This window comes from Fulvia fulva, chromosome 4, assembly GCF_020509005.1.
Source record: "Fulvia fulva chromosome 4, complete sequence".
NCBI lineage: Eukaryota > Fungi > Ascomycota > Dothideomycetes > Mycosphaerellales > Mycosphaerellaceae > Fulvia > Fulvia fulva.
The window spans coordinates 2156714-2428776 of NC_063015.1; the positions used below are offsets into that span (position 1 = coordinate 2156714).

At 51.7% G+C, this 272063-nt stretch overlaps 87 protein-coding genes across 87 annotated transcripts; 46 read left to right on the top strand and 41 right to left on the bottom strand.

The window, feature by feature from the left end:
* Positions 1-16781: 16781 nt before the first annotated feature.
* On the bottom strand, positions 16782-17592 carry CLAFUR5_04425 (uncharacterized protein; the record flags this gene model as incomplete). Its single annotated transcript, XM_047903573.1, has 3 exons — positions 16782-16825; positions 16878-17227; positions 17282-17592. The coding sequence occupies 3 exons, from the start codon at positions 17590-17592 to the stop codon at positions 16782-16784; spliced, it is 705 nt and encodes a 234-aa protein (XP_047760231.1).
* A 250-nt stretch (positions 17593-17842) lies between these two features.
* Positions 17843-18104, bottom strand: CLAFUR5_04426 (uncharacterized protein; the record flags this gene model as incomplete). The annotated part of the gene is made up of 2 exons (XM_047903574.1): positions 17843-17933; positions 17983-18104. The coding sequence occupies 2 exons, from the start codon at positions 18102-18104 to the stop codon at positions 17843-17845; spliced, it is 213 nt and encodes a 70-aa protein (XP_047760233.1).
* A 686-nt stretch (positions 18105-18790) lies between these two features.
* Positions 18791-19773, bottom strand: CLAFUR5_04427 (uncharacterized protein; the record flags this gene model as incomplete). Its single annotated transcript, XM_047903575.1, has 2 exons — positions 18791-19407; positions 19464-19773. The coding sequence occupies 2 exons, from the start codon at positions 19771-19773 to the stop codon at positions 18791-18793; spliced, it is 927 nt and encodes a 308-aa protein (XP_047760234.1).
* Positions 19774-20780: 1007 nt separating this feature from the next.
* CLAFUR5_04428 (Oxalate--CoA ligase) lies at positions 20781-26044 on the bottom strand (the record flags this gene model as incomplete). The annotated part of the gene is made up of 2 exons (XM_047903576.1): positions 20781-21955; positions 22021-26044. 2 exons carry the CDS (start codon positions 26042-26044, stop codon positions 20781-20783), a joined length of 5199 nt encoding a protein of 1732 aa, XP_047760819.1.
* A 2335-nt stretch (positions 26045-28379) lies between these two features.
* Positions 28380-29610, bottom strand: CLAFUR5_04429 (uncharacterized protein; the record flags this gene model as incomplete). The annotated part of the gene is made up of 2 exons (XM_047903577.1): positions 28380-29510; positions 29563-29610. 2 exons carry the CDS (start codon positions 29608-29610, stop codon positions 28380-28382), a joined length of 1179 nt encoding a protein of 392 aa, XP_047760134.1.
* A 186-nt stretch (positions 29611-29796) lies between these two features.
* On the bottom strand, positions 29797-30105 carry CLAFUR5_20036 (uncharacterized protein; the record flags this gene model as incomplete). Its single annotated transcript, XM_059462890.1, has 1 exon — positions 29797-30105. The coding sequence occupies one exon, from the start codon at positions 30103-30105 to the stop codon at positions 29797-29799; it is 309 nt and encodes a 102-aa protein (XP_059318966.1).
* Positions 30106-30485: 380 nt separating this feature from the next.
* Positions 30486-31379, top strand: CLAFUR5_04430 (Hydrolase; the record flags this gene model as incomplete). Its single annotated transcript, XM_047903578.1, has 1 exon — positions 30486-31379. One exon carries the CDS (start codon positions 30486-30488, stop codon positions 31377-31379), a length of 894 nt encoding a protein of 297 aa, XP_047761467.1.
* A 382-nt stretch (positions 31380-31761) lies between these two features.
* CLAFUR5_04431 (uncharacterized protein) lies at positions 31762-34135 on the top strand (the record flags this gene model as incomplete). Its single annotated transcript, XM_047903579.1, is given in 3 exon segments — positions 31762-33713; positions 33733-33839; positions 33873-34135. The coding sequence occupies 3 exon segments, from the start codon at positions 31762-31764 to the stop codon at positions 34133-34135; spliced, it is 2322 nt and encodes a 773-aa protein (XP_047761526.1).
* Positions 34136-34165: 30 nt separating this feature from the next.
* CLAFUR5_04432 (uncharacterized protein) lies at positions 34166-35621 on the top strand (the record flags this gene model as incomplete). Its single annotated transcript, XM_047903580.1, has 2 exons — positions 34166-34732; positions 34785-35621. 2 exons carry the CDS (start codon positions 34166-34168, stop codon positions 35619-35621), a joined length of 1404 nt encoding a protein of 467 aa, XP_047761466.1.
* A 501-nt stretch (positions 35622-36122) lies between these two features.
* Positions 36123-37049, top strand: CLAFUR5_04433 (Epoxide hydrolase 3; the record flags this gene model as incomplete). Its single annotated transcript, XM_047903581.1, has 1 exon — positions 36123-37049. One exon carries the CDS (start codon positions 36123-36125, stop codon positions 37047-37049), a length of 927 nt encoding a protein of 308 aa, XP_047761465.1.
* A 398-nt stretch (positions 37050-37447) lies between these two features.
* On the bottom strand, positions 37448-37686 carry CLAFUR5_04434 (uncharacterized protein; the record flags this gene model as incomplete). The annotated part of the gene is given in 2 exon segments (XM_047903582.1): positions 37448-37629; positions 37641-37686. The coding sequence occupies 2 exon segments, from the start codon at positions 37684-37686 to the stop codon at positions 37448-37450; spliced, it is 228 nt and encodes a 75-aa protein (XP_047761464.1).
* A 1-nt stretch (position 37687) lies between these two features.
* CLAFUR5_04435 (NmrA-like family domain-containing oxidoreductase himF) lies at positions 37688-38627 on the bottom strand (the record flags this gene model as incomplete). Its single annotated transcript, XM_047903583.1, has 3 exons — positions 37688-37953; positions 38025-38513; positions 38570-38627. The coding sequence occupies 3 exons, from the start codon at positions 38625-38627 to the stop codon at positions 37688-37690; spliced, it is 813 nt and encodes a 270-aa protein (XP_047761525.1).
* Positions 38628-39562: 935 nt separating this feature from the next.
* CLAFUR5_04436 (uncharacterized protein) lies at positions 39563-40109 on the bottom strand (the record flags this gene model as incomplete). The annotated part of the gene is made up of 3 exons (XM_047903584.1): positions 39563-39589; positions 39639-39769; positions 39818-40109. The coding sequence occupies 3 exons, from the start codon at positions 40107-40109 to the stop codon at positions 39563-39565; spliced, it is 450 nt and encodes a 149-aa protein (XP_047761524.1).
* A 921-nt stretch (positions 40110-41030) lies between these two features.
* Positions 41031-41573, bottom strand: CLAFUR5_04437 (uncharacterized protein; the record flags this gene model as incomplete). Its single annotated transcript, XM_047903585.1, has 1 exon — positions 41031-41573. One exon carries the CDS (start codon positions 41571-41573, stop codon positions 41031-41033), a length of 543 nt encoding a protein of 180 aa, XP_047761523.1.
* Positions 41574-44242: 2669 nt separating this feature from the next.
* On the top strand, positions 44243-44962 carry CLAFUR5_04438 (uncharacterized protein; the record flags this gene model as incomplete). The annotated part of the gene is made up of 1 exon (XM_047903586.1): positions 44243-44962. The coding sequence occupies one exon, from the start codon at positions 44243-44245 to the stop codon at positions 44960-44962; it is 720 nt and encodes a 239-aa protein (XP_047761522.1).
* Positions 44963-45127: 165 nt separating this feature from the next.
* CLAFUR5_04439 (putative histone deacetylase HOS2) lies at positions 45128-46756 on the bottom strand (the record flags this gene model as incomplete). Its single annotated transcript, XM_047903587.1, has 1 exon — positions 45128-46756. One exon carries the CDS (start codon positions 46754-46756, stop codon positions 45128-45130), a length of 1629 nt encoding a protein of 542 aa, XP_047761521.1.
* A 495-nt stretch (positions 46757-47251) lies between these two features.
* CLAFUR5_04440 (Chromatin modification-related protein) lies at positions 47252-48546 on the top strand (the record flags this gene model as incomplete). The annotated part of the gene is made up of 2 exons (XM_047903588.1): positions 47252-47807; positions 47876-48546. The coding sequence occupies 2 exons, from the start codon at positions 47252-47254 to the stop codon at positions 48544-48546; spliced, it is 1227 nt and encodes a 408-aa protein (XP_047760649.1).
* A 203-nt stretch (positions 48547-48749) lies between these two features.
* CLAFUR5_04441 (Sterol carrier protein 2) lies at positions 48750-50129 on the bottom strand (the record flags this gene model as incomplete). Its single annotated transcript, XM_047903589.1, has 1 exon — positions 48750-50129. The coding sequence occupies one exon, from the start codon at positions 50127-50129 to the stop codon at positions 48750-48752; it is 1380 nt and encodes a 459-aa protein (XP_047760265.1).
* A 2372-nt stretch (positions 50130-52501) lies between these two features.
* On the top strand, positions 52502-53054 carry CLAFUR5_04442 (Non-classical export protein; the record flags this gene model as incomplete). Its single annotated transcript, XM_047903590.1, has 2 exons — positions 52502-52798; positions 52851-53054. The coding sequence occupies 2 exons, from the start codon at positions 52502-52504 to the stop codon at positions 53052-53054; spliced, it is 501 nt and encodes a 166-aa protein (XP_047760260.1).
* A 757-nt stretch (positions 53055-53811) lies between these two features.
* CLAFUR5_04443 (Sterol 3-beta-glucosyltransferase UGT80B1) lies at positions 53812-57492 on the top strand (the record flags this gene model as incomplete). The annotated part of the gene is made up of 1 exon (XM_047903591.1): positions 53812-57492. The coding sequence occupies one exon, from the start codon at positions 53812-53814 to the stop codon at positions 57490-57492; it is 3681 nt and encodes a 1226-aa protein (XP_047760263.1).
* Positions 57493-58072: 580 nt separating this feature from the next.
* Positions 58073-58417, top strand: CLAFUR5_04444 (uncharacterized protein; the record flags this gene model as incomplete). The annotated part of the gene is made up of 1 exon (XM_047903592.1): positions 58073-58417. The coding sequence occupies one exon, from the start codon at positions 58073-58075 to the stop codon at positions 58415-58417; it is 345 nt and encodes a 114-aa protein (XP_047760648.1).
* Positions 58418-60304: 1887 nt separating this feature from the next.
* CLAFUR5_04445 (uncharacterized protein) lies at positions 60305-64790 on the top strand (the record flags this gene model as incomplete). The annotated part of the gene is made up of 3 exons (XM_047903593.1): positions 60305-60560; positions 60611-62565; positions 62724-64790. 3 exons carry the CDS (start codon positions 60305-60307, stop codon positions 64788-64790), a joined length of 4278 nt encoding a protein of 1425 aa, XP_047760250.1.
* Positions 64791-64964: 174 nt separating this feature from the next.
* CLAFUR5_04446 (uncharacterized protein) lies at positions 64965-65467 on the top strand (the record flags this gene model as incomplete). Its single annotated transcript, XM_047903594.1, has 2 exons — positions 64965-65188; positions 65242-65467. The coding sequence occupies 2 exons, from the start codon at positions 64965-64967 to the stop codon at positions 65465-65467; spliced, it is 450 nt and encodes a 149-aa protein (XP_047760646.1).
* Positions 65468-66242: 775 nt separating this feature from the next.
* Positions 66243-66943, top strand: CLAFUR5_04447 (uncharacterized protein; the record flags this gene model as incomplete). The annotated part of the gene is made up of 2 exons (XM_047903595.1): positions 66243-66400; positions 66457-66943. The coding sequence occupies 2 exons, from the start codon at positions 66243-66245 to the stop codon at positions 66941-66943; spliced, it is 645 nt and encodes a 214-aa protein (XP_047760647.1).
* Positions 66944-67958: 1015 nt separating this feature from the next.
* Positions 67959-68429, top strand: CLAFUR5_04448 (uncharacterized protein; the record flags this gene model as incomplete). Its single annotated transcript, XM_047903596.1, has 1 exon — positions 67959-68429. The coding sequence occupies one exon, from the start codon at positions 67959-67961 to the stop codon at positions 68427-68429; it is 471 nt and encodes a 156-aa protein (XP_047760627.1).
* Positions 68430-68660: 231 nt separating this feature from the next.
* CLAFUR5_04449 (uncharacterized protein) lies at positions 68661-69302 on the bottom strand (the record flags this gene model as incomplete). Its single annotated transcript, XM_047903597.1, has 2 exons — positions 68661-68834; positions 68895-69302. 2 exons carry the CDS (start codon positions 69300-69302, stop codon positions 68661-68663), a joined length of 582 nt encoding a protein of 193 aa, XP_047760645.1.
* An 865-nt stretch (positions 69303-70167) lies between these two features.
* Positions 70168-71871, top strand: CLAFUR5_04450 (Beta-glucuronidase; the record flags this gene model as incomplete). Its single annotated transcript, XM_047903598.1, has 2 exons — positions 70168-70309; positions 70463-71871. The coding sequence occupies 2 exons, from the start codon at positions 70168-70170 to the stop codon at positions 71869-71871; spliced, it is 1551 nt and encodes a 516-aa protein (XP_047761037.1).
* An 810-nt stretch (positions 71872-72681) lies between these two features.
* CLAFUR5_04451 (uncharacterized protein) lies at positions 72682-73787 on the top strand (the record flags this gene model as incomplete). The annotated part of the gene is made up of 2 exons (XM_047903599.1): positions 72682-73200; positions 73254-73787. 2 exons carry the CDS (start codon positions 72682-72684, stop codon positions 73785-73787), a joined length of 1053 nt encoding a protein of 350 aa, XP_047760491.1.
* Positions 73788-76725: 2938 nt separating this feature from the next.
* Positions 76726-77970, bottom strand: CLAFUR5_04452 (RNA-binding protein rnp24; the record flags this gene model as incomplete). Its single annotated transcript, XM_047903600.1, has 1 exon — positions 76726-77970. One exon carries the CDS (start codon positions 77968-77970, stop codon positions 76726-76728), a length of 1245 nt encoding a protein of 414 aa, XP_047761039.1.
* A 329-nt stretch (positions 77971-78299) lies between these two features.
* Positions 78300-79516, top strand: CLAFUR5_04453 (uncharacterized protein; the record flags this gene model as incomplete). Its single annotated transcript, XM_047903601.1, has 2 exons — positions 78300-78538; positions 78601-79516. The coding sequence occupies 2 exons, from the start codon at positions 78300-78302 to the stop codon at positions 79514-79516; spliced, it is 1155 nt and encodes a 384-aa protein (XP_047761038.1).
* Positions 79517-79702: 186 nt separating this feature from the next.
* Positions 79703-80173, top strand: CLAFUR5_04454 (uncharacterized protein; the record flags this gene model as incomplete). The annotated part of the gene is made up of 1 exon (XM_047903602.1): positions 79703-80173. The coding sequence occupies one exon, from the start codon at positions 79703-79705 to the stop codon at positions 80171-80173; it is 471 nt and encodes a 156-aa protein (XP_047761025.1).
* A 1885-nt stretch (positions 80174-82058) lies between these two features.
* Positions 82059-84270, top strand: CLAFUR5_04455 (GMC oxidoreductase family protein Mala s; the record flags this gene model as incomplete). The annotated part of the gene is made up of 7 exons (XM_047903603.1): positions 82059-82216; positions 82271-82407; positions 82457-82534; positions 82587-82726; positions 82779-83771; positions 83825-84069; positions 84129-84270. The coding sequence occupies 7 exons, from the start codon at positions 82059-82061 to the stop codon at positions 84268-84270; spliced, it is 1893 nt and encodes a 630-aa protein (XP_047761024.1).
* Positions 84271-85868: 1598 nt separating this feature from the next.
* CLAFUR5_04456 (uncharacterized protein) lies at positions 85869-86255 on the bottom strand (the record flags this gene model as incomplete). Its single annotated transcript, XM_047903604.1, has 1 exon — positions 85869-86255. One exon carries the CDS (start codon positions 86253-86255, stop codon positions 85869-85871), a length of 387 nt encoding a protein of 128 aa, XP_047761160.1.
* A 278-nt stretch (positions 86256-86533) lies between these two features.
* Positions 86534-86944, bottom strand: CLAFUR5_04457 (uncharacterized protein; the record flags this gene model as incomplete). The annotated part of the gene is made up of 1 exon (XM_047903605.1): positions 86534-86944. The coding sequence occupies one exon, from the start codon at positions 86942-86944 to the stop codon at positions 86534-86536; it is 411 nt and encodes a 136-aa protein (XP_047761026.1).
* Positions 86945-87455: 511 nt separating this feature from the next.
* Positions 87456-89169, top strand: CLAFUR5_04458 (Acyl-CoA dehydrogenase apdG; the record flags this gene model as incomplete). Its single annotated transcript, XM_047903606.1, has 4 exons — positions 87456-87491; positions 87546-88334; positions 88391-88704; positions 88776-89169. The coding sequence occupies 4 exons, from the start codon at positions 87456-87458 to the stop codon at positions 89167-89169; spliced, it is 1533 nt and encodes a 510-aa protein (XP_047761317.1).
* A 425-nt stretch (positions 89170-89594) lies between these two features.
* CLAFUR5_20180 (uncharacterized protein) lies at positions 89595-90107 on the top strand (the record flags this gene model as incomplete). The annotated part of the gene is made up of 2 exons (XM_059463017.1): positions 89595-89717; positions 89817-90107. 2 exons carry the CDS (start codon positions 89595-89597, stop codon positions 90105-90107), a joined length of 414 nt encoding a protein of 137 aa, XP_059318967.1.
* A 1478-nt stretch (positions 90108-91585) lies between these two features.
* On the top strand, positions 91586-92095 carry CLAFUR5_04459 (uncharacterized protein; the record flags this gene model as incomplete). The annotated part of the gene is made up of 1 exon (XM_047903607.1): positions 91586-92095. The coding sequence occupies one exon, from the start codon at positions 91586-91588 to the stop codon at positions 92093-92095; it is 510 nt and encodes a 169-aa protein (XP_047761316.1).
* Positions 92096-92206: 111 nt separating this feature from the next.
* CLAFUR5_20181 (Cytochrome P450) lies at positions 92207-93514 on the top strand (the record flags this gene model as incomplete). The annotated part of the gene is made up of 2 exons (XM_059463018.1): positions 92207-92575; positions 92630-93514. The coding sequence occupies 2 exons, from the start codon at positions 92207-92209 to the stop codon at positions 93512-93514; spliced, it is 1254 nt and encodes a 417-aa protein (XP_059318968.1).
* A 1001-nt stretch (positions 93515-94515) lies between these two features.
* CLAFUR5_04460 (uncharacterized protein) lies at positions 94516-95826 on the top strand (the record flags this gene model as incomplete). The annotated part of the gene is made up of 1 exon (XM_047903608.1): positions 94516-95826. One exon carries the CDS (start codon positions 94516-94518, stop codon positions 95824-95826), a length of 1311 nt encoding a protein of 436 aa, XP_047760695.1.
* A 558-nt stretch (positions 95827-96384) lies between these two features.
* Positions 96385-99882, top strand: CLAFUR5_04461 (Isoleucine--tRNA ligase, cytoplasmic; the record flags this gene model as incomplete). Its single annotated transcript, XM_047903609.1, has 1 exon — positions 96385-99882. One exon carries the CDS (start codon positions 96385-96387, stop codon positions 99880-99882), a length of 3498 nt encoding a protein of 1165 aa, XP_047760696.1.
* Positions 99883-100415: 533 nt separating this feature from the next.
* On the top strand, positions 100416-101273 carry CLAFUR5_04462 (uncharacterized protein; the record flags this gene model as incomplete). The annotated part of the gene is made up of 1 exon (XM_047903610.1): positions 100416-101273. One exon carries the CDS (start codon positions 100416-100418, stop codon positions 101271-101273), a length of 858 nt encoding a protein of 285 aa, XP_047760697.1.
* An 851-nt stretch (positions 101274-102124) lies between these two features.
* CLAFUR5_04463 (uncharacterized protein) lies at positions 102125-102786 on the bottom strand (the record flags this gene model as incomplete). The annotated part of the gene is made up of 2 exons (XM_047903611.1): positions 102125-102517; positions 102568-102786. 2 exons carry the CDS (start codon positions 102784-102786, stop codon positions 102125-102127), a joined length of 612 nt encoding a protein of 203 aa, XP_047760698.1.
* A 515-nt stretch (positions 102787-103301) lies between these two features.
* Positions 103302-104019, bottom strand: CLAFUR5_04464 (uncharacterized protein; the record flags this gene model as incomplete). Its single annotated transcript, XM_047903612.1, has 2 exons — positions 103302-103676; positions 103729-104019. 2 exons carry the CDS (start codon positions 104017-104019, stop codon positions 103302-103304), a joined length of 666 nt encoding a protein of 221 aa, XP_047760691.1.
* A 932-nt stretch (positions 104020-104951) lies between these two features.
* On the bottom strand, positions 104952-105151 carry CLAFUR5_04465 (uncharacterized protein; the record flags this gene model as incomplete). The annotated part of the gene is made up of 2 exons (XM_047903613.1): positions 104952-105100; positions 105121-105151. The coding sequence occupies 2 exons, from the start codon at positions 105149-105151 to the stop codon at positions 104952-104954; spliced, it is 180 nt and encodes a 59-aa protein (XP_047760692.1).
* A 295-nt stretch (positions 105152-105446) lies between these two features.
* Positions 105447-106026, bottom strand: CLAFUR5_04466 (Ribosomal protein arginine N-methyltransferase rmt3; the record flags this gene model as incomplete). The annotated part of the gene is made up of 2 exons (XM_047903614.1): positions 105447-105664; positions 105732-106026. 2 exons carry the CDS (start codon positions 106024-106026, stop codon positions 105447-105449), a joined length of 513 nt encoding a protein of 170 aa, XP_047760693.1.
* Positions 106027-106281: 255 nt separating this feature from the next.
* On the top strand, positions 106282-108633 carry CLAFUR5_04467 (Putative oligopeptide transporter; the record flags this gene model as incomplete). Its single annotated transcript, XM_047903615.1, has 1 exon — positions 106282-108633. The coding sequence occupies one exon, from the start codon at positions 106282-106284 to the stop codon at positions 108631-108633; it is 2352 nt and encodes a 783-aa protein (XP_047760694.1).
* Positions 108634-108743: 110 nt separating this feature from the next.
* On the bottom strand, positions 108744-110044 carry CLAFUR5_04468 (Putative epoxide hydrolase; the record flags this gene model as incomplete). Its single annotated transcript, XM_047903616.1, has 3 exons — positions 108744-109177; positions 109240-109777; positions 109835-110044. The coding sequence occupies 3 exons, from the start codon at positions 110042-110044 to the stop codon at positions 108744-108746; spliced, it is 1182 nt and encodes a 393-aa protein (XP_047760699.1).
* A 612-nt stretch (positions 110045-110656) lies between these two features.
* Positions 110657-112299, bottom strand: CLAFUR5_04469 (uncharacterized protein; the record flags this gene model as incomplete). Its single annotated transcript, XM_047903617.1, has 2 exons — positions 110657-112074; positions 112137-112299. 2 exons carry the CDS (start codon positions 112297-112299, stop codon positions 110657-110659), a joined length of 1581 nt encoding a protein of 526 aa, XP_047760700.1.
* A 1000-nt stretch (positions 112300-113299) lies between these two features.
* CLAFUR5_04470 (26S proteasome non-ATPase regulatory subunit 9) lies at positions 113300-114101 on the bottom strand (the record flags this gene model as incomplete). The annotated part of the gene is made up of 3 exons (XM_047903618.1): positions 113300-113425; positions 113475-113888; positions 113937-114101. 3 exons carry the CDS (start codon positions 114099-114101, stop codon positions 113300-113302), a joined length of 705 nt encoding a protein of 234 aa, XP_047760821.1.
* An 888-nt stretch (positions 114102-114989) lies between these two features.
* Positions 114990-117540, top strand: CLAFUR5_04471 (Catalase-1; the record flags this gene model as incomplete). The annotated part of the gene is made up of 4 exons (XM_047903619.1): positions 114990-115281; positions 115339-115443; positions 115501-115753; positions 115830-117540. The coding sequence occupies 4 exons, from the start codon at positions 114990-114992 to the stop codon at positions 117538-117540; spliced, it is 2361 nt and encodes a 786-aa protein (XP_047761393.1).
* Positions 117541-117701: 161 nt separating this feature from the next.
* On the bottom strand, positions 117702-118078 carry CLAFUR5_04472 (uncharacterized protein; the record flags this gene model as incomplete). Its single annotated transcript, XM_047903620.1, has 2 exons — positions 117702-117795; positions 117858-118078. 2 exons carry the CDS (start codon positions 118076-118078, stop codon positions 117702-117704), a joined length of 315 nt encoding a protein of 104 aa, XP_047761392.1.
* A 5700-nt stretch (positions 118079-123778) lies between these two features.
* Positions 123779-124948, top strand: CLAFUR5_04473 (Mitochondrial distribution and morphology protein 12; the record flags this gene model as incomplete). Its single annotated transcript, XM_047903621.1, has 1 exon — positions 123779-124948. The coding sequence occupies one exon, from the start codon at positions 123779-123781 to the stop codon at positions 124946-124948; it is 1170 nt and encodes a 389-aa protein (XP_047761391.1).
* A 2519-nt stretch (positions 124949-127467) lies between these two features.
* Positions 127468-131338, bottom strand: CLAFUR5_04474 (uncharacterized protein; the record flags this gene model as incomplete). The annotated part of the gene is made up of 5 exons (XM_047903622.1): positions 127468-129346; positions 129411-129609; positions 129664-129832; positions 129910-130322; positions 130375-131338. 5 exons carry the CDS (start codon positions 131336-131338, stop codon positions 127468-127470), a joined length of 3624 nt encoding a protein of 1207 aa, XP_047761397.1.
* A 1378-nt stretch (positions 131339-132716) lies between these two features.
* Positions 132717-133678, bottom strand: CLAFUR5_04475 (Vacuolar iron transporter 1; the record flags this gene model as incomplete). Its single annotated transcript, XM_047903623.1, has 3 exons — positions 132717-132955; positions 133008-133098; positions 133148-133678. 3 exons carry the CDS (start codon positions 133676-133678, stop codon positions 132717-132719), a joined length of 861 nt encoding a protein of 286 aa, XP_047761396.1.
* Positions 133679-134600: 922 nt separating this feature from the next.
* Positions 134601-135331, top strand: CLAFUR5_04476 (uncharacterized protein; the record flags this gene model as incomplete). Its single annotated transcript, XM_047903624.1, has 2 exons — positions 134601-135007; positions 135058-135331. The coding sequence occupies 2 exons, from the start codon at positions 134601-134603 to the stop codon at positions 135329-135331; spliced, it is 681 nt and encodes a 226-aa protein (XP_047761395.1).
* A 190-nt stretch (positions 135332-135521) lies between these two features.
* Positions 135522-137432, bottom strand: CLAFUR5_04477 (FAD-binding monooxygenase moxY; the record flags this gene model as incomplete). Its single annotated transcript, XM_047903625.1, has 3 exons — positions 135522-136147; positions 136203-137112; positions 137166-137432. The coding sequence occupies 3 exons, from the start codon at positions 137430-137432 to the stop codon at positions 135522-135524; spliced, it is 1803 nt and encodes a 600-aa protein (XP_047761394.1).
* An 879-nt stretch (positions 137433-138311) lies between these two features.
* On the top strand, positions 138312-139297 carry CLAFUR5_04478 (uncharacterized protein; the record flags this gene model as incomplete). The annotated part of the gene is made up of 3 exons (XM_047903626.1): positions 138312-138386; positions 138439-139157; positions 139225-139297. The coding sequence occupies 3 exons, from the start codon at positions 138312-138314 to the stop codon at positions 139295-139297; spliced, it is 867 nt and encodes a 288-aa protein (XP_047761390.1).
* Positions 139298-140571: 1274 nt separating this feature from the next.
* Positions 140572-141463, bottom strand: CLAFUR5_04479 (GTP-binding protein rhoA; the record flags this gene model as incomplete). Its single annotated transcript, XM_047903627.1, has 2 exons — positions 140572-141136; positions 141183-141463. 2 exons carry the CDS (start codon positions 141461-141463, stop codon positions 140572-140574), a joined length of 846 nt encoding a protein of 281 aa, XP_047761389.1.
* A 544-nt stretch (positions 141464-142007) lies between these two features.
* CLAFUR5_04480 (Ribose-phosphate pyrophosphokinase 5) lies at positions 142008-143500 on the top strand (the record flags this gene model as incomplete). Its single annotated transcript, XM_047903628.1, has 3 exons — positions 142008-142979; positions 143030-143266; positions 143321-143500. The coding sequence occupies 3 exons, from the start codon at positions 142008-142010 to the stop codon at positions 143498-143500; spliced, it is 1389 nt and encodes a 462-aa protein (XP_047761081.1).
* A 526-nt stretch (positions 143501-144026) lies between these two features.
* CLAFUR5_04481 (uncharacterized protein) lies at positions 144027-144542 on the bottom strand (the record flags this gene model as incomplete). Its single annotated transcript, XM_047903629.1, has 1 exon — positions 144027-144542. The coding sequence occupies one exon, from the start codon at positions 144540-144542 to the stop codon at positions 144027-144029; it is 516 nt and encodes a 171-aa protein (XP_047760942.1).
* A 712-nt stretch (positions 144543-145254) lies between these two features.
* On the top strand, positions 145255-146190 carry CLAFUR5_04482 (uncharacterized protein; the record flags this gene model as incomplete). Its single annotated transcript, XM_047903630.1, has 1 exon — positions 145255-146190. The coding sequence occupies one exon, from the start codon at positions 145255-145257 to the stop codon at positions 146188-146190; it is 936 nt and encodes a 311-aa protein (XP_047761080.1).
* Positions 146191-147167: 977 nt separating this feature from the next.
* Positions 147168-149204, top strand: CLAFUR5_04483 (uncharacterized protein; the record flags this gene model as incomplete). Its single annotated transcript, XM_047903631.1, has 1 exon — positions 147168-149204. The coding sequence occupies one exon, from the start codon at positions 147168-147170 to the stop codon at positions 149202-149204; it is 2037 nt and encodes a 678-aa protein (XP_047760941.1).
* A 134-nt stretch (positions 149205-149338) lies between these two features.
* On the bottom strand, positions 149339-150644 carry CLAFUR5_04484 (Aminotransferase-like protein FGM3; the record flags this gene model as incomplete). Its single annotated transcript, XM_047903632.1, has 3 exons — positions 149339-149394; positions 149450-150480; positions 150532-150644. 3 exons carry the CDS (start codon positions 150642-150644, stop codon positions 149339-149341), a joined length of 1200 nt encoding a protein of 399 aa, XP_047761084.1.
* A 364-nt stretch (positions 150645-151008) lies between these two features.
* CLAFUR5_04485 (Methyltransferase gedG) lies at positions 151009-151971 on the top strand (the record flags this gene model as incomplete). The annotated part of the gene is made up of 1 exon (XM_047903633.1): positions 151009-151971. The coding sequence occupies one exon, from the start codon at positions 151009-151011 to the stop codon at positions 151969-151971; it is 963 nt and encodes a 320-aa protein (XP_047761085.1).
* A 42-nt stretch (positions 151972-152013) lies between these two features.
* On the bottom strand, positions 152014-152964 carry CLAFUR5_04486 (Nuclease S1; the record flags this gene model as incomplete). Its single annotated transcript, XM_047903634.1, has 1 exon — positions 152014-152964. One exon carries the CDS (start codon positions 152962-152964, stop codon positions 152014-152016), a length of 951 nt encoding a protein of 316 aa, XP_047761082.1.
* Positions 152965-153940: 976 nt separating this feature from the next.
* Positions 153941-158381, bottom strand: CLAFUR5_04487 (Carboxypeptidase S1 B; the record flags this gene model as incomplete). Its single annotated transcript, XM_047903635.1, has 5 exons — positions 153941-154356; positions 154510-155160; positions 155622-155878; positions 156496-158195; positions 158247-158381. 5 exons carry the CDS (start codon positions 158379-158381, stop codon positions 153941-153943), a joined length of 3159 nt encoding a protein of 1052 aa, XP_047761083.1.
* Positions 158382-159185: 804 nt separating this feature from the next.
* Positions 159186-161075, top strand: CLAFUR5_04488 (SWI/SNF and RSC complexes subunit ssr3; the record flags this gene model as incomplete). Its single annotated transcript, XM_047903636.1, has 3 exons — positions 159186-159252; positions 159458-160281; positions 160461-161075. 3 exons carry the CDS (start codon positions 159186-159188, stop codon positions 161073-161075), a joined length of 1506 nt encoding a protein of 501 aa, XP_047760939.1.
* A 417-nt stretch (positions 161076-161492) lies between these two features.
* Positions 161493-163409, bottom strand: CLAFUR5_04489 (uncharacterized protein; the record flags this gene model as incomplete). The annotated part of the gene is made up of 2 exons (XM_047903637.1): positions 161493-163298; positions 163365-163409. 2 exons carry the CDS (start codon positions 163407-163409, stop codon positions 161493-161495), a joined length of 1851 nt encoding a protein of 616 aa, XP_047760940.1.
* A 757-nt stretch (positions 163410-164166) lies between these two features.
* On the top strand, positions 164167-166080 carry CLAFUR5_04490 (Acetyl-coenzyme A transferase nodX; the record flags this gene model as incomplete). Its single annotated transcript, XM_047903638.1, has 2 exons — positions 164167-165596; positions 165645-166080. The coding sequence occupies 2 exons, from the start codon at positions 164167-164169 to the stop codon at positions 166078-166080; spliced, it is 1866 nt and encodes a 621-aa protein (XP_047760163.1).
* A 244-nt stretch (positions 166081-166324) lies between these two features.
* CLAFUR5_04491 (uncharacterized protein) lies at positions 166325-167100 on the top strand (the record flags this gene model as incomplete). The annotated part of the gene is made up of 3 exons (XM_047903639.1): positions 166325-166572; positions 166666-166908; positions 166959-167100. 3 exons carry the CDS (start codon positions 166325-166327, stop codon positions 167098-167100), a joined length of 633 nt encoding a protein of 210 aa, XP_047760162.1.
* A 19-nt stretch (positions 167101-167119) lies between these two features.
* Positions 167120-169161, bottom strand: CLAFUR5_04492 (Translation factor GUF1, mitochondrial; the record flags this gene model as incomplete). Its single annotated transcript, XM_047903640.1, has 2 exons — positions 167120-167338; positions 167395-169161. 2 exons carry the CDS (start codon positions 169159-169161, stop codon positions 167120-167122), a joined length of 1986 nt encoding a protein of 661 aa, XP_047760164.1.
* A 178-nt stretch (positions 169162-169339) lies between these two features.
* Positions 169340-170120, top strand: CLAFUR5_04493 (Mitotic spindle checkpoint component mad2; the record flags this gene model as incomplete). The annotated part of the gene is made up of 2 exons (XM_047903641.1): positions 169340-170055; positions 170108-170120. 2 exons carry the CDS (start codon positions 169340-169342, stop codon positions 170118-170120), a joined length of 729 nt encoding a protein of 242 aa, XP_047760911.1.
* Positions 170121-171851: 1731 nt separating this feature from the next.
* Positions 171852-174570, top strand: CLAFUR5_04494 (uncharacterized protein; the record flags this gene model as incomplete). The annotated part of the gene is made up of 2 exons (XM_047903642.1): positions 171852-172247; positions 172300-174570. 2 exons carry the CDS (start codon positions 171852-171854, stop codon positions 174568-174570), a joined length of 2667 nt encoding a protein of 888 aa, XP_047760166.1.
* Positions 174571-175603: 1033 nt separating this feature from the next.
* Positions 175604-176497, top strand: CLAFUR5_04495 (OTU domain-containing protein 2; the record flags this gene model as incomplete). The annotated part of the gene is made up of 1 exon (XM_047903643.1): positions 175604-176497. The coding sequence occupies one exon, from the start codon at positions 175604-175606 to the stop codon at positions 176495-176497; it is 894 nt and encodes a 297-aa protein (XP_047760165.1).
* Positions 176498-178215: 1718 nt separating this feature from the next.
* On the bottom strand, positions 178216-183246 carry CLAFUR5_04496 (uncharacterized protein; the record flags this gene model as incomplete). Its single annotated transcript, XM_047903644.1, has 3 exons — positions 178216-182513; positions 182857-183090; positions 183159-183246. The coding sequence occupies 3 exons, from the start codon at positions 183244-183246 to the stop codon at positions 178216-178218; spliced, it is 4620 nt and encodes a 1539-aa protein (XP_047760168.1).
* A 360-nt stretch (positions 183247-183606) lies between these two features.
* Positions 183607-185861, top strand: CLAFUR5_04497 (putative phosphoglycerate mutase; the record flags this gene model as incomplete). Its single annotated transcript, XM_047903645.1, has 4 exons — positions 183607-184075; positions 184136-184403; positions 184837-185014; positions 185070-185861. 4 exons carry the CDS (start codon positions 183607-183609, stop codon positions 185859-185861), a joined length of 1707 nt encoding a protein of 568 aa, XP_047760167.1.
* A 242-nt stretch (positions 185862-186103) lies between these two features.
* CLAFUR5_04498 (uncharacterized protein) lies at positions 186104-186676 on the bottom strand (the record flags this gene model as incomplete). The annotated part of the gene is made up of 1 exon (XM_047903646.1): positions 186104-186676. The coding sequence occupies one exon, from the start codon at positions 186674-186676 to the stop codon at positions 186104-186106; it is 573 nt and encodes a 190-aa protein (XP_047760161.1).
* Positions 186677-187032: 356 nt separating this feature from the next.
* On the bottom strand, positions 187033-187984 carry CLAFUR5_04499 (uncharacterized protein; the record flags this gene model as incomplete). Its single annotated transcript, XM_047903647.1, has 2 exons — positions 187033-187677; positions 187727-187984. 2 exons carry the CDS (start codon positions 187982-187984, stop codon positions 187033-187035), a joined length of 903 nt encoding a protein of 300 aa, XP_047760160.1.
* A 74-nt stretch (positions 187985-188058) lies between these two features.
* On the top strand, positions 188059-189489 carry CLAFUR5_04500 (Cytosine deaminase; the record flags this gene model as incomplete). The annotated part of the gene is made up of 1 exon (XM_047903648.1): positions 188059-189489. One exon carries the CDS (start codon positions 188059-188061, stop codon positions 189487-189489), a length of 1431 nt encoding a protein of 476 aa, XP_047760381.1.
* Positions 189490-189681: 192 nt separating this feature from the next.
* CLAFUR5_04501 (uncharacterized protein) lies at positions 189682-192301 on the top strand (the record flags this gene model as incomplete). The annotated part of the gene is made up of 3 exons (XM_047903649.1): positions 189682-189707; positions 189774-190012; positions 190137-192301. The coding sequence occupies 3 exons, from the start codon at positions 189682-189684 to the stop codon at positions 192299-192301; spliced, it is 2430 nt and encodes an 809-aa protein (XP_047760380.1).
* A 318-nt stretch (positions 192302-192619) lies between these two features.
* CLAFUR5_04502 (85/ calcium-independent phospholipase A2) lies at positions 192620-197488 on the bottom strand (the record flags this gene model as incomplete). Its single annotated transcript, XM_047903650.1, has 3 exons — positions 192620-192728; positions 192794-192912; positions 193004-197488. 3 exons carry the CDS (start codon positions 197486-197488, stop codon positions 192620-192622), a joined length of 4713 nt encoding a protein of 1570 aa, XP_047760379.1.
* Positions 197489-198390: 902 nt separating this feature from the next.
* CLAFUR5_04503 (uncharacterized protein) lies at positions 198391-198870 on the bottom strand (the record flags this gene model as incomplete). Its single annotated transcript, XM_047903651.1, has 1 exon — positions 198391-198870. The coding sequence occupies one exon, from the start codon at positions 198868-198870 to the stop codon at positions 198391-198393; it is 480 nt and encodes a 159-aa protein (XP_047760378.1).
* A 962-nt stretch (positions 198871-199832) lies between these two features.
* Positions 199833-201651, top strand: CLAFUR5_04504 (Phosphatidate cytidylyltransferase, mitochondrial; the record flags this gene model as incomplete). The annotated part of the gene is made up of 2 exons (XM_047903652.1): positions 199833-199856; positions 199912-201651. The coding sequence occupies 2 exons, from the start codon at positions 199833-199835 to the stop codon at positions 201649-201651; spliced, it is 1764 nt and encodes a 587-aa protein (XP_047760385.1).
* A 756-nt stretch (positions 201652-202407) lies between these two features.
* CLAFUR5_04505 (uncharacterized protein) lies at positions 202408-203527 on the bottom strand (the record flags this gene model as incomplete). The annotated part of the gene is made up of 2 exons (XM_047903653.1): positions 202408-203435; positions 203488-203527. 2 exons carry the CDS (start codon positions 203525-203527, stop codon positions 202408-202410), a joined length of 1068 nt encoding a protein of 355 aa, XP_047760384.1.
* A 735-nt stretch (positions 203528-204262) lies between these two features.
* Positions 204263-208708, top strand: CLAFUR5_04506 (uncharacterized protein; the record flags this gene model as incomplete). The annotated part of the gene is made up of 3 exons (XM_047903654.1): positions 204263-204686; positions 204938-205089; positions 205274-208708. The coding sequence occupies 3 exons, from the start codon at positions 204263-204265 to the stop codon at positions 208706-208708; spliced, it is 4011 nt and encodes a 1336-aa protein (XP_047760383.1).
* Positions 208709-210784: 2076 nt separating this feature from the next.
* CLAFUR5_04507 (uncharacterized protein) lies at positions 210785-215344 on the top strand (the record flags this gene model as incomplete). Its single annotated transcript, XM_047903655.1, has 2 exons — positions 210785-213751; positions 213806-215344. 2 exons carry the CDS (start codon positions 210785-210787, stop codon positions 215342-215344), a joined length of 4506 nt encoding a protein of 1501 aa, XP_047760382.1.
* A 4724-nt stretch (positions 215345-220068) lies between these two features.
* Positions 220069-221187, bottom strand: CLAFUR5_04508 (uncharacterized protein; the record flags this gene model as incomplete). Its single annotated transcript, XM_047903656.1, has 1 exon — positions 220069-221187. One exon carries the CDS (start codon positions 221185-221187, stop codon positions 220069-220071), a length of 1119 nt encoding a protein of 372 aa, XP_047760377.1.
* Positions 221188-272063: the final 50876 nt, after the last annotated feature.

Consider the following 272063-nt stretch of genomic DNA (forward strand, 5'->3'; position numbering starts at 1 on the left):
GACACCGCCTACGCTCTTATCAACCGTACCGTCTCCTCTTTCCGCGAGACCGCCTAGTAGGTCGAGCAAGCAAACAACTAAGTAACATACCTTCAAGGTATTATAAACACCTTCTAGAACCTCGCCCCGCACGCCGACGACAACCGCCGCCAGCACTTCTCTAAGAAGGTCAACGACCTAGACGAGTTCGACGGTAATAAGAGCAAGTTTGAGGCATTTAAGACATAGCTTACTATTAAGCTGTTAGCTAATGCCGACCACTTTCCGTAAGAGAAGGACAAAGTCACGTACGTCTTCTCCCTCCTTCGGGGAGACGCCGCGGCTTAGGTATAACACTACATCGACAACGCCACGTAGACTATCGGCTACCCGGACGTCCTTACCTTGATATAGGACCTCCGTACTGCCTTTAGTAATCTAGACCGTAGAGCTACCGCCTAGAACGCTATCCATAACCTCCTCTAGAAGAACAAGAGCTTCGCCGAGTACCTCGCGGCCTTCAACCGCGACATCGGGTTCACCGGCTATAACGAAGAGACCAAGAAGAGCACTCTCCGCCGTGGTTTGTCAGCAGAGCTTCTTCGAGCCCTCGAGGACAAGGACGTCGGTGCTATAAGCTTCCGTGAGCTCGTCGAGACCTACTAGCGCCTCGACTCTAATATGAAACACACCGCCTCTCTCCTCGCTTCCCGTTCTTAAGGTCGTTAGCCTCGTAGTCCCGGAAGCCACTTCGCTACTCTACTAGGCGCCGCCGCTCCTACGGCTCTCCCTCCCGTCTCTATAGGTAACGCTATAGATCTTAGCGCTAGTGCCGCCGTCCCTCGAGTCTAGGGCCTCGTTAACGGTAAGCTTACTCCCGAAGAGAAGCTTCGCCGTCGCTAGGCCGGACTCTATACCTACTACGGCGGTCCAGGCCACATCGTAGCTAACTGTCCGTAGCTCGCTGCCCGTAACGCCCGCAACCCGGTTCGCGGCGCTGTCGGCGCTATCGAGCCTACTCCTACTACTCCCGCTAAGCAGGAAAAAGCCTAGGTCTTCCTTATCGACGCGATGAAGACTAAGAACAACGTTTACCGAAAGTAAAGAGAGGAAAGAAGTTGAGGATCAATATAGCACAGCTAGACCTGTACGACGAGACGGGCAAGGACTACGCTTACAAACCGTTCGTCACGAATGTAAATATCGGCTCAAAGAAACTCTCTTCTTCCAATCTCACTCTCATAGACACTGGCGCACTAGGCGAGTCTTTTATAGACTATAAACTCGCGACCTCTCTCAACCTCGAACCCTAGGAACTGAAGTACCCTCGCACCCTTGAACTCTTTAACGGCACGGAGACTACTACTAGTAAGATTACTTATGTTGTATACACGTTAATCACCCTCGGAGGCAAGCGTATGTCGATCACTAGCTTCCTTACGTCCCTACCGCATCAGAAGTTTATCCTCGGCCTCCCCTAGTTCAGACGACACCGACCTATTATCGACTAGACTTCCCTTACTATCAGCTTCCCTCTAGAAGTTCCTCCGGCACCTCCGCCTTCTCCGCCGCCTTAGCGCGGTCCTGAGTATACTAAGATCTTCTAGGTGAACGCCGCTGCCTTTACTACTACTACTAAGCAGCCTAAAGCTCAAGTCTTCGCCGCCTCTCTCCGCGATATCGACATCGCCCTCGAGAAGCTCGACAAGAAGCGTATACCTACCGACCCTACTACGAAGGTCCCTCCTTAGGCACACTACATCCTCTACGTATTCGATGCTAAAGCCGCAGACGAGCTACCTCCTCATCGCCCTCACGACCACAAGATTGAGCTAGAAGAAGGTACAGAGACACCGTTCGGACCGTTATATTCTATGTCCCGAGAAGAGCTTATCGTCCTTAAGAGATACCTCGAAGAGAACCTAAAGAAGGGGTTTATTCGAGCGAGCCGTTCTAGCGCTAGTAGTCCCGTCATGTTCGTTAAGAAGCCCGGCGGTGGTCTACGCTTCTACGTAGACTACCGAGGCTTAAACGCTATTATAAAGAAGAACCGCTACCTAATACCGTTGATTTAGGAGACGCTCGAGCGCCTCTCTAAGGCCAAGTACTTCACTAAGCTCGATGTCATCGCTACGTTCAATAAGTTACGAATGGCAGAAGGACACGAGTATCTCATAGCCTTCCGTACTCGCTACGGGCTGTTCGAGTCGCTCGTTATGCCCTTCGGCGTTTGTAACGGGCCTAGTACCTTCTAGAACTTCATTAACGACATCCTTTAGGAGTTCCTCGATCAGTTCTGCACTACCTACATCGACGACATCCTAGTCTATAGCGAGACCAAGGAGGAGCACCGCGAGCACGTCTATAAGGTCCTTCAGAAGCTCGTAGACGCCGGCTTGTAGCTCGACATCGACAAGTGCGAGTTTAAGAAGACCGAAGTCAAGTTCCTTAGTTTGATCATTACCGTAGACGGCATCAAGATAGACTAAGAGAAGATCGACGCTATCGTCGAATAGGATGCTCCTACGAACGTTAAAGAGGTCTAGGGTTTCCTAGGCTTTACTAACTTCTACCGCCGCTTTATCTACGCATTTTCGGGCGTAGTACGCCCTTTAACGAAGCTCACGCGTAAGGGTGAGAAGTTCGCCTAGACCGACGAATGCTAGGAGGCTTTTGACTTGCTCAACGCGAAGTTTGTTAAGAACCCGCTTCTACGGCACTTCGATTTCGAACTAGAGACCCGTGTAGAGACCGACGCATCCGACGGCGTAGTAGGCGGTGTCCTACTACAACGCCGCTCGCCTGAATCCCCCTGGTTACCTGTCGCCTTCCTCTCTAAGAAGATGACCGCTACGGAGTATAACTACGAGATCTACGACAAGGAGCTTCTCGCCATCGTCAAAGCTTTCGAAGAGTGGCGCCCCGAGCTCGAAGGCTCTGCTATGCCCGTCTAAGTAAGCTCCGACCATAAGAACCTCGTCTACTTTATGAAGAGCAAGCTGCTTAATCGTCGCTAGGCCCGCTAGAGCGAGTTCCTCTCCCGGTTCAACTTCGTGATCTCGTATACGCCCGGCAAGGCCAACTCGATGGCCGACGCCCTTACCCGCCGCCCTAGTGACTCTCTAGTTGATCGAAGAGGGGGCCGGCAAATCGCAGGGCAACAAGTCATTAAAGAGCACAACCTCTCTTCCGAGCTTCGAGAGTACCTATCGAACGGCTAGCCTACGCTCGCCGCTTCCTTTGCTACTCTCGTGCTCGCTCCTGCCTACCTTGACGAGAGTGACGATGAATCCGAGCCTGAAGAATACGCCTCGGACGCTGAGGACTTGAACGACGATAAAGAGGGCTTAGTAACGACCGACGGCTCATCCGAATCAGACTTTGAGGGGTTTGATAATAAGGAGCAGCCCGAAGGCATTATGGCACGAGTACGAACAGCGTACGATGCCGACATAGACGCCTAAGAGTTAGTTCAGGCCCTTGAATCTAGCGCGAGGACATTCCCGGGCTTCTCGCTGTCCGAGTGCGAGCTCTAGGGAGGTGTCGTCTACTTCCGTAAGAAGCTTTACGTACCGCAGCCCGAAGGCTCTAATATCCGAGCTGAGATTCTTCAAATTATCCACGACTCCGCCTCTAGGGGTCACCTAGGCGTAGCTAAGACCCACAAGCTCCTCGCTAGGTATTACTAGTAGCCGCATTCCTAGAAGGACGTCCGCCGCTACGTACTAAACTGCGCTACTTACCGAAGAGCCAAAGCTAACCGCCACCGTCCCTACGGTCTCTTACACCCTCTCCCGGCTCCTAATCGTCCGTGGAAGTACATCACTATAGACTTTATCACCGATCTTCCTTACGGCAAGACCTTTAGCGGCGTGAAAGTAAAGGCCCTTCTAGTGATCGTGGACCGTCACTCTAAGGACCGGTACATGATCCCGTGCTAGAGTATGACCGTAAAGGAGACTGCTCGCTTGTTCTACGAATTCGTCTAGCGCTTTCAAGGCCTCCCGGATAGCATCACCTCTAATAGAGGCACCTAGTTCATCTCGCACTTCTAGAAGCGTCTGTGTGCTATCCTAGGCATCAAGCATAACCTCTCGACCAGTTTTTAGCTACAGACCGACGGCCAGACCGAAATTACGAACGCTATCCTCGAGCAGGTCCTTCGTTACTTCGTCGACTACCACCAGAAGGATTGGCCTTAGCATATCCCTACGGTAGAGTTCGCTACTCGTAACTAGGACTCGGAGACTACTAGCTACTCTCCCTTCTATACTACGAGAGGTTACTACCCTCGTATAGGTATAGAACTAGAAGAACCTCTCCCGCCTACCGAAGACGTAAACGAGTAAGTAGCAGACGAGTTCGCTACTATACTCTTACAGATCTATGAAGAAGTTCACGACGAGATAGTGTACGCATAAGCAATCTACGAGGATCAAGCCAATCGTCGTCGCTAGCTAGCTCCCGACTACTAAGTAGGCGATATAGTCTACCTTAACTCTAAGAACATCAAGACAGACCGCCCCTCCAAGAAGCTGAACTAGAAGAACCTAGGTCCTTTTAAGATCACCGAGCGTATTAGTTCACACGCCTACCGTCTAGCTCTTCCTACGAACATAAAGATCCACGACGTCTTCCATCCCGTACGCCTTCGGCCGTCGGCTAAGGACCTATTCCCGAACCAAAACCAAGACATGCTAGGTCCTTCCGATGAAGTAGAAGTCGACGAGCCTATTAACCTACCTTCTAACGACTATGCCGTCCGTAAGATCCGGGGAATCCGCGTAGAGCCTAACGACGTTGAAGGACTACCGCCGATCAAGTATAAAGTCGAATGGCAAGGTTGCCCTAAGTAGGATACCTTATAGGAACCTATCTAACATATTATCTTCAATCGTTAAGCAATCGAAGAATACCACGCCCGCGTAGACGGCCTAGAAGTCAACATCGGCAGGCTCTTCGAATCTGAGCTCTTCGACGGGGCTTACTAATAGTGTATCGACTATGACATCAGGCCTAGGCCTAGTACTAAAGCTGAACATCCTCGATATATAGAACTACTACGGCTTCGTAGGAACTTAGCTTTGTTCGGGGGGGGCTACTGTTATGGTCTCCCTATAGAGAGTACAGAAGGTAGGGACAGAAGAGCCTTAGAGTGCTCAGAAGTCGTCAAGAAGTAACAGTCCAGCTTGGTGTAAGAGCGCTAAGAATCATATACCCCGCAATATTCACTACGGGACCTAGCCCTCCAAATTCACCCCTCTACCAAACCTTAACAGATTCACTTCGGCTCGTGACTATGTGACTCACGGCACTCCCGCGAGCACCCGCGACTGCGCTGGACCCTAGAAGAAGCACGTGGAAGACTCGGAACGTAGGGCAGGTTGGAATAAGGTTTTGAGCAAAGCTGCTGAGCGCGGCTTCGCACGGGTTAGCCCTGTTGATGCGGGGACACGCACTCGCGAGGGTCGCGTATAAATATCTGGCCTTCCCTAGGCCTCTCTTGCTTCCTTCGTCTTTTGTTTTGTGTAGCAATCATACTATACCCTTTTGCATCTACACTTCGCACCTACATTCTCGCTTTCACCCTTACATCTCATAGGCCAGGCTCTCGCCCTAACACTTAGTACAAGGTAAAATGGCTTAGATATCAGAATAAGGAGGATAGTAAGACCTAGTAACCGGCTAAGAATATGTTTAAACACGCGGCCGCCGCTATTATAGACTTTTACTATAGCCGGTCGGAGTTGTCTACGCCTATAGGCTTCGTAGCTCTATCTAATTAGGTCCCCCTAAGCATTTCTTAAAGGGAGCCGGTCGCGGATAGGCTAGTTATAGATAGACTAGATATAGATGTATTACTAGACGATAATAAGACATTAGAGGATAATTAGACTTTCGTACGGTTATAGAGTAGTACGGGCAAGTCGCCGTATAAGATAGATAACGCTTAGAGGACTAAGACGCGTTTTAAGAGGGGGGGTACTATTACGGGCAGCCCGCGACCCCTTACTATAGCTACGTTAGCCTAGGTGAACCGCGGACCTTCCGTATCGGGTTAGCGCGGCTTAGCTTTACTTTATAACTTCGCCGCGCCTCGCGCTCCTCTTTCGTAGCTTTGTAGAATAATAACTCTCTTATTCGGACCCTACGGTACGCGCGCCCTTATAGCTATATCTCTATACGATTCGTACTGTCTTATCGTAGATAGTTTGCTATACTAGGTACTCTATCGTCTTCGCCGTATATTAGATCCTTATCCCTTAGATATAGATAGATAGATTTGTTATTCCCCTATTCTAGGACCCTACTCGGCCTATATAGGTATATATCTATTATTATATATAAAGGGAAACCCGAATAGGTAAAAACCCTTCCCGCCCCCGACTTCTCCTTATCTAGATTAGCTTTCCCTCTAAACGTACGTAGTCTATATTACTACCCCGTTAGCCCCCGCTCCTAGCCGGTCTCGTCGCGCTACGCCGTGTCCTCTCTTCCTATACTACTCCTACTAGGCGGTACTGTTCTAGCTAGCCCTTCTCTAGTATCTAGTTCGTAATACGCCGTAGGTCCTTAAAGTTATTAAGAAGTGCCCTAATCGTCCGGTTCCTCGCCTTTACTATCTACTCCCCCCTTCCTAGCGACTACCTCGGGTAGACGAGGAGTACGTACCGTATATTCTAGGAGTAATAGCCGTAGGGGCAGCTAGTATTCGTGTATTCTAGAACCTTCCTCTATAATAGGTACCCCTAGAGGCTGATATGTTCGCTTCGTAGTTAGGTTACTATACTACTCTATACCCTCGTAAGGCGGTAGTAGATAAGCTTCGGGGGGTACTTGACCGCGGATTTCGTAGCTAACTATTCCTTAGGTTGTCCTGCTAGCTAAGGGATCCCTTAGATATAGTAACGGATAGGTAGTGTCCCGGTCTCTATCTCGGCTACTCTCGTCGGTATAGTCTTATACGCTCCGAGAATTCTCCTTAAGTTACCTACTTAGGTTCGATTAAGAGGCTATTCGATCCGTCGCCGTACTAGCTTATCGACTCCCCCCGTACCCTAGATTTATACCCCGTAAAGTATCGCTAGTCGAACGATTACTTTATATATTATTCTTGCTTTGTCGAAGGTCGCCCCCTACGTTAACTTAGTAAGACGTGTTATTAATGCCTCGTTTACTTGTGCCCTATTCTAGGCCTTCTTAATCTATAGGTTCTAGCTTAGCTTTAGGTCTAGCTAGATTCCTAGTACTCGGAGTTTAGGGGAGGGCTTCGTCTTATATCCTAGATTATTATAGTTACCTATATATTGTATTAGGTCCTCGCTTTACTAAAGTGGATTAGCTAGTATTTCTCTAGGGTAAAACGGACGTCGTAGCGTCTAGCCTAGTCCTCTTTTACTCTATATCTCTCCGTAAGTAGTCTATAGTCTTCCTCCGTTATCGCGGACTAGGCTAGGATATTTATGTCGTCTACGAAGCCTAACGCCGAAGTCTAAGGGGACGTAAGTAAGGGGATGAGGTCGGCTATAAAGATTAGGAATAGGATCGGGGATAGCGTAGATCCTTAGGGGATTCCGGTCTCTACGTATACCCTATTAGATTTATACCTCCCGAGGATTATTCTTGTAGTCCTCTCTTTAAGGAAGGAGTATATAAATTTCGTGGCCTATACGGGGACTCCCTTCTATCGGAGTATATAGAGTAGTCTTTCGTAGGAGACGTTATCGAATACTCCGGAGATGTCTAGGGAGAGTAGCGATACTATTCTATTCCGTCTATAGTACTAGAGGGTTTAGGTCTGTTCGGTTATTAGTTCTATTACCGTAAGGGTTAAGCGGTTACTTCTCCCTCCTATCTATATCTCCGGGAGGATGTTGTTCTCCTCGACTAGTTTTATAAGTCTCTAGGCTATTACCTTCTCTAGGATCTTCCCTACTATATTTAGGAGCGTAATCGGTCTATATAACTTGAGCCTATTATAGTCTTCCTTCTATAGCTTCCGGATGACTACTATTAGGGAGTCTCTATACGGCTTCGGATAGTAGCCTTTCCGTAGATAAGTAGTAAAGAGCTTAGCTAGGCTCGGGGCGATTTCCTCTTTATATTCCTTTAGTAGGAGGTTTAGGATTTTGTCGGGCCCTAGGGCCTTTCTTCCCTTAAGCTATCCTATTACGGCCTTAACCTTGCCTAGCTAGACTATCTAGTATATATCTAGTAGTTCTAGGTACGACGTACCTACTATGTCCGTTAGGTCCGCGTTGACTTATATTAAGAAGAAGTAGTCCGTAAACGCCTTCGCTTTTACCTCCGGCGTTAACCTTAGCGTCCCCGTTATATTAACTATAGGCGGGAAGTGAGGCGTCTTCTCTGTCCCTCTAGCTCTCGCCTACCTCGCTAGTCGCTATATCTAGTTAGGATTCTCTATTACGAGCCCGACCGTCGTTCTCTAGTCTAGCTATTTATCCCGACGTATCTAGGCTTTCTTAGCTTAGCTAGCCCTTTAGTATACGTCCTATATTGCTTATATATACTCCTTCGTCTACTCTCGTCTAGCCCTCCTCGCCTCATTTACCTTTTCCGCGTACGCCGGGGTCTAGAATAGCTTCTGTCTTTAAGAAGGTCGAATATAGGGTATATACTAACGAGCTACCTCCTATACGACTATCGTTATCCGTTCGGCTTCTTTATCGAGCTCGGCTTCTTATTCTACTTCTGTTCCTACTTCTAGTCCCGTATTTACTCTATTATCGTATAGTCGTACCGCTAGTTTATCTCGGATTTCTTCCTACGGGGCCTTCTTCTAATTTAGGCGTAGCTCCGCTATAGGTTTCTCCTCGACTCCTACCTCGATTATTGTCTAGATCGGGATATAGTCTAATCTTACTTCGAGTAAGAGGTTCGGGCGGTACTTGTCTAGTCTCGTTACTAGCTCTCTTGAGAGGAGGTATAGGTCAATCGTACTTACGCTTAATCTCGCCTTCTACGTCTCTATACCCTTTAGGGTCGCTAGTTCTATATCGCGGCTCGCGGTAATTTCTAGTAACTTGCCTCCTAGGTATACGTATAGGGGGGTGAAGTCTAGACCCTATTACGGGTAGTAAAGGTTAAAGTCGCCTACTAGGACTTAGTATATATCCCCTTGTTCGAGTATCCGGTCTAGCGTAGCTAGGGTTCCTAGGTCTCTACTCGTTCGTCCTTATAGGGGACGGTTATAGACGTTATAGATTCGGACGGTTCCTAAGCCTATTACTATTTCGATTGTCGTTATGTCCCCCTAGTAGCCCTCCGGCTATAGTACGACCTTCTATACTTCTATACTAATAGCCTTACTTACGTAGGTATATATTCTTAGGGTGTGTCCTATACCCCTACCGATTACCGTATAGTATCGTTAGTCGTTATAGGTTACCGGTTTGCTTATATATAGGTTAGTCTAAGGTTCCTATAGCGCTACGACGTAGTGCTTTTAGTAGTCGAGTTCTTATAGGAAGTAGAGTTAGACCTTATCTTTACTTTTATTGACGTTATACTATATAATAGTAAGGTTGTCCTATACTACTATTACGGGCTAGCTAGGATAATGTCTATAGGGGTGCTCTAGGCTTAGGTAGTGCCTACGGTTATCGTATCTTCCTCTTAGGTTAGTAGGCCTTCGGCCGGTAGGGGTGTTCTAAAAATCCGTATCTGTTCTATCTCGTTCACTACCCTATTTAGCCCCCTTAGCCGTCCTAGCGGCGGGTACGTACTCGGTAGGGTGCCCCTTATTACCTCCTCCGTTCTCTTTCTTTTTACCGCCTTAAAGCCTTTATATTAAGCGCTACCTTACTACGGAGTAGGGTACCTCGCTAGGGTCGTTATTCGTACTTAGTTAGCCTTCCCTTTTACGGCGATCCGGGTTAGGCATTAGCTCGAGTACGCCGGGTATTTCCGGCTATAGTATACGCACCTTACTTCTTCTCGTAGGCATTACTTTCCCTAGTATAGGCCTACGTAGTATAGGCACTTCGGGGTCTTCTCCGTATATTTCGGGGCGATATATCCGTACTGTTAGTAGTTAAAGCATTAGAGTACTCTATAGCTACTCTAGTAGATTTCCGTATTAAGACGTTCGTAGTTCTAGTATAGTCCTTTATCTAGGACAAGGTTTGCTTATTCCGCATTTGCTATCTAGACGATTACTAAGGAGTATGTCTTTATTAGTTCGACGCTTCTATATAGCTAGACGGCCTTAGAGAAGCGTACTCCTAGGGATGTGCTCTAGTTCTATATTTATAGCTAGAGGAGGTCATTTTCGACCTTAAAGGTTCTAGGGACCCCGTAGGCTATTACTATAAATTGTTAGTAGGAGACCTTCGCTGACTTTACTACTTTAGTTATCTATTCCTTATACGTCTCGAGTCTTTATCGGTCTGTCTCCTAATAGTAAAAAGCCTTACTTACCCCCTTAGCTCTACCTTCGCTCCTACGATCTCCTTCCGGCCGATTCTATCTACGAGCTCCTTACTTATAAGGCCCTCGAGTTCCCTTTTCTCCTCCGGGTCGGTAACGTAGACTCGGATCGCGTTATTAGTCCTCTAGGGCTAGGCCGGGTAGTGTCCCGCGGCGATTATAGCCTACGTAGGGTTCTTCTATTATATTACGTACTATATAGTCTAGTAGATCCTTCTTAGGGTCTAGTGTTCGAGTGCCTTAAGTATACTAAGGAGCTACGCGATTGTATTTTTATATACTCGGGCTAGGTATTCGTCTTTATCTAGTATTACCTAGGCTTCTTTATATAATTCTGTCTATATAGAGGGGCCGGGGGCGGCTAGGGTTCGTTATGCCTTTCCTAGGCCCTTAGCTTATTGTCGTTAGCCGTTGTCTTACTATTAATAGGTTAGTTATTAGCTTAGCTATTAAAGGTTTAGTTACTACTAGCTAGGTTCCTATATCGCATCCCCGTTTATCGAGATTTAGGTGTCCCTCCCGAGCTACTTAATGCTCGCGAGTTAGGCTTAGGATCTAGTCTCTATATCGCTACACTTTAGCTACGGCTAAGGTTAGAAGTTGCCTAAATAGGTAATTCACCTCCGCGGCTCCGTAATTTTAGGGTCCTATTAGATAGGAGGTAGATTCCTATTTTCTAGTTGCTTTCCGTAGCAATTGCGTAGCCGCTAGTATAGGCGCGCTACTCTTGTTCTCGTTAGGTAATAGCCTTAATAGGCGCTTTCGAATAGTACGTCGTACGTATCTCCGATCGATATAAGGAAGGAATCGTCCTAAAGGATATATAAGTATTCCTTAGGTTCGGAAACCTCTACGACTATATAGTAGCTAGTTACTTAGGAGACGAGAAGACGTATAAATTAGTAGCTCGTAACTATATCTAGCTAGGCATTACACGATTTATTAAGAGCTATATACGTACCTACCGCGCTTACCGTACGAATAAGAATACTAATATCTAGTACCTAGGGCTACTAAGACCGCTACTAGTACTATTTAGCGCTTAGGAGGATATCTCTATTAACTTTGTAGTTAAACTACCGAAGGGAATAAGCGTAGTCGACGGGCAAACGTACGGGAACATTATAACCGTTATATACCGCCTAACTAAGGAGCGATATATAATTCCTATTACCTAGATAATAGTAGAGTATTACGTACTAGTATTCCTTAAGTACGTATTTAGTAGACATAGGCTCCCGAAGTCTATTGTCTCGGATCGTAGTACGTAATAGGCTTCCGTATTCTAGCGTAGGATATACGCGCTACTTAGTAATAATCAAAAGCTATCTTCGTCGTTCTACCTAGAAATAGATAGATAGTCGGAGAATACGAACAAAGTAATAGAGCAATACCTACGTATCTTTATTAACTATATATAGGACGACTAGCTAGATTAGACTCTATTAGCTAAGTTTATAGCAAACAATATAGTGTCCGTAATAATAGGCGTCTCGCCGTTCTATACTAATACTAGGCGTAATCTAAGGTTCTCTAAGTTCGACTTAGACTTACCTATACTACTAATACTATATAAATAGCGACTAGACGCCGAGTCCGCGGACAAGTTTATAGCTAAGATATAAGAGATATACTAATACTTACGATAGTAGATAGCCTTAGTATAAGTAGTCTAAGCTAAGTACGTAAACTAGACTCGTATACCTATACTACGGTACGCCGAAGGCGACGAAGTATAGGTAAGTACTAAGAACTAGACGATAGAGAGACCTTCTCGTAAGATAGACGTAAAGTAGTCTAGACCGTACGTAATTACGGAGGTACTACCGGGTAATACTTATAAAGTAGAGCTCCTACCTACTTTAAATATCGATAATCGCTTCTACTTATACCTTCTTATACTAGTTCATCCGCCGGTTATAGAATAGATATATTACGTTAGAAGTATAGGAAGTTATTATACGGGCTTATATAGGGTGTTTCAAAAGTAGGTTATATATTATATATATCTATCTAGAATAGATAAGTATTGCTCTTAAAGAGGCTATAGGTAACTAATCAGTTACCTAATTCTTAGCGTACGTAGCCTTAAGTTTTAATAATAGGATGTTACCTATATATACGCTCGGATCGCGATAAGATATAACCCGTACTACTACTAATCCGAATTGTCGACGACGAATAATATAAAGCCGATCCCGCCGAACCCGATTAATAGGAAGTTAAGCAAATTCTAGACTATAAGAAGAGATAGCCGTAAGGACGAATACCGGTAGGAGGTAAGTAGCTATATTAGGAATACTTAGTGAAATATATTAGATATAATAAGCTATCCTATAAAGCTACGGACTAGGTTATCGAGACTACCGCCGCCTCCGTAGCCGACTTTTACTATAACTACCCGAGAGCGACTAAGCTACCTAGTTTTTAACTACCTATAGACTAGATACTAAATAAGAATACTATAGGCATACGTATAGCGCGCTAACTAGTAAAAGTAGCGATGACTCTAACGCCGGTAGAACGAGGCCTCCGGGCTTATAAGAAAGAGAGCGATACGTATAGTCTAATAGATAATAAGGTGTTCGCGAAGGTAATAAAAGATATAAGAGGAGAGGAGAGTACTCCGGAGCGTACTCTAAGAGGGGGGGGTAGTAACACCGTACCGGCGTATATTTACTTAAACCCGTAGGTACGTACCTAGACCCCGCGCCCGCTAACTAATCCGACTAGCGGCTTAGCGCCCGTATATAACTCTCGCGCCCGCCGCGCCTCTCTTAGATAGAATATCTATTCGACTTATACCTTACCCGACTACGTACTTATACCTACTTATAATAAGGGGGCGGGTTATTTAAGATACTACCTCTCTCTCTCTTAGATTCTTGGTTTTTAGCGTACGTACGGCGGGCCTACCCGGCGCGGCGTAGCGAAGAAACACGGGCGTAATTTACCGTCTATCCTAGGCGATAAGACCGCGACAAATTTTACTACCGGGACGTAGCGTACTACCGTAGTAATATTCGTCGACCTTTATTACGAATACCGAGCGCGAGCTTACGATCTTTCGAAGAGTTTTACGTCCGGGTACGCGGGGCTTTTCTCTTTAAATTTTGAACTCGGTCGTAGATACGACCCGTATTATATAGTCTAGGACTTAAATAGTACGGTAATAGAATAATTAATTAATTAATTAGAGATATAGAAGGTCTAGTATCGATTAGACGGGCCCGTATAATCGGACGAAGACTAGATAGGACAAAGTACGCGGTATAGAGGTATAAAATAGTATAACTATAATAAGAAGAACAACTGTCGGACCTAGGAGAAAGCGGAATAAGATAGATATTCGATTTAGCCGTATTTATATTTCTTTTTATATTACCTAAATACCTCGTTTCCCTATTATACGTCTAATTAAAGGGATAAATATAGTTAAAAGATATAGTTAACCTTACGGTATATATATACCGAAATAGCCCCAGAAAAGTACAATCTGATACACTTTACGCGCCGGCCACGGTTCCACAACATGCAAGCTTCTATCCAGATACAGGGGCACACGACTAACCCGGCAAATCAGCTCAGGATCCTCGCGATTCTGCCCCAGAGCGAGAGCGATCTACACACCCGGCGACAGAGATCGCAGTCCAATCATACAGCGGTTCTTTTACGTTTCGCTTCTCTGGCCACACATTTGCGGTGGTCACGCATGTGACGTTGTAAAGCCGCGGCATCGCTACACTGGATGCCGCATTCTACCTTCGAGCACGAGAAGTCTGTATAGAAACAAAGCTTTCCGTGGGCCTTCAGCCGACAGGCATATTTGAAGGTCCTGTGACAAGCGCGGCAGGCGTAAGGCATCTGCAGTCAGTGGTCAACCTGGATGTGGCGGGCAAGAGTTTCTGGCGAAGCACATCGCCTGGTACAAGAACCAACGCCGCATGTAGAGGCCTGCTGACGCTCGTGAGCTTTTACATGGACGCCTAGAGCAGCGGAGTCGCGAAAGGCACGATCACACAGGTTTGAACCATTGGTCCAAGTGCAGCAGAATGGCCCTCTAATGTAAGACCGAGTCTTAGGTTCGAGGACTTCCAGCTGCAATTGAGCGTCTTTGGAGGGCGTACGATTCCCGGGCGTTGTTGTGTCATGCGGCATGGCTAAGTCCATATACCACGGCGAAGCATGCTGCACAGTATCGAGAGCTGAATCAACTGGTACCCACGAAGAATTTTCGCCGTACTTAGCATTCCCTGTTGATTCATGCAGCTCTGGTTGTAGGCATTCTGCATGCTGGTGCGTGTTCATGATGTTGCTTAGGCTGTCCGCCGGTGGCCCGCTGACGAGATGTAGAGGAGTCGAATCATTGATATCTGCAGCGAGTAGCATTGGATCAATTGCTAGAACATCGACCTCAGAAGTGCCGGGTCGCATGGAATTGTTCTTTCCTGCACTGGCCGTGGTCCTGTAGTCACATTGGGCGGGTCCACTCCAGATGCAACTTTGAGGAGGCAGGGTCGGGAAAGCAGACAACAAGCCGTCGGGCTCCAAAGAGAGACGGCCTTGATCATCTACGGTGCGATGATGGGACCGAGTGTGCCGCCCGTAGGCTTTGCGATCCTCTACAGTAATACCGCACTCCTCCAGTGCGCCATCCGCGGCTACTACCATTCGCCTACATCGTACGCGTTCCACTTCGTGAGTGTCTCGTAAGTGTTTCATCATCGCTTGGCGTCCGTTGACTGTCTGTTGACAGCCTCGTGGGCAGAACAGCGACTCGTGCACTCGCATGTGGGCCTTTCTCCTACTCTTAGCTGTGAACGTGCTCGAACAGCCGGGGAACTGGCAAGGAATGGTACGGTGGACTTTGCGGCCGCGTGCAATCTGCTCACTGGCAGCAGGGAGCGTCGGTTCAAGTCGCTCGGCTTTGCCGTGATTTGCTTCTTTGTCCCTTGAAGGGCTCACAGCACCGACATCGTCATCGCCAGGCGCGGCGGGTGCGCCGCCAGGTTTCTCAGTCGTTGGCATGTGTGTATTCGAGGACTCGACGTTCGACTGCCTTGAATCGAGTTCTTTCGTCCATACAGCGAGCTTATTACTCTTTGTAGGAAATCTTATACCATGCGAATGGTTGACGAGGAGCCAAAATGCAGCATTGGGTTCGATGTCGGTGGAGCACAGTGGATGTGGGCACCGTAATGGCCATCGTACTTTGTGGAGGTGTTCCAATAAATAGTACTGCAAGTTTTGAAGACAGCTGAAAGGGCGATAAGCCAGATGAGGCGAGTCCGGCGCGCGTTCCAGGCAGAAGATGCAATAGGGCGCCAATATTGTAACGCTACGCTTGCTCAAGATCCCAGCAAACGACTGCAGGTTCTCCAAGTGCCAGGTGCAGTGCTTGCTCCACGTAGCATCGGTCGAAAAGTACTCTCGACATTCGTGGCAGAACATCGGAGTGCGGGGAAGAGTATTGCTAGTGTAGACGTCGTGCGTGTGTTGCAGATGTGCCTCCAGGTCCTCGAGCCCGTCTACTTAGGCATCGCAACTCTACCACCGACAGACACGCACTTCATGGGCCCGTAGGTGGGATTGGACATGTGCAGCAATCTCTGGAGCTAACCGATCTTTGAAAGACAGGCCGCACTGCTTCCAAAGGCACCACGTCATGCGAGAGATCATTGCGCCCCAAGTCACCGCTGCGTCTCTATTACGTGCCTTCTTGAAGCAGTTCAGCAAATGCTTGTTGAAGTCGGACCTTCTTTCGGGCCTAGATAATCAGCAAACCCGTACCAAACATGCATCAGGTCTACTTACTAATAGTGCTTGCCACACTCTCCACATCCTCCTGCAGCACCCAAAGTCACCCCGGGATACATGAAGTAACGATTGTCCCCACGTGCAACTGCGCTTAGTGGCTTGAGTGCTTCCACTAGTGATGCACTTGCCGTACGATGGTCGTAAAAGCAGGACACGACAGCAGCACGGGCCTGATCGTACTGTAATAGCGCGGACAGCGCGCGCGAAGGCTGAGGCCGAATCACTTCCGCGTCAACAGACACAGCGAGCTCTGATCCGTCGAATATGTCGTTTTCGTTCGAGTGCATCTGTTTGCGGTGTCGAAACAATGAGTGTTCTTCGGCGCTCGTACGCACCTCGAGCGACCCATCTTGCATTGCAAGCTGCGGTACGTCTGTCAAGCGAAATCCCGGTGGTTTTGGCGCGGCAAGGTCCAAGTTGCGGCCTATCGACCTCAGAAATTCCAATAGCATGGTCTCCGGTGCATCGCCGTGCAGGGGAGCCTAGGTGTCTACATCTGAATACGCAGAAATGTATGAGAGGAAAGAGTCTTCGCTCTAATGGCCAAAGTTCTTACGTCGCCGAGCGCTCGTAACGTTGCCTAGGTTTCGTTAGCGACCACTGTCGACGTTTCCCCTCGGTGGCGAGCTTACTGTCGAGCATATTTCCATGCATTCGGCGGAAGTTGTACGCCACCATAGGGTCGTTGTACTGCGCTCTCTGGCCAAGTGTCGTAAGCTGTGTGCGCAACGAGTCGGTTGAGAGTATGTTCGTTTTGGAAATTGTCCTATCACGATCCATAGCTCGCAAAAGCGGGACCTGCTCGTAAGTAGCTCGGATATGAAGTCGTCTGACAGCCTGTCCATCTCGATAGCGGACCCGCTCAAGGTCGTCGGGACACTCAACCTGTTCGATAGCATGATCTGCCATCGCAAGTGCTAGGATCTGTGTGACAGGACACAGCTCGCGGCGGTCTACACCCTCGACCAGGGGTAGGTATACGCTAGTCGGCACGTGTCAAAATCCGCGTGTAAACAACTTCCGATTGCTAACTTACTTGTTGTACTGCTTGAGGCGGTTGTTCTTGCGGTTTCGTAGTCGAACGAGCACTGCAAAGCGAGCAGTACTGCGCTTGTCCGAGGCGGTGGGATCCGGTACCACGAAGATCGAGAGGTCGCCATATAGCACGCCCCCATTGCCCCCGCGAGAAGCACTAGACTCTAAAAACTCCCCCGGTCTGACGCCGAGATACGTTAAGAGTAGCACAGCGAGGGACAGCCGGAGACGATGCCGGGGGTGTGGAAATTCGTGTTCATCGCATTGCCACAAGAAACGAAGAACGTCGATCACTACAGGTCGACTAGCCATCGCCTTTTCTCTCGAGGTCGTCGACACATTGCCGAGACTTACGAGTGTGTGAGTAATCTACTGCGAGAGCGTGTCAGTATTCGGCGAAGCGGTCTATAGGGTCTCTTACATCCTAAACGTCCTTCAGCTGCCTCTCTTTATAGTAATGCCCTAAGTCTTCCTAGATCATTCGCTTCAAAAGAACCTAGTCCCGCTTAAGTGTTCGTTCGTGCACTATAGCCGACAGCCGACCCCGGCATGTCTTAGCTCTCTAGGCGAAGAAGCCCTTGAGCTGTGCAGTCCCGACGAGATGGGGAAAGAGATCCTCTTCGTCGTAGTGTACGCCATTCTCTAGTAGATACCTGGACGGGGTCAACGCCAACTTTGTGCTACAGGGCCGCCGGCACTTACTGCGCCCAGGACCGCCGCACACGAGTTCGTTGTTGCTCGACATGCTTCCTGACTTGAGATTCCTCCGCTGTAGCCCTGTCGCCGCTAGTGTGCGCAAGTGCGTATATGTCGATGTCTGCCATACTGTCGCAATTGGGCGAAAGGGTAGCAGCAGAGCGACAGCATGGCGCGAGGCCGATATAAGGAGCTTCTGCCAAAAGCCGCAGGACGAATCGCGCCGCACGTATGCGGTGCGCAGCCTCGCTCTACAGTTAGCGCCATGTTGTGCGTTGGTTGGCAATAGCGGCGTGGGACGGCGCACACCTGCAGTTGGAGCTGGCCGAGGATGAAGTTTAATGCCAGTATGACATATACGCGTATCGGATCCCGGATCCCAGTTCTTGATCACGTGCCCGAGAATCGCGTTCCTGGAACACGTCCAACGTGGGCAACCACCATCAAGCATCACAGAGCAGGCGGGAGTTCATAGGCCATCCCGTTCGCTCTGGCGTACTCAAGCATTGGACCGCAAAACTAGTACTACGGTGGATGACCACGTGGGAATCCCTTGTGTTGTATGTTTTTGCAGTTCCGATCTGTGCTGTTTTGCAGATTGTTGCTAGCGTGGAGCCCGTGCTCGTACAGAGTGAGCTTCGGCCCGGCGGTTCTTCGGCCCGAGCGCTGCGCTTGCACAGTAATTGGCGCTAGTCGAGGTATGTTTTTGCGGTTCACTGCTTTCCACGCGCGTGCTTCCTTGATCTAAATTCACAACCAAACGCCTGCACCAACACCAAATCTTCGTGCTCATCTCATCCGGTGGTGTATCTGGCTAAGCCGCAAAGATGACATTTGGATCACTCCGCTCTCGCTCCTGCACCTCCGCAGCCACAGCTTTCAAGCAGGCATCCTTCTGGTACACCTCGAGATCTGGCCAGCCGTAGCGTCGATATACTTCCTGGACACTCTTCAGGTTTTCACCCCATGCGTCACCGGACTGTGCTGGCTCTCCAAACAATTCCTCGACTTTACGGTCAGATACAGGAAGATAATGAAGCTGCTGAAAGTGGTATTTTAGCATGGCGAAGAACTCTCCAATCGCCCACGCAGCACCAGCGCTCCGCCACTCATATTCCTCCTCGGGCGCATAGTCAATAGGGTCATCGCGAACGGCTTGGTACGGCGCATCAGGTCGTGCTGCGCCGACTCTCGGCCCAGGAGGAAAATCACCTCCTATGAAGGAAATGATTCCTAACTTGGTGTCGAGGAACATCTTGTAGTGTCTGGATTTGACAAACCCGACGACATGAGGAGGAATGCTATCCCACACTCCCTGCGTTTGAACCAACCAATGGTCTGGCTGTGTGCCATTGTCCCAGGTGCCTTCAGGTGATCCATGAACGCGCTTCGCGATAGAGGACCAACCTACGAATTCGCAGTGACCAGCAGCTGCCCACATATGTTAGTCGGCAGCTCGAACCCCCGAGTCTTCTGAGCAAGCGTACCATGCACCTCTCTCCCAGTATCATTGACCACGTCAGGCAGGTGCCGAAGAAGATCGACGACTTCGTCTGTCTTGTGGAACCCCTGCATGCTCGCGGTTGTAATTTCTGGCCAGCCGTCATCGGGAGGGTAGACCACGTGTTCCGGGTCCAGGTACATTTGCGTCAAGAATTGGAAGTATTCCTTGAAAGCCGTAACCGTGGCATCACGAGAGTACGAGATGTTGCACAGGTCCTCGGTCTCTGATATGGCAAGTAGTCCAGTATCGGAGTCACACTCGTCTTCCTGACCAACTGGGTCCACGAGTGACATTCTCGACTGTGGTAATAGTAGCTCTACTGCTCACTCCGTCGTCCTGCGAGCAGTGCGAAGGGATGCACATAATCAATTGTTCGAGAAGTGGAAGGATTGTCTGGCAGCTTGGTGTAATTCCTCTAATTGCTTCGGCGCCAATTAAGCCACAACGGCGTCTGCTGTCCCGGCGCCAAGTGAGAAGGAATAAATTTACATCTCATCGAACTCTACACACTGCGCACCTCTCTGAGCACATTCGGTGACATCGTCCCACGGACTGGCTGGGCGTCTCCACTTCGACGAGCTTGACATTCGCGGCCTCGACCTGGACTGATTCTGCGTCCTCACTCTATGCTGCGCGTGTCGCGGTTGGTGGCCGTTGACATGGTGCTCGACTCGTCCCGTGCTTTCCGCATCATCCCTAGATTGACATGTGCGTTGCCTTCTCCGATTTGATAGCCAGGTTGGTGGTGTGATCTCACCGTGATGGGGCTTTCTCTTCGGAGATCTGTGGATGTCCTAGGCTAGATACCATCACTTCTGAATCAGAGGAGTGACTGTTCAGCGGGAGATCTCCAATTCTGGGCGGGACTGTGCTTAAAGCACTTCATAATTCGCATCACGTTGACCGTGAAACTACAATAAATGCTCCCTTCATCCTTTCTTTTGGAGAGGATTGCGCTGACTTCCTTGATAAATACATGCTCCTTGCGCCAGGATGTTGATCTAAAAGCATCTATCAATCGAAACACTGCTCTCAGGCAATTGCGACTCCTGTCGACATTCGATTGCACCGTACGAGCCGAGTAATAAGCTATCTGTGATTTTATGCTATAGATGAGGCCACATTATTCGCCAGCATACCATGTAAAGCGAGCGTCGCTGGTCGTTTGATTCTGGGTATCATATCATGCGCCGCATCTTAACCGTCGATCCGTATCCAGTCCTTGACCGTAAGAAGGAGTGCTGCCCTTCCAGTGAACGCCAAATGTACCATATTATTCGAGCCACCTCTTGCCGCCAGTCTAAACAGACTTGACGCCCCAATACCTCCTCGCCTCCATTGTTGGCATCCGTGAGCCAGTGAATTCCTTTGCTGGCCATCCTTGATTGGTCGTGCCAGCATCGACGACATCTCCAGCCATGACAAGAGTATGCTCAAGCAGGCATGAGTCGTCCTCCATGTTGGCTCCTGATAACAGACGCGATCCGCTGCGGAGGACGGACCTCGAGCCAATGCTCAGCGGGTTGAGGTCGAACTTGCCCCTTGTATTGATGTGTCCTACAACACTCGCGTCATCGACAGCGACACGATCGCCCAGGGTTATGAGGTCCGGCTCTGTGAACATCAAGCTCGGCAGACCCGAGCTGAAAAGCGAGCAATCTTTGCCAATGTTCGCACCTAGAGCTCGGAAGTACAGCACAAGCCAGTGCGTACCGGTGAGAAGTCCAAGAATTCCATGGCCTCCATAGCAATGCCTTCGGAATGTCTCTAGCTTCATGAACAGCTGCCACCTTTGACAATATGATGACTTGTCCCAGTCGTAGTTCCCTGGCATGCGTCGGCCCATGAGGACCCACTTGGCGCAAATGATGAAGATCAGCACAGCAATCGCCTGGAGTGTCGCAATGCCGATAATTAGAGCTAAGACGAAGACGTACAAAGACATAGGCCTGAACCACCTCTGATCGAGGAAGAAGTATGCGATGACGTTGTTATCGTGATGTCGGTAGAACCAGGAGACAACCTGAACAGCCGAGACGGATCCAATGTTCCAGAAGACACCGTTGACCACTATGATGATTGTGCTATGGAAGAAGATCGTGAACGGTCCCCAGACCCGGTAAGAGGCTTTACCTTCGTAGAATGCTCTGCTAAAAGGCGACGAGGATTCGGCAGGTGTGCGTTGCTCAGACTCAGACAAATCCGTGTTCGAGCGGGAGTTTGGCAGAGGGCGAACAGAAGTGTTGATTTCCTTGGACTTTTCAATGTCGACGAGTGGGACTGAGGTACCTGGACGGGATTGGAAGTCGATCATGCTGGACGTCTCTGAGTTAGGAGCCGTTTCGCCAAACGCGAGCGTAGTGCTAGTCGAGTTGAATCCAGAGATATCGGCGCCTGTCTGCTTGAGAGAGGCTCGCTTGTAGTTGAGAGAGAGCTTGCCTGGTCCTTCAATGGGCGAAGAGTCGGTGGAGTTGACTACAGTGGCAGTGGCCATGGTTTGCACGTCAGTCGTGAGGCAAACGGCATCCCCACCTTGCTACCTACCCAGGTCGTCTCTGGTGGGTAGTATTTGTTGCGTCTCGTCATGGCACCACTGCCCATTACAGCTTTGTCTCCAATTTCGACGCCTGGGAGAAGAACGACTCGATCGGCAATCATGGCACCTGAGCGGACCTTGATGTATTCACTGCTGGTGCCGTCGGAGGTGACCATGTGTGAGCGAGAGCCGAACACAACGTCATTCCCAATGTCAAGCAAATCCCAGTCTTGTACCGAAGGTCCTGTACCTGGCCAGTAGACATGACTGCCGACCTTCGCGCCAAGAGCGCGTGCAAATACCGAAGTCGCCTCGTAGTGTGTACCAAATAGCTCAGTAAGCTTGTGGAATCGCAGTGCAGGCATGACGGTGCGAAGCCATTGCATCCTGAATTGGGTCCAAGCTGAGCGGTTGTCAACATGACTTGGCTGGATCTTGCCTCCGGAGCACAAGTCGATAAAATGCTTGACGATCAGAACCACGAAGAAAAAGAAAAAGGGTCCGAATGCGAGGTTAGCTGCCAGAGCTAGGTAATGGAAGCCAACACGGTTTGGAGAAGCGAACCACATGATGACCCCCTTAAGCTGGTCTTTAGCTTCTTCTGGCTCGTGAATGACCAAAGCAACGAGAGAACCAAGCCATGGTATCGCTCCACAGAATCTGACCAAGAGTTCGAGAGGTTTGCCGACGATCCACTCGAGTGTCCAGTGCGCGTCTGGGATCTTGGATGAGCACAAGTCGCGGTTGGCTTCGTCTGCGCCCTCCTTTACCTCCCAGCTGGAAGAGTTGGGGCCAATGCAAGCATTGTCAGGCACAGTCGTACCAGCTGCCACAAAAGATGAAACTCCTATCGACGCGTTGGCACCGATATGGATGCGTCCCAGGTACATGGAAGTGTTGCGCTCAGCAGCAAAAGGTCGAACCTTGCTCCGCTCAAGCACAGCATTGTCTCCAATTGTGATCAAGTCGTACTCTCCAAATTGAATACCCTTCTGGACAGCGACATTCCTGCCGATCTTGACACCCATGAGTCGAAGGTAAAGGATCCTAGTCCAGTTGAACAAGCTGAAGACACCGAGACCACAGCATTGCACGACCTTTTGTGTCATCCACCAGCGATTGTGATATGACCCCCACATTGGGTAGAGACCTTCCTGGTATTTGCCAATCATGAACCACTTGAAGAGGATCGCCACAATCGGAGATATGATCCTGGTCACTGCACCGCCGACACTGATGGCGATGACTAGATCGAGAAGACGACCGGGAATGCTCCTGTTGGTGACCCAGAGTTGTGTTTCCGTGAGTATGTACAGGAAGACAGTCCATGTCATCGCACGACGGGCTGGAATGAAAAGGACCAGAGGGAGAAGTTGCATGGCCATGAGAAGTGGGTTGGTCGAGCTGCAAGTTTGCTCACAGCCTGGCAGGAACTCGGGCTCGCAGACAATGGTCTGCTCTTGAGGCTTCCCATGATCTTTCGGTAGCTTGTATTGAATGACCTGTGCCAGCTGATGCACTTTCGGGTTCGTGAAGAGTATGTTAATTGGTAGTCGTAGCGGGTACTCCTTTCGAAGAGCGTTCAGCAGACGACCCGCGCCCATGCTGTCGCCTCCGAGCTCGAAGAAATCCGAATCGCCATCGAGATCGCTCGCTGGGAGTGCCAATACGTCAGCGAAGACGCGACAGACCGTGGCCTCAAATGGAGACAGGTCGCCGCTTGGTCCTGATGACTGATTACGTGAGTTGAGCTTTTTGTCCAAAGCCACTTCGTCTACGTCGCCGAACACGCCTCGTGGCAGTGGCTCATCTAGCTCAGAGACCTTCGATGGCACGCTGTAGCCATTCAACTGAGATGGCAGCATTCTCAGTAGGTGTTGGGATAGACCTTCAGTTGGTGTGTCTGTGCTGTTCCGGCGCCCCAGAATGAGCTCAGGGTAGAAGTCATTATCTTTGATGTGGTATTCGAGACAATCGGGTGTCAGTTCTGCGCATGCATCATGAAGATCTTGATGTGAAACTTTGAGTGGCTGAGATTGTATCTTCTGTGATAGCGGCGTGTTCGGAGGCGGACAATCGGCTTCGAAGTATCGTCCTGCCGGAGGTGTACTATCGGAGATCGTGGGCAAGCCCAGTCTGTCCGCCAACTTTATTCGCAGCACTTTGTTGTTGTTCGTGGGTACGCCGCCTTCCATGTACACCACCAGTACTGGCACCTTGACTTGACTGAGCACACCCTTGACTGAGTCCTGAATGCTTCGCAGACATGGTCTCTTAGCACCGGTCGGGACCGCGATAGCGATACCAACGACTTCTTGCAGAACATCATGGGTGACCGACAGCGCGAGAGCTTTGCTGATCTTGCCGTAAGTTGGAGACTCTGAATCTGAAGATGCCGCCACAATCGCTTCTTCGACCTCGAACGGGGAAATGAGCTCACCACCACGGTTGATGACTTCCTTACTTCGGCCAGTGATGTACAGGAAACCAGCATCATCCAGGTAGCCCATGTCTCCAGTGTCAAACCAGCCATCGGGCGTGAAGCAAGACTTGTCGATGATGTCGTTGTCTTTGAGATAGCCGCCAAAGACAGGAGCACCTCGAACAGCAATGCGACCAACTTCGCCGACCGAACTCTGAATGCGATCCCGACCGTCGAGGATCCCAATCTCTGGTCCAACACTGACACCAGAAGTTCCGGTCTTCTCCAGTCGGTAGTCGAGTGGTGGTGTGGAGATCGGCATGCATTCGGTCATACCGTAGCTTGGCAGGACAATGCAGTCGATGGTTCGGGTAGAGAATGTCTCGCGGAGCTGGATGGCTAGACTTGGTACAAGGCCGCCGGCAGCGTTGCAAATCAACCTGACCTGACTCTTTGCTATGCTCTCCGGTCGAGCTGCGCCGGCCTCCAGGATCACTTGATGCATACTCGGGGATGCATAGTACCAAGTCGGCGCGTAGTCTTCTACACAATCCCAGAATAGATTTGCATCGAATGCACTGCAGCAGATGACGGAGCCGCCAGTGAAAACGGGTGCGAAAAGGTTGCGGATAAGACCTCCGACATGGTTGAGGGGCATCTGGTTCAGACATCGCATGGACTCTGATAGACCCCAAGACTCTGCAACCATTGCTACTCCACAGACCATGGAGTGTATACTGAGGGGTACTAGCTTCTTGGTGCCGCTTGTGCCGCTTGTGAAGAGCATGATACCGGTATCATCGGCGGTATTTGGGACTGGCTGAGCTATAGTATTGGGCTTGACCTCGCGTCCTTCCAGATTATGTAAGATGAGGGTGAAGTCGTCAGCCAGGTCGACTAGTAGCACCGGGATGTTCGCTGCCTTCAGCCATGCGTCGCGAAGGCCGAGACGCTCAACGTCTGTTATGCAAGCGAGGACCAGGTTCGATTTGCTCTGAAGTACATCAGCCTTGAACTGTTCTTTGCCGACTCCACTTCCGTGGGCGACAGGGGCAGCGGTGTAGTATGCAGCAGTGGCCAGCACTGTCATAGCAAGTAGCGGTCCATTAGGTAGTGATATGGCGACGACCGGTTTCCGTTGACCAGGAACCGAATGCAGAGGCAGTCGGAAGTTGGCGATCGAGGTTGCAAGCTTGTTGTGGTATGCTGAACGTCCAGTCTCCGGATCCACGATTGCAATATTAGATGACTCCGGGTGGTAAAGGTCAAGTAAAGACGCATATGATGTCTTGCACTGTTGCAGGCTGTGATCTATGAGTCGGTGTGCTGTCGTAGTGGCACGGCCAGCCTTTGCCTCTTCTGGTAAAAGTCTCCATAATGCTGTATGTGTTCTTTGGAGCTCGAGTACAGGCCACGGTCCTGGGATAGCCTCAAGCAGTGTTGAAAGGGTCGCCAGTGGGCCGAAAGATGAAGCTGCTCTGGGAATGTGCTGTAGGATGTGTTCATGGTTGATAGGCCGCCGTTGTGTCGACTGGTCTATGTACTGGCGGCAGTAGTTGGCCTCTTGCGTCTCAACAAGGCAGTGATCAAGCAAGAAGGACGCCATGATCGTATCGGCACCTGGAACACTGTAGACAAGACGAGAGGTTAGGAGCTCCAGGTGAAGTGTCGCCAACAGGCGTTTGTTAAATGATAGAGGATAACAGCAACAGACGCTCTAGCGGTTCAGGGAACGACTCGAGACACTTAGCCATGGGCCAACGTGCTCGCAATATGGAGCAGGGACGGTCTCAGCCCTCACAAGAACGACTTGTGCGTACGAGGAAGAAGATCGGACAAACAGAAAGTCAAACGACCGAAATGGTCGTGCAGGGGCAATGGTGTTGAGCTGTGGAACATCAGGGGTGTTATAGCGACCCTCAGGCCGCGATCTCTGATAGCCTACCATGAGGCATTGTTGGCCTCTGTACGAAGATCCAATAACTGTGACATCGTCCAGAGCGGTGCCGAGTCCGGCGGGTGTCACAGATATCGCCTGGCTTGCGCAGACCTGCATCCGTGGACAGCGAAACAGGTTCAGCTTGTCGGCACAGCATCGCCTGCCAGATCAGAGGGATTTGGGCCGTGTATCTGACGAGCAGCGCGACAGCGAACGCTACGCAGAGATAGTGGTGAACAAGGCTGAGGTCCAGGTGTGGGTCAAGTGGCTGTAGCTTGTACATTAGCTCGGGCTGGTAGTAGTGTCTAAGCGCCACCCGACGGCCTCTGGGCGGATCCGCACTGCTGTGCCGGGAGTGCATCATTCCAGAAGAGTGCCGATCGTCAGGTACAGGGCCTAACGGTATATGCTCGGTCTGTGCATCGTGTCGAAGGGCTGCAGACAAGCCACCGTTAAGCACGAAAAATGTCCGGTCCCCTATATGGCATCTGGCAGTCTTTGGCAATATTCAGTTGCCCGCTGTAGTAATTCCAGCCAAAGAGTGCCAAAATTGCATGGTTTAGGATCTCCGCAGCAAGTGTAAGATTTCGCCACAGCCCTCGTTGGCGAGGTGCTCGCTGGACATGCCTCAACGCGAACCTGCCATAGCATCGGAAACACAAAGAGCCTCACTCTTAGACAGTATTGCAGATACCCGTTGTCGAACAATGAACCTTCGTCATGAGGCGTCCAATATAAATGAAGTCCAAACTTGCCCGGTTTCCTATGCATTGGTCTGGATTTTTGCTCAGTGCGGGCGTGCCAGACTCCACGGAGTATTGTTACCCAGCGTAGAATCTCCTGGCTGTGTAAGATGAGTTCAAGCATGGCTGCGATAAATGCAGCCGCTTGTCGAGACGAGCGTCCTTGGCAGACATGGAACACAAGCGTCGCTTTGCGTTGGTCAAGCCTGGTGCCAGACCACCCCGCCATCTATGGCAAACGCGCAAGCACCAAGGGAGTGTGCGGAATTGCGCTTTGATGAGCTTGGCCGCATCTTGTCAGTGGCAAGCCAAGCGATAGAGCGGTGGGGGAATGATATTCTGCAGCAGAATGCGATGCAGAGCAGTTCTGCTTCGGTAGCAGGCACGAAGCATCGAGCCAGCCCAGGAGTGCACGCGTACTGTGTGTGGAGAATGAGACTTGAGGAAGGTGACCACCCAAGTGTGCGGGTGCGGGTGCGGGTGCGGGTGCGGGTGCGGGTGCGGGTGCTGGCAGCAGGTGGGAGCTGCTCGGGTCGTGGTCGATATTGCAATTGTGCCTGTTTCGGGGCGACACCTCCATGTCTCGGGCAGAAATGTGGTGCTTCTTTCTTCTGATCTGATGCAGTGGCTGTCGTGCGCGCTGCCACCGAGGTGACTCCAACACACATCGAACGAGGGCGCGCTGCCGGAGCGCCTGCCGGTAGTTCTAAGGGCGCCATCATGTTTTGTCGTGATGGCGCCCGGATGAAGTCGCGAAGAGTACGAGTTTCCACAATCAGATCATACTCGCATGCCGATGTTTCCACGACGCTGATTATGCGGGTGCAGGTGACACATACATGATACATGTACCTCCTAGTGTGGGCGTTAGCAGACGAGAGTGTGATGACGACGTGAACGACGGGTCCTGGACGGGAGAACACGAGGGACAGAGGTGCGCTGCTGCTTCGGCGCGACTTCCCTGACCAATCTCAGCCACACAGTGCCACATGGTCAGCCTCATACGGCCAGAGCAATGCGAACATCAGACCGGTCGGTACATGTATGATGTAGTCCAGTAGACTTGTCTCAGTCCAAGGCCGGCTAAACATGATCTCCGCTATCCATTCTACGACACACGCAAGGATTGGAGATTGGCGACCCTTGCGATACAGCGCGCATATGGCATCGCCCCACTGCTAACACTCTTGGCATCACATAGACGGCACGTTGTTGCAGGCTGGCCCTGACCACCAATGGTGTGCTCTCATCCAGCCCCTTCACCCATGAGGCGTCAACGTTCCTCTCCAAGGCCTCTGTAACTGTGAAGCTGCATCACCGTTGAACTTCCAGACGCCGCAAGTGCTCTCTACTTCTAGACCTTGTCCGATCTGGCCCAGTAGCTTTTCCGCGACGCGTTCCGTCGTTTCCCTCTTGAAGAATAGAGGCTTCCACGATTCTTCACTCGTCTCGGACCTCTTGCGTAATTCGCGCTGCGCATTTTCTAGCTTGCTCTTGTTGTCTGCTACACCCTGCATGTTGCCCGACGTGATCGAGCTGATAACGCCATTCCAGGCTTTTCGAGACTCGAAAGCATCCTGCTTTTCTAGCGGCGGAACCCGGAACTCACTCGAATGCGCGGCGGCAACATCATACGATTCAATCACTTGGCCAGACTCGTCTTTGATCTCGAAACCTTCCGACCAACTGCCTTCGGCTGTGAAAACCGGCTTCTTATGTTTTTGATCTTCTGCACTGTATACGACAGCATGCAGCTGATTCTTCTTGCCTTTGAGGCCAAGCAGAGTCTTGCCACTGAAGTCCACCTCTGCAACCCAGCGCGTGGAAGAAATGATCGAGTGGGAGCCAGTCAGTTCCGGATAGGGCGAGCCAGAGATAATGCCCTGGACTTTGACGTTCGGCAGGGGTACGATATAATCCTCGTTGAACTCATCCAGGTGCAAGACTGCATGGCCTATCTGCTGAATGTTGACCGAACCCGAAAACGTGATCTCCTGGCGAGTATAGCCTTCGGCGCGCACACCGTGCTTGTCGTTCCATAGATAACATGCAGTCACGGGAGGGTGGTGGCTAACCTGCTCACTGATCAACTTTGTTGGATCGTCCTCGGGACCACATTCACCGGTGAAGACTTCGCCCAGGAACGCGTTCAGTGGCTTCTTCACACCTTCGCTGGGATCTCGTCCAGCATACTGTTGCCCCTTGAGGCTGGCCAGGAACCATTTCAAGACGGCAAGTGTTCTGCGTGCTGGATCTCGCTCAAGCGCAGGGGCACAAAATAGTTCAGGCTGCTCAATCCAGTACCTCGGAAACTCTGTCGTAGACTTGTCTGCGAGCACAAATGGCGGCGCTGTGATATTGCTCAGGTCTCCCTTGATGGTCGCTATCGACTAATACTCCATGTTAGGGCGGCTTTCCCTTCGGTGTACCGAGTAGACTTACGGCAAGGAACTCTTTCAAGCTCGATCGTTGTGCGCCGGTTTCTGCCATTGTTTCTGTGTGATATCACTGTGCTCAATACTCGTGACACAAACCCTTCGAGATTCCCAATCTGATACTTCAAAAGACTGTGCCAACGCCGCCAAGGCCGCCCCTCTGGACGATGCTTGTGGACGAGAGTGCGAACTGGTCGGACGTGACGTCGAAATGTGGCGAAGCGAGCAGCGCGTCATCGAATCACCACTGCTTTGGCGAGATCGATCTGCTGGCACTTCGATGTGAGTTTTGGCATCGTGAGATTAGCTGCGAATACAGCCAAGCACACGTCCAGTCGCCGGAGCTCATGGGTCTGAGGTGTTCACTGCGCCAGCAGTGTTTGCGTCTCAAGCGTAGCATCAACAAGATCCTCTGCGCGAGGTTGTGGTCGTGGTCGGGAGCGCGCAGCTTTGGTGCCAGCAGACTGACCTTGTTGCACCCTGCCAATAGCATGACCGTGCCCGTGAAGAGCAGCCGCAGTGAAAACTGTCTGTCATGGTGGATTGCCATGCTGAAACATGTGGTGTTGGCGAGCAAGATCGCGTGGTTTGGCCGTCAGATGTATTCAGCATTTCTGATGGCTCATCCGCGACGCAAGAGTAGTGCTAGACCTAGATGCAGATCAGACAGGCCGTCATCAGATGCTATGTAATGCGCTTAGTGACGGATCAGGGCAGTAATGATCGATTGATCATGGTGGTTGCACTTCGCGAATTGCTGTCATCCCAGACAACCCAGACCCCTGCCTTGCACCTTGTCTCCTCTCCGCAGGCCGCTGCGCTTGGCGTGTTCACGAGAGTCACGGCCCACGAACATCAACCTCATTCACCCGTTCACGTGCGCAATACTGCATCGTGATCGCCTCATTCGACACGTGTGAATCGCACGGCATGGCCAAGCTCCTGAAGAAGCCCCTGAAGCTCGCCCTCGTTCAGCTGGCCACGGGGAAGGACAAGGCCGCCAACCTTGCCCGCGCTCGATCCAAGGTGCTCGAAGCCACGTCCAAGGGCGCCAACATTGTCGTGCTGCCAGAGTGCTTCAACAGCCCCTACGGCACCAACTACTTTGCGCAATATGCCGAGACGCTCTTGCCTTCCCCGCCAACCAAAGAGCAGTCGCCCTCCTTCCACGCACTTTCCGAGCTAGCAAAAGAGGCCAAGGCCTATCTGGTGGGGGGTAGCATACCCGAGTACTGGGAGGAGTCCAAGAAACATTACAACACATCATTGGTCTTCGACCCGAGCGGCAAGCTGCTGGATAGTCACCGGAAGGTGCATCTGTTCGACATCGACATCCCGGGCAAGATCTCCTTCCACGAGAGTGAGGTGCTGTCTCCCGGCAACAAGGTCACCATCATTGACCTGCCTGAGTACGGCAAGATCGCGGTGGCTATCTGCTATGACATTCGCTTCCCGGAGCTTGCCATGATTGCTGCGAGGAAGGACGCATTTCTGCTGCTTTACCCAGGCGCATTCAACCTGACCACGGGTGCAATGCATTGGGAGCTGCAAGCACGCGCCCGCGCCATGGACAACGAGGTGTATGTTGGACTGTGCAGCCCAGCACGAGACATGGACGCCGACTACAACGCGTGGGGTCATTCCATGCTTGTCAATCCCAATGCTTCCATTCAGTCTGAACTTGACGAGCACGAAGGCATCGCATATGCCGATCTTGATGGAGACACACTTGCTGAGACACGCAAGAACATTCCAATCTATGGTCAGCGCAGATTCGACGTGTATCCAGATGTCAGTGCTGGAAAGGTCAAGTACGAGGAGTAATGCGTACTGCAACTGCCATGCGGCTGCCAACATCACAAATTGCCGGCAGGAGCATTACTCACGTCGTGGAGGGAGTAGGTACGATTGAATCGAGGTCGTAAGCCATGACTTCCACTTGTTGTCCTGCAATATTCTCCGCCCTCCAAGACCTCATCACCCTCAGCGATTCACGATTCATCCTCATCACACTCTATCACCTTCGATGCCCTGATCTACACTTACCTGAGCAGAGTGAGCGTCGGGGCGCCGGTTGTCCGACTCACTCACCTGCTACATTCATCATCGTCAGAGCAGACACTAAGCATCCGAAATCACTTCACGATCCTGATCCAACCACTACTCACAGAACGACGCTTGAGCATTGTTTTTCAGCTTCCCAGCAATGGGAGTATCGTCGCCTACGATGAGTCGCTCCGCTCGCGACGTCACCCCGGGTTCCCTAAGGAGGAATACAAGCAGCCGTGCGGCGTCACCGACAGAGAGTCTCAGCGAGGAGATGAGCGGAAACGAGGCCGGAAACCTTCAGCGAGTGGCTACAGACAATGCAGGGCAAGCCGCTATCATCATGCGCAAGAAGCTGCCATGGCTGGACACTGCAACCACGAGACCTGGCGTTACAGCCACCAAAGCTCAACCAATCGCCAACCCCCCAAAGAACACTCCTAAAATCCTTCCAACCTCAACAGACAGACAAAGACCTGCCTACCACAACGTCTCGAACAGCCAGCAGCAGATCCGGCCAAAACAGATTGAATCTTCGTATGTCTCGTCGGATTACAGTGCTGGTACCTTGAGCGACGCCGATACCCTGCCCACCAATCTGCCGAGAAAGGATCCCGCCTCTTACGAGAAGCTCGTAGATACAGTATTTGAGCCTGGGGGAAGAACGCCAGTACTTCACCCAGGCGCAAGACGAGCGGCCAAGACTGAGCTGAATACTTCGAGAAAAGTCAGTACACGTGCCGAAACAGTCAGCGACGATATGGGAGATGGAACAAAGACGCTAAAGCCGAATCCGAGTCCCTACCGCAACATGCCCAAGCCACAGGTCGACGAAACTCGACCGCGCCGCTGCAAATCCTGCGAGACTGAAGCACCATCAGATGACGGATCGAGTCCCCGTGCACTTCGCCATACGAATCAGGACATCGCGGCAGTCGAACGCAGGTTCTCGCCACGGAGCCATGCAGATCGGACCAAGCCAGCCTCGCGGCCCGTCCTGCTACCTGCCACCTCGAGCTCTTCTTCTCACGTCGACGCTGATTCGGGTGTTCAACGCAAGCAGAGTCAGACAGAGGCGGTGGACGTAAGTAGGTCATCTGGGTCTCTGAACCGCGCCGTAACAGGGTTGGAGAATCTGATGGAAGAAGCGCTAAATGTTGCACGAGATGCGGTCAAGACCGGTCGTTCTGAGGCCGTCGCTGGTGTTCTCAACGATGCGACCATGGCGTTGAGGCAAGCGAACTCGGTCCAGAGCAATATGCACGAGCGCCGAAGCTTAACAACATATGACAGCCAACATGTCTCTGAAAGCGACTCCGAATCTGACTCTTCGCACCGAAGGGGCCATAAGGTCTCAGCAGAGACGCTTCCAACTGTCTACACCAAGAGTACCAAATCAAGACAGCAGATTCGCGCCAATGACAGACACTCACAGCCAAGTTTTCAGGGCGGACGTAACGCTCGAAGAGACCGGGCGGCATATTCGGACGACAATTCAATCTCGCACACCCCTCCAAGACTCTATCAACCTGCATCAGCGGAGTCGATCGTTCGAGACTTTGCCTACAACGAACAAAAAAGCCGCCGAAAACCGTCTCTGCGTACACCATATGGTGCTGCGGCGTCCTTCTATCACGATCAAGGCGAATCTATCGCACTTCAACCAGGTGTGCGACAGAGCATTCCTGGCTACGATAAGCTACTGCCAGCCTTACCAGCTCAGGCGTATCAGCCAGCACAGCCCGCCGCATCGCATCACCCTGCATTCTTGAACTCTGGCAAGCACGAACGAGTTCACCGAGCTCACCAGTCTCGCCGTGACAACACCGACCGTATCGTGCTGGCGGCGCAAGAGTCTGATGTTGACCCTTTGGCGCAGAGACCGATACAGCGCAAGGGCACTGGCCCTTTGCCTGCACTCCCGGCAGAGCTTCGACACAAGCTTGACCAGAGGCAAGAAGATCATGCACCGGCTGAGCACCCGCATCATGCACACCGTCCCTCATTCATGCAGTCTTCGTACTACCGTAACGACGAGAAACCAAGCCTCAGCCGAGAAGCTCAATGGGAGCAGTCGCCCAACAGTGAAGAGCCTGTTGGCAAGCCCACGAGGTATGAAATGCTCTCCCAGTAATGCTGTGTGCCGGGTGGCTGACATTGCATGCAGACATCATCTCAGCCTCCGTGAAGGCGAGAAGTTCAGTCTCGCAAAACATCACAAGCGACAGCCGATTGCACGTGAATAGAATCCGACTCGCAAAAGACTGACAGCCCTTATAGCCTGCCTGAACACGATCTTCATTGGACTCATAGCTGGCATCTACGCGGGCGAAGTCCCTCGCATACAGTATCAACTGGCAGACCAGTCGCACTGGGTCAACTTTGGCAACATGCTCCTCTTCTTCAGCCTAGGCCTTGCGACGCTCATATTCTGGCCACTCCCACTCCTCCACGGCAGAAGACCATACACACTCCTGGCCTTGGGCTTGATGCTGCCATTGCACTTGCCTCAAGCTCTGACTGTCGCGAGCTAGCATGCTCCGGCCGCAGTATACAGAGTAGGCATGCTGCTACCTCGCGCATTGACCGGTCTCGCCCTTGGCTTCGTCAACATCAACGTCTTGCCGACTCTGATGGATCTTTATGGCGCTTCTCTAATGTCCGAGGCACCGCACCAAGAAATTGTCCTATATGACGATATCCGCCGCCAGGGAGGTGGAGTCGGCATCTGGCTGGGAGTCTGGACATTCTGTTACAGCTCCTCCCTCTCCGTTGGTTTCTGCGTTGGTGCCTGCGTCATCTCGAAGCTGAACCCGAGCTGGGGTTTCTGGATCGTAATCTGTTTGCTGGCGCTGTTTTTGTTGCTCAACGTGATTGCGCCGGAGACGAGGAAGGCGCCGTATAGACGATCTATACATCACTTCTTCGACGAAACGGACTCGATGAAGGTCAGGAGAAGAGTTGCGAGAGGCGAGGTGAAGTTGCATATCGAGAATGAGGGACCAAAGCATTGGTATCACGAGATGGTTGCTGGCATGAAGTTGACCAAGAGGATGGTGTTTCAACCAGGGTTTTTCGTGCTGATGATGTATTTGGGGTGGATTCAGGCACAGTTGGTGTTGGTTATCTTGGTATCGTACTACTCAAGACAACTGAGGACTGTTTTTGCTAACATTATCGCAGCTCCTCGGTGCCCTCCTATCCCGCGACTATAGCTGGCCATCGCAATATGTCGGACTAGCCGCCCTTGCAGTTCCAGCCGGCGCCGCTCTCGCCATGCCCCTGACCAAAGCGTCCTGGTTCAGCCGCGAGCGCAGGCAAGGGCCACGTACCGACTCCATGACCTTCGAAAAGCAGGTGACCTGGTCTTCGCATCTCCTCCGCCGCACGGTCTTCTCGCTCCTCTTGCCTTTCGCCGGCCTGGGATACTGCCTTTCAGCTCCTGGCCCACCGTTACATTGGAGCGCCTGCGTCATCTTTGCCGGTATGGTTGGGTTCCTCACAGATCTAGGCACTGCAGAGTGTGTTGGCATGATCATGGAGACATTTGATACGAGCGATCTTCAACCCGGAATCAATACGAGGCATCGCGTGCAGAGCATGTCAACGATCACGCAGAGGCGCAGGACAAATTACTCTTCCTTTCCGCGGGTGTGCGCTGGTTTCTTCGCAGCGCAGTCGTTTGGCTTCTTCCTCGCCGCTGCCGCGACTGTCGTGTCTGGCAGGGTCACGAACTCATACGGAGCACAGACGGCGATGTCGATTACTGCGGCCATCTTGCTGGCTGTGACGTTGTTGTTCTTTGTGGTCATGTGGAGATGGAAGAATGTGCAGGTGATCCCAACGTATACCAGGGATGGGAAGATGGTGGGAAGTACTGGAGAGATGGAGGATCCGTTGTGGAAGCCTGTTGTCATTGGACATCCCAGCGGCAAGACAAGGAGGATGAATCTGCTTGAGACTGGAAAGTGGACGAGGTGGAGTGAGATTCGGAGGTTGAATCATTTGATGAGACATTGAACAAGGAGACGATCATCGTCCTGGGACTACAGCTGAAGCACGAGATGGCCTTTGAAGCGACATCTCATGTTCATGTCCTCTGGGTCTTGGCAGATGATTCATGGACGTGCGCTTGCTCGACAACCAACAACGACATCGCATCACGATGAACGATGCGTAAATTATCAAGACATAAACACGGCCAAACTTGCAAAGTATTACCGCATTTGCCATGAACGTCGTGCTTGTAGCTGCTCCGAATGCACGTCATGGTCTACATGCTAACAACACAGATCCGAGAGCTGGATTAGTAAACAGGCCCAATCAGGCAATTCTCGTTTTACGGCCGCCACATGATCGGCGGTGGAAAGTGTGATTCTGCACCACACCAAGCATTGGCTCGATTCGATCGTCTTGCAAGACCTCAGGTGCCGGCATGTAGTTGACGCGTATGTCTACTTGCAACGATTCCTTGTCTCAACTACCCTTCGACGAAGTATGAATCAACCACGATCCCTGGGGATGTCTTTCTTGCATACGCTCATCGTGCTACTATTTGTGCCTCTCATCATGGGTCAAGGGCAGCATTCCTGGGAAGGCTTCGTGGAGAACGAGGGTGTTTGTACCCATTACCGTGCGACTGGTTCAGGTCCACTGCTATTCCTACTGCACGGCTTTCCCGACAATTCGGATACGTTCTACAACCATGTCCCAGAACTGGCCAAGCAGTACACCGTTGTCACGCCGTCTCGACGCGGCTTTCCACCCAGCGGTGTTCCAGACAAGGATGAAGACTATCAGCTAGCAAAAGTCGTGTCAGACATTGTGACGCTCATCAAGACCCCCGGAGGCCGCAAAGTGCTCCTCGGCGGTCATGACTTTGGCGGAGCGATGGCACAGTTGTTGGCATACTCCATGCCGCACATGGTCAAGGGCCTGATTCTGATGAACCCACCCGTCATCCCAAGACTCCAATATTTGGTGAGCTTCGACCCCGAGCAGCAAAAGGCATCCAAGTACACCATCCACTTGATGCAGTACAAGATCGGTGACGACAAGGAAGTGGCAGAAAAGGCTGCGCCCATCAGGGATCCTGCTCGTCGCAAGGAGATTGAAGACTATCTTACGGCATCTCCTATCAACGGCATGATGGCCTACTACAAGGAGAATTACCCAGCGCCACCATACGGGCAAACTTCTCCTTTGCAGAACCTAACCATTCCGGTCCCCACGCTGCTGATCTGGGGTGTTGAAGATACATACTTCATTCCAAAGTTCGTCGATGGTATTCCGGGAATCTTTCCAAATTCGACGAGATTGGTCACGCTGCCACATGCTGGACATTGGGCTTTCCAGGATGAGCCTAAGAAAGTGAATCGCGAGATCATGTCGTGGCTGGAGGAGCAGAAGTATGAGGGAAATTACGGAGTAGGTGTTGTCTTGTGTTGAATATGTGAGACTTATGGATCGTAAATGTTATACAGTACGTAGCGATGGTCTACGCCTAGTCTTTATTGTCTCGAACCTGTATTCGCCAAGCATGAAGACGCAACAATGCTCTTGATGACCCGCTCCCGATTCCATGATCCAGTCTCCGCGTGCTCACCTTGTGCCATGCACTCGCAGGAAGTACCAATCTGCAGTCTCCAGGCATGGAAATGGAGCATGCCTGCACTGATCTCGATCACCGTGCATGGTACCAGCGTCGCAATCAATTGCAGCAACCCATCGCATCGTGGAATGAGATACGACGTGAAAGCTCAAAAACAAACATCGATGTCAGAGCCATGCGAGTATACGTCACGGTAAACCTCAGACTCCTTGGGCAACTACGTAAATCAACCCACTCACTTCCCATTCTGCTGCGCCTGCATCTTCGCCGCCATCGCCTTAAGATCTGCCGGCCCCTTCAAAACACTCTTGCCCTGACCATCATACTTGTTCTTCTCCATCCACGCCTTCAACGACTTAATCCTATTCGGATGAATCTTATCCAGAAACGCAAAATCTCTCTTCTCCGCATGGCCCTCTCCCCAATACCGCCACCAAGGCGTGAAATTCTCAATGAAAGTCTGGGCCGACTCATTTTAAGGACCCTCCTGTGGACCTGCTGCAAAATTGGCCATGGCGCCCGGGAATGGCTCGCGTGCCTTGACGAATTTGGAGATCTCCACGAACTGGTGGACACCCTTCTTTCCGCTCACTTCGGTGAAGGTACGTGCGATGTCTGCGAAGCTGACTTCGTCTGTTGCGACTTTCAATAACAGGCCGGCTGATTCGGCGGGGTTGTTGAACATCCACATCGAAAAGGGACCCACGTCTTCGAGTGCGATCAGAGGAATTTCGCCCTCTTCTGCGTAGCGCGGATGTTGTCAGCAGGCATCGTGGATGAGAGGGCGTCAGGAACAGCGGAAGAATACTTACTTCCTGAATTTGCCCATAGAAATGATCCATCTTCCTGCTCTGCAGGTGTGAACATGCCATCAAACAACATATCCATAGACGGACCGGTAACAATGGAGGATGCCTTCATTCCCTTTTGATCCTGGGCGAGGATGAAATCAGCGACTCTGCCTTTGGCATCGTTGTGACCCCAGTGGTAATTCTCGTTCCAGTCACAGTCTTTGACTGCATAATCTGTGGAGGCATAGACGTAGTGCTTGACGCCCTCGTGTCTTGCAATCTCATATGCTCTGATACCATAGAAGAGCTCGTTCTTCTCGCCATTGGTGAATCCATTCGTGTTGACCCATGCTCCATAGACCCCTTTGAAGGCGCGGTGAAGATCCTTCTGGTTGTCTTGTTGGCCTTGAATCAGGGTGACGTTGGGCAATTTGGCCAATTGCTGAGCGCGCTCCGAATTCTCATTGCGAGTGAGTACTCGAACGGACCAACGTCCACTACCGGACAGAGCTGTGGTCCGAAGCTGTCAGCGCTCTGCACATCATAATGGACAAGGCAGTACGTACAGTGAACCACGGGTAGGCCCTGAGCACCAGTGCCGCCGATAACAAGGATTTCCTGCATGCTGACTGGTATATAGTGTTGACTGAGCTGGGATATGTGTCTCAGACTCTCAGACTTGTCAAGGGAAGCCTGTCATCTCATATAGTTCCTGGCTTGAATCCGTGTACACTGCTATAGAGCAGCCTTACGGCCATACGCGCCATGCTTTGCAACTTTGCCACATGAGCCATAGTAGAGCTGCAGTGTCGGAGGAACTTCATGGCTCAGTGCTGAGTCCTTCAGCGGCTCTTGCTGTACTACTCCACCTGGTCTGGCTGTTCACTAAAAATGTGCTGTTGGCGGTTGTGAACCTCCAGAGGTAAGCGTAGCGGAGTGGAGCTCTCTACCAACCCTTCTAGACTGCAAAGTAGCGTGCGATCCACGCTACCGCTACCCGACGTACAGTGCTTATTATACGACGACATAGGCGTTAGCGACGAGTATATGTTTGCGAGTTCGCCAACAGGCACAGTGCGGTAGGTCACGTGACCCTAAAACTTGAAAGTTGACCAATTAGAGCGGGCGCCAAGTCTAGTTGAGGGCTGGTATACAGTAGAGCTTCACTCCCTCGCTGACGCCTCACCTACGTACTCGCAAGCTCGTACTCCGGTGTGGCTAGCGCTCGGTCGCTACGCTTAATCAAGTCTTGGCGGATGTCCCTCTCAGCCGTCCAGATTCGGGTGATCGCTTCCTAATCCGGAATCACATAGACGTGTACAGTAAGTGGAGCAATAGGTGCAAGTGACCTCGGTAAAGTGTGACCATGATATTCAATTAAGCATCAAGGTGCAGTGATGCGGTTAAGCTGGAGACAGATGGCGGATTCGGATAAACAATGTGCCTGCCTCTATCAAAAATGTTGTACGTGTGGAACCGGTACATTTCTCTCTGTAGGACCTTGCCTGACGGTATGCCTTGCTGAAGAAGGGTGTACATCTGCCGCTCGGTGATCATATTCAAGCCTCTAGAGATGTGCGTAGTATCTTTGCATTCATCAGCATGGCACACGACCTCAAGCTTCACAGGACATACCTTCTGATCAGGCATGTTGCCAACCACGACGTAGTCAACATCGTACGACTTCTCGACGATGCCGCCGTAGGTCTCAATGGCGTGCGTGGCTGCTGTACGACATGTTGTGTCAAAGGTGCCGGTGAACATGACTACTGGTAAGTTAATAAGCGTTCGAAGACGTGATAGGAATGACTGACACTTTGCTCCTGCCGGCAGTGGACGACCCATGGGAATAGTGACCATTGGTTCATACTTCGGCCTCGGCGTGGTGGCTTGAGCGGCGACTTTCAATGGCTGTAGTGGTTGCTGAGTGACCCTAAGCTCGAAGGACTCGGGGCCGTCGTTGAACGGTGTCTCGCAAGTGATGGTCACGCATGCACGGGCATCGTAGCGTGGGGTTATGAGGTCTTCATCATCAGGATCTTCGCCGTGATCCTCGAGCTCGTTCTGGAGGCGGCGACTTGCAGCCTGATACTCCAGATGTGACATATGCCATCATTTGCTCGGTCTTGACAACTTCGCGGCGTACGGGGTTGGCCTTGGTATCGTTGTCATGGTACAAAGCAGCGTGCTTCAACGAGTGGAAGTCGGAGAAAGCATCCGTCCTTGATCGCGAAGAAGCACGTCCATGTCGACAGCAGCGCATTGATCGGTGAGAGTGTTTCGAGGTTGAACCGTTGAGGATGCTTTATTAGCGAGCTCTTGGCGCGGATCATAAGCCACAGCAGGAGCAGATCCACAAGTGGAAGCCATGATGGTGAACAAGACATCTGCCTCCGACTCTTTCATTCACCGACGCGTCTTCTTACACCAAAACACACCTTTGCTCCTACATCAACGCGCAATGTCGCAGTCCTACGGTGCTCAGGCGTGCGACTGGGATCCTATATCAGCGCGTCCGCAGGCGTCCACTCCGCGGTGCTCTAAGCTCCTGGCTGAGCTCGAGGTATATATCTAAGCTGCGACATCACCTCAAGCCATTCCCAACACTTATAACAACATGATGGGCACATGACAGCTGTCTAGCTCATACAGCCGTGTCAGGGCAGGAGAACTTGGTGTGTGAGAGCGTACATTGTGAAGGAAACGACTGTCGTCATCATCGTCATGTCGAACTACGACTGGCAAGCTCGCGCCGGAGCTTGTCCTCTATCATTCATGCCCCCGAATCCATCCTCCGATGTTTGTCCCAACAGCATGATCAAGTCTATCCTGGAGGCGCATTCATGCTCCAGCATGCAATACCGGACTGTCCTCGATCGTGTTCAAAAGCATGAGTAAAGAGAAGGTGCTGTCCATCAAGGACTGTTGCTTGGCTTGGGCGAGCCATACTGGTATACACAATCCGGGCGTCCATGCGCCGTTCTGCTGTGCTACCACTTCGGGGCGGTACCCAGGAGTACGACGGGCTCATGCCTTGAAGGCACGCTTGGCGTAGCCGCTGAGCTCTGCTGGTTGGCTTGGGGCTGCTGAGGGTGCTGGTTTGTAGCTTGGGGCTGCTGAAGGAGCGGGCTTGTAGCTTGGGGCTGCTGATGGCGCGGGCTTATAGCTTGGGGCTGCTGAAGGAGCTGGCTTGTAGCTTGGTGCAGCAGACGGCGTGGCCTTGTAGCTCGGTGCAGCAGACGGTGTGGCCGAACCGTAGGGGTGGGTTTTCGTCTTGTGATGCTTACCCTTGCCCTTCTGACCGTGCCACTTCCAGTGGTGGCCCCCTTCCGACCACTTCCACCCGTCACACTCCTCGCCGTCGTAGCCTCCGTCAGTTGTGGGCTTTGGTGCGATCACAGGGTAGCTCGTTGGCTTAGATGGTGTGGGATAGCTGGCTGGGTGCGATGGTACTGGATAGCTGGCAGGCTGCGAAGGCATGACTGATGGAGCCGCAGACCCATGCTGTTTGTTGGCAACAGCCTGGGTCCCGAGCAGCAGGAAAGTGAGTGCAACACCCTTGGCATACATCTTGCTGATATTCGTCTTTCAAGATGATGGCTTCAGAAAAACCTCACGACTGACCAGATGACAAGTACTTAACCGCAGCTGCACTGCACGGCCTCTCAACGAACGACCTCGCTTACATCATTATACAACAGTACCGACAAATGCTTCAAGATGCCCACCAGCCATGCCGCCATGAGCGGAGACGATTCGATAGTCGACCAACGGCCCTGACTTCCGAACAGAACGAAGCAGCAACACTACCACGCACGCTTGCAGAGCCACGGTAGCCGAGCAGCAAGACTCCGTTGGTAATGTCTCGCTCCGCGAACCCACGAGCACGCCATGAAGGAGCAGCAGCAGTTCTCCGCATAGGTGGACGAATACAACGCAGTCCCTTGTCTAGCTGGAAGCCATTCCATCCAGTAAGCTGTGCTATCAGCGTGTCCTTGCTACATACTGTGGTCGTAAGGCAAGGCGGCGTCCAAGCTGATTGGTGCAAGTCCAACCGATGCAGCAGCGACTCCCAAGAGGAACAAGACGATCGCCGTTCATGGCGCCGGCAAAGGTCCATAGCGCAGCCCTGTGTACGCCATTGCTATCTGGTCCCTGACATGAGTCCCTGGCAAGGTCTTTGCGCAGCGCAAGGCATTGGGCTATACAATGGGCACCTTTCGATGTTTCGGCATTGCGAAGCGGGGAACAGACCGATGCTTGCGCTACACGACTACCCTATCACGAAGCTAGATCGATGGCTTCCAACGCGTATTGCTCACTATTCGATGGGCTCAATACAAACACCTCGGACGTGAGTCGCCAACTGCACTAACGCACGACTCAAACCACAAACTCTATTTCATCTTCCACCTGCGGGGCAGCAACCCTAGCCGTGGATCGTCCCTTGGCGAGCACGACCCTGCGAGATCTTCGAGATATTCATACGCCACCGAGGTTAGCACTCCAGTCACATGTTGGCAGTCACTGTCATGCCTGGGAACTGATCTCGATGACGAAGCTCAACAAGTACGGCGGTCAGTCCGCACCCATGCCACATCACCGCTCCACGTACACGCTAGGAACTCCGTTTCTGTCAAGGACCTGCACCATCACTTTGCGCAAGCGAGTTGTGCTCTACAGAGGCAATCATAGACGCATCTCGTTGAGAAGGCATAATCCATGGAGCTGCATCACGTTGTTGATCTGCCTCTGCAAGCATCACTACGCGAACGATTGCAGCGCTCCATGCTCTTTAATCATGCCGACAGTGTACGTGCTGCCGACTTTCCTGGTCGCGGACACCTCCACATCTTCACAATGCCTGAATCACCTCCGCACGCTGGCAACACTTCATGACAAGAGGCGAAGGATTCTGAGCCGCAAAGCTCTACTCCAGTGGTACCGGTCTGGTGGACAACACCGAGCAATGTCTTATCACGACCACGGTGACGAAGCCACACCACGCGAAGAGCCTTTGCACCAATGCCGCCAAAAGCGTTGTGTAGTTTGTTTCAGGTTTACGCTTGCATATGCATATGCAATATGCATGCGATGTGCTCGGTAGGTGTCAATTGGAGCATAGTGGCGTGCTTGGCAAGCTGCTTGTCCTTCGTCTCCTCTTTCCAGTTCTTGATCCCTGCTGCGACCTCACTGAATGGCAGGCATTGTCATGGTATCGCAGACAGCATACTGGCGACATTGCTTATTTCGGCGTTTACAGATTTGCTTTGATGATATTCGCAATGTGATGCCTTATCACACCATGCAGATCTGACAAAGATGGGAGGACTGACGTGCATACAGTGCATGAGTGCGATCCTGTGCTGCAGTCCTGGATCACATCACATATCCACGCTGACCCGATCGATGAGATTTCGGAAGATCGCGCAGAACGGCCTCCCTTGCAGTCAACATCATAGCTGCGATCATTCCAGGCACATCATCTGCCTTTCGGAGACCCGTTGTTTGGCCCTCGGCGTGTCTCAGACTGACCGGATAACAGTACCCACCTTCCTCGTCGGGACAATGCTCAGTCTCTCTTAGTGGACATTATCGCTTGGTGATAGCATCTCGCACTTTCTAGATTTTAACAAAGCCGGACTCCTCGTCGAGACCACGCACCGGCATATCGTGCTGGGAGCTCCTTTCAAGCTTCTTGCGCCTGTTCATCGTGTCAGGACACGATCCCTTGCCAGCAGAGCTCTGCAGTATATCGAGATCGCTGGGCAGAGAGCTCAAGGGTGACGCACGGGTGAACGCATTCGAGTAATGTTCAGTGAGGTCTGTGCATCTCTCTCTCTGCGCATCCATCCAGTAATGCCTCTTCCGACTGTCACTTCGGCTTGCTCCAAGCTGTTTTAGTGATAGTCTTCTGATCTGAGATGGCCATACGAATCACGAATGCCAGTCGGTGCTGGCGACGTGAACGACAGATTCAAGAAAGAGTGCTACGTCAGCATGGTTATGCAGCAAAGGTGAACGTGCTTGCTCAGCTCTGCATCCACGACATGACCAAAGCTAACTAACTTGTCGGTCGTAGGCTGTGAAATGCTAGATGTTTTATGATTACTCGGGCGAGTTTAAGCTGTTATTCTACCAGTTGATCGGTACTGGCGTGAAATGGTGAAGCAATTTTGCATTGCTTCTTCATACATTTCGTCACACTCTCATCAAAGCACTCTCACAGCAGCACCGCCATGGCATCTCTTACCCGCGCCATCGACATCGGCCCACCCACAGCTCAACTTGACTCCCTTTTCTACACGCTACCTCCCGAGCTCCGAACCATAATCTTCGAATTCGTCGTGCCACGTCTGGAGGGGGATCTAAACGGCGCTGAAGAACGAGAGGATCTTTCCGAGTCCGATGAATCAACAACATTCTTAACGTTGGCGTTAGCGAAAAGGAGCAGGCGGTTTCGTCGAAGACTCGCGTTCCTCCTATCCTGTCGCGCGTTCTACCTCGAAGCGTGCGGACTGTATTACAAGCATCGCGAGATTGGCTTAGAGGACGTATATTGGGGCGAGGCGGCCGAGTCTAGACATACGCATAGCCGACACAGGCTGGCAAGCATCCAAAAAGTGGCAGTGATCATTCAGGACGCCACGAGAATCATGAAGCTCATGGCTCATCATCCTAAGCTCAAGTCGCTAAGGTTCTTGATGGCTGGAGATGATGATCGTGGCATGCAGACTCGATCCTGGCGAGGGCAACGTCAGAGATCTGCGGTTCTCTGGAATCGAAGACTGCGCATAGAGCTGAAAGGCCTCAAGCAAGCGATGCGGAAGATCCCAAGCCTGACTGGAGTGGAATTTGTCACGGAAGAGCTCTTCAATTATAACGTGGCAGATGTTGCCCAATTGCGAGAGATGGAAGCAGGTTTGAACAAGTACCTCAAGGAGCGCGAAGGCCCTTGATCAGCGATCAGCAACCAACAGAATCAATGCCTGTCGAAATGGACACTTCAGATCTCGTTACTGGCATTCGTCTTACAGCTAGAGAGTCGATCTGCATGTAGGGCGGAATGAGAATCTCAGACTGCTGTCTGTTCCATCGTGGGTGGTCGTACTTTATTGGAGACCTCAACGTAGTTCTCCACGGCCAGCAGGGTTCCGTTCTTTCCAGCGCCTATCGCGTTCATGCTTCGTAGCATGTAGGTCCTCGTCCGCTTCGTCCATAATTCGTTTCATCGCGCCTTGCGTGGGTAATTGGTCCATCTTGACCCAAGGTGCATTCCGCACATATCTGAGGTCATCATCCAATTTCTTGACCATGTATTCGAGATCCGAGTCCTTGCATTCGTTCTTGTGCAGCCTTTCAAAGGAGGGATACATCATGCCACTTCCGTGCGCCTTGTTCTGGAAAGCAAGCGGTTGAGGAACAATGTCCATGGGGATTTTATCAGGTAATTCGTTGTCCGTGGCCAGTGCTGTTTCGTGGCACCACGCTCTTGCAACGTTGCGAGCCGTGTAGCCTCCGCCACCGAGAAGCAGCAGTGGCAGTCCACGCTTCTTGACGAACGACACGCATTCGCCATGTTGCTTGATATTGATGTTGAACTGGCCAAGGCGGTCGCCACCAAGAGAATCTGCTCCGCACTGCAACACTACGGCAGACGGCTTGAAGGCGTCGATCGCGCGGCCCGTGACCTCTTCGTACAGAAACTTATACTGACGATCATCAATACCAGACGGAATTGGCACGTTCAGGGCGAAGTGTTCTCCTGCGGTACCCTTGAGACCAACATCGTCCAGGTCACCCGTTCCAGGGAAGAATTTGTGTCCGGTGTCATCGTAGGGACCATACCGATGGTAAGACAGCGTCATGACCCGAGGATGACGCTGGAAAGCCTCTTCGACACCATCGCCATGGTGTACATCGATGTCAATGTACAGCACCCGAGCATATACCCGGAGCATGTCTATAATGGATAGAACGATGTCATTGATGTAACAGAACCCTGACGCTTCATATTTGTGCGCGTGATGAAGACCGCCGGACCAGTTGATGGCGATGTCCGATTGGTTGGAGGTGAGCTGGTGCGTGGCGTGGAGGGTGGCTCCTGTGTAGAGAAAAAGGTAGGTGGACATGCCGTCAAAGACTGGGCAATCCGCTCCCGGGCTGGTAGACAGGTTGAACGGACCCAACTCAACAGTGTCGCCTTCATGTTTCGGAGGTATCGCAATCGCGAACTTGGGGATCTTGCAGAGGTCGTTGAAAGTATCTGGGCTGACTTTGCTGAGAAACTCGACGTAGTTCTTGTCGTGGAACTTGCGTACTTGGTCCAAGCCAGCGGCCACTGGCTCGTATGTATCCATAGAGTATTGCAGACCATGTCCCAGAACAAGATGTTTCGTCAATGTCAGCCGCCAGGGCTTCATGGGATGTGTCCTGCCAAAGTGCATGTTCTCCACGCCGCTGTTGTAGTGATACGACACCTTGTGCCCTTTTGGTCGCGTAATACCCTGCTCTTCCACCTGGCGCATGATCTTGGCGTTCAGCTCCTGGTCACGCCACAGCTTCTCGTCTTCTTCGGTAACGGGAGGTGTAAGTCGAGAGTCCTCCATCCCGCAGCTGTGCTGCGCGCGTGTGGGCGATGCGGAGCCATTCGACGGCGGCGTGTGGTTGGCATTTCTTCCATTGACATGGGCGTCCCATTGCTGGACTATGCCATTGCGCGCATCTGCTCGTGGGATCGAGGCGCCGGACATTGCAGCATCCTCTTCCTATCTGGATCTACTCTTCTTCTCGTATTCGTGAATTTGGTTGATCCTCTGTGAAGCCTCTCGCGCACACCTCCTCATCTTATTGCGATACTCTGAAGCGCTGTTTGTTATGTCGATATCATCCTGTCGGCGGCCAGTGCCCGAAGAGCTGGCAAGCAGACACTGACTGATCAACATTGTGCTGGGAGCTCTTGCTGTTCCAGCTTCGCAGTTGCCGATCCCGACAGCGCGGCGCGGCGGGAGATCGTCATTCATGCCTGCCGCGGCTGCAAGCGCAACGGGAATGGCGCTAAGTTGGAAAGAGCCACCTTCGACTTGCATGTGACTGGCACTTTCCATCAAACATCATGACCAACACATCTCTTGTCATCTATCAGCGCGTCGCATAATACCCCACAGCGCAGACTGTCCACGCTGTCGGTATCCATTGGTCGACAGTGATACGCGCCACCTCTTAGGAGCTGAGACAACGCTCTCAATATGTCGCTGGCCAACCCGGAAGATGCCGCTTCTGTCCTGGAACAATTCACCCATGATATTGCCAACATCCCAGCTGAGATCACACATTTGATGGAAGAGATCCACGCCAAGGACTTAACAATAGCCGCTTTCAGAGATGAGATCAATAAGAGAGACAATCAGCTGCAGAAGTGGGTGCGACTCAATGGGGGCCATGTGCAAAACCCCAAGGAGGAACCGTTCTCAAAGACCATCAACGACTACTACGACAAATGCGAAATTCTCCAGGCCGAGAAATGCGGACTCTCCGAGAAGGCTATGATCGTGCTGGACAGACAGATCAAGCGTCTCGATGTTGGTCTACGAGGTCTCGCGCAGACTGAGCAGTTTCCCTCTGACTGGCCTGGCCCCAGTCTACTTACCGGAAGCGGTACGACGACAGGTGTGAATACGCCTGCGGCTGTGACATCTCAAGCGACCCCCTTGCAAGTTGTCAGTGGCAACATTGGCAGCACTGGTGGCGCTCCAAACATCGCCAACGCTGCGCAGATGCGTCTCGCACAGAATGCCGCTGGAGGTTAGTATCATAGTGCAATTGTGCATCAGATCCTACGATAATTACGTGCATGCTAACTATGCTATCAGGTGGCGCACGTGCCGTTGCAAGCGCTCAAACTCCGGTGACCCTCCCTCGTGGCCAGCGTGAAGGCAGCAGTGAAGCGAACAAGCGTAGGAAGCTGAACGCATCACTGGGTAACCTTCCAACAGCCTCAAGCGGTCTAAGGCAATCATCTCTCGGGCCAGGTACTCCCAAAGCCGGCACACCAGGACCCGGTCTCGCGGCTTCATCTCGAGCTGGCTCTGCACAACCAGCCGTTCCAGCAGGCAACAAGAAAGCTCAGCCTGCGCCCAGTAAGAGAGCACCTCCACAAGCCAGGAAAAGGACACGTCCTTCGGGCGCTACGAAGAAGAGCGATCGCCGCCGTCAACTCGCGCGTGATCGCGCCACTCCCAGCACCAACGCTTCCGTTTCTGACTCTGATGACGAATCTGCGTCGCCAACGCCATCGTCAATTATACGGAGCCAGAACGACGGCTCGGGAGAGGCACTTCTGGAAGAGGAAGATGACGAAACCATTTACTGTTATTGCAAGAAGGTTTCCTTCGGCGATATGGTCGGCTGTGATAACGATAATTGCCCTTACCAGTGGTTCCACTACAAGTGTGTTGGAGTTAGTGAAGAGCCCACAGGAGAGTGGCTGTGTCCTACATGTCGAGTCCTACCGCGGAACAAACTGAAGATTGAGAAGAATTGAGGATGCTCTCCAGCAGAGAGCGTGCGGCGCTGGCGTTGGCAGGATCCACAGCAAGTTAAGCAGCCATGCATAGTTCGAAGCATGAAATCTCACGTCCACTCAGTCTGCTTTCGTTTGACACAGATCCATCCACTCATAATCCGAAAGTGCTACGACCTGTTCTGTTTACATACAATGTTATCGCCCCATCACACGAACATCCCCTACAACCTCGACTGGATCAACTGCGGCGTATTGCTCAATGCATACTCCACGCCGAACTTCTTACTCAACACCTTCTTCGCCTCCGCCATACTCGGCGTCTTCGCCGCCGTGGCAGGGTTGTACGTCCAGTTCGTTCCCTTGATCGCCTGCTGATCACTCAACTTCTGGTTCTCCTTGCCATCAGCACGCTTATAGACATTGATGACCACACAACCACCCAGTCCAAGGTTGTGCTGCAGGGCCACCTTGGCAGGGACGTGTCTGGTGTTTGCCCACCCTCGCAACTGCCAGGTGAGCTCAGCGCACTGGGCTAGGCCTGTCGCGCCGAGGGGATGGCCCTTGGAGATCAGGCCACCTGAAGGGTTGACGATGGGGCCCTTGCCGCCGTAGGTGATGTCGCCGTTGCGGACCATTTCGTGGGCTTTGCCCTTTCCGGCGAAGCCGAGGCCTTCGAGGAGGATGAGTTCGTTGGCTGAGAAGCAATCGTGAAGCTCGCAGACTGCGATGTCTTTGGCGGTCACGCCGGCTTCTTTGTAAGCTAGCTGAACGGCGTTCTTGGTCATCCCGAAGCCACAGAGGTCCATCGCACTCTTGGAGTAAAGAGTCGGTGGGTCGGTTTGGAGCTGCTGTCCGGCCATGAGGATTGCTTGTGACATGAGGTGTGGGCGAGCCTTGAGGAAGCGTTCGGAGACGATGACTGCTGAGCCGGAGCCATCGCTAGTGGGACTGCATTGCAGCTTGGTAACTGGCCAGTGGATCATGGTTGAGTCCTTGATGTCCTTGAGGCTGTACTCCTGCTGGAATTGAGCGTACGGGTTTCTAGTGGAATGCTCGTGCGAAATGCGGCCGATCTCTGCAAAGTCATCCTCGTTGGCTCCATACTTCTCAATATACTCACGTCCAGCGTTGGCGAAGTACTGGGCGTTGCGAGGGCTGTCATGCTTGCCGTACTCCTCCTCTATCATCTTTGAGGAGAGCTCCATAGGAGACGGCCGGTCGTTCCAGCCACTCTTGATGCTTCCAGGTTGCATCTGCTCGAAACCAATGACCATGATGCAGTCCGCTGCACCGGATCGAACAAGAGTCCTGGCCATGTGCAGTCCAGTAGATCCAGTAGCGCAAGCATTGTTGGTGTTGTAAATGGGAATGCCACTCATGCCAAACTGGTAGAAGACTCTTTGGCCACTGCAGGTGTCTCCGTAGCAGAAACATGCCACGCCCATCTCGACATCATCGTAAGTGATCTGAGCATCTAGCATGGCTTTCACGCCGGCCTCAAAGCCCATCTCGACATAGCTTCGTGTTTGCCTGGGCTTGATGAACTTGGTGACGCCGACTCCAAGGACGTAGGCATTCTGCTGGGGCTTCTTGATCTCCATGTTGGTGCTTGTCACTATGGTGGTGAATGTGCTGTATTATTATTGTCGTCTTGTTCTCCAAGCTTACATGTATGTATTCGGTCGAGTCGAGAAGGCCGACAGTAATACGGTAATGGCGGCTCTTCCCCGCTGTGAAACAAGGTTCAAGGCCGAGGTGAAGGACGGTCCTGGATGGAATGCTTTGCAGGAACAACTTCTTGCCGAGTGATGATTTCAACGCTCACACATCCGATGGAGTACAGAGGACGCAAAGTACGGTGGCAGACCAGAGCTGCACGGCAGACGTAGAGAACAGACTGGCAAGGTGCGATTCGTTCGGCGCCGGCGCTCTGCCACGTTCATCGCCACTGCGCTTCGATTAAGGATATCATGCAAGCCTGCTGCTGCCTCTTCCAGGAGGAACGATGCGTTCGCAGCGTTGACCGCGACGCACTGCAATCGGGTCGTCTCGCATCTCATGCGGATAGCATTTGATCCATCGGCGACTGGAGCGTTGGCAGGCGCATTGCTGGAGAAGGCTTGGTTGTAGCCATGGGCTGACAGCTCCTGTAGTTGTACATGGTAGAACTAGATGTTGCCCGACTAGCAGGCTCGCTGCAAAAGTCATCATCAGATTTTCTTTGTCGCACGCTTCAACTTATCAAGCGCCGAGGATTATTGCTGCGCTGTGATGTCTGCGAGGTTGTGGTGACGAAGAGGCCGTGCTGACCTCGTGCACGATCGCCCCACTGCTGTTGAAAACAAGATTCGACAACATCCATGGCCATGGATGTCAGTGCTGAAAACCTTCACAGCTTTGAAATGAATCAAATGATGAACGCGTCCGCGTCCTGGGTCGTCCGTAGCCGTTTTCTATTGCATGCACGTTCGTTGGCGCTTCACGTACAGTCCTGGGCATAGTTTTTACAACCCCCGTTCTTCCACCTTTCCTCATTAGGAAGGATGTATCCACTGCTTGGCGTAGCTCACCACCTGGTGTGTCCTCCATTGTTGGCTATTACTGCCTCGTAGCGTTCTCGCATACTCTTGCATATACGTTGTATGTCCTCAGGTGTGAGCTTGGCCCATTCAATCTTGATAACAGCTATTACCTCATCTCGTGTTGTAGGAAAATGAGCACCTACCCTATGCTTAAGAAGAGCCCATAGATTCTCAATAGGGTTGAGATCTGGTGAATTGGCTGGCCATTCCATAAGGTGTAGGCCCTTCTCCTTGAATAGACTCACCGTTGCCTTCGCCTTGTGGATTGAGGCGTTGTCTTGCATAACAGTGCAGTCCTGCGAGCCTGTTGACACTCGCTGCTTCTTAATTGCCGTGTGGATAAGAGGGACAATCTGGCTGCGATACACCTCACCGTCGACAGAGCCCTTCTCGAATATATGGACTTCCATAGGTCCATCTGCAGAGATACAGCCCCATATCATACAGGCTGAGAACTTGCGGAAGCGTGCTGTAAGACAGTGTTCGTGATAAGCCTCATCTGCCCTACGTGTCACATAGACCTGTCCGAATATTCCACACCTGAATGAAGCTTCATCTGTCCAAAGGACCTGAGCCCACTGTTCCACTGTCCATTTAATATGAGCCCTTGCCCATCGAAGCCGTGCCTCCTTATGTTTCCCAGTCAACAACGGCTTGCGTGTTGCGACATATCGTGAGAAGCCCTCCTTCTCAAACGCAGCTCTTACTGTCCGGACGTCGCTGAAGATGCCCTCTATCGCGGCAATCTGTTCGTATCGCAGGCGGCGGCTGTTAGCATCAGTGGTGGCTCGATGGACAAGTCGCTGACGCTTGGAGGTGTTGATTACAGGTAGTGGGCCTCTCTTCTTCGGTGTGGAAGGTGGCACTCTTTCAAGCCGTGAGATTACTGAAGAGACAGAGCCTTCGTTAGTGTGAAGGGCGTCTGCAATCTGCTGCAGCGGCCAGTGGGCGTGTTTGTGAAGAGACCACATCTCGCCCTTCTCGAATTCGGTAAAGACGCGTCCCTTCGGCATTGTGGCGATAGATAGCGCGTGTGTGAGTGTGTGGATAATGAGATTGAAGGTAGCAACACCTCCTGAGATGGACATGGATAGCCGGAAGGGGTTAGCGAAAATACAGGGGTTGTAAAAACTATGCCCAGGACTGTACGATACATACATGCATTAAAGTTTGCCTGAGCCGTGGCCCGATCGCTCCTACGTCACAACAAGCTGCTCTGCTACAAGTCAGCAGTGAGCTCCCTCTCCTCCATCTTTCCCTTCCACACGCCACACCACCACAGACGACACCACCGGCTTCTGCACTGCCCTGGTCTCCACCCTGCGACTCGAGATCCTACCTCACGGATCCTATAGCACACCTCAGCAGTACATCCTAACAACACCGCCGCAATGAAGATCGTCAACCTCGCCCTCAGGGCGCTGCAGTTCTTTATGGCCCTCCTGATCATGGCCATCATCGGTAACGCCATCGCCATGGGCGCCGACTCACCCGTCAACAACTACACCATGTTCTGCGCAGCGTTCGCAATGCTATGCCTCTTCTTCCTGCTGCCGGCGACGTTCAAGGAGGAGTGGAGCGTGATGCCATTCCTGCCATTCGTCCTCGATCTACTCCTGGTCCTCTTCTGGTTCTGCGGTGCAGTTGCTCTTGCTGCTGAGCTCGGTGTACACAGCTGCAACAACGACGTACGTTGAATTAACATCCGCGACACGTTTCGCATGCTGACCTCTGACACAGGACTACGTCTCCTCGAACCGTGTCATCCGTGGCGCACGCAACCAGCACAGCGCATGCCGAGAGGCACAAGCAAGCTGCGCATTCCTTTGGTTCGGGTGGGCCTGCTTCGTCGGCTCTGCCGCCATCACTGGTATGGCTATGCGTGGTGGAGGCGCTCCCCGAGGCGGCATCCGTCGCGGTGGCCCGGTTATGAGCCAGGTCTAAGCGCAAGATGTTATGGGTCATGCACACTTCAGAGATCAATGTGCACGGTGTACGACTGGAAACGACGATCTTGGTTCATCAATGCGATTCAGCGAGCCGACACTAGAGGCGAGCTTCGATGGCGTTTCATTGAGGAGGAAACAGAACTTTCATGCCACGTCAAGATACCTTTTTCGTAATGTGTATACGATGCGAACGAATGAGAAACAGTAACTATCGCACTGCCGTCACCACCGCCTTCCACTTTAATCGTGAGCTTCTCGTCATGAGAAGCGATGATTGTCTCCCAGCTGCTGTCCTCGCCGCTTCATCTGGAATGCTGGTCGCTTCGTGCATTCCTCCAGAGGCGACTCGACCGAATGCATGCAGCTGCTCATGTGCCTGTCGCTCGTGACATCAGACAGAGCTCCAAAAGTCTATAGCTTCCGGTCGGACATTTGAAGGTTCATCTTGGTGGAAAGCTTGACTTGACCAATGTACGTCGAGCCATGCCCTTCCGGACAGTGAGTTGTCGCCGTCGCTGCTTAGCGATTCCCGTAAAGCGTTCATGTGAACAATGACGGCGTTCTGACATAACTCGCGACTTGTTTGACCCCTGTCGTCACCATATGGCATATGCAGAGCGTGTGAACTAATCACAGGCCCGGAATATCGGATGTGCTTGCGCGAGTCTCACATGGTCGGACGTGTGTTTCGATAGCGACCTACAAGGCTGCAAGTCGCGCCGCGGCGTCTCAAACCCAGAACTGCAGCGACCATGGCGTCGCCGGTTGGCCCGCCGGAGAGTGTAAGACATGCAACGACTCCCGCTGTGCTTCAAGATGAGGCTGGGACGTCAATATTGCCCACCGAGAACCTTCCCGGCGTGGACTTTGGAGCTCACTTGAGAGAAGAAAAGGTAGTGGAAGACGATACTACTATCGTAGGAGAACAACAAGATACGGGCTCATACTTCGCGGGAGCCACACGGCAGTCAGACGTACCGAAGCCGACCAGGAACATCAGCCCGGACGAGGCTACCTACCATAATCCGGTGCCTGCATTGAAGCGAGGACGCACAGCGCCGGCACATGATTACAGAAGACCGACCGCTCTCGCGAGAAGCAGTACGTTACTACAAAACATGCGGCGACGCCAGCCCAGCGAGGCATATCAGTACCAGTTCGATCCAATGTCGTCCGCCTCCGATACAAGCTCGTCCGAAGATGAGGGCATGGTGAAAGAGAGGAAGAAGAGGCCCCAGGCAAAGCGTGTGGAGAACACCGCTAGCAAGAAGGAACAGCAGGAACAACAACAAGCGAACCAAGATGCGAAGAAAGGTCGCTCGTACTCCAAGTTCCATATTGACAACGATCATTTCAGGACCAAGGGCAAAGTCTCTAAGAGGGACGGCTGCCTTAACATCTCCATGCATGAGACTGCAAATACTGGATACCTAGCTAAGGCATTGGGTCAGACGATCAAGCATCGTATCGATATACCGAATCGAAGAACCCAAGGGAGGAAACACCGGCAGCATCTTCATGACCATCCAGAGGCTGATGCTGATGCACTACCAATTGCATCTTCCTTGCATACCAATGTCAAGCGACCGAAACTGAACCTAGTCATAATGGTGATTGGCAGCCGGGGAGACATTCAACCTTTTCTGAAGATTGGCAAGATATTGAGAGACGAATACGGGCATCGAGTACGAATCGCGACACACCCGACTTTCCGAGACTTCGTCGAGAAGGAAACCGACCTCGAGTTTTTCAGCATTGGCGGAAATCCATCGGAGCTTATGGCCTTCATGGTGAAAAATCCTGGACTCATACCTGGACTGCAAACAATCAAGGAAGGTGAGATACCTCGAAGGAGAGCTGCAATGGGTGAGATGTTCGAGGGCATGTGGCGCGCTTGCATCAACACGACAGACAACGAGAAGGATGCACAAAACCTCAAGATGATCGGTGAGAAAGAGCCATTCATCGCGGACGCAATCATAGCGAATCCGCCATCTATGGCTCACGTCCACATTGCCGAAAGACTTGGAATTCCGTTACACATCATGTTCACGTTCCCCTACAGTCCGACCCAGGCTTTTCCACATCCCCTGGCGAACATTCGGACGTCGAAAAGCAACGTGGACGAGTCCTACGTCAACTTTATGTCGTATCCTCTGGTAGAGATGATGACGTGGCAAGGCTTGGGCGACATTGTCAACAAGTTCCGAGTCAAGACGCTCGGTCTCGAGCCGGTCAGCTCCCTGTGGGCTCCTGGAGCTCTCTACCGCATGAAAGTGCCATACACATACATGTGGAGTCCTTCCCTGGTCTCGAAGCCGTCCGATTGGGGTCCGGAAATTGATGTCTCTGGCTTTGTTTTCATGGAACTGGCCAAGAACTTCAAGCCCGAGCAAGATTTACTCGACTTCCTCGAAGCTGGAGAGCCACCTATTTATATTGGTTTTGGAAGCATCGTGGTGGACGACCCTAACACTTTCACGGACATGATCTTCAAGGCGACGAAGATGGCCGGAGTGCGCGCTCTGGTCAATAAGGGTTGGGGAGGCCTTGGGCAGAGCAACGAGGATACACCAGACAACATTTTCATGCTTGGTAACACTCCACATGACTGGCTCTTTCCCAAGGTGAAAGCTGTAGTGCATCATGGCGGCGCTGGCACAACTGCGATTGGTCTCAAGCTGGCCAAACCAACTATGATTGTGCCCTTTTTCGGCGATCAGCCCTTCTGGGCAGCACGCGTAGCAGAAGCTAAAGCAGGAGCCCACGAAGTCACACCTTGGAAGAGACTCACAGCAGAGAAGCTTGCGGAGGGTATTAAGCAATGCTTGGCAGAAGAGGCGCAGCGTAACGTGCAGAAGATGGCCGATGGCATTGCGGCGGAAGGAGACGGGGCCGCCAATGCTTGCACATCATTCCACAGATCGTTACCTCTGGCCGGAGCTCAAAACATGCGGTGCTCGATTCTCGACGACAGGACAGCGACTTGGGCCTTGAAGGGTTCATCGCTACGTTTGTCACCGCTGGCGGCTGAGATTCTCCTCGAACGCGGCAAGATCAAGCCTAGCGACCTCAGGCTGTTCCGTGTCTACAGCTGGAACGACTTCGATGGCGCGGGTGAGCCAATCACCGGCACAGCCGGGGCCCTGATAGACTCGTTCACAGAGATAGGCGGTGGCGTAGGAATGGTGCCGATTCGAGTGGCACAGCACATGAAAAAGCGGACGGAGCACGAACGTAAGAAAGCGACCATCCAGAGGCGAAAGCAGGAGCGTAAAGCAGAGAAAGAAAAGAGTAAGGCCGTCAAAGCTGGCACAGAGACAGCTACATCTACCCAAAGACCAGCCAACAACAGAGCGGAAACGTCAAACACGTTGGGGTCTAAGATGTCCGCGGATCCGACGACGCCGCTGGCCATGGAGCTGGTGAGAGATTTCGAAGAAGGTATCAAGCGGTCGGGCGCTGCCTTGTTGACCATGCCCAATGATCTGCACGTGGCTATTGCTCAAGGCTTCCATAACGCACCAAGACTATGGGGAGACGCCACAGTCAGAAAGCCTGTGCGCATCACTGGCTTCAAGACTGGCTGCAAAGCTGCTGGGAAAGAATTCACCTACGGCATCTACGACGCTTGGACCGGCCTCGTCACACAGCCAGTTGGTGGGTTTCGCGATGCCATCACTGTTCCGGGAAAGGTAGGTGGGACAGTCCATGGTTTTGGCAAAGGTGTTGGCGGCTTCGTGCTCAAGAACATCAGTGCCGTCGTGTCACCGCCTGCATATATCGGTAAAGGTGCCATTGTCTACCTCAAGAAGAAGAGCGAAGGCAAAGGCCCTGGTTCCAAGGCATATATTAGGCGAGCCCATTTCATAAGAGGCCAGAAAGACGTGGAGGCTTTACGTTTCTCGGAAGATCCAAAGAAGAACCAACAGCTGCAGGAGATGGAGGACGAGGTCACCGAGGGATGGAAGATCTATGAGGAGATTTGGACAACCGCGCACAATCAGTATGGCGACATTGGCGGCAATGTGGTTGGCAAAGTGAAGCTCCATCGAGAGAAGAAGCGATGGGAGCACGCAGGTGCACTCGAGAACAAATACACGGCACAAAGAGCGCTTCAGGTCAGGCTCACGGGTGAAGACATGGACAAGCACTTTGCGAAGCGCCGGAAGGAGATTGCCATCGCTTCAGCTCCTCGAGCTCCCGCGATGGACCAGCCGAGTACCTACGAAGAACATTCTGACGTGTTTCCGAACGGCATGAAGATACGTACGCCTGATCCGCCATCAAATCAGGACAACAAGGACGGCGAATCAGATGATGGAGTTGCAAAGACGCCAGAAGGAGACCATGGCGAGAACACTGATGTCGCTACCCCGACGAGGATGATCACAAAGCTACATCAACCACAAGCACATCATCGACCAAAGTAAAGATGGGCCAGATTGGTGGCATGAAGAAGATGGACGGCGGGCCACGTCCGTTTGTCGGTAGGGTCACGGCCGCTTGATTTTGCTATGTGGGCGATTCGACAGCACTCTAGCGTGGCGTTGGAGAGGTCAAGGGATTATCTGTATAACACATGTAAGACTATAATCATGAGCTCGTCCGATCACGATCGAGCGAGAGCTATAGACAAAAGAGGTGGCCGACGTGCTCTCGAACAGTAATAGTGACAGCAAGCGTTGCGGAACAGGCCCGGTACCTTCGACACTGTTAGTCTATCCGAGACAAGGCGCATTACTGTACCTCTACTTCTCTAGCGATAGCTATGCTTCACTATCGTCTTCGTCGCAGCTCAAGGATGGTCCGACTCTTGTATAGGCGGCAGTCTCTTCGGTCCATAGCCCTTGGAGACAGAAAGTTCGACGGAATGTCCTTGGCAGCTTGGCATGTTCATTGTGCCGAAGTGTATACTGCACCACTCATGAACCTCTTTGAACTTCGATCGTTCCTTTCGACGGTAGCTCTCCAACAACACGTAAAGCGTCACTACCAACTCTCGTTGGCATCATGGCCTTCCTGAACGAGGATAGCCACACACCCGACCTTCCCGAGATAGGCTCACTTCAGCTGTCCGAGTCGCCCACCGACAGCCTAGATGCGGCAGACGACAGTTGGGTGTATCCTGTGCCACTCTCCCACTCCAACGAGCTATGGAGCTGCACCTATTCTCACGAAGCAGTGATTGCTGCGTTCAAAGACTACTATGCATTCTTGACACGAATGTACCTTGACGAGGACGATGTTATTACACCACCGGTGTCCGGGTGGCCCGATATCACGGCAGACGTATTGAAGGATTTGGGGAAAGCCGATGAAGTTGTGGCCTCGCCTCGCAGCATCCCCTACACATAGGCAGACCCCGATGGCGATCGCATTGGGAGTATGTCGCGATTCGCTCTCGGGCTCCATTGGCTAAGTCTGTATAGGTGCTGGATGGCGCCAATTCACTGACTGGAATTCTCATTGTGCACACGCGAATAAGCACGGAGGTCGGGTGACCTACGAACCCGACCCCTGCGTCTACCGATCGGTGCCTTCTCATATCGTCAGCATCTGCGACTACGTGAGCAGCATATTTCTGGACACTCAGCTGGGTATAATATACTTCACCGAGTGTCCCAACGAGATCGCCTTGGACCCGAACTTGCCATTCAAGCCTATCTCTGACCAGATTGATGAGTACTTTCCTGCCGATGAGCGGGACTGACGGGAAGTGAGTACGGCTGGCCTGATCTCGAGGGAGGGTATAGCAAGGAGGAGTGCATGGATGCTGTCGAGAAGGTCGTTGCAGAGCTATGTCCGGATTTGCTCATACCCATGGCGATCTAAGCGTTCAGATGACCCAACAGTCGCTTTTGGCAGAGTCCTTTTTGAAGAAGGTGCTGTGCCCAAGCCAGCTTGTGTAGCGGGGCAGGCGATATCGATGCTGCGCAAGCAGTCTCTAGACACGAGACGCCGTGTATTGGACAATGTACGGATCCAGGCCGGCCGGCATCTTCAATGTCGAAAGCCGTAAGTCCCAGTGACGACAGCAATCTTGAAGGATGCCAGGCCTTCATCACGAAAACACACTCTATGGCGCAATCGCCCAGCCACAATGTCTAGCTCGTCAAGTGAACAATTCGGCCGTGTCGGTGTGGCGAGTACTCATTCTGCCGCCTCAGAGCGCTCCCTCGGTGCCTTCCAAACCATCATGACCCTGATAGCCATCAAGCAGCCAATAATCCTCACGCAGACTAAAGTGCAAGATCCCCACTCCCCGTCGAACGACCCCTGGCGGACTCCCAGTGACCTGATAGTTCGAGAAGACCACAGCTGTAGTCTCGCTCTGGATGGAAGTGCTCACAGTTTTGACGCGGACTATCTAACCTTAGTGAGAGTGTGGTGTCAGGTGGGACCGTGCAGCACATGGGGAAGACTTCTAGCTGCATGCTACCAAAGGCCGATTCTTTCCGACGTCCCAGTCACGTGCCGACGCAGCTTGTCTCGTGGACTTCCTTACATACTTTGGCGTTGTGTGCAGACGTCAAATTGGAAGTTAGCACATGCGGCTCCCCGATGCAATCTCGTTGCTCGGGAGCAGAAAGGCTCCTTCCTTGAGCCGCGTCGGATCGGCACGGCGGCAGAGCATCGCACCCAACAGCAGCTCGACACGTCGCGTCTTTCGCGTCTTTGGACCGTCTCAAGTTTCAACATGGGTGTGGCACAGACTTTTCGTGCTGCACCGCTATTCTTCTCTGGCGTCGACAACAAGCTGCCCACCAGCCCACCACACTGACCCGGCAGACAGGCACGCCCACTCTGTCGTCCGACGTGGTTCCACTCGCACCGCTGCTGCTCTGTCACTGGTCCTCTTGACCCAACACCTCACCTTCCCCCGTGCTCGGCAGTATGCGCGCGTCTCTGTATTTCCCAATCCTCCACCCGAAGAGCAACACGATTGACCAGCGTGCGACCCGATCTCGAATCGCTTCGACGCTGCCTCTCTCATCCCTGTCCGCTATCGTCGAAACCTCTCTCCTTGGTCTGCACTTCCAGCGAACATGTGCCCGGACTTACAACCCAAATTGCACGTCATCCCACGGTCTCGTGGGTACGAAAGAGGATAACTTCTATCTATCATTGCTGTCCTGCCATGTCACACGAGTGGGAAAGACTGTTCCCTTCTTCGATGCTAGTCGCCCTTGAGCCGTGATAGCGCTGTGCTAGCTGCATAGAGCTCCACCCTCTGCTGGAAGCATGTCTGTCAGCCACCTCGATGCTATCAAGAAGAAGTATGGCTTTCAGACTTTGAATGTTGCAACATGGCGAGACCCGAATTTAAGCGTACACCCGGCGAGAGGCGGACCTAAGGGACCCACGATATCACCAGACTTGGCTGCGAAGCCATTCGAGCTGACATACAAGGTCCGGATCAAGCCCCCGCCGCCTCCTCCAGAGCCCACGGACGACGAGCAGTCAGGAGGCGACGAGGAGGCTATTTCTGAGTCAGCAGGTCAGTGTGTGAATGCCTGTCAACATGAACTTTCTCTCACAATCTCACAGCACCTGTCGATTCGCCAATTGAGCAATCGCCACCAGAACCACAAGCGCCAAGTAACCATCTCGAGATTACTGACGCTGGACCACCTCCTGAAACGACGCCGGAGCCCACGGAGCAGAGTCCACCAGCGGAGACAGTGCCTGTGGAAAGTATCCCACCCGAAATATCACCTGAAGCAGCGTTTCCAGCACCGGCCGAAGTGCTAGATGATCAGCTGGGTACGAACGAGGTAGCTGGCGGTGACAATATTGATTCTGCTGCGCCGGTCGATACCACGACGCCCAATGAAGCTCCAGCGGTCGATGATATTCAAGCCCCACCCCCTGCACCTGACCCTCCGCAAGTCGCATTAGATCCAGACGAAATCGTCGAGATTGTCGAGGGCACGCCGGGCAGTTTCCCCGCTGCCGAAGAAGAAACGCCACAACTTGATGCCCCGAGCACACTGGAAGACACCAGTACACCCGAAGACTCGGCTATCGAAGTTCCACCACCTGCGCCTGAGCCTCCTTCCGCCCCGACCGAGGATCTTGGTCCAAACGAGGTTATCACCGTCGAAGAGCCTGCTGCGCCTGGCGAGAAGAGTCCGAAAATTGTGCAGTTCGCAACTGGCACCCCTGACCCCAAGCCAACCCACAGAAAGAAGAAGATGGCGAAGGGATCGAAGAACAAAAAGAAGAAGACGACTGTGGACGTGTCCGGTAAGGGATCCCCCGATGATATCGTTGCTATCGAAGAGCCGGCGCCTGTGCAAACAGAGTCAATAGTGGAGGTTCCTTTTGAGGTACCAGATGCTGCTGGCGAAGCTATGGAGCCCGCAAACGCTTCTGGAGAGCACAGTACGGTGGCGGAACCAATCCTTGACGAGGTACCAAGTGCGGAAGAGCCGATACCAGAACCACCGACGATCGAGAAAAGTGTTGATGCTCTTGATCAAGCCGCCATTGCGGAAATTGTGGCACCCGTCATCATCGAGGAGGCTCCACCTGCAAAGGGGAAGTCGAAGAAGAAGAAAGGGTCCTCGAAAAGTACCAAGGATGCACCATTACTGCCACCATCGGAAACTCTCCCATTAGAGGATCCTGTTGCTCTAGACGATCCTGCCCCAGCAGAGGATTCTACCCCTTCAGAGAATCCACTCCCCTCAGAAGCCTCGGAGTCTATCGCTGTCGATGCCGCACCAGAAATAGCTGCTCCCCCGTCAGAAAACCCAGAATCCATCATCGTCGAGGCTTTGCCAGAACCAGCTGCTGTCGAAGTCCCGAAAGCAAAATCGAAGGACAAAAAGAAAAAGAAGTCGAAAGGCAAGTCCAAGGGAGCGGAGTCACCACCAGTCATTACCATACCTGCTGGGCTAGGGATCGACTTGAGCGACATTCTGCCTGATGAAACACCTTCGGAACCCTTCCTGGATGATCCTGCAGGCGAGGCCAAGGTAGATGTGAGCTCATCAGCCGAGGGATTACCACAAACGGAGACCATGGAGCTCAAGCAAGAAGAAGGCGAGGTCATACAGCCTATCGAGGAGTCAGAACCACCCGCAGCTGGGGACGAGCCGTCTTCCGCGGACCAGGGCTTGGCACTGTCTGGATCGGTGGCCGAGGACAACCCTGCTGAGCCTAAAGCTGAGGCTACGACGAGCAACAAAAGCGATGTCGATACCCATGCGGATGAACCCGCGAGCCCTGAGCCTGATGTGACGACCGACTCTGTTGAACAGCCCTCTGAGGCTGTCCAGGTTGTCGTTGACGAGGAGAGTCCCAACGACGCCACTATGAGTGCCCCATATGAGGACGAGGGAGCTTTGTCTCCTGATGAGGACGAGCACATTGAGGAAAGCACTCGTTCAGACAGTGCTGTTGACGTTGACAGTTGGAAGGGCAGTGTAGACGACGTTGATGTCGATGGGCTGGATGAGGGCACGGTAGCAGATCAGCCGGACGAGTTGGACGCTTGGGTACGTCACTGAAGGGTACCTGGTATCGGGCAGTGGCTTAGACCATAGTGGAGCGTGCGAGACATGCGCTGCACGACGCGCCCTCTCTACCGCTTACACTACAGTCTAAGACACTGCTACGTGGTTCTCGAGTATGGCTAACACCCTTCTGTTTGTAGGATGAACAACTATCTGACAGCGAGTCCGAGGAAGGTTCGGTTGACGAAGCAGAGGTGGAGCTCGACGCTGCTGGTGACAGCATTGATTTGGCTGACGAAGATGATGAGTCTTCTCCAGGAAGTTTGCAGGAACCTGGTGCAATCGTGGAGGAAACACTCGAGCAAGACGATGAAACCGAAGCTAAACCTGATGGAACTGTCGAGGTGTCCCTGGAAGATGTAGCTGCACCTGAGCCGTTGAAGGTGGACCCTGAGGCTGATCGACCGGATGTTATTGACGAAGTGTCGCCAGGGATTGATGACAAGCAGGTGGAGGAAGTCACTCCGGTACCCGACGCTGCTTTGGCTGAGGAGCCAGCATTGGATGAACCACAGCTCGAAGAAGAATTTGCGGCTGATTCAGGCAGCGACTCAGAGGACGAAGCGCCCGGCAGCGATGGAGTACCTGAGGAGTCTGAAGTCAAGGATCCCGCGGAAGCTGAGTCGAATAAAGATGACCCAGTGGAGGAAGTCCCGCCAGAGGATGACCCCAAGGACGATGCACCAGCGAGTAGTGAGGCCGCGGTCGAGGTTGCAGCAGAGGAAGCTCTGGACGAAGGCAGCAGGCTTGCTAGCGACGAGACCACCGAAGTTTTGGATGACTCTGGCGAAGGCAATGATGCAGTCGGCGAGACAGTCGCTGAGGAAGTCACGGAGGGTAATAACCCAGATGATATCATTATCAGCGATGATGCCAAGGTACCCAATGAGACGCCAGAACAAGCTCCCCAGCCAGACGACCAAGAGCAGGCTGCCGAACCACCGGTCGAAGGTACATCAGCTGAGGTTGTCGAGGAGAGCACTCCTGACGTCGCAGTCATTGCAGCGGAGATCGAAGATGCGCCTCTGGAGAAGAGCACGGATGCACCGCAATCACCAGTTCTGGAGGCGTCCGAGGGGGGTTCGGGTGAGCCAGCGGAGATGAATGGCGGCAATTTAGCAGCTGAAGAAGCGAGTGCGCCGCCAGACGTACCAGGAGAGCAGGACATTGTCGATCCATCACCTCAGCCGGAGACAACTCCTGCAGAAGCAGTATCCGAGCCAGAATTAGCTCCTAGTGAACCTGTTCCGGAGGTCAGCGCAGCGGAGCCTTCCATCCCAGAAGAACCACCATTGGTCGAGACTATCGTAGTCGAACCCGCCAAGAAAGAGGAGCCTAGCCAAGATGCGCCTCCGTCACCACAGCTCAGCAGAAGCAGCGGCAGCAAGCACAAAGCCGAGCATTGGAAGAGAGAGCACAAGAAGCGTAGCTCAAGCGATTCCAAAAAGTCATCCGACAAGTCACGATCGAGCAAACCAGTACGACTGCCTGACGGACTTAGGTCGACCCGGGACAGGTCGCATCGATCATCGTTGATGACAGCAGAAGAGCTCGCGGCACGCGCAAGACGCCGCGAAGAGCGTAAGGCACTCGAAATCGCTCGCATCCAGGAAGAAGAGCGCCGCATTGCTGATGAGGAGGAGCTCCGCCGTATTCGTCACGAAGCTCGACGTGCTGCTCGCAAGGCTGCCGCAGAGGAGGCTACCAGAATCGCCAAAGAAGAGGCCGAAGCCATTGCACGGAAGGAAGCTGAACGACGGAGACGCCATCGCGAGGTGCGCGAAATTGATCGGCCTCGACCAAGGAGGGAGAGCAAGTCTTCATCTTCGAGCATACCAAAGCTACTTGGCTTCTCCCTCGGCCAATCGTCTGTCAGAACCAGCAACCATCATGTAAAATCTGCTTTCAGAGTAGGAGATGACGAAAGACCCGGTACCAGCACTTCCAGCAAGGACGTGCTGAGAGATGAAGTGCCGAGGACTGAGTCGCCGACTCTGCCGGGTAGTGGCTCGCATGGCAGTAGGGAGGGAGGCAGCTCGGGTCATCATCGAAGACATCGACACCACCGATCTGAAAGTGATCGTCCAGAGCCGAGGAGGAGGGAGAGCGAGCGGCATGATAGTGGGCGGAGTGATGAGAAGCGACGACGTAGGCCTGCTGCGCCAGAGCAGAAGCCGAAGTCGTTCTTGGGGAGACTGTTTGCGTGAGGGGAGCAACTTTTTGATGGGTGTCTTGTTACCACTTTCGGTTCTGTGTATAGCATAGTACTGTTTGTTGTGCTTCACGAACTGTATTAAATGATGATCAGGCATTCGCAGGCTTGCAGACCGACGTTCCTGTTGATCCTCTCAGGACACTACGTCATTCAGCCAAGATGTGGTATGTTGACATGTGTGTACGCTTTTACCTTTACGCTACGACAATATCACCATATAATGTCGTCGACATCCCCAGGGGTGCTGCTCTACTGTCGTGGCTTACCGATAGTCGACGAGAGCCAGCACCAGGTCCTCTGCAAATTCTTGCTGAACAAGCCGAGGGCCAATGCCAGCAACATCGATGCAAGCGTCTACGTGCCGATGGGCGAGCACGGCATCACATTTGGGTATGCGATATTTGCCACCTGCCCGGACCAGTCTATACTCATGACTTGGATAGAGCCGCTGTTGTACGCCTGGGTGCTGCTTCGGAGGCACAGCAAGTAATTGATCTTTGGAGCGGCACGCCACTGAATGCACAACACAGGATGTTCATTGATAGAGCCGATGGGTCCTTCCGATGCAGAGAAATGCGAGATGCTGGACTTATCGATATGGCAAGGGTGGAGGCGTTACTGCCTCTTAGCTTCGCGATCGCGGAGTCCCCGACTGAGCAGGACGGTTGAAGGACGGCGAGTAGATGGTGCATTGGGTGGCATGGCATGCTCGTGCGATGCCTGACGAGTGTGATGAGGCGTGGTGCGTGGTGTTTGGCCTGGGGACGTGGCCGATGGACAGCGGACCCATCTTGGAACGTAAACCCGCAGCCGTATGATAGATGACGCAGAGACATGCTGTCCTTATTATGTGGTCGATGTGTTGACGCAGTTCACCAGCGGAAAGTGTCGGGAGGCGGCGGGAGGCGCCAAGACGTGGTGGTTCCAAGGACGCAATGTACCTCTCGTCAAACCACATCCACCTGTTCTGACACCCGCCAGCCGACATGTGTCGTCCTGGCAGCAAGCTCCTCGATTGGCTGTGATAGGTGTCAACAGCTGCGAGCATACACGTTCATCAGCTGTCTTGACAGCGCCAACGCATCGATGCAATGCGGCCCAATCGGCAATACCACAGGCCTGCAGCTATCCCACCGCCAGTAGTAAGCGTTGACGCAGACGACGAGCCTATATGGAGACACGCGAACAGACTATGCAGACACCTAACTAGCAGTCCCGCTGGCCGCTCGAGGCCATGACCACCATGCGTCGTCCCTCACCACCCTCTCCGACGCTCTTCTGCCCACATGCTGGCATCACGGCTAAGTAGGAACAAGCTCTCCTTTCCTCCTCCACCTCACCTGACCTCTTGAACACTCACTCATACCCTGTCCTCGGGAAGGACATCTGTTCCTTCGTAGCAAAGTCTATCTTGGCCGCGACTTGAGGGAGCAGACCACTGTCCATGGTTGGGCTTTCCATGGCCAGTGGACCGCCAGTACCAGAGGCCAATTGTGCCATATGTGGAGCGCCTCCATTCCCCGAATGCCCCCATGAAGGCCAAAGCCTGGAGAAGGCGCTCAATCAAGCCTTTGAGAGGTGGAGTGGATGGCAGACCATAAGGTATGGTAATGATCGCCAAAGCTGGTCGTACGGAGCTTGCTGACTCTGCGGCACAGAGACTGGGTTCTGAACCATGCCCGAAATCAGATCATCTCGACGTTCCACGCTCTGCGAGCCATGAGAATTGAGGCGCATCACAATTACCTTCAGACACTGCCCTACTACACCCTGTTCCACAAATACAGCGGCCGACCACCCCTCCAGCCGGCACAGCTCCAGCTGATCCACTCGCAAATACAACAAGCGAATAACATCCTGCAGCAAGGCATCGACCAGGATTGGAGAACATCATGCTTGAGATACCCAGAGGTACTGGACTATTACTTCAGTCTGGTGAGGTATGACTATCCTAGCGACAAGGAAGAGGTGATACAAGATCCACGGTTTGGTCCACCGCCGGGAAGGCCAGCACGAGTGAAGGACAGTAGGCGGGACAGCGTGGAGCCGGTTGTGAAAGATCATCGCAAAAGAGACAGGCGGGGAAGCAGGGGCGGTAGGACACCACCTCCGGAGGCTCCCATGCCTTACCGTGGTTATCGATAGCCAGCGAGGAAAGCAGCTTAGGAGGTGAGACGCACTTGACGGCAGATGTCGTGACGAGTCGCCGAAGAGTTGAGTAAAGATGTTCTCGCTGTATGCTGGGACCAAACGCTGCCGTGAGCCTGCGTGGCGCTGGGCATCGGTGCAGGAATGCGTCACACGAGCGGAACAGTCCAGAGACCAACGGACCAAGGGCTGTCGACAAAGTTCATCGCCGGGCAGTTCAAGCAATGATGGTTTCCACGAAGGTAGACGACACGCCCCGGTAACGAACTTTGTCCACAGCCCTTGGACCTCACTGCACAACCCCGTGTTCCAAAGGACGATGCCAATTCCACAAAGTATGAAGAGCTTCGAACGTTGCTTTGAGGATACGAGCGCGATTTTGAATCTGCAGCGTTCTAGCGTGCGACTACACTTCTGCTCAGAGCCTTGCATAGCGTGCGGATAGCATTCAGCCGGCGGCGCTCTAGCCTTGTGATACTTTCAGGGCAGCGAATGTACAGATTGTGACTTGTGTACATACTGTAAACCGACATGCAATTTCTCTACACTGAACATGCACGCACTACTGTACAGAGAAGTGCATGCGTCCGATGATGATGGCTGAAAAGCAAAGACCTGCATTGAGCTCAGGCGTAAGTACCTAGGTACAGTCAGGGTGAAGTCAAAGCACCATCACTCAGTGATAAGTCGATCGAAAGCGCAGACCGACGATGGTGGGGTCGAGGTGACGAAGCGCTTCTGGGCCAACCCTGGTAGAATCATTAGCTGAAGCGCATCTGCATGCTATCGCCATGTGAACGCGTCTCGAGTTGTATACATTACGACGTGGTTGGTTGTGGCACTGTCAGTCTCCATGTTCATAGAAAACCGACCAGAAGACTGACGACTGCTGCAAACACCTCAACAAGCCGACTGCGCCTTCTTCCGTCGAACACCATCGTACCTACCCGACCCTTTATCAGCAACAAATTAACCCCCAAACCTAAATTCAACCACGCTACGATCAAGCACCATGCCTCGCCTCTCGAGACAAGACTTTCTCTCCTACATCCGCAGCTTCAACACCCGCTCCTACGAACACCAACACACCTTCTACGCGCCCGACATCACCATGACCCTACCAGACCCGGCTGTTCCTATCCTCCGCGGCCCCGAAGCCATTTCAAAACACTATGCGCAAGTCCACAGAGTTGCAGAGGAAACGGTCGTGTCGATGGTTGTCGTGACAGAGTATGATCACGTCTTCTTCGAAATGGAGGTGTACTTCAAGTACGTCGTCGACACCGATAAAGATGTCCATGGTACGACTGTCCAGGAGGGTGATGTGTTCAAGGTGACTGTTTGGGCGCTGTATGTGATCGATGAGGCAGGCAAAATGCGGAGTATTAGGTGTAATCTATGGGAGGAGAAGATGCTCGGGCAGTTTGAGATGGGGCCGTTGATTGAGGAGAGTAGGTCGAGAGCGCAGGTGGATTTGAGATGATGCAGCCTGGCCTGGATGTGAGTTAGCTTGTGGTGACCGCGAGGGAGTCCTGATGCGACAGATGTGGCGTATGACATGTTGCGAGATCTGGTGTCTCATCTATGCCATTACTTCGTACTCTATGCTCTTGGGTATCGCTAAGACACGTGCCGTTGCGCACGTGCCCATGTCTTCGGGAAGGATTGGAATCAGCTCGATGGAGCCATCGTCTCGTGCACAAGCCCATCAAGGCTATCTAGGATCCGGAATAGCCTCGTAGTCGTCCTCGCTGGGTAGGAAGTACGCAGCGGAGCAGACGCCGAGCGCGTTGATGACCAGAACTGTCCAGCTCACGGTGCACAGAACAAAGGACTTGTCGAGCTCCCACCCAACGAAGAACCGGGAATCTGTCTCATAAAGATGTGCCTGGCGCTACGTTAGTATACCCCATGGGCCTATATCTCTTCATTGCGAGCGCACACTTACTACGAGTGCCATTGCAATGATCTGTCCAGCTGCCACAGCAGATAATAGTCCAGCTATCATCTTCCATCCTGCTTCTCTTGCGCCTCTCCCTCCCACCAGAACCGTAACGTACGCAACCACTACCGCCAACTCGAGCACGACACTGAAATTCATCAAGAAAGCCGTGCTTCGCCAGGCTGAACAGAAGCCTCGGTTCTCGCCATGGCAGTCTTCATACTGAGGGAACTTCGTGCACTGGCCCGTGATCGAGCTACACCGTTTGTGTAGGCCGTAAGATACGCGGATGGGGTCGTGGTCGGTCGGCGAGGTGTAGGTCACCCAGTTTGGCAGTGCCATGGCGGCTATCGTACATGCAACAGCGCCCAGGAACACCCACAGTGAGATGCCATACACGATCCGGCGCGTCATGGTATGCGTGAGACAGCGGTGAGGGGATTTGCTGGAATGGCGTGCTGCTGCTTGCGGATTGTGAGATGGTGCTGATCACTGCGATCGATGATGCTGCGCTGTTGTGATCGTCGTGTGCAGGCTGGCTTCAAGACGGAAAGGTTCAATGGTGATGATGGCCTGGTATGTACAGAACTACCGTATGCGTGATTTCGGCACGTCATGGCGCGAGGATGGCGTTGAGCTGCCAACGGTCCGAACCATGTCTCTCCGGCAGGAAGGGAGCAACCACCTTTCGAAGCGACAACCTTGAACGATCATCATCACGACATCTGATGTGAAGACTTCTTCGTCATCTTCAACAAGCGACATGAGACCATATGACGACCACGACCTCCAAAAGTAACACATGACGCGGGAAGGCTTGAGAGTCGAGATGTTCTGGATGGTCCAGAGCCGCCTTGCCATCCATCCTTCTTGGCAGCTTGTGTGCACTCGTACCGCGACTCACTACCTGCACAGTGCACTCCCGAGCCTTTCACAGTACGTACGCATGATCCTGGTCTTTCTTCCGATTCGCCTGTCGCCAAGATGCCATCTCTAGGCTTGTCATTCGTCCATCTGCAAGACGGCAGTGTCAGAGGCTTGCGGTATGGTTGATCGAAATGTCAATCTCTTCCCGCCGGCCCACATACGGGACGTTGGTTATGCGCGCAGCCGCCTGACCAGTGCTCGGACTGGCTGCGAACGGAAAAGCGTCCGGATCGACCAGAGCTAGACTTACGGCGCCGTTCCTGGTATGAGGCTATGAGCGTTATACGAATGTATAATCACAATCGCGCGCCCCTTCTCCGTCAAGGTAGGAGTCTCCTTCACAGACCTCGCTATGTGGTCTCCATTATTATTGTTGCCCATCGGGGCATCGCTGACATACCAGTCACCATTGATTGTCGAAAGACAGAACCCGGCATTCACGATATCAGTCGCACAAAATACTCCCAATGGCGTATCAGACATTGTTGACAAAGGTATGACCGAGAAGTTATCGAGCAGTGGTCACAACATTGCTACCTTGCATGCTCTCGATGCTGTGTGATCACTTGCTTCGTGCCGGTAGCAAGATCAACTACAAGAGCCTTATGCACACCCTTGTACATGGCTAACTCGCTGGTCAACAACAGGCTTCCCTGCCTTCGCCATGTCAGGCCATTCTTTCCACGAATATACCGGAACGAAGGCCAATCCCAATGTGTTTAGTCGCAACCTATTGCAATCGATATCTGATAGAACTGGCCAGCCGGTCCATATTCGAGTGGGAGGCACGTCAGCCGATTTCGCGAGATACTCGCCGACACAGACCCAGCCGATAGTCTTTCCTCCAGGTTACACTCCTGGCGCTATACCAAAGGGAATGACCATTGGACCATCCTGGTTCGAAGGCTTTGCGAACTTCCCAAACGTGAGGTGGACGTTCATGTCAAAGCTAGCCAACTATGGCCGAGACCAGTCAGCTCAAGATACCGTGACTGTGGTCAGGCAGGCTCTCAGAAACATTCCCAGCGGCAATCTCGATGCACTTGAAGTTGGCAATGAGATCGGTTACTACCCATGCGCCAACCGCGATTGCACTTACAACATGCCGGCTTACATCAACGAGTGGAGAGCTGTGTCAGGTGCAATCGATTCTGCAGTTGGGGCCCAAAAATATCAGGCACCTGCGCTATATGGAAATGGCGGCATCTGGACCGTCGGCAACGCTTTCGACAAGGGTCAGAACTCCAAGGGCAACATCGTCTCAGCTGCGGTTCACCACTACATGGATGACAAGCCAGTCACAGTGGCACAGCTTCAGAGCAACTACATGAACCACACTCGCATCGCCAGGCAGCTTTCGCAATACTCGGCGCCCGTCAGCTACCTCAAGACCAATCAGCCAAACGTGCGTCTGCACCTTGCCGAGGACAACAGCAACACTTTCAGCAAGGACAATGCCGACGTGCTAGGCGTCTTCGGTTCCACCCTTTGGCTTGCAGACTACATGCTGTTTGCCTCGACCCTTGGGATTGCACGCCACAATATCCAGCAGAGTACTGGCTTCAGCTACTCCAGCTGGCGAGCAGTCAACTACGACGGTAAAGCAGCTGCAGTACTGCCACCATGGTACGCCCATCCTTTCGTCGCAGACGTCCTCGGAAACACTAATGATGTCCGAATTGCGGACCTCAAGCTCGGCAGAGACTTGTTCTCTGCCTACGGCATCTACAATGCAGGCACTGGCAAGATTCAGAAGATTGTCCTCATCAACCTGAAAGACTACGCCACGAGCCACGGCACCCGTCCATCGCAGACCGTCACCCTCAACGTCAACAACGCGAACTACAACAACAACGTTCGTGTTGAGAAGCTTACTGCACCTGACGCTCGCACCCAAGACGCCAGCAAGATTACCTGGAAGGGTACCTCTTGGACATTCGCAAGCCAGGGCAAGCCTGTGCAGGGCATATCCGACACCACTACCGTCCGAGCTTCGCGCGGACAATTCACGGTCACAGTGCCAGCCGCCCAGGCTGTGCTGCTGACTTTGACGTAGATGCTTTATGACGATCGAATGACATTGCATGAGGCAAGAGCGACAGACTTGCTATGATGAATGATAATGTCACGGCCATATGCAGCATGGTTGAGCTTTTCGTAATTCTGCATTGCACGTGATACGATCTTTGCATGCTGTACATAACAAACCCATACATATAAAGAGATGATTAATGGGATCTGTTCGATCAGTGATCGCCATGAAAGCATCGTCAACGCCGTTGACCACGTCCGCGCCTTGATGCATATGATTGCCAAACATGGGTATCATGAGCGAGTAGACGCGCGCACATGACTATGCTGTAACACTGGAGGCACATTTGCACTCTGAGCTGGTATAGCAATGCCCCTAGCACTGATCTATCGATTGCGGGTCACAAGTCTTCAACATTCCTCGAGGCGCTTGGCGGAATGTTGCCCACCCGCGTTGTAGCCATCCTAGCTCAGTGCATCATCACTCGCTCATCCACATATGCGAAGAGGACTGTCACCTTATGTTGGAACTGCTTCGGGGACATACTCTCCCGAGATCGCGTGTTCAAGAAAACCCGTGGTGATATGGCTGCTCGAGTTTGCTAAAGGCGTCCCTTTGTTCGAACGCGTCCGCCGAGCGGGAGCAGAATGCCAGGTAACAGTTCTGCTGAAAGCGGCCACGCATCACGAACGAGCCTCAATAGCAGCTTCAACGGTATACCTCCAAGGACCAGTCCCAGCATCAATGCAGTAGCAATGAACCTTGCTCCCTCTCATCATCTGCGAGCAACTGTCCTTTCTGCATTATCCCACACAATCAGCTTGCCTACCCAAGATGCGCTCCCAACTCTTTCTCTCCTGGCTTGCCATCGTCTCCATCGTTACGGCCCAAATCAGCAGATTCGACGAGGAGACCCCAGATGGGATCGAGGACCAGCCAGCTGTCCGACATGCCCTCGCTGATGAAGATGGCGACATTCCAGCTTTCTCTGACGATCAAGAGATCGATACCAGCCTTGATGGTTACGACCACGAATCTGTCGCGAGAGACCTCCGTGAGAACAACAGAGCGAAACGCGCGCCTCTTGACATCCGCGATACGCTTGCTGATGAAGCCATCAACATGATCCACGAGTATGGCCAGGGCGTTGACGTCAGCCTTGACGGCTACGACCATGATGCTGTCGCTCGTGATGTCGAAGACGGGCCGTTGGAGAATGTTGAGCGAGGACTTGGCTTCGAGGCTGCTAGGCGGCTGGGTCGCATGAAGCCGCACTATGTCCAGCATGGCGAGCGCGACGAAGAGGTCGAAATTGACGAGGATGGGGAGGATGATGGTCCGTGGGTTGATCTGGTTCGTATCTTCTTGCAGTTTTTGGCTTTCTTCTCCCTGCTGACGACTTTCAGGACGCGTATGATGAGGGAGACGTCGAGGAACGAGATGCAGACGACGAAGACGTGGGAGACGGGCTCAAGGATGAGGGTGATACTCCGCTGGTCACGTTTGAGCGCGATGTCGAGGATGAAGACCCGGGAGATGGTCTCGACGACGAGGGCGACACCCCACTTGTGACGCTTGAGCGTGATGTCGAAGACGAGGGAGACGATGCGCATGATGATATCGACACCTCGCTGGAGGGATATGACCATTCGTTACTGGACCGCGATTCAAGCTATGAGTATTATGATCCAGACGAAGCCTTCCACGACGGAGCGTATGACTCTGGCGATGCAGAATTGGGCAGCGAGCAGGTTGAAGAGCAGGACGAAGAGCAAGATGCTGCCGAGCAAGAGCGTGTGGTCCAGAAAGGACCACCCACCATGCGTAGACGAGGCCTTGTCGATGGAGATCAGGAGGCGGAGGAGGAGGATGATGATGCTGGCCTTTGGAGCGCGTGGTCAACGGTTCGGCGTTGGGTTGATGATTTGATGGACGGATAGTCCGGGCGTAACGAGAAGTGTAATTCTCGTAGGTTTCAGCTCAATCAAGGAGACTGTACGGCCAATTCTGTAGGTAATCAGACCAGCTTGGAGACATATACCAGTATTCCAACGCCTCACCATATCGTTCCTGCGAGCCATCCTTCCCACTGGACGCCGTAGCGTCTTCAACATCGCTGTCTGGTCATTCTGAGCGATGCACGCCCAGCAGCACTGAACACGTGCCAGCACATCCGTGTCGAGCACGAGACCATGCGCGCCATTGGAGTGTACTGGCCCCTTGATGCCGCTGCTAGAAGTGATTTGCCAGAAGTATTCCAATCGGTCGAAATCGTTGCGCAGGTTTGTGTCGATTCCAGATGAGCGGTCAAGCTCGCCAACCTTTTCGATAGCACGACGTGCATCATCGTAATTCGGGACCGCCAACCATTCCCATTTCATCGTCCGTACAGTACATTTCATTTCCAGCCGCTGACCTTATGCCACTCAGGATTCAGTACTCATCTCCTCGCTATCCTCGGCCCCTTCTACCACACTCTGGGCGCGATCGTAGTAGTCGATACCAAGCAGCAACCTGCACAGTTCGTCTCTCAGCTTCCTCAAGCATGAACTGCATGGCCTTCCGTGCGCGTTTGCGTATAGCACCCCATTCCGCTCGTCCCAGCCCAGGGGCTCAATTTGGCCGGCTTCGATTTCCTCGACCAGCAACGCTGGCAGCATAGGTAGCTGCAGACTCGACCCACAACATCTTGCAAAGGTAAAGTGGATCGTCAGCCAGAATCCGGCGTCGCTGTCGTCCATATGTACCTGCCACGGGACAATCGCGGATGGCCACACCGAGCGATGATCTGATGAAGCGGTGCTGTGCTCGGCATCGTGGGCTGTCTGTCCATGTTGGAGGGGGGCGCTGTACTCAGTGGAGACCAGGGTGTGGGTGGTAGTGAGAAGAAGGTTGATCTCTGGGTGATCCGAAGGAATCAGAGTTGAGCTTGGATCACTCCTCTGCACACGGACTGCCCAGGTGTCTTGGACTCCTCGCTCGGGCCCGACAGCCGGAACGCGTGCGGCACACTCTGATGTTGCTGTTGTAGGTGTTGTCCTTCATGTTCTGTGGGCTGCTGCGCACCTCTGTTCACCACAGGCGGGATTAACGTTTTGACAAAGCGCGGGCCGATCACGGCTGATCTTTGGTAATGAGCCACTTGTATCGTGCTCCTGGTTATTGTCCGATGCCAAACCTGCTTCATGCGCCCGCTGAGTGATGTAGGCCTGCCTTTACAGGAATCGACTCCGTAGTATCAAGCAGTCATATGTGAGACGGCGCTTCGGGCTCACACTTGGCACTGTCGTGGCTCCGAGGAATTGGCTATGCGAATATTGCCACTAATAAGCTGAAGCCATCCCCAAGGAGCATCTTCATGCATGATGCCTCCGAAGTAACATCGACCACGGTCATGTCGGATCCTCACCATCTCGCAAGCGTGTCGGAATATACGCCGCTCCGACAGCGAACATATCCTGGTCGGGAGAGGATTTACCCGCGCGCTTGCGAGATGCTGAGGATCCGACATGACCGTGGCCGATGTTATGCCTGTGCGAGAAGTTCCGTATGTCAGGAGGACGGAGACATACTTGACGATGACGGTGAGACATGGTCGCCACTTGCTCATTTCGATTCCAGAATTGTTCTTTAGCAGATCTTTGAGATTGGGCACCAAGTATGCTCGATCAGGAAGACGCTCAGTCACATGTTCGTAGAGGTGCATGCGGCTCATGCCACGCGAGCAGGGTGGCAGGAGCAAACCGTGGCCACCGCCTCGGCCTGATATGCTGATTCCGTTCTTGCAGGGCTCGGAAGTCGGTCTCGAAGCTGTGCTGGCTATACATGTCAACATCTGAAAGCGAGCGTAGAGTCGATACAGAGGTATCACGCTGGCCCTTTGAGGGACCGCCGCGCTGTCTCAGTCTGTCGATGGTTCTGTACATGAGACGACCAGCCAATACACCAACAATACAGGCTTCCACGGCAGACGAAGTCCCACATGGCCAGACCAGTACTGTCTGTGAAGAGTAGCCATCTAGGTGGTTGGCTGGACGATACCGAAGTGTTGAGTGCGCATGCGTGGGCTGAAGGCACGAGCTGCCCAGTGAGGCCAAGACAAGGCGGACAGGAACAAAGATGTCACGACCAGGTAGTCGGTCATCCCGACGATTGCTGGCCAAAAGCATTCCCTTCGAAGTTCCAAAGGAGAGACTCCAGCGGCTCCTAAAGCGATGGGCCCGAACTGGTCTCTGCGGCGAGCAGTACAATGTCGGGAGGACGGGACTGTCGACGATTCGTTGCTGCCGGCTTCGATTTGCTATCGTCTGGCTGTTCTCGAGACCTGGAACGGCGGTAGGCGTGCTCGGACGTCCACGCCCTAGCAAGAGCCGTGTAGATGAAGTGCTAGAGATGTGTGTCTCTGTCGAGCGACGACTCGGGGACATGGGAATCCAGGTCGCGTCATTACCGCATGTGATGACCGGGTGGATCACTGCGTCTGTGGTGAGGTCGCGAGCCCGATGGAAGTCACGGTGCAGAAGAAGTTGTCTGGTGTTGCTTGTTTGCCGATGTGTTCTTGCCATGAGGAAGTCGTGCGCCGAACGCGTGCAGGCCTGGCAAGAGCCAAGGGGAACCGCACTTCGGAGTCCAAGTGCTGACCGAAAGAACGACCACGGAGCAGGTTTACATGCATGCCGCAGTGTACATGTAGGCAGCATAGCCATGTCGATTCTGCGTCGCGCGGCCGTCCTGTCCTAGGCTGGGGAGATACGGAGCCAATGGTGCGGGCAAAGCATTGTCAAGTGAGAAGAGCAGGAGCTGTGCAAAGTGCCACTACAGACGATGATTCCGTAAAGGCAAGCGCTACACACGTCGGTGTCCAGATCACACTATACACTATTCGTCAAAGGTCATCTTGCTGCCAGCACCCGCAACGATCGCGGCCGACGCCCGCGGAGCTTGAGCGAGAGCTTTGCCGGGAGCCTTCGTCCTCGCATCGAACTTCTTCCTCCTGACCTCTTGTCGTTCATCCTTGCCCATCTTCTTGTACTTGTCGTTCTTCTGCTTCCGCGGGGCGTTCTCCCGTGCAGACGCTGCTTCCCGCGCGAGGCTCTCAATACTCTCCTCGCCACCAGCGACAGCATCGCCTTCGCCGTTTGGTGCTGCAGATCGCTGTTCCTTTGGCCCACCCTTGCCGTAGCGCTTTTGGTATCTGGTTTGTGCATCCTCTGCGAACTCGCACCGCATCGTCCTGCCGTTGTAGCGGTTGATAAACCACTTCCTGGGCTTGTGGTTCTTCCTCTTTGGCTTCTTCTTCCCTTCCTCATCATCGTCACTCTCATCGTCCTCGACATCCGACTCTTTGACATCCGACTCTTTCCACACAAAGCCCTTCACGGCATTCGTCGCACTTTCGATGTCCGCGAATGTGACCCATCCGAAACCCTTGCACTTGCCCGAGTCTTCGAATGTAGCTAGGAATACATCCTCTACCGTTCCAGCCTGCGCAAAGTGCTCTGATAGTTCGTCTTTGGTGATGTCGAAGCTCAAATTGCCCACAAATACTCTCTTGCTAGGTTCCTTGCCATTGATGCTGCCATCTGCCGCCACACCTTTCTCGACCTTTGGCTTCTCGGGTCTCCCTTCGAAGTTGTTCGCATTCTTGATGAGGACTTTTCTGCCTCCGCTCAGTCTCTCACTAAGGCCCAAGGCGATCTGCAAGACGGCCGGCGTGGTGAAGTCGACGTACGCGAAGCCCTTGTTCTGCTTCTGGTCATTGGTAGGCATGTGCACTCTCGTCACATCCTCGGCAGAAATGCCACCCTCTCTCAGCAGAAAGTCGCGAAGGCTTTCCTTGGTCGCGGTGAAGGGCAAATTGCCGATCCAGATGCCGTAATCGCTGCGCTTCGCAGGTTCGGCAGACTTGGACTTGGGCTTGTTGTCGCCCTCTTCATCCTGAATCTGGGCTGCTCTCGCAGGGTTGAGTGCGGGCTCTTCGGCAGGCTTCTTGGTCTTTGATTTCTTCTCCTTGCGCTTGGCTTTCTTCGACGGCGGTTCGGGCAAATTGACGTCGATCTCGAGTTCGTCTTCTGACTTGATGTCGCGCTTGCGCTTCTTCTCGACTTGTGGTGAGGACGACATGGTTGCTTTGAGTGGGTAGTATCAAATGTACCATGTGCGAATGTTGCAGCAGTACCTAACTACCTAGGTAGTTCACATGAAATTTTGGAGAGGGCCTCGCTAAGTCGGGACGCGCGCCTGAACGTGACTTTGCTGATTAACCCAAGCGTTCCATCATCCATGAGGACAGAGGACGTATCTTACCTCCTACCGCAGGCACGGTACAGCGACACCCTCCCTTCCCTTTAACCATCTCCTCTGCTTGTCACTTCTCCTCCGCTTCTCACCATCAACAACAAGATTCACCACTACCATACTATTCCCAATCGTCACCCACATTCGCAACACCCATGTCAGACTCCGAAGGTGTTGCACCACCACCACCGCGACCGCCGCCACCACCACCACCACCACATCCGACGACCGCGGGCAAGTCGATCGATGTGCCCAAGCCCAAGTACAAGTCATGGCGGAAGAAGTATCGCAAGATGCGCCACAACTTCGACGGCGTCCTGGACGAGAACAAGCGGCTGTTCAAGGACGAGCAGAAGCTGGAGGGTATCGCGCGCAGGCTGCGTGAAGAGCTCGAGTACGTCGCGTCCCGGTGCACTACTTCTACGCTGCGACCACACCTGCTGACCTTGTTCTTAGTGACTTGCGCGATCTGTTGCTGGACCTCAACCAGAACCCCGCGCTACCCACGTCCATGCGCTACAACATCAACACCGACCAGAACAACACCGACATCGCTACCATTCGCGACGTCGTTGACGATAACATTACGCCGCAGGCTGCCAACGAGACCCTTGCCGACTACAAGAGCGCCGTGCAGCGTGGCCAGATCCCGCCCATGGATCTCAACGTCATCAGAGCTCAGCTAGACAAGAAGCTGGCAGCCCAAGGTGTTGACAAGCTGGAAGAGATCGAGTCCTCCACCTCGCATCCTGTTCCGACGGACCCCATGATGGATTACCTAATGGGACCCAACCCGCCTGGCTACTATACAACTGAGGAGGAAGATGCTCGTCTGCTGCGTCTCGATGCGCAGCTCGGCGATTTGCCCAGCCTGGAACGCGCAATCAAGAAAGAGCAGGAAGGATCTAACGAGCCGCTACACTGGGCGGAAATGACTCCCAGAGAGATGGAAAGACAGGCCGAACTGCACAATCCTCAGTCCCAACACAATTGGCTCAAGTTACATGCGAAGGGTACCGGAGCCGATGTCGATGACACCGAAAGTCTGGCGTCACACGACACGAAGCCTACAGTTGCCCGAGGCGGGAAAGGCAAGAAGCGTGACTTGGCGCAGCAGGTCGGCGATCGTGCTGTCGGTAGAGCAAGGGATGGCAACAGTCCAGGTGCTGCGAGCGGCGTTGGAGATGAAGACTATGGCTTTATCGACGATCACCCACAAGGGAGCGCCAAAAAGCGAAAAGCAAAAGACGAAGATGGTGCCTATCGCGTCAAGGGCGGCAAGTCTGGCGGTGGGAATGCTAAGGGCAAGAGGAAGCGCACGACTGGTGACGATGGCGCCGTCAGCGCGAAAAAGCCAAAGGTTGATGAGTAGGGCTCGAACACGCCAGTACAAACCGTGCAGGACTTAGACGTGCAGAGGCTGGAGGCGGATGGGTCATCGTACAATGTTGAGCCCAGCAACCCCTCAACACCTCGGCCAAGGGGTCCGCGGCTGAGGTGGTCTACCGAGGAGGACATACGTATTGTCGATGCGCACCGCCGGGGCATGACGAGCAACATGATCTACCAAGCCTGCTTCGTGCACACGCACCGCGCCGAGTCGACGGTCCAATGGCGTGTCCGGTGCTGTGTGGAAAAAGGCTTGTTGACCGAAGCAGAGTACAACGCAAATTTGACAGCAAATAGCAAGTCCCCGAATACGATTACCTCACAGCCTTACGACACTTCTAAGGCCTCCGTACTCAGCGCTTCAACCGAACCCAAGCCGAAACGAACGGGAGGACATCAAGGGTCAACGTATTGGTCCGCTGATGAGGACAACATTGTGGTATCCACAGACACTCAGGGTCTGGGGCCTAAAGAGACCTGGCGAACCTACTTCTCTCAGAACCGCACTTACGCTGCGGTGAGGAAGAAACACGACTACTTGAGAAGAAAAGGCCGGCTACTCAGTGACAGAAACCGAAGAGCCCCGATGGCACACCCCAGAGCTTGGGTCTCGGAGTCGATGGCACAGAAGGAAGTGTAGTACACTCGCTCCAACACAACGGAGCATGCTACACTGTCGCCACCCGTTAATGATGTTCTGGATGAGGAGTGGCAGAGGCTGGGTTGTGAAATCTGGACTTGGAGCCCGAATGCAAACGCACAGGAGCATGTGCAGGTCTCTCATTTCGACGTAATGGACTACGCAACTGCGGCAACACTGTCGCGACCCGTCGATGAGGTTCTGGATGAGGACTTGCAGAGACTAGAATTTGAGCTCTTTAACCTGGAATCGTCGCCCGGGTGAAGTATTGATCCAGAGTGTTCATTCGACAGGCTCCATGGCCTGCTTTGACCAGCAAAGCATCGGTGGAGAAGAACTTGGGTTGCTTACGGTTATGCTAGGATGAGCTCGTTCTATCCTATCATCCTATCAGATAATGTGAAGAGCTGCTGGTCGATGACCGGTTTCGTTTGTGTCGTCGGGAGGCCGTGGTCTGCTAACAGTATTGAAGGTTCCCGGAAGCTTTGCTTCAAAGATAGACTGCCACCGGCCGTGCCAGCCTTGGATGGCATACCGTTTCATGTGGTCCCGAACACGGCGAGCGATGCGAGGCTGGGCCCGGATGCGTAGCAACCTCTCTATCGCCGTTGCCTCGCGTTGGATACGACCATCCTTGGCATACCGAGAACATTGGTCATAGCCTTCACACATCGTGACTCTATGAAATCAGTACAGACGAGCCATGATATCCCCTCCTCAAGGGTCGTTGAAGGTCCACAATCGTTACATTCATGGCTCCCTGTCTGCCACACGGCGCCCTTAGGAGCAGCTATTGTTGGAAAAAGCCCTTGGAGCCTGCCCAGGGATACGACCGAAGACATCCTCATGTCTTCGTTGCCAGGCTGGATTTGAGCATCAGCATATCGATTGTTGTCACTATTTCCTATGTTTGGCAAACTCACACACCGTTGAAGGTGGGCTTCCGGGACCGGTACTGGCCACGGCTCTGTCATGACCCATGATTGACCCTGGCCTCCTCAGGAACAGACTGCTCTCAGGTTGCTACCACTCCGACTGCTATCGGGTTCCACATACTCGTATACTCGCAACAGTCAGCAGTATGCCAACGCGATACATCTACTGGTCCAGAGTAATGCCCATCTTTGCGAGCTACCATGTGAATTCCGGACTTGCCTCAGCTAGTGCAAGGCTTGGTACGTACGACCAGGAAGACCGCAGTCGTCCACGTGCATTGACCTAGAGTCTGTTCAAACGAGCTTCGTCCACCTGAGTGGTATTACAAGACCGGTGTCTGAAGCCAAGGTGGCTGATGATCCCTAGCTTCTGTAACACAGCACAGCGCAGCTCAGCTGCTGCGCACGCGAACTGCGAATACAGCCGATCACGTTGATCGATCCTTCCAGCACAAAGAGGCGTAGCAATACCCAGCATATGGCTGAGTGGCACTTACCAGAACAAAGAACAGCCCATCCTTTCCCCGCAAGTCTTGTGCTATGGTCGTCTTGGCCTTGGCTCTCCAAACGAGGTCGAGCTTGCGATGCAGCTCACTCTTGGCTGAATGTTCCGACCCTTCCGTAAGCGTGTCAGCCACGCTGCAAGCCTGCTTGCAGTGTCCTTCTTGGGGAGAAAGCCCTACAACGGTTGTATAGTGTCATCTGGGTCGCATTCGCATGATTCTAGTGGACGTTCGGGATGTGCCCTGTAAGCCTGGATTGCCCAAGGCATGGCCCAGACAGCCATGCACTGCCATGGCGCATAAATCGATAGAAGGGGTGTTTGGACATATATGGTAGCGTTTCGCCCTCCTGCCAGCCATCGTAGGATCTTGGATACCTCGACTTGATCGACATACGACTCCACCTTCAAGCCAACAGATCATTACCCAGGCCACTGCATCGTGACAATGCTATCGTCCCTTGCACTATCTTCATCATTGTTAGCGGCATGTCTAACATCATTTGTTGTGGCCCAAGACTTGCCAGACTTCTCGAGCTATCAGTATCCGGGAGCACCACGAGTGAGGTCCTTCCAGCCACAATATGACTTCTGCATCGTCGGCGGGTATGGACAGCCAATATTCCACCTCACCACTTAGGGTCACTGACAGGGTTGCAGAGGTACTGCTGGACTGGTGCTCGCCAACCGATTGAGCGAAAGTGGTCGACATCAGGTCGTGGTCTTCGAAGCTGGTGGTCCCCCCACAGATGTCGGCACGTATCGCACTCCAGGTGGCAACCAATATGTCCTCAATGGTATGGATATGTCCTGCATTGGAGAGAGCCATGCTGACGCAGATATGAGGCCCGTGGAGCGTCATCGATTACAACTTCCAGACCGTTAGCCAATTCAACATGAACAACCGGACATTCTCATACCATCGTGCGTATGCATCTACCGGTAGATATACATAGCAGACATTGACAGATTGCAGGCGGCCGCACGCTTGGTGGGAGTTCATCTACTAACGGGTTATACTACGGCATGGGCAGCTCAACTGTTTACGACTACTGGGAGCAAGTTGAAGGTAACGCTGGCTGGAACTGGGACGCGATCAAAAGATCGGCCAAAAAGGTGCAACCTCTTCCTCATTGACCAAGACAAAACTGATCACCTATACTTCCAGGCCACCACCTTTGTCGGCAACCCCAACCACACCAACGACAACACTTTCATGACCCACGACCCCTCTGCCTACGGCAACGGCCCCCTCAAGATCGGGTTCCAGGGCCGAGTCGTTCCCTCCGGCCCCAGTTTCATGCGAGCCCTAGAAGCCCTTGATATCCACCCAGTCCGCGATCAAAACAGCGGCAGTCCCATTGGTATCAAGCAAGGCACCATGACCCTCGATGAGAACTTCATGCGCAGCTCTTCCTACGATTCGTACTACATGCAAGCCCGAAACCGCAGCAACCTGAACGTTCTAGACCGCGCCATTGTAGCCAGAATCATCTTCGACGAGGATACTCTGGGGACTGACCAGGTTCAGGCAGTGGGTGTGACGTTTGTGGATAGTACGTCTGGTACATTCCATAACGTGAGTTGTTCGAAGGAGGTAGTTCTGGCTGCTGGTGCGTTTCACAGTCCGTTCATCCTGAAGCAGAGTGGAATTGGGCCGGCCGAGGAGTTGCAGGAGTTTGGCATTGAGCCCGTGGTGGTCAACGAGAATGTCGGCGAGCACATGCAGGATCACACAGCGTTTAGCGTCATCCATGCCGTGAAGCCAGAGTTCGCGAGAGAGGCAAGTACGACGGATATGGAGAACGACCTCAACGTCCTGAACAACGAGCAACGAGACTTCTACAAAGGTGGCGAGTCTCGTTGGAATAGCAAATGGTCCGCGCCGTCCGGCTGCACGAACGGATTCCAGGAGATCCCCAACGACGAATTGGAGAGCTTCGGTGCTGAAGACATCATCACAGCGAACTTCACTCATCAAGCGCACAACGAGATTCTTTACGAATCAGTCTGGTACCCCAAGTTCTTCAACAAATACGGCGGACCCGAGAAGAATACCTCTTACATCTCCATCACCATCTCCAACCTTGCCGCGCTGTCCAAGGGAACAGTCAAGATTGGGAGTAATTCACCCACTAGTAACCCGGTCATTGATCCTAATGTAGTTCAACTCACCCTCATGCGTCTCCGCCTCCCAGCTAATCTGATGTACAGTACCTCGCGGAGCCCGCCGACCAAGCGATGGCAATCCAAGGCGTGAAGTACATGCGCCAGGTTTTCCAACACCCGGAAATGCAACGCTGGTCAGCCGGCGAGGTGGCTCCCGGCCCAGACGTCCAGAGCGACGAGGATATCCTAGAGTATGCCCGGACGACCATGGTGCCAAACTGGCATGCTTCGAGTACGTGCAGAATGCTGCCGAAGGAGAGAGGTGGCGTGATCGATTCGCGTTTGAGAGTGTAAGTGCTGTTGAACGAAGATACGAGGGCAAAGTATACATGCTGACTGAGGTGATTAGGTACGGTACCAAGGGCTTGAGAGTCTGTGACGTGAGTACGTTTGGAAGGCTGCCAGATGTCAACTTGGTGGGCCCGGTTTACGCCCATGCTGAGCTGGGAGCGAGCGTTATCAGGGCTGATTATGGTGAGGGAGGATACTGAACGCGGCCGCCATTGCTACGTTGTATTGAGGTGGTCCCACCTTGGCGTGTCGGAGGTGTGATGGTGCGGTCGAGTTTACGTTCGAAATGTACCTGCTAGATCATGGATAATCCTTCTTGCGAGAATTGTGCATTGCCCGAACATGGTAGACAAATGCGACGTTCGCAAAGAGTGAAGGGATTGACCTTGTCGATCAAGCTGACTGATCGAGGTTCGACAGGCTTCCAATCGGATGACGAAGAAGCTGCTCGGGTCCATCGTATCCAGTATACGAAGGTCAGTCACCGTCAGTACCCTCTGTAACCATCGGGCCCAGCTTGGCCATTATCCTTCCCGAGAGCCATGATATCCCTGTCTCGCATTCCCATCCCGCCGTCTGCGTTAGCAGCTCACGCTCCACACTGACCAAACCGCCCAAAACAACTGGTGGGATTATGTTCATTTCTGAAGGTGTTGTTCTATCTCTCTATTCACATCCACACCACCTTGTTCTTCGTTCTGCTGCGTCTATAGTCACAATGTGTATCTACTGCGTTCTTCTGACCCCTGCTGAATATGATATTCTCCAATCTCTCGGGTGATATGGCTGTCTTGAGCCTGCAGTGTCCAGAGCATTGCGCACCTGATGCCTTGTGGGTGCGAAGAGCGGTTTGAAGGTCTTAACAAGGTCTCTTTGCGAGCACTTGATGCCCTTAAGTCTGCAGTAGTGATAGGCTCCTACTATCTGATTCTTTTGAGGTGTTGAAAGGTGTTTGGTCATCTTGCAGTAGCTTCTCCAATCCAAGAAACAGGTGAAAAGTTTGCGACGGTAGCATGCGACCACAACACCACATATAGCCAATCCAAGCACGACAATTTGTTCAGTGATGTATCCAGATACGTATATAAATTTGCTGGTTGCAATGGGCCTGATATTGGATAAGGAAAACACGATTGAAGATGTGGTGTTGTTTTTTGGTGGAGGTGGGCGCTTTGGTCCGTATGACGCGTGCAGCTTCATGCTAGGACGCACTCAAGCTATGCATGAAGCACTCTCGCATGCGGGATCCTGCAACAGGTGCTACAAGGCTGTCTCGTAGCATCAGCTCATAACCCGGCCCTGTCGTGTTGCTACTTCCGATTCCAGGGCACGAGTGAACCCGCGAGACCCGTAGCCCTTGCATGGCCATTCAATGACGTCGACGCAAGCGTGAGCTGATCATTGGTAGCGTGGCTCCAAGAGCTGAAGTCCACGACATTGCACTAGGTTTGGCTCCCCATCCTTCGTCTTCTTCGTCTTTTTGGGCCTAAAGAATGGCATGGCACTCTTGTGCAGCTTAGGACCTATTGCTATTCCAAGCATAGCAGCTGCAGATCCACCAGCCGCGCACAGCCATGGGAGGGAGCCCTGGTCCCATGAGACGACTTCTGCGCATGCACGAATGTATGTATACATCACAGACATAAATCTGCCATGCCCAGCGTTATGTGCGTCTGACTTGGTCCTGACACGCAGAGGGCCATGAGCTTGTCCCCCTTGGAGTCGCTGTGCTACAGCGGGTCTGAGATGTGAGCAAGTATTTGCTAGACGCCGGAGGTGAGCTGATCTCATAGTAAGATCACGAAGTCGCAACGGATGGCGCATCGTAGAAGCGCACTCGTTTCGCGGCTTTCTTGATGCCTCCGCTCTGGCACGCGAACCAAAGCTGTAGCTCCGTAGTGACGCTGCTCACTAGCTCGCAGCAGTGCTGAATGGGTCGTTTCAAGTTCTCGACCTGCTGTCGAAAAGTGGGATGGCGCTCGACCAAATAGTTCACACTGCGCTCGGTCAAAATAGTGTGCAGCGACTCCATGATTGCGTGGAAATCATGTGCATCCCTGGCAATCGTCATAACGCTATCTGGTGCATCCTTCATGATATCGATGACCTCGTGCAGCTGCTTCGCAATACTCAATGCAAAGAGAGCGATTCCGAGGACTGCGCTGACCGATCCAATGGCGTCCATGGTAACACGCGAAGGTGTCCTCAATGTGTGGTCTGATGTGAGGTATACTTACAGACAACTACCAGCGAGCACTTTCACATCGTTTCATGCCATTGCATTGTCGCACAAATTCGTGTCCAAGTTGCACAGTATGGCGCAGCTTTGTTGTGTTTGCCTTGTCAAGGGAACACAGCACCCGTGGAAGCGCGCATCTCCACCAAATGCGGCCAAGCCCATGCTATGCATCCAGTCGTGCGTGGAGAGACGCCACTCCAAAGCCCATGGCAGAGCCAGTAGGATCACATCATTGGCTCCTCTGGTATGCCGTCACCCATGCCGCGAGCACCCTTGAAACTGATACACATCCACTTCTGGCCATAACGTTTGAAGTCGCAGATGCCGACGCTGGGCATGACCACACCCGTAGGCACCCCGTGCGTTTCGCCGTTCCAGAACATGGTGGCCGTGCCAGCCTTCTCATCAACCTCGGTAGTGAGGTCGAAGATCTTGATGAAGTAGTCCGGGTACATTTGCGCCATGAACAGGAACATGGCAAGATGATCTTGTAGCGGCATCATCCCAGGTGGGGTCAAGTCCGAGTCTCCAGGTGGCCGCTCGACTTCACCGGTGAACTCAGGAGAAGCATGCGACCACGCCGCGCTATTGACATCGAAGTCGCGTTTGTTGATGGCGGTGATGAAGCCTTGCATCTTCCTCTCCAGCTTTTCTCTTGTCGTTAGGTCGGCGGGCTCATCGTTGGTGTGTTAGAACTAGCTTTTGCATGCAGCACGTCGCGTCCTCCACGCGAGCGCTGCCACGTCGACATCCACGTCGTGTAACAGTGCTGTATATAGGCAGAACTGGCCTTGCTCGACATGATGTTTTTTGTTGTTGTTGTTGTTGTTGTTGTTGTTGTTGTTGCTGTTGTTGTCGAGACACGGAATTGACGGAATGAAGAAGGCACCTGCATGCTTACACGTAGTTCTAACGCCTTCCCAGCCAATCATGCTGGTCCGCTCTCGGCTTATGTTCCAAATCCAATCAAAGACAACCTACGGACCTCGGCCATAACAGTGTTGGAAGTGATCAATAGCCTAGCCTAGAGCAGAGCAGAGGAGCCTGGAGGCCCAAGATGGCAGTCCTTCGTTGTGTGTGTTCAGTGCTATTCGCCACTGTTTCCCATCCCATCCACATACCTGATCCCGCTCACTCATTCCCACCATGACCGGAACATATACCCGAGACGAGGTCAAGAAGGTGACACTGCGATGCTGGGGTCGATATCATTGCAATGGCTGATGGAAGGCGTAGCACACTGAAGAGGACGACATCTGGTTCATCATTGACCACAAAGTATACGATGTCAGCGATTTCGTCGACGCCCACCCTGGAGGTGAAGTCGTTCTTCGACAAGTAGCTGGGCAAGATGCAACAGAAGCATTCTACAATCTCCACCGCCACGAAGTCCTCACCAACTACAAGAGCTTGCAAATTGGCACAATCCAGGGCGAGACCCCGGACGTCATTACTCCACAGCCTGGTGACCTGTCAGAAGTCCCCTACGCGGAACCGATATGGCTCACGCCTCAATTCTACACGCCCTACTACAACGACTCCCACCGCGCGCTCCGGAAAGAGGTCAGGAAGTTTGTGGAGGCGACCATTAAGCCCGAGGCTATCGAGAAGGAGAAAGATGGCAAGCTCATCAGCCAGGAGCTGATTGACAAGATGGCAGAGAACAACATGCTTGCATGTCGACTGGGACCTGGCAAGCACTTGCACAACCGAAAGCTATTCGGTGGCGTTGTCGATGGCAAGGAGTACGATTACTTCCACGACTTGATTGTCAGCCAGGAGATGGTGCGAGCGAATCAGCGTGGCTTCCAGGACGGAAATATGGCAGGCATGACAATCTCTTTGACGGCAGTACATCAGTGGTGCAAGGACGACGAGCTTCGAGAAAGGATCTCGCAGGAGGTCTTGTCTGGCAAGAAGAAGATCTGTCTGGCTGTGACCGAAGCTTTCGCTGGATCAGATGTTGCTGGTCTCAGGACAACTGCAGAGGACAAGGGTGACCACTATCTCGTCAATGGCACGAAGGTATGTGTCCTACGTCGGGCGTCTATCTCCGGAACATTGCTGACTTGTTGCTGCAGAAATGGATCACCAACGGCGTCTTCTGTGACTACTTCGTGACGGGCTGCCGAACAGACAAAGGCTTCTCCGTACTCCTCATCGAGCGCTCAGAAGAAGTCGACACCAAGCTCATCAAGACCTCGTACTCCACTGCGGCTGGCACAACCTACATCGAGTTCAACAACGTCAAGGTCCCCAAGCGCAACCTCCTAGGCCCAGAACACAAGGGCTTCGTCGTCATCATGTCCAACTTCAACCACGAACGCTGGATGATGTGCGGCATGGTCGCCCGATGGTCGCGCACAGCGCTGGAAGAGTGCATGAAGTGGACACAGTAAGTACAGCCCCGACTAGAACCCCTTACATCTGAGACATAGCGATACAAGTGCTAACACCCGCTTTCAGTCAACGTATAGTCTTCGGCAAGCCACTCATCAACCAGCCAGTCATTCGCGCGAAGCTCGCCAGAATGATCACACTTGTAGAAGCCCAGCAGGCTTGGACTGAGCAGATCACGTACCAGATGACCAAGCTGTCGTATGATGAGCAGGCGAAGTTGCTATCTGGGCCGATCGGATTGTTGAAGAATTTCTGCACAAGATCTGCGAATGAGATTGCTGAGCAGGCTACAAACATCTTCGGAGGAAGAGGTATCACTCAGGGCGGCATGGGTAGTGTCGTGGAGATGTTCAACAGGACAAACAAGTTTGATGCCATCTTGGGTGGAACTGAGGAGATTCTTGCGGATCTTGGTGTGAGGCAGGCTATGCGATTCATGCCGGCGGGCGCGAAGTTGTAGATCGTATGTACATATACTCAAGTATGATGCTGTATACTCTGATGGACCCGTGAAGAGGCCGCCTGACTGTCACGAGCTTGATTCTCGGCTGCAGTGAAGGAGTGGCTGAGTCACGTGAAGTAGATCCAGCCTATCGTGAATTTTCCGATGCGCGCCTCGCTCGGATATTCATCTCGATGCAGTATCTACCCTTCAAGTTCTCGTGGTATCAGGTTACACTGGCGGTAGGTATTGCTTGTGGATGCAGAAGTTACACTCATCCTTCGACGCTGCAGTGCCCTCTAGCTTCTCCAGCAGAGGCTAAGGATCAACGTTCGCGACTGATGCCTAGGAGACAAAACGACTTGCTCGCACCTTTAGCCTTCCCCACCTTTCACTTCCGATTTTGAGAGACACATTGTTTGTTCAGCGTAAACGCCAACAAGATGTCATCTCCCAACACCAACCCACCACAAGCTTCTCTCCTAGGCCTCCCCACCGAGCTCCGCATCCAAATCTACGAGCACATCTTCACTTCCAACGAGAAAACATCGCTGGCCTACGACAATGTATCCTGGCACTTTCGCTTCAAGCTGACCGGGCATTACTATTCAAGGACCAGTACCTACCATGATCACCATCCACTTCGCCGTTGACATAGCACGCAGAAGGACAACACCACCGACGCCAGCTTTGTCCTGATGGGAAGTGACAGCGGCCACAAGGATAACCTCGAGCACTTCGCCGCTCTGTTCGCCGTGCCATGCATTTGTCGGACGATTCGGAGGGAGGTGATGCCGGTCCCTTCGGAGCTGCCGCCCATTAGTGAGATTCGGTTTGTGTTCCAGGACTTTACGACAGTCGATATGGCGGGTTGGCTCGATATGATCGGAGACAAGAACGTTGCGAGCATGAGGAAGTGGAGCTTGCATAGCACCGGGAATTGCCAGCATGAGTAGTATCGCGAGGGCACCTGTGGGTAGGGTTTCGTGGTGGACCCTTGTCGGCCACGATGCTGCAGGTGATGGCAGCGATTATGCTGATGGCTGTGGCCACTTTCGGTACCTCCGGAGGTAGTGTGTTGATGCGAACGACAGTAATCAAATTCAAAGTCGTGGCTGGCGGCATTGTGAGACGCATATTGCTCGATCATGTTTCTCAACAGCGCTCAATTAGACTATGCCGAAGATCCTAATAAGTACGTGTGTAGGTAGTCAGAGTCAGTCCGCTACATGTACTTGCCTTCACCACCCCTCCAGGAAGTGGCTACATGTAGTATGTACATGTAGCCTTGATGAAGCGGTGATGCACCTCAGCTGCACCCGCCACGATGTTGCATCGCGACTACTTGTGATGGGTCACGGTTCTTCATGAAGTGGAGGGCGTTCAGTGTTCAATGATGAGTGCACACCTCACTGCTTGACGTTGGAACCTTGAACGTCGAGCGAAGTCTTGGCGTGCAGACAACACCTGGCTTCGATTGCGACTTCTTCCTTAACTCCCACATGGCGTACGATTATCTTTGATCCAATACGCTGATATCCGGGCGCTACAGCATATCGGAGGAGATACAGTACGTTGGGGTTGAAGTAAGAGGTCGGCATGGGTACAATGAACGAGGCGGCTTCTGAAGAGACACGGGATGGAAGCTGGAGAACTGTACATGGCTGCGAGATCTAGGTCATGATCGGGCATGAAGCTTTGGGAATGCGAAGGGCGGCCCATTGTGCGTGTCCTCAGCTCGTCAGTTGCTGGTCACCACACAGGCCATATACCTCGGGATGCTTGACACGTACGCCTCGTGGACCGCTGTCCCCCACGTCCGTGTACAACACGATCTGATGGTTCGAGGACTCTGTGCACCATGAAAGGCGTACGATCTGCATCTGGAATGTTGGCCGGCCAGCTTTCAAGAGCCGCCGGTGGCATAGTCCAAGAGCAGAGCGTGTTCACGTCGTGCATGTGTATATGATGCATCATGCGACATTAACAGTCGACGCAAATGGTATCGTGCTCGGATTGATACCGTTCCGCTATCCACTGAAGACCGCTTTAGTGAGGCCAGCCGGTCATATGCCTTGTACGACCGACCTGCTCAATTTGAACGTCACGCAGCACAAAGCGACGCATCACAGACCCGCGTTCACGTGGGAGGATCTCTCATGTTCGGCACAGGTAATTCCTCACTTTGAGATAGGCAATCAAAGCGACTCTGCCCTCTCGAAACTGAAATCCCTCGGCCTGAGAACAAAGAAAGACTGTCGTTGCATGCTAAATCGCGAAGGTCAGAATTGCCTAACCAGGCTGCTGGGTCGGCCTCAAATAGCACACCTAGCAGCCACTACGGACGCCACCAGATACTACGCCGTGTGCTTCCGGTGCTTCCTTTGCTTGCGATTGCGTCTGTGGAGTGCGAGCACCCCAGCCCAAACATCCAATGTCGCCAACACTTCTTGCCGGTCTCCGAGATACGGCCAACATACCGTTACACTTCAGTCTGTGCAACATCGGCCTCTTCGTCCTTGCGGCATGGCTCGTTCTTCTATTGCAGGGCGCGACTGACAGAGCGGTTAACCAGTCCACATTTCGAGATTTTGCCAGGAAGAACAACTGCGCACCGGGCACAGCACTCCCGAAACCTTTCTTGGGTGGCATTCGACACAAGCTCAACCTACTGCTGTATCCTGGAGGTGATCTTCTGGACGTGGTATTTGCCAACAAGTTCCTCAAGTATGGATCAACATACACACTCACAGATGGCTGTGGCCAACCCGTGGTCGTGCACACCATAGACCCGAAGAACATCAACTCGATTCTATGCAAGAACGAGAAAGCCTGGGGTCCAGCCAAGAGTCGGGCGCGAACCATGTACGTCAATATGAAGGGCAGGAGGCATTGTCCGTCTGAGACATGCGTGCTGCATCTCCATCTCAGCACTAGTTGCTGAGACATTGCCACGTGGTGTTCGAGTATGGTTAACACCCTTCTGTTTAGGTACCCGCTAGCACAGGAAGGTCTGCTGAACTCCGAGGGTGTTATGTGGCACAAGAACCGGAAGATGATCCTCCGACATATCGGTACGAAGCGTGCCAAGGACGTTCGCAACGCCGAAGCAGACATTCAGCTTCTCTACGAGGCCATGGGACCAGTCGATCATGATGGATGGACCGAGACTGTAGATCTGCTAGATTTATTCCACCGCCTGTCTCTTGATATGTCCACTACCTTCCTGCTTGGCACGAGTGCAAACTCACAGGCCTCGGGAATGAGAGACGTCAGAATGAGAGCTGCGATGAAGGAGTTTGGGCTTGTTCCAGGCAAGCGGACCTCGAGGATGTCGTACAACGAGGCTTACGAAGTTGTACGCAACTTCTTCTCCTGGCGTTCGAAATTAGGCTCAAAGTATTGGCTGGCTGATAGCCTCAAGGTGAGCGTCGGAATAAGTGGCCATGGAGATGAGATTGGCTGACAGTGACAACAGTACCGTCAAGCTTGTGAGACATTGAATAAGTTCGCCGATGATCTTATCGCCCAAGCCATCAAGCGACGTGCCACTGTTCCGAAGGGTAATGACGCCTGCGAGAGCGACGACAGCGATGGACGATTCGGTCTCATCGATAGCCTGGTCAAGGATATTGGCTACCCCGTCCACATTCGCAATCTTGTGATGGACCTCTTCATCGCAGGTCAGAATATGACTGGCACAATGGCGGCCTGGGTGTTTGCACAGTTGGCAGAGCACCAGGGTATCCTCCATCGCGTTCGTGACGAAGTCCTCGAGAAGTTCGGCACAGAAGATGGCCCTCGGATGCCACTCACCTGGGACAACTCGCAGTCTTGCACCACGATGCAGCGTGTCATCCTAGAGACACTGCGCATGTATCCTCTGCTGGCCAACATCGGGCGTAACGCTCGCGAGGACACCGTGCTCCCGACTGGTGGCGGTCCAGACGGCTTGCAGCCAATCGCAGTACCAAAGGGGGCTGCTGTGACCTGCAACGTCTATCTGACACATCGCCGTCAAGAAGAATGGGGTACTGACGCCTGGACCTTCAACCCCGACCGTTGGCACACCAAAAAGTTCGGACCAGAATACGCGCTTTTCGGTATGGGTCCGCGAGTCTGCATTGGCCAACAGCTGTCGAAGACTGAGCTATCATTTCTCATTGCCCGTATGATGCAGCATTTCTCCGAGATCCAGGTGCCGGAAGGACAGGATAACTTGACGAAAGGCTATCGAGTTGTCGTTGCTCCCAAGAACGGTGTCAAGGTCAGACTGCGGGTTGCTAGAGATGCTCACGGCAGCGCTTCCCCGTTGCTGGGTGCTCGAAGGACGCCCAGTGTCTCGTCTCTTGGCTCCTCCTAATGTACTGTTGTACAGATGTACATCATGAACACCTAATTGAAGCACTTACTATCCCGGCCTGGTACATTCCCATGTACCTCTTCATTTGCCGCCAATGTGGATGGAAGTATGGTATCAGGTCAGTGTGCTCTTTTTCGTTCAACGGACCGCTAACGTTTGCTACAGCATGCGGGCTATGGTAGCAAGCCTCCTCGCTATTGCCTCACGTCTTCCTGCAATAAGGCCGGCACTGTTTGCTCTGAGCACAGTCGCGTCCTTCTGGAGATCGAGCATGGCAAGAGACATGGCGCCGCCATGCTGGGGACGTTCTCGAAGGGTACCAGGCATCAAGCAGTGTCTGAGATGATGGTGTACATGGAGCGCGTCGTGAATGCATATCACACGGCGGTCCACCATTGTCTAAGACACTGCCATGTGGTTCTCGAGTATGGCTAACGCCCTGCTATTTGTAGGACAGATGATGTTTGGTTGAGGGACCTACGCAAACCGCTGGAGTGATGTGCCTCAGCTCGCCTGAGGTACCACTTCAAAGGATGCTGGAGAGTTGGGTTGGGCACATGCATTGGCCGGTGGCGCTGTCGTTGGACTCATCACCGGTACGTTGTGTGCCGTCGAGCGCGTGCTATCACAAGGCTAACGTTACATCAGCTCGACCCAAGGTGTTGGACCTGCGTACGCTACGAACTACATGCCTGCCTGGACTGCGAGACTACTGCCACGTGCGGGCATTGCGTGCCTTCCCTGCAACATCGACCGCTGCAGCTCCACTCGCGTGTGGGTCTCCCGCAGGGCTGCATCTACACGATCAGGCTGACTAGGATTTTCTGCGAATCAGAAGGAGAAGATCCCACCGCAGGCCTAATCGGTCGATCAGGGAACGTGGCGGTCGTGGTGGTGATCTGAACGGAACGCACGCCCGGCCTTCTCCCTCAAAAAGCCAGCCTTCGCCCTCACTTTCTTCTTCCTGCACACCAACAACCGCGATCGACACAGCAGACAAGATGGAGAGCTCATGCTGGGCTGACAACACCGTCAAGCCCCCCCGCAGCTCTTCTCAACACGCACCTCCCAACCGCGACGTCTACCAAGATCCAAGCATTTTCGCGCCCCCTCGGAGCCAGCCCGTCCGAATTGCCTCCCCCGATCCCAACCCTGGTCCTTCGCTCTTCAACCCTGCGGTCGCTGCAGTAAGCGTAATGCCAGGTCTTACACTATCGACCGACACTGACATCAACCAACAGCAAGTGGCCAACGAGATGAAGGACATGACCCAGGCGATTCCCAAGCGCGGTCCTCGACCTCCCAAGACCAAGCCTCTCTCCGACAGACTCTCACCGCCTCCAGATCGCTCTGACAGCGTCGTCAGTATCCAACGTGCGCCACTCAGCAATGCCACCAACACCCACGATCGCCGTCAATCCTCCCCGGCAGTTACAGCCAACCCCGCCAACGTCAACCACAAGCCGACAACTACCTCCACTCCGACTACTACTCCATCATCTAAGATGCCATCACGCCCCTTCCCCCTCCCGCACGACCGCAAGAAGGAGCATGATCGCCCTACTCACCGCGTCCCCAGCCCTGACGGCAACCAGTGGCAGAACCAGAAGAACAACAAGTTCGGTGCGTTCCTTCGAATGGTTGACAACGAGCGCAAGGGCAAAGCTTACACCGCTGCAGACGAGAACATGTTGCTCGAGCATACCGGCACTCGCGAGAGCCTCGGTCGTTTCAAGAACAAGCCCAACGAGTACAACGAACTCGACGCGCCAGGCGAGGCCGATGCATCACTCAGCTACGACGACTACGCCGAGCCACCGGCTGCCGCTGCCCCTGTTTCCGCCATCGCCACCACCGCAGGTACTATCCCTGGCGCCCATCGAGCCAACCTGATCAAGGAGACTGAGATGATGGAGAAGCAGAAGGAGCTCAAGCAGCAGCGGGAGTATGGAGAGAAGGCAATCGAGGAGCGTAAGGCGATGGAGGATGCAGTACGTGTCGCACAGGAGCAGGAGGTCGCCGAGCGTAAGGCCGAGCTGAATCGCCAACGCTACGAAGTCGAGGTTCACAACAACCGCGCATCTTCATTCTCATCTGCGGCTGCCATCTTCCCCCAGCCCTTTCACCCCAAGCCCAAGCCGATCATCGACACTGGCGCTCAGCTCGCCGCTGCCACGAACAAGATGCTTGGCTTGATTGAGGAGAAAGGCAGGCTCGAGGCCATGCTCAAGCGTGGACAAGACAAGGTGGCGGATCTCGACAAGGAGATTGGTGACATGGCTGAGCAGCTCCGTCTCCTGCAGCGACAGTAGACCATCGAGGCACAGCTCAATTCGGCCAGCTAAGTGTTTGGTTATGAACATTGGGCGGGCACCTGTCGAATCGTAGCACGGTATTGGTGGGTCCAAAGACGACCACTGGTAGCCTCGCGCATCCGACATGCTAGATCATTATGAACGAACAACATGTGATAAAGCTAGAATAGCAATGGAGGCTTGTCTAGTGATATCATACTTTCACTGATCCTCCCCTGTGTCCTTTCCCTTCTCAAGTATGGTATGATGAGCCGTTCGATACATTGATCAGCTTAGACAAAGTCATGTGAAAGGAGTCGATAGAATAGCGTTGTCAGGAACGCGTGAAGTTAGTCTGCAAGCCCCTGTCACTTTTGCTGACTCAGCCGCCACTTTTTGTATTTGGCAGGAACCAGGAACAGTCACTGGTATGTATTGTGACTGCCGCTGGAGGAGAGCACAGTCAGTACACAGCGCAAGGGATCTCTTTGACAAAAAGGCAACACACTCTCCGTCGAGCAGTAGACAAGACATAGCACATTCCCGGAAGAGCACCTATCAGCATCGCCGCCCGCAATGGGCTCCATCAATTTTCCCGCCGAAGAGGAGCGCATCCTCAAGCACTGGGACGAGACGAACGCCTTCCACCGCCAGCTCGAGCTCTCCAAAGACAAACAACCATATGTCTTCTACGACGGGCCGCCCTTTGCCACTGGCACGCCGCATTATGGCCATCTTCTCGCGTCAACCATCAAGGACATCATCCCACGATATTGGTCTATGAGAGGACGATATGTCGAACGAAGATTTGGCTGGGATACACATGGTGTACCAATTGAGCAGATCATCGATAAGCAGCTACAAGAAGAGCTTGGCGTGCGAGGGAAGGCAGCTGTGGACAAGATCGGTATCGAGGAGTACAACAGAAGATGTCGGGAGGCCGTGCTCACATATGCTGGTGTGTGGAGGAAAGTCATTGGCCGTTTAGGACGATGGATTGATTTTGATCGCGACTACAAGACGATGGACCCGACCTTCATGGAGACGTGTTGGTGGGTGTTTGCACAACTATACAAGAAGGGCTTGGTCTACCACGGAGCTCGAGTGCTACCCTACTCGATGGCATTGAACACCCCTCTGTCGAAGAGCGAAGCTGGTGAGGAGTATAAAGACGTGCAGGACCCAGCTGTGACGGTCTCGTTCCCTGTGCTCCCAGTCGACGAACAGCCGGAGAAGGTGAGAGCGAAGGTCGAGGAGATTGAGAAAGTGGTTGGCGGCACAGTCCACTTCGTAGCGTGGACAACGACACCTTGGACACTACCGAGCAACCTTGCATTGTGCGTGCATCCCGACTACGAATACATCCTGGTCCACGATGTCGAGTCAGCGAACACCTGCATCATGCTGGAAGCTGGTCTCAAGGTTCTGTTCAAGGACCCCAAGAAAGCCAAGGACAAGTTCAAAGTCTTGCCATTGAAGGTCAAGGGCTCTGATTTGGCCGACATCAGGTACAAGCCACTCTTCACCTACTTCTATGATCAATTCAAGGACATTGGCTTCAGGGTCCTGCTCGACACATACGTTAAGCAAGATGACGGTGTCGGTGTTGTGCACCAATCTCCGGCCTTTGGTGAGGACGACTACGGAATCAGCTGGAGATATGGCATCATCAATGGAGACCGACCACCTCCGAACCCATTGGATGCTGGCGGTAACTACACGAGCGAGGTACCGGACTTTGAAGGACAAAACGTCAAGGCAGCCGACAAGAACATCATCAAGTACCTTGAGGGTCTGGGTCGCATGGTACGCAAGTCCCAGATTACTCACAGATATCCACACTGCCCGCGATCAAAGACGCCCCTTATCCAGCGAGCTGTTCCCAGCTGGTTCATTAAGGTCGAGGACACTGCGCCACAACTGGTTGAGAACCTACAACAGACACATTGGGTACCGTCGATGGTGAAGACTGGACGTTTCAACAACTGGCTTGCAGCTGCGAAGGACTGGAACGTCAGCCGCAACCGCTTTTGGGGTACTCCGCTGCCGCTTTGGGCATCTGAGGACTTCAAGGAGATCGTCTGTGTCTCGTCTGTTGCCGAGCTCAAAGAGCTGTCCGGCTATCAGGGCGAGATCAAAGATCTGCACAGAGACTCCATCGATCACATCACCATTCCCTCGAAACAAGGTAAGGGCAACCTTAAGCGTGTTGAGGAAGTCTTCGACTGTTGGTTCGAGTCAGGATCTATGCCGTACGCCTCTTCACACTACCCATTCAGCTACCCCGGCTTTGATGCATCACAGACGGATTCTGGTATCTCGCCGACAGAAGGTCCAGGCAAGGAACTCTTCAAGAAATTCCCTGGTGACTTCATCGCAGAGGGCCTTGACCAAACCCGAGGATGGTTCTACTCTCTTTCTGTTCTTGGTACACATCTGTTCGGCACCTTCCCCTACAAGAACTGCGTTGTCAACGGTATTGTGCTGGCGGAGGATGGCAAGAAAATGTCAAAGTCGCTCAAAAACTTCCCAGATCCCATGCTTGTCATCGACAGATATGGCTCTGATGCACTGAGACTATACCTCATCGACTCGCCGGTCGTGAGGGCCGAGCCTCTGCGATTCTCAGAAGCTGGTGTCAAGCAGATCGTCTCTGGTGTGCTGCTGCCCCTCTGGAACTCGTACAACTTCTTCGCACAACAAGCAGCATTGTTCAAGAAGAACACCGCGGAAGACTTTGTGTTTGACCCAGACATGCAGAAGTCGAATCACAATGTTATGGACAGATGGGTACTGGCCGCCACACAATCCCTGCTGCAGTACGTCAACCAGGAGATGGAAGCATATCGCTTGTATACTGTCGTACCTCGTCTACTAAAGATGGTGGATGATGTCACGAACTGGTACATTCGATTCAACCGCAACCGATTGAAGGGCCAGACTGCATCGGGTGGCAAGCCTACTGCTGATGATGCCCAGGCCAATAGCGTCAATGGAACGACTGATGAAGAGGAAGGTAGCAAGACTGATACTCTTCACGCCCTCAACACTTTGTACGAAGTGCTCTACACACTCACGCGAGCATTGGCTCCTTTCATTCCCTTCTTGAGCGACAACATCTTCCAGCAACTGGCATCACATCTTCCTGACACCATAACGAAGGGCCAAGATGTTAGGAGCGTGCACTTCTTCAGTTTCCCAACAGTTCGCGAAGAATTGTTTGACACCACCGTTGAGCGCCGCGTCAGCCGGATGCAGAAGGTCATCGAACTGGGTCGCATCTGCAGAGACAGGAGAACCGTGTCACTGAAGACACCTCTGAAGACCTTGGTTGTCTTACACCAAGACCAAGAGTTTCTCGATGATGTGCGAACACTGGAGAACTACATTGCGGAAGAACTCAATGTTCGCGATCTTGTACTTACTAGCGACGAGAGCAAGTATGGTGTCGAATATGCCGTGCTAGCCGATGTCAAGAACCTCGGAATGAAGTTCAAGAAAGATGCGGCCAAGATCAAGGCTGCACTGCCCAAGCTCTCTCCAGCCGAAATTCGTGGCTTCCTCGACTCTGGTAGCATCACGGTGGAGGGCAAAGACTTGACTGCCGAGGACCTCAGAGTGCAGCGCAACCTCAAGAAGAGCAAGGACACCGAGAACTTGGAGCCAGGCGTCGATGCGGATGTCATGATCTTGCTCGACGCTTTCGCATACCCCGAGCTGGCACAAGAAGGCCTCGCTAGAGAAGTCCTGAACCGCATTCAGCGACTTCGAAAGCGAGCAGGACTTGTGCCGACAGACGACGTCAAGGTCGCCTACACTGTACTTTCGCCGGCTGCGGTTGATGGCGTAGGTGGAGCTGTGTCGACCGGGGAGAAGAACGCCAATGCCGAAGTGAGCAGGTTGGAGCAAGAGAGACAGGTTGATGAGATGTTTGATGCACAGAAGGCCACTTTCGTCAAGGCTGCTAGCAAGGGTGTTGCTCGTGAAGCCGGTAGTGAGGCCGCTACTGTCGTCGCCGAGGAAGAAACAGATGTGAAGGACATTCGGTTGCTGCTGAAGCTATTGAAGGTCTGATCACCACGGCTGATCCGGACGCAACGATGCAAGACTAGATATGCCGAACAGAGTGGTCGCAAGGTATCGCGAGATGATACCTCGCATGAAGAGAAGCACCAAAAGTACCGGCTCAGCCTGGTGGTAGAGGCGAGCATGCGGGAAGGCAAAAGTGCTTTGCGTAGACTAGATGAGGAATGAACCAATGACCGACACGCATAGAAATCGCAGGCCATGTCGAGGTTCCGGGCTTCATCAGTACCATGCATGTGTGACACGACAGTGAGTGATCGGTCTCGGAGATGTATGCAACGTACAATTGAAGTGTGCAGACTCAGCTCAATGAGTCGTTGTGTGCTTCACAGCCTCCAGTTTCGCCCCTTCAGCTCTTGCCCTTTCTGGTCGCCTGAGTCATCCCTGCGCGTCTCACAGCAACGCAGGCATCAGCACAGCGCCTCAAAACAGCAAACGGCCATCTCACATCCTCAAGATAAAGAACAGAACTTCCCACTCTCATTGACAACAGCAGCATCCAAGCTGCAACCACCGCCACAATGGTACCACAACCGCTACCACCATCAGTCCTACCGGAAGACTTCCTCTCCAAACCAGCAAACGACATCACAGTCAACAAGATCGACTTCAGCAAGACTTCACTTCCAGAATACGACGGTCTTTACGCTGTCATCCTCGACAATGTCTTGACCCCGGAAGAATGCAACCAAATGGTCAAAGCAGCAGAAGCAAGCACAGACAAAGGCTGGGAGCGCGCCATGATCAATGTCGGTGGCGGAAGGCAAGCGCTCATGCTCGACTCACGCAACTGTGGCCGTATAATCTGGGATCAAGCTGAGATCGCTACAAAGGTCTGGAACCGCATCGAGCACCTACCTGAAGTGCAGGAAATCGTCCGTCTCGAGCAAGTCCCACGCATTTTCGGCAATGGTCCCCAGAAGCGCGGTGAGGTCTGGAAGTTTTCTCGCCCGAATGAGAGATTGCGATTCTTGAAGTATGTCGGTGGCGAGTACTTCCGTCCTCACTGCGACGGTAGCTACGAGACGCCAGATCGGAAAGAGAGGTCGTACTTCACGCTCCACCTGTATTTGAACAATGCCGGCGCGCCTTCGAAGGAGGAGATGGAGGGTATGGATGCGAAGGAGAGGCTGAAGTTTGCGAAGATGGAATTGACGGGCGGTGCGACGACGTTTCACTCGATGAGTATGGATAGGAGCGGGGACTTTGATGTCATGCCGAAGACTGGGAGAGTTTTGCTGTTTCAGCATCGCGATTTGCTGCATTCGGGGGATGATGTCTTGCAAGGGACGAAGTATACGATGCGGACGGACTTGATGTATTCGTTGGAGAGTACGAAGAGTGAGTCGAAAAGCAGGATGCCAATATTGGAGGACTGAAAGTCGATGTTTGCATTCTGAAGGGAACTAAGCTTGCTGATTTGCCGCTTGCTTCGAGCAAGTAATCGCGTAATGTCGATCTCGATATGCGATGGCCAAAGGTGCTGAGTGCAGCACGCAATAGTCACTACCTAGAAATGTGGTGAAAGAAAAGTTTCGTCAGTAGTATCTTTGCTCACCCATTGTCGTTTCCATAGACTCACCTCGAAAGAAAAAAAGGTTGAAGCGCCATCCTCACAAGAGTAATCGGAATCGAATGATACCATCCACCTCCGCCAGCGAACCAAAGTCCACCAGCAGAAGCCTCAGATACGCCGCGTATTGCACTAAAGTGATCGCCCAGTCGTGGAGGGCACACAATCTTCGCACCGACTCCCATAACCTGTCACACGCGAACGCGGTCGGGCTGAAATTTCTGATGCCGAATGCAACGATGAGTGTCATCGCAGGCCCTCACGGGCAGATGCCAGAGCTCAAATCCGCGAAAGATGAGAGGTAGCGTTATTTTTGAAGATTACTCCGAATTTCTCATTTGCCAGGAGGAGACGAGCTGCAGTTAAGCCGTTGTCTGTGTGTGAGCAAAGAAACGCAGCATTTGTGAGGATGGCGCTTGGAGGAGGAAGGAAGGTGAGTCGCAAGAAGTTGAAGTTTTGAGTGTGACTGGTTGCAAGGATCTGACGGGTCGCGCCGAGAGCCGAAGATGACAAGGGTCTGGCTAAGTAAACTCTCTGATGCCATGACTTTGCTATGGACATCTGCGATGGAATGCTTTCGTCTACGAAACGCTACGCTTGATTGGAAACCGCATGTCGCTCATGAACAATACTTTTCGACAAATGCTTTCCCGACTCTCACAAAACGCCAGCAAGCAGAGCTGCTCCCACTGGAACAATCACCTTATACACCTCGCTGACCCTCGTCGGCACAGCTCCACTCCCAGACATCGTCGCCGCGGCATCTAGACTGCAAGCTCCCGTCTCACCAGCAAGAGCTTCAAGGTTCCCAGTGATCGGTACTTGAGCATACACCAGATCGTTTCCAGCGATAGTCGTCTTCATGTTCGCGGTCGAGCTCTGACCATTGAAGGAAATGCTCTCAGCCATACTACACACTGCCGACGTATCTGTCGATGTGCCCTCAATCGTACAGCTCTGAGACATCGAAGCCTCACCGGACCCTCTTTCAACACTCGTGCTGGTAGCGAGCTGATACTGATACGTCGAAGCAGCGGCCGTGGCAGTGAACTACCATCTCGTCAGCAACCCGCAAATGACTTCGCTGGCATCTAACTCACCGTCACAGGATCTGGACATAGCGTCGAGTTTGTACAGGTCAAGGCATACGTCGTGCCACAAGAATCAGCGCTCACGACTGTCCCAGCGAAACCCGTAGTCAGACTTCCGAGATACAGAGTCTGTAACGAGAACTCATCATTGCTGGGAGAATTTGGTGGTCTTTCCGCCGATGTCCTGAAGGCCAGTAAGGCTGCCAGCAGCGTGAGTCGTGTAAGCATATTGCAGACCTTTCCCAATGTGCCGGATCGGAGGGTGAATAGGCGTTCCGGGCCAGCGGAATCAAAGCCGTTGTGTATGCGTTCCGAATGATGTGATGATGGTCGTTGAAGCCGGGTGCGAAGACATGAGGTACGTTACGGGTGCTCCGGGCATGGGTTATAGGGGTAACGATGCCACAGAGATGGTTTGTGCAGAGACATCGTTGGCAGCTTGGGAAGTCACTGAATGGCTTGGCCTTTGCTTGGAGCGAGGTTCATGCCGATTTATGCTTTGAGTTTGGGAAAGAAAAAGCAGAGTTTCGGCGCTCGGCTTCGACGCTGCTCGTGAAGAAGATCTGTACTGTAGATCGTCCTCCGCGGGAGCCGCGGGTATTATCGTACTGCGTTATGTGATCGTGTCTTATCATTATTCTTCTGTATATCAACTGTAAACAACCGTGGTAGCATCTGGTATCTCAAACAAACGCGCGTCGCCAAATGTCAAGCCTCAAGCAAAGCTTCGCCGAGCAAAAGTTCTAGATCAGGGCGCCGACAAGGCCGGCAGCGACGGGAACGATGATCTTGTAGACTTCACTCACGCAAGTTGGTGCCGCAGCGCCTTGCTCTTGAGTGACAGTGCAAGATGTGCCAGCCGAGGGCAGCTTCTCAGCACCAGCAGTGATTGGGATTTGCCCATAGTTGAAGTCATCCGAGTTGGTCAAGGTCTCAACGGTGGTCGATCCAGTCGCTTGTCCTCCTGCAGAGACTCGATAGCTGGCAGAGCAGATCATTTGGCTAGCAGAGCCAGATGGTCCATCCAAAGAGCAGCTTTGAGAAAGAGTGATTTGCCCGCCGAGGGTGCTGGTAGCGTAGGCAAACTCATATTCTGATGGGTTCTGAGTGACCATGATCTGTGAAGGCGTTAGCATATGCCGTATGGTGTGTGACATAGTCATTGCGCACCTCAACGTCTGATGCTATGGAGCAAGCATAGCTATCGCCTGTGCATTGCATAGCCAGAGTAGTTTCGCAAGGGTTCGCATTGACGATTGAAGCGGCAAAGCCGCTTGTGAGGCTACCGATCAGGCCAGTAATCGTTGTTTGTACTTCGCCATCGGCAGAGGTGGTGGTGGCTCGAGCAGCCGTGCCAGAGCCTCCAGAAGCTGAAGAAGCTGATGAAATGCTCTCAGACGAAATGCTTTGAGCGGAAACGCTCAAGACCAGTGCGGCCACAGAAAGTGTTTGGGCGAGCATGTTGACTTGATACGGTTGGTTGGATATGGTCAAAGGCGTAAGAGTTATCTGTGTGGTCTGCCCTGTCCTCGAGTGTTGTCACGTTCACTCTTATATTGATGGCTCAGCTTCTGAAGGAACACTGTTCCATGCCATGCGCCACCACAGGAACTCTGTGTCATTTGGAGGCCTACCTATTCCGTTCTTGATTGGCAGTGCCTGGGCCAGCGCAGGCGACAGATCCTTCGCTTCCTAACTTAGCTCGGCTGTGATGGCGCTCGGTCTTGGCGAATTCTTTGTTGTTCAGCCGTGTCGCCTTTTGCACGAGACACGTAGTGAGATATCCTGTGGTGTAACCTCGAAGACATCGTTTCCAGACTGAAGTTGTCACCGTGAAACGTCCGACCATCCGAAGAGGTCACGCATTGAGGCATGTCAATCGTGCGCGACCAAAACACTCGCGTGGCAGCGCGGTAGCGGCACTAGCGTGAAGTGTCTCCAAAATTACAAGCGCCAACATGCACGGAAAATCCCCACTCCTTCAACCCGCAGTGGTCATTTCAGCTCACCGGTCATACCTCCATTGCCCTAGAGATCGCAAAGATTTCTCCGACTGTGAGCAGACCACGCTCGGAACAGCCCGCGGCCATTGGATCGACGGATGAGTTCCGGTCAATATTTCTACAGGCGTGTGCACATGATCCTGCGATGCGGAAGTGAGATGCAGGCTGTGCTTTGGCGATCGCGTGACAATTTCGCAGCCCATTCGAAATCAGCCATGCCAGTATCGACGCTCAAGATGGCGGACAGTATGGCTGGGATCGCGAATACAGGCGCTTTCCACGATTCTCGATCCGGTCGATAAGGTGATGTAGAAGTTGATACCACTCTGAATCTTGTGAGTGCTGCACCGTGTCCGTGGCTTGGTGGGTTTGTGTACGTATTGCTGGAAGCTAAGGCACACTGTCAGTAGACTCGGCCTGTAGGATAACGAGAGGCACCTTTGCAAACATTTGAAAGAATGATGGGATGGGGGAGTATTGCAGGTATGGCACATTAGGCTGCAGTGCTGCAGCTTCGTTGATGTACCTCCAGAAATAGACTGTTCCAACCTTGACATACGGCCTTGGTTTCCAGCATGGTCTCCGGGCATGTAGGAGGTGAAGTCGTAGCTATCCGAGTTCAAGACTCAACAGAGCACGCTTGTGTGTGGCGCATGTGAGCAAGAGCTATGGTCGGCGCCGCGAAGCTCGAGTTGCCATCATTTGATCAAGCAGAAGCTTTGCATGCTGCCAAACCGCATACGCCGGGACACGCCGCGTCTAGGAGACCGACTTCGGCCCGATGTGCGGCGACTGTGTGATTGAGAGTATCGGCAAGAAGAGTACAGCGCTAGCCGTGGATGCGCTTGCTGTCGATGTCGGAGCCGGATACCTTGGGCAGAATGTTCACTTCGATGATCCGGCCTGTGTATCGTCTTCCGCTTCTACAGGAGCGTCCAGGATATCATCGAGACTGAATAGCAATGCATCCTCGTCAAGCGCCGGTTGCAGGAACTTGTCATCGCTCCATGAAGCTGCATCGCTCACGTCGGGTCGCTCCTTGCCAGCCTTCACTTCTGATCTGATGTAGTTGACAAATTTGATGGTTGTGTAGAAGTCGAGCTCTAGGTATTGTTAGATCATGACCATGAGTCCACCCTGGAAACGACAAGTAGGAGGGACTGAACATACTGTGTTGCCGCTGAACAGAGACCAGGTCAAAATCGTGGGTCTTGGCGCAATGCTCCGACATGGCCTGAGCAGTAGGAAACTTCTCGTCACAGAGCAGACACTTGATACTCAGCACCTCAGTGTCATCCTCTGCATCTTCCCAGCCTTCCGAGTCAGGCCGCACATCCAATGCTTCAGCAAATCCGTCCTCGCTGTCTTCATCCTGAGAGTCGTAGACGCCGTCTGCCTCGGGCGGTGGTCCCGCAACCTCACCATCCTTATTCCTCATGCGCCAGCCATGTGGCAAGCCTGGCATGATGGACGATTTGACCTTGATGTCGTTGTGATGTAATCTTCGGCAGGCAGACGAAAGAAATGTCGATAGGGCAACAGCGACCGGGATCAAGCTTTACGGGCCGAATGAATGCCGCGATGCTGATCTGTTCTGTCACTCTGTGGGGAAAGTCGCGATCGCGTCATCAGAGAGTTGGCCATGTGCTCTTTTGTTTCTCACCGCGCTCGTCTGACCCTTCCTCCTGTTCAACACGGGCGGGGAGGACGACGATACACTATGGCGCCGGACAGAGGCTCAACCTCGCTTGAGAGAGCGCGCGAGAACGATGCAACGATGGGCGCGAACCGCGACAACAACCTCGAGCACGAGACCAGTCGAAGCATTCTCGAAGAACCAATCGGCCAGGAGCCAGATGCTGCATTCCTGGCGAAGAGGAGCGAGCAGCCGCAGTTCACATTACGAGCGCTGTTAACGGGCATTATGATTGGCATATTGATTGCATTCTCGAACACGTACTTTGGGCTGCAGACTGGCTGGATATCTGGGATGGCCATGCCTAGTGCATTGATAGGTTTCGCATACTTCAAGGGCCTGCGGGAACTTGCCAACCATCTCGGTGGCCCTATGAAGAGATTTGGATTTGGAGAAGGATTCAGTGAGGTGGAGAATGTGCTCGTGCAGACCGTCGCGGGATCAGTGGGGACAATGCCGTTGGGCTGTGGTTTCGTAGGAGTTGTGCCCGCGCTTGAGTTCTTGCTGAAGCCGTCAGAGACGCCTGAAATCAGCTACAGCGATCCTGCTCAGATATCGACGTTGGCAGAGGAAGAGCTGTCTGGTATACATCTGCCTATTGGGAAGTTGATCCTGTGGGCATTGGGTCTATGTTTCTTCGGTGTCGTGTTCGCTGTGCCATTACGGAAAGAGGTCATCATACGCGAGAAGCTCAAGTTCCCGAGTGGTACAGCCACGGCGCTCATGATTGGCGTCCTTCATGGTGGGCAGAAGACTGGAGCAGAAGGGAACATTGAACAACAAACAGCGCGCCAACGAAAGCGCACGAATAATGGCGCGGATGAAGAGAGCCGCGGACTGCTCAGTGATACGGCTCCAGGCGCAGGACAGAACGACTGGCCTGAAGAAGAGCCACTCGGGAGACGTGACAGCCGCAGCGAAGCAGCGAAGAAAGACTGGAGAAACCAGATCCGACTCTTGACAACTTCCTTCGGTATTTCCGGGGGATACACGCTCCTCTCGTACTTCCTTCCGCAGCTACATTCTGTACCATTCCTAGGACTGCACATGTCAAAGGTTTGGCAGTGGAACCTGAATCCCAGTCCTGCGTATGTCGGGCAAGGCATCATCATGGGTCCAGCCACCACAATCCATATGTTGTTAGGAGCCCTCATCGGCTGGGCGGTTCTTTCACCGATCGCCAAAGACCAAGGCTGGGCTCCTGGGCCGGTGTCTGATTGGAACACAGGCTCGAAAGGCTGGATTGTTTGGGTCAGCCTAGCCATCATGTTGGCAGACGCTGTCGTGAGCCTCGGTTGGCTGATTTTGAGACCGACTATCACCTATGGTCGCATCTATGGTCCAGGGCTCGTCAAGGGGATTAAGCGGAAAGGTCTGACACGATATGTGCAAGATGTGACCAGACCTGTCATACGTGGCTATAGTCCGGTCAACCTGGACGAGCCTGATGGATCAGAATCACCCGACTCGCTTCGAAGAATGGGATCCCAGGCAATCGAAGATGATGCAGAGTATGATGCGCCTCCAGAGCATCAAATCGGCTTCAAGACAACCCTCGTCGGCCTCGTACTGACCTTAGTTTTTTGCATCTTCGCAGTGCAATACTCGTTCGCGGGTATCATCAGCATCGGTCTCACCATCCTTGCCCTCGTCCTGGCATTGCTCCTGAGCATCATGGGCGTACGTGCACTTGGAGAGACAGATCTCAACCCAGTGAGCGGCATCAGCAAGCTCACTCAGCTCATCTTCGCAGCTGTAGTGCCGGCGGGCAGCAAGAATGCCGTAACGATCAACCTCATTGCAGGTGGCATCAGCGAAGCAGGAGCTCTGCAAGCCGGCGATCTGCTGCAAGACCTCAAATGTGGACATCTTCTGGGCGCAAGTCCCAAAGCACAATTCTGGGGACAGCTTATTGGATCTGCCATCGGCGCAGTCGTCAGTGCTTGCGTGTATAGACTATACACGAACGTCTATGAAATCCCTGGAGGTCTCTTCCAAGTCCCGACAGGCTTCGTGTGGGTTTTCACTGCACGCCTGGTCACTGGACAAGGCCTGCCTCCCAAAACGGCAGAGTTTGCGGCTGGTGCTGCGGTCATCTTCGCACTTTTGACTGCACTGCGCATATACGGGAACAGCAAGAAGGCGAAGTGGGTGCCTTACGTGCCTGGCGGAATAGCCGTGGCAGTCGGCATGTACAACACGCCGTCGTTCACTCTCGCACGTACCATTGGCGGACTCATGGCATGGTACTGGACGGGCTGGAAGAAACGCGAGGAAACCCCATTGATTGTACTCGCTTCTGGTTTGATCTTGGGCGAAGGACTGCTCAGCATAGTGAATTTGGGGCTGGCGAGTGCGAAAGTGCCGCATTTATGATGAACAAACTTGAAGGCCGTGAGTTTCCATCAACCACGAAGTACATGACACACTATTCATAACATCAAAAAGACATCCTTCCGAAAGCCCGTCATAATAACCCTCACATCTCACTTCGCTTTAGGCCACACCTCTGCGACAAAGTCTTCCATACCCTTGACAAAGGTCGCGGGCAATTCCCAAGCCGCGAATTGTCCACCTTGTTTATGACCTCTATACCATACCAAGTTGCCCGTCTGTGCGACCCAATCTCTAGGCACCGGGCTCAACTCTTCCGGATGCCAAGAGTATCCTAGCGGCTTCTTGATATACCACTGCGGCTCGTTATGGAAGAAAGTTGGATTGGCGCCAAAGAATTGGCGGTAAGGGTAAATTGCGCGAGGGAAGAACTCAGTGAACCAGTAGAGGGTGGCGGAGTCAAGGATGTCGCCAATGGGTGGGGTCTCGTGAGTCCATTGTTGGTGTTTTTCGCCAACCCAGGTTAGGAGCGCTGTGGGCGAAGAGGAGAGGACGAGGCCGATAGTGGCGGGGCGGTTACCGTGCTCTCGAGGAGGAATGGGTCAGCTATGCTACGAAACACGATGGTCTCTGCCCTTGAAGACTCACCTCTAGCGTACGAATTCCCGAGCGTAGCAAAGTCTATACAGCGCTCGACACCTTTCTTCTCGGCATTAGTCAAGTTGGCAGTGTCGCCTTGCTGGCCAATACACCAATGAATGTGCGCAGCCTTGCAGGAGTCTGACGTTACGGCGATTACTCTGGTGAGGAAGCTGCCGATGTCGCCGCCTTGGGAGATGTAACCATCGCCAAAGCCTAGACCGATCATGAGCTTGTCCAGAACACGCGCAGCACCCTCGATATCGAAGTCCTTGTCAAGACGCGGCCCATTGGTGTATCCGTAGCCTGGCAGAGATGGAACAATGACGTGAAAGGGAAGGTCTTCAGGCTTATATTTCTCCCTCAAGATATCGAGAGTTCCCAGGAATTCCAGGAATGACCCCGGCCATCCGTGAAGTAGAAGCAAAGGAACGGCATCCGGCTTCTGCGAGTACAGAGCGATGAAATGGACGTTGAAAGTAAAGCCATCCTCTTCGATCTGAGTAGTGAAGTTGGGATAGCTGTTGATGCGGGCTTCAGTCTTGCGCTAATCGTACTGCGTCTCCCACTGCTTCTTGGTTTCTAAAAGCCATTTACGGTTCACGCCGAATCCGCGATAATCCTTGGTGTTGGCGACTTGGTTTTCGTAGGTCTCCGGGCCGATCTTGGAGAGCTTGAGGAGTTGTTTGAATTGGTCTAGGTCTTCGTCTGAGACTTTGGAGGGTCGCTTGGCGAGGGTTCTGGTCGAAAGACATCGTTGCTTGGTGAGGTGTAGCGGTGCACTTGAAGGGAACCCTTGCAGATGCGAAGTCATCAATAGTTGTATAGTTATACTTTCTTCTTGATCCGCCATTGCAATGCCCAATGGCGTAGACGAAGAGGGGAGCTGTCAAGAGGTGGTTGAGCTGTAAAATCAAAGCTCCACAGTCGAAGACGCCAATATCATCGTCACGAGGTCTGAGGTTCCTCTGGGCGCCTGTATCCATTGGTGCGCACGGTCTAAGCTGCCTTTTTCGGCGCGCAGCTATAGAGGGTGTGAACTCGTCTCGAGCAACGACAGATCACTGGTCGATGGTGAACGGTCGTCTTGGGTCACTTGCATCAGGATGCGAGAGCGTATGTACCGTACACCGTGCAACCGTATGCTCGTAAGAACTCACCCTAGACCAAGCCTGATCACATCGATCAATCGAGGATTGAATCAATACCTGAACCAACAAACCTTGGTCAAGCTGGAAGACAAGTGCCAAGTATCCCGTTGGAATGCTGGCCTCCTATGACATGGAGGAAGACGAAGTAGCTACATTGTCTCGCTTTGGTTCGCACTCGTCCATGAGATTAGCGAACAATCGTGATCATAATTTTCATTCCTGGTATCTGCAGCGACAGTCATCTCATACCTCATAAGCATCATAACATTCATGCCTCATCGCCAAGGAAACGCACTGCCTCGCAGCATCTTCCTCAGCTGCTGCTCACACCCAAGCAACCCTTCCCGTACTTTCTTCGCGGAAGGTGCTTTCCCCCTCGACTGCAACCACTTCGAGAGCCTCACGCTCTTCCGCCCACCCTCTTCGTTGGCCACTTCTAGACGCTGCATCGGTGCAGGAAAGAGGCCGAGCTCAGCAGTAGGAGAAAGCATGATGGGGATCACTGCAGTCTCTGTTCTCGGCAATGGTCGACGATGTCGCTTTGTCAAAGGTGCGAGTGCTTCCTCCCAAGTGCCTGTTGTGAGTTCGACGTCTTCGAGGTTGAGCTCTTCGATCGTGCGTCGATGGCTGTGGACAAAGCTACTGAGTTCCATGGCCGATGCTGACACATTCTCGATCTCAATGTGCTTGATCTTTGGAAAGTGCAGCGCTCGTGGTTTCTTTGCCTTTTGCGCAGTAGCGGCTTGCGAATGTGCCGGGTGCGTTCCTGTCACCGGCGCAGGCGCTGTGGTGTGCGTTGAGCCGCCTTGCACAGGTAGTGGTCCTTTCCGTAACCAGCGAAAGTTGAGGGTCTCAAGATTAGATTGGAAATTACGAAGATAGGTCTGGAGCAGCTTGAACTGGTCTGGCTCCCAGCTGTTAGGTACTGTCGATAGAACGGTAGAGTGAATCGTGAGGTGTCGAATCCTAGACCACCGACTTGCTGATCGTGGCGAGGCACCGAATCCGAGCAGTGGTGAAAGGTACATTATCCCTCCAGCATGGATGGGAGAAAGCGTCAAGGTGTCCAGAGCATTGAGTGAATTCTTCTCGATTGCGATCCGTAGAGAGATCAGCGCGTAGTCGACCACGCTGCGTCGGTACCGATTCGAGGCATCATAGCCTGGGCAGCTTACAGCCAGGTGTTGAAGATCGACGAAAGCAGAGAAGGCTTTGACGAAGCCCGGAACGTTCGTGGCGGCATGGAAGATAGGCGGGTATTGTCGAGACAGGATCTCCGTGGTCTCTAGATCGCCGTATTTTGGTCGTCTTGCCGTTGAAGGCTCGCATTGCGGCGTGTATGTAAAGCTGAGCTCGGCACCAGTCTGAGGCTCAATCAGTGGCGGGAGGAACGACTGTGCCGTATGTGGGACGTTGAAGTGTAGTTTCTTGACATAGAAGCCTAGGCGGTCCAGCGCCGCAAGCTTTGAAGGTCTTGCGAATATGTTCGTCTTGAAGGTAATGCTCAGATCCTCAAACAGCGCCGGCGCAGCCCGCACGCTGAAGTCATGACATGTCAGTCGCAAATTCGCCAGATCTTGCTTGGGTAGGCGTCGCAGCAGTCGCTCCCGGCATTTGTCTTCGAGCCAGAATTTGAGGAAGGTGCTGCTGTCGCAGAGTACGAAGCTACACACTGAGGCATAGCTCTCTGTAGCTAAAAGGCGTATCTGTGTTAGCAATGCTTATGGCGTATCGCACGAGAAGGGTCACGCGTACATCGCTCACTGCTGGTATCGATCTCTCCAAAGAGAAGCCTGCTTCCTCCACTGCGTGATGTACCCGCTGACGTTGCCGATGCTGCCGAAGATGATGCGGCCGTCGAGAACGAGGATGACGGCTTGCTAGCCAGGACTGTGGATCCGCCCTGCTTGGAATGCATCGTGAGATCGTGAAATCATTGAGCTCGTCCAATGCCAACCAGAAAGATGCGACTATGATCGCGATCGCAAAGTCAAGACTGTATGAACATGGGGGAGAGGAAGATGTGGCGGACTGAGGCCATTCACGACTGCGAGGTCTTACTAACCTACCTGCCACTCACCGGCACCGCGCTGAGCAGGCCAGACTGGCCATCGTGTAGCAGGCCTGCATGAGTAGTGAGTCACACTATCTTGACCAGTGGTGGAAAGTGTGAGAAAGCAGTCGAGAGTTTTGCAGGACTAGTAAGATGTTGAAGATGAAGACACGACCACATCGCGAAAGTAGAGCGTTGTAGACGTGATGTATGGCGGACGGTCGGGAGGAGGCTGGAGAGGGGTCGCCGGCCGTGACATGACCAGTTTCAGGTCGAGCTTGAGCCAATGGGAAGATTTACCTTGGTGCTTCAGGCGCTAAACTCGCATGAAAGCTGCAGGACTTGCTTCCAGAAGAGAGCTGGACCCGGTAAGCAGAACGTGAAAATGCCGCAAACAGAGAAGCGTCGCGTGGAAAGTACCAAACTGGCGCGTGGTTGTTGCGATGTTCGGGAGAAGATGACTTCGAGAAGGCGTTCTGAATGTGGTTTGAACGTGCGACATTGCGCTCGGTCCGTGCTGAAAGATGAGTCGACTTCATGTGCCTGTACGACTCCCAGCCATGGACGCGACATTGCATCTTGGATATTTTACTCCGCGGAGCAGACGCGACAAAAGTGTTGAAACGGAACAACCGCGATTTAGCACGTGATCCCTAAGCCAATGTCCATTGTCCAATGTTGCAACACCAGGTCAAAACAGCAGGCCTAGACCATAGCGCAGTGACGATCGCATGCTTCATACCCCAGTCGCCATCCGTTCAAACACGGCTTTGGTCTGATCGCAAACGAGCATACGACAGCTTCGGAGGAAGTGTTACATTGCGCGTGTTGAGGATCTCGTATCTGGAGCGTGACAGGCGTGTCATCACAGAGGAACGAGATGGCAACCCAGCAGCCCGCGACCACCCCAGTTACGCTGTGGCGTTAAGCGTAGTTCGTGTGGTCCCGAGCCTTGAGCGTTGTCTCTAAGTACTTTCACCAGGATGACTCGCTAGTTGCCTCGTTAGCATTGATCTGCTTGGATATACTTGCCGACTCACGTCTTCGTTCTGCTGCACGACGAGAGCGACCTTCGCCAGTCTCTCGTGGTTCGTAAAGTTGACCCAACCAAACTTGATCACTTTGTAGCCTGTGCGCAAACCTGCCTGTTCCGCGGGACTGTTGGGTACCACCGAGTTGACTTTGGCGAAGGGAGGCTCGACCACAGGCGCTGCAGAGGAGGCGGATGCCGTGCCTGATCTCAGAGGTATACCATTTGCGGATGCTGCCGCCTCTTCTACTTTGCCTGCTGCAAATTGCTCCTGCACGGCTACTTCAAGCTTGGACATGACTGCCTTGTGATCATTCTTGAGTCTGATGATCCGAGCTCTTGTTGTCCGTATTTGCGCCACGTCGATGTCGGCTCGAGGGAATCCGTCGAAGGTCAAGAGTGAAGTGTTCATGTTTACGCCATGCTATGCTCGTTAGCAATGTCTCCAGACATGCTCGTAGGGCATCCAGACCGAATCAAGGACTGAGCTGAGTGCAGACAGCTCCGCCTCGAGGTTCTCCTTCTGCGAGACCAACTCGCGGAATGTCTTCTTCGCGTCGGAGCCGTTGGTGGTGCCTTGTGATGTCGGGCCAGACTGCACAGTGGGCGCGTGCAGGTCGTCCATTCTGAGTCCCATGGATGCTGTGCTGATGGCGATGCTGGTGGATGTGAGGTCAATGGTAGGAGTGAGAGATCAGAGATGCAGATGAGGATGAGCTTGCAACGGAGGCAGCAAGCAACGTAATGCTTCCGCGACCTAGAACTACAGATACAGGTGATGCTGCGGGGTCTTGCCAGTCTGGGTTCTGAAGGTGGAAGACTACAAGCATTCACCTTTGCCGTGATCTTCGAGCTCGCCAGACAGTGCGACGACGAGTGCAAGGTGATGAGCAGCCTACCATAGCAGCGCGAAGTTCATCGGGACGTGTCAAAGAAGACTGCGTCACTGCGATGGAAAGAAGCGGCGCATGATTGGACGGACGGGACCTGTCTCCCGGAGGTGTCACGCGACTCACGCCGAGAAGGAAGCACTTTTAGCGCGTTGCCATCACCAGACCCTCGGACGCGCCTGCCTTCACTTCACCTCGCCATCGTCCTTCCTCTCTTGTGCATCGCGTACGTCGTGCTCCATAACGAGCTGAAGCACGTGGAGAAGTCAGAATCTCGCATCTTGCTCAGTAGATGTGCCCACTTTACCGTAGACGAATCTTCTCTTTGTGCCACGCGAGAGAGTCGACGTCACAGCCATGTAATTTTGCTCATCGCCGACGTTCTGATAGGTTCTTTCCCCTGCAATCACCATCTGCGACTCCGACATTCGATGCAATTGCAGCCTTCAATGTTCTCCGCTGCGAGCGAGGACCGTGAGTCATCATGATTGCTCGGCAGGCAATCGGCAGGCGCAAGATGGCTTCTTTATTGGCGGAAACCCTGCGGCATTGCAGGTGTCGTTCGCTTGCACAACGGGGCCTCGGGGCGTTTGAAGAGGAATGCACGAGCTGGGCGTGTATGTCATAGTGCTGCGATGGTCGTGGGTACATATGTACATGTATTTCAGCGTCTGGTCCTAACTACTTGGACTTGCCCTTCCATCTTTGACCACTTCCACCAAAGCACACCCTCTTCCCTGAGCCTTGACGCAGCAAGCATGGCCACCGAGAAGATCTCCTCCGGGCTTGGAAAGCTCCAAGACCAGCTCAATGGCGCCGCAGAAGGCCAGAAGGTGGCGCATGTGAAGAACGACCCGCTCTACAAGGACTACCACGAACCGAGCAACAGAATCACCACCGACTATGGCGTCAAGCAGCACAACACAGGTATGTAGCTCACACCGCGCCACCGTCTCGCTCAAACAACCAGCCAACAAGTCATAGACGACTGGCTCAAGATTGCCTCCGAGGACAAGACAGGTCCAATGCTGCTTGAAGACCATGCAGCACGAGAGAAGATCAACCGTTTCGACCACGAGCGAATCCCAGGTGAGTACTCGCAGTCTTGGCTGTAGCCGTTGTTCAGTGCTAATGCCTTCCCTGCAGAACGTGTTGTCCACGCCCGTGGCTCAGCGGCTTTCGGTACTTTCAAGCTGCACAAGAGCTTGGAGCAATACACCACCGCCGGCGTCCTGACCGATACATCCCGCACCACACCTACCTTCCTTCGATTCTCCACCGTGTTGGGAAGCCGCGGCAGTGCTGACACTGTCCGCGATGTAAGAGGATTCGCCATCAAACACTACACCCCAGAGGGCAACTGGGATGTCGTTGGTAACAATATACCGGTCTTCTTCATGTACGCAACCCCCCCCCCCCAGCTACAACTTTCACACTTGACATGTGAAGATGCTGATACTAGTCGTTGCTTTTAGCCAGGATGCCATCAAGTTCCCTGATGTCATCCATGCTGGCAAGCCAGAGCCAGACAACGAAGTTCCGCAAGCGCAGACTGCGCACAACAACTTCTGGGACTTCCAATTCATGCACACTGAGGCGACACATATGTTCATGTGGACTCAATCCGACCGAGCAATTCCAAGATCATACCGTATGATGCAAGGATTTGGTGTCAACACCTTCACCTTGACCAACGCAAAGGGCGAGCGATTCTTCGTCAAGTTCCACTGGACTCCACACCTTGGTGTACACAGCTTTGTCTGGGACGAGGCATTGAAGCTCGCTGGCCAGGATCCGGACTTTCACCGCAAGGACCTTTGGGAAGCGATCGAGGCCAAAGCCTACCCCAAGTGGGACTTTGGAGTTCAAGTCATTTCAGAGGGTGAAGAGGACAACTTTGAGTTCGACATTCTCGACGCCACCAAGGTTTGGCCCGAGGAACTTGTGCCAATCCAGTATGTCGGCGAGCTTGAACTCAACCGCAATCCCGATGAGTTCTTCCCACAGACCGAGCAGGTGGCTTTCTGCACGGGCCACGTTGTACCAGGCATAGGTTTCTCTGACGACCCTCTGCTCCAGGGACGAAACTTTAGCTACCAGGACACCCAGATCTCCAGACTTGGTGTCAACTTCCAGGAGCTGCCCATCAACCGACCTGTCTGCCCCGTGATGAACAACAACCGAGACGGCGCGCTCCGACACACCGTTACTAAGGGCAAGGTAAATTACTGGCCCAACCGTTTCGAAGCTACACCTCCAGCCGCAGCAGAAGAGAAGCCATACCTCGACTACCCACAGAAGGTGGCTGGCATGAAGACCCGTCTGCGCTCGAAGAAGTTCAGCGAGCACTTCAACCAGGCCCAGCTCTTCTACAACTCAATGTCGGAACCCGAGAAGGAGCACATCAAGTTCGCGCTTGCCTTCGAGCTCGATCACTGTGAGGATCCCGTCGTCTACGACCGCGTGTCGCAGCGTCTTGCAGACATCGACCTCAGCCTCGCACAAAGCGTAGCCGACCTCGTCGGTGGCCAGATCCCACAGCAGCAAGGTCGTCCCAACCACGGCAAGAAGTCCAAGGGTCTATCTCAGACCGAGTTCCCCGGCAAGACCCCAACCATCGAAACCCGCCGCATTGCCATCATCATCGCCGACGGCTACGATTTAGTGGCATACAACGGCATCGTCGCTGCAGCAAAGGCATGCCAAGCTCTGCCATTCACCATTGCTCCCAGAAGATCCCCAATCTACGCTGCGGGCGAAAGCAAGGAGAACAGCAAGGGCGTCAAGCCAGACCATCACCTCGAAGGCATGCGCAGCACCATGTTCGACTCCGTCTTCGTCCCAGGTGGTGCAGACTCGGTCGCTACGCTCCGCAAGAATGGCCGCGCACTGCACTGGGTCCGCGAAGCGTTCGCTCACCTCAAGGCCATTGGTGCCGTTGGTGAGGCCGTCGACTTCGTCCGCAATGCCTGTCAATTACCTGGCATGACATTCTCCGCCAGTGAGGAGGTCACCGACTCGTACGGTGTTGTGACCGCCGCGAAAGTCAAGCCGGAGAGCCTGAGTGAGGCTGTGAAGATCGGAAAGGATGCAGCGGACTTTGTCTCGAAGTACTTCTACGAGATTTCCCAGCATAAGAACTTTGAGAGGGAGCTGAAGGGATTCCCGCTGATGGTTGCGTATTAGGCTGGGGAAGAAATGCGGTAGACAGTAGCATGAAAGTTTATATAGTAATGATACCATGAGAGTTTGCAAGAGGATTTGGATCAATTGTTGAGTTTTCAATGTTTTGGTACAAGGCACTGTCTCTCATATCGCCCGTCTCCATGTCGTGGATGCCCAAGCCGTTACTCGTTACTCAAGCCTTTGCCTTTGCCTGAGCTACCATTCTCGCACCTGATCCATCCAATGCCCCACATGCCCTTGCTTATGAACTCCGCGCTGCAGCAATGTCAACAAACCATCTTTCGTTGCATTCGCACTGAACCTTGGTCGATGTCTACGACGACGAGTTTGACAGGAATTGAGCCATCCTCCAAGAGTCGCTGGAGGCGCTGTCTGATCGCTGTGATTTAACGACAGGCTCGACCAACACTGGCTTGGTTGCTGGCGAGGTCGATGCGGCAGGCGACTCTACCGCTGCTTCGGTCTTTGGTGCTGTCCAGGTGGAGTAGTTCTGAGGCGCGAGGCTAAGGAAGGTCGATGATCTTCGTTCAGATGCCATTGTGTCTGCGTTCGTGGCGATGTAGTCGTTGTCGGTCGTTGCTGTTCGATGGTCGATTGGCTTCTTGTAATTTTGATGTTCTTCCAGACGACGTCTTGACAGGAATACTTCTTTCGGGACTGTTGTTGGGAAAGTTGGCAGAAGGAATAACATCACAAACAAGAGACACCTAGCCGTGTCGGTCCCCATGCACCCGCGAAGCGGGTGTTGGACAACCCAGTGATATTGGACACCTCAACGATATCAATGAGGTGTATTCAACTATCTATTGGCTATATCGTCCATACAGGCAAGCCATATTGGCATAATCTTCCGTCTCTCCACTGGATAAGCAGGTCTGTTGTATGTCCCCTTGATATAGCTCATAGTCTTGCTTATCCGGTGTCTCAATTCACCTGTTCTTGCACGTGCTAGCTGGGCTGCAAGCTGCTTTACTGTGTTCTCTTCACGTTCTTGTATAGCAGCTCTTGCGTTGATAGCCTTCATGACACCTCCACGCTGAAGGTGTTGTCTCTTCTGAGTGTTGGGAGCATTGCGAGCGTTCTGGCGGACCGTGGTGTTGTTCAATTCAGCTACTGCTTCGGCGCCCTCAACGATAGCAATCTGGGCTCCACGGAAGAGTGGCTCCAGTCGCTGCTTAATCGACTCATCTATCAATAGATCAGCTATAAGCGCAGCAGTGTATCGACCGAAGGTCCTCACTGTTGTTGGAAGCTGCTTATCGTTGACAATCGGCTCCGGTGTCGAGACTCGTTTATTCGATCGAAGAGCAGCTAGGTCTTGCCTTGCACGAGCCAATATTGGCTCCGGATTGAAGGGGTAGATACCACACTTCTCGAAGCCGCTTATGATGGTTGTTGGCTTCATTGCTTGCCTTCTGAAGGCCTCGAAGTCATGCAAGAACTCGAGCTTGTTGTAGTCGCTGCAACCATAGCGAGAAGCTGAATCCACAGCCTCTGCGTGCCAGTGCTTGTAAGGCTGGAATACGACCACATCTAAGGGCTGTAGAAAGTGTGTTGTATGGGCTGGCAGTGCAAAGGGGATTATCAGATGCTCGTCACAATATTCAATGAATTCAATCGTGAAGTGAGAGCCGTACCCATCCATCAACAGCAGCCTGTATGCACCTCGCTGTGTCTTCGCAGAGTGCTCGTTGAAATGTCGCAGCCATTCCAGTGTAAGCAGGTCATTCGTGTATCCAGAATTACTAACACCCACAACCGTGTCGTCTTCAAGGTGTTGGTACCACGTATTCAGGTGCATCTTCCCTATCAAGATGAGGAAGGCTGGAATCACATACCTAGCTGCTGAGACAGCAACAACATCCGTACAGCTCTCACGGTTGTTGGCAGTAGGAAGGAAGTTCTTCCTCTTCGGATATTGCGTAAGAACGTACTGGTTCTTCGCAACACTAATGCGGAAGCCAGTCTCGTCCATATTCCACATGTCCTCAGGCAATATGCCATGCTCTTGACAGGTCTCCCACAGCTTGCTGTACCACCGTTCAAGGTCACCAATATCCCATGCCGCTGCTCTTGCTGCTTCCAATGGTTGTTGCTTCACCTTCTTCCATTCTGGATGTCGATTGAGCCATCGTTGTGGCCACTTCGAGCTCACAATTGGAGGTGATCTAGGTCCAGTATGGTATCGCTTGAGGATCGAATTTGCGCTGATCTGGACCATCCGGAGTCGCGCGGATACGCCTATCTTGTCACACCTCCTCAAGTAGGTTGCAAGAACAGCTTCTTGATCGTCTGTCAACACCGTGTGCGTACGCGGCCGTGCGCTGCGTGAGTTGTGACCGAGAAGTCGTCTTCTGAAGCGTTGGTAATCGACACCCCAGTTGGCGGCTACCTGCTTGACAGGACCTGGATTTGACGCGTCGCAGTACCACTGCACGGCCTCACTGATGAGCTCCTCTTCTTCACGATAGATGGAAGCAACCATATTGATGAGATAACGCGTGTTGAATGGAAGATACGCGTGTTGGAAAGCGTGGTTTTATTGAGGTGTCCAATATCACTGGGTTGTCCAACACCCGCTTCGCGGGTGCATGGGGACCGACACGGCTACCTATTTATGCCATTGAGATTGCACCTTCGTGAGCTCTGGCACACGATCGGAACGACTTACCGTAAGACGGATGCTAATCAGTTGGAGCATTGTCTGCTGACCTATGAAGTGGGATGACGACCTCCTTAGCAAGCCATCCGTCTGTCCAGCTGTACATGTTCACGATAACTGCACGGAGTCTGGCCTGCTTATCCCGGGAATAGCAGGTGTATCGTGGGCGGGCTAGTCTCGTGAATGGCCACGGCTTCCCTCGGTACATCTCCACACGCCAATCTTTGCGGAGAACCTGTGAGAACATCTGGGGAAAGTGCTTGAACTGTTCGAAAGCCTTGGATGACGAGCGTATAAGACCATGTCTGACGATTTGCAGTGCTTATACGGGCGAGTCGTGAGAGTACTTAGTGGTAAGTATTCGTGAGGTATGCCAGTATTGCGTAGTCCTGCAGATCGTGGGTAGAATTGGTCGATCCACGAGCTGGTGGGCGTCTGCCGCTCAAAGTGCAAGTCCATCAGGTGCCATGAGAGCTTTGAGCTTTGCGAGCTTGCCTACGGGAAGCTGCAAAAGGCCGGAAAGGATTGACGGTCGCTGAAGTGGAGGATGCGTTGTGTGTCGGTGGTCTAGACCGCAGCTGCCGTGTGGGATACATGTAGGTGCCAAATGGGTGATGCATTCCATCTATCGTGTTTTCGAAGTCAAATGACGGAGCAATGACTGTTCGTGCGAGCGCACGCTGATTGAGACGCAGGACATTTTGCCAGCGAGAGCAGCAGCAGGGATTTCGAGGATGGTGCTTGAGGCACGGCAGAAGTCGTCATGTCGTATTATCCTACACTCGTGTCGTTTGTTGGCGATAAGTGACTACACACAGCAGGGCAGCGGCGAGCCGTGTACCTAGTAAAGTGTCTTCGCAGTGGTATTGTATTGTGGATGGAGCAGGACGGATGGCTGCACAAGCGCGCGCGGGTGCAGCGCAGAGGTATATTAGAGAGCACGGCGGGCGCTGCACACTGCACTTGACCAGCGACTGCCCAACTGCCCGACACGACACGCACTCATTGGCCTCGCGCAGGTCCACATCTGGCGGGGCGTTGCACGTTGCACGTTGGATGCTGTGCGACGGCAGTGGTGTTGAGCTGCTGTCAGCGCCGTGACACAGCAGCTGTCAAATGCACACTGCCGAACCGAACGCGTCCTAGGCAGGCGACGTGACTTGCGGTGAGCACCACAGGCCGACGTCGTCGCCAGCCGGGAGCAAGATGGGCGTGTGATTGCAGACCGCCGGCGCAGCAAATGGCAAGACCCGCAATCCGCAGCGTTACGTCTGCTGTAAGGGGCGCAGTCGGTGGTCGTGTTGTGGCATTGGCATGGAGAGAAGTGCTTGTCGCTGCTGCTCACCAAGGCAAAAGAAACATGTCGCATAGTCTACAGTATCGACAAGTCAGTGCACTGCCTCAATCGCAGCATACCTAGTAGTAGGTAGGAGGTAGGTCGTGTGCAGTGCCGCACTCGGCAGCTGGCCCGCTGCAGAGCCTGCAGAGCCTGCAGGTTGACGAGGGCTTGGCACGTGTGAGTGTTTCAAAAGTCTGCTACATGTAGAACTATCCTGAGTCTGCGACGTCTGTTGTCGATGCAATTGCAATCCCAGCGCCGTAGTAGTAGTGCGTAGCTTCTGCCCTTCACCCACACAAACTTTCCTGCTCTGCCCGCCAAGGGTCCTGGCACCACCTTTCCCGTGCTCGCCGATCGCTGCTGCTGCTGCTGCTCCTCCTCCTCCTCCAACACGCGCGCTTGCTCGTGTTTCTGCTCCAGACTCAGGCTTCATGTTCTCGGCATATCCCTGCGGCGTCCAGCCGTTGCCAGTCACATGAGAACCACTGCTGCTGCCGGTCGCGCTGTTCGGATGACCCAAATGAGGGGCGTACCGCCGGCAAGCTTCACGTCCTCATAGTGCCCGGCAGGGGTGTACTTGTGCGGCTCCATATCCTGGCCCAGCATTAGCTCAACCATGATACGCCCAAGGGTACTGTCGGGGCTCATGGCCCGCCGAGCAGCGCTGCAGCACCAGTATGCACAGAGCGTGACTTATACCAAGACCACAAGATGGTTACTTGCACCCTGCTCTCGCGTGGGCATCTTGACACCCAGCTCCTTGCATGCCTACAGCATACCGGCGGCCTGCAGCCATTATCTGAGATGAGAGCACCCGCTCCCTCGACTTTCCTAGTACCACCCTGTCGTACAAGAGCGGAGTGGATTTTGTTTGCGTCCAAGGTGTATAAAGGAACACTCGTCACTCAAGCTCCATCACTGCCGTCTCTCTCAGGCTGGCATTTGAACGAATCCGCTGTACCACTCGACATCGACGCCACCTTTGCTCATCCTGCTTCCCTTGCACGCACACTCACAATAGTATGCTACTTGATCACGTCCAAGCCATCCGCATTGCTTACGATTTGCAGCGCCAACGCGCCTCAAATCACATCGCCACGATGTGCACCCAAGTCACGCACGAGTACGGTTGCAGGCATCGAGTCATCGAAAAGGTGCCATGCGTAGCATCACGGCAGAGGACATGCACCAACATCACTCACCGGACTGTGGTGCATCCTCAGAAGTGCTATAACTGTGGCGGAGGATGATTGTATGTCGAATCCTCTTTTCCAGATGCCTTGCACAAGTGCTAACAGAAGGTGACATTACAGTGCTGGAGCGAATGTCCGAAAGCTGCACGATCTTGTCGATGTGATTCCCTATCTTGGCTGCGGTATTCAAGGCGTAACGGGTGGGCAAGATGGCAATGTCTCGCGACCGAGATATCTGAGCGATAAGCAGCTCAACTCTACAGGCGTTGTTTGTTTGTTGAGACTTCCGCCAACAGCTTTAGTGGCGCTCCTTACGATATCCAACTCATGTAAAGCATCAGTAGACCACCAGGCAATGACACAAATCATCAGCTTCTGGGTATCGTTCTCGTACGCAGCGGAGATGTTTGCTCACAACTCCATCCGTTCCCTGAATGGCTCCCAGGGCAGCAGGGCCATCGATTCCGGGCGTGCCGTCCTTGAACATGATATTGATGTGTCGCGCGAAAACATAGAGTATGGCTGCCAGCGGCAAGCTATGCAAGTAGCCGCGTCCGTAGGCGACCCGCTGCTGATGACCCGCATGACTAACCACACATACAATGCACGTCACGATCCTAGTCCTGTTGCTTGGATGCTGACATGGGATCCTTCTTGTGCCGGGTCGCCGTTGAGATGCTCTCCCATCACCGCGTTCCGCTGGCATCGAGGCCACATGAGGAGCCATGGCGCGACCACCATGTAAGAGAACATCGCTCGCTGCGATTCGTCGGCGCGTTTGTCGTGACGGGCCACGAGACGTGCACGTACGTACTCGTGACAATCACGTTCGAGAAGTGCAGAGTCTGGAATCCTGATTCACGTCGCTGCCCCTGCCCCTGCCTCTGCCTCTGCCTCAGCCACAGCCACACCTTCCAAGACTTCTGCGCCTTAAGCAAGGAAGTCGGCCGAGAGCCGACCACCGGCGCCGACCTCACTTGTGCATCGTCGTTTTCGAGTCGACGGTCTCAAACAACATCGGCGACATCACCACAAAGGGCCTCGATGTCGGTCGACGTGAACTGGGAAAGCCTCACAAGAGGACCGGATGGTGCCGCTCTGGCCGAGACAATCCGAGACTTCATTCACGAGAGATTCCAAAGCATCCAGCTGCCGAAGCTGATTCGCTCCGTTGGCGTTCACGATTTTGACTTTGGCGACATATCACCCGAGATCGTGCTGAAGGACATAGGCGATCCGCTGCCGGACTTCTATGAGACCGGAGACGATCAAGACGACGCTGCCGACAAGGCAACAGATGATGGCGAGGAACAAGCAGAAGCTCATTCGGAATTCCGCCATCCGCAGAGCCGACAGCAACACAAGCCCCCAATTGGCACACGTCGTCAGCCTGAGCTCGATGTCCTAGAGCGTTCAGGCACCTCGAGTCTCACGCGAGGCACTACGCCAGGTGTTTTGGGAACAACATCGAACCTAGGCTACTTCCACCTTCCACTGAAGGGTGGCCTACCGGGCACCCAGACTCCTCTTGCCGCAGTCGCCGGTGCTCACTATTCAACAGGATTGCCAAACACCCACGACCAACACAACCATCGCCATGCTGACTCGTTCAGTTCTCATTCGCCCCCATCGGCTGCAACGCCGGGATCATCACAGGACCCATACGCCGAGCGTTCAGGCAGTCTAGTAGACGAAGACGATGTCAGGCATTCTGCTCAATCCAGGACCCAGGATCATCCTGATCGAAGTCCTGACGATATGCAGGTCGTCTTTCACGTCACCTACGCTGGCGACGTCAAGATGTCTCTCACCGCAGATGTCTTCTTGGACTATCCTATGCCAAGTTTCGTGGGAATCCCTCTGAAACTGAATATCACGGGCATGACCTTCAATGGCGTCGGTATTCTGGCGTACATCAAGAAACGTGCACACCTTTGCTTTCTTAATCCTGAGGACGCCGAGGCATTGGTCGGAGGTGAACCAAATCTGGATGTGCTGGATGACTCCTCTACTCAGTCTGGCGATGCTTCAAAAGCGCACAGAGTTGGAGCGCTTATCGAGGATATCAAAATTGAGAGCGAGATGGGCGAGAGCGACAGTGGCAGGCAGGTTTTGAAGAACGTTGGCAAAATCGAGAAGTTCATACTCGAGCAAGTGCAGCGCATATTCGAAGACGAGTTTGTGTATCCTAGCTTCTGGACCTTCCTTGTCTGAAGCCAATGGACTATCTCTCTGTGGAGGTTCTGGACAGATGCACGGCTGTATGGACTCTGCGCCTCACTATGGGGAGAAACGGACCGACATCTCTAATTCGGGTACGGCATTTGAATGCAGCTACGCGAACATCCCATGCCGCCTTACACAGGGTTGTTTGTGCCGCAGTACATGGTATCCTGGCTCCCGCGCTTGCGGACCGCTGCAGCTGTCAATTTACGGGTGTGACCTCACACAGAGGACAACAGAGCAACTCGTCAGACCTGGACGTGTACGTATCCGCTGTCAACGGAAGTCACCCGTCGCATTTGCTACACAGCGTGAAATGGCCTTCGAATCACGCGATAATGCAATCTTTGACATGCTCTGCCAAACGAAGAGCCATGCTAAGCTACCATGTAGCACGACTTCTCGATGCAGCATGGATGCAGCGTTTCGTTGGACTACGTGGCCAGGCCGCTTTACGGAGGTCCCATCCGTACAAGTCGTGGTTCTTTGCCCAATCGGCGAGAACTTATGCTTAGGTATTTCCCGCAACTCAATATCAACCAGATTACGTGGCGACTGTCACCAGTGGGTCATTATGCAATCCGGCCGGACTCAGCTACCAATATTTCCATTCAGTGAAAGTTTTCATTGGGAAGAATTGGCACAGCATTACGCCGCGATCACGGCCACTACTTCCATTGTCCACAGATGCTACATCCCATTGTTCGACACAATGAGGAGGCTCCAGGCTCCCACTTCACAATACAGCGCCATTCCAGCTGAAGATGCACACGTTGATTCATGCCAACGCTGAACAAAGACACATCTCCGGCCTCCAAAGTTTCTTGAGACCAACATGGCGGAGTCTTCAGTGCAAGACTTGCGGAGCCCACCCATCTGAAACGCTTCGCATTAGTTCTATCGCATCTCAGGACTCCTCATGAGCTGCACAAGGATTACCATCCTGCTCGGCTTGACTTGCTAATCCACGGAACTACTGTAGAGGCTTATCTTCACAACAACCAGATCTCATCGTTTGCTTGACTCGAACCGCATGCTTGACCTGGACGTTTCCCAAAGTAAAATCCAATCAGGCAGGGTTTGCCAAGTCTCCCGGTCATCTCCAAGAGCTGTCATCCCTACCTGCTTGCGACGGTCGTTGTGACCTCCCGCAGCTTTCGGATACAACGACGACAGCATGACTCGGCAATTGCCTCTCAAGGTATGTCCACACCACCATGGCCAGCCGAGGGAGGTGATGATCATGTCAGCAATGCGCCTCATCACGACACGCATTCGTGGCTGATCTGTAACAACACTGTTACGCCTCGATTGCGGGCGTAGTAGCTTCCCACTTCGCATCGGCATCCTGACTATGCTTATGTGGTTGCTCGGGACCACACCGCCACCGGTGAGGGAACAGCCGTCTTCTACGTGCGTTCACTGTGCGTTGGAGCCAGTAAAGTGACATATCAGTCAGCAGATCAGTGACTACGACCGTAAGGGAAATCCTTGGCAGGAAACGCTGCCAACACAACCGGGTGTTCAACCAACCCATCGAATGTGTCTAGACCTGCTCCTCAGTCCGGCTGAGCGGCGATCGGTCGCTTCTGGCGAGTGTTTACGACGCGCGTTGTTGACACGGGTTGCATGAATACCTCACTACCTAGTCTCCGCCAGACACAGCAGTAGGTCCGCTGCAGACATTGCCAAGAGACAGACTGCATCCATACTGCATCGACCGCATGCCCTGGTCTGAACACATTCCATACACAGTAGTCAGCATCTTCAACCGGGATGGAACTGCCCACGAATACCACATGAGACGCTTGGAGTTGAGGTAGGTATTCGACCGACGGCTACAACCTGGGCAGTTCGTGCATCGAATAATGCCCGTTGACCGGTCGATTAAAAGCTGGTCAGATCTTGCTCTGCGTTGTAGGACCGTCGAAAATAGCGGCACGAGGCCCAGAGTCATGCCACATCGTGTACACTCAGAGTTTGGACTCGAGCTCTCGTCACGCCGTGATATGGCAGATGCTCCGGTCTCATGCTCCGGTGTTATGCTCCGGTGTTATGCTCCGGTCTCATGTCCTGGTGCCACGGTCGTACATACAATGCTGCAGTAAAAGAGAAAGGCACTAAGAGGCTCGCTCGGTACATCGCTCAATGAGTACATCGAAATCATGGCAGGCTAACGTCATGTGACTGCACCTGGTGCTTAACCTCACTAGTACCATCTCGACCACGTCCCAACAAGCGGTGTACGCTGCGAGATGCACTTCAGAAGACGAATGCCGAAATGAGTGGCAGGAGTCGTGGTTTACAGTGTTTCATTGCCGTGGGTTGATAGCGTGCGCTTGCCTAATATACAGCTTAGTCCCTGTGTCTGATAGCATAGCTGCCATCCAACCCATCTCGTTATCAAAGCTTCGCCTCATGCGATGCCCGATTACCGTTCCTTCTCTTGCCTTACGCCCAGTGTGGCAGTCAGACTCTTTCGAACGTCTGCGCAAGTGACTCTTCATCCTCTAGAACGGAGCGCTATTGCCGCCAGAAGTGACGCCACCAGGATGGAAAGCCATGATCAGAATAGCACCAATCACAGCAGCAATGGCCCAGAGCAACGAGACCAGTGGAAGGTACACGTAGAGGGCCTCGTACTTCTGCTTCGGCGCCATCTTCTCGATGCGGCCATTCGTCTTGTGACGCATGTATCTGTCCAAGCCTCCAAGACCGTACGCAAGCGTGAGCACCGGGAAGGGCGCAATCCACCTCAGGCACTCCTTTGAGATTGCTTTGCGCTCCTCGTAGAGCACAGGAGGGTAGTAGTACTCCTCCAACTTTGGATTCACGAGTAGGCGCTTAGCGCTGAGCTTAGCATCGAAAGAGCTGCTTCGTGGATCGGTGTACTTGGCCAGTGGACTGTTGGCGGTCATGTATGGTCGTGGGCCAAAATCATCGAGCCAGTCTTTACCTTTGGCCAAGTATTGAGCATCGGTCCAGCGCTGAGGATGACGACGCTCTCTAGTCTTTGGCTTCACTAGGTGAAGCTCTTTGAGTCCAGTCTGGCGGACAACCTTTCCTTGCATGGAACGCTTAGGCTTCAGTGGGACGACTTGGCCCTGTTTGGCGACTTCGAATTGGCCAGTGCTGATTTCTCGACCAAATGGCACCAGGGCGGTGGGCTTGCGTATGGTCGTGAAAGTGTCCACGCTCGCGCTGTACTTAAGGTTTGGAGGCAGCGCACTATCTGGAGTTTCGACCAGTCGACCTCTGTCGGAATGTGCATCGTTGGGCACCCCCGGGCAGGCCGTGGTGTAGAAGCCGTTAGGTTTTCTGAATGGCCAGTCCTCAGTGATCGGTATCGAAGGGTCGCTGAACGTCTTGCTCAAGCCTATTCCAACCTGGGGTGGTCCGTCAGGTGGAGGTCCAGTCGATGCGGGTCGACGGTCGTTGATGTCGGGAATGCCGTCGTCAACACTGGAGCGATGCTGACTACCATTGACGCTCGTGTCTGCATAGCTCGCTAAGCTCTGCTGGCTGATCGTGCGAGTAAGATCATCATGTGAATCGGTGAACTCGCTTTCCCATGCGCTCTCAGCATCGTTGGCGTAACGACTGGAGGCACGATTTGCACGACGGCGCAGAATGACCTCCACTTCTGGCTCAATGATGTCGGCATCATTGGCGTAATGACTTGAAGCACGATTTGCACGACGTGGCAGAACGTCCTCCACGTCTGGCTCAATGAAGCGGAACTCTTGTTCACCATCCAGGAGGTTGTCCAAATCTGCCGCATTGTCTCCAGGTTGGCCTTGCGAACCTTCTGGCGGTACGTTTTCTTTGTCGTTGGCAAACATGGGCTTATAGGTAGACAACACCGGCTTCGACGGATCGGAATCAGCACGAGGGCGGACCTTCTTGAGTGGCATGCTTGTAGCGGCATAATAGTCTGCGTAGCGTCGTGTAAACGGCGACTCGTAGCGCTTCTCTCCTGGACTGTATGGCGCATACTGAACGATCTCAGGGGTGATCTGGAGCAGCTGATTTGTCTCCCCGTAGGTCTGGTCGCTCGTCGGTAGCTCGCTGCAGCCAGAGTAGTATCTCACACCAGTGTGTGCTGGGGCTGGAGGCGTAGGCAACGAAGATGCCGGGAACTCTGCTTGTTGTGGAGTGTACTTCGTCAAATCCCTGGTGATAGGTCGCTGCGTGCTCGAGCCAACTGCTGGGCCGAAGTCCGAGATGTCGTCCTCGTCGCTCGCTTCAATGACGACTCCGAGTCCGACCTCGATTGACGAAATGGACGAACTACTGCTTCCTGGATCATCAAAGGGGTTGAACCGGGTATAGTCGTATCCGTCAAGGATTTCGCGGATGGCTGGATCGGTCTCAGGTTCTGTGGATGTCCTGTAGGAAGAAGATTCTCGTAAGTGTACTCTTGAGACGGGAATGGCGGGATGCAGGGACATACGCTTGAGAGTCTTCACCTTCATTATCACTCGTACGGGTGAAAATAGGTCCGCCCTCTTCACGTCGTCCGTGCTCCAAGACTTGGCTGATATTGGCCAACTCGATGTCGCTGCCACTGTCGCTGATGCAGAGATCAAACGGGTTCGACCGCCTACTGCGGTCTTTGATGCTGCCAAGGGAGTGGACTTGAGACGATGCAGCTACAACAACTGTCAGCAAAGCGTCTCGACGAGTCGTCTGATGTGATAGCTTACCTGCAGGAGTGGAATGTGGTGCACGGCCTTCTTCCACCTTGTTCGCACTACTGTTGCTGGCAGCGCCTTGGTCGACGTTACTGCCGATACCGAGCGCTGCAGACAGACTGCGAAGGGTGTTCGTATTCCACTGCGGCTGACGTAGTGGCCTCGGTGTGTCAGTTTCGACCTGAAGGTGATCATTGTTAGCAGTCTGTGTGTTCAAAGTATGCAATAAAGTGGTCAGGTGAAGGCCACAGCACTTACCGTCCGAAAGTCGTGGACGCTGTCTGGAGATGTTGGCATGCTAGCATAGGTCCTGCCTGCCAATGGCGAGCTGTGGAGGTGAGCAGCTGGAGGTGATGGAAGCTCGTCGTAACTGCGCATGATGCTACGACGCGCAAGATCTGCGTCGTGGTAGAGCTTTCGAGAGCGCCGAGAGCTCTCGGTTGGTGTACAAAGTGAGGTCTGCGACATACTGCCGGTAACGGGATTGTACTGCATGTTTTCGGTTGTTGGCTCGTCGAAATAATCGTCCAATAGACCGTCGATTTCTGCTGGTGTCTCGAAGTTGTACACGTCTAAGAGTAACGAGGCGTGGGGATTGACCACGTCAAACGATGCCCCACGATAGAGCAAGGTGGTGGGAGTATTTGGTGGTTGTTCCCTGCGCAAGTGTCCTGAGGTCTGTCAGTATTTGGGGTTCATGCAAATCGTCGGAAAGATGTTTACCAAAAGTGCCAGCCCAATTGTCGTGGCCTGGTGGTACCGGAAACTCGAACTTCGAAAGTGAGTAGGATGACGTCCCTGCAGGCTCTTGGTTCTGGTGCGGGTGTGTTGACTTGGATGAGCCGTCGGCGGCGTGCAAATATCCTCCTGCGCTTCCGTCTAGAACCTCGCCAGTGGCAAAGCGAACTTCTTTCGCGCCTCTTACGTCCTGAGGTGCTTCAAAAACTCGTTCCTCGCGATCTTCCGTCGCTCGTCGCGTCCCAGACACGATGTCCCCTCCAAGTTCCACCGGCGGATCAAACACCGCCGCGTACACTTCCCACAAATCGTTCTCTGCTCTACTGCTGCTGCTGCTGCCGCTGCCGCCGCCGATGCCTCCACCTCTACCACTGCCGTCCGCTGGATGTGGAAGACGTTTAGCTCGCTTCAGGCTTGGGAACTTACGCTTGGCACGAAGGGGCTCAACGAGCTCCCGCCTGTCATCAAGCCCTCTTCGTTCAAAGGAGGAGCCGCCGCGGAGTATTGGCGTGTGGGTTGGTGTTGACTGTAACGTGGTCACCGTCGAGGACAAGGAGGGTGAAGTAGTGTTGTGCTGCAGTCGAGGTGTTGTCGAAAGGTGAGGATGAGGGTGAGGCAAAACAGAAGCGAATTGGTCGCGTGGCGGCAGCGGACGAATCAGAGGTGGCGAAGCCGGCCTAGCTGCCCACGAAAATGGCGCGTTTGCTGGATGTCCTGCGAAGGTGTTTACTGAAGGCCGCCTCTTGACGCTTCTGTGTTCGTATTCTGGCGGGTTGGACAGGAGCGGCGACTGCTGGCACTTGTGGAAGTCATGTAGAGTCAATTGCGGCGTGCCCGTCCTCTGGAGATGCCCAACACTCTCTGTTGACCTATGCCGAGTGAATGCGGCCGTTGAGAGCTCGAGTCCAGGATACGGGCCGATCAGCGTAGGCGAAATTCCAGCAGCCATATTCAGTGACCCGTCACGGCAGGTAAAGTCTTCCTCTCCCACGGCAGACAAGATTACTGCAGCTGCACGCTTGCAGCGTCGGGTCTTTACATCAACCCCAAGATCCGACTGTAGTCCGTGACTCGCCACTCAAGTCTCCGTCATAGCATCTTCTGCGCGAAGCGCTCATACAAGATTCTGGATCCGGCTGCGCAAGCCTGCGATGTCCTTTGGGCTGACACGGCCACCTTCACCTTCACCAAGGCCCTGGGCTGGTCCGACTCCCCCGTGCCTCTCGGGTTGTCTTATCACGATGGCGCAACCGTGGTGTAGATCTCTGGATATGCCCACAAGATACTCGACTATCTGGAGTTCTCATATCAGTTATGCAAGTACAAGTCTTCGCAACACTACTTACTGTCAGCTATGCTAAGCCCCCGTGGCTAACGCCTCGATGGTGTCGGGATGTGAACGAGTGTCGTGCACGAGGGCCTGTGTGCGAAACGCTGCTGGGTCAAAGTGGCTGAAGCAGTCAGTGAGCGGTACGGAAGACGCAGAGTACATGTATACATGTTCGCGTGGCTACAACACAGTAAGCACCATCACCGTAGCTTTCTCAGGAAAGAATGAGCAATCGAGTGTGGTCAGGTACATAAGGCAGTCGCAACGCAAGGATCTACGGTTGCAGTCGCAACATGCCGTCCTGACGGAGCCGCGACTGACGAAGACACCATCGCCCTACACACATGCACATCGCGCATCGCCAAGGCAGACGACAGCGCCGTTGACCAGAAGCTCGCTCTTGCTTCGACGTGTGAAAGTGTGTGACGGAAGGAAAAGTGGCACGCTTGGGTGAGGTCCACCTGGCAGAGAGGCTCTGCGAATCAAAACTCTGCCACGTGATGGGCTCGGTTTCTCTCCCGACCAACCACGAGCTCAGAGCAGCTTCCGAAGCAACGAACATGTCTCAGGTGGGACTACAGTCTACGTAAGACGTGGCCAAATCATCATCTGGAGGCACCGGTTACAGTGGGTGTGCCTGCGTGATGGCAAAGGCTACATGTATGCAAGTCATTCTGTGGTCCTTCCCGCGCGCTGGTCGTAACGCTGACCACCAATGAGACTGCGACAAACAGCTACCGACAGGCTACAGCCCGTACGAATGGCAAACGGGGATCGTGCCTGTGTGAAGACGAACGAATGATCGGCAGTTGTAGCGGACGTGGCTGCGCAGCTGACAATAGGTATTGTTGACACATCTACCATCTGATAATGCTCATGGTGCGCGCACGTAGCCCCCAGGACAATCGCCCACCATATCACACGTTCGAGTTCTTGGCCGACGGCTTCTGGCGCCTCGGGCAATCTGACTTGACGCTATCTATATGACTGGGTTGGCTCAGATCATCTTCGACTCGTTCATGCCGTGGACGATGCCATAAGACACTGCCGCTGCCAAGGCACCGATCGTCAAGGTCTGAACGGCACTCCAAGCTGCATCGCGATGCGTGGTGCCGGTGATGAGGGCTTTGGTATAGCCGAAGACGACCAGGATGGCAGCAGTAATGCCTATGGATGCGAATAGTGCATGGCTGACGTTGCGAATGGCGAAGTACGGCACCATGGGCAGGAGACCGCCTGTATCGAAGTCAATCTACCTGGCAACGATATGGCCATCACGGAAACTTACCCAGGAAATAAGAAGCACCCATGATCACACCCTCCAGTGGCGCCATCTTGGCACAGGGCTTGGATAACTTCAGCTGCATCTCCATGATGAACTGTGAGTGTCAGTATACTCAGTTACTATGGCGCCGTCGAATTACCCACATAGACCCACATGTCTTCGTTCATCTTCAAATCAGCAAGAACACCTTTGGACGCATTCCTTGAGATTCCATACTGGCCAAGGATATCATGAATTTCCTGCTCCTCAGCTTCCGGACACTCTCTGGTCTTCCTGCGCTCCCTCTTCTCCTCGACCTCGAAGTGTTTGCGCTCGGTAATTGCAGCAAGATACGCACCCAGACCCATCGAGATCGAGCCTGCGAAGAGCTCTGCCAAGCCACCGAGGATGACAACTTTCGACGATCCGAGTGAGGACAGGCCGGCTGTCAGCGCGAACGGCACTGTTAGGCCATCTGCAAAGCCAATAATACTGTCCCTGATGAACACGCCGCGATGATCGTGCTTCTTGGACTTTGGCGTGGATCTTGCAGACGCAGTTTCGACTTCTATGTGCGCGAGTTCCTTCACTGCAAACGGCTTTGGCGGGTATGGTCGAGACAGGTGACCACAAGATGGCACGCGAAACGCTTCATCGCAGACGTTCGACCAAGTGTTCTCGTGGTGGTTCGACATGGTGCTTGGCGCCAGGTAGGTACGTGACGAGTATCGGTGTGCAGATGCTATGGATGCATACGATCATGTCGACAATTCCACAGCTTATAAGCACCAGAGCGGGACGTTGCAGAAAATCCCAGCAATCGGAGTTGGCAAGAATGTGGTGTTGGACATGGTCCGACGTGGTCCCCGCCATGACATATCGCCCGTGTGCTACCCTCCACGATGGAGTAACAATCAAAGGATCTGATACTACTCTGCGCAGATACTGGAGCTCAGTGCAGCAAGCGCGGATGTCTTGTCCTTTGGGTGTGTTGCAACCACCTTGCAAGACAACGATAATCAAGTTTGAGGCTTTCTTGCCATCATACGAGCAGGTGCACATGTCGAATGTGTGATAGTAGCGTGGCTCGAGCCGTCATATTGTCTTGCAAGATCACGATGTATGTACTGATCGACTGCAGCGTTTCCAATGTCACTCGTCCAGCCACCGACATTGCTGGTCAGCGAGTAGTCACGCAGGAGTCACCGTACCCCAACCTCTTTTCCAAGCTTTGGCTGACCGCTCAATTGTATGTGCATAACAACAAGTGAGATCGAATCGGCGGCTTTTACGTAAGTACAGATGAGGGTCAAAGGCAACATCGTAGTTGCACCTCAAAAGACAGGTGTCGAGGGCGCAGCGCATCCTTCAACGGCAAGTACCAAGGAAATCTTGCCTGAGTCTGCATCTTGTTGCCTACACGGTGAGTGTGCGCGAACGAAATTACGCTTCGAAGACCAATCATGCAGACTCGACGGGGCTGTGGTATACGTTGTCACGTTGCTTCTATGAGGCACGGCAGCGCTTAAAGCTGTGGTCGGTCTCAGCAACGCCACGGAGCTCATACTTCTTCTCGACATTTCGCTGCTAGTTTTCCTTACATTTTCCCGACGGACAATGGCACGACCCGAGGCAATCACCATGGTCTATCGACGCAAGCTTCCATACGACACTCATCCGCTGTTTAGCCAGCGCCAAATCCTCATCATCACCTCTCTCATCGGCGCAGCGCTATGTCTGCTGACGATCAATGCCAGCGGGGATCTGACCTACACCGTCAGCCTACTGTTCCTGTTCCTCAGCACGTTCCTCGCAGCCTGCGACCTCAATTGTTACGCCATGACGAAGATAAAGCAGCCGGAAGAGGAGCTTCGATGGCCACAAGTTGTCACCATCGTAGCTGACCTCTTCCTGGCGATTGTCCTCCAGCTTAGCGTCTGGGCTTCAGCAGATGCTGTGGAGCACCTGTCGCCAGGCAGCCGAGTCTGTGCTGCTCACGCTGCGCTTACTGATCTCCTGTGCTCGTAAGTCGTCACGCTGATTCAACAGCCCAGCTTCGTTGCTGACTGTCCAGACTATTGCACGCCTACTGCTTCTGGAAACAAGTTGAAGCACGATGGATGACGAAGTGGCTAGCGGGCCTCCAGAAAGAACCTTGCAAGCAGTGTGGTCACAAACCGGATGAGGATGTTTCGGTAGGGCCAGACCAACGATCGCCAGCTACTCGTGGCAGACCGTCAGGTGAGAGAGCAAGTCCGACACAAGATCAAAATAGCCGCATGGAGGAGGGAAACCTGATTGACTCGGACTTGGGCTCGGCGTACGAGCACGTCGAAAACACAGAGTGAGATCCTGAGCACCCGAACGCTGTTGGAGCTGGAGTACTCCTGTAGCAGGAACGTGGGCATTCGGCATTGTCAGTGCTCAGTGTTGACAGCGGGTGAAATGGTGGCGATAGGCAGCTAAATCCAGCGCGCATTGTGCAGTTGATTACACGATGGCGAAGCGCCAGCAGGGTCCATGTTACCGTCGACAATGCTATGAATGCTGTCCATCTTCCCCAGTCTTCACAAGAATCTCCACGCCCGCCCTGCCAACACTAGGATCTGTCCCTCTCAGCTTCTCAATTATATCTTGCCCAACATGCCTCTTCGGCTTGCCCATATACCAGCTTTTGTCTCCATCTTCAGTCCCATGGGTCTCAAGGTACCAACCATTACCAAAGTAGCCAAACATATCATCCGCATTTTCGTACCGCAAGTCGAAGTCTTCGAAGCGAGGCATCTGCAGAATCTTGATGAACTGATTCCTCTCACCAGGCCATAGGGAAGGTGGCTTCGATGTGCCATCGTTCCCCTTATACCAAGCGACACAAGGTCCAGTCAAGGCTGTGCGTTTCATCCAGGCATTTGCATGACGAACGAAGTGATCCACGGCGATGTCCTTGGGCTGGAAGCTGAGGATGCGGTCTAGCTGTACCTTGTCGATCATTTTGACGATGTACTCAGCATATGCTTCGGAGGATTGGTAGAAGTTGCCTTGTGGTAGTGGACCAAATGCGGAAGCTGGGTTGAAGTAGTTAGGCATGCCCTTTGGCATGCATGCCATGTAGCATGGTGGCGACAGAAGATCTTTCCACTTCTCAGCGACGATCTCTCCATTCACTACTCGGGGAAAGCGCGGCATGTGGCTTTGGTCGTATCCTGTCGCGGCGATCACAAGGTCGATCGGGATGCTCTTTGCCATCGGCATCCATTAAGCCAGTATCCGTGAAGCGCTGCGGCGGCGCAAGAAAGACTGTCGTCTTCGGGTGTGTCAGGGCTTCGAGGTAGCCGTATGCAAAGGTCTGTCGGCGACAGCCGATGCCAAAATCGTGAGGTATGATGGCTTCGAACAGCTCCGGCTTTGACTTAAGCTTCTCTCTCATGTACTTCACGACCATTTCTTGCACTTCGTTCCCAACCTTGCCGCCATTGATTAGATAGGAGTACCGTCGATTGAAGCCGTCCTCGATAGCTTTGCGATATGCGAGGTAGACGTCTGGGTCCTTGAGGAGCTCTTTCTGTGCTTCACTGTACTTGAAGTTGTTGCCACCTTCTGCGGAGAAGGCTTGATTTGGAGGTGGCAGCACATATGTCTTGTTTCTGAACCAACTGTAGAGCTTACTCACGTTGTTGACAATGTTCGGCCCAATTTGCACGCCAGAACATCCATATCCTATCAAAGCCACCCTTTTGTCCTTCACAGTGGTCTCGTCCTTCCAGTGAGCTGGATGAACCACCTCACCCTTGAAATGCTCTATGCCAGGCAAAGGAGTTAGTCTAGGATTGCTGACCGGACCATTGAATTCAAGGAAGACGTCGACTTTATCGTCGAATTCAGTATTGCTCTCAAGGTCTTTGAGCTTTAATGTCCACAGTGAATCGTCGTCGGTCCATTTCGCGGATAAGATCTTATGGCGTAACTTGATGAAGCGGTAGAAGTCGTTTTCCTTGGCCACAGTCTTGATGTACGCAAGGTTCTCGGCAGCCGGAGCATACATCTCTGACCAGATGTTGGCTCGCCAGGAGAACTGATACACCATCGAGGCGATATCGCATCGGCAGCCAGGATACTTGCTCGTTAACCACTTGCATCAACGTTAGTGAAGGCTATCCAGGCAGAGCAGATGGAACGCCGTACCACGCCTCCGACATCTTCGTTCATCTCGTAAACCACAATCTCGACGTCTTTCAGCTTCTCGGCAGAATGTAGGAACTGCAAGCCCATGATGCCGGCCCCAAGAACACCTATTCGCAGCTTTCTTCGAGTGCCGAAGAAGTCATTTCGAATCTCGACATCGGGGCGCCCTGACGGATCAGGCAGTCCATCGTAAACGAATGTCGGTATATAGTTTGCGGCTCTCCGGTTCTCCAGAGCTTCACTGGCATGGTATCTGATCTCCTTCATGTTGATATGCGTCGTTCGGGCATGAACTAGGTGATCAGTATAGAGTACGTGAAGCGAAGGGTATGGGAGTATAATATTCGGTATAGCGCACGGCTACCGACTTGTAAAAGGACGAGGTCTGCTGATGCTCGAGATAGGCTCAGCAAGATACGCCCACCGGCACAAGAACTGGTCCGTGAGGGGAAGTGGCATGCCTATCGCTCCCCAGCGTGAGAGCGATCTTTCCGTAGCCTCCCAAACGCCATTTGCATGCCTTTGAGCTTATGGATTCTTCTACAGGTGATTTGGATACAGTAGTCCATCGCCTGGTCGGGGCAGTCGCAGAGCGATCAGGAGTGGCAGCAGACTCGCTTCGTGGCACATTTCGGTCTTCGCATCCTCCATTGACGGGATTTGGAAGTCTTCTGTCTCCGAAGATCCGAAGAACATTAGTGGTCTGTCGTGAGTGCGGTATGATGTGCCTTCAGCTGAACGACGGGAGCAGTTCAGAAGCGGACGGCAAGCGTGTCAAGTTCTGGAAGGAGCAACTGTCGGGGCGTGGAAGTCTCCCAGGAACAGTCTGTCTCGAGCATGCTCGTCATCACAGCTGTGTGCTGACACGGCATACATGATGGATACATGATGGCGATGAGAAGTGTTGACGATGATGAAAGGTTCATGTGCTTCCGTTCCCTTTTCGCGTCCGACGCACGGTGCAGCCGTTTCTCACGCCACCAAACGACGCGTCCAAGCATTAGAACTATTGACTTCGCGTCTGACAACATTGGACTTTTCAGTCATACTGTATATTTGACAGAGGACTGCAGGACGGAACACGGGGAGCTACGTGGTCGTGATTCGTCAAGCTGAATCTCTCATCCCACGAACCACTTCATTACTATGTCAAGCTCGCTGGTAGTCAACAGCGATGGCCGTCTCGTGCTTGGAGACGCGTCAGACAGAGCGAATCAGACTGTGGGTATAAGTCGCCCTTGACATTCGAATACAGCTAATCGCCTTCTCACAGTCGAGTTTGAAGCGCAAGGCAACAACGCAACCTACCGATCTGGAGCTTGAGCATTTCAATGTGGAACACATGCCAATTGATGCCTCCTGCAACCAGATCCGATGCAAGATCCGGCGACTGCTCGATTCCGGTGAGGTGAAGAAGGGCGAGTTTGCAAAGTCCATCGGCGTCAGCTCCAAAAGCCTCAATGACTTTCTGGGCAAGAGTGGCGAGAATGGCGCTGGTAGTGCCTCCTACGATGCCGCGTGGGAGTATTTCAAGAAGCGCGAACTGGCCGGTATCAAGATGCCCGTCAAAAAGGCGGTGAGGCTCTCCGCCTCATCTCCCTCCACCGCGCCCAGCAGTGGCAGCTTCATCGACATAACAGGCATCCGTGTGAGTGGCGAAGCCATGGACGCGGTCGCCATTTATGACTCCTGCGACGAAGTCAGAAGAAAGATCAACGCACATTTGACCAAGCCTGGCATCACGCAGGCTCAGTTCTGCCGCGATCTAGAGGCTCAACTGCACACGCGTGTGCAGAAAGTGCAGTCCAAGCAGTTGACCGATTTCAGGAATAAGAAGGGACCTACTGCAGGCAACACTTCGGTGGTGTACTATACTGCGTATGTGTATTTTGAGAAGCTAAGGCTTGCGGAAGGGAGGCCGAAGAGCAAGCATCGTGTACAGATGGAGGCGCAGTGGCCGACTGGGGCTGAGACGGATCGTTTGCGGAACAGGTAAGTTTGTTGGAATACTTGTTGAGACTCGCGGAGATCCTCTTGGGGGCCTAGCTAACAGCGTCAGGGTTTGGTTTCCAACAAATGCTCGACCAGTCATGGATCGATATGGGAACGTGACCTTCCATAACAGGAGGTGACAGCCTCCGCTTGTACATGATGTTCATAACTGCTCATAAATAACGACTTTAATGATTCTTGAGATAGATTCTTTCGCAAACAGATGAAAGACTCCTGAAACAGGCTTAGGCTTGGCCTCGTCAAAACTTGAGTACTGTGATAAGCAGTGGTAAGCTTTGAGGACGACCCAGTCGGTACAGTCAAAATCCTTGCACTTCGCAATATGTGGCTGCTCTCGGCACAGTACAGTGTAAGTTCTGCGAGTCCGACAGAATGCGCGTGCGCGACCGTCGACACCGAATTCGAGGCAACCGGGCCAGCAGGAGAAGCCGTGCCAGCAGAAAAAGCCGTGTAGGCAAATCCCTCGACGTGCCGCGCAAGATACAGCCTTGCGGATCCAAACTGCTTGCTCTACCACCGGAGCTACGCAATATCATCTGGTCCTTCACAGTCGTCACACCAGAGCCAGTCTCAGTGCCATGCGCCCTTCCAGCTCTCACACAAGTGATCCGGCAAATTCGAAGCGAATGTCGACCAATGTTCTTTGGTCTGAACACTTTCCACGTCAGACACTCGCAAGTCGGAGAAGCAGACCGCGTGCTCTCGGATCAGAGTATACTCTTACAAGACTGGCGCGCCTCTTTCCCCAAAAGCACCTGTGCGAGGCCCGGGCGATTCTGCACGGACGGTCTGCTTGACTGGGCATTTGCCGTTGGGTCCGAGGCACGGTCGACAATGGCGTGGAATATATGTTCCTCTCCGACGGACCCCGGGGAGCACTTCCAGACCGAGTATGTCACTTACGATAAGGTAGTGTGGCCGTTCGACGCTCGTCGAGCACGGATCGAGACGGTGTCCCTGAGAACGCGTTCACAACAGGAGGGTCGCGTCTTGATCCAGTTTCTGGAAGAACCGGAAAGTAGCTGCAACGGTGGTGTGAGGCGGCTTAAAGAGGTGCGGGCTGAGAAGAGGGACTTTATCAGACATTTGGAGGCGCTCAGTCGCGAGGTGGAGTTGAAGAGCTTTGTAAGAAGTTGCTTCGGATGGCACTGGCTGAGGAACGGACAGGATTTTGCTACGGAGGGCAACGCAGCTTTGGCGGCGCGACTCGTCGCGTGGCTGGATCTATTGGTGCCGCATGTCGTGATGGTCACCGCGGTGGTCGTTACTATGTGTTTTCCTGTCCACGTTGCGCTGGGGCTTGGGGTTACGCTGTACTCGCTGGTCGTCGGTGTAGTAATGACTGGATGGCAACCGTAGCCAGTAGTCATTCGTGACATCTCATAAGCGATTCTCACATCACAGCGCATTGGTATTCCGTTCTCCCACCCTTGTCTGTCGTTGTCAATGCTGCCGTCTTGCTGATGTCTTCAATCACTTCCCTGCAGAGCTCGCCAGTCAAGGCTGAGCACTCGCAGTATCGATCCGTCCTCATCTCCTGGGCGACTCTTAGCCCTTCTTGTGGATATACGAACGTTCTGCCATTGAGCGCAGCTGTGTCTGCCCCGCTCTCAGCGTCCGCAGCCATCGTCCGAACTTGGCCACCATAGTCTTCTTTGGTCCGTATGTCCCGTTGCAGACCCAAGACTATCACCGGCAGCGACTCGTCGTAATTGAAGTGCTCCTCCACAATGCGTTTCCAGGTAGTGTGTAAGCTATCAAGAGAGGCTGGATCGCCAATGTTGAAGCACAGAACGAGGACGGCGGGGCGAAGCAGGGTGTAGCTTGTTGGCGAAGCAGTATCGTACAGCTCGAATCGGTACGACCTGTTGTAAAGCTTGATGTTGAAGACGTACGGCTGGTCGAGGTCTCGAAGTTGAGGGAGTGGTTTCTTGGAGTCGGAACCAACAGAGAGGCGGCTTCAATGGTCAGTCTTCGTATTTCTATGCTACCTACGCTACCTACGAAAGTAGCGTCGACTTGCCCACGCCCGAATCACCCAGAAACAGTATGGGCACTACAGGCGCGTCGGCCAGTTTTGTGGTGGGGAGCATGGTGGATGGTGTTTGGCAATGGCTCAACGTATGTGTGTCGTGTATGCCAGCGATGAGCTCCTGCGCCACCAGTCTCACATCGTCTCGTGACAGCGTCCACGGCTTGACAAGAGGCCACTGCAGGAACCCGTGCAGTCGTTGACCCGAGGGCTCCCACGTGGATGATGCAGTTCGTCCTGGACTGAGGTACATGTACTCAGCAGGTGGAAGTGATGGAGTCCGTGCCCTCTCACTGCCGCAGTGCCGATGTTCGGCGGGACGTGTCCGGCAGAAAAAGTCATACTCCAATGGACCGAGCCGAATTGACGATGACTGCACCCACCATGACCACGCTCTGTCTCATCGCAGAAGACGCCCATACCTCGACTGACGTCGCGTGCGGTGCGATAGCACAGCTCGACATTCACCCGCCGCACACCATGCACAAGTGAAGACGAGACCAGCACAAAGCAGCAAGCACGCGCGCTCGAACAAGGCGAGGGGGGAGTCACGACCGGACGATCTTACCTCCTACCCTACCAACGACCTGAGACTACCATTCTCACTAGTGGAGCCTCACCTCGAGCACCGCGGGACCGCGTGTTTGAGCACACGACATCATAATAGACACGCTCTACCGACAGCATCTTCTCCCAGTGAGTGCGCTCACCGCGCAGCAACTCTCCTTGCCTGTCATATCTCATATCCCTACAGCCAAGCGACTGAGCGACCGCGACCTCACGCGACCACCCCCACCATGGTGCGCAACATCCTCCTCTTCGCCGGTTCGTCCCACCCACAACTCGTCGAGTCCATCTGCGCCCACCTCGCCATTCCTCCAGCAAAGATCACATTGGGCAAGTTTATGGTTGGCGAGACCCGAGTCGAGGTCGGCGAGAGCGTCAGAGGCAAGGATGTTTTCATTGTACAGACTGCCTGCTCCACCAAGAATGGTGGCAGTGGTGGCATGTCACTCAACGACGGACTGATGGAGCTTCTCATCACGATAAGCGCGTGCAAGACGGCGAGTGCCAGGAGAGTCATCGCAGTGCTTCCTCTCTTCCCATACTCGCGACAAAGTGATCTTCCATACAACAAGGTCGGCGCACCTCTCGCGCGCATGCCCACCAAGACCGGGGATGACGACAAGTACACGTTCGACTCGAGGCCCGGCACGCCTGGCCCAGGAAATCAGAGGAAAGACGAGCATTTGGAGAAGAGCCTTAAGCACATGACCAACGGCGTGGGAGAGCTGCACATTCCACCAAGGCGAAAGGATACTATTGAGAGTGTCCGATCAGAAGATTCGAGCTCAGGCTCAGTGAACGGCTACAAGCACGCTTCGCCAACCTCGGCTCCAAATTCTGCTGCCAACGGTACAAGCACAACTTTCTCGACAGGCAGCGCGCCGCCCGATTTCAAGCCCCAGCGTGGATACAAGCAATGGGTAGCACAGGCAGGCACTTTGGTAGCGGATCTCCTGACCAGCGCAGGCGCTGATCATGTCATTACCATGGACCTCCATGACCCTCAATACCAGGGCTTCTTCGACATTCCGGTGGACAACCTCTACGGTCGTAATTTGTTGAAGCGGTACATCACCCATGATATCCTTCCCCACGAGGGTGGTGCCGACGAGTGTGTCATTGTGAGTCCTGATGCGGGAGGTGCGAAGCGAGCCACGAGCATTGCGGACGCGCTGGGTATGGAATTCGCGTTGATCCACAAGGTAAGGAGGAACACTGTGTCTGGTTGTGACTCGTTCTGACAAGCTTGCAGGAGCGTCGGAACCCCAACAGCAGTGGCCATACTCCAGCCAATGCCTTACTGCTCGTGGGCGATGTCAAGGGCAGGACTTGCATCCTTGTCGATGATTTGGCTGACACCTCGAACACGATCACCAGAGCGGCGAAATTACTCAAGAGAGAAGGTGCGAAGAGGGTTTATGCCCTGGTCACACATGGTGTGCTCAGTGGCGATGCTGTTGACCGGATATTCTGGTCTGGCTTGGACAAAGTATGCTATGCTATAGCCGTGTGGCACAGGTCAGTCCAGCTAACATGTCACCAGGTCGTCGTAACGAACAGCGTACCCCAACAGCACCACCTCGAGAAGATGGACCAACTCGCAGCCAAGCATAGCAAGCCCCCTGGCAAACTCGAAGTGCTCGAAGTCGGCGGTGTCTTCGCCGAAGCCATCCGCCGTGTGCACCACGGAGAGAGCATCAGCGTTCTATTCCAGTACGACTAGGTGCCGTCTGGACAAAGGGTGCCGAGGCTCTGTTCTGGTCAGGCCCTTAACATGGGTTGTGGGGATCTGCAAACGTGTTAGAGTGACGATGTGCTTGGACCTCTCGGCGAAATGGAGTAATGGGCGGATGACCATGGTTCACACTGGCCCTCGAGGCTGCTTGGTTCTGTTATGATACATTAAACTCCTCATGAACTATCCATGAGCTGCCACTAGATAATCCTGGGAGGTATGCTCTGCTGTCACAATGGATAAACCTGCTACAAGTAGTAGGATGGTGCTGTGGCCCATCAGATGCAAACAATGCTCCTGTTCCATATTGTCATGCTGTCGACTTTGACTCCCTGGTCATCGCCACGGATTCCATGGGACGCCAGGCCTCCACTCTTCATGATTGCGACCATGCTTTCCCGGGCGACGGCTCAAGCCTGAGCACAGTAGTTGTCCCCGTCCAAGGAACTTCGCATCAATCCACCGTATCATGCTTTATGTTCTTTTCACAGGCCCATCAACCTTGAGGCAACTTTCACTTCTTCGCAGCCGCCTTCTCCGCATTAATCGACTGTGGCCCCTCGTCCTGCCCCTTCAAGAGCGGATCCGCATCCTGATGTCCCTGCTTCGTAGTCTGAGTCGTATCCTTTGCCTGTTCTGATGGTTGCGAGTGCGCCTCATTGACATTGTCGTTCGGCGAGCTCCTCAAACCGCCGGGATGGTTCTGCGTGTTCGATGCGTTGCTGTTCACATCTGATTCTCGCGCTCCTGATGCAGAGTCACCGACGCTGCCGGACATCCCAGTGTGGGAGCCTAAGCCGATTTCGCCAGCATCGCGCTGGCCGGAACCGCTGTCGGATTGGGAGGGGACGGAGTCGTGCTCGGCGGTGGAGCCCGTGGTTGGGTTGTCTGTGGAGAATCGGGTCTGTGATGCGACCTGGGGTGTTGCGCTGAAGCCGCGGAGTTGGGCGCGGCGGGAGAGGAGTGGGACTTCGGAGAGGGACGTTGTGAAGCGGGAAAAGCGGAGGAGGGTTTGTTGTGGTGAGGACATGTTGGCCGGTGCTCTTTTTGCGGTGCTGGGGTTCGTGAGGGTTGCTTGGAGTCGATGTCTCGCGGTGGGAGTGTCTTTGGTGAGCTTTGTAGAGTTGTGTCTTTCTGCAGAGAAGGAGATATTGAGATGGGACTTACGCTCTCTCTTTGTTCTACTACTCGATTCTCATCACGATCGTGAGCCGTCAGGAAGACGTTAATGTGAATTTGCTGAGGCCCATGACGATCGAAGAGCATCACGCTGCCAAACCTGAAGCTTGGTGGAGACACTTTCAAAGCACGGACGAGGCGTGTAGATATCGACGCATATTGACGGCTCCCATGAATGTAGCTTCACATGCGCGGATGCGGCCACCTCAGGTGCTTCACTCACAACAATGCTTAGCCATCACGAGCGCAGTGGTTGATAAAGTGACGATGGATCCTTCCCACACACGATGCAGGCATGGTGTCGTCGGACTGGCCTTAGCGGGTACAATGCGACCATCAATGCCTCAATGAAGCCTGCTATATGTCCGCCTCGATGGCTTCGAGTCTCAAGGAATCGAGTGTACAGCCATGGGACACAATTCAACAGACCATGGATTAGGCAGTGTCAACGCTGCATCACACCTGCTCGACGGACATTCATCACAGACAGCCTGCCTTCAATCTTGGTCCCACCCGTGGTCTTCACAGGACTGCTGGTCGGACTGTGGACCTACAAATGCATCATGACTATCATATTCCAGGACAAGATCATCTATATGCCATACATGCCACCTTTCGCGAGGTCTGAGAAGATGGAGGACTATACTGCAAGCTGTAAGCCAGTGCAATGGGAGCATCGGCACATCAAGTCCATGGATGGCACGAAGATAGCGATCTGCATCGGGTCGATACCGCAATCAAGGACGGAGATGGTCAATGTTGGCACAAGGAAGCACGTTGTGATATGCTACTTCCAGGGAAATGGTAGCTCACCGCCTCCGCGGCTGCCGCTGCTGTCAAATGTGCTGAAGTCTGTGCAAGCGCATCGCGTTAGATCAGCGACTGACACACAGTACACCATAGTGGTCTTGGCCTACCGTGGCTACTGGACCTCTGCGGGGCGTGCCTCACAGGCTGGCATTGAATTGGACGCTCAAGCTCTGCTGCAATGGGTAACAACAGAGTACGGCGGTGATGATAGTGACTTGCAGATCGTCCTCTGGGGTCAAAGCATTGGCGCAGGTATAGCATCGACAGCCACGGCGACATATGTTTGCAACAGCAATGTTGTGGCCAAACCTCCCATTACCGGCCTCGTGCTTGAGACGCCGTTCACGGGCATCAAGAGCATGTTACTTGCGCTGTACCCGCAGACATGGCTGCCTTATCGATATCTTTGGCCGTTCCTATGGAACTTCTGGGATAGTGAAGCGGCATTGAGGCGCATTGGAGAGAGTGCGAGGCTGCCAAAGGTGCTGCTCTTGCCTGCTACCAGGGATGAAGTTGTGCCTCCCAGCGAGGTCGACAAGCTGCAGCGGATATGCATTGAGAACGGGCTCGATACACAACGCAACAACATCATGGGCGCTCTTCATACTGAAGCCACGACCAGAAGGGAGGGGCAGGAGGCTGTTGCGAAGTTCGTGATCGAAGTTAGTGATGAAGCTCATCGTTCATAATGTCCAGGCGGCCAGCGGCACTTCTCCTGTATCGGCCTTCCAGATCGGGCTCTCAAGAGGGGCCATCAGGCAGCAATCCTTCAACGCTAGCTATCTAGCGTTAAAACATGGTGTATATACAGTTATCGCACCCATGGAAACTTGCGTTCCTTCTCTATACAAAGCCCTTGTGTTCTAATTAGACTAGTAATCACGGATACTCCAGTAAATATTGGTTAGCAGTCCTCCACGCGAGATATACGCGTGCGCGTTGACACGCGTTGACAAACAATACTCTAGCATAGAGTAAACATAGAAATACTTCTAGGTGGCTATCACTGCCTACTACAGTAAGAGTATACATCTAGGCGACATAGCTGTCGCGGCTGTCCAGTATAACCGACAAAGACTGGTCGAAATCGATGTGGTATCTGGAAGGCTTCACACATTATTCACCATCACGAGGACTACAACGACATCCACCAGAAGGCCAAGTAGACTCCCATTCAGGCTACGAACTTCAGAAACACGAATTGATCCATTCGACAACACATTCGATTCTTTTGGCGCTGCTAGAGGCACAATCAATTCCCAGAAATTGATCCGGGACACTCGATACTAAAAGTAAGGTAAGTCTTACAACACGTACGTTGGGCATACATGCACACCCTAGGCGTCAATCACCCTTTAGACAAATATTTAGCTACCCGCTATCTATGCTCACTGGAGAAGATCCAGCACTGCTCAACATCCTCCGAACATCACTAACGAACAAGCAGGGTGCGACACTCGACAGTGCTGGGTCACTGACATCTCTGTGGAGGTTACATTCACAGCACCATCCTGCCCCTTCCCGACTGGGCAAGCCAGCTGCAACTTCCCATCGCCACGCTAGCAGGAACCCTGTGTCACCAAAAGGCAGCAGCTACTTAGAAGTGAAATCTCACTTCATGACTGCACACACACCGCTGACTGCTCACCACATACTACTCGCAAACATGGGCAACGAACAGTCTTCCATGCGATTAACAGAGGAGGAACGTGCGTACTGGCGGCAAAAAGGCTACGACGACTTCGGTGAGAAGTGCAGACCGGTTGATGCCGCCAATGCTGCTAAGAGAGAACGATGGCAGCGCGAGCAAGACGTCCAAGTCACGCAGCAGCAGAAGGACCAGAACTTGGCCGCACAAAAGGCAGCTGTCGATGCTCAAGTGAAGAAAGCTAGTGAAAAGGCAGCTTCTGAGCAAGCTGCTGCCAAAGCAAAGGCAGACCGAGAGACTGCTGAACACAACGCAGCGGAGGACCAAAAGAGACAACAAGCAAGAACAGAGGCGGCAGCTGCACGTACGGCTTCTGAGAAAGAGGCTCTCGAGAACCGGTTGGCATCAGCTCAGGAGAGCGTCGCTCAGTCTAAAGCGGCTCAAACCAAAGCGTCGCAGCAAGCACAACTCAGAGACAAGTTCCGCAAAGCCGAGCTGCCAACACGTCCACCGTTGGACGTCCGCCAGCAACCAACAGCGAGGCGACAGGATCAAGTTGATAGTCCCGACTCGTCCAGCGGCGATGATTACCTCTCGCAATGGGGTGTGAGGAAGGAGCACAGACAAGTCGATTCTCCGCTTGAGAGACCAACGGGGGAATCTCGACGGGTGGGTGACGACGATATGTTTGTCTCTACTAATGAAGACTCATCACGGCAAACATCCACGAGATCAATTAAACCGCTGCTTACTGTAGACGCCAATCCGAGGGTGTTGCAAAATGTTGCGTCCGCCGCTCATGCCAAAGGCCCAGCACCGTCCAGCATCACCGCAGCGACACCCGTATCAGCGAGCGCTGTCTCACCCCGGTCAGCAAAAACGTCGCTAGCAAACACGAGAAAGCCATCCCAGACAAATGGGCCGCCATTTGCATCGAGTTCCGCCGCTGGTGTTAAGAGATCACTGCCCATAACGGACTTGTCCAGCCTTGGTCGAATAGCAAAGAAGCCACGCACGACAATGTCGACGTCAGCATCACCACACTCGCCAAACCAGAACAACGCCTCTGGAGGGCTATCACCCCCAGAATGGTACACGAAGCTCAAGCCAGCTGGTCTGGTCAAAGGCGAGGGCGATGCAGACGGCATGTTGAAGAACGCGAGGGACTACATCAAGAAAGCCAAGGAGTCCTACCATGACGACAATTCCGCGAAGCCTCCAGAGCACTACTTCAATGAGCTACGTGAAGTGCTCCATAAGCTCACATTCAAGGAGGTCAATGCACAACTGTTGCGGAATAATCGAATGATGCACAACGAAGACAGTCTACCCCAAATTTTCGACAGAAGATTCGGCGGAGGTGTAAAATGGCCAGAAGACATCAAGGCGGACGCAGAAGAGTTGTACCAGAAGTGGAGAAGGCGCGACTTCGACACCGACATGATGCGAGGCATAAATTTTACCATAGCTGGTCAACAAGGCGGCGACAGTATCAAGCCGGGAGCCAAAAGAGATGCAAAGAGAGCAGGCAACAATGGCCTAGTCAATGGGCAGTGGTGGCCTACACTGGTGTGTGCTGTCCGCGATGGCGCTCACGGTGCAACTGTGGCAGGTATCGCGGGAGAGAAGGACACTGGAGCTTACTCTTGCTTCATTTCCGGAGGCGGCGAACACTCATACCCAGACATTGACGAGGGAGAAATCGTTCAGTACTGCGGCACGGACTCTACGAACGGCGAAATCAGCTCTGGCACACAACTGATGCTCGAAAGCATGCGAAATGCTATACCAGTCCGTTTCATCCGCTCCAGCAAGGCCAAAAACAAGTCCAAGGAACCGTCTCAGTATGCGCCCCATTTAGGCTTCAGGTACGATGGACTATATGATGTGAAGAGCTACGAGATACTGGATCACAGACTCCACCGACATCGCTTCACCCTGGTCAGGCGACCTGGACAGGCACCTATCCGTGCTGGCGAGGGTCCTGAAGCAAGGCCTACGAAGCAAGAACGGGATGAATACCTAAAGCACAAGCGGCTCGCTGGCGGCAAGTAGTGCCGCCGTCCCTAACGAAACCTCGTGCCGCGAGTGTCCTCTGGCGTCCAGAAGGCAGGATTATTTGGCATTTGCGCATAGAACACTAGCTTCACATATGCTGCACAGGCAGCGTACAGGCAACACATACCCAATCAAGACCCAAAGACAACATCATCTAACACCTTCACATATCTCCTTATTTCATCCTCTGCATCACGATCAGCATCACTTCTCCTTAACTTGGACCTCACATTTGGACTCACCGGTATTGTAATGCAGCAAACTGACTCTCACCACACCGTCGACAGGGTCCAGCCCCAGCACTTCAGCCAGCCTGTTGCTATAGAACGCACCCCAGCGACATCCAAAATCACTCCTAGCCTCTATCGCATCCACTACATCCTTACTGCTCCTTCCCTTGACCGTGAAACTGATCACTGGCACCCGCTTCCTCCGATCCGCTGTCGGTTCACCATAGATTTGGTACGTCTCCGGCTTCGAAAGAAGGTACTCAATCAAGACATGTTGCAACTTCTCTTCATACACACTCGTTTGATCCCATGGAACGTCCTCCAGGTATTTACACACTTCCGGAATACTGGCAGTCAACTCGTAATTCGCCGCTGCCAAGCCCAAAAGATTCTCAAGCGTAGTAGTTGGCTTGAAGAAGTGGCCCAAAGTTCTAAGATGCTTTTGCGCGGCTTTGGAGGCGTACATTGAGGCAATATGAGGGCCGTAGAGTTTGTACCAGCTGAAGGAGTAGAAATCGACCTCGAAGTCGGTCACATCAATGGCGCGGTGAGGCGCATATGCGACGGCATCGACGCAGAGGAGAGCCCCGGGAATTTCATGGACCGTCTTCGCAATGGCCTTGACATCATTGATGGTTCCGAGAATGTTAGAGGTGTGTGTACAGGCTACCAGCTTGGTCTTCTCGCTCATCAGACCACGAAGAACGTTGCAATCGAGCTGAGGATTCTTCTTGTCCTCGGCGTTCCACCATTTGAGAGTACAGCCCCGATCTTTGGCGAGTTGGACCCATGATGCAATGTTGGCCTCGTGGTTGGAAGAGTCCACGATGATCTCTGAGCCTGGAGTAATGTAGTCGAAGAGACTGAGAGAAAGGTTCCGGAAGAGTTGCGTTGTGCTTGGGCCAAGGACGACACAATCCGGAGTGGTGTTGATGTATTTTGCTACTGCAGCACATCCTTTCTCGAAGAGGTCTGTTGACTGTGCAGAGACGGGATAACTAGCTCCCAGCTGGACGTTGTTGGAGTTCAAGTATGCAACGATGCTGGAATAAAACGTCAGTATGTATCTGAACGGAACGATCACCTGCACTCACGAATCGATGACCTCTTTCAATACTTGGCTGCCACCTGAGTTGTCGAAGAAGACTTGCTTTTGGTTCAGAGCCGGAAAGTGGCTGCGAATCTTGGCGACATCGATTTCGGGCATCGTCGATCTGTGTAGTACCGCCGAGTAACACAAAAAAGATCAGTGGTGTTCTTGTCTGCCATGATGGCGATGACAGGGCGTAAAGAACGAAGTTGTTCAACGTGTGGGTCCGGCAACTTGCATATCCCACCTGCCTAGCTAAGCATAGCTCTTTGCCTTCCATGCAAGCCGGTACAGCTGTGCCTTCCCAGCTGATAGAGCTGCCCTTGAACTCAGCTACACTTCCCGCGGCCAACTCAGGACGTTGAACTCCATCGTCAAAGTGGCCGGGCGCAGATCGGCCAACAGATGTCGAGGGATCCTGGCCGATCAACCCTTGTGACTGCACCATCGGTCGAGGTCTTTGCCCACCGTGACCATCGAAATGAGTTCACCCGACAACAGCGACAAGTCTAAGTCCGTCGTCGACCTCTACGACAAAGACTACGACTTCTGGGACAACTACATCGAAGGCCGCCCTCAGGTCCCGGACAGTTTCTTCGAGCGCATTCTCGCCTACCACTCGCAGCATAGCAACTGTTTTGCCCTCGCGCACGATGCCGGTGCAGGGGCTGCAGTACATTCCTATGCGTTTGCCGATGAGTTCGCCAAAGTGATTGTCTCGGACATCTCGGCCTCCAACATCTATGTGGCGAAGACTCGCTGGGGAGACACTGATCACTTCACGTACCGCGTCGGACGACTTCAGGATACGGCCGAAGACATCGCGGCTGGGAGTGTTGATCTCTTCTTTGTCAGTACGGCGATCCATTTCTGTGGTGATGAGGTGGGCAAAGCTATCGAGGAAGCCGCGCGACAGCTGAAATCTGGTGGCACGATCGCAGTATCAGCATTCGGGCCCGCCATCTTCGACGATCCGGAAGTGCAGAGGATTTGGTTGAAGCTATATCAGCAATCTGGTCATGTGCATGTTGCATCGCGGCCAGGTGGCAATCTGCTGCTGGACCCTTGGAAGATTGGGGCGAGCTCGTACGATGCTGTGCCTTTGCCGGTCGAGCTTTTTGAGCCGGGTGCGTTGAGGATCAAGCTCAACTTCAACATGACGCCTGGATTCACGTGGAGGGAATTGCACACTCCACCCGAAGATGCGGATCTACTGCCTGAGTGGAGCCAGGTCGGACCGGATGATCAAATGTCATTTGAGAGTGACTCGGGTTGGAGGTTCGAATGGGAAGAAACACAGCTTAGGATGCACAAGCATTCAATGAGGTTCCCGAACGATGAGCAGGTCTCGAAGTTGTGGCTGGAAATGGTCGAGCTTGTGAAGAGCAGAGGCACTGTGAAAGGTGTCTGGCCAGCGATAATATTGCTTGCGACTCGGAGGTAGCTATCGAAAGGTCCTGCACTGTGGTCAACGTAGCAGTCTCACTCAAAGTGCTTGCTTGTACTGAGTGACATATTCAGACTCCTGTCCGCTGTACACGCTCTCGACCAGAGCATTGAGCCACCCGGCTAATCTCCAAGAGGCCTTCGCCAGCTGCAGCTCGACGATGGGGAACATCTTCTCAGCATACCCAGTCTTGAACAGATCGGTCGCATTGGTGAATGTGCTCGTGTAGACAGCCTTGCAGACAAGCCAATGCGAGTCTTCCGCCCACGCTTTCGGACATTGCGCACCTTGATCGACATCAAAGCCACACGCCGACCAGTCCTTCCTCGGTACTTTGAACATGTCCTTCCCGATGCGATCTAAGAGACCACCAAAGTACGGATCGAGCTGCTGGTCATCGAAACCCTCCCACTTCGAGGTTCCAGCGTAGAGGATCCACCTATCCCAGACGTCGTGAAGGTTACTAGCGGTATTGTTGAACAACACTTTCTCCCCATTCCCACCAGTCTTCGTACTAGACGTATGCAACGGCTGTGCCACGTCACCAATCAAGTGAACGACCCACATCAACGCCTGCTGGCAGTTCAAATCCGGATGAGAAAAGTCGTATTCGTGGTCCTTGACCTTCTGAATACAGCCGCGCAGGATTCTCGTCTGATTCGTGATCTGAGCGACAACACAGTCGCCGCCGGCGCAGATGCCATCCCAGGTCAAAGGGCAGAGGTTGGGAAGTGTTTCGTTCATGCCGACGAAGTGCCAGTTGTAGCTGTAGGGTGCGTAGTCTTTACGAACTGTGTCAGCCCATCCGGCCGCACGGCCAATGGAGTGATTCCATTTAGGATCGAGGAGGGCGCCTGTGATATTGAGGGTCCTGGGCTGGAGGAGCTTTTCGGCCACGAAGGCGATCTGGTTGTGGACTTGGAGGTGCCAGGCGGTTGCTGGTGTGGGGAGAAAAGCCAGCGCGGCGACGGTGAGAGATAGTAACTGCATTTTGTACTGTAATATTGGTGAACAGCTTGGTTCGTCGGTGGGGAGAGTGAAGTAGACGTCAGTCCAAAGCATGGAAGCAGCCATTTACGCTCAGCCAGCCACTTCTTTTCGTGCATCTCGTGGCGTCGACCTAGACGCGTCCAAAGGGTGGCGATGCTCTGACAACACAGTCCATGCAGACGACGTGAAACATGACAGCTTCTGCTCCGATGATGTCTTTGGCGTGATGAACAGCGACGCGACGCGCTTTGTGCAACAACCACCGGAAAGTACTGTGTTCATATTGTGGACATGGTTCGGCTGCATCCGCCGCTAGGAAATGATCCCTGTCAGGTCCGTCAACAACCCAGGTGGGCAGGAGCGAAGCCATATAGTGTAAGACACTCCCGATAACGACCGTAGCCACACAGATACATCTCATAACATCAAAATCTCTCCCGACCACGCAAATGGGTTGCCTCAGCAGTGACAATCCAGTCCCCTAAGGCTCGATATTCCATATCGAGACACAAAATCCCCTGACTTAATCGGAATGCCCAAAAGCTACCAACGATTCATGCTATTCACCAAGGCCTGATTGACCAGATCACCCTCGACGCTAACGAACGTCACAAGGCTGCACGTCATCGAGGTACAGATCGGACCCAGTCCCACGGAACATCTCTCACCTTCTGACCCAAAGGCTCGGGAAGTTTTATTGCAATGCATGTGATTGCATGGAGTAGTCTGGGCATTAGCTCATGTCGTTCGGTACGCATAGCTGCGAGCGTGATCCCAGCTCCATGGCAGAGGAAAGATACCAACAGGTCCTGCTCTTGGATGCGCCTCCGGCGAGATGCACTGTCATGGCACGAACCTCTAGCCGCCGTGGCTCAAAGGAAGATAGCAACGTTGAGCGCTGCGAGACAGCTACAGTACCTTCGATGCTGCCAATACGCTTGAGGCAAGGCGCGCTCTAGTGCTTCGGCTTTCCCACTCACGTTCGTGCCTGCTCTTGGTCCACCATACCGTCCATATCCTCCGACCGTCCATCTTCCTCGCCATCCCACCTCGAAACCACAATCCACCCAATCTTATTCCCCGTCTTGTCCTCCCTTCCCTCCACTTTCTCCCTCTCCTGATGCGCCTCTATCCTCTCCTTATGCGCCTCTCTCCTCTCTTTCCCAGCATCCTTCTCCCGCTTGTTCATTTCCTTCTCCAAGTCCTTCAACAACTTCCATTCCTCCTTCTCAAACGACCGCCGTGCCTTCTCCGAATCCTTGCTCGCCACAATTCTACGCTCTACCTTTTCCTTTTCTTTCGCAAGCTTCCTTTCGATTTTCTCCGCCTCTTTCGTGCCTTCCTGCCATTTTTCATCCGAGTCTTTGAGCTTTTTCAGGTAGTCTTCGTGGCCTACAGATAAGAAGGGGTTAGCCATAGTCGAGAAGCATGTGGCAGTTCACAGAGTGCAGACTATGGAGTAATGCGCCTCGTGCAGCGCATGTCTCGCGCTGTCGACCATAGTCCAAGCCACCGCCCGATGCCTGGTGTCCTTCAAAAACGTACCTTTTGTGCATTCTTTGATCATCTTCTTGTGTTGCTTTGAAGCCATTCTTGTTGCCTGCGAGGCACCCATCCTGCAGAGAAGATTTTCTGGAGCTACGGCACCGGGGACGTTGAAATCGAGAGGCATGATGTATCCTTGCAAAGCCTGGATCCTGCGCATCCTGAAGTCGTCCTCAGTGCTGTCAGCATGTGCTACTTTTGCATCTTGCTTTGGCTTGGCGGCTGTATCTATGGTACTGTCAAACGCCTCCAAAGATCCCAATCGCAACTTAATGTCGGGTTGCCCAACCTTCGCCATCATCTCTGGCGTCGTCATGATAGTTACATGCAGATCGGCGGGATGGAAGAGATCAATGTTCACAGCTTTGACGTATGCCTTCGTGCGGCGATGCGATGTCGCGAACGAGGCGACTCCCGAAGCTGTCTGCAGACCCATACCTGCCCATTGCACCGGAGGTAGGCCGTGAAATTGGGACATCACAGCTCCGGCCATGCCAGTGTATTGCATGACCGGGTTGGCGACAAAAGCTTCGTTTAGACCGTCGATGAAGGCTAGAAAGGTCGCCTGGTTGATCCCTTGACGTTCAAGCTCCGGGACATGTGCTCGAACGAACGGGCTGAAGAATGCACCCCGGCAAGATTTGGTTGTCTCTGACTGTTTGTCGGTGGTTGAGGCCTAAGTTTGGAGGCACGACAAAGACACTCACGAGGCAGAACGCATGGCAGTGGCATGGAGCCATCATTCAAGGGCGCTCACATCTCGTTTTGCGCTTGAAGAAATTGTAAGGTCCAAGTCCTCTACCACAGGGACTAAGGTCTTCTCTGAGCTGATAGCGCTCATCTCGTTGGTTCTGCTTGAGCGTTGCAAAGCTGCCATTGTTTTAAGCTATCCGTGGTCGGTGTAATATGTGGCCCTGCAAGACGCACTTGCTCTGCGATATAAGTCTTCACATATTCGAGTCTGCGCAATGCTTGCCTGTGCTAGACAACACGCGTCAATCTTTTTATACGCCCATTGTTGTCGGTTGGAGTGTCGATGCTAGCGCGGTTCCTTCAACACAGGCCGCCGATCCGCGGGATCAGCTTACGCCAGGATCACCGGGTCGTCGCACGTCCTGCAAGAGCCTGCTTAAGCTCGTCCTCCATCTTTTTCACCTGGTCGATCTCCAATGGCAAAACGTACCAGTCGTCCTCATCAATCACGAGCTCGAAGTTCTCCAAGCTCTTGACCTGTCTGATCGCTCGTTTCAACCCTTTGAGCTCTAGCCGCATCCTTCGCAAGAAAAGTACTGCCGATCTCTCACTGTCGCCGCGCAAAGAACGGCGCTCCCAGGCAGACCCGATGCGGTCATCAGAGTAGAGGAGGAACCTGAAGGATTTCAGTCTCGGAAGTCTTGTGATGAGTCGCATAGTGGCAGTGGCGTCGTCAGTTGTAACGATAACGACTTCCAGGCTCCGGATTGCTGCTAGTCGGAGGAGGCTGTGCCCTTGCACGAATCTAGTCACTTCACCAGCATATATTGCCAGAAGCCCGATCTCGTGCGTGTTGAAGTAGATGCCCGCTGCTCATGATACATCGCCCGACAAGACATAAGGAAGGCAAATCGTTTTGCCCAGGAGGCGTTCTTCTTGTTCTTCGCCAAGAACACCGGGCCGGGGCTTGTTCCTCTGTCCTCCGTATCTTGTAGTACAAGCTCGAAGATCATTATCCTTATCTCGGGGGGCATAGTGTAGAGCAGAGAATTCGGTTGAGCTGAAGGCGTGCTGATCTCAACGGCGCTTCTGGGAGGTGCCATGGTGATGCAGCTGGCGAAAGAGCATGAATGCAGGATTGTGAGAATGCGAGGAAGGGATCGAAATACGCAATCTTTTCTTCACTTCATCAGCTTGAGTGTCATTTGACGGTATCGGAAAAGTCTGAATATTCAAAACTTACAAGCTGGTCAGCATCGATATCTCCAAACTTTCCTTCGATGGAGTCTTTACACCATATTCCCACCCAGCACCCCGGCACTACCACCATCCGGCTTGATGACATTGAAATCCTGGATAACGGCCGTCCCATTCGCCAGTGCTTCTTGTTGCTCCGTGGTACAGCTCAAAGGCACATTGTAAAGATGGCAATTGACTGGCGGTGGCTCCGGCATCTTGTTTCTGATTCCGAAACTGCTCAGTGGTCCCGTACTCGCGTAATCGTTCCGCTCATCATTGGTTGGCGATGTGCCGGTTGCAATGTCCTTATCAAACATGGCACGATTGAAGATCTCGAAGACTGTTCGAGGTTGGTATGCTGCCGCATCGTGTCCAGCTTGGAACACACGTGAGAAAGATAGATTCCCGTACTGACGCACAACGCCGCCATTATAGCAGGAACTTGTCTTGATCGTCTCGTAGCCTGACTTCTGGAACGCGTCCGTATCGGTCCAGTTGGCTTGCAGAGCCAGCTGCTCACCACCGAGCCATGGGCACCGATAATCGCGATCTCCATAGATCATGGCGACCTTTGTGCCGCTGTTGAGAAGTGCGGATATCGTCTTCAGTCCCTCGTAGCGTACAAAATCACCGGTGATGAAGAAGTTGTCAAACACCGAATTCGATGATCCCGTGAAGTTGACCGGAACACCGAGATGTTGCTGTACCCACGCACGATTGAAGAAGCCGATCAAGTATGAGTATGGGAATGGGTCGGGGTTGGTGTGGGCTATGTCGAACACAGACCTATTTCCAGGGTCTTGAGCTACTGTTCCGAAGCAGAATCCGAAGGCGTGGATGCAGGCGGCATTAACTTGGTGGTCTGTGCCATAAAAGTCGGGGTCGAGGTCATTGCCGAGCGTCCTGCACTGCTCGACTAGATCACGGCATCCACCTGGCATGGTCCAGCTGTCCTTCATATCTTGATAGACGTCGAAAGATACGGCTTGAAAGTCGTAGGTATTGTTATACGCCATCTCCGGCCAGTACTCTCCTTGGACGAGGACATCTGGGCAGCCGTTCGTCCAGCCAATCGTGTCGATCTCAATCTGGTATGCATCGGGCAACTGGCTGGTCTTGATCTTCTCGTTCTGCTCGACAATGTAGGCCGCAGTAGCGGGCACCCAGTACCCGCCATAAGAATTGCCCCATAGCGACACACGCTTGTCTGATGTCGTATATTCTGGAAAGCTGGTAAACCAAGCCTGTGCGAACCGCCATAGGATCTTGGCAGCAGTCTGTGATGTACTAATGGTCCTTGTAGGATCTTGACTCGGGAATGTGCCGTAGAGGAAAGTGGTGTTCTCTGCCGGGATCGATTCATCGTAGCTGTCGAAGGAGGCGATAGTATTGGCGAGCAGATCCTGTGTGCTATTTAGCAAGCTATCATATGAGAAGCCTGTGCCGACAGGCTGATCGATGTAGAGCATGTTGACATGTTTGTTGAAAGCGTATGGGTTATACTGAGTACTGTTTGCGTCTGGATGGATTGTGCAAGGTCCTCCCGATTCGGTGACACCGTACATGGATGACTGTCCAGGACCTCCTGCCAGATAGATAGCTGTTGGTGCAATTTGAGGATCCTCCCGTGCCTCAAAGTACCAGAAGAAGGTGGATATGTTGTAGGGCTCAACCAACCCAACATCATGCAATCTGGAAGCAGGTAGATGAACGTAGCCAGCGTACCCTTTCGCTTCTGTCTCGCATATTGTGGTCTGTGATAGTCAGCATACTGCGCCAGAGTGGTTCGTTTCCTAGACACGCACTTCCTTGTATGAGATCGAGGTATCTGGTTGGCCGGGTACTGGTATGGTGGTCACGCCTACCAATGGCGGAGGGAAGCTCGCAGAAGTTGGTGTTGCGAAAGCGCCGAGGACTGTACAAAGCAAGAACGTTGCCATAGTGTTTGCTGCGAACTACTCGATCGATGTACCAGAAAGTAGGTGATCCGTGAGGTTTTGGAGGAACTTATTGTGGTATTGAGAATGGAATGGATCATTGACCCAGCGACTTACCCATTGATACACGAATCGGTCTGCCAGCAAAGTGTTAGCATGATGATCTCGGCAGCTTCATTTCCTTCGGCGTGGCAGATGTCTTGACGGCAGCTGTGGAGGCTCAGTCAAGGTGATAGACAATGTCAAAGACACGGGTTGTCCATCGTGCGATCGAGTGAGATGTTCTCTGGAGATACTTAGCCCGGTCAGTGACGATCTGAAGGATTCTCGATAGGGTGAAACGGCGTATCACGTATGGTCTGCACCGTACACGTGCTAAGCTTCCGGACAGGCCCGTGCATGTGATCGCCAGCTGGAGACGTGAATGGGATGGCGATATGGTCGTTTGGGGAGTACGGTAGAAGATGTACTGCACGACAGAGATGCATTGGCAACGACGGTGGCCGATGGAAACAGACGAGCCTCGATGGAAGGTTGTTGACGGTGGTCACTCACAATTGAGGGTGCAGATTGGATGCCCCTCACTCGCTTGCAGAGCACAGATCCCCCCCCTTGTCTTGTCGCACCTCAGGAAAGCAGTCGTCGCGTCGCGCGTTACCTTGGTCCTTGGCTCATCATCGTCCACTTCCATCACCGTCAACTTGACCATTTCCCATCGCTCTACTGCAGCATCACCTTCGACAGCCATCAAGGCATCCTTCACTAAGTTCCAAAAGCCAGGCCTTGGCACACCGCGATCGGCGAATCATGCAGAACTACCGCTATCAACAAGCGGCCCAAAACCGAAGCCCGCATGCGCAGCGACGAGGCCCAGGTAAGCTCGATCCATTCACCTAATCACCTTCCATGTGAATGTGTAGGCCAATGCGCTTGCTGCCATTCCTTTCTTAAAGCTGTACGGCTGCGCGCGCCCTCGGCGCATTCTCGTTCCCACCAGCCTCACATCACCATGGAGCAAGCTCGCGCGCATCGTCGTAAAATCAGCTTCGCTGACTTGGAGCGAACTTTTCGCAATGCAGGTCCTATGGTCGCTCCTCCTCCTCATGCACAAACCGGCCAGCCACAATTGACACAAGCGCAACTACAACAACAGCACCTCGAGCAGTTACGGAGACAAGACTATGCCCGAAGACAGGCGAAGAAGCCCACGGATCGCGACATCCCCGACGAAATCAGCGAGGCCGTGGTCGGAGATGGCGTTGAGCGGTACAAGCAGCTGCGTGAGGTAGAGAAGAAGCTGGACGCGGTCATGATGCGCAAGCGATTGGACATCAGCGATAATCTACAACGGAGATATACCCGGCGCGAAGGCATTATGCGGGTATGGATCTCGAACACAGCAGAGGGCCAGCCATGGCAACTCGTGGAGGAAGGATCGAACAATGAGGACGGCATGTTCGAGCTGAACGAGAGCAACGCGACATTCAAGGTCAAGATCGAAGGCCGGCTACTGGACGATCCGGAAGAGGACGAAGAGGACAAGCCTCCAGCAACACATAGACCGCGATTGAGCTCCTTCTTCAAGGCCATCACTATCCACTTCGACCGCGACCCAAACTTGCAGCCAGACCAATACAGCCAGATCGAATGGCGGAAATCACAGCCGGGATCGCAGAACTACGATCCAGCCAGCTCCGAAGCACAGTTCGACACATTGGAATTTACTCGAAAAGCGGACGAGAACATGAACATCACCATAAACCTTGTACGAGACGAGAAGAACGAGCGATTCAAGCTGAGCCCGGAGCTAGCCGAGATACTGGACACTGAAGAAGAGGACCGAGCCGGTGCTGTGCAAGGTATTTGGGAGTACTGCCGTGCTATGGGTTTGCAAGAAGACGAGGTACGTTGCTGAAGGCTATCCGCCGCTTAGACTATGGTGCAGTGTGTGAAAAATGCAATGCACGACGCGCTCCACCATTAGAGCTGCACTGCACGACGCGCCTCACTCCACCATTTACACCACAGTCTAAGGTGCTGACACGCGCTTCTCGACCATGACTGACACCCTTTTGTTTGTAGGACAAGCGAAAGATTGTCTGCGACGAGCCACTTCGCAAGCTTTTCAAGCAAGACACCGTCTACTTCCCCTACGTTCCGGATCAACTCCTTCCTCATATGCAGCCTTTGCCACCGGTGCAGCTTCAATACACGATACGAGTCGACAAGCCTTACATTACTGGCTCGAAAGACGCAGAATCACCGAGCGAAGACGCAGAAACCGAGACTTTGGCACCATCGCGGAAGACAGTTTACGACATTCGCGTACCGCTTCCGAACCCCCTTCTCCAACAATTGACGCGCTTCCATACATCCAAAGCGCATGTCGGTGATCTGAAGAAGATTGTTCAGATTGACGAGGACCTCGCGCTGCTGGTGCAGAAAATACATCAAACCAATGCGAAGCGCAAGTTCTACGACAATTTGGCTAAAGACCCTGCAGCCTTTGTCAAGCGCTGGGTCAGCAGTCAGCAGCGCGACCTCGAAGTAATACTTGCCGAAGCGACGCGCGGCGGCGGAGAGGATGCTACTGGCGAAGAATTTCGAAGAGGCGGCAAAGACAGCATATGGACTTCGAAGCAAACAGAAGAGACTGTGGGACTATGGCTCGCCAAACAAAAGCCAGCGCACCCTTAGCAAGAGAGCGTATACCAGTCGGGAAGAGGATCCTTCACCAGATATACTTCTGTCTGAACCACCGGACACCATTTCCACACCAGAAGCATCGCTTTCCAAACAGGAGCACGCCACTGCACGACGCGCCGACTCACATTGTAAGCCTCCGAAAACAAATCCACACGCACAAAACCCAGCCACCAAGTGTGCTTACTGCTCTCGGTGGCGATACAGATGTGATCGCGAGGATCGGTTCCCACGTCCTTGCACGCGGTGCGGAAAAATACGGCACGCTTGCGTGCGCAGATGGGAGGAGGCATAAGAGTCGCCAATCAGATCTGATGTAGAGGTTTTGAGCATCAGCATTGCGCATCAGGCCTATAGCTACCATCGATGACTTCGAGAGTCTACTTCTATGCGAACCGCTCTCGAGGTCCGCTACCGTCTTTCCAAGAACTTGCTCGGAATCGGAACATGAACGTCCCTAATAAACTCTCCAAATCCTTTCCCAAGCGCATCCAGCAATCTCGAGCTCGTCACTCCTCGTCCGAGAGGTCCGTATATCACGAAATGCACCGCTCTGATATTCGGCATTTCGACCCGTTCAATGTGGTACCAGTCCTGCCAATCACTCCCCATCATCTTCTTCATCTGTGTCTTTGTCATGAAGGAGCGTAGCCAATCCCACTCTTCATCAGTATGCACGAAGATACCGAGATTGACGTTGGCTCCTTTATCACCGGAACGGGCGAGGGCGATGTCACCAAGCGGCGCCATGACAGTCGAGCCGAAGCTCTCGAGGCTTGATGTCCTGGCGGTCTCGTAATCTTCTCGAGGCTGCAGCGCTTCTGATTTGCTTGGTGGACCTACAACATGGCGCTGAGGTTCCTGGTTGGAGTCTGGCGGGATAAGGCAGACTGCTTCGTCTAGCTGACTTTGCTGGATGATTCCAGGATAGAATGCCAGGAACTCCTTTGGTGCCGCCGTGCGATGGTCGAGGGAAGAGTGGAAGCCGGCAAAGTGTTGCATTGCGTTTGTGGCGAAGGCGGACATGACTTTGGCGACCGTGTCTTTGTCTTGTGCTTGCGCGAAGACACGGATGTAGGTCGTTGAGGCGAGCTGGCAGGAAGGATTCGATTCTGGTCTTCCGACCCATTGGTAGTCGAGGATATCGAACTTGTCGATGATGCCCCAGTCCGTGAGCTTCTTCCTATGCTGTGCTTCAAGAAGTTGGAATTTGCGAGCGGTGTTGTAGCCTGTGGCGTTGAAGAGGAGTTCGCATTGCCAGCCTCCTTTGTAGAAGATTGCGAGTTTTGTTGTTGGTGGAGGAGGATAGCCTTTGATGCCACTGACCTTGACGCGATCTTTGCCGACGTCCTCGATGAGGATTTTGGTTGTGTCGGCTTTGACATCTGAGTTGAGGTAGATATTTCCCTGCAGTTCATATAGGAACTGGCACTTTACCGTGTCTGCTGTGACGAAGCCGTTGAGTGTTTCGTGTTTGGTAACGACGCAGTCTCCGTGACCGTCCACTTCTACGATACCGAAGCCCAAGTCGAGCAGTTTTTCGATCGGGTACTGATCAAAACCTGCGAAATTGGCGCCTGTGATGTACGAAGAACATTCAATCAAATGACCAGCTATCAACGCCCCAGCAAGGGCGTCGAAGTCATCAGAAGCCCAATCGTGCCACCAAGCTGCTGCACCGATTACGGGAGATGCGTCCGCGACCCGTCCGCAGATGATGATATCGGCGCCTTCTTCCAGACCTTTTCGAATCGCGCGACCGCCGAGGTAGGCATTCGCTGACAGGATACGGTTGCAATCACGATCTGTCAGGAAGACACCTGTGTCCTTCGACAGCTTGATGTCGCTGTTGTCCTTGTCCAGGTGAGGAAGAGAGTCTTTGTTGGACAGGATCTCATTGATCCTGGGCAATAAATCATCGCCTTCGACCCACGCGACTTTCAAGCCAAGCTCCTTTGATTGAATGAGTTCGTGCGTCTTCATAGCAAGCCCCTTGGGGTTGAGAGCTCCGCCGTTGATAACGACTTTGATCTTCTTCTCTGCGATCAGCTCGATCGACTGCTGGAGGCCATCCCAAGCTGTTGGGATCCAGCCTGGATGCTCGCCCTTCGACATTGCTTCGGCATCGTTGCCCAGGTTGATCTCTGCTAGATAGTCGCCTGTTATGACATCGACGGGACCATGCTTGGCTTGATTGTACACATGGTAGCCAGGATCCTAAACAGAAGGGTGTTAGCCATACTCGAAAACCACGTGGCAATGCCTCAGCAACCGCGACTAAGCTCCACTGCAATTAGCGATGCGGACAGGACGCCGTGGAGTCGCCATGGTGAGATGTGAGTTATGGGCTTCAGTAACAATGATATGGGCGTCGAAAAATCGATTGCTGTTTCCCGATGGCCCTGCTACTTGTGGTTGTTCGCGCGCTAAATACAGAAGTCATCTACCATCAGCACCTTGACTCGTAATCATCTTCACAGAACTCGCTACCGAGCCGGATATGCGCGATGCCCATTCCCGCAGAGGAGCGCTGACGATGGATGGGCAGGTGGGCACGACTCGTGCATCCTGTGGCCGAGGTAGTGTTGCGTGGCCATGGTGGATTAAGCAACAGCCGTAAGGCCAACGACATCTCAATCCACAGGCACTGGCTCGAGCCAGTGGCTTACTGACTAATTTCTCAAATTTGATTGACATTTGATCGAGAAAAATCGCAAGGGGTCCACACTTTAAGGTTGCTTGGCAGTCCTCATGTCGTGGCCGTGTGGATGAGCCCATAGCCACCTTGGTCGTCAAATATGGCCAGTGGATATGGCTGTAGTGGATTCGTGGCTGGCAGCACTAGGCCGAGGGTGAAGACATCATGCCCCATCTGCGGGGCAAAAAGCTGGAGACAGCACCCCCTCATAGCAGACAGCGGCTGCCGCTTGACCTGCGTTCGGCTAACGGTTGTCGGTGCATTGCCCTGAACCTGGTTGTTTGTATCCACAACGTCCGCATTGTGTTGTGCTACTTCGGCAACGATTTCATCTCTGGCACTCTCCAGTCCTCTTGAACCACCAAGATTTTCCTTCCAGCGGGTACCATGGGCGAGAAAGGACCAGAAACAAATGGCCACAAAGAGGAGGGCGATGCAGAAGTAATTAATACAGGCGAAGGAGATCCTTACCAGCAAGTCGAAGGCAATCCTAACAGATTCTCCTTGCATTCCAACCTCAGCATTGGCGGAGGTAAAGCAAGCGGCACTTACTCCATTCCGCAAGAAGCTCAGGACATCTTCGTGAACGAGATTCTATACAATGGCCTGCTTCCAAAGCTTCCGCAGGAGATCAAGGATGCTGGCAAACTAGTCAAGTTCACTGGCAGCGACGTGCCCAGCATACCGATTAATTGGCGATTTGCGGAGAGTGTGTCAGCTTTGAAGGCGTTCGAGGCGAGCATGCTCAATGTTTTACGGCAGCGGAAGTATGGAAGCGAGCTGTCGGAAGTGACGATCGATACGGATCATGCTTCGTTGTTTGTAATGAGTCCGTTTGTTGCCAAGGTTGTCGAGAATGGCGAAGTGAAGCCAATGGGCAAGGACTGGCTCAACCCCAAAGTACTCGCGGAGTACGGATTCCCTAATGCTGACATCCATCGGGCTGGAGCGTCGCCTCACAGAGTATTGGCCACGAACATTTATGAGACGAAAGATGGCCGCTTCTATCACTGCCATGGCAGTATGAATCCTGATCCGACTCTTGAAGCGCTCGGCATGGATCTTGACGGCGATCCAAATGAAGAGTACGAGTCCGTGACGAAGCGATTCCAAGAAGTTGTTGGCAAATTTCACTCCGCAGAGCTTGACACTCTCATGAATGACCAATATCGCCAAGCCGGAACCGTCGCACACTCGACCGAGGAGTTCGTGGCAACAGAACACGGCAAGGCGAATGCGCACGTGGGTCTTTACGAGGTCAGACCGTCCCAAACGAAACAGCCAGCATCGTGGTGGCCGGAGAACGACTCAATGCCTTCATCAGCAGAAAGGCCGTTGGCAGGACTAAAGGTGGTCGACTTGACCCGAGTCATCGCAGCACCGACCATAACTCGCAGCCTTGCAGAGATGGGAGCCAGCGTGATGCGCATCACCGCTCCGCATTTGACAGACCTCTCTGGGGTGCATCAAGACTTGAATTGGGGCAAGTGGACAGCTTTCCTGGACTTGAAGCAAGAAGACGACCGCAAGAGACTAATAGATCTGATCCGACATGCTGATGTCGTGGTCGAAGGGTACCGACCAGGTGTCATGGAGAAGTATGGACTGAGCCGGAACGACATCTTTGAGCTCGTGAAAGAGCGTGATCGTGGCATCATCCATGTGAAGGAGAACTGCTATGGCTGGAATGGACCATGGCGGAATCGCAGTGGGTGGCAGCAGATCAGTGATGCTTGCTGTGGTGTCTCATTGGAGTATGGTCGAGCGATGGGGCACAACGAAGCGGTGACGCCTGTATTTCCAAACTCAGATTACTGGTAAGTCGTGCGCCTTTTGTTCTTGAGATCCGCGCTAACTCCCGCAAGCACCGGCGTAATCGGTTCATCAGCAGTCCTGCACGCTCTCATCCGACGAGGTGAAGAAGGAGGCTCGTACGGTATCGACACGGCGCTCAACTACTACTCCCAGTGGCTCGTGAAGTCGGTTGGCGAGTACCCCAAAGATATCTGGCAAGACGTGTGGGAGCAACACGAAAAGCCGGTATTCCACAACTACCATGCGATGTCGTACCTCTTGCCGAAGATGCTGGCTTTGCTGCATAAGAATGCCTCAAAGAATCTTTTCAAGGACGAGTTCTTCGAAAAGCGAGAGTCGAAAGCTGTAGGCCACGAGTTTCTGCAGGTGAAGCCGATTGCGCAGTTCAAGGACAAAGTTGAGCTCCGGTACAATATCGGGACGAGAGGTAATGGCTACGATAAACCATTTTGGCCGGAAGATCTTGGCGTTGAGGTTGTAGCTTAGCCGACAGAAAGGAACCAGCGTCACTTGTAGCGTTGTCGCCCGGGCGAGAGTTATGTCCATGCTGTGTAGTCGAGCAAAAGGGTCACCAGAGCTGCCAAACTTCGTAGTGACCACCTGCAGTATGCACGTGACGTGGGCATAAAGTTCAACTCTGTGCCGCAGCGGGCGCCTACTCATACGGCGCTCAAGAGTACAGCGTCGAGCCTCTTCTCAGGCCAACCATCGTATGCGCAGGTCGTAGGCGATGGTATCGTGCGGTATGAGCTTCGCAGATATACTTTCGACGTGCAGCGTGCGATACTGTTGGGCGGTTAGGAGAGTTATCGAGGGCTTCATGTACCCATCGTACCTCTCGCCGGCGGATCGATGTGTTCTCGAGAGTCCGGTATCGCTGGCCGATATGTACAGACACTCTGGCATTGCGTCGTTCTTCCTCTGGTCGTCTTGGGCTTCACACCTCCTCTTCTTGACTGCCGATTTGATGTTGATGGGGTAAGCTGTTCTGGACATCATTGCCTGTCAGCCTGTCCCAGTGTGTGTTTCGTGAGGATGCCTTGACGGAATGCTATGCTGATCATATGACAGTGGATTCGCCATCATTCTAGCTTTGCTCTTCGTCAACTTCTGCCTTGAGCCGCTGGAAGCAGAGTTCTGGTGGCACGGCCGTCTTACGCCGCGGTTCTACCTCTGTCTTCAAGTGCTGAAGGCGGTCTTGTGGACAGGTCTCACGCCTGTGGGAGTGTTGATCATATTACGAGCCAACATTCAGCCGAAGTTGTTTGCGGGTGGCATCAAGCCAGTTTTGTATGCAGCGGTGGCATCGACGGCGTAGGTACAGCGCCCGTCTGTCGTACAGTACATACTGACGAATGGACCAGGTTCTCATATTACGCATCGCTCGTGTGCGCGGTCGTCATCTGGCTTGGAAGACATGGTTCGCGAGGCTCGGTAGTGTCGCACGAGGAGGAAGCAAAGAGGCAAAGCCTCAAACAGCTGATATCGGGGAATACGTATGGGTAAAGCGCGATGAGAGGAGTGTTCATTTGGCCAGGAAGCTCTGGAATGCCTTGTTGTCAATGGCCACGTTGCCCACAGCTCGCAGTTTCCGGCGACCTTCCTTCTGCTTCTCCAGCAGTTTCCTGCGTCGACTCGCATCAGCAGCATGTAGCTTCTGCAGCACATCTTTACGAAAAGGCTTAATCGTTTCACGTCCTACCACCTTTTTGCCGGCGACTGCTTGAATCACAACCTCGAACATCTGGTCAAGAGTCGTCAGCAACTGATTTGGCGCGATTGTTCCGGAGCAGCACATACCTGTCGATCAACATGTTCCTTGAACTTCGCAACCCACTGTTTGCCGATGCGCTCAGCTTCAGAGTAATGCACTACTCTTGCTACAGCATCGACTGGAACCTTGTTGACGTGCAGCTGAAGCTTGAGGATGTTAGCGGCACGATATCCAGCGTCCTCATAGTCAAGCGAAGCATAGCCCTTCGTACCACCTTTGAGCTTGCCGAAGAAGTCATCGACCAGACGCTCTAGTGGAAGCAAGTACTTCAAGATGACCTGAGTAGAGGTGAAGAAGCTGATGCTCTCTTGTATGCCACGGTTTCCTTCGCACAGCTCGATGACTTTGCCGAGATACTCTTCTGGGGTGGTCACGGTCGCTGTTACGTATGGCTCCTCAAGTGATGCAACATGCTGGTGAATCTCTTGCCCTTCTGGAAACTTGTTAGGATTGCTGATGATCTCTTCCGTACCATCCTTCTTGACGACCTTGAAGGGCACACTAGGCGGTGTGATGATGATGCTCGCACCGTGCTCTTGCCTCAGACGATCCTCGAACACTGAACAGTGGAGAGTGCCGAGGAAGCCCAGGCGCCACCCTGCGCCCAAGGCCTCGCTGCTCTCCTTCGTGACTACGACAGATCGGTCGTTAAGCGTAACCTGGTTGATGCTGTCCTCGAGTTTGGCATAGTCGCCTTGGTCGGTGGGAAATGCAGCCACGAAAACCATGCTCTGCGGCTCGACGAAGCCAGGCAACATCTCGACCTTGTTGCGACTGCCAACAGTGGTGTATGTGTCTCCGACTTTTGCCTCTTTACTGCGCTTCATACCAGGATTGAAGAAGATGTAGCCAAGCTGTCCAGCTCGCAGACACGACTGCGGTGTTTCGAGCGGGTACATGATTCCCACTTCGCCCACGATATACTCCAGGTTCGTCGCGAAGGACACAAGACGGTCTCCAGGCTTGACTCTTCCCTCGAAGATGCGCACCAGCAGCACCACGCCCTTGTAGTTATCATACCACGAGTCTACCAGAAGCAGCTTCAGCGGCCCATTCTCATCGCCCGTTGGTGCAGGGATCTGGTCGACGATGGTCGGCAACAGCTTCGATACGTTCAGACCGGTCTTCGCCGATACCATCAACGCATTGCTTGAATCGATCTCAAAGGTATCGTGCAGCTGCTCGAGAACGCTCTTGGTGTCCGCATGCGGTAGATCGACCTTGTTAAGCACGGGCACTAGTGTCAAGTCTTGCGCAAAGGCGAGATAGAAGTTAGACACAGTCTGCGCCTGTACACCTTGCGATGCATCGACCAAGATGAGCGCTCCGGTGCAGCTGGCATAACTTCTGCTCACTTCTGCACGGAAGTCGACGTGTCCAGGGGTGTCAACCAAGTGCAGGAGATAGTCCTCACCGTTGTGGTCGTAGATCATAGAGCACGTCTGTGCCTTGACTGTGATGCCGCGCTCTCTTTCCACATCCAGCTTGTCCAGAATCTGCTTGTTGCCGCCGGGCTGGATCGTCCCTGTCAACTCCAGCAGCCGGTCACTAAGCGTGCTCTTGCCATGATCAACATGAGCAACGATGCAGAAGTTGCGGAAGCGCTCGATCGGGATCTTCGAGATGCGTTCCTCCAATGCAGTGACCTGGGTTTTTGCTATGGCAAATCGTCGAGCTGTCGAGCTCAGGGATTGGGTATCGAAGGCATGTCGAGCGAATGGGGTAGCATAGGAAGGAGTGATGGACTTCGAGAGTCCAAAGATACTCTTAGTCGCCAGGAAACATCGTCGCATGAGTGATCGCTACTTTCATAGTCGTGTGATGGATCGATCAAGCTCTTGGGGAGGGACATGTCGAAAAAGTCGCTGACTAAGATTTGGATTTGGTTGCCGTGGAGATGAGCTGTACACATTGAAATCGTCCAACTTCACGACAGCGACACCACCAGGGACATTACCACATCGCGCCAAAATGCCTTCAGCACGAGAACCATCGGAGAAGAAGACCTCGTCCAAGACAAAATCAGCATCCTCATCCGACAAAGCCCAAACCCACAAACTCCAACTCAAAGGCAGCTCCAAACTCGTCACCGAGTTCTTCGAGTTCGCCTGCAACACCATCCTCTTCCAACGCGGTGTCTACCCACCAGAAGACTTCGCGCCCGTCAAGAAATATGGCCTCAATATGATGGTCTCAATCGACGACCAAGTCAAAGTCTACGTCAAGAAGATCATGTCCCAACTCAGTAAATGGATGCAGAAGTCGAAGATCTCTAAACTCGTGATTGTTGTCACCAGCAAGGAGACAGGCGAGCACGTTGAGAGGTGGCAGTTTGATGTCAACATCTTCCAGGACGAGAGCAAGAAGAAGCGCGCTACTGCGAGTGGCGACAAGGAGAATTCTGTGCCCGTGGCAGAGGAGGGCCAGCCAGTGGAGAAGGAGAAATCAGAGGGCGAGGTGCAGGCAGAAATCCAGGCGTTGTTCAGGCAGATTACGGCGAGTGTGTCGTTTCTGCCCATGCTGGATGGCAATTGCACGTTCAATGTGTTGGTCTATGCGGATGCGGACAGTGAGGTGCCGCTGGAGTGGGGAGACAGCGATGCGAAGGAGGTCAAGAACGCAGAGAAGGTGATGCTCCGGAGTTTCTCGACGAACTCGCATCGCATAGACACGATGGTGTCATACCGGTGAGGATGAGAGCACTCGTATGTCATTGACTCGGTACTGACTATAACACAGGTTGGCGGATTGATCTCCGAATCGGAGGGATGATCTCGTATGTTCTTTCGGGGTTTGTACAAGGTGGCGTAGGGGTTCATGAGGTGTCTAGGGCTGTTGGAGAATACTGGGCCCGCGGCGTTGCTGTGAGAAAGGAGCTGCGTCAAGCTGCATTATACGATTATCTTCTTTCTTGGAAGTTTTCTCACGATGAGACATGTTTCCTACATCCACAGCGGTCCAGATCGATTCTCAAAATAGAAGCTGATGGTGAAATCCGATTCTTGGTACCGTGACGAGTCAAGCGGCGATGGACACGACATTGCGTCACGCCTCCCTGTTCTGCCATATTGTGGCTACGATGCTTGTTGTCTGGGGCGCTCGTGTACGCTTGTGCGCATCGACGGGTGCCGTGGGTGCTGTAGATCGGATTGGTCTGGTTCCGGTCTCAGATGTGTGGCACGATGGCATGCGACGCAAAACATATCCATGGTACTGCTGCGGCAAGGGTCGGCAGGCCTTTTCGACAACACCTCTTCAGTCTTCACGACTCCCCTCGCTTTCAAGCCGGCTAGTCTCGGCCCGATGAGGAGAAAGATGAAGAACCGCCGGCTTGCGTAGATTGCTGTTGCTGTTGAGACAGCTTCGCCTACGCGCTGCAACTACCCGCGCCTGGATAGAGATGGCACCGCAAACATTGGGCCCAGCACAATCTCCATGGAAGAGCACCTCGACGCAGCCATCCGTCATGTGACTACGTTGCAGCTTCTCGCTCTCTTCGCCGTGTGCTGGCAGATTCGGCGTCGCGAGAATCCCATTTCACCTAGTTCTAGGAGGCGATCAAAGTTTGGCCCGTGGCTTCATTGAGCCGCGTCAAGTCGCACCGTTACATGCCGACGGAACAAGGAATAGCAATGCCTCTACCTCATGGCAGACATAGCACCGCATACAGAAGGCGTGATCCGACCTGCAGTGGACTGGCATGGGAAGGTGTGCTGAAGTGCTATGACAGAGTTGCCGCTATGCATGTACAGCAAGCGCCGCTCTCACAGTGCTCGGAAACGTGCACAATCCACAGCGCGCTGCAGATCTTCAACACCTGGACCGCTCTCTCTGCTACCTGGGCCCTGGCAGGTGCCACGTTGTGTCCCAGGAACTACTTCCTAATCGAAACTTCGCCGGCGTCGACCAAAGATGTGGCGTTCTAGTAGATGCTGGCAAGCTGGTCTCTACCGCACGAGCTTGGAACCGTTGACATGGGTACAGGGTGTTTTCGAGTCTCGTGCATAGCGCTCTTCTCGATAGTTTGGCTCAACTCAATATCTGCCCGGTCGGCAGCGCAGACAATGCCAACGACAAATCAGGGGCACACACGCAAGGTGTAGCGAATTAGACAACGCCAGCGATCAACGCCACCACCGACACCATCCACGAATGCACGAGAGACCCTGTAGGTTCCCTTCAACGTGAGTGTAACGGACAGTCGATCCACGGCCGCGGTCTTTTACACCACTTCGTACCTCCCTTCCGTCACGACTGTTCCCCAGCCGTTGCTCGCTGTGCTGCCACTATCCCCAACGTCAGGCCTTTGTGTCTTCGTTCAGAGTTGTAGTAGGGGTCCCCTCACTACTACCGACCCGCATTCATTATTCTCTGGTCGGGGCATTGCAGCATCTTGACTACCCGAACACTCACTAGGGACGACGGAACCTAAGCACTTGATAAGCAACGCTATACATACACCGATCCTTCGGGAAACAACATCATGGGTCTCCTATCCTACGTGAAGCCCGCCAAGAAGGACAAGAAGGAGGAGCCAAAGGAGAATGCTGTCACCGAGATGGCAGAGAAGCAGTCGGCCACCGCTCCAACAGCCGCACCGGCCTCCGGCACAGCTACACCAGCATGGTCAAGGCCAGCATCTCTCTACCCATCCGGCGTTGAGTACCGCAACTCGCAAGCAGACGATCTCAGTGAAATCAAGTGCGATGTCATGGTCAACTGGCTTTACCAACAGCAGATGGAACGTCTCTGGACTGCTGGTGGCATCGACGAGGGTGTTGTTCTCAAAAAGACCCGTGGACAGTACACATGCTGTCCAGGTGACATCGTGGATGAGCCATATGGTTTCTTCAAGGCCGTTGAGACTCTTAACGTCAGGGTAAGTTCATGCCTGACAAGTCAAAATTGATCATCATTGACGATTCCTCCAGGTTGCCATGACCGTCAACACCAGAGTCATCAAGCTCTTCCTCCACAAGAACAGTCGACCATATGTTCCACTGAAGAACGGCCTGCGTCTGCAGGTTCTGCCAGACATCTCGTACCTGCCCCGATGTCAGAAGCATCAGTTCGCCGCCTTCATCGCCGACCGCGGCCTCCTCGTTGTCTGGGATGATGAGCCACGACACCTTCTCGACCGTGCGCACAAGATCGAGAAGTCGCTCATGGAGATGATCTGGGATGAGACTTCAGAAGATGAGGACATGAAAAAGGAGGGGAGTGTGAACGTCGCCGAAGTCCTGGACGAGGACGGAGAGGTTGTCGAACGCGGTCAAGTCGAGAAACCTCGCCGTATCGTCCTCTACCAGCCGTTCATCACTGGCGTGACCTTGCTGCTCACCTTCTTGGCTTTGGGACTCGGCTTCAAGGCGGTCGCTACCGAAACCTATGTCGACAGCAACTACATCCGAGTGGCATTCATCGCTGTCCTGCCGCTTCAGATCTGGATCGCACTCTTCTTCTTCCAGTCCCTCGTCGGCAATGTGGCACAAATCATCGGTCCAATCGCGCAAATGAACACCAACACGAAATTCTACTCGGGTGTCAAGCCAAAGCGTCTTCGAAGAGATAACAGTCCCCTGCCACATGTCACAATCCAAATGCCCGTCTACAAAGAAGGTCTCGTACCTGTCATCGAGCCTACTGTTCGCTCCATTAAGGCCGCCATCTCGACCTACGAAATGCAAGGCGGCACTGCCAACATCTTCGTCAACGATGATGGTATGCAGCTCATCTCCGAGGACGATGCCCGCGCCCGCCAGGATTTCTACGATGAGCACAACATTGGTTGGGTCGCCCGCCCAAAGCACAACCCAAAGCCAGCCGAGGACGAAGAGACGTTCCTTCGACGCGGGAAGTTCAAGAAAGCCTCCAACATGAACTACGCTCTCTGGGCCAGCAACAGGGTTGAAGAGAAGCTCGAGGTCATTACTCGCACACCTGGCTGGACCCAAGAAGACGAGGCAGGTGCTTACAGAGACGCCCTCGCTGAGGTCGTTGATGAAGACAAAGGCCGCACTTGGGCTGATGGCAACATCCGTATGGGCGATTACATCCTCATCATCGACTCTGATACCCGTGTGCCTACCGACTGTTTCCTCGACGCCGTCTCCGAAATGGAGCAATCTCCACAGGTCGCCATCATCCAATACTCGTCTGGTGTCATGAACGTCACTGACTCCTACTTTGAGCGCGGAATCACCTTCTTCACCAACCTCATCTACATTGCCATTCGATTCGCTGTTGCCAACGGTGACGTTGCGCCCTTTGTCGGCCACAACGCTGTTCTCCGCTGGGCTGCCGTCCAAGCTATTGGCTACGATTGTGAACTTGATTCTCGCGAGAAGTTCTGGTCCGAGAACACTGTATCCGAGGACTTCGATATGGCTCTGCGACTTCAAACTGCCGGCTACGTTGTACGACTTGGCGCATACCAAGGCGATGGTTTCAAGGAGGGTGTCTCGCTTACCGTCTACGACGAACTTGCCAGATGGGAGAAGTACGCTTACGGTTGCTCCGAGCTCATGTTCCAGCCCTTTCGCTACTGGCCAACCCGTGGCCCCTTCACCAAGCTCTTCCTGAAATTCATCGGATCCAAGATGCCACTGCCATCAAAGTTCACCATTATGGCTTACATCGGAACATACTTCGCTCTCGCTTCCGCCTGGCTCTTGACACTCGCCAACTACTTCCTGATCGGCTGGTTCAACGGAGCTCTCGACCACTACTACATCGACTCTTTCAAGATTTACTTTGCCATCATCATTGTCTTCTCCGGTCTTGGAAACGTTGCCCTCGCTGTTCTCCGCTACCGTCTCGGCGAATGCGGCTTCCTTAGAGCACTCCTTGAGAACTTCTCCTGGATCCCGCTCTTGTCGATCTTCTTGGGTGGTGTATCGCTCCACGTCTCGCAAGCCATCCTCTCCCACTTGTTCAGCATCGACATGACATGGGGTGCAACGAGCAAGGAAGCCACAGATACAACCTTCTTCCAGGAAGTGCCACGCTTGATCAAGAATTTCAAGGGTACTTTTATTTTCTGCTTTGGATGCTCGGCAATGATGGCCGTACTTGCGACTGTCGCTCCCTACTTCTGGAGGATCGACACTTTCATTGCCATTTACCCACTTGCCACGATCGTTGTTGGTCATTTCTTCTTGCCTGTGGTGCTCAACCCAGGTTTGATGAGGTTTACGTACTAAACATTGTTTGTACATTCCACGCTCACTTTTGCGATTGGCGATTGGCGAGCAAATATAGTCGGATTATGGGAATATGCATAACAGAGGCGTGCTGCTTTGATCATGGGAGGACGAACTAGGAGTGATACCACAGTCGCTGTACAGACATGACAGTCTCTTTCTCTCTGCACCAACCATTTCAGCTCCCATTCTATGCGCCATCATCTTGCTGAATACAAGTGTCTACCTTCAGGTTCCCGATCGTCTCTCAGCACTGCCGCGAAACTTCGACCCAACGGAACTGCCAACAAGCCAGCCTCCTTCCCACGTGCTCAGCTCCATCAGCTGGCGATGTCCTATCCTTCGCTACGTGCAAATACTGCAAAGACACGATACACATCTTGCATGTTGAACACGCAACCATTCTCCTAGCACCCTCACCAGCATACCACCGCTCCAATTGCATCAGCAAAACCCCCGCGGACCACAGTCCCTTCTCTACCAAACTTTCGATAGCCTCCCAGCATATATCAGCAAGGCGATACGCATGGAAGACTGTGCAGAACACACCGTCTCCTGCAGCATCCACTGTCCTGCGTTGGTAGAGTAGCGTTGTCACACCCACGGTTCCACCTGCAGAACTGCCAAGGCAGCGGGATGTAGCGCGAACACTACTGAGATTCCCAACATGGAAGCTCAGAACAAAAGTAGGCGCTCTAGTCTCGATGTGGACGCAGACTGCTGGGAAGTGAGAGTTTGCACGAAAAGATGCCACTTACCCAGTGGCGTTGGTGTCGAAATAATCCTTGTTCGTACCCGCCCGCTTCGGCAGGCTGCAGCTTCCATCCTTGCGTGCCACGGACCCGCGGTGCCTGCCCTCGGAGACCTCGGCACAATCGTTTTGTGGCGGCCTCGGGATGTGCCTGATCCTCATGCATTGCATCGCAGCACACTAGTAGAAACAGGAGCTATCGCTTGGGACGAGTGCCAGTTGGGAAGTTGTGCGATCGACTGTTTCCGCGACGTGGCGTACGAAAAGCAAAGGTAGGTGCGGATGGAGGAACTACAGGCGCGGCATCGGAAAGAGCAGCGGGATCTGCAGAGTCGGATCACGCAGAAGAAGAAGCAGGCGAGTAAGAAGACGAGGAAGGGCGTCAACGATGAGTGTGATAGGTTGGACGCCGAGTTGAGGGAGAAGCAGGCGCAGGAGGTTGCTGCGCTTGAGGGCGGGGAGGTCGATGGGGAGGCGTTGCCGATTGAGCAGATGGACGACCGGACGCTGAAGGTGGACGAGGAGGTGGAGGAGAATGGCACAGAGGATGTGCCGGCAGCGACAGAGGAAGCAGAACAGAACGGTAGCACACAACCCGGCAAGAAACGCAATCGCCAGAAAGACCGCCTTGCGCGACGGGCAGCAGAGCAAGAGGAAGCCGCTCGCCAAGCTGACGAGGAAGCCCAGAATATGCCAGATCTTAAGGAGCAAGAGCGAAGCCGCATGCTCGAAGCCATGAAGTCTCACAAGCTGCATGAGAAAGAGATACGCGCAGATGGCCACTGCCTCTATTCAGCCGTAGCAGATCAGCTCGAACAACTCGATATCCCGTTGGGCGCCGCACCAGACGATTGGCCAGCCCTCGCATACAAGACTGTGCGAGCAAAGGCAGCGGATTACATCAGTCAGCATCAGGATGACTTTGTCCCATTCCTGGAAGAGCCGCTGCCGGAGTATCTGCACAAGGTGCGAGATACTGGCGAGTGGGGAGGGCAGCTCGAGCTTATGGCACTGGCGAAGACGTATGGCATCGATATCAATGTCTTGCAGGACTTTGGACGCGTCGAGAAGATACAGAGTGGCAGCGAGACGACAGGCAAGGCCATGTGGTTGGGCTACTACAAGCACGGCTTTGGCTTGGGAGAACATTACAACAGCTTGAGGAAAGTGCCTTGAACATGCTATCCGTAGATCCGATCGGGAAGTCCACAACTCAACGGACAGCTCCAGCCTCGATGAAGAGGAGACTGTCGAGCAAGGTCGCATTCAGCTGGCTTCCCCACGTGTTGCAAGCTACTACACTACCAGCTTCGAGAGTACCGGCCAGGAAACTGCACTGATCAGGCGACGGACCCACCAGAAGACATCGCGAACAGCTCCACGCCAGATGAAAGACATCATACTTGCGCTGCAACTTCAGGCTGCCAACACTACAGTAGCTCATACTGGCGTCGGAGACTTCCCACGTGGCCGCTACCATAGCTTCGGAGTGCGCCATATCACGACCGAAGGTTTAGACGACTTTACCCATAACTTATCCACCGACGGTGTATCACTATTACATCTTAGGCTGCACAAGCGGACTCAACAATCAGTGCCCTCTCACAAGCCAGACGATCCTTGTTCGAGACCATGCTTATCACACGCTCCACAGACTCCTTAATAACTTCCTCCGAAAAAGCAAGCGGCAGTACTCGCAGCAACTGCATTGTACCTGGGCACAGAAGTAGGACCTACCTGACGAGTAAGACCTGTGTCGGCTTCGTAAGGTGGTATAGCTAGTGACCCACGTGGTACTGGTGCAACTTGAGCTAAGATTCCGTAGATCCAAAGACTGTTAGCACGTGTCAATGCAGAACGATACTTGAGTACAGAGCACTTCAAGCTCAAATCACATACACTGCGACAGAACAATCGACATTGCTTCGTCGCTTAGATTTCTGTCGTTTCATCAGCCGGAACGTCGATTGAGACACAGACCTCACAGGACCGCCAAGTTCTACGTATGAAGACCTTAGAGGCTTTGCCGCTGTGAGATGATGATCGAACCAATCTGATCCGCCAGAGATAGCAGCACTTTCGTGAAAATGCACCTTGAAACCAGGTCGCTGGCCATGTATGTTGACCTCCGTTCGTTCAATCTCTGTGTCACACTCGGGTAGAAAGTCAAGGCGTACAGCCAGCAAAACAACCGACATTGGCCCAATGGTCTGAAGAACACAACCCTGTCTCGAAGCACTCATTCCGTGCTTTCGCTTAGGTGTTCGAACTCCAGGCGTTCGTGCAGGTACAGACCGCGCAACCGTTGAGCCAATGCTGATTGTCGAGGGCAGGAAGATGTTCGTGTTATGTATACCCTGCGATTCACATTGGAAGCCGGGATGGCTGACGAAGGCCGACGTTGAAGAGCCAGGATAGTCTGTGCCCTTGAAACCAGTCCGAGCACCATGGTCACGACTTCATCTGTGGTCATTCTTGGACAATGCCGACACTGGGATGTTAAAGAGCAGAAGTTGGTGAAATCATCGTTGATCCAGCAGCTTGATGGGCGAAAGGGATGGTATATAGTATGACCAAGATCATGATTCATTCAGGCAGTAAATGCCGCACAAGTCTATCCTTTCATCTCTTCCATGCCAAGCACGCACAGTTCTCACAGTGATTGCGATCCTCCAAGCAGTTATCATGAACGACAGCTCAGCTACCCTACGCCAGACACCTCGCTCGTCAAACAACACACAATACTTTTGCGAGGGCGTCTATCATGTCCCTTGCCCAACGCCATCGCTAACATCAAGTACTAAATCATTTGCGCCTATCCATCCAGGCCTACAAAACGTCCCTCATCAAGTCGCACCGTTCCAGTAACGATAGCCAGAGGGCAGAACATCACGCTATGATGTCTTCTGTCTCTTGACATCGTCTTCCTCCTCTTCGTCAGTCCCAGCGGCACGTTTGACACCTGCCACCTGCGGTACAGGGTCTGGTGCTTCAAGGTCAATCACCTTGGGCTCCGTACTCGGCGTAGTCACAGACTGAGCCTCGGAGTTTTCAGGTGCTAGCGGTGATGTCGCTGCACTGTCCGCCTTAGGAAGCGCCGGGGACGTAACAGCTGCAGATGGAGCAGCCGTACTGTTCACCGTAGCTGCTGAACTACTACCGGTGGTGGTGTCAGCGACAGTCGAAGTGACAGGAGTTGACACGCTGGAAGCCGAATCCTGGGCCGGATTTTCAGCTTTGGCATGTCCATCCGACGGAGCCGCAACGGTGGAAGGCATTGTCGCGCGTTCCGAAGCTTGGTCTATTGGCACCGTTGCTGCAAGACTTTGGTCATTTCCCCGGGTCGGAGCAAGAGAACTAGCATCAACGGCAGGGGTTTGAGTTATCGCTGCACCTGAAGTCTGCGTTATGATGCCATTTGCAGTAGGCGGCAGGCTCTGGGGTGCTGGCTGGCCCGCGGTGCCTACGGCTCCTGTCACCTGTTGAGAAACGGGTGGTGCCATCGCTGCCATTGCCGCAGCACTGGTTGTGGCTTGAGGAGTGCCAGCTGGTGGAGGCATCGCGTTTGGTGGAGTATTGCCACTCGGTCGAGACTGCGGCGGCTGTACAATACCTACCAAAGGTTCTCGAGGCAACGATGGCTGTGAGCCTGGTGGTGGCTGCGGGAATGGCTGCTGTGGCTGATTTGGGCCGGGATGCTGACCAGTAGGCTGTTGCTGACCCGTAAGATGTTGTTGTCCTTGGGGCTGTTGCTGGGCCTGAACGGGCTGACCCTGAGGATGCTGAGTTACAGCTTGCTGACTCTGCAGTTGCGGACCTTGAGTTTGCAGTCCCTGAGTCTGCTGGGTAGGAGGCGCTACACCTTGGGTCAGCTGACCTTGAGGCTGCTGTCCAGGAGGCTGCTGCTGTCTAGGAGGCGCTACCTGTTGCTGCTGATTTGCTAACGGGGCATTTCCATTGGCAGGCGCTGCTGCTGCCGCGTCCGCTGTATCCGACAAGAATCTGTCAAAGATTGCTTTCATCGAGGGAAATGGCTCCAGCAGGTCTTCGCCAGGGACCAAGTCTACGCGATCGCCTTGACCGTTCGAGGTGACGTACGAGTAGTACCCAACCGCACGTACGAACCCGAGTTCCCTCGACTTGTACTCTTGTGAGTCGATCGCATGTCCAGCCAACCAGTGTGAGCGGAAGTTCATGATCGCGTTGACTTGACGCGTGAGTGGCGTTTCGGCTGGCTGCGGAGGTGGATGGGGGGCGCCTCCATTCATTTGGTGTGGTGACGGACCACCTTGCGGACCACCATACTGACCGTTCGGCGCTTGACCTGGAGGCGGTTGGCCGTTGGGACCACCCGGGTACGGGCTGTAGTAGTTGCCCTGCCCATTGTAAGGCTGTTGACCATTGCAATTCGACTGTCCATAGTTTCCAGGGTATCCAGGCTGCCCATACGGTGGCGGCATCTGGCCGTTCTGCATTGGACGGTTTGGAGGTGGAGGTGACTTGCGCTTCTTGTTGTCAAGAGGATGATCAAAATTGATGCGCCAGAACTTTCCTTTGCCACTTTTGCCTGCATCAACGAAGCGCTCGCATGACAGCAGGTTGTGCCTTACGCTGCTTTGCCAGCCAATAGAGCCCACCCGATACTTGTAGTACGGCCATCGTTTCTGAATCTTGTCGTAAATCGTCTGCAGATCAGCTTGACCGCCCTCGATGCTTGAGAGAATCTCATCAATGATGTAGATGTACGTCATGCTGGGTTTCTTCAAATCTTCTTCCGTGAACTCAGTTTCGGGCTTAATGGGTGACGGGGACCTTTGACGTGGTCGAGCCTGCGCGAAAGCGAGCATTGCATCGTTGGGCAGCGGCGTCTGACTTTCCTGGCCTTGAGAGTCCCGTGGCGGCATTTGAGCACCACCTTCGATCGTGGGTCTAGCACTGGACTCGATGCTAGGCATCGGTAGGTCCGGTGGCTGTTCACCACGAGCTGCAGCCTTGGCCTGAAGATCTCTTTGCCTTTGCTCATGTCGTACTTCTGCAAGCAGTGTGTTAAGGTCGGGTATGGGCTCATTGCGACGCTCGTACTCTCGCCTCTTGCGCTTGACGCCTGATTCGTCTCGCTTGGATAAGAGGCCGTTCTTGGGAGGCCGACCAGGACCTTTGCGTTTCTCTGGCATCTGCTCCGGAGCCAAGTCCGCAAGAACAGATCCTGGCTCGAGGTTGATTGGCACCACCGGTGGCGAGGCTTGTTCAGGCTTGGGCTTGGGCTCCTTGGCTGATTCTGCCCCATTCTCAGGTGCAGCAGCTTTTGGTTTCTTACCCTTGTCTTTCTTCTTGGTAACTTCAGGCGAGCCTGTTGTGTCTTCTCCGTTTGGCACATCTTTGGCCTTCGCCTTGCCAGCTGACTTCTCGCCTTTGTCCTTACCCTTGGCTTTGGCGGCGCTCTTGGCTTTCGCTGGTTCGGGCTCTTGCTCAGTGGGCTTCTTAGGCCTCTTGAGCTTGAGCTTGACCTTCGGCCGCTTGTCTTCTTCACTCTCTTCTGCATCTGCAGTGCTTGAAGCTCGACGGATACGACTTGTCGCTGGGGACGTGCCGGCTTCGACGCCGTCCAGGAGATCTTCATTCTCCTCTTCTTCTGTTCTTGGAAGCTCAAAATTAAACTTCAGTGTGGAAATCCAGATCTCGTCATCATGCTGCAGCGCAATTTCTTGATCTTTGGTGTAATACACTTCGTTGACGACTGCGCCGTTGCCAACGATCCGCAGTATCCACTGCTCATCGTGCCAGTGGTTGTAGCTGAAGATGAGATGTTCTCTCGAGATTTGAGTAATATCCGCCGGCCTTGCTGGGTGTACAGGCAAAGCGGCCCACTCATGGGAATCAGGTCGGCTGTTCACTGGCACTGGCTCGGTATGCTGGATTTCGTCCTCCGGCAGCGTGTATAAGTCGCGCGGGGCAATTGAGTTGGCTGAAGACGAATTGCCCTTCTTCCTGCGTCGGCGGCGGTCTGATGACGACAGATGATCATCCATGGCGAACGCCACAGGTCCGCCCTGCTCGCTGAAGCTGCTTAGCAATCCTTGTTGTGGACGGCCTTCGAGATCTTCGCCAAAACGATCGTCATCCCCAGGTTGTGAAGGCTGACTAGGCTCTTGTTGGTAGGCAGCGAGTGCGTTACGCGCCTTTGCTTCCTCTTTCGCCTTCTTCCTCTCGGCCCTGTATGCTGCCAGGTATGTGGCATCGCGCTGGATGATCAGATTCAGCGAGGTGATGACACAGTAGCTGTTGCTAAATCGCAGCATGGCATATCCTTCGTGTTGGTCATCCTCATCGTCGCTTGGTACGCTGGCGATACCGAACACCTCGTCACTGTTGTTGGGAATCTCCACAGTCTCCTCGTTGGGAGCATCGTGACCGCCGTAGCTGTCTTGTGAAAAGTCTATTTCTCCGAGCTTGGGTGGACTTGTAGCCCTGGGTATAGCAATGTCGCTATTGAAGAGGTCATCGTCGTTGCTGAAGAGGTTGTCCTTGTCGGTGTCAGGTGCGAGGTTGTCGGTCGTCGGTGGAGGAGCATCGATATGCACTGGGCCGTTGGTGTCGCGAATGTTGCTTAGCGTACCGTGGTCGGTGACTCGCGTGGGGGTGTCTGGCAGCGACATGTGCTCGGCCACATGCGTGGTCTCCGCGACTGGCGGCGATTGTGAATGCGGCGGTGGAGGTGGAGGCAGGGCTAGTGAGGGTGGGGTCTGCGCTTTGGTGGCAGCTATCTGTACTTCAGGCATTGTCATCTCGGCCACCGCTTCAGTGACTGCGGAAGGTGCCGGTGGTGCCGGTGGTGGTGAACGAGAGAACAGGTCGAGGTCGGGTTGCTGCGCGGCAAGCACGCCGGGTCCGCTGGGTTCCATCGCTTGTGGTGCCTGGGAAGGACCAGCGTCATTGTCTTTGCGCTTCCCTCTAATAATCGTGATGTACGGAACGGTTTTCCTGGCGGCTTGGAGGGCTGCTACTATTCGATCTCGTTGTCTCTGCTGTTCGGCTTTGCGTCGTTTCTCAAGTGTCTCACGTTGCTGTTTGCAAAGATATGCCGGGTCGGGACAGTCCGGTCTGCATGTGCAGGCGGCAGGCTTGACAAGTCCCGCGGCGCGAAATCGCTTCTGTTCTTGCTGATCTGCGGTGAGTGAATGAAGTGAGTGATCTGTGCAAGAGGAGACGTTAGCATGCTATGCCGCCATCCTGGAACTTTGTCGGTGAGGCGAGGCCGATCGCGGCTAATGGTCCAATCAAGCTGTTGGGATGGATGCTGGAAACGCGCTATCTCGTCCGTGCTGCATTGGTCCCTGCTCCGATACACTTTGTCCTCAGCGTGTCTTCGAAAGATGGCACTGGGCTTAGTGATACGTGGCAATGCGACGATATTCTGCTATCAAGCTGTGAACATACAAGAGGGCCGTGTCACTGGTGAGTCGAGAATCTTTCGCGTCTTCGACTCTCCCAGCAGGAACGGCCTCGGGCTTGTAGTCGCCGCGGCTTCGACATACCTTTCACGTTTCTCTCTCTGGCCTGGTCCTGACTTCCATCTGCAACTCCTGTCGCGGCGGCGCTCCCAGCGCGCTTTCCTTCGGTTGCTCTCGGTATGAAGTCTAGACTTCTGGCGCCGACATCTTCCGTGCAAGGCGACCCAAAGGAGCATAAGGATGAATTATCTCCTGACCATCTGGGCGAGTCGATCTTGGGAGGCTCGTCGTCGCTGCCGACTTTGTCCAAGGTATCATCTACACTATCTGTCAGCGAGCGGCCTAGAATGATGCGTCGCGGCCATGACGACGAGCCGAGAACAGACCAGCGTCTTCGTCGGGCCAGTTAATCAGGTCCTCAAAATCAAAAGCAGGAAAAGTGTGCTCCAGCCTCGAGCCGATAGCGTCTGCCATATCAGCTCTACTGCATCCGCGACGGCAGAGGCAGAGTACGAAGCACGAGCAACGATCGAGTCTACGCGCAGCACAACGCGCGCCTGCACTCATTGCTATGAGACTTTCACCGGCGTCGTGGAAGCCAATACGGTTCCAGCTGATTAGTGACAAGCTATGCATCCACTCTGCTAACACTGCTGACCAGCAACAACTAACCGGGTCGGGACGAACACCATATTCGAGAGCCGCGACGCGATCCACCTCTCCAGCTTCCCGCGAAGACTCAGGTAATTCGTGACATATCACTGGTTCTGGTGCAAGCGCGAGCGAGCCAAGCAGCATTTTTCTTGCGACCGCTGAGGCGCTGATACCGTCGCCATGGCTCCGAAGGGTAAAGCCGCAAAGAAAGTTACAACTCCTGCACCGGGCACGAAAACCGCGCAGCCGCCAGCATGGCCACATATGCAGCCTGTGCTACCACCCGAAGATCTCGCGTTGGAAGTGCTGTTACAAGATCAGATTCTCACGATTCCCAGGTTGTGGACAGCAGGCCTCTGTAAAAGCTATGTCGGCTTCCTATCTCAGCTCCAACTGACGACCACTCCGGGCAAGCCCAAGAAAGGAGATGCCGTGCGCGTGAACGACAGATTTCAAGTCGACGATCCGAACTTTGCCGAACAGCTATGGTCAGGAACTGCCTTGAAAGATCTTGTAAGCAAAGCCGTGATCGAAGGAGTGGGGCTATCAGATACCGCTAGGCGAGAGTTGTGGGGTGGTGAGGTTTCAGGCTTGAACAGCAATATTCGCATCTACAGGTATTCGAAAGGGCAATTTTTCGATCAGCACTGTCAGTACAAGCTTTCTATCGCATGCCGCAGCATAGTATGCAGAATCTGATATTGCGCAGACGACGATTCGAACAGTGTAGTCTTACCATCATCAGCGACTCCCGAGTCCATACCCGCAAAGACTACCTGGACTCTCCTGCTATACTTGAGCTCTTCCGCGACAGGTTGCAAAGGCGGCGAGACAGTCTTCTACCCAGACCCACCGAACAAGCGCGAGGCCACACCTCCGCCGATCATAGCAGAGCTTGAAGTTGGCATGGCACTATTGCATCGGCATGGCAAAGACTGTATGCTACATGAAGGAAGAGAGGTTACAGAGGGAGAGAAGTGGGTTATAAGAAGTGATTTGTGTGTCAGGCGGTAGCAGAATACTGCTGTACGCAACGGCGGTATCTTACGTGTTGGTTCTCTCTATATTATAGCGATGTACCACGACCACCTATTCCCAGTGCTAGTGTAAAGTCTAGCAATGCATGCTGTGAGTGAAGTCCCTGCCATCTGTGTAACCCACAGTGTTTGTATATTCTTCCACGTGAAGTCGCTTCCCAATTACTGTTCACCGACCTCACTTCGGCTTGCATAAGACTCGCCATACTTCTGTTTCTTTCACTTTGTCCTTTGGAACACAATGTCTTCTCGATAGAATGATAGCATGAATCGGTCGCGAAACCTCGAAGTGCGAAAGCTTACCGTCAGAACGTAGGTATCACATCCGCCACCTCGATTGCTTTCCCAATTATTCTAACGCACCAAACAATAGCTCAGCAATCGTTATCGCCCTGCTCACCCTTTGGTTCCTTCTGTCTGGAATCTGGTCTACCCCAAAAGACGACAGTATGGGCAGCACACACCCCAGAAAACCGCTCTACAAATACGAAGTCGTCCACGGCCTCTTCCTCCAAGATGACCCCAAGACTGACTGGAACACTTTCGAATACGTACGTCCCTCTGATCACATCGCCCATTCCTGCCTAGACTGACCTACCTGACCAGATGAAACACAATTTCGGCCTCATCTCCCAGCCCTATCCCTCTGACACTTCAGCCACAGCCCACGACTCCGACTGGCTCCGCTTCAGCCGCTTCATCACCCACCTCAACTCCGCCGCCCCAGAGGGTTCCTCCTACAAACTCTTCTACCTCGGCCGCCACGGCGAAGGCTTTCACAACGTCGCCGAGTCCAAATACGGCACACAGCTCTGGGATGACTACTGGTCCAAACTCGAAGGCGACGGAGAACTATTCTGGAGCGACGCACACTTGACCAAAGTCGGAGAATCCCAGGCCCTAGAAGCCCATAACTTCATGGGCACGCAAATCTCATGGGCAAACATGCCAGCGCCAGAGGCGTATGTGGTGAGTCCGATGTTTAGATGTTTGCAGACTGCGAGTATCACATTTGAGAAGTTGGCGCTGCCAGAGGGGAAGGAGTTTAAGCCTGTTATCAAGGAACTTGCCAGGGAGGTGTTGGGGGTGCATACGTGTGATAGACGGAGTACGAAGGGTTATATTCGCGAGCACTTTCTTGGCTGGGAGTTCGAGGAGGGGTTCAGGGAGGAGGATGAGTTGTGGTTGCCAGATCATCGGGAGACGCACGAGGAGCATGATGTGCGGACGACGGAACTTCTTGATGAGATTTTCGAGGAACATGAGGGGAAGATGGTCACGAGTTTGACGATTCATTCGGGGGCTATTGCGAGCCATTTGAGGGTTATTGGGCATAGGGAGTTCAAGTTGCCGACGGGTGGAATGATCCCGGTGTTGGTTAAGGCGACCAGGGTGTGATGATGGGAATCATGAGACATGGAGTAGATCTAGACAGACACTTTTAAAACCTCACGGATGAATAGATGAGCCACAGAGTGTGCTACCGCACATCGATTATACATTATCTGACGCTGGATGTGGTGGAGACAGCCACCGAACTTCACGGATCTGCGACACGCCTACCCCCAAGGTACTCGTCATGTTCTTCTCTCGTCATCTGCCGCAAATAATATACCGCTTGACTTCTCGCGGCAGGTAAATCACAGGCGTCGATCCTTCCTGACTGATGGGTGGTCGTGTCCGTACGGATCGAGCAGCGGCGATAGTGGAGGCTCGGGATGGCGTACGGGATTTGCTAGACGTCTCTCGTTTCGTGCCGTCAGAGTATGATGCACATAGTATCGCACGCAGACTCCAGGGTCCCGCCCGCAGTGTCTCTCCAAGCGTTTGATAATCGCTCTCACGTCTTCATCTATGTCCTGCCATCGACGGCAGTCTGATCCCGCAAGCTCAATTACCAGCAGCATCATACGATCGCGGGCTTGGTCTTGTAAATCTTCGTTGTCGCCCGCTATATACAGCCCAGCTTTGCTCGAGCTACTGAACTGGAGGTCGTGCTTGCGGTATAGCCCGCGAGCCTGACGATCGATGTCTCGAGTGATCGGTTTCCATATAACAGATTGGTGTTGCGTGCCATAGTAGTCGTATGCAAGGTCGACTGGCACAAGCTCAGGAGTGTACGCGAAGTGTGGTGCAATGAGCTGACTGCGGTCGTAAGAGTCTTTCTTCGGGATGGCCAATCCCGCAGTCGGATATAAGCGCCATCTAGGCATTGCGTCGGGTTTGTTCCGTGTCAAAGGGCGGCGAATCAGCAACAGCGCGGTATGAGGTCGAGGAGTTGAAAGGTTTCCAGTGCAGATACTGAAGCTGTACGGTGGTGAAGCTGATCAGTGGCAGCGATAATCTAGCTGCAGATGAGAGTAAGCACGCGCCTGAAAGCTGGGTGTCCCATGTGTTGGTGCGCATCATTAATAGGAGCCGAAGAATCCCGTAGGAGGAGAAGTTCCAATGCTGTGGAAGGTTTCGATGAGTGGAGCCAGGACGATACCATGAGGTACGTTTACTGACCGACCAACACGCAACGCCGCAACGAGCTAATACCGTAGCACCGAAGGCATCATAGCTTCACTCAATTGTTCTGTCTTGCTTGCGCATCGAGCTCTTTTAGCTTCTCGACCAGCCTCTCCCGCAGGTAAGGACTTAGGCCCAGTATGCCCTCCTTCGTGATCGGTCTATATGTCCCACTCTTCTGGTAGCGCCCAGTACCGTCGACGAACTCGCCCTTGCCATCAATCTCCAAGCTACCAAGGATGTCCTCGGGATACGCGACACGGCCATAGTCCGGTGGATAGCGCTGATCACTGACGTGAATGTAGCCTCCTCGTCCTGCGCCTCCAATGCCACCTTGAGCACTCGCACCGCCTGCTCCATCACCACCTGAGCCTCCGCCTCCGCCAAACTGTCTGCTAGCCCGATCACGTCTCTTGTGCTGGTGTTGCTGATGTTGTGGGAAGAACACGCCTCCACTGCCTAGAGCAGAGCCGGCTTGAGAGGCGTAGACCCCAGCTTGTGCAATGACATCCGGGTCTTTGTATGCATTGTCCTTGATGACCCAGTGTAGTATGTCGAAGAAGGCATGGTTCTCTTCTAGCGTTTCGGTCGTGGGTGGGATCTTGGTCGTTGTGCCAATGGCTAGCGATGCAATGGGCGGTGTATTGGGTAGGTATGACAGGAGATATGGCTTCGAAGGTATGCTGGGTTGCTCGTGGACGTACTGCTACTTATCAGTCACCATAACGCGTACATGCACTACATCAACATACGATGTGCTCGTTGTTTGGTAGTGTCGACAGAGCTCTTCTCAACGTCGAAGGAGATGTTCGGGCGATAAGTCGCAGACCCTGGAACGACAGCGCCGACTTTGCTGGCGCCAGTATAGTAGCCATCGCTCCCGTCCTACGGCAATTAATTGTATGCTCGATGCCCAGAACAGTCGAATGTGTTCGGGATGAAGGTGGAAACAGTCGGTGCAATGGTCCAATGGATTTTCGATGACCCAATGACGTCTGGGAAGGAAGCATTGACCAAGCCAAACGACATCTCGCCCTTTTGTACCGTCTTTCCTACACTACTATGACATTTGCTTATCTTCCAAATGGCTGGCGATTTCTTGAAGAGCCACGGTATCGATATCGACGCGGAGATGGCTCGAATACAGAATGCTGGTGGCATTGGTGATCCGCAAGCAGCAATCGACATCCACAATGTATCGTTACCGCAAACACAGCCAGACAGTCTATGGAATGTACGCATTCGCGATCAGAACATCGAGAAGATTGTCCCTGCAGAATACCAGCTGGAGAATGCACAGAACAGCATCAACGGTGCAAGTGCTCTGCTAGCTCCATCCCTCTGCCACCCCCACATTCATCTTGATAAGGCTTTCCTGCTATCTCATCCCAAATATGCTCATCTCAATATCGAGAAAGGAGATTTTCAAGAAGCAATGACATTGACGGGTCAGGCAAAGTCAGAATTCGAGCACGATGATCTGCTCGAGCGAGGCCAGCGAGTCGTCGACGAAAGTGTTGCTGCTGGCGTAACGCACATGAGAGCATTCGTGGAGCTCGATGCTGGTGTTGGTGAAAAGTGTCTAGATGCCGGCATAGCCTTACGCAAGCAGGCAGCGAGAGAGAAGATATGCCACGTCCAGCTGTGTGCTTTCGCTCAGCTTCCCCTCTTCTCGCCCGCGCAGAGCGATGAAGATGGAAGCGTGATCAGAAGTCTCATGCGCCGAGCTGCCGGCAATGACGAAGTAGAAGCAATCGGCAGTACTCCCTATGTCGAGACTGATCGAGAGAAGATGAAGAAGAATGTCGAATGGATGGTCGAACTGTCAATCGAGTACAACAAACATCTGGATTTCCACCTTGATTACAATCTTGATCCTGAGAATGAACCTTTGATCTGGCATGTTATTGATACCCTGCAAGCGACAAGATGGAACGAGAAGACCAAAGATCGAACTATCGTACTTGGTCATTGTACTCGACTTACGCTTTTCAACGACAGCGAATGGGTCGAGCTTGCTGGAGCCATCAAGGATGCCGATCTGCCAGTCTCATTCGTTGGCCTTCCGACAAGTGACCTCTTCATGATGCGTACTGGCCAAACTCCTGAAATTCGCGGTACTCTTGATGTCCCGAAGCTTGTCAAGCAATATGGCTTGAATACTTGTATCGGCGTGAATAACATCGGTAACGCATTCACACCTCAGGGGTCGTGCGATCCGCTAAGCCTCGCAAGCCAAGCAGTGGGTGTACACCAGGCGGGCACTGCACAAGATACTGAGCTACTCTACGAGTGCGTCAGTACCCGCGCGAAAGCAGCGATCGGTGTCGGTGGATCGAGTCTGCACAAGACACGCTTGGCGATCCAGAAAGACGACAGAGCAGATTTGCTGCTCTTCGGTGCAGCAGACCAGAAAGACTTGTGGCGAACTCGAAAGGCCGTCAGCACTGCAATCTACCTGTACGATCACTGCAAGGGCAGGAGAGGCTTCTACAAAGGTACTTTGCAAGCTTGACGGCAGATCGAAGGGAAGAGAAGAAGAAGCATGGGCCATGCAAACACCGTTGCCAAGTTCCGCGTTTGCTGCAGCTTGCATGCACATGCGAACATCATCTGGACCTGTTGGCTGTTCTCTGCGCTGCTGCAATAGAGAAGCAGGTATCTTTCATGTTGTCATGTTCGGAGGGAGGTTCAAGAGGCAGTCAAGATGCCTTACGTGCTTGACTACGGCGTGTAAGTCTGGCGTTCACCTTGCTCTCGTCCGAAGTATTCTTGTGATGCTGACTCACGAACGCGTAGCGATGGCAACGTCACTGGCGCACATTTCGTCGAGGAGCTGCCAGAACGCCCGACTCGACCGCAGACACCCTACTTAAAGCTCGACCCACCCACTACTCCGGTGCATAGTCAAGGATCACCAACACCGAGCGCCGGAGCCCAGCCAGCACCACTCGACGCCATGTCGTGGACACCAGGTCAACTACCACCGGACATTTATCCCCCGGGACAACCACGCGGGCCAGCACGCTCGAGTCAAGGTACGTTATCCACAAGAAGAGGACAGTAGCTTGTACCTGCGGGCGCTTTGCCACCCTTCCAATACCAGCTATTGAGCCAGCAATACGTGCTCGCTGAGTATGACTGACGCGCTCCTGGTCACAGGTCATCGCAAACAACCCGATCTCGTCACCTCCGCTCGCTTCGCGCAACACGCCAACAATGCTGACACCCACCCAGTCCTCCAGCAACGTGGACCAAGTACCTATCAGTCTGCGCCCATCCAGCAGCAGTACCCTCAGTATTACCGTCCTCAACAAGTCCAACAGCAACAGCAACATCCTCACTACCTTCCAACAGCGATCCATCATCCTCAACCGCAGCGCGCCGCCACCCACAACTTGCATCAGATTGACCCTGATGTGAGACCTCATTTCGTTCCCCCGAGGCCAGCGCCGAATCCCACACGATCTGATGGACTCGGTCCACCCCCATCTGACAGGCAGGCGCAACGAGCAGGTCCGGCGTTCAAAACACCCCTTCCGCTTCCACAAAGCTCGCCAACATATCCGGCACCACTGCTACACGCAGCTGTTCAAGGCCAGCCGTTGAGATATGGACCACCGGTGACTGTACCGATGGTAGCTCCACATGTGCCTGCCATGAAGCCGCCGCCACCATCTCGCCCACCAATGACCATTCCAGCTCCTCCAGGTGGTATCAAGACTTATGCCAAGGCTACAGAGTTCGTCAAGCACTTTGCAGCACACTTCGGCCCCGGCAGCGATGAGTGCACAGCCTTGGAGGACCTCATTCTCCGCTACAACAGGATCGACCTCAACGACGAAGAGTTCTACACTGCAGTGTATCGTATTCTGTATCGACACAAGGCTCTGAATCTTGTGCCAGGCTTTTTGGACTTTCTTCCCCCTTCTTGGGAAGGACAGGATCTGACGTGGATCCACAAAGAAGTCCAGCAGGATGTGGACGAGCAGAACAAAGTCAAGCGGCAAGGTCAACATCGGTCGCCAAGCTCTACAGAAGCAGAGCTCATTGATCAAGAAATGCAAGACGGCGAGCACGCCGCCAGCGAGGAGGAGGAAGATGAGGAGATCAAACAGTTACCAAAGCCAACGATCAAGCTGCTGGCACCCAAGAAGAAACGCCCGATCAACGGCTTCTCTACAGGACATCACGAAGCCAACGATGGCACTGTCAATCCAATTGTCCTCAAGCCTGTGCACCACCCTCCACCTCCGCCGAGATCGATCTCTGCTGAGCCTGCGCAATCTGATCATGACAAGTCTATGCCCGATCGTGAAGCCGCTGCGGTGGTGAACACTACGGCGAGCGACGCACCTGAGCAGCCTTCGCCAGGCCTCGTCAAGCTCAAGCTCAAAGTCAAAGCCGGCTCAAAGCCACCTCCAGCGAAGAAGATGCCAGCTAGTAGCCGTCGCAAGACTGCGCCGCGGACCAGGCCACAGCGCGCCGCTAGCGTCTTCGCCACCAAGAAGCGCAAAGCTGCAGAGGCTCTTGACACCCAGGCCAGCAGTCTCAATGGGGGTAACAACTATGGCTCTACACCCGCTTCGGAGATCACACACTTCGGACCAGTCTACGCAACTCGTCGCTCTATTCTCAATCGCAGCAGCAGACCGTACATCCACCTCCCATGTGGCTCCCGGTTTGCCCATCCTGGCGATGTCAAAGCTCATGCACGCAAGGGCAATGGAGGCAGAGGCTGTGGCAAGCTTGGCAACTGGAACGAGCACCCATCATGCCAAGCCGACTACATTCAGATCCACTACGCCCATGCTCAGGATGGTTATGTCATTCTTGACCAAGAAAGCCACGATAGGCTTGAGTCTGCCATTCAGTCTGGCCTCAAGTACGCCGAGGAACATCCGGTCCCGGACACCACTACCATCGATCACACCAGCAACAAGGGCAAGAAGGTCACCAAGAGGAAGACAGTGACCAAGAAGAAGACAACTCTAAAGTCAAGCATTCCGCCAGCGGAGGGCGCCGAGGAGCCAAACAAGTACGAATTCGACTTTGACACCGAAGGCGATGCCGACGCTGAAGGCGAAGATGTCTCAGCTGAGGACGGGGATGTGTCGATGATGTCGGCACCACGTCCCGCCACGGCTGCCATGTCTCATACGACTGACGCTGTACAGGCTCCTGTCGTTCAGGTAAGCAATCCAGGGCGCGTCAATGAGAAGAGCGATGGCGAGAACGTGGCACAGCCGCCAGAGCCAGAGTGGGAATGGGACGGGACCGCTCTGCGCGCTGCTGCTCTCGGCTTACGCAAGCCTTCTCGTCCATGAGGGCGTCACAGAATTGACCACATGCCACCCATGGAGTAGAATAAACGCTGTGTTCAAGCGCTTGATGGCAGGATACGATACTGGAATCAGGAACTGTTGGCAAGGCAAGCAAGCACTGAAAGGATACTGCGCATACAGGAAAGTTGCCACCGATGCAGTCTCATATCGAGCATTGAAAGCGATTGCGTTTATGATTGCGGGTCGCCTTAAATTGTACATGGAATAGAACCCGCAATAATACCCATAGATTCCGCAGTCGGACAGCTAGACTGCCCACCGCGCACAATGCAATGCTTTGTTCATAATGTTACAATACTCTCACCGTTCTTCGACTTCCTCTTGCACCACCTTTAGCCGTTCATGTTTCCTCGACAAAGAAGTCGTACTCCTCTGACTCGAAAGCCATCGATCGAGTGCTGTTGCCGTACTGCATCAAACTTCATTAGCACAAATCCCAGTCAACAAACTTGATTCATCCTGCAACCAACTTACTTCTCATCAGGCAGCGAACTCTCAACAACATGATCAAGAGGTCCCCTCTCGAGACTCGTCTTTCGTTGCCCGAAGTGGGCGTTTGAATTCGCTGGTGGCGGAAATTGAAAGGGCGGAATCTACTCACAGAAAGAGCCATCAACATCAATACATTTCGCCATCTTCGCTGTAGAGGCTCATAATACTGTCAATGGTATTGCGGAAGCGTACCTGAACCAGTGAACTCGCTTTCGCCTCCTGTAGCTGTACATCCTCGCCACTGTACGTGCTCACCCAGTCATCGTCAACTTCTTCTTCAAACTCGGTCTCACACATGGTGGGTATCTCGTTGCGCGAGGTGGAGCCTCGGCCTGTTGTGGTTGTGCTGGTGGTTTCTCTCTTGTTGCTGCCTGCTCCGGTGGGGACGTAGGTCTGGGGTTGCAATTCGGTCGGGTGACTGTCACGCAGTCTGGGAGTGGGTGGCTGGGAAAGATCAACCTGCGATCTAGCGTGCTCGCGTGCGAGTGAGTAGAACTCACGGTGATCGGAATCTTGGGAGGCTTTATCGGTGCCGCCGTTCAGTTCGGGGGAGTCGAGTTCAGACCAGGTCTGGGTCTCGGAGAGGGGCAGGGCGTGTCGGGAGCGGAGTGATGGGAGAGCTGTTGTTATAGAGGTTGATGAGCTTGAAGCGTCGGTGGCTGGTGTTGTCACATCGATTCGTGACCCTGTGCTAGATCTGGCAATGCCGTGCTTCGCTAGATCTTCCGGCGCGTACATGTCGGGATGTTGTGCCATGTGGTTGTTACCGATATATGTCCAGAAGCGGTTCGTCCTTTGCTTGATGCTAGTCCCTGAGTTCTCTTGTTGATGCTGTGAAATAAGATCTGCTAGCGACAGCTTTCCTGTGCCAGTCGATAGCACTGACATCTTCCGGTCCGTTTCCTGCCAGTCATCAATGCTGCCTCTAGCACTTGTGCCATCGAGTGAGATTGCGTCTCCATCTGATGACTTCAGACGACGTATTGGGTTGCGAAGAGACTGCTCCGAGCTGGTCCTGCCAGGTCTTCGAGATGTCTGTGCTGACGCATCACCAAGCAAGACACGTGGGAAGCCGCTGACGGGAAAGCCGTGTGGTTCCAGGCCGTCGTGCTCTGATAGGAACAGGTTGATCGAGGTTGCTTTGTTCTCATTGCGCAGAGGTATGTAGACGTTGGGCAGTCCAAACACACCGTTGTGAATCATGGCCCGGATGACATCCTCCGTGATGGTGATCTTGAACGCAAACTCCGTTCGGTCCTGATCGGGGCGAACCATGAAATGTGGCTCGAATTCGTCTCCCTTACGATCTTGAATCACGCGGCCCAGCGCACGCATCTCAGGACTTCCATCTTCGAATCGGCAGGCGAGGACGCCAGTGCAGACTTGTTCGCTCCTTTCCGCAGTAGCCTTCGCTTGAAGCTCGAGATAGAAGCACGAAGCAACGAGTCGGTGTGCCACGTTGCGTAGGGCCGCCTGGCGATGTGCTGTCTGCAAGCGCTTTCGTACGTTGGATTGCAACGATAACATATCTGACTTGCTGTCTGCACTGGGGGGCTCTCGGTCCAGGTCTGGGTTGAAACGGATGTATCTCCTACCTCTTGCCTCGGACTTTTCTTTGACGGCGTAGTTGCGGAAAGACGCCCAAGCCAGCTCTGCCTCGAGTACATCATCTCCACGACGTGATCTGAACTTCGAAGGCTGTTTCTTCGCACTTGGGTCTGCTTCGGGAATCTGTCCAGGGTTGCTGGGGTGCCGATCTGATAGTTTCTGCAAGATGGTGATCCTGTTCTGCCCGGTTCCTAGCGATAGGAACATGTCAGGTTCTTCGACGTCCGGCCAGATGAGTCTTCGCTCTCGGTCTGCGATGAATGCAGGATTTGGGCTGCGAATGCCACCGTCCAGGTATGTCTTGCCATGGAAAGTGAAGGGGCGAAAGAAGTTTGGACTTGCTATCGCGGCAGCAGTGGCTTGGTATGTCTTGAGTTCCATGTCTGGATCATGTGGTCTCTCGAATGAGTATGCAGGGAATAGATCTTCAGGCCGGCGATAACTTGCAAGCAATATTGTCTCCTGCCCCGTGGCACTCGTGGCTGTCAAACCAACACGTGTGCCCTTCCACCGCTTCTCAGTCGAGCTGAAGAGTTCATCATCTTCTGTAAAGGCCGTTTTGAGCGCAGCATGTAAGGGCTTGGTCTTGTACTTCGGTCCACTACCGAAGACTTGTGCGAGTTGGCTGATGATTGGCACGCCCTTAAGCCGTGGAGTAAAGGCATGCTCGCAGAGTGCGGCGAACATGTCTATACATGAGTCCACCGTTCGCTCTTTCATGGCGAGTGCAACGGCTATGAGACCGCCAGTACCGCTGCCGACGATGAGGTCGAAGAACGATTGCACTGCTAGGTGACCTCCCAGTGCATGTTCGATGGCTCGTAATACCTCCAGTTGAATGATGCCACGAACGCCTCCTCCATCGAGCGCAAGAATCCGAACACCAGCGCCAGGAGGTTTGAAGTTTATGACGGCAGGCTTTGCCCATCTTGTCGACTCTACATGCAGCGGACAGCAAGCCACAGACACCGTCGATTTTGTTTGCTTGCCATAGGCCTTGATACATGCCGTGCACAAGACATGCCCGCAAGCAAGAGGGTGCTCTGGCACGTCCATCAAGCAACAAAAACATGTTGCGTGGCTGCATATCGATGATGCAGGGCCAACTGCTTCGAAGAACTGATTGAGATATTCGCCGTGCAGATCCAGAGCTATGCGCTCTTCTGGGATCGCGTGCATGTCTTCACTGTGCGAAGCTTGTTCCAGCTCATACTGGAAGTCTCGTTGGATCGTCGCGATCGAGGATCGCAGCTGCGTCTTCCACTGTGGCAGGAAGCTAGCGTCAAAGGCAGCCTGGTAGTCGCCTGCAGCAATGATGCCCTTCTCATCCTGATGGCCCTTCGGCTGATGACGGGCTTTGACGAGCATACATTGCCTGGTGCCGTCGACGCTGATAAACGAGCAAGGGTAGTGCATCTCCAGATACTCCCCCATCGCCCAATCGAAGAACTTCTCGTAGTTCCCGAAAAGTTCGTCGACTCGGCCTTTCCTGTAGCGGGCACAATCCAGAAGTACGCATGATGCCAGCATCACACTCAGCTTCTCGAAGATCCAAGATATTCTGCCGTGCTGGTGGTTCGGCTGTTGAGACATTATCGTTGTGCATAGTTGAAGAATGTGCCCGCCGAAGTCGTTTGGGATAGGATTCCGAAGCAGTGAGATGCGCATGAAGTTGAAAGGTATGTCCAGGTGTTGTGTGAAGTGATCGAAGCCACTCTGCAGGTATACGTTGAGCTCGTCAGCATTTGTTAACATGCGCGCTCTTCGCTTGCTCCGGAAGGATTCCTCGCAATTCGCTTTGATGGTCTGCTGAAGCTTCCCAACCTGCTCGTTGATGGTGGTGTACCTGGGCTTGCTTGGAATCCGAATGACCTTGAAAGAGCTGTAGTATCGCAAAATCAAGTCTTCCACGGAGTAGATGTGCTTGCCCAGACCACGCCAGTACTCGGCCAGCTCTCTGAAGCGCGGCACGCCTTCTACGATATCCAATGCACCACGCACAGAGGATAGCAGGCTTTGGGTGGCGAAGTTGACGTCCCATTCCTTGTCATCTACGCCAGGATCCGATCCATTCAACGCCACGATACAGTGTGGCAGAGCCGGCTGGTTGATGGACTTTTCCAACGAGCTCGCACCCCAGTCCAGAAGCTTGGCCAGTACTGCAGACTGGAATGTTTTTGGATTGCGCAGAACAAAAACGACACAGTCAGAAAATGTGTATAGTAATCGAGGGTAGAGCGCTGTCACAGCAAACTCGCGCTGACGTGACTCCTCTGTGTTTGCCCACTCGATTGGCCGGCGGTAGACGTTGTTCGGCGTCTTGGAGAACATGCCTTCTGGTGTGCTTGAGCTCTGCCGCTTTCGAGAACGAGCACCAAGTGGAATCCTCTCGCCACCTTCGAAGCCTTCACAATCCGCATAGAGAATGGGCAACTGTTCCGTGTGGGAGGAAGGATCCGCGTATAAGTGGACATCTCCGGAAGTAGGTAAAGAGTCGTTCACGACGCTCCCAACGATGGGTGAAGGAAACATGCCCCGATGCTCTGGACTGGCATTCTCCATTTCATGGTTGACCAACATCTTGATCAGGGTCGACTTTCCGGCATTTGTGACTCCAATAAAGGACACTATCTGCGGGTAGCGATTGCCCATGCTCTCGATGGGCGAGATACTGGACATGAGGGACGCATAGCGGCCATAGTCCTCGAAGCTAGGCCGTCCTGAGAGGTCTCTCGCCACACCGAACCACTTGGTAAGTCCATCGTCCTCATGGAGTCTCTGAATCTCGCGCGCATCCTTGGTAGGATGTAGAATGCCTTGGAGCCGGCGCACAATATGGGGGTCGGTCTTTTCGTGGGGAACTCCATCGCGGCCTTTCTTCTTCGGTTTGTGAGGTCCTTGGCGACCCCAACAATCACTGCAATATGAGCTGTCACAATCTACGCAATGCCATACGGGCAGCGCTGGTCCGTTGCAGCGGTCGTCTTCACACTCCTCAGAGGGATCGTCCTCACACGGCGACTCCGAATCATCATCGTCCTCTTCTCTGTATCTGGCGTCCGAAGTCATATTGCCAGGATGCTCTGCTGTTTGTCACCAGGCGGCGGATCGCCCCTGGCAGACCTCGACCTTCACGGCGTCCTGGTAAGATGCAGCATACCCAATGTGAAACAAAAAGTGGTCCAGATAAGCAACGCGCTCGTGAAGTACAGTAATGAGAAAGAGGAAACGACGTGGACATGCACGATTGCGATCGTGTGCTGTTCTTTCAGTTCAGAGGCCCCCTTCAATCCCAGTAGCCGTGTTTCATCAACGAATCAGCGATCGCTCGGCAATAGATAATTGCAAGGTTGCTCCCCATCCCGGACCGTTCGATAGCGGGCATCGATAGCAGGCCGTTGTGCTATTCGATCTTCTGGCGCAGCGGTGCCTTTTGCCTTTGGGGCAGTCTCGATCGAGGCGGCGCATGACCACCTTTACGCGAAACTGCACCCACATGCATCCGAGATTGTCTCTTTTGTTTGAGCGCCAAGACGGCGGAAGGTTGTTAGTGTTATTATTAGGCGCGGCGTGGCAGACTAGGATCGATCTAACTTAAGGAAGCAGGAAGCCGCTCACTGCGGCTGAATTTGCACGACTCGAATACTCTATCTACGCGAGAAGCATGATTGGCAAACATCTCTAGAGGCTAGACAGCATACATGTAGGTTTAGCGATGATGGAAAGAACATTCAATTCAACCTTTGATCGTTGAACATGCGACTTGGCCTATTCCCACAACCCTCGACGATTTCTGCCCACAAAATGAGACGATGCGATCCAAAAGTCCTCATGCGTTGGCTCACCGCGTTTGCCGGACGAGCGCAGGTCTGGCACAATTGGAAGCACAACAATCTTCTCTCGACTGCGGTCCCAGGCGCAGCATGGCTTCTGTGTATTGGTACAGGCACGACACGCAAAGCGACGCCGATCTATGCGTGTCCAAATTGTCGGCACTTGTCGAACGAAGAGATCGCGCAAGCAGCGTTCGTCCGCAAGCACCGTTCGTCCGCAAGTGGCAATTCAGCAGAGCGCAGCCGGCCAAACCAGCTGGAGGCATCATTTGATGGGCCACTGTCCCAGTCGCCTGACTCCTGGACTACTGCCTGCTTCATTTCCAAGGGCACGATTAGAAGACGCGCGAAGCTGCTGGGCGTATCTCTGTATATGAACAACCCATCATCGATATCGCCACCGCCCAGAGGTAGGTCACTAAGCTCACTTCGGAGTTGCTCACTTTGGCGGCGCAGGGCGCGGTTGGCCACGCGATGTTTCTCCAGCTCTTCAATGTTGGCACCGGAAATTCTTCTCTCGTTCTGCAATCGCGCCTGGAGGCCTTCAATCGTAGCTCTAAGGCGCGCATTCTCCTTCGCTAGGTCTATGGGTGTGCTGCTTTGACTGGGTTCCGTCATAATGTCCGAGATGAAAGGATACTGTAGATACCATCACCGTCTCGGCCTGGTCCTTATACTGACCAGACATATAGAGTTCTCCTGACTGGGGATCGCCATCGCCATCGCAACGATCTTGATCTGTGACGGTAGATCGCGGTGGTTGTGCGCGATGCCTCACCGCACGAAGGCACACCAGGCAGCCCTCTTTACCTCCCTCATGCGCGGGTTGAATCACTCAGTCGGTGCTCAGTAGGCGCAACTCCCAGAGTGCACTTCTAAAAAGAGTAAGAAATCTATGTGCAGCATCCCCTGTTCGGACACACGTACAACTCATAGCACCGTCTTTTTGAAGGTACAGTCTTGCCTACAATACGTACTGTGGAGTATACCGAGCCACCTGCTGCTTCTCGGTTAGCAGGACCTTACCCAGTAACGGCAAGTGTTACTTCTCGGTATGGCTGGATGAATCTACCAGGCCAAATGCCTACTAGGTGCTAGTGAGCTACGAATCTGATCTATGAGGAGCGACTGCATCAACAAAACATCATTGACCCATCGTTTCCTATCATGTTGGCTCTAATAGTCCTGCCATTTGTGTCATGAGCATTGCCATCCCACGCGAACGTAGCAATGGTGCGAGGTGTTGTCTGGAGGAGGAGAAGCAGGACGAAGACAGTGGAGGAGGTCGATCGACACCCCGCTAGATGCTCGGGACCACGTGCCGAAGCAGGGATGTCACGTCACTCTCTCGGGGCTGGAAGTCGGCGGGCAGGAGAGCTTCGCGGTGTTGCATCAGCAAAACATCTTCTAGTTCTGCTTGCTGCATCTTCTACACTCTCCTTTCACGCCTTCTCCACAAGACCACACATCCGACAGCCACATGTTCATGCCTTGAGATACATCCTCCGACGACCAGAATGGCGTACATACTTGATTAACAATTTGGTTGAACTGCCTTGGAAACTTTACCGCGCATAATCATGCCTCTGCCAAACAAGTTGGCTGTACGTCCATTGCTCTCCAAATGTATGCTGTAAACGTGCGTTGACATTGGCATAGTCGTCGCCAGCCTTTCACTCTCTCGTCGGCGCCCACTCGTTCCTTCTCGGCCAGGCAGCATGGCACTACAGGCCCTCCTTTCTCCACTCCCCACAGCAAGCCCGATCACTGTCAGCTACACCTTTACTGTACGAGCAACAAGCGCAAAATGCCCAGTCGTCCAAGGAGCCACCGGCCTCGTCTCCCGAATTCCAGCGGAGCTCAAGTACCACGTCAAGCACATCCTCAACGACACCCAAGCAAGAGCAAGCGAAGACTGCTGTGAGGAAACAGAGCGCCAGCGGAGTCGATGGGCTAGAGCACAGTCCAAATCAGAGCCTACCACCAGGCTGGGAAGAGCGCGCCGACTACGACATTCAGAAATTCTCAGATCTGCCGCACAGGTTCTTCGGGTACAACCAGCACATAAAGGTGAACGAGGACTTCAAAGAGTCGTTGCGGCAAGTGCTGTGGCAGTTTCGCGCACCGATACGGTACGCCTTTGCGTACGGGTCTGGCGTGTTCGGGCAGAAGTCATCCACTGGCAGCACTGGCAGCGAGTTCAGCCCACACCCCAATCCCCCCAAAGCCGTCGAGGAATGGCAGAAGGGCGGCGCGAAGATCATTGACTTCATATTCGGTGTCAGCCACACCCAGCATTGGCATAGCCTGAACCTCCAACAACATCCCGAGCATTACTCCGGGTTGAAGAACTTACCGTACAGCTCTGCCGTTGTGTCATGGATGCAGGACCGCTGGGGCGCAGGTCTGTACTATAACCCTTACATTACCGTCAATGGAATCATGATCAAGTATGGAGTTGTGAACCTGGATACATTGGCTCGGGATCTGACAGACTGGGACACATTATACCTCGCAGGTCGTCTGCAGAAGCCTGTCAAGATTTTGCGAGACGATCCTCGGATACGTCTTTCCAACCAGGTCAATCTAGTATCGGCGCTACGCACCGCCCTGCTCATGCTTCCTGAGAAGTTCTCCGAACGACAGCTGTACGAACGGATTACGGGCTTGTCATATCTTGGTGACCCCCGGATGCACTCACTTGTTGCATCGGAGGCTCCCAGCAAAGTCTCAAACATTGTTGGGGCGCAGCTGCCAGGTTTCCGACAACTGTATGTTCCACTCATCGAGAATCTGCCGAACGTGAATTTCACAGACCCAAGAACGCCCAAGGAGCCTGGCTGGGAGAAAGAAGATGCCATCAGACACACGGGCACGATCACTAAGCTCGAGGACAATGCCCTTGGCGGCGAGGAAGGGTTGAGCTTGTCCCAGGACCTGGATCCCGTGAAGCGAGGTAACATGGTTCGTCGCTTACCGAAGGCTTTCCGGAAGAAACTCTATTACCACTACAAAGGCAAGTTCCAGATCCCGGGTAGCGCATTCGACAACATCCTCGAGGAGACCAAAGATGACGACCCACAAGGCTTCAAGCGAAGAGAAGGTAGGGACTTTGAGAGGCGCATTTCTGAGCAGGATGATCTCCCGCAGGTTATGGCGAAGTGTGTACAGGGCACTGTGAGCTGGCCTTCGACGATGCAAACTATCAAGGGTGCCTTCACCGCTGGTATCACCCGATCTGTGAAGTATGTGTCAGAGAAGAGGAGCAAGGGACAGCAGAAGGCCAAGAGCTCTCCTGAGAAGGCTGAGGGGGCTTCCAAGCAGGAGGCGAAGGAAGCTAAGACGAAGGAAGAGGAGGTTGACAAGGAAGAGGAAATAGGACAAGGGAAAGGCGCCTAAAGACGACATCCGCGATGAAATGTGGCGGCGGTGTTGCTGGCACAGGGTAAGAGGCACAAGGTAAAAGGCACACAAAAGTCCGGCGCCACTTGATCTCGAGTAAGTAAGCCCGCAATCTAGAGCGATGGCTTCGAGACGCTTCAGCATTGTAAATAGACCGCGCGTAAGCTACGGCAATGTCACATCTGTCAGCGCTCACGCCAACCGCCTAAACCCAGCAGACGGTGCTGAAGTACACAAAAGCGATGCGTTTGCTCATTTGGTGTCGATACCTGTGCCCAGCAAACAAGTCGAGGCCCACACTGCCCTCGTGCCACGGCTGTGCTGTACTAAAGGGCGTTTGTGGGATGCGGTGCCGACCATGGGTACGGTACGATCTGCTGATCGATACCGTTTCCCTGTACATATCGTCAGGATCCTGGGGCTTGTCATGAGTGCTCGCGCGCAGTGGACATGGAGGCCAGAACGCAATTCTGGTGCCTTGCACTAGCATTGACTGCTTCCAGGTTGTCATCCGATCAATGCGCCGTGTCATTGGCGTGACTGGCGTTGGCGAAGACCGGGTATACAAGCTAGGGATCTAATTCTTGTCCACTTGGCGGTCTTGAGTCGCTTGGTTTGCACGGGTGTGACTGTCTCGATGGTCCTGTGAGTAAGATTATGCCAAGTTTGGTATTCGAAATTTCTTGGCTACTGTACAGCTGTGGTTTGTATGGTCATGGCATAGATGTACAAATCCTTCTTTCCATAGAAGGATCACCAACTATACCACTGCCTCTGGATCTGTATAGGGCGATCCGGCAGTGGTACCCAGACCTTCTCCTTCAATTTCTTTACTCTCTTCGCCTCGCGCTCTTCCCATTGTCGGACTCGTGTAGCCTCCTCCTTCAACACCACACTCAAACTCGTCCACGGAGTCCTCATGATGAATACTCTCCCTCTCGCACGGTAGTCCGGCAGTTGCCCGTACGGTCCACGCCCCACCCATGCCTGGTCGATGTAGATCTTACTCCTGTCCTCTACACGATGCCTTTTGCCATCCTTGAGCTGAATCTCCACGGGTCGCTGTTTCTGCAGAGAAAGGTCTTCCACCCCCGCTGCAAGCTCATTCACGTCTCTCTCTACTTCTTTCCCGCCCACAGCGCCCAGTCCCATTCCCCTCATGACAACAGCCTCATCCCTCGCAAACTCCAGTTGCTTCAACACCTCCTGCGCAACCCTCTTCTTGCTGAAACGCATTTGAACAATCGCATCATCAATCGTCTTGCCTTGGATCTGCCGTGCCAGCATGCCTAACTTCTTGACAGATGTCTTCATATTATGGCTTTTCACCAGATGCTCCCGTTCCGTCCTCTTGATCATCTGCGCGTTCGTCAATCTTCCGCCCTTCCTGACCATCTGTATGACTTTCTTCCGCTCCCATCGTTCGCGGGCATTGGGGTCAGGGTTGAGCATTCGGGCCATGATCTTAGGATCGCGGGAGTTGCCTCCGATCTTGACCTCGGATGCCTCTGCGGACTCCGCAGCTGTCTGGGAGGTCGTGCGGCGTTCGTCTTCGAAGATAGAGCCAGAGGCAATGTCGCCGGGGGTGCGCATGGCTTCGACCATTTTTTGTTGCGCTTCCGCCTGGCTGTCGGTTGGATTGGGGTTGTTCTTGCGGTATTCCTCGAGGACGGGATTAGGCTTGTCGCCACCATCGCTGGAGGAGTTGGAGTTGGAGTTGCCGCGGCCGAAGATGACTGTCCTGCGTTGATATTGGTTTGCAGGAGAGCGACAGGAGAGGCCTGAGTGTTGTTAGTGTAGTCCAAGGAGTGGTGTGGTTTGATATGAACGAACATTTCCAAGGCAGCCGCCTCGAAGGCGCCGACAAGCTCATCACGAGAGTGCAGACGCGGCGATGATTTGAGGGATGGTATGTCGCAGCAGATGATATGTCGAACTCCGCGAAGATGGCACCAAGGTCGGATCGTTCCGTGACCTCCAATGCGCCGACCGCCAAGCACGACGGTGATCCTGGCAACAACTACGGTCTACGGAGCATCGAGAAAAAGATCAGCGTCACTGGCAGGGATGCTGCATGCACAGGCGACCGGATATAGTCCGATGCTCTGCTCTTACTTAACACACGTGGACCGCGTCTCACAAACACCCACAGTGCGTAGTTAACAGAGACATTTGTGCGCCTTGACATTCTGAATCGCGTGCCAGACCATCTCGTCATACTACGGCCACAGCTCTCACGACCCACGACACCTCAATCCGCCTCCCGCCTCCCGCCTCACGCGCCAGGCCCAGACAGTCGGCTACGGGCGTGGTGGGTCAGTCCCGATTCGAACAAAGTGCTAGGTGTAGGGCTTGAACACCGCAAGCCTCTGCTTGCCCACCACCTCTGACGCCAGCTTGCGTCCTCCCTCCGGCTTCATCACGCATTCCCGCGCACAGCACTACTCTTCATCCCCTCTGCTGCACTGCACGCCGCCGCGACAGGACAGCATACTGCAGGCAAGCCGCCGAGCCGCAGTCGAAACCCGCTAGGGCATGTCGCAAGTTTCCCTGCATGCGGGAGGGCTATCATTGAAGGGGACTGGCGTTCGGTGTTAACGTCTTCGACATGGACATCAATGCACTCCTGTCGCCAGATGACAGCCAGCGAGCATCAGCGAGCGATTCGCCCACCTCTTCGCCTCAGAAACGGACTTCGAAACCACGAGCTGAGCGACCGAGTGGCAAACGGACTGGCTCAGGCCTCAGCCAGGAAATCACGAGGTCGCCAGAGAGAATCACTGCTCGCCCTTCACCAGGCGCAAACGCAGTACATAGCGTACGGGGCACGCCATCGCATCCGCACCATCAGCAGGCATTCAATGTGCAATCTGGAACGATAGCAGCATCGAATTTTCGACCTTCACCGCCAACCAGCGCACCACATCCGGAGCAGCAAGGAGCATATGGGCATGCGCCGCCGCACCAGCAACATCAGAGACCAGCAGTGGTGCATCGACCTTCGTCAACTCCGCAGATGGAAACATTAGCAGGTACGTGTGAAAGCTGATGGCCGAGAGACTTGGTGTGGGAGGAACGAATTCGCAGACCGGACAGAGCGTGGCATTGCTCTCGAGATGGGAGCTCGGTATTATGGTGCTCACATCGCTGTTGTCTGCGCAGCTTCTTGACAAAAAAGCCGCGATCCTCTCGGTCATTGTATGAGTTTGTGCTACACATGTCCTTTTGATTTGGAGATCGCGGCGACACATCGGAGTTGTTTCCGCGCTAACGGTTTTCTCAGATCTTGCTTCCATGCAGAGGCAACAAACAACGCGCGCCCACTCCGCCAACAACGTCAACGTCCGTGGTAACAACAAGCGCTCGCCGATCAACACACCGGTACATAACATTGCGGCACCGCCGATTGCGAGGAGCATATCGCGGCAATCTTTGGTACGTTCATTCTCACGCCACCCGCGAGTCATGTAGAGACAAGAACCAGCAGGAGGAGCTCTGAACACGACAGCAACTGCAACCTGCACGGCGTCCTTGGAGCACCTTCGAACTACTCAGTACTGTCGAAGCAGGGCGCGCGCTTGCGGTTCTACCAAGAACACATACTGACTCTACTTCTCAGGCTGATCTCACCATGGCAGAGGCACCGTCGCAGACGCCACCACCTCGCGACTTCACGTCGCACGCGCTTTCTGACGAGGAATCAAAGACAGTCACTGAACTGCTCAACTTCCTGGCTGAGAACTCTTACGCATACGATCAGCATGTGCAGCTGATAAACCTTCTACACAAAGGCTTTGTTGCCCATACACAATCTGGCGATCCCCGCAGCTATGCCCTGCTTAATGAGCTCCGACAGGCTCGCGAGGCCATGGACACACGCTTCGCTGTTGGAGAAGCCATCTGGAAAGACTGGCTTGCAGATGAAGCCATGCTCGCAAGGGATAGTGGTGAACGGATTGGCCTCATAGAACTCTTCGATCGAGCTGTACAGGACGAGCCAGCATCAGTTGACATCTGGCAAGCATACGCGGACTGGGTTCAGACTAATTATACAGCATGCTATAATCTCGAAGGCGCAGATCTGAGCAAATGGACCCAGGAAGACCTAGAGATGTGCAAGGAACTGTTCAACAAGGATCTTCTGAAGACAGTACTGGAGCGCGCCATCGAACCTACACGATGGCGGATTGACAAGAGCCACTTTGTTTGGCACCGACACGCGCAGCTTTCTGGACAAGATATTCCTGAGCGGCCATCGGAAGAGGACATTAGACGCATTCACGGCATGTTTATTGAGCGTCTCAAGACACCGCACGGCGCGCGAGAGGAGACCATGCAGGATTATTGGCCTTTCATCTCAAAATTCGAAGGCAGCAATTGGGAGGCAGCGGTCGCTCAAGTCAACCAAATGGCAGAGCCTGCGAAGATTGCTTATGGACTGCGCGAAGAACACGAATTCAAATTGCAACGCGCCGTCGAGAATAGCGATGCCGATGCCATCAGGAAGGCGATGGACAAGTATTTAAAATCGGAGAGGTATGCTCACAAGAAGCCCGGACCATTTGATTATGATTTGCGCTGTGCGTTGTACGAGCGAGCACTGCTGCAATTCCCTACAGCCACGGACTGGTGGCTAGATTACGTGGATTTCATTCTTACACACTCATCCAATGACTCGAGATCACTCCTGCCGGTGATAGAGCGAGCAACGCGTCACTGCCCTTGGTCCGGTGATTTATGGGCGAGACGAATCCTGCGCGCGGATGTGGAACAAAAGTCACGAGAAGAGATTGAGAATACCAAACATCGCGCAACGAACGGCGGCCTACTTGATGTTGGTGGCATGGAGGAACTGGTGAAGATGCTACAACAATGGTGCAGCTACCTACGACGACACGCATTTCAGCCTACTAGTACCGAGGACGACGTTGATACAGCAGAAGTGGGTATTACTATGGCACTGGAGGACGTACAGCAAGCCGGAACAAAGATTTACGGCAATGGCTTCCAAGGCGATCCACTCTTCCGTTTGGAGCAAGTGCAGATCAAGTTCTACACCCAGGCACGTCGATTCAACGATGCTCGCAACATCTATCGCCAGCTTTCGAAAAAGCATGGCAACTCATACGACTTTTGGGCAAAGCACTACAACTGGGAGCTGTGGTTTTGGGGATACGACCGCATCAACGATGCTAGGCGTGTTGAGACTGCTGACAATGGGCCTGACCTTGCTTCAGCCGTCTGTAGAGAAGCCCTGCGCCAGCGTAACATGGACTGGCCGGACAAGATGCTGGAAATGTACCTTTACCACTTCCAACAGCATGAGTCAGGAGCCAAGCTACAAAGTGCGCTCGCTGATGCTCGGGAATATGCTAACCGTCTGGCTGCGAAACGAGCAAGAGAAGCCGAAGAGGCCGCTGCACTGGCTGTATCCCAGCAAGAAGAGCTTGCAACAGCTGTCCAGCAGGAGACTGCTGCGCACGGCGGCGAGAAGCGGAAGAGAGATGATGAGCTGCAGGTCAATGGCGATGTCAACAAGCGGCCGAAGACTGCCGAGACAACCACGAAAGAAGATGTGGCAAAGACCGAGCCATCTGCTTCTGCGAGCGCACAGGTCAAGCGTGACAGAGAGAATAATACGATTACGCTCCGTAACTTGCCTGCGGACGTAGAGGAAGTCGACATCAAAAAGTTCTTTCGCGACTGTGGCAACCCGCCCTCCATCAATGTTCTTCGCGAGAAGGATACAGCATCCGCCACAGTCGAGTTCGAATCAGAAGAAGACGTGCTTGCAGCCAAGACTAGAAATGGTAAGGAGCTGAACGGCCACGAAGTGCGCATCTCGAGCGGCTCGCAAAGCACGCTCTACGTTACCAATTACCCAGAAGCGTATGACGAGAATTCGATCCGAGGCTTGTTCGAGAGCTACGGCGAGATTGTCAGCATTCGTCTGCCATCATTGAAGTTCAACAGTCGACGTCGTTTCTGCTACGTCCAGTTCCTGACTGCCGAGGACGCGAAAGCTGCTGAAGCGGCCATGGATGGCAAGAAACTTGACGGTCTCCATACCCTTCTCGCACAGATCTCAAACCCTGATGCTGCGAAGCAGCGCGGCGGCGCTAAAGTGGAAGGGCGTGAGGTCTTCGCCAAGAACATCGACCGGGAGCAAGGTGAAGAAAGGATCAAGGAACATTTCGCACAATACGGCACACTGGAGAAGGTCCATCTTTTGCGCAAGCCCAATGACGAACTGAGTGGAATCGGATTCTTCGTCTATACATCCGCCGACGAGGCAAGTGCCGCCGTTGCTGGCATCAACAACAAGCCATTCGCAGACCGCATTGTGCACGCCGAGCTCTCGAACACGAAAGGCCGAGCTGCGCCAACGGATCGTGCGCACAAGGAAGATATCATAGTCAAGAGACCGGGAGTCATCTCCGCATCGCCAGAGCCATCTGGCAGACGTGGATCAGACACATCCATGCCTGTTGCAAAGCCTGTTGCAAAGCCAGAGTATACCGGCGACTCGAAGGCAAGGAAGGTCGCTATCTTCAACGTACCTGACACCGTCAACGATGCTCGCATCCGAACAACTCTTGAGAAGTATGGCCCGATCGTGAAGATCCAGCTTCGACGTGACAAGGCAGGCGCGATTGTCGAATATGAGAACGTCAAGGACGCTTTCAACGTTCACCAGGGTGTTGATGTAACGAGTCTAGGACCAGAAGCCAAGACCGGCGATGTGGGAGACCTGCTGGCACTTGGCAAGGTGAAGAAGCAGCCAGCTACGGCTAATGGGTCATCGGACGCGCCAACGCGTAACGCTTCACTGGCTTTCGTACCTTCTGCGGCGTCGCGTGGCCGTGGCGGTGGTCAGAGAGGCGGTGTTGGCGGGAGACGGGGTGGATTAGGCTTCAAGAGAGGTGGTGGCGCGCCTCCGACAGCCCCTCCAGCACCGTCAGGGGGCGGAGGTACGAAGAGCAACAGCGACTTCCGGAGCATGTTGGAGGCTAGTAAGAAGGATAAGGAAGCGGCGCAAAAGGACCATGAGTAGATCGGAACGTGTACTGTACCGCATTGTACAGACACCGTGTAGTAATAGCTTTGTAAAAGTAATGATTCCGCAAACCACTCCAGGGGTGCCTTGCTTCGAACCTACTGACAAGATCTGAGGTGCCCGTAGCACTTTGCAGACGTTGAGACTGCTATTGGGTTTTGGAGGCGCGATGGCCAACTGCCCATTCTGTGCACAGCTCGGCAGCGAGGATGATATGTACCAGACGTTGAATCCTCCAACAAGCTGGAGTGGTTCTTGCTTCATGCTGCACCGCGCTCGGCATAATGGAAGATGTTGTCAGGGATTATGCCGAGCAAGCAGATCCCAGGTGGAGCATCTGGAGCTCGTGGGGACCCCTGTACTTTGCAGCTCCAATGTGTGAGCAGTGAGCACTGGTGTGGACGCCAGAGAAGGGGCGGCTGACCAAAAACGTATCCTCCTCCTACATAAAGTACGCAATCACATGCTCATCATGCAGTCTCATCGCAGGTTGCAGTCGTTCGGCTTCGCGGTGCTGCTGGGCCGGGCGTGCACTAGAGTCTTTCCGGCGTGCTAACAGCCATGTCTCGCGCCAAAATGGCAGGCAGCCGCGCGTCATACGCACCAAAGCGCCCACCTCCACCAAAAAACAACACCACATGTTCAATCGTGTTTTCCTTATCCAATATCAGGCCCATTGCAACCAGCAAATTTATATACGTATCTGGATACATCACTGAACAAATTGTCGTGCTTGGATTGGCTATATGTGATGTTGTTGTCGCATGCTACCGTCGCAAACTTTTCACCTGTTTCTTGGATTGGAGAAGCTACTGCAAGATGACCAAACACCTTTCAACACCTCAAAAGAATCAGATAGTAGGAGCCTATCACTACTGCAGACTTAAGGGCATCAAGTGCTCGCAAAGAGACCTTGTTAAGACCTTCAAACCGCTCTTCGCACCCACAAGGCATTAGGTGCGCAATGCTCTGGACACTGCAGGCTCAAGACAGCCATATCACCCGAGAGATTGGAGAATATCATATTCAGCAGGGGTCAGAAGAACGCAGTAGATACACATTGTGACTATAGACGCAGCAGAACGAAGAACAAGGTGGTGTGGATGTGAATAGAGAGATAGAACAACACCTTCAGAAATGAACATAATCCCACCAGTTGTTTTGGGCGGTTTGGTCAGTGTGGAGCGTGGCAGCTTCGACCCTAGCGTGGAATAGCAGAGGAACAATTCCATGGCGCAGGAGACGACCATGCCGACCACATGGCTTCGAATTGCGAGAGCGAAAGGGGGCGGGGGGCGGCGGTCTGCCACAAGTGTGCGTGTTGTGCAATGTGCAGACGATCGATCGGCAAAACACAGTGAAAGGCCAACAGAGGTGAGAGCATCCATCAAAGATGGGGCAATCTATCCCAAACAGCACTCGAATTGAAGCTCCCTCAGCAATTTTTACTGGAGCATTAACGCACGCTCGCCTGATGGTGGGCGCCGCGACTCATGCAGGGACATGGGACGGCAGACGACTGAATCGTTTTGGTTTGTGGTGGGCACTGGTGGCAGGCTGGCAGCTCTCACTGATCAGCCGTTCACAGTCGACTTTACCTCCTACCGTGCGCATTCAGCGAGCGTTATCGACCGTTGGCGGTCCCTGGCAGGAGGAGGAGGCGGCCGGTAACTTGAGGTTGCTTCTGCCACACCGAGCACTCCCTGCATCACCTCCTCTGCAACATAGCACTGCTGTCGGAAGTGCCATGAAATTTGGATTGTACATCGATGGGCAGCCAGGAACGTTGGCAGGTTTGATTGGCACGACGCGGCCGATATTATTCTATACGACACGACACGGCACGGGCGATCGATTGCGCTCGTGCACTAATCTAGCGAGCCCCAGAAAGCATCGAGAGCCATTGGAGCTGGATAGCTGGATACCGATTTTAGCGGGCGAGGCAAAGCGAGGGTACGCCTGTGAGGGTACGGTACGCCTGCGAGGGTACGGTACGCCTGCGAGGGTACGGTACGCCTGTGAGGGTACGGTACGCCTGTGAGGGTGCGCCTGTGAGGGCGAGAGTCTGCGCGCATGGCAACCTCATCATCAGCATCAGCATACCATTCCCACCATTCCCATTCCCACTCCCACTCCCGCGCAGAGACGCCCGTCTCGCCTCTCGTCTCCGACTTCCCACTGCCCGGCCACAGCAACCACCACACGCCGAGCAGCAGCAATGCCTACTCGAGGTTCAACAGCAATGTCCACGATCTGAGCCCGCTCAGCGGCACTCCACCCATCATGTCGCCCAGTCCCAGCATCTCGAGCTACTCCAACTCCACCTGGACGAGTCAGCTGCCTCTCAACATCGCCACTGTCCACCCGCCGCCAGCATATGTAGCGCAGTTCGGCGCAGCGCAAGTGGTCAGCGATCGCAAGCGGCGATTCAGCGATGATGAGGACGACGATGTGCGCACAACCATCAGCTCGATGCGGGATGATGTGCAGTTCTCGCAGCCGGCTCTGATCCTCGCCAATGCCTTTCTCGACCAGCTCTTGTACAGCTTTCTGGCCAACGCGCGCTCCACTACGCTCACCGCCCTGCGCCCAGCCGTCATCGAAGTGCTTAAATCACGATTGGCGACCGAGGCCATCGCGAGCGCAGAAGAAGAGCTGCAGGAGCTGCTGGCGGGCGGCGACGATGAGGAAGAGGAGATGAACCATCGACAGACGCTTGCTGAGCGGCAGCGCAAATGGGACACTGAGCTCGTCTGGAAACGCACCCGGCTCCGGGTCATGGTGTACATCCGTCTCGGTGAGATGGAGGACGACGACGAAGAGCGCTATGTCCGCGAGAACGAGCTCTTCCAGGGTGCCGACAGGCGCTTCTCGCAGTCGTCGGGGTTAGTGTCATGGGCGGCTGCCATTTTCTTGACGTCCGTACTGGAATATGTAGCCGAGCAAACATTGCAGGTCGCCGCCCAAGCAGCCGATTCTCGTGCTCGGCGTCAGTGCAGAAACCCGCGCGCGCCCACGTCTGCTTTTGGCATGGTGTCACCCGTGGATGGTGTGACAGTCGAGGATTATGACATGGAGAAGGTTGCACTAAACTCTGGGCTCGGGCGACTCTGGCGTACATGGCGGAAATCTTTACGCTCCAACGCAAACGGAGCTCCTCTTTCACCTGCAACCACATCGAGTAACAATTTCTCACGCCGCCTGAGTCGCGACATCTTTGGTCCAGGGCTCAACCCACGGAGCAGCTTCGGCACTGGTCCTGATGCACTCTCCGTCATGGAGGATTCTCGGCGACCTTCGCTTATGACAACCGACAAGGATGTCACCCAGGTAGCTGAAGATGGTGTAGAAGAGCTGCCAGAAGCAGGTTATCCTGAACATGTGCTTGCAGCAAACATCCCGCTTCCGATTGGCGATGAGGTTCGCGATGTGGACGAAATCGAGGTGCCCGGCCTCGCAAGGGACCCAGATGTTCCTGAGATCGACCACGAGAGCATGGCGGTAGCAGCTCTCCCAAAACGCCGGAACAGCTTTTCCAGTCATGCGAACTTCATGCTTATGGACAAGCCTGTGCGCGATACGACCGCGACTCTGGAGACACCTGAAACGAAGCTACCTGACGTGGGAGCTTCGAAGAAGCCAATCCTGACTCGCAAACGATCGGCATCTGTTCCTATGCGCATCCCAGGCGCATTTCCTGTCTTCGAAGAGCCCATTGCGGAGGAGGCGGTCGAGCATTCCGAGGCTACAGAGCCAGTGTCGGAAGATGCTGTCAAGGCAGATCCGAAGCCAGAGCAGAAAGCGAACGCCGTTGAGATGGCTATTCACAAGCGAAAGGCATCACAATCTCCAGACGCGAAGTCTCTCGAAGATAAGGTTGTTCAGGAAGACCCTGTCAGTGAGGTTACCGATGCAAAGGATACCCACAAAGGCGTATTGGGTCTTGCAGCTGCAGGTAGCGCTGCAGCGGCAGCGGCGGCATTGTCAGCAGTATATGGCGCAAGTCCCAATAAGAAGACGAAGAGGCAGAGTATGCCGCCTGTGGAGACCGACATCGAGCAGCGCGAGCAACAGAAGAAACGCAACAACATGAAGCGCCTCAGCGTACCTGTGGCCGTCAGGACCCTATCGTGGCAGAAAGTGCAGGACCAGGACGAACCTCAAACCGCCCGACGAGTATCCTTAAGTTCTCCCAACACCCCTCCTACAATTGTGCAAACGCACTCGAGCTCGACGGTGACGTCGCCCATCCAAGAGACGCTCGACGATGACAGGAGCAGCGAGAAGACTTCTCAACAAGCAAGCGCTACGCCGCGGTATATAGCTTCAGGTGCTGGTCCGGACCAAGAAAGCAGCAAAGAAGAGCCAGTTGACATTGGAGTTGCGAGGACATCGGACACGGCAGTGGCTTCGCCAAAGCCAGATGATTCGTCAGAGGAGTTTCGCTACGCAAGGGATCGAGACAGTTACACAAATCCCAATCCTCGGCGACCTTCCAGGCTGTTCATTGGCACCCAGCCAGTTGAAGCGGTGCCCACAAAGACAGACAATCCACCTGCCCAGGCACAGAAAACGGAAGATTTGCCGGTCACGTCGCCAGAGGCGTTCTTGTCCAAACGATCTCTCGCAGTGTCACCGAAAGTGAAAGAGGCTGCTGAAAAAGCAAAGGAGCAGACACCAACGCACGACCTTCCAGATGGAGATGTCAAGCCGACTACTCATGCTATCACAACTGGCAAGAGTGGCAGTAGTCCACAACCTTCGCCTGGCGTGGAAAAGATTCCGGAGAAGAGCGAGAATTGGGTACCACACTCGAAGAAATCTGCATCAGTCTCCGAAGCTGCAGCACCACCTGCGTCTGTGCAGCCTGCAGTACCGAAGATGACTGTCGTCAAGAAGAAGGAAGCTCCGTTCAAGGAGGAAGCGGTCGTTTCACTGACCAGTGCAAGCATCAAAGGTCCAGAAGACTTTGAGATGTTCGTGCAAGGCGGTGACACCGTCAAGTACACACTTACGCCAGAGAACGTGCGTGATGATCCTGTAAGTAGTCAAGGTAGTGCTTTGACAAGGGTTTTGATAGCTGACGTCGAACAGTCGCCAATCGATGCAGTCCCAATTCGAAAAGCGGCACGGAACCACGAACGAAGCACTTCCGCACCACGAAAGCAGTCACCATCTGCAGAAACCAGGACTGGAAGGAGTCAATCCTCCAAGCACATCACATCGGCTTCACCTTTACCGCCAGACACGGATGACGATCACCGACCGCGTAAAGACAGCGACAAGCGAAGGTCGATCAGCCGGCCACCCGTACGCAACGTGAGCGCACATCGCAGGAGCGGACTCATGGCTCGAGAACCACAAGTCTTGACAGAGTCTACGAGGGACTTCGCCGACTTTATCAGATCGACGGGACCTTCAAAAGAGCAAGAAGTCATGCCCATCCTCAACAACAGATCTACAACTTCACTACACTCATTGCTCAACGGCTCTCGGTCATCTTCGCCAGGTGCCGCATCAGCTCGAAGTTTGAACAGATCAACATTCTCGAAAGATCCCATTCCGCCATTACCAGCGATGCCTAGCAAGGGCAAGGGCAACATGCAAGCTCGGGGAGCTACTACGAATGCTGATGGTAGCACCTCGGAGCTGATCGACTTTATAAGGAGTGGACCGAGCAGCAACGGCCAGGGAGATAGGCAGCATCGAATCTCGCGTACTGTCGCACCGTTCCGGACGACTATGGATAGTGACCAAGCCGACGAATGGGGCGAGAGATTGGTCGCACAGCCAGACTTAAAGCTCACGAACACTACGCAAAGTGCACCAAGCCTCAAGAGTGCATCTTCCGTCAAGTCCTCGCATAAGACGTCTGCGAACTCAAGAGCACCACTCCTCAGTCAGACTACCACGAATGAGAATGTGCAGCCAACGCACAACGGCGTCCCTCCGAGACTGTCTTCGATGCCCAAGCAAGCTGAAGGAGGTGCGCCAGCGCCCAAACGCTACCGCAACAAGGACCCCTACGCCATCGACTTCGACGACGATGATGAAGATGATGACCTCTTGAAAGCCCTTCCGAAGAACGCACGTGTCCGTGAAGAAGAGAGTTTGATAGACTTCCTGAGGAATAGCGAGCCTCCAGCCAGTCACACTCCTCGGACCGCCAGTGCGCCGGCTGGTCGACGACAAGGCAGCACCTCTGGCATCAAGAACTTCAGCTCAGACGCTGTAAGTCTAGACCGTTCAGGCTCAGCTTCCAGCCGTGATGGCGGCCGTCCAGCAAAGCAAGCCTGCACATACACCGTGGGCAACGCTCCCGCTCCGCCACGGTCAGGAGGCACCACCTCAGTCGCTATTGGTGGACTTGGTAAACCTCCCCCACCGAAGATGCAAGCCCGCGGCTTCGGCAAACAACAAGATGATGGCGGCATGCAAGATCTTGCCGATTCCCTACGGAGCTCTGGACCCAGTACACCGACTCAACCAACGCCGATTGCCACGAAACTAAACCAAACATCATCGAGAACATCGGTCAGGACTGATACTTCGAAGAAGTCACGGCGAAGTAGTTTCTTTGGTCTCTTCTCGAAAAAGTCGAACTCGCAGCAGGCTCAATACCTTGACATGTAGGCCATGTCATGGCATAGGGCATCGTGGTGTCTATGACCGAACGAAAGAGGAGGATTGGCGTTCATTTGCTGTTTACCATGATACCATACATTCACACCAAAACGGGAAAACAGGACGGGGAATTGAGAAGACTGCGATGTTGTCAGGAGAGGCATTCAGGTCTGAGAAGGTCCACGTGGCGCTCTTTTGTCGATTTGTTATGACATGTGGCTGGCTGGCTGTTTCTTGTAATGTAACGACATTGGTCTCGATGTGTCAAGCAATTGCTCATAGAACCATGGAATGGTTTGTGTATAGTTGTATTATACTGTCTTCCAAACCCTTCAGACGGAAGGACGAACCTACACTACTGGAAAAACATGCTCACAACGGCCCTGCAAGACTTCATTGCTGCGTGTTTGAGCACATCGCCATGCCAAGTCCACCATATCCGGTAGCAACTCCTGGACAAACACTGGCTGAGGAAGTTCTTCATACACAGCGATGCTTTCACAGTATGCATTTATACACCAATCGCTCTGTTTGAGAGGTCATCGTTTCGAAACGACCACTTGACGTCGTCGTCGTCGAACTTCCCACAGACCATAGCGATAGGCTGCCGCTTGTCTTGGAACACAGCGATGCGCTCGGAAATGACTCGTCAGACCATATCGCCACATTTAGGAGCGCGTCGCTACGAACGGCCCCCATTTGATGTCGTCGTCGCTCCACTGGATTTCACCAAACGTAGCGACAGCCTCAGGATCACCTACAAATGTAGCGATGCGCTCACAAACGACTTACTGGGCTTGATCGACTCGTTTGAGAGCGTGTCGCTACGGACGGAGAACATCGTCTTTGTCTGAATTTCACGAATCATAGCGATGACATTGGAAATGTCTGCAAACATAGCGATACCCTGGCAAACGTTTCGATGTACCTAATCGCAATGTCTATGAGCGCATCGCTACGAGAGGACCTACCCTCGTCGTCGTCGCCCTCCTCCTAGATAAGGAAAGTAGCAATAGGAAGAAGAAGTGATTCACACATAGCGATGCCCTCGCAAACGTTTCGATATGCCTAATCGCAATGTATAGGAGCGCATCGCTACGAAAACCGTGACATCGTCGCCGTCGCTCTGACCCAGGAAGGAAACGTAGCGATGAGGACAAGGACCAATCCACGCATAGCGATATGCTCGCAAACGTTGCGACATACCTAATCGCTATATTTAGGAGCGCATCGCTATGAAAAAACGACATTCTCCCGAGGTCGTCGTCGACGGCACCCGACATAAACCTTGAAACGTAGCGATAAGGACAACGACTACTCTGCGTGTAGCGACACGCTCGCAAATGTCTCGATATCTTAGATCGCTATATTTGGGAGCGTATCGCTATGTCAAAACAACGTCCTCGTCGTCGCCACCGTCGGACCCGAACCAAAATTTATGCATAGCGATACGAGGGTAGAGTAGCCTGCGCATAGCGACAGTCTTGCAAATGTCGCGATATCCTTCATCGCTATGATTGCGAGCGTATCGCTACGTAAGATCGAGATCCTCGCCGTCGCCACTATCGGACCCGAACCAAAATTGATGCATAGCGATACAAGGCTAGAGTAGCCCGAACATAGCGACAGTCTCGCAAATGTCGCGATATCCTTGATCGCTATGATTGCGAGCGTATCGCTATGAAAGATCGATATCCTCATCGCCGTCGCTGATGCTCCTAACAAAAATTTGAAGCATAGCGATACAAGGCTAGAGTAGCCCGAACATAGCGATAGTCTCGCAAATGTCGCGATATCCTCAATCGCTATGATTGCGAGCGTATCGCTATATAAGATCGATATCCTTATCGCCGCCGCTATCAAGGTTCCTGACCCAAACTTGCAGCATAGCGATACAAGGCTAGAGTAGCCCGAACATAGCGATATGCTCGCAAACGTTGCGATATCCATAATCGCTTTGATTAGGAGCGCATCGCTATGTTCCAGCCATGATTGACCCTCGTCGCTGTCTATACCAAGAATAGGGGAAGGGACAGCGACCTACCCGTAGCATTGATTTTGCATAGCGATACGTCGAGTGAGTACTATCCAAGTATAATTGCGTCGTTTAGGAGCTTATCGCTATGTTCTGGCCGTGTTCTGGCCAAATCGCTCTCATTAGGATTATGCTAGCAAATGATAGGAGGGTAGCGATACACCTTGTACATAGACATTGTATAGCGATACGCCTTCTAGATAGTCTCTAGGCATGATCGAACTGATTCTGAACCCATCGCTATGCCACAAGTGTGTTTGAGCCTCATCGCTGTCTGCTAACTTTGGTGTGAGAAGTGACGATAGCGATGCACCTTGTTCGTGGACATAGCATAGCGATACGCATAGCAAGGGTACTGTAGGCATTATCGCATCGTCCCTGAATATATCACTATGCTGTACTTGCGTTTGAGCTATATCGCTCTGTCCAGATGACGGCATGGAGTAACGACAGCGACATGCCCTTGTTGTAGCTATGGCATAGCGATATGCTCACTCAAGCCTTGTCTTGTATGATCGCATCGTTTGAAAGCTCGTCGCAACGATTGGAGCAGGTTGGAGCCGTGTTGCAATCTGGTGCAAAATGGGGCATGTAGCGATGCGACCAAGCCTTGCTCCATATACAGCGACCAGCTTAGCCAAGCTCACTCAGGGGCAATCGCATCGTTTGAGAGCTCGTCGCTATGGGTCGATCATTCTGAAAAGCCTCATGGTCATCTCACATAGCGATACGGCTGAGCATTGCTCTGTGCGTAGCGATGAGCTCGATAACGCTCGTTCCAGGGTGATCGCAGCGTTTGAGAGCTCATCGCTGTGTGCCAAGTCCCAACATGATGTCGTGGTCAACTCCCATGCAAGGACGCCAACGTCGCAATACGGCTGAAATCTGCTCAGGACATAGCGATACACTTATGAACACTTCTTGAAGTGCAATCGCATCGTTCTAAAGCCCATCGCAACGTAGGAAGCAAGACTCGGCCACATCGCTGTCGGTTTGCGGAAAAATATCCAAGATCGCGATGCGGCTGAAATCTGCTCAGGACATGGCGATAGGCTCATAAACACTTCTTGAAGTGCAATCGCATCGTTTTGGAGCTCGTCGCTATGTTGCAAGCTTCCTTGAACATATCGCTATCGTCTTGTATGTAGATTTAGATTTCATAGCGACACGGCCAGGATCTGCTCAGGACATAGCGATGGGCTTACACAAGCTTCTTAAGGTGCAATCACACTGTTTTGGAGCTCGTCGCTATGTTCTAGGCGTTCTAGAACATATCGCTACAGCCTTGTAGAGGCACCAGGCCAGCATCGCGATATGATGAGATCCTGCTTAGAACATAGCGATGGGCTCACATAAGCTGCTAAAGGTGTAATTGCATCGTTTGGGAGCTTATCGCTATGTTCTAAGCGTCGTGGGTGTATTGCTGTCGATTTGGTCTGGCGGGGGGGGGGGGGTATAGCATAGCGGCAGGCATAAAACCTGACAGGAACATAGCGATATGCCTTTACGAGCTTCCTAAAGCGTGATCGCATCGTTTGGGAGCTTGTCGCTATGTTTTGGGCATGCTGGAGCTGTATCGCTATGCCCGGAGCAGCTTCGATCGAAAAGAAGCGACAGGATGAGAGTGTGGTTGTTAGATAGCGATGACGACAGTCAGGCACTGTCTTATATGTAGAATGCGTATTTGAACTCATCGCCATGATCCAAGCATGTTGAGGAGTATTGTCGCTCCGGTCAAGGCAACAGTTGGGGTGTTCTTCACGGCTCTCTTGTGACCGGTGGAACAGTGTAGGTGGGACAGCCGCTGTTACAGCTGCGGCATTGGTTTCTATGTCGTTGGCTTTCTGCTAATGGGAAGCTGGGAAAGTCTGGCAAGCTATAAGTCGTCGCGGAGGTATCACGAATTATCCATATCTTATCGGTTTTCACGGCTGTATTGAAACACTACTCAGACCATTGGCAGATCAGAGAACGAATCGCCGACGACCGTACGTCGAGTGCAATGGACTATCTTGTCACAATGATTTGGGGTTCACCAATTCATCAACCACTTGCGATATCTTCACCTCCCTTACCCAAATTTGCCCCATGATGAGTTGGTAGCCTTTGCCGCGACGTGACAGACTGTGCCTGCGTTGACATAGCAGAGGCCTTGGCAGATACAGAACCCCTCTACGGCATTGCATGCGCTGCTTGAGGCGATAGAATCGCAGGATACGAGCTCGGGGTTGTAGTCGCTGCCACCAGTGGCCCGGTCAGGGGAATGGCAGACAATGAAGATGTGTGTGGGGTGGTGGCATAGTGATGAATGAATTTGGCCGCGCCTGGGGTTGGATTCTCGAGGTGTAAGGTACTTTGCGAATCGCCGGTCGGTGGGTGACATGAAGAAGGCGTCTCTTTACCCTTCGTTGTAGTATTCTATGTGCGACATCGATTTGAACAAGCTTGCGTGAGCAGGGAGGTCGAGCGCAGATGGTCCTTTTGTTCAGATGTGGTCCAGCGACTTGCCAATGCTTCTCGAGGCATGGTCCAAACGGTCCAAACAGCAGCCTCAAGATCTGTTCCGAAGTCTCGTCTTGAGCCGCCAGACTAACAGGCAGCGGCAATGCAGTGCTCACTTTGTGCTTTTGGCAACGTCGCCTTGGAATCATGCACAGCCGATCTAAAAATAAGTTTGATCATGAGATGTACGCATTGTTTAGTCGTCGTAAGAACCAATCTCATTCTGCAGCGCCCACATGTTCCACAACTTGGTAGGGCTTTCACCAGGGACGAAGCTAAGTTCCTCGCGTGCCTGTGTCTGGGAGTATGCCTCAGTCGGTTCCAACTTCAGCTCTTGCTTCGGTTTCGATACTTGTCGCTTCGGCTCTGGCAGGATGACTCCCTCAGCATATCCGACGATCAAGCCTTGCTGCCTGGTCGTAATGTCCAGCTCGCGAAGCACAGCATCACAGCCAAGCTTTGCGACTGCAAGGCCAGAGCCAGTGAGCGATCGATCAGGACCTGAAACGAGGAAGAATGGACCCTTTGGGCCTCCGATCTGCTTGCGATGTACGCCGTTTGTGGTATCGTCGCGTGGCTTTGACTTGGCTAACAACTGGTCCGCGGTAGCACGTATTGCAGAATGTGTGAATGCCACCGTCTCTCTGAATGTTTTGGCCAGGTCCGACTCCTCGAGCTCTAGTACACCACCACTTGCTCCCCAGGCTGGATAGCATAGGACACCTTGTAGACCTGGCCCTCCGTTCGTGACGGTCTCAATGGTTGCCTCGATTTGTGATCTGCTCCAGCTGTCCTTGGTGTGTACAGAAACGGCAAGCTCTTTCCCTAGCCGACCTATCAGGCCGAACACATCCATCTTGAGCTGCTTCAATGCCAGCTCCTCTGCTGAATCTGCTAAGAACGCTATCCCAGATAATCTCTGCCTGCTGAGCAGCATTTCGAGGTACGACATGATCGATGTGGAGCGAAGAGGACCTGTCGCCAGAACGAGTAGCACACCTGGAGGTGGGCCAAGGTCTGTTTTGACAGGTTCTGGCGCGATGGCATGATGGCCGTTCTGTGGTGTCGAGATAGGATTGCTCGGCTGATGTTGGTGCTGGGTAGAATGCGTGGCCAGCGTCTCGATGGACTTCATTGCCGTGCTCGACATGAACGAAGGCGTGTAGGCGGTGCTCGGTCTGCTGCTGTGACCATTTCGATAGTCAAGATACGTCGATTTCTTGCCAGAATCGGTGGAGTATACACTGCTCGTCCTGCTCATGTCCCCTGCTCCACTGCCTGGTGCTCCTGCCATCGGTGATCGTGATCGGTCCATGACTATCGATGGCCGTCTGGTGCTTGTGAAAACGAATGACGTTCGAGTGGTCTTGCGAGAGGAGAAAGAGGAGGCAGTCGAGGAAAAGTAGGAAATACTTGGGATGCTCTATGAGCTACCAAGCATCCTGAAACAGTGGGCCAGACATTCGGCTAGACTTAGTCACGCGTCTGTCCCATGGGCACAGACACTCCCGCGGGGCGAGGCACGCGAGTGCAGACGTGCTGCTCAGCCTGCTCTTCGATTTGCGTAGAGAAAGGTGTCGGCGATGAGGGATGAGGGCCAGACTCGCAAAGATACTGTACATGGTTGTTGAAAGATTCTGCCGCTAGTGCTACTGATCCCGCTGGGCCGTGTGCTTCCAGGAATAGCCATCTCTCGTGTCCAGCGCGTCCAGTCCGACAGTCAGGATTGGTGGTCACCGTTGTTAAGCAGCTGTGGTCCATGTCGTCGGCCCTCGATCCCCGAATGGAACGGAGGTGAAGTGAGGTCTTGCTGCACAGCGCACAGGGACGAGCAGTACATGTACATGTAGTTGTAGTCGCTCCTCGCTCCTCGCTCCTCGCTGCCGATCTTGAGTCTCGATAGCCATATGTCAGAGCTCGCTTCAGCCACGACTATTCACTCACAAGATCCAAGCGTCTCCCGGCCACACTAAGTCAACTGCAGTCTGCAGTCTGCAGGTACACATCTTCACATCTTCCACATCCACGGTCGAGCATCAACAATGCCGTGTCATTGCATTGCACATACAGACGTCGGTCAATCTCATACTATCTTGCCCATGCTCCCTCTGACATGCTGCGCTGCTGTTCTTCACCATCAGCGAAGACGCGCTGACATGGATCAAGTCCCGAGCTGTGAAAAGATGGCATAACCTTGCAGCGTAAGATGAGATTATAAGATTGAAATAAGCGTTATAGGGTGTAAGGATATAATAGGTATTAGCCGAGGACATTGCGATAACTAATTTAGGGTAATAACTTGCCCTATATAAGAGCTAATAAGGTACTACTTCTAAATAATATAGTTTTCTTTACCTTGTAAACTAATACCCTATACTTTCTAATCGACACCCCTAGTCTTGTAGTTATAAGCCCGAGTTAAATACTTAGGGTTACTATATATAACGTAAAGCACTAGTAAGCTAGGAATACTAGTAAGCTAGAAATTTTGTCTTAGTACGACTAACTTCTTAATTATTATAACGTGCTTTACTACTAAGCGGGCTATACTACCGAGCGGGCCACTTTTGCTAAGAACTATACTACTTCTACTTTAATTACGACGGTATCTTAATACAACGACATCCTATAGAATCGTTACTAGGAGGACAATTCCTCTTTAGATTCTTCGCTATCTAGTAAGTCTACTTAATAGGTACGTACGTTATGCCCCGACTCGCTATATCGCTTATACGTCGTAGCCTTAGTACTAGCCGAACACTATCTAGCGACTCTCTACTTACTTCCTACCTCCTAGTATCCTCTAGAGGTATTAATTACGACGCCTTATCGAAGGTTAGAGACCCTCTAGACTAAATATCCTTACGCTTTCGTACTTTCCGCTATATAAGGGCCTCGTTAGACTTACGTAGCTTACTAATCCCGCTTTATATAAGAGCTATCTAATACGCTATCTCTCTACTCCCTTTTATAAGCTAATATACCCCTTCCTATAACGAGTTTAGTAATAAACCTACCCGGGTACGCAGTTTGTTCGTTACTAGTGTCGATTAAGAGTCGAGTTCTTTTATAGTTCGTAGTGTCTTCGACTCCTAAGAGGTAGAGTCCGGAGCTAGAGGGGTTAGTATACGTAGCTTAATATTAAGCTTATCTATTACTACCTATAGATTGAATAGAACTAAACTAGCGCCTCTAAAGCTCGATAGGATGTTCTTCTGTCTAAATATAGCGTTATAGGCTACCCGGAAGGCGCGTAGGAACTCTACTTTATCGATATAAGTAATACGCTAGGGTACTAAGCCCGAGAGCTAAGTACCGTATACCTTCTTTAAAGACAAATAGTAACCTATATCTAATAGCTAGAGTAAGTACGAGGCGTACGATAGTATAGATAGGGCCAAGATCTTATATTTCTTATATAGATAGATAGATGATTTATTTACCCGTTATATATTACGGTATAGCCCTACGGCCTACGGCCTTCGGGTCACGTGACTTTATAAATATAACGTAACGCCTCGGCTCGGTAAACGTCGCGCTTATCTTCGATACGTACCTTAGCTAGAACTTCTCTTCTCCGTAGAACTTATTCGATTACTTAGCTACGACACCCTTTTTACCTACCGAGAGTAGCCTAGACCTATATTATTAAGTTCTACTACTCTAAATCCCTCTATAGTAAGTACGCGTATTATCGGCGATATTACCGACCGGTTTACGACACTTTAGTAGGAGTTAGCGAATAAGACCCCGAGTTCGAGGCAGATTATAGTAGTATAATCGGGTGTCCTATATACGTAGGAAGTATATAGAAGAGGAGGACACAATATAGTTAGTCGTAGACACTTTCGTAGGAGTTCGTCGAGACACGTAGGATCAATATTAACATCCGCCGAACCGTCGAGGATTTAAGATAGCCGCGACTATAGCTACCGATAATTACGAACCGTAACCGTAGTAGACCTAATAGAATAATAGAAGTTAGACTATAGTCGCTAGCTAAGATTAGACCTACTAGAGACGATAAGCGACGGCGGGTTAATAGTAGAAGACGGAAATTACGTATACGACTCTTAAGACTAAGTACGACCGGCGTAAGCGTATTTACTAATAAGATAGAGGACAGGGTAAATCGTCGAGAGTAGATAGGTAGGGAGGCTAGTATACGCCGCTCGACCTGTCGTATACTATGCCCCTAGATCCTATAGAAGATAGTAAAGGCGCTTAGTTCCGATACGATCTATAAGTATTCAAGCTATATACCTACGAAGAGTTAGCGGCGTTAGTTAAGAAGAGACCTAAAGCTTAGCTTAATGTCCTCGACTTTAGAATATAGATATATACTTATAGTAAGGCCTTACTTAAGAACTCTCGCGACCGAGTTATTAACCTAACGGGTAAGAAAGTCAACCTCGAGGCAGCCCTTTAGTAGGAAAAGGAGGACTCGGAAGAAGCGGCGGGCATTATTAAAGGTCTGACCGTTTAGAACGAGGAAAAGGATAGGCGAATTTAAGAACTAGAAGCGGAGGTATAGACTAAGGACGGCGATACGGAAGATGCTATAGCAGAAATCGAGAGCCTATAAGAGGATAATAATACTTAGCGTAGGTTAGTCGAGAGTCTAAAGTAGCGTATTAAGGAGCTCGAAGTACTTTAGAAGTAATAGTAATAGCCGGAGAGACTAACGACACTAGCTCGCTAGCCCTCTAAGCTACGCGCCCTCCTAGATTTACGAAAGAAGGACGTAGGAAACACCCTAGGTGTTCGCGTCAATACGTATATAGAGAAAGTCCTACTACGAGGGCTCGGAACTACGCTACTATAACGTACGGCTAGCGCGCTAGGCGGGCGTAGGTAAGAAGTCGAATTTATAGGTATTAATGACTTCGAGACCGCTTACGACGATAGTATCCGTAATATACGCACATCGACTCTATACTAGTTTATGTTAGGGGGTCTCGGTAGGTTCGGCGACGCTAATAATACGCCTAATCTATACGCGCGTCCTTTTACCCCTACCCTAACTCTAGGTACGTAGTCTATAAAGTCTATTAACATATCTTAGAAGAACCCTATTAAGGTTCTACCTGTCTTCTACGCCGACCTAAAGAAAGACAAGGTCAGCTATATTAAGTAGCGTAAGAAGGTTAGCGAGTACCTACTTATAGAACCTAATCGATCGGATACCGAATTATATATTATATTCTACGGCCTAGTAGGCACGAACGCTCTCGGCCGTATTCGACCTTATAAGCCCACTATTAAGTATTAGAATGAGGCTCTTAAGATCCTCGACTTATCGTATAGCGACTACTTCGAGAAGCGTTGTTACCGTAAGGCCTTTTACGAACTCGAATAGAAGTAGGGTAAGAAGTTTAACCTCTTCTATACAAAGTTTTCCGAGTATACGTACTACCTTAGGAAGTATACTACTAAGGACGGGCGCGAAGAACTAATAGAGAACCTTAAGGAGAAGATTCTTCTACGTCTACGCGCGAAGATCGCGGGTATACGGTTTAGGAGCCTAACCGAGATAGAAGATGCTCTCTATAATATCGAGATCGACCTAGACGATATACCGCGCTAGTAGTAGTAACTACCCGGTAAGAAGCTAAGTAGAGGAGGCTAGACCGGTAGCTAAGGCAACGCGCGACTAGGTTCCTCCGGTAGTACTAGAGGCGGCGGCGGCGGTCGAGGACCTATAGGTAAGCCGCGTAGCGAGCGTATAGACGAGAAGGTGTACTAGTAGTACGATATAGTAGCCGCTAAGCGTACTAGCTTAATATATCGTAAGCTCACGAAGGATAAAGCGGCGTACTAGAAGGACAAGACGTTCTACTACGTATATAAGAGCCCGGACTATAACTAGTAGTACCGATCTTACGAATAGTTCTAGTTCCGTAAGGGTAATACTAGAGGTAACGTAGCTACTACGGTCGACTAGAACCTTATCGACTTCGAACCCTAATAATAGGGAAACGGGGCGACTCTAGACTAAGGCGTATAGTTTAGAGTATAGCTATTATTACTATAGCTAACATTACGCCTAGTAAGGATCCTCCTTAGAACATCTATAAGCACCTTATATTAGAAGAACCGAGTATATATCCGTTAGGCAAAGGCCCGCTAAGGATGTTAGAACCTACGCCGATACCCTAGTAACGAAACAAAAAGGTCAACCTACTATAGCGGTAGACTTCGGAGGTAGATATGCCTAAGGTTATAGATATCGAGACTATAAAGGTCGGAGCAATCAAAGTCGACATCCCGCTACGTAGTAATCGTCTTATTATATACGGTACCGTTAAAGGCAAGCCTACTAGATACCTAGTAGATCTAGGCGTATAGTCGATCTTTTGTAGTACGAAGTTTATAAAGGATTGTAATCGGACAAAGCTGCCTACTCTATTTAGAATCGGTATAGTAGACCCGTCTAAGAAGAACGAAGCTACGGACTACGTAAAAGCGATTCTAGACCTAAACGGTCACGTCGAAGAATTGAACTACTTTATTACCGGCATTAAGTATAACTTTATTCTTAGTATACCGTAGGTATAGAAGCACCTACTAGACTTCGGGAACTAGACGAACATCGTTATATTTACGTCTTACTACAAAGACTATTACGAAAGAATACTAACGACGGTACGCTATTAACTAGAAAAACAAGCTCGGTAGTAATAGCGTACTAATCGGACAGACGTAGCGGCAATTATAGGCATTAACATCTCGTCTATAAGTACTACAGAGGCCGTAGAATGTCTAGAATATTAGCTTAAAGAGGGCTAATAACTATAAGAAGGCTATCTAATTTAGGAGTAGAATGACGACGCGCTACCTATAACTAAGGAGGAGGCTATAGAAGAAGTTAGTATATAGCTCAGCGCTATAGCAGCGTCCGACTTCTAATAATATATAAAAGGCAAAGACGAAGTAGACCTAGATATATTGCTTCCGCGTAAATTTAAGTCGCGACGTAAGGCCTTCGTTCTACGTATAGGAGACGATACCTTACCTCCTTATTATAAAGGAGACGACCTCGCTATCGACTTTGACCTAGGTGCTAAGCTGCCTTTCGCTCGACTATATCTAATGAGCCTATAGGAGCTCGAAGTCGTAAAGAAGTATATCGACAACTTAAAGGCGAAAGGCAAAATTAGAGAAAGTACTTTACGTATTATATCGCTAGTCATTATTGTTAGAAAGCTAGGTAGTAGACTACGCGTCTACGTAGACTATAGAGTAGTTAACGCTATTACGATCAAGAACCGATACCCTATCCCGTAGGTTCGAGAGACACTATAGCGAATAAGCGGGTACTAATACTTCACCGTACTCGATATCGTTACTACCTTTAATAAACTACGTATCCGAGTAGGCGACGAATAGAAGACTATATTTACCTTACGGTATAGGACCTTTAAGTACCTAGTAGTGCCCTTCGGATTATATAACGCTCCTAGCGTCTTCTAGGCCTATATTAACAAAGCCCTAAGGCCTTACCTTAACGACTTCGTTACCGTATACCTTAATAATACGATCGTCTTTAGTAGTATAAGAGAGGAGTATATAGAATATATGCTTAAGGTGCTAGACTACTTTATCGATACTAAACTACTATTAGACATTACGAAGAGCAAGTTTTTCTAGAAGGAAGTCAAGTACCTTAGTCTAATTATTACTGCCGAAGGTATTAAGATAGACCTAAAGAAGATCAAGACGATCCTCGAATAGGAGACACCTAGTAGCGTGAAGGACGTCCTTTCCTTCCTCGGCCTCGCGAACTTCTATCGAAGGTTCGTAGAAGGCTTCTCGAACATCGTACTACCTATAACTACTCTTACGAAGGGGGTCGGTAGTAAGGACAAGTCAAAGCGACCTACGAAATATACTTAGAACTGGATACTAGAGTGCTAGTAAGCTTTTAATAGGCTTAAGGCGGAGTTTACGAAGCAACTAGTACTATAGTACTTTGACCTAAGTAAGCCTTACGTTATCGAATACGACGCCTCTAATAGATATACCGGTAGCGTTCTTTTATAGATCGGAGAAGACGGACAGCTTCACCTAGTTATATACTATTCGTAGAAGATAGATCTAGCTAAGTATAACTATAAGATCTACGATAAGGAGCTTATAGCTATCGTTCGAGCTTTTAAGAAATAGCGGCTAGAGCTAATAGGTAGTAAGACTAGGGTGTTATCTAATTACCGCGGTCTATAATACTTTATAACTACTAAGTAGCTAAACCGCCGATAAGCACGATAGAGTAAATTCTTGTCCGGGTTCGATTTCTAGATCGAATACCGACTAGGTAAGCTAGGCGGTAAGCCTAATGCCCTAACACGCCGTACTTAGGACATAGACGCAATAGACGATATTAAGAATAGATAACAAACGGTCTTAAAGGAACGTAACCTCACCCCTAAAGTATAGGAGTCTCTTAGAGTATTAGTAATAACAACGTATACGAACGCTCGCGACTAATATTAGCTCGCGCTTACCGTACTTAACGCGAACGAGGCGTCTATTAAGGAAGAGATCTAGAACGCCTACGATTAGGACGAGCTCGTAGTAGTAATTAAGAAAGGCCTATAAGCTAGCGATAGTCGGCTACCGTAGAAATTGAACACGTATATCAATCTTAGCGAGTACGAACTGGAGTACGACCTGATTTATATTCAAGGCCGCCTCTACGTACCTAATAGTAGTAATATCCGCGAAGGACTTATAGCCGCTTATTATAATGCCTATATAGCCGGCTACCCGGGGCGCGAGAAGATATACGAGCTAATAACTCGTACGTACTATTAGCCTAGTATATAGGCTAACATCGTACGATATATAAAGAACTGTTATATATATACTAGAACCAAGGCTTTCTATAATACGTACTAGGGTAACCTTAAGCAAATCCTAATACCTAACGGTATATTCGAGGAAGTAGCCCTAGACTATATTATAGCACTTCTAGACAGCTATAGCCCGGAGGGCGTTAAGTATAACAACATCCTTACCTTGACATGTCGTCTTATTAAGCGCAAGTACCTTATACTAGTCGTCGACATAGAGCCCGAGATAGCTATAGATATAATTATCCGCTACGTTATTAAGGATCAAGGCCTATTCCGCTCTATCTACTTAGACCGCGGCTCGTAGTAGGTAAGTCGCTTCTAGAAGACACTTTACGAACGCCTAGGCATTAAGTATAAGATGTCGATAGTATAGCACCCTTAGACCGATAGTTAGTCTAAGCGTACGAACTAAGTTATAGAGTAGTACCTACGTATATATATCGATTACGCCTAAGACAACTAGTACGACTAGCTACTAATAGCGGAGTTTGTTTTAAATAACATAAAAAGTACTACCGGCGTATTACCGTTCTTCGTAACTTTAGGAAGAAACCTAAGAATAGAAGTACTTAGTAGATCTACCTATACGGACGTACTACTAGCTACGTAGAAAATTAGCTAGCAAGATATAGACGCTTTCGTAACTTATATAAGCCGTGTATATACACATTATATCAACTAGCTTAAGTATATATAAGTATAGCTTAAAGCCGACTATTAGAAATATAGCCGGAGACCTACGCGGTTATATAAGGTAGGAGATAAGGTTTGGCTAAATTTACGTAATATTCGTACTAAACGACTAGTAAAGAAGCTTGATTATAAGAACGTAGGCCCCTTCACGATTATAAAGAAAGTAGCGACCGATGTCTACGAACTCGACCTACCTACGAGTATAAGAATATACTACGTGTTCTATACCGACCTACTACGACTATCCGCCGAAGACCCGTTCCCTTTATAGACGTACGAACCTACGCTTACCGACGTCGATAGCGAAGTTAAGGAATAGTACGATGCCGTAGTAGTAGTAGACAGTCACTAGACTAGAAAAGCAAAGAAGAGTATTAGCTATACTATTAAATAGGTAGATAGGTTATATACTAAAGAACCTTATATTAACTTAAAAGGCACTATAGACGAACTTGTGGTAGACTACTATTATAAGAACCCTCGCGCTCTAGGACCTCTACGCGGATAGTAAGTACTAGAGCCTAATATAACCGAGCTAATAGACTCGGCGGACAGTACTAGCGATACTAATAACGACGCGACCGGTACCGCCGACGCTAAGTACTAGTCACGATATAACCTAAGGCGTACTAAGGCATAATAAACAGTCACTTCGTTTCTGCGATCTGCGCCTAGGACTCGCTACCGCTAGTAACGTCGCTTTACTCGTAGCTTAGGCTCGTCTATAGTCGTATCTTTATATATACCGGAGTTTTAGATTATAGAGTTAGATAGATATACCCTATAGAGCGTTGCTTATTTTGAATTGATAGATACCGCCTCGTAGGCGCTTGAGGCGATTTGAGAAGGGGGGTAGTGTCACGGTGTAGCCCTGCGGCCTACGGCCTTCGGGTCACGTGACTTTGTGAACATGACGTAACGCCTCGGCTCGGCGAACGTCGCGCTTATCTTCGATACGCGCCTTAGCTAGATCTTCTCTTCTCCGTGGAACTTATTCGATTACTTGGCTACGACAACCTTTTTACCTACCGAGAGCAGCCTAGACCCGTGTCATTGTGGTGCCCTCCGGCCTATACGGGTTTATGTCTATATATGTTGCTACATAAGGTAGGAAACCTGTTCCTAGGTAAAAACCTCCTCTCCTTCTCTAATAGCTTCCTTGCCATGAGTTCTCAGTTTTCCTTCCATTAGGGTGCACTAGTGTCATGGTGGTTAGCCTCTGACTACCTTGTCTGCAACCCTAGAGTTGTCCCCCTCTTCCTGCTCTCCTCCTCCTTCTTTCTCTCCTCAATCCATCTCTCTGTTTCCCTAGTAAGAGAGAACTGCTCCAAAAATCCTTGGTGGATGATCCACCTTGTAATTCTCTGGAGGTCTCCCTTATTGCTGATCATGGCTTGGAAGTTTCTGTTCCTTGCCCTTGCCCTCCATTCACCTCTCCCTGCACTCCATTCTTTGCAAACCAGAAGTCTATGTTCGACATTCTGGGACAGGTAGCCGCATAGGCAACTCTTGTCTTCGATACCTAGGACTTTTCTCTGATGTAGGTATGCCCTGACTCCGATGTGTTCAGAGCGGATTTGTATTGCTATGCTTGCTTCTGACCTGGTCAGGTCTGAGTACAGTAGGTCGTTGTGGCTACCAAACTGTTGGAGTGCCTTTGGGGTTCCTGGCCTCTGTGGGGTTCTTGTCCATTCAGTCTTCCAGAGGAGTCCTGCCATCCTTTCAGCTAGAGACTGTTGCTTCTTCCCTTGGCTGGCTGCTGATCCTCTCCCTTGAGCCCTTCTGTCCTGTTCCTGCTGGGCTAGGTGCAGCTGTTCTGTTAGTTCTTTGAACTTCTGCAGGTCCTGCTGCTTCTGTGGGGCTGGATTGGGTCTTGCTTGTCTGTGCCTTCTTGTGCACTGGCTCCTGATTTTGTTGACTGCCTTCTGGATTACTAGCTGGGCTGGGTATGCAGACGTCTTTCCTGCATACTGGTATCTCAAACCTTGAAGGTAGAGCTTGGCTGGTGGGGAGCCAGACTCCATTTCGACCACCCTTGTTGGAGTTGACTTGTATGCTCCAAGCACCTTTTTCAGACAGGAGGCTTGGGCTCTGCTGATGGGATCTGCAATTCTCTTTGGGATCTTGTCTTGGGCTGACCAGATCTGGGCTCCATATAGCATGGCTGGCTTCACAATGGCCTTGTACATAACCTTTGCTTTCGCAAATGTGGCTCCCCATGTGGAGGCTGTAAGCCTGTCAATTGATTGCCTGTTGTTGTCTGCTCTTGCCTGTGCTTTCTTGACCTGTGGTCCCCAGCTGAGCTTTGGATCCATCCATATTCCTAGCACCCTTAATTCACTTGAGGGTTCTGTTGTGTGTCCCTGAATGGTGATTGGGGCTTGCATATTGTGTCTGTTTCTAGCTCTACTGAAGTGGATGAGTTGATACTTCTCTGGGGCAAATCTGGCTCCATGTTTCCTGGCTATATTTCTTATATAGATTCTAGAATACCTTCGAGTTATAGCTCTCGTAGCTATCGATAGTAAGTAGTCTCTATACCCTAGTCGTACGAGCTATAGTATACTTCTAGAAATGCTCTAGCTACCGTATACCAAACTTATTATTAGTCTAGCCGTTCTCTATTAGCCCGATTGTCTAGTCTAGACCTAAGTTGCCGTCTTAGTACTAGGTACTAATATACTATTTATCTATAAGGATAACGTAGGGTAGGAGCGCTATTCCGTCTATATAGATAGTCTTAATCACTATTACCTATTCTCTATTGCCCTATTAAACGACCCTACTACGCCTTTCTAAATCCGTAACGACGCTCTAAGACGTAATAATACCTATTATAAACTCTATCTCTTTAAGTTATAGATGTCCTAGTTAACGATACTATACTTCTCCTTTATATTACGTATAAGTAAGAACTACTTCTTAATAACGTCTAGATCTTCTATTAGGGCTCGCTAACGATCGTATCTACGTATTATACGAATCTTTAGCTCACGATACCGCCTAATAAACCTGTCTGTCTAATTAAGACTAGTAGGCTTAAGACCCTTCTCTTATAGTAATAAATCGGAATCCGTACCGGACGGAGCTTTTTTCATCGATCTCTACGCCAAAACAAGACACATTCGAAAGCTCTTATCAAGGCCATTCTAACGATATACAAAGCAGGCCACTGCCCCTAGGACTAAGGGAGTTCTACCTTATTTAATCTAGACAGCTTAAAGCTCTCCTTACCCTGTTTCTTTAGCTCTAAACGCCGCGGAGGTGCCTAGCTACATTAGGCAACTCCTAGGCAATAGTAGCCTAGGCTATAGTACTAACGGCGCCTACGGCCCTATAGGCAAAGCCCCCCTAAGACAACTGGCAGCAACTTATAGAGGACGTAAAAAGTATAGAAACTAACGATCAGCTCCCTTACCGGTCTCTATAGGTAATGATTACTTAGCTACGTACGGCGCTTATACTATCGTATTACCGAGGGCAATAAGAAATAAGGACGACGTCCTAGGCGATTAGTAAGGCCACCCGGAATCAATACCTCTATAGCTAGGTATCGGTCGCGGTATCGATACTAGGCCCCCGCCTAACGTACGATATAGTTACGATCCGTATTATAGCAAAGGAAGACTAGGCCGAAGTTACGAAGCTATCGAACAAGGAGCTCGCCTAACGAATCAACTAACCAGGGGTGGTCGTAGTGAACTAATAGTCTAACGGCACTCTATAGATCTATACTAGCTCTACTACTACTAGGAGGCACCTAGAGGCATAGCTATAGTAGGTATCTAAGGTTATAGTATTAGCGAAGGTCTTAACGAAATAATTCACGATCCTAGTCTACGACATGCCTAAGGAGTTTGACCTAACTAACTAGGGTCACCTACGCGCTCTCTAAGAGGACAACCCGGTCACTCTTAACTCTCTAATCTAGAAGGCGACTTGGCTCTATAGGAAATGGCTAGAAGGCAAGAAGGCCTCGGCGCTAATAGTATAGCTATAAGACGCGAAAGCGGCGGATCTAGCGATAGAACAAGGCCTAGTCTAGCAATGTAGCCTCAAGATAGTAGAAAAGTACTCCTTATCCTTTCGTGTCCTCTAATACTTTAAATACTAATAGTATAGACACCAAACCTATACGTGTATAAACAAGTAGGCCTACTCGAACTATATAGGAGACTATATATCTAGGGACTATATATCGACTACGAGACGGTACGCGAACTGTCCGGGGCACTACCTATCGTATAGTACGGAATGCCTATAGCGGAAACTAGCGAAAAACAAGGCAATCACAAACAGAACCGTCGCCCTAAGATTCTACGGCGACCGTAAGGCTAGCCTATACCGGAACTAACTAGCGGCGGTCGGGTATAAGCGCCCTAGGGCCGAGAACGATATAAAGGATGCGCAACCTAGGGCGTACGGGAGGCCACGTGCTCTACTAGATACGGCGAGGGAATCTAACTAGGCCCGGCTCCCCTTTAGTATATAGCCGATAGGCGTAGACTAGGACGTATAGGGCAGTAGGACATAGGACGATATAGAGGAAATGATTGTCGATACCGATAACTAGACTCGATACGCTTAGTATTATCTAGTATAACGTCAACTATAGCAAGGATATAGTCTAGAACCATTTCCTATACGAGGCGGACCCGCGCGTCCACTACGTCCTTATAATCTAGGAGCTATAGATTAACCCGTACTATAAGAGACTAACGACCTACAAGTTACTAGGCTATACGACATGCCTACGAGGCGACGGTAGACCCCGTACGTACTTCTATATTAGTAAGGACATACTAGAATCCGACTAGGAGGTAGTGTACTACGTAGACGAAGAAGGCGGGGGCGATATTACCTCCCTCTACGTAGGTAGCACCTAGATATACAACCTATATATACAACCGCTAGCCTCGAGGTCTAGCCGCGACCTAGGGGTCTATAGACACCTAGACAGTACGCTTAAGAGACAAGGGTGCCATATCGTAGTAGGAGACTTTAACATATACTACCCTTCCTAGGAAAGCCTTATATAGCCGCACCCTATAGCCGACGAAGTACTCGACTTGATAGCGAGTAACGCAATTGCCCTTAATACCCCGAAGGACCTAGGCACCTAGAAGAGAGGGGGACTCTAAGGCACGATCGACCTCTCCTAGATCTTAGATAGCTACTACTACACGGTAACCTACTATAGGATCGAACATAAACTCGAGGCGTCGTTAGACTATATACTAGTTAGGACCTCTATTACGATATAGATATAACGTATACTAGCGAGAACCCCTAAGCTAAACTAGGGAAAGGCCTACTAGGCTAATATCTAGGCGTACCTCGATAACTCTAAGAGGCTAGTCTAGATCGCGTAGTAGCAATATAACAGTAAAGACGAGATAGACGAAGCAGTCTAGGGGTTAATAGACGAAATAAGAAAAGCGACCTTACTTCACGTTCCGCTTACCTAACTAACGATATAGTCCAAACTATACTAGACGCCGGAGTGTACTACGGTAGTAAGAGAAGTAAGGAGAGCCCGCCGGGTGTGGACGAGCAGCTATAGCGAGGAGGCCTAGAACGTATATAGGGAGGTATACTAATAGAAGAAAGCTATAATACGAAGGGAGAAAGCAGTCGGCTAGAGGGCTATAGTAGAAGAAATCGCCGGCAAGCTAGAGAGGATGTAGAAGCTAGCGAAATGGGCCCGACAGGACCCTATATAGGGCCCCTCCTTCTCTATCCTAGCGCTATAATCGCCTAGTAGCCCGGTTAGCGACCCCGGGGCTAAGGCGCGTCTACTAGCTAGTAAGTTCTTCCCGCCCCTAGTCGAGGCTAATCTAAGCGATATAAACAGCTCTACTCCCCTAGCCCCTAGTATCGCGGTCTAATAGGAGGTATCCGAGGGAGAAGTTGCCGCTATACTAAGGAAGTTGCTAGCGAAGAAAGCCCCGGGGCCGGATAGGATCCTAAACGAGCTACTAAAGAAGTGTAGAGATCAACTAGCCCTAGTAGTTATAGCGATCTTTAACGCCTACCTATAGACCGGATACTACCCGATAGCTTTTAAACAATCGACGATAGTGGTCCTACGTAAGCCGTAGAAGGAAGACTATACGTAGGTGAAGTCGTACCGCCTAATTACGCTCCTTAACACTCTTAGGAAGGCGCTTAAGAAGCTGGTTATAACGAGACTCTCCGAGGCGGTAGAGGAACACTCCCTACTCCCGGACACCTAGATAGGTGCGCGCCTATAGCGATCGACGCTATCCGCGATAGAACTTATCACCTCTTAGGTAAAGGCTATCTAGTATAAGAATAGGGACAAGGTAGCTTCCTTACTTAGCCTAGACATATTAGGAGCCTTCGACTACGTGTTATACCCGCGGCTACTCTACATCCTAAGGTCGAAAGGACTCCCTAAGTAGCTTGTCAACTTCGTACGGTCCTACCTCCAAAACCGTAGTACGTCGATCCTAGTCGGCTAGTATAGAAGCCTATTTTAAGCAGTCTATACTAGAATCCCGTAAGGCTTAACGCTAGTACCTATTCTGTTCCTCTTCTTTATAGCGACGCTACTCCTAGCCCTAGAATCCCAGAACACCGCTACGAGCGGCTTCGTAGACGACATAAATATCCTAGCGTAGTCTTCCTCGACTAAGGAGAACTGTAGGCTACTAGAAGAGAAGCACAAGATCTACGAGGACTAGGCTAGGAGGCACGGGGCTCGGTTTGCCCTAGAAAAGTACAATCTGATACACTTTACGCGCCGGCCACGGTTCTATAATATATAAGCTTCTATCTAGATATAGGGGTATACGACTAACCCGGCAAATCAGCTTAGGATCCTCGGACTATAGGTAGACCCGGCGCTACGGTAGAGGAAGTACGTATAGGTAATATTACGGAAAGCTAAACAGAATATAGCATTATGCTAGAGGCTCACTACGTCTATATAGGGGGCGGACTTCCGGTAGTTACGACTTCTATATACGGCTATTATACGGCCAGTCTTTACCTATAGTAGCTAAGTATAGTCCTTAGGCGAGAGGGCCTACCTATTAAAGGGACTCGTTACGCCGCTAGCGAAGATCTAAAACCAATGCCTAAGGAAGGTCACCGGGGTATATAAGTCGATACTAACGAGGATGCTTAAGCACGAGACCGCTATACCGCCGATCGACCTATATATCTAGGGACTACGGACCTCCTACTTAGGCAAGTCGGTACAGTACCTAGTATAGAAGGTTATCGCTAGTATAGTCGTAAGGGCCCGCGAATTAGTACTAGCGTATAGGGGCATTCGACCCGGAAACGAGCCGAACTACCGGGTAAGGGACGAATAGCTAGTAATATAATAGGAAGGTAAGAAATCGTTTATAGAGCAACTATAGAAAGAGAGGTGGAACAACTAGGTTGTAGGGTATAGTAGACGCCCTTAGCTAGCGGGACAACCTAAGGAATAGTTAGCTACAAAATCCGCGGTTAAGCACCCCCCGAAGCTTATCTACTACCGCCTTACGAGGGCATAGAGTAGTATAGTAACCTAACTACGAAGCGAACACATCGGCCTCTAGGGGTACCTATTATAGAGGAAGGTTCTAGGATATACGAATACTAGCTGCCCCTACGGCTATTGCTCCTAGAACGTACGGTACGTACTCCTCGTCTGTCCGAGGTGGTCGCTAGGAAGGGGGGAGTAGATAGTAAAGGCGAGGAACCGGACGATTAGGGCACTTCTTAATAACGCTAAGGACCTACGGCGTATTACGAACTAGATACTAGAGAAGGGCTAGCTAGAACAGTACCGCCTAGTAGGAGTAGTATAGGAAGAGAGGACACGACGTAGCGCGACGAGACCGGCTAGGAGGGGGGGCTAACGGGGTAGTGATATAGACTACGTACGTTTAGAGGGAAAGCTAAACTAGATAAGGAGTAGTCGGGGGCGGGAAGGGTTTTCACCTATTCGGGTTTCCCTTTGTACATAACAATAGATATATACCTATATAGGCCGGATAGGGTCCTAGAACAGGGGAATAACAAATCTATCTATCTATCTATTATTGTATATGCTATTAAGGGGTTTACTAACTATACCTTCCGAAGGTTTATAGCGTAGAGCCTAGTAGGATCGAAGTCTTACCTAGTCGCTACTATTACGTAGGCTCGTAATAGGTTAGTATAGTACTTCTAAATAGATAGTATAATCTACATTATATAGACTTCCGCTCCTTTCTTACGAGCTAGTTTTGCTACGTAGGCCGCGGAGATGTTTACGATATTAATCTCTAGTTCTAGTTCGACAACTCGTTACTTTTGTTTTATATATCGGTACGGTCGCTTTAACGTCTTAACGCCGTCTACCGGTAACGGTTATCTAGTATATATACGGAAGTTATCCTCTTCGTCCTCGAACGTTATATAGAACTATAGTTAGGGTATATACTTAGGTAATAATAGCGTAGGAGCGGTGACTTCGTCGGGGTTATCTTCTACTATCGGCGGTCGATAATTACCTAATAGTACTAGCGTAGCTAGATAGTTAATAGACTATACTATTAGGTACTTATTAGACCTCTAGTTTACCTTATAGGTACGGTATTTCAAATAGTTCATTATTATAATGCCCTTCTCCTATTATATCTCTAGTTCGTAGTCTACGAACTAACTAGAGCCGAGCACGATGTTATACTCTAGTGATTCTACTAAGTAGTAGCTAAGGATTTCGACGTAACCGCCGATATTAAAAGGAAAGTACGTAGACTCGGTAATAAGCTCGTTAGCGGAGCCGCTATTAGCTAGTCCTAATTAAAGAGTTTCTTCCTAGAGTCGAGGAAGATTATATATACGAGCGTATACAGAATTTATATACTAAGAGGTAGTACTATAATTAAGGAAGGTAAGAGCTTAATTACTATCTATACTACTAGGCATTATAAGGTAAGGGGACACTCTCGGCCTTAGTACCCCTCGTATAATAGGCGGTATTAGAGAGCTTACTAATATATATAAAGCGTACTCTAGTCCTTATATTACCGTATCTCGCTATATTTCCTTCTTAGTATTATGTTCGTAAGTAGGACTAGCGGTTGTCGTACTTAAGCGTTAGTCTAGCTATTTCCCTATTACTAAGGGTTAGCCGGTGTCTATATTATAGAGCTAGTATTCGCGCGCGGCGGAGGGCGCTTATACTACTTAATAGAGTAGTCTAGCGAGTATACGTTATAGTCTATACGGCGGTAGCGGACATAACCGCCTACTACGATAATACTAGCCTTCTCCTTAGGTTCGAGCTTCGTAAGTTCCTTAAATTCGCGCGGCATCTAAGCGTATAGCTTAAGGCCTAAACCTTAGGCTACGCCGGGCGCGGTAGGTATAGTACCGTTACTACCGCTAGTACTACGAGGTAGTCGTAGTATAGCTAGGGTCTTTGACTTTAGGCACTCGAACTTAGCTTCGAGCTTATAGTATAGGTCGACTAAGTCTTCGCGGTCCTTAGTCTCTATAGGCAGTACCTCTATATATTTATAGTTAAGCTTACCCTCGAGTAGGCGGTGATTAGTCTTAGCTAACAGGTCGTATAAGTTGCGCTGTTCGTCGTACTTAGCGATAAAAATAGGAAATAACTCGTTCTTACCCTACTATAAGACCTAGAGCTTCTAGAAGGCCTTACCTACGACGTCCTTCTTACTATACTGATCGATAAGGAATTAGATTATACTATTAATAGACTTGAAGGGGTTAACGTAATTACGCTTAGTACGCTTAGAGGGTACTCGCGGATTATATAGCTAGTATAGGTACCTATCAAGGTAGTTAAGGATATAGCGTAGTCCGTCCTCGATAGTCTAGAACTATATTACGGACAGTATATTAGGATCCCGATCTAAGGCGAACTACGATCGACGAAGACTATTTATTCGATAGCCCTTATTAAGACGAGTAATCTACTTAAGTAGTAGCGACCCGCCTACGCTAGCGGCGGCGTAATCGTAGTATAAAGAACCCTAAAACTAAGGTTCTATTCCCCTAAAGGTAGACCCTAGAGTTACGGAGTTACGGAGGACAACTACCTAATTAGGAAGCGCGACCCCGAATAATAGCGAAGGATAGTAACTAACGAGAGCTATAGCCTTACGAACACTCTATACTAAGAGTCAAACCGGGGAATAGACTAAGAAAAAACCTAGGACATAAGCTAAGGCCTACTATATAGAAAGTAGAGGCTAACGATAAACAATATAGCGTAGACGACCCTATATACGGAGGCGGAAGACTTACTAGGGGATAACGAACACCTAGCCCGGATATATAAGAATACTATAGCATAGCTACTAGGAGCGCTAAAAGCGCTATTATACCAAATCCCGAAGAGAATCTAATAAGCAATATAGAAGGTAGCCTAGAGACTAACTATATAGGTAATAGTAGTAGTAGGTAAGAATTAACCCCCTCCGAAGGCAAGTAAGGCGGTACGCCTATATATTACTAATCCGGCGGAGAAACAAGAAATCGTAGCCCTAATAAGCAAGGAGATTGTCGATAGAATCGGCCAAAAGGAGGTAGTTAGAGCGAGGGTAGAGGCAATAGGCGTAGTGAGACTCTTTACCGTATAAGAGTCTAATAGACAAAAGCTAGAGACCTATAAGGAGTAGACTACTAAAGTCGCGAAGTCGGTACGAGTCTCCTACTAATAGTATACCGTTATCGCCTACGGGGTCCCTAGGACATTTAAGGTCGAAGACCTTCCCTACCTCTAAGTATAGAACTAGAACACCTCCCTAGGAGTACGACTAACGAAGGCGGTATAGCTATATAAGATAGTAGACTAAGAAAAGACGTATTTATCGCTTATTATCTAGGTAGAGACAGCGGAATAAGCTAACTAGATACTAGATAATAGGCTATTCTAGAACTACGAGAGAATAGACACGGAGATCTATTAGAGTAGCTATAGGGTACTACAATGCTTCTAATGCTAACAGTACGGTTATATAGCCCTAAAATACGGGGAGAAGACCCTAAGGTGTCCTTACTACGTAGGCCTATACTAGGGAAGGGAATGCCTAAAAAAGGAGAGTAGGTATATATACTACGGTAGAAGGTACCTAGCGTATTTAAGCTAATACCTAGCTAGAATAGTAGTATAAGAACGAGCGAGACAAGTAAGGATTTCTATACTAGCTAGGTACCCCTAATAACAGTAGGAGGGACCTACCGTATATAAGGGCTTCGAGCCGAGCAAAAGGAAGAGGGTAGAAGAGACGAACAAGGGAACCTAACCATAAACGTATCTACCTCCCGGTAGGCCTCGATACCTTAACCGGGCCGCTAACGAACTAGGCTAAATACGAATCTTTAGGGCGCCCTAGCGGCCCTAGGGCTAGCCGGACAGCGAGATATAGGCTTAGGAGATATAGTAGGTTAGTACGGAAATAGACCTTACGGATAACGAATAATACTATACGACGATATTACTATCGTATAGTATAACGTAAACAAAAGTAGGGACAAGGTCTAGCGCTACTTTCTATAAGAGCTAGACCCGCTACGGTACTACGTTATTACGGTATAGGAACTATAGATTAACCCCTACGTAGGACTCCTAGCTACTTATAATAACCGGAGATACTATACCGTAATCGCGGGCTAACGAGGCGTTATCCCGAGGATATATATATACGTAAGTAAGACTATAGACCTTGAGTCGTAGAAGGTTATACTACCGTAGTAGGGTAACCTAGGAGACATAACATTAATCTAGATCGACACGACATAAGGCCCTATCTAGATCCACAACTTTTATAACCCGCTACTACGGGGTCGGACGAGTAGGGAACTAGGAACCCTCGCCTACCTAGAGCGGACCCTAAGCTAAGACATAAAGTAACCACTCCTCGGCGACTTTAATCTCTACTACCTATAGTAGGGACTCGAATTCACTCCCCCGTACGCGTTTCTAGGGGGAAAGCTACTAGATATAACTGTACGCTACGGAATGGCCTTAGTAATACTAAAGGGAATAGAGACGTAGAAGGCCCGTATAAGTATAAGCACGATCGACCTATACTTTCTATTACGAGAACTTAAAGAGAGACTAGTCTAATACCGACCGAACTACGCGCTAGAAGCCTCCTTAGGCTATATCCCTATCTAAACGACGCTAGGGGTAAAGGCGATAGAGGAGCTAGTAAGCGAACTACGCCGTAACTAGAAGAAGGTACGCTAGGACGATATAAGAGGCTTCCTAATAGCGAACCTACTATAGTATAGAGAACTCGAGACGACAGCTTAGCTAGATCAAGTAGCGGAACAGATTACCTCGGTTATATAGTAAGTAGCGGAACAATATACGCCGTTACTCCGGCCCTTAACGTAGTAGAAGGCCTTCTAGACCCCTAAATACTCTACAAAGGTAAGGGAGGCTAGAAGGGCAAGGCGACAGTAGACGAAGGAGTATACCTAAGAGACGTAGGAGCAATACTATCGCGCGACATAAGAGAAGAAGGCATAGATAAGACGCGATAAGCTATAGGACTAGAGAGCGACGATCGGGCTCGTTATAGAAAACCCGGAATAGATATAGAGACTTACTAAATAGGCACGACTACCTAAAGAGCAACAAATCCCTTACTTCCCCCTAATCGTAGACCGCGAAGGGATTGCCTAGGCTACGCCCCGGGGCAAGGCAAAAGTATTAGCCGACTATTTCTTTTCGACGTAAGTAGAGGTAGACCTTACGGACATCGACCCGAGTATATACCCGGAACCCCTAGACATAGATTAGGCGGTTAGCTCTAATATAGTAATAGGAGTTATAAGTAAGCTAAAAGGACGAAAAGCCCTAGGCCTAGATAGGATACTAAATATACTACTAAAAGAGTATAGAGAAGAGATCGCGCCGAGCCTTATAAACCTATTTACCGCGTACCTACGGCTAGGGTATTACCCGAAGCCGTATAGAGAGTCTATAACAGTAGTACTACGTAAGCTATAGAAGGAGGACTATACTTAGCCTAAGTCGTATAGACTAATCGCACTTCTAAATACGATAGGGAAGGTCCTAGAAAAGATAGTAGCCTAGAGACTTACGTAGCTAGCCAAGGATAACTACGTACTCCTAGTAATATAGATAGGGGGAAGAAGCTAGCGATCGATACTAATAGTAATAGAGCTAATTACGGAGCAAATTCGGACCCTCTAGCACTACGGTAGGAACCGAGCGGCGTCCTTACTATCCCTCGACATCGTAGGAGCCTTCGATAACGTCTTATACTAAAGGCTAATACATATTCTATAGTAGAAAGGCATCCCCTAGTAGGTAATAACGTTCGTCTACTCCTTTCTCTAGAAACGGACGACATACCTAGTCCTAGGAAGGTATACGTCCGACCCGGTAAAGGTAGAGGCTAGAATACCTTAGGGATCTACTCTCTCCCCTATCCTATTTCTAATATTTATGTCTGATCTAATCCCCCTACTCACCTCTCCGTAAACCTTAGTATCGGGGTTCGTAGACAACATAAACATCCTAGCCTAGTTAGACTCGATAGAAGAGAACTGTCGCCTCCTCGAAGATAGGTATAAGAAATACGAGGAGTAGGTAAAGAAGTATAGTGCCCGGTTCGCCCCTAAAAAGTACTAACTTATATACTATAGTAAAGCAAGAACATACTATAATATAAAGGCGGCGGTAAGAATCTAAGGCTACGAGACTAAGCTATTAGCGGAGCTACGAGTACTAGGGATCTAGCTCGACCCGAAGCTAAGCTAGAATGTATAGATTAAGAAAGCCTAGAGTCGAGCGTAAGTTAACAAAGCCTCGATAAAGAGGCTTACGGTATCTATATAGGGAGCAACATTCGATAAGGTAAGAGTAATATATAAGGCGATCGTTAGTGTCAGGGCGAGAGCCTGGCCTGTGAGATGCAAGGGTGAAAGCGAGAATGCAGGTGCGAAGTGCAGATGCAAAAGGGTATGGTATGATTGCTACACAAAACAAAAGACGAAGGAAGCAAGAGAGGCCTGGGGAAGGCCAGATATTTATACGCGACCCTCGCGAGTGCGTGTCCCCGCATCAACAGGGCTAACCCGTGTGAAGCCGCGCTCAGCAGCTTTGCTCAAAACCTTATTCCAACCTGCCCTACGTTCCGAGTCTTCCACGTGCTTCTTCCAGGGTCCAGCGCAGTCGCGGGTGCTCGCGGGAGTGCCGTGAGTCACACAGTCACGAGCCGAAGTGAATCTGTCAAGGTTTGGTAGAGGGGTGAATTTGGAGGGCTGGGTCCCGTAGTGAATGTTGCGGGGCATGTGATTCTTGGCGCTCACACACCAAGCTGGACTGTCACTTCTTGACGACTTCTGAGCACTCTGAGGCTCTTCTGTCCCCACCTTCTGTACTCTCTGTGGGGAGACCATGACAGTAGCCCCCCCGAACAAAGCTGAGTTCCTACGAAGCCGTAGTAGTTCCACATATCGAGGATGTTCAGCTTCAGTACCAGGCCTAGGCCTGATGTCATGGTCGATACACCATTGGTAAGCCCCGTCGAAGAGCTCAGATTCGAAGAGCCTGCCGATGTTGACTTCTGGGCCGTCTGCGCGGGCGTGGTATTCTTCGATTGCTTGACGATTGAAGATGATATGTTGGATAGGTTCCCATGAGGTATCCCACTCAGGGCAACCTTGCCATTCGACTTCATACTTAATCGGCGGTAGTCCTTCAACGTCGTTGGGCTCTACGCGGATTCCCCGGATCTTGCGGACGGCATAGTCGTCAGAAGGTAGGTTAACAGGCTCGTCGACTTCTACTTCATCGGGAGGACCTGGCATGTCTTGGTTTTGGTTCGGGAATGGGTCCTCAGCCGACGGCCGAAGGCGTACGGGATGGAAGACGTCGTGGATCTTTATGTTCGCAGGAAGAGCTAGACGGTAGGCGTGTGAACTGATACGCTCGGTGATCTCAAAAGGACCTAGGTTCTTCCAGTTCAGCTTCTTGGAGGGGCGGTCTGTCTTGATGTTCTTGGAGTTGAGGTAGACCATATCGCCTACTTGGTAGTCGGGAGCTGGCTGGCGACGACGATTGGCTTGATCCTCGTAGATTGCTTGTGCGTACACCATCTCGTCGTGAACTTCTTCATGGATCTGTGAGAGCATAGTAGCGAACTCGTCTGCTGCTTGCTCGTTTGCGTCTTCGGTAGGCGGGAGAGGTTCTTCTGGTTCCATGCCTGTACGAGGGTGGTAACCTCTCGTAGTATAGAAGGGAGAGTAGCCAGTAGTCTCCGAGTCCCAGTTACGAGTAGCGAACTCCACCGCAGGGATATGCTGAGGCCAATCCTTCTGGTGGTAGTCGACGAAGCAACGAAGGACCTGCTCGAGGATAGCGTTCGTAATTTCGGTCTGGCCGTCGGTCTGTGGCTGAAAACTGGTCGAGAGGTTATGCTTGATGCCTAGGATAGCACACAGACGCTTCCAGAAGTGCGAGATGAACTGGGTGCCTCTGTCAGAGGTGATGCTATCCGGGAGGCCTTGAAAGCGCCAGACGAATTCGTAGAACAAGCGAGCAGTCTCCTTTGCGGTCATGCTCCAGCACGGGATCATGTACCGGTCCTTGGAGTGACGGTCCACGATCACTAGAAGGGCCTTTGCTTTCACGCCGCTGAAGGTCTTGCCGTGAGGAAGATCGGTGATAAAGTCCATAGTGATGTGCTTCCACGGACGATCAGGAGCCGGGAGAGGGTGCAAGAGACCGTGGGGACGGTGGCGGTTAGCTTTGGCTCTTCGGCAAGCAGCGCAGTTCAGCACGTAGCGGCGGACGTCCTTCCAGGAATGCGGCCACCAGTAATACCTAGCGAGGAGCTTGTGGGTCTTGGCTACGCCTGGGTGACCCCCAGAGGCGGAGTCGTGGATGATTTGAAGAATCTCAGCTCGGATATTAGAGCCTTCGGGCTGCGGTACGTAAAGCTTCTTACGGAAGTAGACGACACCTCCCTGGAGCTCGCACTCGGACAGCGAGAAGCCCGGGAATGTCCTCGCGCCAGATTCAAGGGCCTGAACTAACTCTTGGGCGTCTATGTCGGCATCGTACGCTGTTCGTACTCGTGCCATAATGCCTTCGGGCTGCTCCTCATTATCAAACCCCTCAAAGTCTGATTCGGATGAGCCGTCGGTCGTTACTGAGCCCTCTTCATCGTCGTTCAAGTCCTCAGCGTCCGAGGCGTATTCTTCAGGCTCGGATTCATCGTCACTCTCGTCAAGGTAGGCAGGAGCGAGCACGAGAGTAGCAAAGGAAGCGGCGAGCGTAGGCTGGCCGTTCGATAGGTACTCTCGAAGCTCGGAAGAGAGGTTGTGCTCTTTGATGACTTGTTGCCCTGCGATTTGCCGGCCCCCTCTTCGATCAACTGGAGAGTCACCAGGGCGGCGGGTAAGGGCGTCGGCCATCGAGTTGGCCTTGCCGGGCGTGTACGAGATCACGAAGTTGAACCGGGAGAGGAACTCGCTCCAGCGGGCCTGGCGACGATTGAGCAGCTTGCTCTTCATAAAGTAGACGAGGTTCTTATGGTCGGAGCTTACTTGGACGGGCATAGCAGAGCCTTCGAGCTCGGGGCGCCACTCTTCGAAAGCTTTGACGATGGCGAGAAGCTCCTTGTCGTAGATCTCGTAGTTACACTCCGTGGCGGTCATCTTCTTGGAGAGGAAGGCGACAGGTAACCAGGGGGATTCAGGCGAGCGGCGTTGTAGCAGGACACCGCCCACCACGCCGTCGGATGCGTCGGTCTCTACACGGGTCTCCAGTTCGAAATCGAAGTGCCGTAGAAGCGGGTTCTCAACAAACTTCGCTTTGAGCAAGTCAAAAGCCTCCTGGCATTCGTCGGTCCAGGCGAACTTCTCACCCTTGCGCGTGAGCTTCGTCAAAGGGCGTACCACGCCCGAAAATGCGTGGATGAAGCGGCGGTAGAAGTTGGCAAAGCCTAGGAAACCCTGGACCTCTTTGACGTTCGTAGGAGCATCCCATTCGACGATAGCGTCGATCTTCTCTTGGTCCATCTTGATGCCGTCTGCGGTAATGATCAAACCAAGGAACTTGACTTCGGTCTTCTCAAACTCGCACTTGTCGATGTCGAGCTGCAAGCCGGCGTCTACGAGCTTCTGAAGGACCTTACAGACGTGCTCGCGGTGCTCCTCCTTGGTCTCGCTGTAGACTAGGATGTCGTCGATGTAGGCAGTGCAGAACTGATCGAGGAACTCCTGAAGGATGTCGTTAATGAAGTTCTGGAAGGTACTAGGCCCGTTACAAACGCCGAAGGGCATAACGAGCGACTCGAACAGCCCGTAGCGAGTACGGAAGGCTGTGAGATACTCGTGTCCTTCTGCCATTCGTAACTTGTTGAACGCAGCGATGACATCGAGCTTGGTGAAGTACTTGGCCTTAGAGAGGCGCTCGAGCGTCTCCTGAATCAACGGTATTGGGTAGCGGTTCTTCTTTGTAACAGCGTTCAAGCCTCGGTAGTCTACGCAGAAGCGTAGACCACCGCCGGGCTTCTTGACGAACATGACGGGACTGCCAGCGCTGGAACGGCTCGCTCGAATGAACCCCTTCTTTAGGTTCTCTTCGAGGTATCTCTTGAGGACGATAAGCTCTTCTCGGGACATGGAATATAACGGTCCGAACGGTGTCTCTGCACCTTCTTCTAGCTCAATCTTGTGGTCGTGAGGGCGATGAGGAGGTAGCTCGTCTGCGGCTTTAGCATCGAATACGTGGAGGATGTGGTGTGCCCAAGGAGGGACCTTCGTAGCAGGGTCGGTAGGTGTACGCTTCTTGTCGAGCTTCTCGAGGGCGATGTCGATATCGCGGAGAGAGGCGGCGAAGACTTGAGCTTTGGGCTGCTTAGCAGCAGTGGTGAAGGCAGCGGCGTTCACCTGGAAGATCTTGGTATACTCAGGACCGCGCTGAGGCGGCGGAGAAGGCGGAGGTGCCGGAGGAACTTCTGGAGGGAAGCTGACAGTAAGGGAAGTCCAGTCGATGATAGGTCGGTGTCGTCTGAACCAGGGGAGGCCGAGGATAAACTTCTGATGCGGTAGGGACGTAAGGAAGCTGGTGATCGACATACGCTTGCCTCCGAGGGTGATTGACGTGTGTACAACATGAGTAATCTTACCAGTGGTAGTCTCCGTGCCGTCAAAGAGTTCAAGGGTGCGAGGGTACTTCAGTTCCTGGGGTTCGAGGTTGAGAGAGGTCGCGAGTTTATAGTCCATAAAAGACTCGCCTAGTGCGCCAGTGTCCATGAGAGTGAGATTGGAAGAAGAGAGTTTCTTTGAGCCGATATTTACATTCGTGACGAACGGTTTGCAAGCGTGGTCCTTGCCCGTCTCGTCGTACAGGTCTAGCTGTGCTGTATTGATCCTCAACTTCTTTCCTCTCTTCACTTTCGGTAAACGTTGTTCTTGGTCTTCATCGCGTCGATGAGGAAGACCTAGGCTTTTTCCTGCTCAGCGGGAGCAGCAGGAGCAGGCTCGATAGCGCCGACAGCGCCGCGAACCGGGTTGCGGGCGTTACGGGCAGCGAGCTGCGGACAGTTGGCTGCGATGTGGCCTGGACCGCCGCAGTAGGTGCAGAGTCCGGCCTGGCGACGGCGAAGCTTCTCTTCGGGAGTGAGCTTACCGTTGACGAGGCCCTGGACTCGAGGGACGGCGGCACCAGCGCTGAGATCCATAGCGTCACCTACAGAGACGGGAGGGAGAGCCGTAGGAGCGGCGGCGCCTAGTGGAGCAGCGAAGTGGCTTCCGGGACCACGAGGCTGACGACCTTGAGAACGGGAAGCGAGGAGAGAGGCGGTGTGTTTCATGTTGGAGTCGAGGCGCTGGCAGGTCTCGACGAGCTCACGGAAGCTCATAGCACCGACGTCCTTGTCCTCGAGGGCTCGAAGAAGCTCTGCTGACAAACCACGGCGGAGAGTGCTCTTCTTGGTCTCTTCGTTGTAGCCGGTGAACCCGATGTCGCGGTTGAAGGCCGCGAGGTACTCGGCGAAGCTCTTGTTCTTCTGGAGGAGGTTGTGGATGGCGTTCTGGGCGGTGGCTCTACGGTCTGGATCACCAAAGGCAGCACGGAGGTCCTGCATCAAGGTGAGGACGTCCGGGCAGCCGATAGTCTGCGTGGCGTTGTCGATGTAGTGTTGTACCTGAGCCGCGGCGTCTCCCCGAAGGAGGGAGAAGACGTACGTGACTTTGTCCTTCTCTTGCGGAAAGTGGTCGGCATTAGCCAACAGCTTGATGGTGAGCTGTGTCTCAAATGCCTCAAACTTGCTCTTGTTGCCGTCGAACTCGTCTGGGTCGTTGACCTTCTTGGAGAAGTGCTGGCGGCGGTTGTCGTCGGCGTGCGGGGCGAGGTTCTGGAAGGTGTTCACAATACCTTGAAGGTATGTTGCTTGGTTGTTTGCTTGCTCGACCTGCTGGGCGGTCTCGCGGAAAGAGGAGACGGTGCGGTTGATGAGAGCGTAGGCGGTGTCGGGGTTGGCGTTTGCCCAGGCACCGAAGGCAGCGGCGTTCGAGAAGGGGATGTCAGTCCACTCACTGAAGTGGAATGGAGTGTCTTGGTTGTCGAGGTTGACACCTCCATCGGTGGCGTGGTCACCCATGAGGATGACTCGAGTGGTTGACGGTTTGTTGGTCTTTTGTGATGTCAGGGCGAGAGCCTGGCCTGTGAGATGCAAGGGTGAAAGCGAGAATGCAGGTGCGAAGTGCAGATGCAAAAGGGTATGGTATGATTGCTACACAAAACAAAAGACGAAGGAAGCAAGAGAGGCCTGGGGAAGGCCAGATATTTATACGCGACCCTCGCGAGTGCGTGTCCCCGCATCAACAGGGCTAACCCGTGTGAAGCCGCGCTCAGCAGCTTTGCTCAAAACCTTATTCCAACCTGCCCTACGTTCCGAGTCTTCCACGTGCTTCTTCCAGGGTCCAGCGCAGTCGCGGGTGCTCGCGGGAGTGCCGTGAGTCACACAGTCACGAGCCGAAGTGAATCTGTCAAGGTTTGGTAGAGGGGTGAATTTGGAGGGCTGGGTCCCGTAGTGAATGTTGCGGGGCATGTGATTCTTGGCGCTCACACACCAAGCTGGACTGTCACTTCTTGACGACTTCTGAGCACTCTGAGGCTCTTCTGTCCCCACCTTCTGTACTCTCTGTGGGGAGACCATGACAGTTAGACTAGCTATATTATACGGGGCACAGATTTAGGGAATAGGAGGCGTAGGCAAACCGATCCCGAAACGGATAGAGTAACCCCTAAATAGGATATAGGTAGGTGACTTATATAGGATACTAGGCGTATATAAGACAACGTTAATAAGCACGGTAGAAATAGAGATAGGAACACTACTAATTAGCTAATATATCCGGGGAATAAGAATTTAATACGTAGTAAAGACGATAGATTACTTAGTATAAACTACGATCTAGGAGGTAAAGAATAAGATAGAAAGCCGCTACCGGAGAGGGGCTAGACATAGGACAAGCTAAAAAGAGGATGACCTTACTACCTTTACGGCCGTATAGATAAGCACCGAATAGCTAGTACGAAAAGAGGAGGAGCGTAGGACTCGCTAGGCCGGCGGGAGCAAGGCTAAGACCTAAAGCCTAGTAGAATAGATAGTAAGCTACCTATAGGAGTAGGACTAGAAAAGGAAGCCCCCTAAGACAATAGGCCCGATAGCGCTCCGAGCCTTCTAGAGACATAATTACTAGCTATATAAGGACCTAACAAGAGCCGAAGCAAGCATAGCAATCTAAATCAGGTCCGAACATATTAGATTAAGGGCCTACCTGTTTAGAAGACGCGTACTAGACATCTATAGCCTAGCCTACTAGTGTAGCTACCTATTATAAAACCTAGAACATATACTACTACGATGCCCGTAGTAGGCGAGAGGTAGGGGAAATTAGAGGCACTAAGCGGGAAGGAGAGACTATAAGTCAATTAATAGGGACAAAGGTAACATTCGCCGAATCTCTCGGTAGATACTATAGTAGGGATACCTCTAGTAGTTTAGCCTCGCTAGCGAGACGGAGGAGTAGATAGATAAGAGGCGGAAGCTAGGGGGGTTGTAGATAGGGTAGTTATTAGGGCAGGCCTATAATACTAGCGTACCCCTAATAAGGGAAATTTAAGACGACAACTAGGAGGAAAAGATAGGCGGGAAGGAGGAGGGGTTTTTACTAACACGGTTTCCCCTCTATATATACAAAAACAAGATAGTATAGCTATATAGGCTAAAGGGCACTATAACAGCTTAATGAAATATCTATCTATATTACGGACAGCTTAATCTCTAGCTAATCGAGCTAACGGTCAAAGTTTATATTCTTATTATTGAACTTACTTTCTAGGTCCTTAACTGACTTATTAGTATATATAATATTGACTAAGGGTTCGATAGTAGTGAACTGGCTAACGGCGGCATTGCTAGTCACCCTAGAAGTACTACTAGGTATGCCCTAGCGTTCTCGTCGTAAGGAGTTACGGCGTAGGTAACGGCGTAGTCGACTATTATCTCTACCTTTATCGTTATTAGAGTTATCTCCGTCGTTATTACTACTACCTCTACTGCCTCCTCGTCGGGTACCTCTACCTATACGGTCCTACTAAGTAGGAGGCGTAGGTGATCGTAAAACACCGTTACGACAAGGGGAGTAGATACGGACCTAACGACTACGGTTATTATTATTATTACCGTTAGTACCGCTAGTATCGCTAGTACCGTTCGTGTCCTTAGCTACTAGCTAAGCCTTTAGTTCTACTACCTCCTTATTTAGAGCCTAATTACGCTTAGATAGGGCTTTAATGTCCTTAGGTAATATACCTACCTACGACTCCTCGACCTATCCGAAGAGCGTATCGTTATCCTATCGGAGGCGCTAATTAGCTTCGTAAAGGTCTTATATCTAACTCTTATACTTCTAGTATTTGTTAAAGTAGAATATAAAGAGGCCCTTAACATCCTTATCCTTTTCGAGTAAACTAAGACTCTCGGATACGATATTACGTTCCTTCTTTATATCGGCGTACTTACGCTATATAACCTTATTAGCCTTCTTTAGGGACTCGACCTAGTCAAAAAGTGTAATAAAGTCTAACTATATCTAGCGAACGAGGTGAAATATAATCTCCGGGTATACTATAGTACGAGTCGCGAACTTAGCTAGGCTTTTAATAGTAGTATACTCTAAGGCAATTACCTACTCCTTAGGTTAGCGTATATTATTAGTTTTACTATCTTGTGTAGATATATCATCTCTTGACTCTATGATCTTATACACCTTAATTCCTCCTTCCTCTAAGATCTATTCTTTGTTAAGGAATTATACGAAGTTAATAGGGTCGGAGATTAAGGCAAACTACTATTCTTTAGGTAGTAGATCCTTCTCGATCTCTTATTATTCGGCGGCAAAGTTCGAGTCGTCGTCGGAAGGGAAGGTACCTAGGGCGGTATCGGTGCCTAGGTTATCGAGTATCTACGTTTTAGTAGATACGGTTAGGAAAAGCTTAGCGCGTACGAGCGACTAACGCTTATACTTACTAAGATCTAGATAAAGAGGTTAATTAGGCAAGAGTACCCCGTTAGTAGTGCTACCGGGTGTAGCTATATTATCCTGTTACGTAGTAGATAAGACTACTCTCTTAGTAGGTATATAAGGGCCCTATAAGAGTAGGGAGGCGCGCGTTTTACGCGAAGGAGAGAGGTGATCTATTAACTTAACTAATACGCTTATTTACGCGACTATAGTTGTTATTAGTACGACTTAATTATAACTACTAGCCTAACTAGATAGGCCGCTTATACGACCAAACAAACTATTACGGGTAGTGATCTATAAGACAATAGTATAGGGTTACCGTAAAATAAGCGTTATTCGGTAAGGCTACGAAAGAGAAGCGCGAAGCGCGCGAGATATATAAGGAAGCGCTAAGGCGCGCGACGTCACGGTAGTAGTAAACCGTAATACCTATAGCCTCTTAACGTAGTCTATTTTACGCCATTAAAGCTAAAGTACTTATAACGCGTACGGGACTTAGCGCGTTAGCGCGTCTTCTATATTAATAAAGAAATCTTCCTTCCGGCGTTAAAAGACGCGTTTTTCGATATATTTACTACGTTAAACTATAAGAAGGCCTTTAAGGCTATGGAGTTAGTTCCTATTAACGCGTAATTAGTACTTAATCGCCTTAATATACGGCTATAAACCCCGCTAGGACTACCCCCGCCTTAGACGACATTAAAGTAGTCTTAAACTCCGAGTAATTCGAAGGAGTTTACGCCGTAATCTAAGCTTATATACGACGCTATACGAAGCAACTCTAAAACAGCTTATAATAGCTTCTCTTAGCTTATAAAAGGCGGCAAGGTAATACTATAAGACAATACGCTTCTTAGAGCTCGTAACTCTAAGCTTAAAAGACGAGTTAAGACTCTTATAAAGCGCCGATCTCGTAAACAAAAGCGTCTCTAGTACGGCGGAGTCTTAGAGTATAGACTTGGCTCGTTATAGGTAGTCGTTAAGTCGTTAAAGGCTATAGAATAGTTAAAGAAGAGTCGTAGGTCAGAGGGGATAAAAGAGTACTAGCTAAGTAGACGGCGGTATAGTAACTACGGTCGGACTAGCTATAACGTACGAACGTACTAGGAGAATAAAGAGAATAATTCTAAATCGGATAAGAGTATTAAGTCTACTAGTCCTCTATTTAATAGTAGTGAAAACAATTAATAAAGAATGCGACTTAGTCGTACTAAGACAAAATTTCTAGCTTACTAGTATTCCTAGCTTACTAGTACTTTACGTTATTATTTCTATCTAAACTATTTAGATATAGTATCTTAAAGAGAGTCAATAATTAGGAAGTGATCTAGTAGCCTAAGGTATCTACAATAACTTAGCTTATAGGAAGATACCTTCTCTCCCCTTTAGCTTAGATAGACATCTAATATAGTCAATATATTAGTTCCTAACTAGAAGAACTAGTATACGGAGTACGGTATAGATACGGTAGAATATACCGCGATTATATACAAAATTATAGCTACCCTTACGAGCGCTAATCTGCCCTACGAACGCGCGATCCGTAGCCTCCTTAAGAGCTTAGCTAAAGCGATCTAGGAGCTACTATAGGTAATGAGGGCGCTAGCGCTAGTAAAGGAAGTAACGAACGCGGACCTCCTACGGGAGATCTAGGCGCTAGGAAGAGCTAGGCCGGCGATATATATCTAAGCGGCTATACTAGCCGTAGAGTAACTAACGTACCGCGTTAGGCTAGTTTAGCGCGAGGTTATAATATATATAGACAACCCTAAAGAAAGAGAGCGGGTAGCGGTACTATTATACTAACGCCTCGTAGAGTAGGCGCGCTAGGCTAGTAAATAAGACATTATTATAGCCTAGAAGCTAAAGAGTAGAGACGTACGCTATACGCTCGTAACTATAGCGGGGAGACCGACGCTACTATAGAGCGTAGCCTAGGCGGTCGAGGTACTAAACGCGAAGAGCGTAGCGCCGGTCGCGCTAGTATACTAGGCCCTTATATACGGTATTCGAGTTAATACCTTCCTAGTAGATACTAGCCCGGTAGCGATAGGAGAGGCTATCGTAAAGGACAACTAGGCTACTATCCTAGGCCCCGTTATTACCCGGGCGTACTAGCTAAAGAAGCCGGAACGAATAGAGCGGAAATACTCGTCGCTCGTACTCGCGTTTAAGTATAATAGTTAGAGGATCTAGGCTATAGAGAAGGGACTAGTCCTAGCCTACTCGTACTACTACGTTAAAAAGTACGACTATATCTATATAGTAACCTAGTACTTCTAGTACTAGGGATTCGGGTATACTATAAAGTATTATCGGTAGGAGACCTACTACGGCTACTACGCGAAGGTATATAATACCCGCGAATACCCCTAACCTAAGATAAGTAAGTACGCTAACTACGGCGGGGACTATAAGGCGTAGATAGGCGGATATAGAGTAAAGAGGTAGGTAGCGGAATAGGCGGTAGGAGCGCGCCTAGGTATACGCTAGGGAAGAGGATCCTAGTCGGCGACCTTAACCTCTACTACCTAAGATAGGGAGGCGATAGCGTACTCTCGGCCTATAGCGCCGTAGACGCGCTTATCGGTCTAGTAGAGGTATCCGGCCTTAGCCTAGTACTTCCCGTAGGTACGGCTACGTATTAGTAGAAAAATACGACCTAGACGCTTAACCTAACCTTCGCGATATAGTAGATAGCCTAGCGGACTATCTTCTACGATACGGACCTAGAACTCGATACTAGCTATCTAGACTACCTAGCTATCCGTACGACGTTCGACGTAATATACCTATAGGCGCTACTAGCCCTAGAACTACGGCCTTAGTAGAAGAGAGCGGACTAGAAGGAGATTAATAAGGTACTAAAAGAGCGAATAACGGCCCTCGTACCGCCGATATCCCTCCGCTTAGAGGTAGAAATCGACGCGGTAATAGGGAGCCTATAGTAGTATATAGTAGGAGTAATCTAGGATAAGATCCCCTATACCCGACCCTCGAAGTATGCGTCGCTAGCCTAGTCGTAGGAATACGTAGACGTAGTCCGTATAACGGTAGCGGCGCGGCGCCGGTAGAACGAGATAAAATAGGACGCTATATACGCCCGATACTACCGACTAGATAATAAGAAGGGTAGGATTATTAGGCGCTAGGGTAATAGTACGTAGCGTAACGCCGTATTATAAGTAGGTACAAGTACGTAGTCGGGTAAGGTATAAGTCGAATAGATATTCTATCTAAGAGAGGCGCGGAGGGCGCGAGAGTTATATACGGGCGCTAAGCCGCTAGTCGGATTAGTTAGCGGGCGCGGGGTCTAGGTACGTACCTACGGGTTTAAGTAAATATACGCCGGTACGGTAATACTACCCCCCCTCTTAGAGTACGCTCTAGAGTACTCTCCTCTCCTCTTATATCTATCGTATCTATTATATCTCTTATTACCTTCGTAAACACCTTATTATCTATTAGACTATTGTCTAATCCGTCTTTAAGATCGTCTTAACTCGCGCTAATCGGAAGATTAGCGTCTACTACTCGGTCTACTCGTCGAGTAAGATCGTTATCGCGACGCGTATCGCTCTCTTTCTTATAAGCCCGGAGGCCTAGTCCTACCGGTATTAGAGCTATTACTACTTATACTAGTTAGCGCGCTATACGTATACCTATAGCATTCTAGTTATAGTAAAAGTCGGCTACGGAGGCGGCGGTAGTCTCGATAACCTAGTCTATAGCTTTATAGAATAGCTTATTATATCCAATATATTTCACTAAGTATTCCTAATATAGCTATTTACCTCCTACCGGTATTAGTCCTCGCGGCTATCTCTTCTTATAGTCTAGAATTTACTTAACTTCCTATAAATCGGGTTCGGCGGGATCGGCTTCGTATTATTCGTCGTCGATAATTCGGATCGGTAGTAGTACGGGTTATGTCTGTCCTATAACCGGCGGATAAACTAGTATAAGAAGGTATAAGTAGAAGCAATTATCGATATTTAAAGAAGGTAAAAGCTCTACTTTATAAGTATTACCCGGTAGTACCTCCGTAGTTACGTACGGTCTAGACTACTTTATATCTATCTTACGAGAAGGTCTCTCTATTATCTAGTTCTTAGTATAAGGGAGCCGTTCTTAATATAGGGTAAATAACGAAGTTGTTAGACAGGCTATCTAAGAGGAGTATAAGGTACGGAAAGTTAATATATAAGCCGAGGCATACGGGCCGGCCCGTACCGAGTCCCGTGACCGACTACTATTTACTAGACGTCCGCCTAGGCCCGTAATACTACCCCCCTCTAAAAAATCGGCCTGTCCTTAGTACTATTCTTCCTTACAACGTAGGCCTATATAAAGGTTATATCGTCCTCTATAACGTCGTCTTTGTCGTTAGTTATTAAGTCGTCTATTACTACGCTCTTACGCTTTACTATACTGTTATTATCCTCGCTATATCGGATACCGAGAGAGTCATAGCGATTTACGAAGTCTATAAAGGCCTCCGTTATAGGTACTATTATATAAGTATCTAAAGAGCTATAGGACCTAATACTATTCGAAGATAGCGGTACCGTTAAGGTTATAGAGTTATAGGAAGCTTCCTATTCGTATTAACGTATATTACTCGTATTCCTACTATTAGTTACTTTCTCGGGTCCGTACTATACGGATCTTTATCTAAAGCTACTATCGCTATTAGACTAATATAGTTATCTACCTTATATAGGAGAGCTATAGGCGCTATTTCTACCTAAAGGTAGTGCCTACCTATAGTTACTACTTTAGTTATAACTAATACCGACGCGGAGGGGTTCGCTTTATTCGCTACCTATCCTTCTAGTACTATAAAGCCGGTAGGTATTAGTTTCCCTAGGCTATTATAGTAGAAGTCTATAATAGAGGCGGCGGCTATCTCTATTATATCCTCCGCTAGCTCCTATAATAGATCCTCGTCGTCTCCTACCTAACTAACTAGATACTTATACTAGCCGTACTTCCTCCGTATATTTAGGATCTTATCTATATACTAGAACTGATTAATTCCCTCTTCGTTCTCTACCTCGATCGGCGGTAGGGTTAGTTCTACTTAGCTAGGTAACGCTTTATATATAGGGAGTAAGAGGTTCGTATAGAATCCGTTATATAGGTTCCCTAGCGACCGTAGTAGGCTTAGGCGATACGTATCGTTTAGTAGTACTTCTATTATTACGTAGGGGTTTACGTAGCGATAGTTAAGCTTCTTAGATAGCCGAGCTATACGCTAGTTACGGGTACTTAAGTAGACTTTGTCGCCTATCTCGTACGTAGGTACTAGCGTACGATATTAATTAGCAAAGTCGGCTTATAAGTCTTATACTATATATATTACTTCGTATAGATACTCCCGTATATTGCTTATTCTCTTTACGAAAGCGTCGGCCGTTTATACGTTAAGCTTCTACTTAGCGGGTATTACTCGGATCGGAAGGTATAAGGGCGCGCGTACTATAGGGTCCGAGAGAGATAGTTATTGTTCTATAAAGCTACGAAAGAGGAGCGTAAGGCGCGGCGAAGTTATAAAGTAAAGCTAAGCCGCGCTTACCCGATACGGAAGGTCCGTAGTTTAGCCGGGCTAACGTAGCTATAGTAAGGAGTTACGGGCTACTCGTAATAGTACCCCCCCCCTCTCCTAAAACACGCCTTAGTCCTCTAAGCGTTATATACCTTATAAGGCTACTTACCTATCGAGCTCTATAATCGCGCGAACGCCTAATTATCCTCTAGTACCCTATTATTATCCGATAACATCGTATTCGCTCTATTAAGACTATCCTCGACCGGCTTCCTTCGAGAAATATATTGCCTAGTTAGCTAGCTTGCCCTAGACCTAAGTCTATCTTCGGCTAGTACTCGCGTATAATCCTTATAACTACGGTTAGGTATTATTATAGGCCCTACGAGTCCTACTCGAGTATTAGTATAACTACCGTTACGGTCGTAGAGCTAAGGGCGGCGAGTTTTACTTATACCGGTGACCCTAGTTACGAGAGTAGGCTTTCCCGTAACCTAACTTATATAGCGGTACGTAGTAAATATATACGGATTAGATTCTATTAAAGGTAAGGCTCGAGTCGACTTATTCGTAACGGTGTCTCTATTAATCCTAATCGTATTAAGTCCGAGTACCTTAGCGTCTAGCGGGAACTAGTTAGATAGAGCTACGAAACCTATAGGCGTAGATAACTCCGGCCGGTTATAGTAAAAGTCTATAATAGCGGCGGCTACCCTCGTAAATAGGTCCTTAGTAGGTTACTAAGTTTTACTATCCTCTATGTCCTAATATCCGACCTATCGTACCTTATACTATATATCGACCTTACGCTTATACCCCTTCTTTACCTTCCTAGTACGCCTCCTCGTATATATATCTAAGATCTTGTCTACCTCGTACTCGATCGCCGCGGGTCCCGCTATAATATCGGCCTCGGCATTAGCTTCCGTCGTATTAGGAACTATAACTACGGGTAGCGGCGGTATAAGGTACTATCCCTCTAGCGGCGGTAGGTTAGTATCGTCGGCGCGCTATAGTAGCGACGTATAGAAATAGTTATCGAGTCTAGCTAACGTATCGGAGAGCTTTAGCTTATAGGAGAGCTTCGAGGGCATAACTTTTACGATCTAGTATAGTCTAGTATATTGTCGATCTAGTTTCTTAGAAGGGCGTATCGTACGGATATTCTTCGTACTAAGGAATACCTAATCGCCTACCTTATAGTCGGGCGAGATACGGCGATATCGATTAGCGGCCTTAGCTTATAAGGCTTAGGACATTCTTCTATTCTCTTAGAGGAACTAATATAGCTCCTAAAGGCGTCGGGCGAATACTTCGGCGGATTTACTATCGAGTCGCTAAAGAGTCGTTATCTAGCGGCAATCCCCGCCTACCTATAAGTCGATACGTTCCGTAAACTCGGGGTTATATCTAAGGTTTACGTAGAAAGGTAAGACACCGGTAGTCTCTAATACGTAGTTATTAATAGTAAACTAATCTAGGTATAGCTATTTAGCCTAGTCGCTCTATACCTTATTAACGTAGGCGCGTAAGTACTATTCTATATTCTAATTAGTACGCTTAGACTAACCGTCCGTCTCGGGGTGATATAATAAACTTAGCTTACGTTAAATCCGTAGTATCTTATATAACTACTTCTAGAAAGTTACGATAAACTGTTTTCCTCTATTAGAGGTAATCGTATCCGGGAGCCTACGTCGACTAAATACGTACTTTAAGAATAGGCGCGCTATATTCTTCGCCGTTATAGCTCTAATAGGAATAAGTTCTACTTCTTTCGTTAGGCGGTCCGTAACGGTTATAATGTTATTATAAGTCATACCGTCGAGTTCGCTATCTAGTAAGTCTACTATAAAGTCGACTAATATATAGCGCTAAGGTCGTTCTAGTATAGAAAGTAGATGTAATAATCTAGGTAGTTAGTTATATAGAGATTTCGTCGTACGGTATACTCGGTAATTTACGGTATATCTACGTACTAATCTTACTAAGCTAGGCTAGTAAAATTTACGTACTACGAGCTTATATATATAGGCTCTACTAGGATCGCCTACTACTAGTACGTCGTAGTTTATCTTTACTATTCGAGTCCGTAGCTTCTAGTTATCCGGTACCTATAAGCTCTAGTCGCCGTACTAATTACGGACGTAGAGTATATCTCTTTCTACCTTATAGTATACTAGGTATACCTTCGCCTTTTAAAGAAGTAGCGGGATTACGTCACCTTTCTATAGTATCTTAATTACTACCTTAAGCTCCTAGTCTACGGCGTACGCTATTACTATTCGATACTCGAGTTTAGCCTCGTAATTAGCCTCTATCGTAGGCTTCGATACGGTAGTAGCTTCTACCGGTATAGCGGCTTCCGCTAGTATAAATTCTATTACTTCTAGGTTTAGCGGAGTTTCCGTCTCTTTAGTAACATCTTCTACGGTTACGCGTATAGAGTCGATCTTAAGGAATCGCTTAGGCGGTAGTAACGTCTAGTACTAATACTAATTACGCGGATCGTCTACCCCCTACGGAAGGTCCTAGCTACATCTCGTTAGACTATCTAGCTTTATACCTTAAATACCGGGCCTATAGACAATACGGAAGTTGAACTAAGAGAGGAACTTAGCCTACCTCGCCTAACGTCGATTAAGCTACTTCGTCGTTATAAAGTACTCTAGGTTCTTATGATCTATAAACACTTTGACCGGTTCGATAGTATTATTATCTACTTCGTAGGCCAATTTAGGCCTCTACTCTTCAAACGCCTTAATAATAGCTAATAGCTCCTTATCGTAGATCTTATAGTTATACTTATATAGACTTAACTTCTTAGAGTAAAACGCTACCGGGTGTAGGACGCCTTCTTCGTTATATTAGGAGAGGACGCCGGTATTAACGAAATCCGAGGAGTCCGTCTTAACGACTATCTATCTCCCCGGTACGTAATATACTAATATACCCGCTTTGCTAAATACTACCTTCAATACGTTAAACGCCTTCTAGTACTCTAGTATCTAATCGATTCTTCTGTTCTTATACTTACTAGGGCTATCGGACTTAGTCAAGTTGGTTAGCGGCGATATAAGTCGCGAGAACGCTTCGATAAACCGTCTATAGAAGTTAACGAAGCCTAGGAACGCTTATATATCCTTTAGGTTAGTTAGAGCCTCCTAGCTTTAAATACATTCTAGCTTATCGGGGCCTATTTTAATACCTTCTAGCGTAATAATTAGGCCTAGGTATTTGACTCTCTACTAATAGAATTCGTATTTATTAATATCTACGGTTAACCCGGTATCGCGTAGTTTTATTAAAACCTTCGTTACGTACTCGATATACTCTTCGAGTATGTCGCTAAAAATTAGTATATTATCTAGGTATACCGATACGAAGTCATTAAGGTGTTCCTATAGTATACTATTAATATATAACTAAAACGATACCGGGCCGTTATATAGACTAAACGGTAAGACTAGACATTCGTATACTCCGTACCGCGTAGTAAACGCTATTAGCTATTTATACCCCTCGGCAATACGAAGCTTATTAAAGGCTACGACAATGTCTAGCTTCGTAAAGTACTTCTTACTATACATCCTATTAAGGGTTTCCTAGATCAAAGGTATAGGGTACCTATTCTTAATAGTTATTACATTTAGCCCTCGATAGTTAATATATACTCGGAGTCCTCCTCCTAGCTTACGTACTACTAGAATAGGAGCTAGGGACTAGCTTGTCTTCTAATTAGCCTTACGGACTTTCCCTTCGCTCTCCTACTTAGTGACCTATTTCTTAACTACTTCATTCTCTTACGGTATAAGCTTATAGGGTTTACGGTAAGGAGGCTATTATAGGCCGTCGGGCTTAATATAGATTTTATAGTTAATACCCGGCCTATAAGGCGGGAGCTCTTTATAGTCTTTAGCTAAGAACGCGTCCGTAATATAATAGTACTCGGGCGGAAGCTTCTCCTTTGGGTTGTAGTTAAATTGCTTATTTAGGAACTAATTAAGGTCGTTAGCTAACATTACGCTTAGCTTTAACTCGCTATTACTATCTGTTCCGCTAGACTCGTTACTAGTAGGTAGAATATAGAAGTACTCGGCCCTAGGCCGGTACGTATATATCTCCTAAGCGTAACGACTAACGCCTTAATAGTCTACTTTCTTATCGTCGTCTATATATAAGGACGAGACGTTTAACTCCGCCCCTCCTACCGTAAATCCTAGCGACTCCCCGGTAAAGGGCTCTAGTCCGTATTTTGTACGTTACCGGTATTAGTAGTTTAGGGACTAAGCTATTATCGAAGTCTTCCTACGAAGACAGTAACTAAAGTAGTAGTCTAATCTAAGGGCCACTTCGCCGGTTTCCTAGAAGATATTAGGGTTATACTAGCTTAACTAAGGTAGGCCGAGGACGATCTTGTATTCGAGGTCGGTTACGTAGTATATTATTTGCTCGTAATAATAACCGCCGATAATAACGTCGACTAAGGCTACGTATATAATACGCCTAGTACTCGCCTTCCTATCGCCTAGTATTAAGTTCTTACTCTAAACTAGGGGTATTAGAGGGATGTTATGTTTACGTATATATTTCTAATCGAGAAAGAGAGAGGTTAAAGCAGAATCTAGTAGGCCTCGTGCCTTTCCATTTTATATTATTATAGGTAGTACTATATAAGGGTATATATCCGGTAACTATAGTTCTAATATATAGGCTAATATCTTAAGTTCTCCGCTATAGTCCGTCTCTTATATTCTATACCTCTCGATCTTATACTCTTTCTAATTCTTGTTCTAACTACTATCTACTATACTTAGGTAGTAGCCCCGGCATTTCCCTACTTAGTAGCGAGGGCGCTTAAGTTCGGAGTCGCGTTACGTAGTCGAGGTAGGCGGTAGTCGCCGTCGTAGCCGTATATCTCGTACTCGGGGTTACTAGTAATATATAGTCCGGTACGGTAACGGAAGTACTTACCCTACTTCTTTAGATCTTCGCGACCCTCGCGGTTAAGCGGTAGTAGATTCTAAAGGTGTACTAGTAAGTCTTCCTTCTTCTTAATGCCTAAGTACTATAGTAGGCGCTATACGATCGCGCCGGTTACGCTAGCTACGGTAGCTATAGTAGTTATTACGTTACTAGTAGGGCCTAGGTTCTAGTTACCTCCTCCGCCGCTACTACGAGGGCGGTTATTGTCCTACTAAGGGTATAGCTACTCGGTCTCGTAGAAGGTCTCGTCTAACTCGGTACACTCCTTAATAATATCCTATATACTATCTAGGCGACGGTTAACCTCTCGGTCGCCGAATATCTTAACGAAGTACTTACGGTTTAGGCGGTTACGGAAAAGTATTAGCTCGGTGTCATCCCCCTAGTCTATCTAGGTACGTAACTTCGAGTAACGTACGAAGAATACGATAAAGGATTCCTTCTACTATTACTTATAGGTTATAATATCGACTATAGCCTTTATAGCTTCGTTCCGGGTACCGTACTATCGAGTTATCTAGTCTAGTAGCTCCTCGCCGGTACTAAACTCGTTATATAACTAATGTCCTAGGATAGGGATACGTAGCTTAATAGTAGTCTAGACTTTACTATTAGTCTATCTATATAGGAAGCGGAGGGTATCCTACTCGGTACGGAAGGTCGATACTATAAGCTTTAGTAGGATACTCGTATACTAACTATCGAAAGATAGGTCGGCATCGTTCTTAAACTTCTTAGGATCTAGTACTCCCTTACCGATCTCTATACTACGCTCTAAGGTGCGGTCGATATTAATAAGACGCTCGGCGAGGTCTACTAGCGGTATCTATATACGATTAGTACGTCCTCCTCTAGTACGTACCGTCTCTTAGCGCTCGTTACGGCGGCGATTATCGCGGCCTCGATCCTTGTCCTTATCGCTACGGCCTAGGCCGTTATTATTATCGTTATCTCTACTACTACCCCTACCGCCCCCGGTAGCGGCTTTACGATATATACGCTAAAGCTCCTCGAGGGAGGTCTCTCGCGGGTAAGAGCGCGAGCGTAACGGACTACGGCCTCGACGCCTATTACCGTTAGTAGTGTTGTCCTCTATAGCTTAGAGTCGAGTCTTTAAGTTATCGATCTCCTTCTATAACGCCTAGTTTATACTCTTAGTATCTTATATCTTCTTCTTAGCCTCTTATACCTTCTTCTTCTCCTTTTCGCTAAGATCGTAAAATTGCTTATATAGATTATTAGCTTACGTATACTTGTCCTAGACCTCCTTTATCTTAGCTAGGTCTAGTACGTTCTTAAGATCCTATACTATCCTCTATAATACGGACTTCTTAGTTCTAAGTATCTAATAGATACGGTCGTATTCGGCGTAGAGGTTACGGTACTAGTCGTTCTAGAGGGCGTTTATACGTTATAAGACGTCGACTTACTCGGTAGCGGTCTAAGCGGTATTAAATCCTCGTAGGATAAAGTCGTATAAAGTCTTAGGATAGTCTCGGACTAACTCGGCGAGGTCGTTCGCGTCGACGTTCTAGAAATCGCTAGCGGTAATATGTTTAGCTTCGTCGAGGGAGTAGTAAATAGGTAGTATGTCGTCGCTACCCTACTCCTAGTACTTATTTAGCTCGTAGAGTTCTATAAAGTTAATAATGCCTCTCTATTCCCTATCGAGTACCTTCTCCTATACTATATCTAACTCCTACTAAAGAGCGACGCCGGTATTAATCGTAATACGCCGGTCGTTATCTTAAGTCTAGGACTATAGAAAAGATAAGAGATCTAGAAAAAGATATATACGCTTACCTAAGGGCTTTACCGGTAGTAGTATACCGTTCTAGGTCTATAAGTCCTACTAACTCGTTATAGTATCGGTATTAACGCGACCTATCGCTATCGCTAAGGTCTTCGCGGCGTTAACTTCTCTAGGTATCTACGTACTTAGCGCCTTACCGTATTCTACTATACGCTCGTAGTCGCGTATTCTTTAGTTCTATAAGTCTGTTCCTATTATTACGCGTCCCTTACCTAAATCCGTAATCTAGGTAGGGAGGTAGAATAAACTATAAGGGCGCGCGTACTATAGGGTCCGAGAGAGATAGTTATTATTCTATAAAGCTACGAAAGAGGAGCGCGAGGCGCGGCGAAGTTATAAAGTAAAGCTAAGCCGCGCTAACCCGATACGGAAGGTCCGTAGTTTAGCCGGGCCGACGTAGCTATAGTAAGGGGTCACGGGCTACCCGTAATAGAAGGTCTAGCTTGCCGTCTACGTATTATAGTAGTTTGCCGTAGTTAGCTATAAATAGTAACACTCCTATACTTTTAGATACTCTATTATTAGCTATAAATTCTACTAGCGGTAGCTAATCCGGCTAATCGTCCTAGGTATAGTTAATAAAAGCTCGGAGGTACTTTTCTATTTCCTTATTTATATTCTCGCTCTATCTATCGGTCTCGGGGTAGTATCTAGTAGATAACTTTCGCTTGATCTATAGTAACTCGTAGAGGCGTTACTAGAATACTAATAACTATTACGGACCGCGATCGGACGTAATCGACTTTAGGAGCCCGTACCTACTAAATATATACTTAATATAGATATACGCGATATACTCGGCCTTTATACTTAGTACTAGGATTAGGTGCCTCTCCTTACTTAGTCTATTAGTTACTATTAGGACGTTCTAATAGGTCTAACTATTAGTAGTATAGCCTCCTTCGGGTAGCTCGACTACGAAGTCTATAGCTACGTCTTCCTAGGTATTGAATAGAATTAGTATCGGGTATAGTAGGCTATATAGCTTTTTAGTTAAAGTCGTAGTGTTTATATATACTCGATAACTACGGTAGAAAGTACGAACGGTACGCGCTATCCTCGGCTATACGTAGTACTAGGTAATCTTCTTATATATCTTAGCTCTTCCTAGATGTCCGGTAGTAGGTATATCGTAGAAGGACTTAATAATTCGGCTATAGACCGTATAATGCTTATCTTTAGACGGTAGTACAAACAGTCTAAGCCTACTAAACCGGTTCTTTATATAGATTATATCGTTAATAATAATAGCGTCGCGGTCGTTAAGCTTACTACTACGGAGTAAAGTTACCTTCTATTTATTACGGAGTTACTATAGAGCTTCTTAGGCGTTGTCTTAGTTATATAGATTCCGGATATTAGTCTCGAGGCCCGAGTCGATAACTATACTAGTATTCGTAGTCGTAGCTATAGACATAATCCTACTAGCTAAGAGACTTAGAGCCTTAGAGGCGGAGACGTTTATTCCCGCTATACTAAGAAATCGTTTAGGGCCGAGTAGTACGCGGTTTTAGTATTATCGGCGTAGGTCGTTAGTATTATACCGCTCCGGTAGGTCCTACGTCCGTCGTATTAGGCTATCGGGCTTTCTACCTTATTTGCCCGGTCGATATACGATCTTAAAGAAGAACTAGGAGAGGAATTTAGCCTAGCGTACTTAGCGTCGGTTTAGCTCTTTTATAGTTATAAACTACTCTAGGTTTTTATAGTCGGAGTAGATAAGTACCGGCTTACCGCTATCTTATAGGTTCTTAAAGTAGCCTTCCTTACTATCTATATCTCCGGCTATAAGCTTAGGTTACTATTCTTCGAAGGCCTTAATGATCGTAAGTAGTTCCTTATTATAGATGTCGTAATTATATTCCTAGGGGGACATCTTCTTAGAAAGGTAAGCGATAGGCCGTAGTACGCCGTCTTTATCTCGCTAGCTAAGTATAGTAGCCGTTATAAAGTCAGATATATTAGTTTCGAGTACTATCTCTCTTCCGGGTTTAAATATAGCTAATATAATACCTTTAGCGTCCGTAAATACCTATTTAAGTCCCTCGATTACCTATTGATATTCTAGGGACTATATAAATACTACGTCCTTCTTAGTAAGCCTAACTAGCGGTAGGGCGATCTTACTATAGTTCTTAATAAATCTTGGGTAAAAGCCTACGAATCCGTTAAACGCGAGGATATCCTTAGTCGACTACGGCGTAGCCTAGTCTCGTATAGCCTACACTTTAGCTAGGTCTATAGACACGCCGTCCTTACTAATAATAAGGCCTAGGTACTTCGTAGATTACGTATAGAACTCGTACTTAGAGAAGTCTAGTTATAATCTCGCGCCTTAAATCTTCTAAAGGACCTTCTTTATATATTCTATATACTCTTCCCGGGTGTCGCTAAAGATAAGAATGTCGTCTAAGTATATAGAGTAGAAATTATCTAGAAACTCGCGAAGAGTATTGTTAATATAAGACTGAAATGTACCTAGCGTAGTATATAATCTAAACGGTATTACTAAGCACTCGAACTGTCTATATCTAGTAGTAAATATAGTCTTCTATTCGTGACCCTCTGTAATACGGATACGATTAAAGGCGGCGATTATATCGAGCTTAGTAAACTACTTCTTACCCGCTATCCTATTAAGCGTGTCTTATATTAAGGGAATAGGGTATCTAGATTTCAACGTAATAGTATTTAGGCCGCGATAGTCTATATATACCCGAAGTCTACTACTAGGCTTACGTACTATAAGTACGGGCGAAGCTATATCCGCTCGTCCTACGTACCTTCGAATCTTCTAGTCGGCTAGATAGCTATCTATCTAACGCTTGATCACTTTATCCTCCTAAGGCGATATACGGAATAGATGCTTAAAAGGTAGCTTACTTCCTTCCTTAAGGTTAATCTTATTAATCGATACCTAGTCGGTATAGTAGTAGCTTATATACCGCCTAAGCCGAGAAGGTTCGGGCGTACTTACGGTACTCGGGTAGTAGGTGATCTATCGGGTCTGTTAAGATGTAGCATCTCAAAGGGAGTCAACAATCAGGAAGTGATCTGGCAGCCTGAGGCATCCACGATGACTCAGCTTGTAGGGAGATACCTTCTCTCCCCTTTAGCTTAGATAGACATCTAACACAATCAACATATTGGTTCCTGATATATTGCTGCATGCTCGTGCTATTAGTCAGTTGAAGATTGATCTCTTACTCCACTCCGCTGCCATCCACCCGTACCTGTTTCAACAGGTTATGAGCCCGGGTTTGTGCAGGAATAAGAGCAACCTATATCAGTACAGGTTACTTGTATCCCTTGCTATCGTAGCAGAAAACATCTGGGAATCAGAAGTCTACCCCGTCTATCCTATCAAGGAGCTTAGTTCGATACTAAGTGATAGGTAACCCAGACAAGGACTCTGTGCGGCTTACTCAAAGCCAATACCTTGAAGATACTCTGTAGGCAGAACTGCATCGAGATACTATCAAGAAGGACTTCAAGTAAGTCATTTGAAGCTCTGCTAGGAGAGACAGACCTGTGTCCTAGCCCCGAGACCTCACACCGCTCCTTCTTTACTTTACCAAGCAGGCCTTGGTATCCACACCTACGAACTTTCCCATTCTACACCAGAAGCCTCAGCAGGATCTGAGCCACCACCTTGGAACATACACACCTTGTTTCATTACATCCAATTTATTATGGATTCATACCAAGAGAAGACAGAGGAGAAGGGAGGCAAAATCCCAATTCTTGGGAGGGACAATTGGAAGAGATGGTTCAACCTTCAGAGATACAAGATGGAGAGCCAATCAGCATTCTTTGCAATTGATGACCTAATGGAAGTGTCTTTTGACAACATCAAGGGCAAGACTCTGAAACTCCAAGAAGAGGCTACAACCAAAGAGATCCTCAATACGCCAACATGGACAAGACACAATGCAGTATTCAACTTCAGTATCCTTAGTAGGATCACAGAAGAAGATGAATTTGAGCTTGAGGGCTCATGTGAATCTGGAAGAGCTGCTGAGAAGTGGGTGTATCTCTGGAACAAGTATAGCCAGGTGCTACCAACCCATGCACATGAGCTCACAAAGCAATTTGTGACCTTTGAGATGAGTGAAGAGTTCACCATCAGATCCGCATGGACACACCTGGTTTCTCTTGGAAAAAGGATTGCTGATGTTGACCCAGAGGGTCAGCATTACAGGAAAGCTGATGTGAGGATGACCCAGCTCTTAAGCTCACTGCCACCTGACTACCATGTAGCCAGGGATACTATCATGGCTCAGCCAAAGATGGATCATGAAAGGACCTTAAAGATCCTTGAAGCTCAAGAAGCCAGGTTGGATCCCTCTAAGGCTGAGTATGGCATGGCAGCCACCTGGGTCAAGCCCTCAGGTCTAGCAAGACCACTCTCCTGCCTTCTCTGTGAGAAGGATCATCTGATCAAGGACTGCCCTAGTTTGCCTGAGGCAAGAAAGGTCCTTAGATCTCATTCCCAACCACCATCTTCCCAGAATACAACACATGTCAAGAAGAAGAGAACTCCACCACCCACTTCAAGGAGGACACCAAGAGAGAAGTCCTCTATGGAAGAACTTAAGAAAATGGTGAAGAAACTCAGCTCTGACATGCTGTCACTCCAGAAGAACCAGGCCCAGTCTTATACCTCTAAAGCAAAGAAGACTGGAAAAGGTTTCTCCGCCCAAGAGTCACCATGCAGCTCATCCCCAGAGACAATGTCTGATGATGATGAGTATGATGAAGTGGCTCACTCAACTGCAGAAGTCCAAGGCAAGTTCCCCTCGTCAGAGTGGTTACTTGACTCCTGTGCTTCATCCCATATGACTGACCAAAGCTGCCTCTTTAGATCTATGACTCCCTTGACAAGGAAGAAATGGATCAAAGTGGGAGGTGGGTTTTTATTGGCCACTCATATTGGGAATGCAGAGATGAGTGGGAGAGCTGGCAGAAAAGTTGTTTTGGAAGATGTCCTGCTTGTACCCAAGCTAGGAGTGAACCTGGTTTCATGGAACCAGTTTAGCAAGCAGTTTGGTGTGCAACCTCCATCATTTTCTCTTGTTTCCCCCTCTGGTGAGACTGTTGTCCAGACAAAGCTCCTTGGGGGGGTTCCATTCATTGATGAGATTTCTCCTCTCCTACAAGAACGGGCACATTACTCATCATGTGCACCACCAATGGAGAATGCCTTTGTGACTGCTCAATCAGAGACCGACCTGAAGCAGTGGGAGCTTTGGCATAGAAGATTTGCACACTTTGGGAAGAATTTGCTCCAGAATCTTCACAAGGTAACAGACTTGAAAGAACCCATTCCTATCCCTAAGGATGGCTTTCACCAGTGCAGAGTATGCTCAATAGCAAAGATGAAGAAGTACAAAGGCAAAGTTACAGAGAGAAGACCTGAAAGACTTGCCCTTGTATCTATTGACATATGTGGCCCACTACCAATCTCAAGACTAGGATTCAAATACTGGCTTGAGATTGTTGACAACTTCTCTAGGAAGAAGTGGACCTTTCCTCTTAGGAAAAGAGAAGATGCTCCAGTTGCTCTCCAGAACTGGAAGATCAAAGCAGAGAGGAAATCATCAGCGCAGCTGAAAGCAGTAAGACTTGACAATGCAAAAGAACTTATTGCATTAGTGAAGCAGTGGGAGAAGGATTTTGGGATTGGGCTCGAGCCGACTGAGGCATACAACTCTCTACAGAATGGACCAGTTGAGAGGTCAATACAAACCTCAGAGGACTCTATAAGGGCAATGCTTGAAGAGGCTAAAATGCCGGTTGAATTTTGGCCTGAAGCACTAGAGGCCCAAACTTATATGAGGAACAAACTGCCAAATGGCCCAGATTACGATGGGTTCAAGGTTTCACCAGATGAGGCTTTTGATGGTATCAAACCGACCATCAACCATTTGAAAGTTTGGGGATGCAAAGCTGTTGTCTATATGGACACAAGATCCCAACCTCAATGGGCAAGAAGTGACAAGCTAATGAATAGGGGTAAAGAAGCAGTGTTTATTGGGTATGTTGAAAACACAGCTAAAGCCTGGCTCTTTTGGGAACCAGACATGAGAGCTGTTAAACAACACACACATGCAGACTTCTTTGAGGACCAGCCTGGAGGTGATATGGGTCTCAATGTTCCAACATTGAATCTACCAAGCAGTGCACCAGCTAGGAAGCCCTTAGGAAGGCCGAGGAAGAACGTATCCTTAGGACAATCTACCTACCATTCAGGCGTCCATCAGAGCCCCCCCGAAATAGATCAGCCAATTGAGAGCCCTAAAGTCGCTCAGCCGAGAAAGCTGTTTGTGCAACTTCCCCAGCCTCCGGAGAACGTAGGGGAATTTCAGAAAATCGATCAGCCAATTGAGAGAAGCTCCCTAGATCCCCAGGAAATAGACGTTACTAGGTCACAAGTGACGGTCCCTAAATCATCCCTTAGAAAGAGAAAGGCTGACTATGATGTTGAGGGCTATGACATGAAACAGAAAGCCCCAAGATCCATGGTCCCTAAGCCCGAACTAACCACTGAAGTGGGAGAAGCAATGGACCTCTCAGAGAACCTTGCTGCTTTTCACCAAGCTTTCTTTGCAGCCATGCAATCAGTGGACAGTTCAATACCATGGGATAGCGAATTCCTGGAAGAAGTTGAGGAAATGGCCTTTGCAGCAACTGTAGAAGCCATTGCATACAAGCAAGAGGTCCCAATTCCAAAATCCTACAAGGATGCTGTGAATGACAAGAAATGGGGACATCTTTGGAAGGAAGCAATCCAAAAGGAACTAGATGCTCTACAGAGTAACAACACCTGGGAAAATTCTGTTCCACCAAAAGGAGCAAATCTGGTTACATCAAGATGGGTCTTTGATATTAAGAGAAGCATTAGTGGAGCTATTGAAAAGTTCAAGGCTAGACTAGTTGCAAGGGGCTTCTCACAGAAGTTTGGTGTTGACTTTATGGAGACATTTGCACCTACAGTAAGACAGGACACCCTTAGGGTGTTTATGGCTATTGTGTGTAAGAAGGATCTTCATCTTCACCAAGTGGATGTCAACAATGCATTCACAGAAAGCACCCTCCATGAAGACATCTTCATGTTACCACCACCAGGAGTTGAGCTTCCACCAAACATGGTGTTCAAAATCCTCAAAAGCTTGTATGGACTTAAGCAAGCAGCTAGAGATTGGAATCAACTCTGTGTGTCAAAGCTCAGAGAGATTGGATTCACACAGTCAGAAGTGGATCCATGCCTACTTATCCATAAGAAGAGGGAGATCATAATCCTTATACATGTGGATGACATTCCAATTGCTGCACCAAAGTTGACAGATGTTCTCTGGTTCAAAAGAGAACTTGGCAAGATCTTCAAGATCAAAGATCTAGGTGAACCTGAAAAGATCCTTGGCATGAGAGTCACAAGGGACAGGAAGAGAGGAATCCTGAAACTTGACCAAGGACACTTTGTTAGGGACAGCCTAGCCAAGATGGGAATGAACCATGAGAAGGCAGCACCTACACACTCACCCATGGACAGCTATGAGGCCCTCAAACCTTCAAGCCACATGGATGAGAGGTGTGACAAGGCAGAGTACCAGAGTATTAATGGTACTTGGATGTGGCCAGCAACAATCACAAGGCCAGACATCGCTTTTGCCCTAGGAAGGATGAGCTCATTTGTGAGTGACCCATCCACCTACCACATGAAGGCTTTGAAGAAG